The following is a 277,143-nucleotide window of genomic DNA, read 5'->3' as shown; positions in this document are numbered from 1 at the left end:
CTTCCTCCACTAGTGTCACCTATTCTAACAGCACATCAATGAATTGCTAGAATTGCTGTCACTCTCTATGTTACATGTAGGTGTTTGCATCCTATTGGATACTGGTATAATACGCAAAAGAACTGATGTTGGTGAGAGTTGAAGTTGGTGTCTCTCAGTCTGGGGCATCTGAGTTAAATATGAAAGTCTCTAAACGTAGACACTATAATGTTCTGTTGGTTGATCCTTTATCTATAACCTGACCATTGGTACTGCTTAGAGAGAGAAGGAATTAGCACATTAGGCACTCTTCTCTTAATGGTGTACAGATATTATGTAATATACACTATATATACAAAATACAGTATATAGTGGATTATACATTAATGTGTGAGGATGGTCAAAAATTCTTCAACAGTGTCTACCTCACAAACCTAGATTGGGAGCTTGTTCCACAGGAGAGGAGCCTGGTAGCTGAAAGTTCTACCTCCTGTTCTACTCTTACAGACTCTTGGAACCACAAGAGAGTCTGTGTTTTGGGAATACACTGATCTATGGTGACAATACAGTGTTATGAGCTCTTTAAAATATGATGGGGCTTGATAATTAAAGGCTTTTTATGTAAGGAGCAGGATTTTGAATGATATTGTCTAATTTTCAGGAAGCCAATGCAGAGAAGCGGAGACAGTATTAAATTATCTCTTCTTCTAGTTCCTGTCAGTACCTTTGAATCAGCTGGAGGGTTTTTCACAGATTTACTGGGACATCTTGATGATGAAGAATTACAATAAACCAGGCTAGACGAAGGAATTCCTTAAAAAGTATAGTCTGGATAGGGTCTAATAAACAAGTGATAGTTTGGATAAAGAGACCAGTAAAGCTCAGAAAGATGTATTGAAGAAAGATGGTCTAAATATAAATCTGGTTCAGATGGTTATAATTTAATTTGTTAAGAAGTTCATGAAATCATTGCTTCTCAGAGTTAGAGGGATAGATGGGTCAGTAGAGGTGTAACTTTTTGTCAGCCTGGCTACAGTGCTGAAGAGGAACCTGGGGTTGTTCTTATTTTTGTCTGTTAATGATGAATAATAGGAGTTTCTTTATGATATTATTGTATTGTATTATTAGACTGTTGTTCGATTGGTGGAAGGTCTATTTCAATGCATGTGTTTGAGAATTATACCATGGAGCTAATCTCTTATTTACTATCTTCTTTTTGCACAGGGTGATGGCGTCAAGGGTTGTTTTTAATGAGGCTGCTGTATTAAAGTTTTGATGACTTTCATGTATTGTACTGACACATGGCTGAGAGGTAAATATCAGAGGAATATAGATTAGAATATATTTGTTGTGAGGTCATGAGAGGTCACGAAGAGCAGGTTAGGGGGTGGTGCATGGGAGATTGAAAAACTGACCCAATCACAAAGGTTCTCATGAATAAACGGAAGCTTTATTCGTAGACTTGTCCTTCCTCTTAATCAAAAACAACAAATAAACAAAAGCGTCCAAGGGGAGATATTGGGTTAAACCAAATCGTTTCAAAACAAACTTAACGTGAGGTGTTCGTGGTTCTTCTTCCTTCCTTCGGGTTGCAGTACTCTGAAGCCTTCACTGGGGTTTGGAGCTGGTTTTCCTGCAGGTTTCCGTGCTCCTTCCTGCCGTGTGCTCGCCTCTTCTCTCCTCTGGCAGCTCTTAAATTCCCCCTCAATTATCTGGCCTAACCACCTACACCTGGGTGAGGAGTGAGGCCTTCTGGGACCTGGAGTTGTTGCCTCAGCGGCCATCTTGGGGTGTGGGCGCTGCTCCTTAAAGGGGAAGTAGCACCCATCCACTACCTGGCCCCGTGTGATGCCACATTGTTTACAATATTATCTGATAACAACTATAATAGATTTTTTTTTCCAAAACTGTAAATTTAAATGTAATTTCAAAAATAGTCAGACAGAATAGGGTTCTGGGGAAATTTCATCAAATGTTCTATGTCAAACAAGATCAAGAGTGTGATTCAGACAGTGGGTGGGTTTATTTACATGTTGAGTGAAACCAATTAAGTCTATTAATGAATTAAATGCTGAAGTAAATATGTTGTGAATGTTGAAATCACCTACTATAATCACTTCAACTCTGTCCTTAGAAGATGGACAGATGTGAATTTTCTGATAGAAATTCAGAGAATTGCGATAAAGATTCTGAGTAAGGGGCAGGTGGATGAAATGATAACTAGATAAATTGGTTTATGTGATTTCAGGCTTGGATGTATGAGGCTGATTATAAGATCTTCAAAGGAGTTATAATTTTCTTTTGGTCGAGCGTTGATAGATAAGTCAGATTTAGAGAATGCTGCATCCCCCCCCCACCTTTGCCCATGCTTTGAAATATGAGTATTTATATGGGTGAGGTTCACCGCTTCATTTAAACTTACATATTCATCTTGTTGCAGCTCAGTTTCAGTTAGACACAGTAAATCAATCTGATGGTCAGTAATCAAATCATGAATAAATAGGGATTTGGGATTGAGTGACCTGATATTTATCATTTTTATGATCATTTCCAGGAGTTGCAGGAAGCCCTAAAGAATCACCTGTTTGCATTTCAATCCAGGGCAGGGAGCCATGTACAGCTCCACTGCCTCTCCAAATGGGCCTGGTAGCATATCTACAGTATATTTGGATCATTATGATTGTTCAGTCAGGAACACTTTTTCATGATTTACCCTTTTATGGCACAATGGGGATACAGTTACGATTGGCACTGAAGGCTCCATTCTTTAGATGTCCCCTGGATTAGCCGAGCAGCGTGCTAAGATAAAACAGGGAACGTGTGCAGAACCCCCCAGTGGGCGTTGCAGTCAAGGTACGTTTGTTTAAGATGAATATCGTTTACCACAACCATGTTTGGACTCAGTGCTGAAAGGTGGAGGCTCGGGTGGTGGAGGCAAGTTGCCGGCAGCAGGTGTGGGGGGCAGTGTAGCTGAGCAGGGATCAGTGAGGATGAGGTCGTATTTAAAGGGACCGCTTTGGAGAAAGAATGGGCTGTGATTGGTGGGTGACTGACGAACACCCATAAACCTGTAGCTGAGAGCTTATGACAGCCGAGCACATGACTCTGTGTCCTGCATGCACTAACACAATGCTTCATATTATTATGATGATGATGATGATCATAATTGCGGTGCCATACGCACAGCACATGATGCGTGTGGTGGGAGTGGATGCCCTGCATCCCTGCTCACCGCAGCATGTAAGAGAAGGTGGCAGTAATGTTCCAAAAGCAGTCGATGTCTTCTCAAGGGCTCACTGATGATGCTACAGTGACTCTCGGGAAATGAGGTCCAAACCTGACTTACTACCTTCTGATGGAAATGGTGATCCCAGAGAAGCAGTGTAATTAAACTCAGCAAGGTTGGTCTGGAGAGGAATGTGATCAGTCTAATCAGCTAAACCAAGCATTGCTGCTGTTTGTTCAACTGGGGCTAATAGAGACTATAAGGATTTATAAGGATGGGGAAAATGGGGCTTTGACTGGTAGAGGTTGTGAAGAGATTTTACAGCAATAACACACAGTGATTACACAAACACATATTCATACAGTGCGTCTACGTATGTGCAGCACCAAAAGTCATCAAGAAGTACCTGAACATTGTAAAGGTTCACAGGTCACCCTTTCACACACACATTCATACATTGCCTCCATTGGCCTAGGACACTTCAGCATGCACAGTGTATAAGACTGGGATTGAAGATCCCTGGTTAGACCAGCTACCCCCTGAGCCACAGTCGCAGTGTTAATCCTGCCAACAGGGTAATTAGCTGTCACCAACTATGATAGAATGATTCTGCAATGTTAACAGTTAACAACAAATATACTGATATGCCAAATATACTGTAGATATGCTGCCAGGGCCCATTTGGACTGTGGAAGCTGTGTATATGTTTCAGCCCAGTGTTGCTTTTGTTGTTAATTTGATTTAAGAAAACTTTTTGATGCAAAACAGAGCACATATTATAGCATATACATATTATTAGCTATTCAATGAAGGACAAGGTGCCTCATTCCATGACAGAAATTGTGTTTCAGTTTTTATTTAATTGAACTGCTTGTATCCTTCCTATGCTGAGCTGTCCATCACACTAAAATTAGACATAATGCATTAAAGGTCCAGTGTGTAAGATTTAGGTGAAAGGGATCTATTGTCAGAAATTTAATGTAGAATAATCCTCATGATTTTTTCACTAGTTCATTTCATCTCAATTGTATGAATTGTAGTTTTCTTTACCCCAGAAAAGCCCTTTATATTTAAATACTTTGTATTTCCATCGAGGGGACCCTCTCTACCGAGGCTGCCATGTTTTTTACATTAGTCCAGACTGGACAAACTAAACACCTTTTAAGTTTTTATGACAACTGAAGACTACCACAGGTTCTTTTTCATGTTTGGAAGGAGAGGGTGAGGTGAGGGGTGTTCAGCTACAACATGTAATTTCAACACCAGATATCACAAAATTCTACACACTGTACCTTTAAAGTCAAAGTCTGAAAATAAACCAATATTGATGTAATCAACTTGAAACCTTGCATTTTTCATGCCTTTTCATTTATGGAAGCAAAACACCACATTAGTTTATTATCAGTATGTCCCAGTAAGTCTGTGAAATGCCTCAAGTTTGTCCAAAATGACAAGTGGTGACAGGAACCAGAAGAAGAGAACATATTACTCCTGTCTTAGTTAGCTCCTTGTAAAATTATGAATTTAATTCAAAATCCAAGCTCCTTTCATATAAAGCCCTCAAAGATCAAGCCCCATCATATATTAGTGAGCTCATTGCAACTTGTTATCTAAATAGATCTTTCACTCCCTAAATACTCAAAATACAATTGTGGCTCTGTAACAGGAGGTAGAGCATTCAGCTACCAGGCTCCTCTCCTGTGGAACCAGCTCCCACTCTGGGTTCAGGAGGCAGACACCATATCTGCATTTAAAGTTAAAATTAAAACATTCCTTTTTGATAAAGCCTATAGTTAGTTCTGGATCAGGTGAGTCCTGAACCATCCCTTAGTTATGCTGCTATAGGTCTAGACTGCTTGGGGAACTCCCATCATCCACTGAGCACTTCTGTCTCTCCCTCTCTGGTGCAGCTATCATTAATAACATCATTACATCTTTAAATATCATTGTTATTATTTTCACTGTAACAACCACTCTGACACAGTATAAATACAATGCTTACACATCTGTTTCTGCCCCGACCCCTCTCCTCTCTTTCCCATTTATCACGGCTCATCCCAACCGGTCAAGGCAGATGGTCGCCCACATCAAGTCTGGTTCTAGAGGTTTCTTCCAGTTAAGAGGGAGTTGTATTATCTCTAGAGTTGAAAATGGTAAAAAAAAAAAAAAAAAAGGTTCATCCACCCATTCATACAGTGCATGTATGTGCAGCACTTTCTCTATCATACATAACTCATACACTGCCAGCACATCAGTACTCTCAACTTTGATACCTTTCATCAGCATAAAAGCACATCTCACTGTGGACAAGGTTTCTGCAGTGTACTGCTGTCACCTGGAGGTCAAACTGACACACTGCAGCAAGAGATATGGACACAGTAAAGGTGCAAAGACCTTCCATCATTTATTCAGAGCATCAAGACTTTTTCATCAAGCTGGAATCTTTACATAAAGAACAAACATATTATTCATGCATGAAAATACAAAAAGGAGGACAATTCACTGAGGGAAATTAAAATTGAATATTTATTTACTGTAATAATATGTGAATATAAACCAAGTTTTTTATGATACATTTCGGACGCTCTGGTTGGATTGTAGTACCTCTTGTGCCAATGACTGTCACATTCAGTAGAAAATGGAACTAACTGCTGTGATATAAACTGCAGTCTGAGATATGTTGTACATGTGCTCAGTTGTAACTTGGTTCCCATGTGTAGACAGTGACCTATGATGTCTCATCTGTCCTTGAGGAAGTGGATGAGGACTTTCTCTGACCTCACCAAGTGACTGGGTTTACTGAGCTCCAGGGACTGCAGCCTCTGGGGGCCTACATACACACACACACAAATACACTCAGACATTTTATCTAAACAGTTCACACATCATTCTTTTTTAATATTATTAAATTACATTAGAGATCTCAGGTGTTCCTGGGATCTGCTGGACCCACTCTCTCAGAGTTTGCTCCTTTTTCAGCCATTGGTTTATTTAGTTATGTATCTCTCGCTTGGGATCACTGCATCTATCACCACTGCCTTCTTCCCCAGTTTGTCTGTAGTGTTTATATGAATATATATATATATATATATACTCCCTTGATTGCTCCATTTGGCAGCCAGCTATAGGAAAAGTCCTGATTGTTCCAGGCGTCTTCCTTTAAGAAATATGATTATGTCACTGCTGTTCTTATGAAGCTCTAGTACAAAAGATGTTTTTATTCTTCCCCTGATCTGTGTTTTGACACAGTCCTGTCTCAGAGCCTTGCAGGCAGCTCATTCCACCTCATGACTTGGTGTTAGCTCTAATATGCAGCTGTATGCCAGGAGTGTGTCTTCCCACACTATATCCAATGAATATGTGAATTTACCACAGGTGGATTTCAACCAAGGTGTAGAAACATCACAAACAAGATGAAGACATATAGGAGACATCTGATCTAAAATTCTTAAGTGTCTGAAAAGTTCAGACACAGTGATGTTTAAGTTTTTTCTAATATTACTAAACTTATGTTTCCACTTTGTCACTACTACATCTATAAAACAGACTGTGCACATACTTCTTTGTCTTGCGTTGTGGTAAATTCATTGTTGAGCAACTTGCAGACCATGTAATGCTAAGAACAAAAACGTTCAGTAAATTTGTTACAAGCATGAAGATGATTTGTTACTGTACCTTTGAGTACTGCATACCAGCCCTGCAGAGCCTGCTTCTTTACACTGTGGTCATCCTCAGATACAAACCTTCTGCCATCTGACTTAGAAAACAGAAATAATCTGAGAAGGTACTACTCCAATACTTTATAATAACCCTTTATTTTTGACCAAACATGAGTCTATTTCAGTGACACATTAAATTTGAGTTTGTACATTTACGAGACAAGAAACTGCATGAGTTTTCTAGGTTGATTGTGTGTTTCACCAAAGACATTTTAACTGCAGCTATGGCAGTTTCACAGTGTAATTTATTCTATGAATTTGTTCTTCAGTTCAGTGCACAGTTTAAACTGACTGGTGAAGAAGCAAACTAGTTTAATCCAGCTCAAAATTAAAATTAAAAACTCTGACTACAAGATGAATTACATATAGTTTTAGCAGCTTCTGTCTGTCACTATTGATTTTATAAAATTTTTGATAATGTGATGATATAATTTCTTCAAAATAAAACTTACACAAAATCTTTTTCATTTTCCATACTTTGAGTTTACAAAATGTATCAGATGTATTAAAGTGTTTAACATTCGTGAAACAAATGTGCAGCATTGCTTTAACTGTAGATACATATGTACCTGCTGTAACAGGATCTACAGTATATTTATTTTCCAATATAATGATACAGATAAATATGTTTTGATCAGACTTTGACTGTATTTGGACATGATCATCTTAATTATATGATTTTAGATCAGTTCACTTGTTTTCAATCAGAGGTACAGTAGAGAGTCTGCTTTGTGGTTTACTCACATTTGCCCTTCAAGTACATCATGGACTGTGGACCCCAGTGGATGTTCAGCTGAGGGGAGAGAGAGGATGACAGTTTGCTTTGGGAAGAAGATATTTTACAGGAAAGCAGTGGATAATGAGGGACTGCTAAGTTTTACCTTCTGTGCATGACAGGAGCCCACCAAAAGGGAGATGACTAAGGTACATGTCCAGACAGCTGTGGCTTTTATCTTCTGGATTAAGAACAATCAATCAATCAAATTTTATGTCAAATTTCATATTCACAAATCACAATTTCTCTTATAGGGCTTAAACAAGCAAACACTTAAGTCAGAATAGACTGCACATTTTCCACTGCAGGTTAAAAAGCCACTTTCTCACACTAAAGCTCGAAAACTCTCATTACTTATGTCTCATTTCTTTAACTGGAAGGAAGAAGAAACATTTGCAAGCACTTGTTCTATCGTGCTGAACATGCTTTTAGGTGTTTGTTAAAAAGAAAAATAGTCACATCTTTGGATAATGTCAAGCTTAATCAATCCAACCATTTGTGTGACATACAGTATGGACAACACACTTAACAAGACAATGAGGTGACAACTGCACAAATTAGTAAAAAAATGTTTTAACAAAAATGTATTAATTCATAATTTATACTTAATTGATATTTATACTGTAGTTTCCTGTAGAGCTTAAATGCACACACATAACTGATGCTAAAGATCTGCGTAGATTCCTCTGACTCTGAGAGCAGCAATTTTAAAAGAGGCTATTAAGTACCTGTTAACATTTGAATCTGTTAGTCGTCTTTTTCAAGCTTATGTAGACATCTGCACATTTGTTCATTTCTTATTCATTTCATCCTGTTCTTTGGGTTTTGAACGGTTCATTGCAAAAAATACTCAATAATTATAATTATAGTACACTCGAGATAGGATCGCTATTTTTTATGTGAAATAATAAGTTAGAATAAATAGATGTAACTGCACTGACACAATTTTGAAAGACAAAAACACACATTTGATTGAACAATAAAAGGTAAAAATATACAATTCTGTCTACTTACCATATCTGCTTCAGTGAGAGCAACAGGTCCAGTTACAACATGTGTTTCACAGCAATGTCCAAGGCTGCTTTTATCCCCCATCAGCAACAGCAGCAGTAACACGTTCGATCCTGCTCACCGTAATGCCTAGTAGGACTCCTGTTTACTAGAGGCTAAAAAAACTGCACAAAAACACAGGCTGACGTCATGAACATGATCTGCTGTGAAGAACATCAATAGTAACAACCTGCTGTGTCATTCCTACAAATTATGGGCTTTATGTTTGTGTGCGGTTTTGGCCCAGCGGGGGACAGGGATAAGTATTTCATGTTACAGCTGATTTTATTTCCATTACAGGTGTTACGTGTTGTGTTTTTCCTCTGCTCTCTCTCTGCTCTTTCTGCTCAGTGTCCATTCAGGTGCCTCCCATTTCCCTGTACCTGCACTGTGAGGGTGCAAGGCTGGGCACAATCACCGATCAAGGCCATGGTGGTTAGTAGCGTGACCATCTGGGTTTTTTCAGGTTGTGGTTTTCAGTTCAATTGTTACTGCTGCTGTCAGAGTCACTTCTAGAAAGATGTTTTCAGTCGTTTATTAATAAATGACTCCTTAGTTCATTTATACTTTGCCATGATTCTTTTTCCCTGGGTTATTTGGATAGTTACTCCCCTCATCCCCTGGACTATAACCTGGGGAATGTAACGACAGGTTTCCCAGTATCAAATAATCAAATGTGATAAAACTCTTAACATGGAAGTACTGGGCATCATTGATTATCAGCATTCATAATTAAGTGGGTCAAATTTATTATGGTGTATTGTACTGTACAGTATATTCCATTGAAATGAAGCATATAGCCTGTTTCTAGGCCCTGGGAAAATCATTAACTGCTGGGCATATAGTAACCTAACAACACTATGACCCAGTAAATGGTCCTTATTTATATAGCATTTTTCTAGTCTTGATAACCATTTGAAGTGCTTTACAAGTACAGTTTTTCCATTCAACTCGCATCCAACTTTCTCTGTCATACATCACACACTTACTGTTTGCACAGCTGTCAGGGGAAATTTGGGGTTCAGCATACAATATAGGGGACTGGGAACGACCTGCTGAACAGCCCACTCTAACTCCTGAGCCACAGCACCCAGGGATAATATGCAGGTTGTCCATTTGGGAGTCCAGCTTTAAGGGGGCAAAACACTTTTAGTGTAAAGAACAACTTTGCTCATTTTTTTAATCAATTAGTATTAAAGTAGTTTTTACAGTGTGTGTGTGTGTGTGTGAGAGTCGCATTTTGGGAAAATGCTTCCTCTTTTCCATCTTGTGGACCCCCCACTGTTTGTGTGCAGCTGTTTTTGGATCAAAAACTGATGTGTACACACTATATGTATATCAATTTACTGTACATTTGTATGCAAAGGTCTGACCACCCCTGACAATTCTGTTGATTTGTAGGGTAAGAAGCTAATCTAACTCTCACAGCAGACATTCTTCAAATGCTAATGCACTGTCACTGTCTCATATTTGAACATAGAAACAAAAAATAAATAAACTAACTAAATTAATTATAACAAGCTTGTGCCCCTTAGTGAGTACAGCTATCCCATAAGAGTCTTTCTATTCCTGACTGATATATTTTCTCTTCCTGCAGATCACTTCTGATTCTGATATATTTTTACATATGCTGAGATGCCACTGAGTTAATCATAAAACTCATGTTACTGATGAGAAAAAGTAAAGGGGCAAGCAGCACTGAACGGGCCCTCGCACACCCTGCGAATTATAGACCAGACAATAAAAATTGTATGAAAAGACACAGCCATGTACCAGAATGTCTGCTCAATGACAAGTTCTTCATCTAATTGTTAGAAATTAACAGATTGAACATGACAGAATTGACAGACATTCTTGACAGAGCAAGGGACTGTAATTGTAAATAAAACAAGCAGATGATCTGATATACATGTTTCACAGATTTCATTGACATGAACCTACAGTATATGCAATAAGATAACAGAAGGTCTAATGTGTGCCCCTTTTCATGTGTAGGGCCAGACATCGACTGGGTTTGATTAAAGGAATTTATATGATTTAAGAAATCTTTAGACATTTATTTTCACGGCATACATGCACATTAAAATCCCCACAAATTAAAAGGTCTTAATCCGTTGAAATACTTGTTATGAAGTCAGCAAACTCTTGCGGTCAGTACACTACCGCACATAGAACGGGAGAGGGGGCATTTAACTCAAAAAGCTGAAGCTCGAAGCAAAAGTAGGTGACAGTTACAGACTGTCGACACTGAAATATGGATTGAAACACAGTGGCTTCCCCTTCACATTTACCAGTGATCCTAGGAGAGCTGAAAAAAGTACAGTCCGGAGGGAGAAGCTCAGAAAAAGCTGTGGACTCACCAATATGAAGCCAGGTCTCAGTCAAGAGCATAAAATCCAGCTCACCAGATGTGAAGGAGTCATTCAGCACAAAAGTTGTGTTGGCTAGAGACCTAGCATTAATCAGAGCCATGTGAAGAATAAGATCAGTATGGACAGCGTGCAAAGATTGTCGAGGTTCACACCGCACCGATGGTCAGGCCAAAGCGCCATCATTGGGTCCACCAGGTCAGTGCCGGTCGCCAGTGGCCTAGCTTTCAGGCCGGGAGGAAGACGGGGCCACATCGAAGGAACAGCGATCACACCAGACTCTGTCACCAAGACCGCAGGAGCGAAGCCCATTGATGGATGAAGATCAAACGGTAAAGTCAAGATGGCAGGATCAAGGTCTAGATCAGTCGGGCCAGGGATCATAGATCTGATCCACCGCATATGCAGGACAGCTAGCAAACAGCAGCCGCGGATAGCTCGGAGATAGTAGCTGTCATCACAGCGAGGTAGACTGTGAATGAACTTGTGAAAAGCTGTAGAGCTGTAGAACACAAGTTTTACCTTCTCTCTTTCTGTTGCATTTGGCAAATCAATTAGTTGATCTAGTTCCCTAAAGTAATTGTCAATGTTATGATCACAGTTGTCTGGATCAAAGTGTTGAATATCTTGAGCTAGAAACTCAAGCAAATCAAAGCAGGGAAACTGAGAGGTATGGGCACGTGCACCACCTGCTTACAGGGCTCTCTGGTCGAGGGGGCCCCTCCCCCCGACCAGAGAGCCCCCCCGACTGACCTAAACAATCCTGCAATGTTTTAGTCCCCCTTTTGAGATGAGCATGGAGAACTGTGTCATGCATCAGTGGCTGAGAAGTATATTAGGCAGAATATCTTCTGGAGGATAGACTACATGTGTCATCAATGTCAGTCACTGGAGGTGCAGGAGGTGACTTTATTCCCAAAGATTTAGGGTTAGATGGGTGTGGAGGTGAAGGGGCGGAGAGAGCACCTTCACCTGCACCACTGAGGATCAATCAGCACAGGTGAAAGCTGTTAGCTGATTGATCCTCAGACTTTAAAAGGAGGCAGCAGAGCTGCCTCGAGGACACTTGGGAGAGAGGACACACATGGGGGGTGAAGCTGAAGGTCCAGCAGATAGTGCTGGACCTGTTAAGTTCCATGTTTTGGGTACGTTTCAGTTTGACCTTAAATAAAGAAAGATGCTAAACAAGCAATGGTTGGACTGGTTCGTCTCTGGCTGTCGTGGGGGGAACCCGGTGGCGTGGTCGAACGCCACAATGGGATTCTGTCCCATCCTCCGAGTGAAGAGGGAGTTAACCTTACACTACAAGAGGAGTGTGAATCAGAGTAACCAGAATCACATGATTGACTCACTTGAGGCAGGTCCTTCTGATCTAAGTCTTAACAATTCCTCCTTGTGTGAATAGAGATCTGACTCTGCTAAGTGCAGGCCTTTTAAATAGCGCAGGGGCCTGATCTACTAAAGGTCTGCGTGTGTAAAAACGTGTGCAAACTTCATTTCACCCACAAAAAACATGCAAGCTGATATACCAGTGGTGCGCACTGAGGACTGTGTACAGATTAACGCGCGTACGTTTGCCTTAATGAATATGCAGTATCAGGCAGTTCTACCTGAGTACACAAAATATTGGGAGGAGTAGATGCAAATACTTTAGTTTAGCACAAGCATTATGATTTACAAAGCCTGAAAATAATTGCGGTGATTGTTAATTCTCCCACATCGCTTTTCTTTGTAATATTATAATATTATAAATATTATCATTTCTTTGCTGTAGATCGACAAAATGTTTGTTTGCCTCCAATTCCATAGCATTTTGCTTTGCGCTTGAGGTCACTCTGCTCTCAATAATGCTCCATGGTGGAAACCAGTAATGCACGCAAAACTCTCACACTACTGCCTCTACCATGTTTGTACCTGTTATCATGTACGCAATTATTTTTAGTAGATTACCTTTTAAAACGTCCACCAACCAAACGTTGTGGTGGCAGTTTCTGTGAATTTTCTGTGTATTAAGCCCAAAGTCAAACACTTGTCTTTCTGTAAATTTAATTTAACATCTGCAGATGGACTCACAGTAAAATCACATGAAGGACATGTACAAATGAGCAAAGAACAGAGGAGAAATATGTGTACTTATAACTTATAGCCCCCATTGGGTATGTCAAGGTATTTATTACCCTTCTGATATCTTAATCAGTGGAGGAGACATGCTGCCTTTACGTGTTTGTGGATGACCCCTAGAGTGAAACCCCAGATGTGACATCCCAACCATATGTCAACGGATACCATAAAGTTGAAGCTTCAAGAGGCCATAAAGTTAAATCTCTGAGCAATAATTGGAAACATGAAGCTCAGTGTAAGTTCAGTCAGGAAGACTTTACCTGCTTATTGATCAGCTGATTGTGGGCGTTCCTAAATGGCCAATCAGATCCGCCATGGTCTCTTCCAGCCAATCACACAGCAGCTGTAAAACTTTAAATCCCTTCTCCTCTCTTCCATAGTCAGTCTTCATTCACGGACGCACATAATGCAATCTTTCGCTGACCTTGCATATTTTCATCTCGGTGTCGGACTCTGACAATGATTATCCCCAAGAGGTTTGGACCCGGCATCAAGTGATCGTTTCAATCCTCTGAGTGGTCAGTGCAGGAGTTTTCACAGAGCAACACGACGAGTCTCCCACAGACAATGCTGATTTCCTCATCGCTCAACTTCAACATCACGGCATTATGCAGCTTCAGGTTGCCTTATTCTTAGCTCTGTGAGCCAGTGGTTCAAGCAAGCTGTTCATCAATTCTGCCTGATCGCAGATTGAGCACAATCCAGTAGGGGTGGGGGAAATTTCCGATTCTTAGACGCAATATGGTTATACAGACAGTTCTCAAATGTGGAACTAAGAAGCACGGTACGCGTCATCTCCGGGACACTATGGGGAGCGCACCTGAAGCGGACACGCCGCACAGAGGAAAACAAACATAATGGCTGACCACAGCTACTCATCTCGCTGTGAGATACGAACAGCTCCTTTTAATTTAAAAGCAGACGTGTGGAAACACTTCAGCTTCTACAACGTCGACGGCGGAAGCGAACTGGACAAGAGCCACGTTATATGTAAGCTGTGTCACGCTAAAAAAGAATACTTTGGCAACACAACAAACATGAGAAGTCATGTAACTCGATTCCACCCGACGGAGGACACGAGGAGACGGCAGGCTGTTGTTGCTGCAACTAGTGGCGCTACCGACCAGAGAACAATCGAGGAAGGAATTAGAAAGCTGCCACCCTCATCGGAAAAGGCGAAGCGAATTACGAAGTCAATCGCGGCATTTATTGCAAAGGATTTGCGTCCGTATTCTGTCGTGGAAAATCAGGGATTTCGAGCACTTCTGCATACATTGGAGCCCAAATACACCATCCCGTCCTGACGCTATTTCACCGACACATCCATCCCGACACTCTACAACTGTATCGCACAAACTTTGTTTACATTTTTTCTTAAATGTGTATTAGGACACATTTTAATTTTTGTGATTCAAGATACCTGTTACCTTTGGTTCTGTACAAAGAAGTTGTAACTTTCCAGTTTGCACGCATTTCCATTAGTTATATTAAATATAATGGAAATTAATTAAACTCTTGTTTCTTATTACAAATGCACTGTTTTTAAAAATTGCAAGTGATGTATGTATGTATGATGTATTCAGTGAGACAAAAAGAAATGTGAAAAAGTGTATCAATATACATAAATTGAAGATGCATCAATAATTGCTTTATAATCGAATCGTTGACCTCTGAATCGTAAACGAATCGTGAGGTGCCAAAAGATTCCCACCCCTACAATCCAGTGACCCCAGCTCCCCCACTGCATCTGCTCGCGGCCGCAAAGGACCAACAAAGCTTCTTCCAAGCTTCCAACAAAGATAAGTAATACATTGTCCCACTCAGCACTCCTGCAATCACTTCAGCTTTAATATAAGATAATATCTGACGACCACTCTGCAGTCCCTGGTTCTGACCATTTAGAACATTGACATTGAATGCACAGGTTGATTTAGCTGGCCCAGGTCTGACTGTTTGTGGGCCGCACACACCTCAGTTTGCTGATATTCCGCACGGCTCACATCAGAGGTATTACATTAATCTAGTCAGCCTCATCTGCCATCCCTGAGTGCGATAAAGCACCACTATGGTGAATTAATCACCGGATTAAATGAAAGAATTTCCTGTCTATTGGACACGACATCTTGTGCAAAAAATGTACTTATATTATTGCTCGATAAAGGTGCCAATCCCATCTGCGCGTTCGCTGGAGTGACACCTTCTTCTACGAAGAGCTAGTGCATTCCTCTGATTCTCAGCAATTATTCACAGATGCCGGAAATGTGAACACTGTCTGTTCTTTGCAACCTCCAAGCTGTAGTCAATATCATTAATAAGGAGCGTTCCTCATGTGAGGACATCATGCCATTCATGAGAAGCATCATCTGGTCAAATTATTTATTATTGTATAATATATATATATACATATTATTCAGCACGTCAGGTGCCCAGGCATTACAAAACTCTTGCTGGTTATCTCTCTCATTTTGATTTCCACACATTTGGACGCATCTGTCCAGAAGCCTGCTCCTATCTGATTCAAGTTCCTTCCCTTCACGCTCTTGCTCTCTATTAGATAATGAACCCCTGTCTAATTACCTAGAATCAGCCAGGGTTTACATTAGGAAGGACTAACAACATCTATCCTAAAAGCATACAATTTTGCCTGGAGCACTTTTGCGTTCTGAGATCGTCAGAAAAATAATTTAGTAATTACAGCATTGGTTTGAGTACAATGCTGTAATTTTGTAGCATGATGGAAGGAAAATTAATTGAGTAATTATTGTCAGTAATGGTTGAGTATCTGAGTAAAGAATTTGTATAACAAGCAGTGTTGTAATAATAGTCTACGATCAGCTGCCACCACGATCAGGATACACCATCATGATTGGATGCCATCATAGTCTACAATCCATTGTCATAATCCACTGCTGCCATCAGGATCCACCATCAGTTGCCACCTTGATCATGGTCCACCACTACAATTAGATGCCAGCACAATACAGGATCTGCCATTATGGTCACAATCTCTGATTCACGATCTATAATCATAATCCGCGAGGAGACGCAGTCAAGGCCCTGGATCTGCAAGTGATAAGGCACAGGGACTCCAGGGAAGAAGTTAAGTCAGTAACATGTATTGATGAAATTTCTTGTGATTGGTGATTAGGAGGGAGAAGAGTATAAAGAGAAGCTCCATGTGTCATATGCAGGGCAATGACAGTTAGGGGTCTATAAATTCACAGGGCTGGCAGTACTCTGTGGCTCTCCCTCAGGCTCTCTTATCCAACTTATACACTTATTTCTTAGTTACAGCACCTTTTACATTTTACAGCTTGACCAGTTAAAATTGAATATGTGATATTCAAAAGTTAAAAGAAAATTCTTGGAAAGAATATTATTAGTAACAATAGTGAGCTCTTAGCATAACACTATTTGAATTTAAAGTAAACATTATTAATAACTAATGAGTTATTAATAAACAGTTAATTTACGAATTAATTAAATTTCACTATGATGCATTTGTTTGTAAGTACGGTTGAATGTCTACTCTGGTGGCAGACTAGTGGAATTTAATTTAAATGATTGGCTTAACTGAAAAGTTCGAGATTCCACCTATTTTTGGCATTGGCCAAAATTAAAAATCAATATTACACAATTATGAATTATTGCCAACTGTACTCTGCCTCACACACAGGCACCAACATTTTGGGATTATGTCTACCTTATACATGGCACCATTAAATCCAGCTATCACAAAAATATTTGATATTAATATTAATATTAAGGAAGGGAAAAGATTGAGCCAATTTACTGATTTTAGTCTCATGAAATTACTAACCACAAATTTTGACGATAAATAATCAAATTAATAACTATAACCAAAATAACCAAGTCAGTATGTGTGTTAAAGAAATACTTTTATTATGAAAATAATAAGGATAAAACACACAAACTAACTTATAGTACTTACGATATACAGATGATGTGTGTGTGTGTGTGTGTGTGTGTGTGTTCCCATAAGGCACACAGACACACACACACACACACACACACAGGCCCCGGAGCCCTGCCCCCACTTCTGACATCTCGATGTCAGAGAAAAAAGGTAAGTTGAGGAACAGACAGATATACAATGCCAGCCTAACAGCAGTGGCTACGTTTACAGCTGCCACGAAAAATTGCTGAACCAAAACATAACATCCTCACAACCTTCCATTATAATGGTCTGATCACAGTGGAGGAGACCTGGCAGTGTCCTGGGGGAAATAAAAAAACATTATCATGGCTGAGCAAGTAAATCTTACACAGTTATTTCTCAGATTTTGATATCATTTGATTTTATGCTGGGACCAGGGGGTAGTAGAATGTTTTTTTAGTGGGAGTTTATGAGTTTCACATAAGTCACCAAAGTATACAGTGAACATAAACTGTATGCATTGTCACACGTGTTGTTTACCCTGGTTGCTATGGACATTTGGTGACAAAAACCATAAGAGTGTCCAAAATATCAATTTCCCATTGTTAAAATCTCCAGCAACCACGTAGAAAGTTTCCTGGCACCCGTTCTCACCTGATACAAGCAGAGTCACCGCAAGCCCCCCTTGACAGCGAAGCTGCCAGTTAAAAGTAGCCAGACGGCGTCCTTGTGGTTCCCCTAACTAAAAACCTGACACACTTGTGATGGGGCTGTGCCAGATAAACTGGGACCTATGCTCGACCCTTAATTTAATTTCATCTGGGTTGTTCACAGTAACTAAATCTGTTCTTTTAAGTCATATTAAAATCCTATTAATGAATTCTATTGATATTCTGTCATTAATTATAGTTTTACTAAATCAAAATTATACTTGCAATTATAACATCAAGAATTAGGCCCACATGATAGTCCTACAGTCCTGATATGAAGTAAGCATACAGAAGCAGGTTCAGGTGGGTCTACTCATGTGTAAAAGAGCACAACAGCAGATGGGGGAAAGAGAATAAATAGTTCCAAATTGCTGCATACATTCTATATTTACATTATATTTACATATTAACAATTAATTTAATAAATAAATAAATAGATAGTTTTTAAAAACAGACACACAAGGAAAGAAAAACATTTAAAAGATTTAATTTGCATGATTGACTGACATCTGTTGAGTGGTTGTATGTGTATCACAAGAGAGACATTGATCTTGACACTTCATTAACTATACTATGTTTTCTCAACAGTTGAGACATCAACTTCTGGAAAGACTTTTGGGTAAAATACAATTGGCATTCACAGCAACCCCACTAAATTTGGATTACATAGAATCAGTTTTTCGCCAGGAGCTGTATCTTCTGCAGGTCCTATCCAAGCACACACAAGTACCAGCTGCTATCACCCAGGCTTCGCAGGAACACTTTGAACTTGTGAGAGCACAACTGGAACATCCAGCCCCATGTGTTTGAGTGGAAATCACAGGCACCCAAGGACGGCCCAAAATTTTGGTCGACAAACAGCGTTTGAAGGAAATGCTTGATGTCCAGCTTCCTGTGTCTTGCATAGCCACACTGATGGGTGTGTCAAGAAGCACAATCTATAGATGAATGAAAGAGAATGAGCTCTCTGTCAGGGAAATGTATAGTCCCATGCATCACTGATGCTGAACTTAACAATTTGGTCTCTTCCATCAAGAGTGACTTACAAAATGCAAGCTACAGGATGATGAAATGCAGACTGGAGTGTCTGGGACACAGAGTCCAGTGGAGATGAGTTGAAGCCTGGTTTTTCAAATCTGCAGAATTTTCATAATTTTAAACACAGCAAAAACACATTTGTCACTCTTACAGGGACTACCTTTTGAATAATCAAGTGCTATCACCAAAATGATACTGATTTAGCTCCCACTGGTAATATTGTGTTAATTCATCATGAAATGCATTTAAACATGTTAATAGACAATATTAAGGTGATTATAACAACAATCCTCACTGTTTCTAGATGCTGGCTCAGACAGGGCACTCTGCAGCAAAGACACCAGCCGCTGCGCAGCATCCTGCAACTCTCCCTATCATAACAGTCCACATGGATTAGCATTAATAGATGGAATGGGCCTACCATAAGCAGATCGTTTTGCTGAGCACAACATTAAGCAAAAGTTAACAAGACAATAACAACAACAACAACACACATTTATGGCTGACAGCAGGGAGGCTATTTAACCCTGACCTGTATATACTGGCTGCAACTATGGGAACTTTGCAAGTCCAGTCGCTGTTTTGCTATCCCATGTGCATTTGCTTTCAACAAAGCTGGTTGGGGTGGAGGCAGAAAGCCTCAATTCTACCTCGTAGCAAGTCAGTAAACCATCACAATTACTCCCAAGCTGTTCAATAATTTAAATATCTGTCTGTTCCTCAACTTACCTGTACCTCTTTCTTCTCTGACATATCGATCCGCCATGTCATTAAGTAGTTTATATTTATCTGTATAAGTGAACTTTGAACTAGTTTGAACTGGCACAACAATGAAGAGGAGCAACTCAATTGTGTCGCTAAAAGAAATACCGTTCAGTCATCGTAGTAATCAGGATAAATTGGCATTTGATGCATTAATGTGTGGGCAGCATTTTTACTATTATAGTTTGTCAAGGTAGAGCTCACTCATCTCTATAACGTTAGTAGTTTATTCCATAACAATGCATTATATTTAGATGGTTTCTTATCAGTTTCCTTATAAAATCTGAATCTAAAAAGTAAATAGTAACATAATTGAGTTATCAAATGAAATAAAAAGTACAAAATCTGAGATGTATTGCAGAAGAAGTACAAAGTAGCATGAAATGGAAAGTACCAAGTAAAGTACAAGTACCCTAAAAATTGTACTGAAGTACAGTTCTTGTCACTGTAAAATAGCCTAAGGAACAATCCATGTCTTATGTTGCCATCTAGTGGATATTTTGTGATCTGCACTGCTAACTGTAGCAAGTAGAAGACTATGCCAACATGAACTTATTTGTTCTTGATTTTCTGCACCTTAAATAAATTATTTAATCTGATTATTGTGAGACTCACTTAAATTGTTACTGGCAAAACAGATCTCTCTTCATATTCAAAGGTCCTGATGGATGACAATTTATTTTTGACCACAGTGGATGATTTTTCAGTCATTTTAGAGCCAAAGTAATTTTATTGAAAACCTGTCTACAAACTGACTGTACAGTATTTAGTCTAAGGAACAATACTTGTATTGTGGTTACTGGTGGTATTGTTATATGAGGTGGCCGGAAAAAAACAAATGTTATGCAAATGTAGGTAATGCAATGACACAATGTCTAGCTGACTTGAGTTTATTCACCCATTAAACAGGTAACCTTAGTCATCATCACAACAACTGCCCCCCTGAGAAATTTGGCCGGAGCTCCCGCTGCTGTTCAGGCCTTCCTGCCGTAGCTGTAGACAAGGATGAAGGTGCCAAGAGAAAGAGTGATGCACAGGAAAATCAGATCACAGAATTGTGGTTGACTATAAATATAACAAAATTTAAATAATATGGTGCTTTTCATTTCTATGTTTTCATTTGAAAACAGCAGGAAAATAGATTCTATTTTTTAAGTTTACCAAAACTGCTTTTTAATTGATATAGGTTGCACTGAATATGGAGACAAGGTTTCGAGATGCTGATTTGAGGTCACAGGAAATCCTTTGCATGTCTCTGCACCCTGGAATGGTCAAGACTGATATGGAGTGCCCCATGAAAGTATTGTGTAATTTCTCAAACTGCATAAAAAAAACCAAGCACACACATATGGGCGGCTATAGCTCTGGAGGTAGAGCAGGTGGTCCAGAAACCAGAAGGTCGCAGTTTGATCATAGTCTGCAGTGTGACTGCAGAAGTGCAGACAATTTGTATATATACTGTATATAAGCACCGTATTTCTTACATATATATATATAAGAAATACGGTGCTTACGGGTTCATAGTCAATACTACTTTAAATGTTTTCTGTACCCTCTCTCACTTGTTGTTGGTGCGTAAACAAGTTTCATTATAGTTTGTCTAATTAGACTACATTAGTTTTAACTGATGTTAATTCCAGTTGTTCCATGTAGTTGTGGCCTTAATTTTTGTATCGTGCAGGATTTACAACACAATGAAGACAGCTTGAATATGCTGCATGTGGTGACTATAGTAGTTATGTTCATTATCATGTTACAGTTGAAGTTCTGTTCCTCTCCCAGTGTACAGCCAAAATTTGTGTTATTGCGGCGCTGTGTCAACACAATAGGTTTAACATGAGCAACTGTTTGGGGTCAGTAAAGTGACAGTAGTATATAGCTCATATTTGCCATATTTACAAGAAAAGTCCATATGAATTTCTCCTTGTTGTGTTCATAACTTATAAGTTGTCACGTGTTTGCAGACATTTTCTGGTCAGAGGTCATGGAAGTTGACTGTTTTGATGAATGGAAAAGTAATTTGCTGTCATTTTAGTCATGTAGAGTTTTTTTATTTGTAATTTGTCTGAGGATACAGTCCCATCTTTACTCACTTACCGTAGTTAGTAATTTTTGCATACTACATGTGACCTCTTTGTTTTCTGGGGAGCTATATTTATTTGAGATTGTGACTCACCTACTTTATAATTGTATTATTGTAATTAACATTTTATCTTATCATTGATTGTTCATATTTTCTTTTTATTTTATTGGCAGACATGTCCTTTCATAGACAGCAGTGATTTTTGGAGGGAACATTTATTTTCCATAATGGAAGTGATCAGCTTTTTCTCATGCCACAGCAATTATTTACAATATCACAACATCTCATGTGTTAATTCTCCTTTTATCAACAATTTTCAGTAGTAAATGCTGTTCTCTGGAAACTGTGCTCTGTCTAAGCAACTTCAGTGTTTCAGGGTGTCTGGATACCACTGTGTTTCGGCAAAATATATAATCTTACCCTGCGAAAATGAGGTGAATAATACAAAGTAATACAGTACTTAAAGCTATTCAAAATGAATGTCATAATTGTAGCTGAGTTTGAGTAATTTCAGTTGGCACATCTTTCTTCTGACCAATGACCATGGACTATATAAAAATTACTTACCATGGTAAGTTGAAAGACTGTGTTTGTCTCTCTCTGAAATGAAACTGAATGTCTCATCATTTACTTGGGCTGAAAAAAAATAAAAAGGAATTTCTTCTACTTTGGTTAATGTAACATTATAAATTCTACCTCACAAGAGTTTACAGTTTTGATGTTGCTAACATTGTTAAGTTTTAGCTTCAAACATGGAATTCATTTTTGTTATACTCAGATATTTAACAACTTTAAGAGAGAACAAATCAAAAAGTTACTTTCACCTTCTGCAAGGTGTTGAACTATTCTTGGCTGGTTGGTTCCTAAATTGATGTAAGTGTATGTAAGTGTAAATGATGGAAAAAATGAAATTCAAGCTCTCTTGTAAGTCCAGTGCCATAAATGTGTTTATTTGACTCCATTCTCTTAAAATAGATGGTAGTATATTTAAATAATTATACAGTGCTGTTTTCTGATGAGAGTTCCCTATTACTTAGATGCACCTACAGTCAGCAAACACACACTGATCTAAAGTGGAGATCAACTTTTATTTACATGGGAGCAGAGGGATCTGATATTTGTATTAGGAGGAATAGAGTTAAAGAAGAGTTAAGGAATCAAATCTTTGGTACAAGGACAAATCTAGTGTCAGAATGTTGATGGAGCTACAGTACGGAGACCTTCTGGGTAGCAGGAGTGTAGAGAGATGAGCAGCAGGGATGCAGAACCATTAGGGATTGGCCAGTTCATCTGAAGTCACAGAGGAAGGCAGGGTGTCCAAAGCTCCCATCTCTGAAACACATGCATGCGCACCCACACACACACACACAAACACACACACACACACACACACACACACACAGTTGTCTGATTAGATTTCCTTTAGACATGTATTTTCTATCAGACATAAGGTTTCAAGTTCAAAAGTCAGTCAAGATGTCTGCCAAATACTACACTGTTAAAAAAAATGAAGGGAACACTTAATTGTCACATTTTAGCACCAAGTCAGTTACTCTTCAGGCATATCATCACAGGCATTTGTGAATCAATTTCACTTGCTTTGGTGCAAATGAATGTGACAACAGGTGCAATGGAGTAGCAAAAGCAAGATAACTCCCAAATGGGAATGGTTTCACATGGTAGAACAGCTCCTCCAGGATGGCACATCCATACGTGCAGTTGCAAAAAGATTTGCTGTGTCTCCCACCAAGAGCATGGAGGAGATACTAGGAGACTGGCTGTTCCACGAGGACAGCTGGACAGAGCCATAGATGGGCATCAACCCAGCAGCAAGACCGGTATCTGCACCTTTGTGTGAGGAGGAACTGGAGGAGCACTGCCAGAGTTCTACAAAATGACCTCCAGCAGGCTACTGGTGTGTATATTTCTGACAAAACTGTCAGTAACAGACTCCATGATGGTGGCATGAGGGCCCAACATCCTCTGGTGAGAACTGAGCTCACAGCCCAGCACCATGCAGCTCGATTGGCATTCACCAGAGAACACCAGAATTGGCAGGTTCGCAACTGGCAACCCTTCTCTTAATGGATGAGAGCAGGTTCACACTGAGCACATGTGACAGTTGAGTCTGGAGATGCCGTGGTGAATGTTGGGATGCCTGTAACACAGACATCTGTGTTAATTAATGCCCTGATCCAGGTCTGGGAGGAGATCACCTTGGACACCATCCGCCTAACTCATCAAGAGCATGCCCAGATGTTGCCAGGAGTGTATACAGGCCCTTGGAAGCCATACACACAACTGAATCAAATTTTGCGTTGCCTTGATGAAATTAAATTTTTTCTGCATAAACTGCTAATAAAGTAAAAGGAGCAATCTTCATCGATTTGAAGAAAGCATTTGTTCTGGTTGACCACTAAATTCTTTTAGACAAACTCTACTCTTTTGGTCTGTCTCATAATGCTATACTATGGTAAAAACTCTTATCTTCATAACAGGAGACAATTTGTTTTTATTTTAGGAAACAGATCTGATACAATAATACAAGAACGAGGTGTGACAAGGCTCAACTCTTGGTCCACTGCACTTGTCTTTATGTTTCGATGATATCCCCACTATTTGTTCAGAATGTTGTGTTCATCTTTATATTACTCACTGAAACATGAGAACAAAAACTACTTGTCTCAATCCTTTTGCATTGGTGCAATTACCACCGCTGCTGCCTTGGTCCCTAAATCCACTGTGAAAACCATGACAAAATTATCTCAGCTCAAAAGACTATGATTTCTAATGCCGGAAAAGGTAGATCTTTCAGTCATGTAATTAAATGCTGTGTTTGGGTGCAATATCTGCTTAGTTGATCATTTTAGAGGTCTGCAGCATGCTTGCTGCTACACATTGATATTTCACATATCAACAGAGATGCACCAACTTCAACTCTTTTGCGGGTTAAACCATTGGTAAGACATAATGACACAATGTGGTTTAGGAATGCATATTTATACTTAACTAACAATAGGATGTGAAGATCTACATCCAACATAGAGAGTGACAGCTATTCTAGCCATTCATTGATGTGCTGTCCGTCCTGGGAGAGGGACACTCAGGTTTCTTGTAGTTTTTCCTTACTCTTGTTGAGGGTTAAGGGCAAAGGATTTCCCACCTTGTTAAGCCCTATGAGACAAACTGTGATTTGTGAATTTGGGCTACGCAAATAAAAAATCGATTGACTGTTTGATTAATTGAATATACCTTATAATTAAATAGGCACTATGCAAAAGTCTGTCAAATAATTCACATCAAGGTTATTGGTCTGTTGTCCAATCCAAGACTTTTGTATTGGAATAATGAACATTTAGCCTCTGTAGCTTGGTAGCAAGCCTTTAGAAGTTTTCTATGTTTAGTATTTGGCTTTATACAGATTCATGTCAAATTTGGCCCATATTGTTGTATGGCTTCATAGATTATCATTTTAACCTCAGCTTGCTCGAAGTTAATGGTATCTTTGTATTTAAAATAGGCATTTCTTCATGTTGAGACATCACAAGCAAACAAAGTTTGAAACAAGCTTTGTATTAGTGCATGTGCTGAGCCTGTGCTGAAGAAAGTTTAGACATAAATGATTAGCATACCTTTAAGTTTGAGGTATGACAGGAAGTCAATGATGGTGTGGATGAGGTCTTCATCTGCTATTCTTAGGGTACCTGTGGAGACAGAGCAAGAAAGATCAGTCTTATGTCATCTAAAGTTAGCTATAGACTGTAAGGTTAGCTCTGGTAACAATACATGGGGAAATGGATGTCTCCAGATACCTTTATTATACCTTCATACAAGGACAAATCTTATAGAATCCCTCAACAGTTGTTCAACATAAAAATGATGGGAAATACAGAGAAATGTAACTAATCAATGTCTGATATGAATTAATCAGTATTTTTTTTTTAAATGTGAGCATAAAACAAAATGTAAAGGCTTCTTAAATGACCAGTGCCACTGTGAAGGTTGCTTGGGTGTAGTTAGGTTGATCTAAAAAATGTTTCATTGTTGCAGCCTAGTTTGTAGCTTTACACATTAGTCAAGTTTGTGTGGAGAGAGTACCTTGAACATGTAAAATAAAATCTATAAAATATAGGAAGATTGTCCTGATTCTGAGTGAAAGACAGACAGACCTGTTCTGAAGTCTTCCTCCTGGCCCATATCTCTCTTTCCAGCCAGACCGGGCTTGTCTCCTAATGTCCTGTGTCCATCTATTCCATCTGGACAATGAGGGGTGAGCACAATTGATACAGTCATATGAACAGCAGATTGGTCAGCTGAGTTTTTGATTGTTTCCTGCACTACATTAATTTCACTTGAAATTGCAGCAGTGGCATGATGAAAAGTTACAAGTTCAGTTCACCTTGATGAAAAGATAAGTATGAATTTCTACTGCTCCAGGATTTCCATCATTTAGCTGTAAATTAAATTATTTTATATTTGATTGAACTAAAAACACTGTCTGTTTAGGATCTACCAAGTCTGAATTGTTGAGATGATTTCAATAACAACAAAAGACACACATTTCCTAAATATTCCACCTTTACATTGAACACATACACACTGAACACATGGCACACTTCTATCTAGTTCTTATAAAAGAAGATAAAATCATTGTTGTACACTAGATTATTTTGTCAAAATTTTTGGTTTGTAATCATGTGGGTTTATTTCCAAACTTGTACGGACCAACTGCAGGGCTTGGCTCACAGAATTGCAGTAAAACAAAGATTAGACTCACTGAAGAAATAAAAAGCACATTTACGTTGGATGAAGTGTAGTTTTAACACAAAGGAAATGCATTAGAACAATAATGACAATAAATACTACAAATAATGGACGAGCAAAGTGCCATAGTGGTAGGTACACCATTAACTCTCAGTGTATTCTCAAAGAGTTTTCAGCAGCCTAAAGATAGTGAAATGCCCTAGTCCTCACTCAATAAGCTTGCCAAAAATTAAACATTCAGTAAACAACCTATTTCGATTTTATCAGCTATGCATTCTGGAGGCATGAGTGAATGACTGAAGTAATACTCATATCATTCACGGCTAAATGAATAACATACATCTTGGAAAAAAGGTTAAATATATTTTAAACATAGTGTAAAGATTCTGGAAATCGAATCGAAACAGAACTACGTGATGGTAAATTAAGTTACCTTCTATTTTTACAAACCGAGGTTCACATATAATCTTTTAGATGATATGCATGTTTTCAATTGATTTATTTAATGGACATGCATATTCACTCCACAACAGAAATCTATCTAAAAAAAACAGAACTAGAAGGGAACTCAGTAGAGGGCAAACACCCATCAAGGCCCAACAGTCTCCTTATGAAAACCATATTTAAATTCATTAGATCCAGATTTCTATTTTGATCTGGGCAAATTTACACACACTCATAAATTCAGTCCCCTGAACATGCCTTATTATTTTCAAGAGTCAGAATTATTCTCTGAATTGCATCTCGCATTGTTAGAGAAGGTTAAAAAAAAATCTGTTAGTTTGTACGTAATCCTGCAAATGTACTGAGAATCACACTGCAATGAAAACAGCATTCTTGGTGGAGGGACTTTGCAGCATTAGCTTCCAGCCTTTTTCAGATATGAGTTTTCATCTCAAGTTCATGTACTCATCGCATCATTTTATTTGAGTGTTCATGATGTGTGATTGAAGAGGAGAGGGGCTGAGTAACAAGAATTGTTGACTCATCTTAGGTGCTTCGTCACTAGCTAAAGTAGTTCTTGAGCTGCTACCCCCTGAACTTTATATGCATGCATTAACTGTAAGCATTTAAATCCAATTAAAATAGATTACATTCAATGGAGGGACATTTTTTATTTTATATATACAGTATATGTATATATACAGTATATATATATATATATATATATATATATATATATATATATATATAATTTGTCTGTAAAATACAAACTCTTGTCTCTGCTGGCATGTTTTGATCTGTATTTATAATAATATATAAATGCCTTGTGTTTGTAGTGTGCCTTGTAGCACTTATTAATGTATATTATGTTTCATTTTATATTTTCCTAGAAAGTTTATTTTACAAGATAATATTTTTGGTGTTTCACCTTAACCCGATGGTCCACAGTCTAGAGCCGGACAAGAAACAAGGGCAGTAAGAGGGGTATGACATGAAACAAAGGTTCCCTGACTGGGAATCAAAATGTCAAAGTTGCCTGTTATAAGGTATCAACCTTAATTGTCCTCCTGTAAAAAAAATTGACAGTATGTGGTCTGAGCATGCGGCTTATTGCGACCCATAGTTGGATTATATAATTAGGTGACCTCTAATAGAAATTACTAAAATATATAAGAAAGTTTTAAAAGTTTAAGTCAATAAAGGAAGTCAGGTGATACGCAGAGAGGGGTGGGTGGACTGGTGGCCGAAACAGGATTCCTGGGTAAAACTGATGCCTAAACCTAACCAAACCATGAGATTTCCATAACCTTAACCACGTGTTAATTATGGTTACCATGATAACAAAGTTCTGCTGCTGGTAGACTGCTTCGGTTCATATCTAAGGTAAGGGACAAAAGACCAATATGTAGGTTGTAATATATGTAATGTAAGTTGCGATATCGCCATTCAGCCACCAAGAATATAAAGCATCTACATACAGTACGTGAACATTAAATGATTTTTGTTTTACATCAAACGAGTAAAACAATCTCTGTCTGCATTATTGCTACATTACAGTTGGGTATATTACTGTTAAAGAAAACTGAATAGACAAATATTTGTGTTACCTCTAACAAAGAGATCATGTTCTAATTGTTGTTGATCTGTTTGTCTCTTTGCAGGATTACACAAAAACTGCTGAACCAATTATCTCCTGGTGTAAGGATTGGGCATTATCCAAGGAAGAACTAATTAAATCTTGGCACAGTTCAGGAAAAAGTGGTAGATATACATTTTTTTATCACTATGGCATTTTTGACAATTGCACAGATTTCTCAGCAATTTATGCAAGGCTCATGGAGACAAAAAGTCACACCTGTTTAGAGGACTGGTATGTATGTGTATGCAATTTGGTGAAGCTTGATTGAATTTAAGGAGACTTTTTGTGGAGGTATCTGCTCTAGGAGGTTCAATTTTAATTATTTAATGTGTTGCCACATGGTCTGTATTTAAATAGCACATTCTTTTAAGAATATTCTCTTAAGAGAAGAAGTGAAACGAATTGAAACAAAGAAATTAATGTTGTCTTGGCTTCATTGGAAATTGGATTCAGAATTAAACTCTGATCACGATTTCAAAGAACTGACTCTGATCATGTGCTTCCCTCTCTGAAAAACAAGGCAAAAGTCCCTGAAATAAGCAAAAAGAAAATATTGCTGCTTTGATTTATCACCAAATTTAAATTGGATGACCAACTGAAATTGATGTTACCTTGACCAATTACTTCAATATCGTTTCAGTCTGAAAAAATAGTTTTCTTGAGGCGTTACAGAGATATAACATTCACAAGGCAAAGCCCGTGTTTTGAGAGGTAACAGTGAAGTTGACCTTTGACCAACAAATTCTAATCAGTTAATCCATGAGTCCAATGCAATATGCCAGATGTTAAGAAATTCTCCACGGGCATTCTTCACATATCACGTTCACAGCAATGTGAGTGACCTCGACCTTTGGACCTTCGACAACAAAAATCTAGACAGTACCTTTTTGAGTCCATGTGAATATTAATTTATAATATCACATTCAAGAAAATCATAAACATGATTTGTGAGGCAACCATGACCTTGACCTTTGACTACCGAAATCAATGCAGTTCATCCTTGAGTCCAAGTGAATGTTTGTATCAAATTAGATGAAATTCCCGTTTTTATCCTTATATTATCTATATTGCACCCACGAGAATGGGATGGTCGGCTGGACGGAAAACCCAAAAACATAATTCCTCCGACCACTGGCTGTTGCCCTCGCGGAGATATAAAAACAATGTTGTCTCACGTTGAATTAAAAGCAAGTCATTTGATTAAAACGGTGATAGAAGAATGGATTACCATCTCTCTTTTTAAATAAACATGGCCTTATTTTGACTATGATTATGTACAGATAAAAACTGCCCTTCACAACGATTCTAACTTGTATCAACAGGTATCCAGGAAGACTCCCAATTTTTAACAAAAGTGTGCAAAATAGTTAAAAAAGGGACTAAGTTCATAGTGAAATTAAAATCAAACCTTGGTTCAAAACAATTGATGGGCGCAAAGGATGAAAAACAGTTCCCTATTCCAATTGAAAGAGGTTCTGTCTCTCAGATATGAGGCAAGAAATGCAAGCTAGGAATTGAGGTACAGCACAAGGAAATTTTCAGTATTATCAGTATCATTTATTATCAGTATTTTTCAGTGAGGAACACCACATTTATAGAACTGCTATCTCAATATCTTCTTGCCACACATTTATCTTCGACTTGAAACAAGATCATTTACACCGTGTTTGAAGCCTAAAAGTCCAACGATTTTGTTTCCAAGGGTCTGTGAATGCACCTCGTAGGAAAACTTCAGAGGATTTTGAGGCTTAGAACATGGTGTAAATGATCTTCTTCCCAGTTGAATATGAACGTTGGGGCTTGTGTACACCTGGATGACATCACACAAGTAGTATGGAGGCATGTCATGTTTTTTTGCTTTTTTTTATTATGTCTGAAGTCACCATTGACTTTAATTGTATTGGATTCTGCTACAACGCTGTTTATCCCTAAAACTCCAGAAGGGTTTTGTGGACTCTAACACTTCACCCACCCCTCCATCGGTAGATAGTGAGTGAACTATCCCTTTAAGTATAAATCTTATTCTACCAAATGATGTCTGCAAGGGTGGAAACACACAGCAACTGTCCCATTTTGTAACTTGCATGCTAATTTGTAACTGTAACAAGCGTCACTGTAAGATTCAGTCTGTTATGAAGACATAGCAGAGCTGAGAGGTAATTTTATAACCTCTTCTCTTGTAAAGACAACAATGCCATGTCTCGACATGTGACCATCACTACCACCTGCTCCTGACATGAGAATAATGTGCCTCAAAACAACTCCTGCACTGCCTTATCAACATGTTATTTGACAAAAGGAGAATAAAAACTGTAAATGTGAGACAAAAAGGTTTTAGTTACTGAATTACTAGCTAACATGATGCAGTATGAGACAGCTTTGATGTAGGTGCAAAGAATATTTTATTTTACTATAACTTGAGTTAAACTAGGCCAACCTGTTCCCACAGTATCTATCTATGAACACACAAGAAAACAGATCAGGGTGGCGGAGCCATTAAACTTTTTTTTTCCCTTTTTCCCTTACTCTTGTTGAGGGTTAAGGACAGAGGATGTTGCACCTTATTAAAGGTACAGTGTGTAGAATTTGTGATATGGTTGAATTTAGTTTCAGCTGAACACCCCTCACCTCACCCTCTCCTTCCAAACATGAAAAAGAAACTGTGGTAGCTTCAGTTGTCATAAAAACTCAAAAGGTGTTTAGTTTGTCATAGAGAGGACCCCTTCTATGTACATATAAAGTATTTAAATATAAAGGGCTTTTTCTTGGGTAAAGAAAACTACAATTCATACAATTTAGATGAAACAAACTAGGGAAAACATCATGAGGATTATTCTACATTAAATTTCTGCCAATAGTTCCCTTTCACCTAAATCTTACAAACTGGACCTTTAAGGCCCTTTGAGACAAATTGTGATTTGTGAATATGGGCTATACAAATAAAATTTGATTGACTGATTTATTTACTTTTTTTTCTTTCTAACATTGTGAGGTAGGTTTTTTTTTAATTTTCACTGACAATTCATGGAACTTGATAAAAAAACGTCTGGCATATTGAGGAGAGTGATATCTATGTGAGCAATTTGGTGGTCCTTGATTCAATTTAATGGGACTGCTTGTCATCTAGGTAAGTACGTATGAGCTCTTTACCATTCTAGTTTATACTGTGTTGATGTTTTATCTCAGAATCTTTTCATGATAGCCATGAATTTCTGACAGTTATGGAACTTCCTTCCGTGGGAAGACAACTGTGCATGTGCCAACAGCCTGTAACAAAATGGCTGCAGTACCCTTCATTGAGAATGTCATATAAATAAAATATACTATTAACATGAATAGAATCAATTCGGCTAATAAAATATAACAAGTCTGATCTCATTCTACTGACTAGCTAACCAAGATGGCTAATTAAATCTGGTGTAACTAGCAGTGGAGGTTTCCATTTTAGAATATGCTCGTAAGATGGAGTATAGTTTGTCCTATTCTTTAAAGTTTTTGACAATGGGTAAACAGTGTGTAATCTCACTGTACCAAAGTCTTTCTTTCCCAACAGACATATGAGATCAACATGAAAGCACAGAGAGAAATGCAAAACTTGGATGCAAAAGCACAAAGAGCAGCAGGATGACAGATGTTCTACTCTGATGACTGGCAAAAGTAGCTAAGAGAATGGATGTTTGAACAGAGCAATTCTAGGCCTGACACCAAGGCCCTGCAGCAGCCGTATGTTTCTATCTTACATTGAGTGACCAGCTCGTCTCTGCCTCTGGCACTGGGAGAATCCTTTATCTGAATTAGGTGATCAATACGACCTGAAACACAGGATGAGGCAGGAGCAACCTTTACCTAGGCTTCACACACACACATACATACGCGCACGGAAACCCAGGGTTCACTTTATGTCCCTCAAAAGGTAATGAGGCAATCTCTAAATTACACTCAATTACCTCACACATTGGAGACAGGGGACAGGGACAAAGAAAGAAAACAGAATTGATTCACAGAATATGAGTTAGACTATGTTGTATAAGCTATGTTACATAGGCAGCATTTTCAGGCAATACATGTACAAGTAAAATGTTAAAATTATGCTCAGTGGTTATTATGTAGCAATAGATGCACAGAGAGCTGAGGTCCTCAAATAAAAGCTTACATACATGCCCAACCTTTGGTTAAAGCTATACTTGAAGCAATAATTCAGCTTATGCACTTTCATGCCAAGAGTTAGATGAGAAGATCAACCCCACTCCATTACCTGTTATATATGAAGATACAGCCTGGAAACAGGTTAATACCTTATCTGATTCAGTCCAAAAGTCAGCGTCTACCAAGAGCTCTAAAGTACACTACTTCACATTATACCTAACTTTTTTAATCTGTGAAAATATTATTAGTTATTTTGCAATTTGGTTTTTGCATAGACGTGTGGACAGAAACACCACTCTGTGTATATAAGCTGCTGCTTGCAAGTACATTTACCATATAGACTTCATGTGCCATTTGTAATTTTCCTGTCTGGCACCCTTATAGTCAAAAATGTGCTGGCCTTAAAAAGAGTTGTGGTCAGACACATCGTTGGCACACTGCAGAGGACAGCAATCAAGTTTTTATCAATATAAACCTTGTCAACAGTATTTCAGTGTTATATTTTGGAAAAATATTAGTAATATGCACTTATAAGCTGTTACACAATGTGGGCATACTGTGCTTGTTAAACACACAGATCTGCTTGTGTGTGAAGTCAAAACCATTTCCTCTGCAGAGTGTGCTCTCTAAGCGCCCAGCAAATCCCCCATGACTATATCAATCTTCCAAAGTGACAGCCCACCTGGCTTTTAAAGGGAATGAAAGATGGCACTCAGATTGGTTTATTGGATGTTACAGCCAAAATCCACCCATGATAAATTAAGAGACTAAGTACAACTGGTACACATGTCTGCTGGGTGACTTTCTTTCTGCTGTTAAACTAACAAACATGAATTTGGAAATGTCCTAAATGCATTTGCAACACATGCTTTTGATCATGAGATGAGACATAGATCATTATAAGATTATATTGTGGCAATGTTATCAATGTTAACATTGTATCTAGAGTATGAATTAGGCTTCCACTTTCATTTCAGAACTACCAACTTACATGGAACCTTTAAACAACAGTGCAGCTGTAATGCTGCTTTAGTTTCTAAATAGTAGGGAAAAAAGTGAAGTCATGTAAATTCAGACATTAAGCAGAATAATGTCTTTCATTCAAGCTTTTTTTCAGGTTCAGGGATTGTATTTATGCAAATTCAGATAAGAACATGTATTCATACATATCTGCCCAACACAGGTTACGGAGCATTATAAATTCACTTCAGCAGCTGAGAATAGATGGAGAGGACCGAATTTATCTATAGACCCTTCACCCAGTAGATATTTAGACTTGCCATAGAAGAAAAACACATAATAATAACATTAACAAAGGCTTTACTCCATTGAGTACCCTAGTAAACCATGTCAATAAGTGAGCAAGCACAACACCACAGGCCTAGAACTGGATTGCCTCAATGGAATGCAATCATTCTGTATATAAATGTAATATTGATGTTCTGATAAAATGCTGGTGATCCAAAAGTGTCCAAATTTGCGATGGCTTCACATCACATTTTTTCCAGGCAGCTGATATCTGCTCTCACTCAAACCTTGCTTAAGGCAGCAGTGCCAAGCTGACTTGAAACAAATTGTTGTCTATCTAAAATCTCTTTGAATCATCAATCTGTGTGTGTGTGTGTCCGTGCACATGTATGCGGCCAGTACTTACGGGGACCCAACAAGTAGCCAGCACTGTTCAGAGTCCAGCCACGCTTCTCCTTCGCCTGCAGGATGCAGAGACACACAATGATCAATTGTACAGGTTTACTGTCGGATCTCTAAAACAGTGTCAAAATATTGTAAAAATGACTTTGCCAAGTAAGTAAATGAATACTACCTCTGTTACCACTGTCTCTATGTTGTAGTTGACTCACTATCCTGCTGAACATTTTAATAATTCTGAAGATATATTCGCTCCCCCCAACACACACACACACACCCACACTGTACTGATGTTTTCAAACCCAATATACCTGAATTATTTCAACTAAACTCTCATTTTAAATACTATACACTCTTTGCCCAATTTTATAGCATTAACCATTAAAAGAAACATTAATTGAAACACACAGAAGCTGATCATAAGGTGGCTTTGCTCTCAACTGCACACATCTGTGAACAACATTCTTTTTTTTACTGTGATTTGGGGAGTTCTTTTATATCATTGCTCATTTGTTACTTTTCTATTATCATTTTATATATATGATGGTACATGCAACTTGGTTCACCCATTAACAGTAAACCCGTGCAGGATGTTACACATCTTACCGCGATGACCAACCCGATGGTCTCTGAGAGAGTTGCACAGAAGATGAGCGACACGCAAAAAAACCCAAGGCACTTCTGCATCTGAAACAGAGAGGGAAGAAAGTGAAGTATTTGAAAGCTATTCTGCCTAAAACGAATCGAAAATATTTTGTAAAACATTCACTTTGTCTGTATAAAGTTGATAAAAACAGTAACTAACCTTTGATGTGACTCTCCGCCGTCAGTTCTGCTCTGAATTCACAGGTTGCTCTGTAACTCCGTGGTTGGGATGAGAAGAGGATTCCGTGCACCTTTTATTGTCCTTCCAGCCCGAGCCCGCTGCTGTCAGGTGGCGTCAGCAGCCCCCTCCTGCCGGCAGGATGGCAGGTCACGAACACAACGCATAATGAAATTCTATAATATCATATAATTGTCCGATTTTTCTTTGTCGCCCTCGGAGACATGAGATTAAATTTTAAAAGGGGAAAATAGACTACGCCTGCGTGATTCCTCTGTCCTAATTTAATATCTGACTTTAACATGCTTACATGCTCCACGGAGTTTCAAATGTCTCTGACGAGTAACAATCAAACGTCTTTTTGTCAATAATTAGCATTGATTACATTTTTTTAGTCTAATATGAACGTTTCTTGCTTGAATATGTATATATCACTTTTTATTAATAGTAATGATAAATAAAGATGAAATAATAAATCATAAATAAAGATGAAAATATGCCTCTAATATATATTATAAAAAATATATAATATATATTAATAAAAAATATATAATATATATATATATATGGCATGCCGTTCAGGAAATTAAACCTTTGAATATATGGAATGAAACCTTGAATATATGGAATGAAGTCTGAATATATTGAATGAAACCTTGAATATATGGAATGAAACCTTGAATATATGGAATGAAGTCTGAATATATTGAATGAAACCTTGAATATATGGAATGAAACCTTGAATATATGGAATGAAGTCTGAATATATTGAATGAAACCTTGAATATATGGAATGAAGTCTGAATATATTGAATGAAACCTTGAATATATGGATTGAAGTCTGAATATATTGAATGAAACCTTGAATATATGGAATGAAGTCTGAATATATTGAATGAAACCTTGAATATATGGAATGAAACTTGACTGACGTCAGACTTCACCGCAGTGTCTGCGGCCATCTTGTGTAACGTGTGGATGCTATAGCTGAAAGTGAGTGACAATGAGTTAGTCCGCTCACAGTCTCGTTACAGCAATGTTAAACTATGAGGACGTCATTAACACACTAGCGAATGCGTATGCCCAAAATCCCCCCGATAGCCCTGCCCAGTGCCGTTCTTCTGACAAGGAAGTTCGCTCCGTTTTGAATCGTGGCAGATCTACTACAACAGGCAGCTGTTTATCAGGCCAACCTCAGCATGTCTTCAACCTCACAGGAGTGCCCGACAACACCCAGTGTACAATCTCCACCCGTACACAAGGAAGGGTCCAAGACACTGTATGGTTAGCTTGATATAGTTTCCAGGTGATTTAATGAAGGTGAAACACAGTGAATGGCCGTGCGTAATGGCACTGCGCTCTGACGCGGCACCTCTCCGGCACTGGCGAAGCTGCTGCGGCTACAGGGACACGCAGACAAATGCATAATGAGATAATGCCGACACGTTGAATATATGGAATGAAACTTTGAATATATACATTTGTCTGTCTGTCCGCAGACCGCTGTGTGAATAACGTGCCCAAAGCTGTGTCGCGGATCATCAAATACGTTCAATCCTAAACGAAATATTCAGCCTGCATTGGTCTATGAATGCGGGTGATTCTTATTGTATCTAAACAAATTATGAAGAGCTTCTCTTTCAGTTCACGATATCCCTGTAGCCGCAGCAGCTTCGCCAGTGCCGGAGAGGTAACGCGTCAGAGCGCAGTGCCATTACGCACGGCCATTCACTGTGATTCACCTTCATTAAATCACCTGAAAACTATATCAAGCTAACCATACAGTGTCTTGGACCCTTCCTTGTGTACGGGTGGAGATTGTACACTGGGTGTTGTCGGGCACTCCTGTGAGGTTGAAGACATGCTGATGTTGGCCTGATAAACAGCTGCCTGTTGTAGTAGATCCGCCAGTAATAAAAAGGGAGCGAACTTCCTTGTCAGTTGAACGGTATTGGGCAGCTGTATCGGGGGGATTTTGGGCTGTACACGCATTCGCTAGTGTGTTAATGACGTCCTCATAGTTTAATATTGCTGCAACGAGATTGTGAGCGGACTAACTCATTGTCACTCACTTTTAGCTATGGCATCCACACGTTACACAAGATGGACGCAGACACTGCGGTGAAGTCTGACGTCTGTCAAGTTTCAATCCATATATTCAAGGTTTCATTCAATATATTCAGACTTCATTCCATATATTCAAGGTTTCATTCAATATATTCAGACTTCAATCCATATATTCAAGGTTTCATTCAATATATTCAGACTTCATTCCATATATTCAAGGTTTCATTCCATATATTCAGACTTCATTCAATATATTCAAGGTTTCATTCAATATATTCAGACTTCATTCCATATATTCAAGGTTTCATTCCATATATTCAAAGGTTTAATTTCCTGAATGGCATGCCATACTATATATATATATATATATATATGTTACATAAATATATTATGGCATGCCGTTCAGGAAATTAAACCTTTGAATATATCAAGCTAACCATACAGTGTCTTGGGCCCTTTCTTGTGTACGGGTGGAGATTGTACACTGGGTGTTGTGGGGTCCTGTGAGGTTGAAGACCTGCTGAGGTTGGCCCTACAGTCTATGGGTTGGCCTGATAAACAGCTGTGTCCCTGTTGTAGTAGATCTGCCACGATTATAAAGGGAGGGAACTTCCTTGTCAGTTGAACGGTATTGGGTAGGGGTATCGGGGGGGTTTTGGCCCGTACGCGCATTCGCCAGTTTGTTACTGATGTCCTCATAGTTTAATATTGCTGCAACGAGACTGTGAGCGGACTAACTCATTGTCACTCACTTTAAGCTATAGCATCCACACGTTACACAAGATGGCCGCAGGCACTGCGGTGAAGTCTGACGTCAGCCAAGTTTCAATCCATATATTCAAGGTTTCATTCAATATATTCAAGGTTTCATTCTATATATTCAATGTTTCATTCAATATATTCAAGGTTTCATTCCATATATTCAACGTTTCATTCCATATATTCAAATTTCATTCCATATATTCAAGGTTTCATTCCATGTATTCAAAGTTTCATTCCATATATTCAAGGTTTCATTCCATATATTCAAAGGTTCATTCCATATATTCAAAGGTTCATTCCATATATCCAGACTTCATTCAATATATTCAAAGTTTCAATCCATATATTCAAGGTTCACTCCATATATTCAAAGGTTCATTCAATATATTCAAAAGTTTAATTTCCTGAACGGCATGCTATAATAGATATATATTTATATATATATATATATATATATATATATATATATATATATATATATTTTTTTTTTTAATAAGCCTATTTAAACTTTATTCCAGATTGTCCATGGCAGACATACAAAAAAGACAGTGTGACAATAAAAGGACCTATTGTTACACACACAAGACAAACCAGTGGAATAAGAGGTGGGTGGGTTATAGTGTTAAATGACTGTATGCATGTTTCTATTTGACACATAGTGACTCCTGTTCAGGCAAAGGCATTATTTTATTACAAAGAGAGGAGAGCATGTTGTGAGTCTAGGGGTGACCTTATTGTGACCCATAGGCCATCAATACCCTTATTTGGATATACCACGGAGGATGCAGCTTCTTCCAAATGGTTCATGAAATTATCCAGCTAATTATTGAATCTATTGGCTATACTATATTATTATGAAGCTGGACATTAAACTATGTTCAAAATGTTTAAGACAGTATCTCTGACTCTGTCCTAGAAAGTGGTAAGTACTGGAGAGTACCATTCAGAGTGCACAAAGGTGCCCAATCCCCACCACCATGCAAGCATAAACCCAATAGGGTCTAGAGGGGGTGGTGTATGTTCAGTACAGTTATTTGTACTTTAAGCCTGGGACACTACATTCAAGTCTCAGCCAAGTTGCACACATAGAGCAAATGATTTGCACAGAGAATTCTGCACCATCATAGCTTTGAAATTAAGTTTCATGTGTGGGTCATGTAGGATAGATCACAAAAAAGTTGAAGCAACAGTTTAAGAAACACATTTTTGATACAGCTTAATATTTACTTAATTTTTAATTGAGGTAATTAAATATCCACTGTCTCTTTTTGACACACCAACATACAGTAGCAATCAATACAAGTCAATGGTTCAGTGGACTCATGGACAGAGTTGACTGAAGGATCCAATGTAAGCCTCAGTCTAATGGTCATAGAAGGAGCCCATACATGGTTCAGCACCATGGACAGAGATATTTTCCCACTTGAACATAAACACTTAGTTTTCTCTGTAATAGTCATAAACTTAGTTGTATCTATAACCATCACTTTGTGTCATCACTGGCAGGTGTCCATTCAGAAAAGGAAAACTAACCTTACTGTGTGGAGGAAAAAGTTTAATACAAATATAAGACTAGAACATGTTGCAAATCTGCATGCCCATGCAAAAGTGACTGCACAGACTAGAATCCTAAACAGGCATCAATTAATAAGTCCAGGACAATTTTAAAACAAAGTGATCAAGAAGGGCTCATTCTCCACTGTAAGAACGCCCATATTTTTGGCATTAATACTGATTATATTATTAACGAAAATTGCCACTTTAAATCGGGCCTTACGGACACTTGGATGACACCAGAGGAGCAGTATGGAGGCATTTTTTTTGGAAGAAGTGGTCACTAGCTACTTCAACTGTATTGGATTTGGCTGCAGCGCTGGTTACCCATGAAACTCCACAAGAGTTTTGTGGACTCAGCACTTCACCCACCCCTCTATTGCCATAGCGGTGAGTAGATAATGAGTGGATTTTCATTTTTGCGTGAATTATACCTTTAATCACTGCTCCCTTAAAAGCCTGAAAAATGTAGCCAGTTAAAAGACATATTAATCAGATTGAATATGGAACTATCAATTAGAGGAAGAACATCTGTAAAAAGTCTAGCTGGGATAGGCTCTAATAAACAAGTAGATGGTTCGGGTGAAGAGACCAGTGGAGTAAGCACAGAAAGATTGATTGAAGAAAAGTAGTCTAAATATAAATCTAGTGCTGCAGTTGGTTCTAAGGTTTCTGTAAAAGAATGTGTATGTGCTTTTCATGGGGAGGATGTGGTGAATTTTATCCCTGATTACAATTTTGTCTGTACAGAATCTCATGAAATCATCTGATCATTCAGGTTTGTATGTCCTTAAAACATGCTTGTTTAGTTTAGTTTAGTTGATTACTTTCTTCTGGTTTCATGGATGAGTATAACTGGGAATTGCCTGTGTAACAGTTAAAGTTTACAGAATGTTTCCTGATAACCTTTCCTTATGGAAGCATATATAAGATAAATAACATTTGGCCAGACACAGAATCCTGAGGAATCCTGAAATTAATTTTGGAGTGCACAAAATGACTCATCGTTAATATTTTACAAATTGTAATGTATCTGATAAATACAACCCCGAAAACTGTTCCAGTCTCTGTCGTAGGATGTGATAAACAATAGTAGCAAATGCTGCACTAAGATCTAACAAGACAAGGACAAACGCTTTATCTGAAGCTATAAGAAGGTCATTTCTGACTTTGGCAAAATTGTTCTGCTATAAACCCGGACTGAAAGTCATCATATACATTATTGTTTAGAGAAAGTCACACAGCTGATGGCTACACATTTCTCAAGGATTTTAAAAACAAAGGGTAGGTTAGCTAAAGTCTGTAGTTAAAAAACTGAGTGTTTTAGGTTTAACTACAGCTAGTTTAAAGGATTAAGATATATAGCCTGATAGAAGAGATAGATTGATTGTATTCAGTAAAGTACTACTGTATTTATTAAGGGCAGAATTTGTGTCAGTAGCTTTGTTGGAATGGGGTCTAAAATACAAGTTGCTGGTTTGAAGATGAGATATTGAAGTTAGCTGATCGAGGTTGATCTGACAGAAGCTGTCTAGATGTACAGCAGGATTCTCAGCTGCTTTGAGATTTCTACCTTAAACATATTTAGGGTATGTATGGTATGGAGTTTTCAGATAAAAGCCTGTTTGGTTTGAAAGACCCATTAAAGGTTCAGTTTGTAGAATTAAGTGACATCTAGTTGTGTTGCATGCTGCAGCTGAATACCCCTCATCTCACCACCCCTTCCAAACATCAAAGAGAACCTGTGGTAGCTTCAGTTAAAAGGTGTTTAGTTTATCCAGTTTGGGCTACTGTAAAAAACATGGTGGGCTCCGTAGACAGGACCCACTCCCGATGTAAATGTAAGTATAGTAAGGACCATTCTAGGGTAAAGAAACAACAATTTGTTCAATTTAGATGATTAGTGAAAACATCATTAGGATTATTTTATATTACATATCTGCCAATGGATCCCTTTCACCTAAATCTTACAAACTGAACCTTTCAGCCTCTGTGTTCTAGATAAACCATTAGTTACCTATAATTAATATTTGTGTAATTTCAAATCCATGTATGTCCCTATAATTTCAATTTTATTCATTTCTTCTCTAAATAGCTGTTAGCTTTTATTTGATATAATTTAATTACTGAAATAAGTGAAATGTACAACTCTCTCCTTTAGCAGGACTGACAAAAACAAGCAAAATAAACATGATTTCAATTTGGCACATGGCAGAGACAGTAAAATTAAACAATATTTCATCTCAGTGAGGACCCAGAGGAACCTGATGATGTTTTCATGGTTTTCTGCACACCACATTGGGAGCTAATCGGATCTTGATACCAATAATCAATTCTAATAGCAAACATTTATTATGGTCCTCAGGCACATCTCTGCAAAACAAACAAATAAAATGTATCCACACAAAATTAACAAACACTTGAAATGCGGTAAATATGTTTTACCTTAATTTGAACATCCGTCTTATTGGATTTGGGGGTGTAGTTCCCCCTTAAGTACGATTGTCATTGTATGTGCACTGGAGGCATCAATTGTCCACATCACATTTCTAAGCTCAAAGTGGACCATGGCATACTCCAAACTAATTGCAAAGCTGGAAAAGTGTCAGGCTGGAGGCACCACAGACCTGTCCCACATCTAAAAATGACTTGAGCAACACAGAAATCTCTAATTTAACCAAAGTTGTTCTAGCTTTAGTTTTTATGTGGGACCTCATTACTCATTGTAAGGAGTGGACTGTAGTAACATTGGTAAACACACAGCCAATTACATAACTGGCTATGTCCAGTTTGTGATCTATGAACTAATTCCACAAATGTCTTTCTGTCTGTCTGTATGTGGAATGCAAATCTCACAAACTGTTCATCTTAACAGCCTTACACGTGACATGTGTTGTGTCAAATTTGGTGTGATTCAGACACGTGATACACTCAGTATTAATACAACAGGCAATATTCGCTCTGTAATAGTCAGTGAGGGCAGGGCAGTTTCTTTAGTCAGTGGACTGAGTCCACGTCTTCTTCCAAACTCTAAACTACAGCAGCACTCAGTAACTGGGTAAAACTGCAGATCAAAATAACTGCCTGATCATTTTCTTGATTGTTTCACCATGTTGGACTGACACATACATCATTCACAAGTGCAGCAGATGCTAAACTCTGTCATGGCAGCATAGAATCACTTCCACTTGAGCAATTTGTCCTCAAAAAAAAGCACAATGGTTTTTTGTTTTGTTTCTGCAATGCTTTATATCAAGCTGAAATATAAAGCTTTTATTTTAAAAAGTTGTTAGCTTACTTTACTTTACAGACCTCTGAAATAGCTGACAATAACACATATATAAGCCACACACGTGAACAGTAATGATTCAGATTTGGTTCCACTTGATGAAAAAAAATTAGTACAAATGCATAATTGTAGATAAACCAGAAAGGGTGAACACAGTGTTTCAAACTTCACTCTGCACCATAGAATGATTTTAAAAAGCTCTGCACACAGCGTCCAGCACACAAACAATAAAACAGTGACAGTATTTTGTGGGTCTCTTTGAGGAGGACTCACTAATGACAAGGAGCATTGACACAGGTCAAGCAGACAGTTGAGTTAAGTTTTACATTGTACTGAAAAACTTGCACTAGTCTTGTTGTTATATTATGATGTTATATTTGAAAGTTAGTGACATAATCATAGCCCAGAGCAAGAAAACACTTTCATTTAATTCATCCCACATTTTTGTGACAGGAAACCTTCCTTGCAGAGGTAAAAGTAAATACTTAGAGATGGTGAAAAGTACACCATAGAGAGAGGAAGCTATTTCATGTTCTCTCTCGTCAACTCTCCACCCTTACTCTGTAATAACACACATTCCACCCTGGCCTGTGGAGGGGCCTTCCTGGCAATGAGCAGCATCTCCCCCTAGGGATTTACTATTTCTGCCAGTAATGATGGTCACTGGTGTCAGACATGATGGAGGGCATTACCACAGAGTCAGTGAACCTGATGGTGATGATGCAGACACACGGTGATACATCAAACAAGGGAAAATAGAATGGAATACAACATGTCAAAGGTTGGGTATGGGATACAGAACGGCTGGATTTTTACTTGAAGAACAAATTAATAAAGCAGCCTTTTACAGTAGACGTGCATATGACACAAAACAACTAACAACTTGGTTAGTTTTCTCACTGGCTGAGATGGTTTGTGACAAAAAAATCTGGCCCGGGCCATTTACTGTTCTTTACAATTGATGTCCACAGGACTGGATCCAATAGATTCACTGTCTCTTCTCTCATAGTAGTTGACTTTTATCCTGGTGATATATCATGTAGTATGTGACCCTCTCCATTGCTGGGGAGTGACAGGTTGGCAGTTGAACCTGCACTGTACCATTCATACAAAACAGTGTTTTCATCACTTCTCACTGTCAGCAGAGATTGCAGCACAGTTTGAAACACTACACTTATAAAACCTGAAAATTGTTGTAAATACTTTTCCAACTACATTTCAGTTTCACCTCTCTGTCTGCCTGTTTCTGTCTCATGGTTGTTGAAATAGCTGATTATGTGGTCACTGATGTAAGCAGCTACATCTGATACTAGAGGAATGGATCATGCCTCATCCAAACATACAAGACATGCTGATTGACTGATTGTCCACTTGGTTGAGCAGAATAAACCTGTTGAATCATGAAAAATGTGTGTGGACTCCCTCTGTTCGTTCCCAAGAGCTTTGTTTGAACCACCTGTGTCTGGTTTGTTTTGGTGTGTGATCCCTAGCCTTTGATTTGGGCTTGCTGGTGCTAAGTTTAAGGGATATTTATGGAAGGATCTACTGTCCATAGCTGGATTTTGGAGAAGTATCTGGAGTACATTTAATGAATGTTGGCAAGTCTTCAGGTATGGAGGTTACCTCTCCTGTTATGTATAAGCAAACTATAATTAAGAAGTGGTCTACACATCATTTGCTGTCTAGCTGGCTAACAGCACCGCATAGAGTCTTCACCAGGTCTTTGGGTGTTGCATTAAAACCATAGACTGTATATAAAATTCATTCTGACATTCTACAATTTCTTTTTGTTCTTATGTAAGAACAGAATCTACGCACACTGAAGAGCACTCTTACACACACTTGACAACTGAAAGGCTGGTCTAAAATAATCAGTAATTCTGTTTTTACTTTATTCTACAGTTGCATAATCAGATATAAATTACCATAATACTTTATTAATTTTTATCTTTAAAGAAGCCAGACGATTTTCAGTCATTTTTTTTGAAGGCGTGGAAATGTTTAAGATAAGAGCACACAGAGATTATACTGCAAAAGATAAACATATTGATTGAAACACATGAACATGTTGAAGAGGAGAATAATTATCTCTACGTCTTACACACTGATGTTTACATATTGTCACATGTTCCACAGTTTTACAACCACAGCTTTTAGTTAATATGCTCTGTCCAAGTGTAGCCTATTAATCCTGAAAACTGAGTGTATTTTTGTTCTGCAGGGATTAGTTTATGAAGTCTGGTGCGGTGTTGGATTTAGATTTTCGTTTAATCATTCCAGACTTCTTTTTCTTCAGTTTCTTTGATTTCTGTGTACACACGGCACTGCATTCTCATTGGCAGGGCGTTTACCTGTGCTAATTTGGAAAAACAGACACGTGCTTTCAACTTAGAAGACATAACATTCATCAATATAAGAACGCAGATGCAAAAATTCTTAAGAAGATATCGGTGAATGAGGCCTATTGTAAGTACAAGTAAAACACCCCATCTGAGCAGCCAAAGGCACTCTCTGTAGATCACTGGAGTAAACTGAATTCTCCTTCATGGTCCTGGAACTATCTTGTGACAGTAAGTGCTCTGTGACATTACACAACTTCGTGGGCAGTGTGGACAAAAGGATGCACCTGTTCTAAGTCAATGCCAAGGTACACTGTGGGTATTTGACTGATGCTTAGTGGAAGTGGTGAGTGTATGCCAAGAATTTCCTCTCCACAGCATTATAGTGCTGACAGTCAAATGAATCTGGATTTATACTATGTACATTAGATTCTGACCTCATCATTGACTTGCAGATAACATATCATTTTTTATTCTAGGTAAAAAAAAACAAGTTACTGCAACCTGCAGGTTGGAACCCTTTAAAGCAACCCAAGATACCTGAGGGGTCACAGGGGGATAATTAAAGGAGAGGAGAATTCAAACATTCTCATTCAGAAATTAGGGAAGTGTGATGGCAATTTGTTGAATAAAAAAATGTTTGCTTTACCATTTGCAGATCCAGGATCGCTGCTGGAGCCACATCATGGATTGTGGATCATGATGGTAGATTGTGACCTTGATGGTGGATCATGGTCTGGATGGTAACTCAATAGTGGCGCAGTAGATCATGATCGTGATGGTATATTGTGGATCATGACCATGATGGTGGTGATATTGCACAGGCATGTTTTCTTTTGGTGCTGGATCAGGGAATAAAAGACCAGCAATAACATACAATAGACAGGATGCCATAAAAAAGAATCTGACCATGCTTAAATATGAGGGAGTGGAGGTGGCTCCAGCTGTACCAGGGAGATTGATTGGCTAATCACTATCCCTAGAACCCCAGAGATAACTGACTGAATGACAAAGACTGTGGCAAGGGACTTTACCACAGTGGCACCAAAGTGTGGGGCTCAACACAACCAGTGCCCAGCGAGGATCGGAGCTGCTTTCTCCATTTTCCTTCATTGGCATCTCCCTCAACGAGATGACACCAGGTAATCCCAGGTGTTTCTGTAGGACACTGAGGTGATAGCAGAAGAATGGACTGGTGTCTAAGGTGTGATGGAATTTTTGACCAACCCTGCACATATCATTTGTACATCAGCATTCTTTTCTGTGTAACATCAGTAGCAAGATGTACGGACATGTGATTTATGATTTAGGCTTAACTATCTAATAGTACACCTACATGTAACATAGAGAGTGACAGCAGGTCTAGCCTTTCTTGGATAGGAAGTCTATGCCTGTGCCTCGTCAGAAGTCAGCTGTGATGCTTATTCCTGGTCCTCCTGCTTATTTTGAAATGATGCTCCTTGTGTTTCTCAGCTTCATTTTCTTTGTCCTGTTTCCTGACCTTGTGATCATCTGCACCTATTCCTAAGATGTAAATAATGGCAGTTCGAGTCGAATTTGAATGTCAGGGCTTACAGACAGTTGGATGACACCACAGGAGCAGTATGGAGGCATTTAGTTTGTTTCTGTTGTGTTTTTACAAAGTGGTAACCATTTAGTTAAATTGGATTGGATTTGACCCCCCCTCTTATTATAAACTTCCTTATTTATTATGAGGGCAGACACCCCTTGCCACCTAAATTAATGAAATCAAAAGTAAACAGGAGAGGAGTAATACATTCAAACCTAATAAAAGTTAATACAACCACTATATCTGTGCCAAAAACTTGTAGGATAAAATTAGGTTTATTAAATATCAGGTCACTCAATCCAAAATCCATTCTCATTAATGATTGGATTACTGACAATCTGTTCAATTTACTGTGTCTAACTGGCTGTGAAAAGATGAATATGTAGGTTTAAATGAAGTGATGCCCCCACTCATATTAATCATTGAGTAGATGTGACCAGAGAGAAATTATCTGTTTCCTGTTCTTCAACAAAGTCTGGGAGCACACACACACATTTTGTCTCACTCCTGATATTTCACATGATGGCCTGATATGATGATGATTTAAAAAAGGAATGTTCACAATCATCATATGTAAATGTAAAAAACGCTATTCTTGCACGATACTGCTCTTCTCAAGTGGCGAGATGATATGATGATGACATGATAGGTAATGCAAGTGCAACAGCTTACAAATGAAGTAAGCACATTAAGTCATAGAGGTTACGTTGCAGTGTTTGCAGTTTGAAAAAAATGGTTTTACATTGGAAGTCTATGAGAGCGAGTGTTTTCAGCCATATTGAAACCAAACAGGGCATGATGCTGCAGCTGATTGGACGATGATATTCAAGGGCAGCAGGCAGGATAAACTGTCTCGAAAATGTGTTTAATTTAATGAATTTTAAAAATAATAATGATGATTAAAGTGATAATTAAATAAACACACAGCCATGTGTCAGTACAATACAGGAAAGTTATCAGAACTTGACTCCCACACTAGTTGATATCTTTGTTAATAGTACAGCAGCCTCATTAAAAACAACCCTTGACATATGACAATGATTTCATGAACTTCTTTAAAAATAAAAATTCACCACCTCCTCCCTATGAATAGCACAGATACATTATCTAGGACAGAGACCAGAACCACCTGTACCACCATATTTATATTTGGACCATATCCCAACTAGACTTTTTAAGGATGTTTTTGTTCTTTATTGACAGTTCAATATTAAATCAGATTAATATTTCTAGATCCAGGATCCAGATCCATTGTTTTAGCTAATTATTGACCCATATCAAACCTGCCCTTCATTTCAAAAATCCTAGAAGAAGCTGTTGCTAACCAGCTGTGTAATAACATAGACAGTAATGGTTTGTTGGAAAACTTATAGTCAGGATTTAGAATCCATCACAGCACAGAAACAGCACTATTGAAAGTCACTAATGACCCTTCATGGCATCAGATGATGGGCTTGTCTCTGTACTCGTCCTGTTGGATCTTTGTGCAGCATTTGACACCATAGATCATAAGATCTTGTTACAGAGACTATAACAACATGTGGGGATTAAAGGAATGGCACAACACTGGTTTAAATCATATTTGTCAGATAGATTTCAATTTGTTAACGTTAACAATGACCCCTCTATGCACATGCAACTTAGTCATGGAGTTCCACAAGGTTCTATCCTTGGACCAATACTCTTTGGCCTATATATGCTCCCCTTAGGCAACATCATGAGAAAGCACCACATACACTTCCATTGTTACGCAGACGACACCCAGCTGTACATTCCTATGAAACATGATGAATCTAATAACTTCAGGAATGTCTCAAGAACATCACTGCCTGGATGACCCAAAACTTCTTACTTCTAAATTCAGACAAAACTGAGGTTGTTGTAATTGGCCCTAAACATCTCAGATAAACACTGTCTGAACAGATAGTTACCTGGGATGGTGTAAGTCTGGCCTCCAGCTCCACTTTCGAGGAACCTTGGAATTATGTTTAACCAGGACGTGTCATTTGACCAACATATAAAACAAGTCTCTCAGACAGCTTTCTTCCACCTGCGCAATATTAAGAAAATTAGAAACATCTTGACTCAGAAGGATGCTGAGAAACGAGTCCACGCATTTGTTACCTCTAGACTAGATTACTGTAACTCTTTATTATCAGGATGTCCCAGGAAGACTGTAAAAAGTCCAAAATGCCGCAGCACGAGTGCTGACAGGAACTAGAAGGAGAGATCATATTACTCCTGTCTTAGCTTCTCTACAGTGGCTCCCTGTAAAATTCAGAATAGAATTCAAGATCCTGCTCCTCATATTTAAAGCCCTTAACAATCAAGCCCCTTCATATATCAAAGACCTCATAACACCATATTATCCAAATAGATCACTTCGTTCCCAAAACACAGGCTCTCTTGTGGTTCTAAGAGTCTGTAAGAGTAGAAGAGGAGGTAGAGCATTCAGCTACCAGGCTCCTCTCCTGTGGAACCAGCTCCCACTCTGGGTTCTGGAGGCAGACACCATCTCTGCATTTAAAGTTAAAATTAAAACGTTCCTTTTTGATAAAGCCTATAGTTAGTTCTGGATCAGGTGAGTCCTGAACCATCCCTTAGTTATGCTGCTATAGGTCTTGACTGCTGGGGGAACTCCCATCATGCACTGAGCACTTTTCCACTTCTCTCTGTCTCTCTGCCCCCCCACATTCATTTATTTATTTTAATACATGTCAATAACTATGTTTCTTTTTTCTCTCATAGTCCCTCTCTCTCTTTCTCTCTCTCATTACAGATATCTCTATACAAATAAAATAAAATTGAATTTAATTGAAATTCTTTACTTTGTTTTTTGGTTTGGTTTTGACGATTTTGCTTTCCACAAAACATACAATGTATAATGTATCAGTCAAGATTTTCAGCTTGAAAAATGTGTTCATCAAGATCTGCTGTGTGATTTAAGTGTACATATTTAAGTACTGTGCATTAAAAAGCTGATTCCTATAGCAAATTTTATATTACTTTTAACAATTACTCTTGCAGATTCTAATGTTTAGTCAAGCACTTAGTAAGCCTCTTGATGCGATCCAGGCATGATGGACAATGTTAAGTCTTTAGCCACATGACCCACTGTGGAGGTAGGTCGTCAGAGCACCTCCAGCTAAACCAGGGAGAGCAAATTGGCACAGCTGAGTATAGTTGGCCAATAACTCTCCCTGGATTAAAAGGCTGCAGGAGAGCTGCCACAAGATGAGAAATACAAGAGAAGAACACAGAGACAGAGCTGAGGCGAGCTCAGGTTATGTGTTGGTCAATTTATGTTTTGTTTAAATGTTTGGTTAGTGTTATCAAATAAAACATGCTGAAAAGTGAATGGTTTCTGACTGGCTGTTGTTATGAGACCCCGATGGCACTCCACTATACCTCACATGATACACAATTTGAAAGAAAATGTAATAATACACAAGTCATCAAAAAGCTTTAATATTAAGTTTGGCCATATGTTTAGGTCACAGACCTGGTTCAGACCTTTCTCCTTTTTCTTACTTATAATGTGAAGCATCATCTTGGGGCATATGTGATATTGGCATATTTGATAAAGTAAAAGAGGATATGCTGGATGCCTGGAGGAATTAAGTTAGTCTTGCGCTTATGTCCGTAACCTAATATTCCTGCTCTGGTTTGCCAGTCTTGTCTTACTGCTGCCAATACAGACCACTGTCAGACAGGCTGTATGGCTATCTGGGGTCATGGTACCATGTGTTGAGCTGTTTACTGTTTAAAACTCAATAAAAAGTAATACAGACCACTGTGGAGGATTGAATTGGGTGATAGTGACCGATGAATAGGAGTTGTACACAGTAAACTATTGACCTGTCTCGATGCCTTTAAACACAAATGTGTCCATCCATGAGAAAGAGTATCCTCAAAAAGATCAGGGCATACTGGTCTTGGTGACATCAGTAAAGGTCTGCTAAAGCTTTCTTACAGCCAGTTGTCAGAGGGCCTGCAAGAGCTAACTACTAACTAACTATGAACTAACTAACCGTGATAACACTTGACACAGGGCTGTAGTGCTCTAATCCTTTCAAGGTCTTGAGTCCATCTTCTACCCAAGGCTTTAATGGACAAAATGAATAACTAGAGTAGTGTGTCACGTCTGTGTGTTACCTACAAATTTCAAGTTTTATACCCTGATGAAAATTTTATCCACATGAGAAATAATAAAATAAATGCCCCGTTATGATGAAGTGTAAAAGTCAGTAACAGTTCTTAAAACCTCTATAGGACCTTCTGAATCTTCCACTAGCTTCAAATAGTTTCACTGCATGTTGTTTCAGTTTTATCATTTTCATCACAAGCCAAGCAAACAGTCAATTACAAACAGGCAGGTTTTAAATGGGCACTGCACTTGTATAAATATAGCAAGATATGACAACGTGTACAATACAGTACATTTGTTTGCAAGTCCTGACACTCAAGTCAAGTTGAAACATATGCCTTAGGTGTCCACAACAGCAATTTGCCAGCTTTGATGTCAGGCACACAACTTTATAACCCTCCCATAAGAAAGGAGGAAATGCAAAGGAATGCATACATGTTGAGGAGATGGATGAGGGAACAAGAAGAGGGTGAGATGAAGAAAAAATCAATTGGAAGATTGAGAAAAGGAGTATGTAGTTCCTATAACATACACAGTACATTTTTGTTGTAATGAGAAAATCTTCAGGAATTGGATACTGGCACAATGTCTTGCTCTTGTATATCGTCATTTCCATATTACAGAGATGGAATAAAGATACTATATAAGATAAAGGAGAGGACAGAAGAACTCATACAATAAGCAGTCCTGATCTGACCTCCTTGTAACTCTGAACAAGGAAATACCTGTGTCAGATGATTATCATCCCACAGAAATAGAATTTTAATCTGAAATTTCTGCTGTTTTTCCTGTTTTGGCTTTTGTGTGTCACTGTAGGACTCTTAAGACCTCTAATGGATTTCAAGTGTTTTTGTTAGTGTGGATCCCAGGATGATCCCAACCTCTCTAAATGCTAATGTTGTGTGTAGGTGAGTGATAGAGTTTTCAGAGAGCCTTGCTTTAGACCAGCAGGAAAGCACAGGCATATAATTAAACTACAGCTGCTTGTGCTACCTCATTTCATGACAAAATGATCACTGGGACCCAGCATGGGTTAGAATTTTGGCCCCAGATTTAGAAGATACATGAGTAGACTTTTCACTGTGACTTATGTGTAAACCTTTTCGCTCAATATAGGCGCCCTCAGTTTGATTTGAAAAGTATGTTGACATAAATTGACTTATGATGTCATCCATCCTAATAGTGGACCGAATATACAGAAAAGACACTGGTCCCCACCTGTCCACTCTCCAGGACATGTACACCTCCTAAATCAGGAAATAGAGAAAATGTATGCTGTATGCCAAAACATTAAAAGACAAAAAACTTATTTTTTCATTCATTACTCTCATGAACACTTAATCAATGTAATTTTATTTGTATAGCCACATTCACATATCACAATTTGCCTCATCGGTGCGACATATCAGAGAGGAAAAAACGTCCAAAATATGGTTTTAAGCAGGGGAAAACATTTTAGTAGTGTATAGATGTCATCAACAAAATAACAATATTAACATTTATTAAATGGAGAGGTGTAACAATATTTAAAGTATACATACAAAAGAATCACAATTCATGATCAGCTGCTGTCAAGATTACAAAGCACATCACAAACCACGATCCAAAAGTAAATGTAATAAACCTATAATAAACAGGTACAGGTGTAAAACTGAAACAGCTTTATTACTTATGTGTGAATTAAATTTACCATGCAGGAGCCCTCAATTCAGTTAGCAGATGTGTTGAGCGATTGGACAATTTACTGGCAGTGTATTGTTAACTGTCCAGGAGTGTGTGTGTGTGTGTGTGAGTGTGTGTAAGTGCATGTGTGTCTTTTATCCTGCTGAGGTTGTCCTATTGTGGCTATCTTTCCATCTACCTTTTCCTGGACCTTTCACTGATGCGATAATAGCTCACTAGTCACATCCTGTTCTGCTTCTTCTCAGCAAGACCTCTGTGCCTTTTCAAAGCACAGGGTTCTTTTCTGCTCCACTGCTGCTGGGTCTTTTTGATGATGAGAACAGCAGAGACAAATATGAAAGCAGATAAAACTGGAGCCCCAATGCCCTCCACCCCAAACCTCTCAATGCCACATATAGTGAATTCAGGGAAGATAATGTTAGATTCCTTCTAACCACACCTATGCATGACAAGTTTTTAATGATTTCTACTATATGTCCTTGATTTGTTTAGCCCATATTCACAAATTGCCTCATAGGACTTGACAAGGTGTGACAACATCTGCCATTATCCCTCAATTAGAGTGAGGATAAACTACCCAAAAAAATCCTTTTGAACGAAAAAAAAATTTTACACCTCCACCAAGGAGGTAATGATTTAACCCCTGTCGATTTGTTTGTACGGTGAGTAGTATGTTTGTTTATTTGTAAGCAAACTTACACTTAATCAACTAAATGGATCCCCACAAAACATGGTGGAAGGATGCAGTATGGGTTAGGGAAGAATCCATTCAATTTAGTTTCTAACATGCGACAGAGTGAATGGAGCCACACACATAGAAGACACCAAAGACGATGTTAGATGTAGATTTTGTGGTGATAAGGGTGAACACTGGTGTCCATGTGATTTTAACTGAAACATGTGATCTCAGCAGCAGATATAAGACATTATGTCCTGCCTCTGCTTGCTGCAAACTAAGATCTTAAATTGCACTACCAATTTTCAGCAAAGTGAGCAATGCAGCTACTCATTCATTTCATTCTAGAGTTGAAATGTCCTTTTTTCTACAACTGCATGTCTTTTTTAACAACCAACTTTTAATTTAGCAGGATTAAGTAAAGGCAGGCTACATCAACAAATTTCTCAATAATCTACATGTTCTTGTTTAAAAGCAGAATAACATCAAAAATGTTTGGGGTTTACTCCAAATGTATTTATCCACAACAAGTTGTGCCTTTGCAGGTTTGGGCTCAAGAACTTGTGGCTCTGACCAAAGATCCAGATGTTTCAAAAATGAATCCGTACTCTTGTCAGATTGTTGACATGTCAATCTGGATCCAAATTTTCAATATAGATTTGTGCACAACAATAAACAAATCTGCACTGGGCCTGCACAATTATGTGGTTAAGGGGCTGAATTAGTAAATCTGAATTTTTAATGAAAATCAGAAAGTCTTTTATTGAAAATATTTGTAAACTGTGATGAAACAGTCTGATATGATGAAATAAAACCGAATCAAATTATCAAAATGATCTGGTGGCAATTTTTGATAGACAGACAATTGTTTGTTGAATCGGTACATTGATTCTAGACAAATCAAATCAAATCAAATCAAATTTTATTTGTATAGCCCAAATTCACAAAACACATTTTGCCTCAGAGGGCTTTACAATCTGTACAGGTAGTGACACCCTCTGTCCTTAGCCCCTCGGTTCGAGTGAGGAAAAACTTGCCCACACAAAAAAATCCCTTTTAACAGGGAAAAGAAGGTAGAAGAAACCTGAGGAAGAGCCACAGAGGAGGGATCCCTCTCCCAGGACGGACAGACGTGCAATGGATGTCACATGTACAGAACAAAGCAACAGAAACATAATGTACAATTACAATGAAAGACAATGATTACAGTAGCAATGGTTAGCAGTGGTGGTAATATGTAACAATGCTACAATAATAAACAAGTTAATATTTATGTCATGGAATCATGACTGTGGGTCGGCCCACTCCGGATACACACGTGAGGAGAGAATGGCGTTTTGGCAACAGTCTTTATTCTGGTCGCCTCGCCTGGCAACCACACACATATATATATACAAGGGTCTCTCAACCCACACACACATCCACACACGTCCGCCAGCTGCTCCGGTCTCAGGAACTCAGCCTACTGCAAGAGAACAGAACCAGGTTACCAGCGTGCTCTTATTGATTGCCTGATTACCTGATTCTGCACAGATGTCCGATCACTGGCTGAGCCACTCCTCCCTGTTGTCCAGCAGTTGGCACCCTAACCACATCCCGCCGCCACAATGACTAATAGTAATAACAAGAGTGGATGTTAGGCAGGGCCATGGCAGTAGTGGCAACCACAATCCATTACAGGGAGCAGCCATGATCCATGAGAACCTCCTGGACGAGAGAGCACAGAAACTCCAGGGAAGAAGTTTAGTTAGTAACATGCATTAATGAGACATGTATGTTTAGAGATGGGGATGATAATAGAGAGAGGGGGGGGTCAGCAGTCTAATCCTATAGCAGCATAACTAAGGGATTACCTGAGCCAGCCCTAACTATAAGCTCTATCAAAGAGGAAAGTCTAAAGTCTACTCTTAAAAGTGTTGACCATGTCTGCCTTCCGAACCCAAAATGGTAGTTTGTTCCACAGAAGAGGAGCTTGATAACTGAAAGCTCTGGCTCCCAATCTACTTTTGGAGACTATGGGAACCACAAGGAACCCAGCATTCTGAGAGCGTAGTGTTCTGGAGGGGTAGTAGGGTACTATGAGCTCTTTGAGATATGATGGTGCTTGCCCATGAAGAGCTTTGTATGTGAGGAGGATAATTTTAAATTCTATTCTGGATTTAACAGGTAGCTCTTGTGGAATACAAACCCTCTAAATCATACACATTAGCATTGCTTTCGTAAAACTAGAAATAAATGTCAAATATTATATTAAGTATTGTTTTCAACAGGACTGATCCAGATGGGAGGTCACTAGTCATCCTTGAAAAGCAAAGCTGAATCATTGGGTCTCTCAGGCACACCGACCTCTGTAAAAAAACATTTAATGTATATAATATATATTGAAAATAGATATTGCAAATCTATTTAATGTCCCTTTTATTATTGCACTTTTCCTTACAGTGTACACTCAATTGAACAAATATTTATAGTGGTACTGCCTGTGAATATGTAAAAAAAACAGGCAGTAAAATAGGCACTACTGGCAGAATTACGGTGGTAATCTCACAGTTTTCAGAATCATGACCACAGCATTTTTTCTGGCCGTCTGAAAGGTGTGTCCCTACAGTTCATAAGAACACCATGACACTCCAGCAGGAGGTGGGTCACCATGTCTGCAGCTGTCAGCTCCTGTGCTGCTCTACACTCATCTCTTCAAGTCTCTGAAAACATAAACAAAGGAGAAACTCTGATAAGGCTTTATTATTAGCTCTTCATTATGTTGGTTATATGATGATGTCAGTTATTAGGGGTTGTAGGCTGTAATGTTTTTATCCCACATATGCAAAAATAAAAATAAAACATTCCTGTAACATACAGTATTCATATAATAATTGTTCAGTAGTGTCTCTGAGGTTTTACAGTCAGTGACTGATGTGCACTGCACAGCTAATGTTACAGTAACATTACTCAGTAAGATGTGAACACAGAGCTGTGGTATAAAAACACTTTGTGTTGTGTTGTTCTTGTTGATATCAAGCAGACAATGTAGTAATATAATAAAAACACAAACCTGTATGTTCAATCTGCTCCCAGTGGTTCAGTCTCTCTTCCTCCTTACTGCTGCAGCTCCAGGATCTCCTCCTCTTCTCTTGCTCACCTCAGTACAGCTCTCAGCTGTTTCAGTGTGTAAACGGAGAAGAGTGCTGAGAGAAGTGCTGTCTCTCTGTTAACAGAATTGTGTGCTAATGTTAGCCTGCATTAGCATTCAACTACTTCAGCTACCTAACATCAGTAATAAAGCACTACCAAAGATTTTTTCTTTGCTGTTTTAGGAGGCAGCAATGTGAAAATGAGACTAAAGTTAGTTAAAAACTTCTTGTTGAACGTTATGGTATCTAATATTATATAGTATCTTTGTCTCTTTATAAACTTTTTCTTGTCACTGTTGTGACAAATTTTATTTACAATTGTATCTCTGATTTACTCGTATTCACCATGACATTATCATATGCTTACTTAAAGGGATAGTTCACCAAAAAATGAAAATTCACTCATTAGTCTACAATACACTGACAGTAAATTGGCCAATCCCTCAACACATCTGCCAACTCTGTCTGAATTGATGGGTTCTGCATGGTAAATTTAATTCACATGTAAGAAACAAAGCTGTTTCTCAGGTCATCTCAAACTCAGAGTTTTACACAGGTATCTCTTTATTAACGTAAAATATTTTGTCTCAACACAGAGCTGAAAGTGATAGTTCACTGAAAATGTTTAATTTACTCATTATGTACTCACCACTATGCCGATAGAGGGGTGGGTGAAGTGTTTGACACCGTTTCAAGTCGAATTTGAATGTCGGGTTTGCGGACACATGGATGACACCACACATGCAGTAAAGAGGCATGTTGGGTTTTTTCTGTTGTTGTATTACATCTGAAGGAGGAGTCACCAATTACTTAAATTGCATTGGATTTGGCTGCAACACTGTTTACCCTCGAGACTCATTTTTGGTGAACTATCCCTTTAATGCAGACATGAAGACATGAGGTTATCTCCTATGTCTGTTTCAATTTACTTTTTCCAGTTAAGAAAGCAGTAGTTGCTATGGTCAAGGGAAGTGATGGAACCTGTCCTTTTTTAGGGGAGACGGGTAGCATAACATACAACCAGTTGTATCTTGGCATAAACATGTGTCACCTTATTTGTATGAGATCTGCTCTTCACCTGAATAAAGTTTGTGTCTGCAACTCTTACTGTTACTTTAAATTAAACACACAAAGAGAAGTTTCACCAGTCTATATTATTTCACTTCTCACGAATTTCCACCACAGCCACTATACTTGAATTGTTACACAGCAGCTTGTGATCCATTCACCGGGTCCACTGGCAGTTTTCTTGGAGGATTTAAGCCTATTTTATGCTAGTTTACGCCGTAGCCTGACGCGCACCTCCAAAAAATCCTAACTATGCGTCGCGTTGACGCGGACCGCAAGTGCTGTGATTGGTCCGCTCATAACGTAAGTTCCGGCAGTTGCTTTTTCCGGTCTTTCTTCCTCGTCGTACAAGCCACCTCCGCAAACGTCTTCTCTGTCGCCTGCGCTTCAACAATTGCAATATAAGCATTTGTTCTCCAAATACAGCTGCTCCACCTCAGTCACCATTGTTTACTGTTGTTTACTTTACGGAAGAAAAAGCGAGGATTTGGCTATAACCACACAAACACACAGCCACACCCCCCTAGCGGCATGGCGGTGAATTGCAGAGCAACGTGCTCCCTTGACGCAGAACTTCGAATGCTCAAGGACTGCGTCACGTTGTACCTACACCGTCGACGTGACGCAGAAGCATAAACTAGGCTTTAGACATCCTCCTCTCAAACATTTCAGAAAATGACCCCCCACTTGTTCGTCTTGGTGACATCAACATCCAGACAGAGAAGACACCTGGCCTATTACTTTCACTCTGTTCTTTTGCTCTCTCATTGCCAACAGAGCCACCATGTGTGCTTCAGAAAGGAAATGGTGAAAATCTAAATACCCTGATGACCTGCTCACTTATCAATCTCTTCTGTTCTTCTTCTTTGCCTCTATTTCTGCAACTAAAGCATTTTTTACCAAATCAAAATTCATTCCTTATTGTCCAACCCCAAAATACTCTTCTCCATCTTTTCCAACCACCTTGACCCCCCAGTCCCCACCCTCCTTCCACCCTTCTACCAAGCCACTTTGTCGACTACTTCACAAAAGTAGACAGATGACATATACTCCTCATTTCCAAACTCACCTCCTGTAACTACATTTCCATCAACTTCATCTTCATCCCCTTCTCTTTCCTCTTTCACCCTCCTGTCTCCCAATCAGGTTCTTACCCTGGTAACCTCTGCCTGTCCAACCACCTGCCCCCTTGACCCCATCCCCTCTCACATTCTCCAAACTATTGGTCCTGACTTTCTTCCTTTTCACCCTTTCCTAAAGAAACTCACCTTCAACCCGTCTGAAGAAATCAACTACAGACCTGTCTCTCTTAATCTTTAATCAACTCTCTTCCTATCTTCACCATAACAACCTTCTTGATCCTCACCAGTCTGGCTTCAAGGCAGGCCACTCAACTAAGACTGCCCTCAATGCTGTCTCTGAACATCTTCACTGCTAGAGCAGCCTCTCTCTCCTCTGTCCTCATCCTTCTGGACCTTTCTGCAGCATTTGAAACAGTTAACCACCAGATCCTTATTTCTTCCCTTCAGGATTTGGGTGTCTCAGGCTCCACTCTCTCCCTGCCCTCATCCTACTTCAATGACTGCACTTACTGGTGAACTTGGAGAGGATCTGTATCAGAACCATGTCCTCTCACTACTGGGGTCCCTCAAGATTCTGTCCTGGGTCCTCTTCTGTCTGTACACCAACTCTCTCGGCTCGGTCATTCACTCACATGGTGTTTCTTAACACAGCTATGCAGATGTTACCCAAATAATCCTCTCTTTTCCCCAATCTTAAACACAGGTAGCAGCACAAATCTCTGCCTGTCTGACTGACATCTCTCAATGAATGTCCGCACACCACCTGAAAAATTACCTTGACAAGACTAGACTGCTTTTCATTCCAGGGAAAGTTGCTCCCACCCACAACCTGACTATTACCTTTGACAACTCCGTGGTAGCCCCCACCCAGATTGTTAGGAACCTGGGTGTGACACTCGACAGTCAACTCTCCCTTACTGCAGACATTCCTGAACAACCCGCTCATTAAGATACATGCTGCACAACATCAGGAAAACACTCGTATCTAGTACTAGTACTCTAGTATCCAAAGATCATAAACACCCAGTATTAACATCCTGGATGATCAGATCAAGAGTGGTCAGCTCCAGGTTTATCTGTTCTCACCTGGTATTATGATCACTTCTCTAAGGGGTCACAACAATTCAATTACATTTTCATTTATTTACTATATTAAACTAAAATATTCTGCTTGATTTGAAAAAAAGTCATGGTTATTCTGCAAGATTTTGTACCTACACATATAAGCATTTACCGGAACCAGTCAACATTTTTATTTGCTTTGTGCTGTCGTGCAGAACTTGGGAATTTCCATCTGCCCCTTCGTTTTTAGGGGGTCCTGAAGACACTACTATTTGAAGGTCTGTTTGAAGGGCTAGATGGCCACTACTCCTACATCACATAGAGAAATAGGACAACATTACCCCTTCATGACCATGTGCAAATGAAAGGGTAGGGCCAAGTGGCAGGGCTATGGGGTGAATTGGGAAATCTCACACCCTGACAGTGCACTCATACCCAGTTATAACACCAAAAATAAGAAAGGCAAAATAAGAAAGTGGCAAGACTCAAGACTGCCTGATGGCTAAATAATTAGGATGCTCTCAAACACCCAGCACCCGCTCAAAAGCATTTATACAAAGCAAGGACCACTACACTAAAACAACAGTCATTGGAGACAAATATACACAAATATTTACTTCACCTCACAGATGTTCTATTGCTGACAAGACTCGGAATGTTACGCCCCAAAATCGAGTGGCCCTTTGTGGCGTACAACACATAAAATCACTGACCACTGGCTGAAGCATAGCAAATCCCTCACATTGGAGGCCTCCCCTTCTGCTCATGGCATAGGAGCTTTTATAGGACCTTATTTCCATGGACAGGTGCACCTCACTGGTGCTTGAATTAGGGTAGAGCTACAGGATAGATGAGAAAACAAGGACAAAAAGTCCCTGGATGCATTCTTTTTGTTTAGTTGTTAAATCTCAGCATTACTATTAGTTACAGTGAGTTTAAAAAATGTTGGAGGGCAGGAAACACTCCAGAGTTTCAACAATGATGTCTCTTCATGTCAATGGTCATTGCAATCAAACAATATTACTAAACCTAAACTATTTTGACTAGTTTTGTATATTTGATCACAGATAAATGGCTGTCCTCACTGAACCCAACGAATGAGCACTACTCTGCCACCCCTTCTAATAATAGTATGTGCAAATTATACTTAATCACTTGTCATTTAGGTCATTCTCAAATGGAGCTTCACGACTGCCATTTAAACACATCACATTGTGACATGGCAATTATGTGTTATTTGAGAAGAGGATGTATAATGGCTTCCTCTTTGTGAGAACATCTTTGCTTCTTATGATCTTTACTGTCTACTATACTGTGTGTTCTTTCTTAAAACTGAAACATCTGTAATTTTCAAGACATTGGTTTGGGAGACAAATTGAGACTGGTTGAGGCTAGATTGTATATGGTGTCTATTCATGCTGCCAAAAAACAGACTCTAAATTATAATCTCATAACAGCAAAATTTAGGGAGAAACAAAAAGATTTTCATAGTTGTGGAAAAAGCAACTAGATGTAAGCACAATATATAACCCTGAATGTACTTTGTGTTTAGAGTGTTCCATCCATCCATCATGGTGTGCGACATTGGGTGAAAGGAGAGTTACACCCTGCACAAGTCACCAACTCATCCCAGAGTCAACATAGAGAGACCAACAAACATTCACATTCACACCTATAATGTCAATTTAAAGTCTCCACAACTAACCTAATACTCAGACTGCATGTCCCTGGGCTGGAGGAGGCAGGTGGAGTACGTGGAGAAAACCCACACAAACACAGGGAAATAATGCAAACTTTCAAAAGATGGTAAGGCCCAAGAACATCGTCAGTGGTAACCTTTGTACTACTGGGGCCCTCAATTATTTCGAGTGTTATGAATCCTTAAGTAGTACGTAGTATTTGACCCTTTGAACCTTCCTCCATTTTTCCCCTCCATTGCTGGCAATTATTTTCCTTCTGGACCTCTCATCATGCATCATGACCAGTAATTTAGACCTTTATAACAACCAATACTTCATGAGGTGACTCATATGCACGCACACACACACACACACACACACACACACACATTTCCCCCTGAAATGTTATGTTTACATATGCAGATGAGTTATTTTGGTGAATTTAGCAGAAATGGACGCATGTGTTGCCTAATGAAGGGTTTGAGGGTTGGCAAGTTGAAGCAGAACTATATACTAAATGTATCTAAATATAATTGTATAAGCTCTCATAGCTTTTTATTTTGCTACCAGTTAATCAGTTAAAATCATCTAACGATGTGCAACAAAGATTTATTGTAACAATAAAGACAATATACTGTTCAAACTGACCTGGCTGGTTATCCAATCAAATTGGCAGAGGGAAATCCAACTGGGCTGAGCTAACTGATGGCAATGGGGCTGGATGTGGCTGGAGATGAACAGAGAAGGTTGGTAAACCTGTAGCTCAGGTAAACTTAGGTATAACTTTGCAAATATACAAACAAACAGGCAAACTACGAACAATCAACCAATGGTAGGATTTGGCTCAGAATCAGAAAGGACAAACAACAAATGTGGTAGAGACATAAAAAATGGAAGAAGAGGAAACACCGCACACATCATAAAGAGGAATTTTCCACCAGCTCTAACAAAGTCATGTTCCAGTTTTTTCTATGTTCCATTGTGTGTACATAATTATGCCCATTCCCACTGTATCTGTCTGGTTGAAAGAGTGGTTGTAAAGAAGACTGCTGTGAGATGGATTACTAAGAAGATTCAAGGCTCAATTCATAATATCCATATCTTACGACATTTTATGTATTTACTGTGGGGTCCAAATATGTAATCAGTATATGGTGCAATATTTTACCCATTTTATGTGAATGAATTTTATGGGTGGTATAGTACCTCCAAAAATTCTTAAAATTACAAAGTAGTGTGGCATATCCTTTATATTTTTTAGATGCAGAATCAAATAATCAGTGGATTAATTATAAAAAAACTTATTTTCAGCACTGGTAACATGTGTGGAATGATATCTATAATAGCATATAAGTAATCTGTAGTGAGTGTGCTTGTTACTTATTCCACTGTCATGAGACTCCACCAAGGTCCAAGGCTCAGAGTTAATTCAACCAAACAGCATCCTCTGCTGGTTGGTTCTAAACTGTGTACCACACATTCAAGCTCAGTGATTCACTGTGACATCATCACTGTGGAGCAGTTGGTCGATTAATACAGTAGATTTGGTTATTGTAACTATTACCTCAGTATTTTTCAATGTAATTGTCAAACTATAGTAGTGGTTTTAAATAACTTTGTCCCATCATGCCTGATCACAAGACAAATAGCTTCTTTTAGATGCACTATTTCAGACATTGTCTTATGCCATTCAGCTCTCTCATTCACAGTGTTACAGGGCCATGACTGATGATCCAACAAGATAATTGCAAGTATAAATAGGTCTATCAATGTTTGAGCAAACAATCATCAAAGAACCAGTGTATATGTCACTTCTTGTAGTCAAGAGCCCCCTCTATTTTTCTGCTGACCTGGAAAGTTACTATTTTTCTCCCAGCAGCCATATTGTTGAATATCATAATTATTTTACAAACACGAACTGCATACTGCCACAGGCATGTGACACTTTTAAAAACTCAGTTGTATTTGACTTGTCTTTTAAATTAATTGACAACATTTGAGTGACTACAGGCAAAAAGCTTGCATTTCATTGTGTCTACAAAGCAGGTAAAACAATGAATTATTATTATATTGTTAAAGGTGGAAAATAATCTGTTTTATTTTGTGTTTTTCATTTTACTTAACGTTTTTGCTACATTTTACCATTTAATTGTATTTATTTAAAGTCTTACACTTGTTGATTGAATAAGGCTGAAAGCTTAAAGTTCAGCATGTTTGCAGTGTAATTTGAGTAATACATACCCAACCCCAGCTCCAATCCTGTAAATGGCAGTAATATGTTGTCACACTATAGTTTGTTGTCACCACAAAAGAGAAAAAGACCAGTGCAGTACTGACCCTTAGACCAAGCAAAGACAGAGTGTTATGTTTGGGCAGCAAGTAAAATAGCAAAAGAGATGAGGTTACAAGATAAAAGATATAGTGCAGAAGTCTTTTTTTTTCTCTGACATGGTTATTTTTCCCTGTATCCCTAGATTTTTATATTCAAGAGAAAATTGAAAGAGACATAGGAAAAGGAAATTGGCCAGACATATAGAGGGAAGGACAGCACATAATACACTGTCCACAATACGAACAGATAGATCAAAGGAGCCAAAGAATGGAAGGACTTGGTTTGCAGTTGTCTCAGAATTAAGTATGAAAGAAAAAACAACCTAACAGTATATACAATCAAAATGTTGACATCAGCAATGGCATTACAGTGGACAGAGAAAAATGAGATGAAAAAGGTTATGTATGTTCAGATTAAATTTCAGTATTATTAGCATTACAGTCCATGTCATCCCACAGCAGTCTAGATATATTGTATGAAATATATGAGACATTATTTAGAATACATCAGATACAAACAGAAATATAAGATTGAAATACAGTTGATGATAAATAAGAGTTTATTGCTGAAAAAGGAAACAACAAAGAGCAGGCAGTTGAGGCAGAGAGCAGGCCAGCTGTTGGAAACAAAAGGACAGCAGGAATGCTTAGCATTCACTGCACTGAAGACTCAATGTAGGCGAGCAGCAATGCACACAGGATATCTGGGTAAAAAAATGAAGAAGAAAAACACTGGTGTGGAACATCCGGGATTTAAGTTTTCTTTTTTGTTTTATTTAATGTATTAGTATTTCCACAGACCCAACACTCCATTGAACCAGCGGCTCACTGGCAGGGCAGGGAACGGAGAAGATCTGAAAAGTGGTGAGAGATGGCAGTCCACTGGTTAAATGTATGAACACAAAGCAGAGAAATTAGGTGCTTAAATTGCAAACAATATGCAAAAAAAAATCTAGAATAAAAAACAATAGAGGAGAGAAGTGGAGTTAGAGGGGTGATGTCAGGAATCCCTATTGGAGAAGATTTGGAGGCATTAAAGGAAATACTGACAGGAATTAGATGGTTGCAAGAACACAGAAATAGTGAAAGGCTGAACGGTCATTGCTCCTAGAGGTTTAAAGTGAAGTTCTTCTCTAAAAAGTCATGGTGGGATATTTGAGCTCTATAGTACATGCATATATCCCTCCACCTATGAGACGCTTTAAATGTCAGAGACACAGTCACATTTTGAGTGTGTGCAAGGGAAACAGAGGTGTGAAAGGTGTGGGGGAGAGCCTGCTTAAAAAGATGTGGATCGAAAAGTAAAATAAAATCCTGCAACTGGGGGAGCATAAAGCTACCTATGGAGGGTGCATAAGAATACATGCAGTGAAGGTCCAGCAAGTAAGAACTGAGCAGAGAATAACATATAACATAAGCAAAGGCAGTAAAGGTTGTGGACAGTGGGAAAAGAAATCAAAGAATGAGTCAGAATAAAGACAAAAATAATGGACAAAGAATACCACCAATCACCAGACAGGCTTAACAACAGATAAACTGGTTCTGTTTCTTGCATATGTCATCAATTAATCAGAACAAGCTAAGACACAAACTAATCTAGATAATTGTGAAATTCCTAGATATGAAAGAATGAATTCAGGCCATTTTAGAATATGTTCTTACAGGATACTCTAACATACGCAAGGATAGAGTTAATGGAAATAATGAATGATGGTGGGTGTGCAACATCTATAAGAAATGCAGGGGCAGCTGGCTAATAGACCATAGCCTACTGTAAAGAAAAAAAAAGATGATTGTGATACGTGAACATCCCCCCCCCCCCCCCCCCACGACCACCACCACCACCACCACCACTCACTCGCTCAGAGCGACACACACACGAAGAACAGTGGACACAGTGAAAACACAGAGTTCCTCTGGTCACATCTGCTCAGTGATCAGCTGCTTCATGATCAGAGCAGAAGCTGTAGTTGGTTTGTATCGAGCTGGAGATTCTGTTTCCTCCTCCACTCTGACCTGCTCTCACTATAACTAATAAACACTCATCACTAGTTATCAGGACCTGATCAGTACATGAAGTAACTCAGAGTTTGTTTGATTCGCTCCTGAGTTTGAGGCTGCATTTAAACATCATGGAAAATGACTACAAAAAATTATACTGTTCAGTACAATTCGAGATGCGAAGTGAACAACAGGACCAGAGCGACACGCAGACATGATCCGACACCCTCGATTAATACCTAAACACATGATCGTAAGTTTTTCACCTCAACCATCCCAATAAAAAATGGAATACATTAATGTGTGCTAGTTCATGTTTGGAACCGTGAGCTTAGTTCAAATTTTAAATAAATTAACTATGAACAATCCATGCCTCATGTTGCCATCTAGTGGATATTTTGTGATCTGCACTGTTAACTGTAGTAAGTAGGAGACTATGCCAACATGAATTTATTTGTTTAATAACAACACAGCTAGCTCCAAAATAAATGTTCTTGATTTTCTGCAAATTTAATAAAATGTTTAATCTGATTATTGTGAGACTCACTTAAATTGTTACTGGCAAAACAGGTCTCTCTTCATATTCAAAGGTCCTGATGAGCCGAAGTAATTTTATTGAAAACCTGTCTACAAAATGATTGTAAAGTATGTAGCCTAAGGAACAATCCTTGTCTTGTGTTTACTGGCGGTATTGCTATGAGGTGACCAGAAAAAAACAAATTTGATGGAAATATATGTAATGCAATGAGACAATGTCTAGCTGACTTGAGTTTATTTACCCATTAAACAGGTAACCTTAGTCATCATCACAACAATTGCCCCCCTGAGAAATTTGGCAGGAGCTTAAACTGAATAAATGGAATACAATACAGACAAGTAGGAGCAGTACAGGAGTTGGAGGCAGTAGTTGTTGTAGTATGGACCAAGAAATGAAGTATTACAATCAGGGCCAGCCCGAGGCATAAGCGATACAAGCGGCCGCTTGGGGCCTCCTGACCGCCAGGGGGCCCCCTATCTGAAAAAAATATATAATTAAAAATAATAATAATATTAAATAACTTAAACAAGTGACTTGATTGATTGAATGAAATAAAGAATACATCGATACAAGAAAATTCAGATTTTACAATCAATATAACTGCCAGCGTTCGAGTCATGCATATCAACTGCGTGCTCAATCTGCTGACAGATAATTCGCGGTCATAGACAGACACTGCATAATACTCAAGGTTAAGTTGGAAGGGACATAATAAAGCATGTCATCTAAAAGGACGTATCTCTCTGGTGCCCAAAAACGGAAAAAGAAAAGGACAGAAGATGAGAAAAAAGAGCAAGATAAAGGTATGTTTGCATGATTATTTAAAATATGTTTTGAACTCATTTGAGGGAGGAGCAGCTCAAGCTATCATAGGAGTTAGCTAGCTAGCTAGCGAGTTAATGTCATCTTATATTTGCCATCACATGAGCTATATACATCATCAACAGTGTATGTATCTCATTCATATACATTTATCTAGGTGTATATCAGATGTCAACGATATTGGCAGTGTTTAGGATGTTCAATCAAGCATGTACTGCTAGCTCTTACCAGGCTTAATCTAACGTTAGCTCGCTGACTGAGGTGAACATTAGCACTAGTAGCTAGCTACATGAAAATGAGACTGACGGCAAATTTACCACACTGTCTCTGATTTTGCACGTGAATTCGTTCATAGTTTAGTACTTTTTTATAAATGTGACATAGTGGTGAGTCTGACAGCGACTAAGTGCAGAGTCTTAGTCTGTGAGATATCGGTTTATATTGGAGGAAACAGCCAAAGGTGAACTTAACCTTGTAGGTGTAAGGGATGCAAGCTAGCATTGCTGTGCCTGTGCACGTTAGTAAAAGTGACATCTCAGCCAAAGATGGAGCACAATGTGCGCTCTGCTCTAAGATCTTTGTTGAGAGATGGCCTATTGCTCTTTATAAGAAAACACCATGTTGAGGTGAGGAGACGTCTGTGATGAAAATATACTTATATTGTATTAATATTATATTTAGGATGTTAAGTGTTCACCACACTGCAATTAGGCTGTGCCTCATTTTGCCAAACAAGAATAGGAATGGTTAGGTGTGGAATTGTTTGTTGATGAGTGTAAGTAATGATGGCAAAATAAACTCATTTTTCATAAACTCACTATCAACTATGCACTTTTGCAATGTTATTTTTTCAGGAACACTGTTGAAGTATTTTGGAGCACAGCCAACTGTACCTGCCCCCGATGTGTCATCAAGTGTCAGTGCCTCCACAGCTGATGATACAGCAGGTGAATTTTTTCTTGATGGCAAATGGCTACATAGTCTTTAATATGACATGACACATTTAAAAAAAAAAAAAAAACATTTTTTTTATTTGTTGATTTATTTATTTTATCTTTGCAGGTTCACCCCCAGCAGACTTACAGTCACCTGAAAGTGAGGAAGAACTCATACCCATTGAGGAACAGTTACCAGCATTGACAGTCACTGATACACCGACTTCAACCTCTGCCGGCATAACAGGTCAGTTAATCTAACAGTTTTTGTTTTGTGTTGCCTTACTTAACTGTGAAATATCTTGTGTTATGTTATGATTCTATTTTTGTATCTAATGTCCCTACAGGTCCTTCTACAGCATCCACTGCTATGGATGTCCCATCCACTCCCTCAACAAGCACCAGCTATCAAGGTGGATCAACAGCTCCTCCAATTGACCCAGCTGAATGGTCAGCCGGCATGACAGGTCAGTTAATCTAACAGTTTTTGTTTTATGTTGCCTTACTTAACTGTGAAATATCTTGTGTTATGTTATGATTCTATTTTTGTATCTAATGTCCCTACAGGTCCTTCTACAGCATCCACTGCTATGGATGTCCCATCCACTCCCTCAACAAGCACCAGCTATCAAGGTGGATCAACAGCTCCTCCAATTGACCCAGCTGAATGGTCAGCATTCCTGTCTGACTCAGAAAGGACTGATCTGGTAAGAAGAGGGCCAGTGCAAATTAGTGACACCTTCACCTTCCCCAAAAAATCTGATGGACGAAGCTTTCATTACCATTATACGTGTAGACAATTAGTTAATGGGGAAAAAATCCAGCGAAGCTGGCTAATTTATTCAAAGAAGAATGATGCGGTTTACTGCTTCTGTTGCAAATTATTCTCCAGAAAGTCCACAAAACTGTTAACAGAGGGACAGCGTGATTGGGTTAATGTAGGAGCTTTTCTGAAACAGCATGAGAATAGTGTAGATCACTGCAGCAATATGATGAAGTGGAAAGACTTTGCCCTCCGTCTTTCTAAGCAGAAGACTATTGATGCGACAGAAATGGCCCTTTTGGAGGCAGAAAGAAATTGTTGGAGAGATGTTCTCACAAGTTTGATTAGCATCATTCAGTCTTTGGCAGAGAGGAATCTGGCTTTCAGGGGTTCTGTCGATACTTTGCATCAGGCCAACAATGGGAACTTCCTGAAAGAGGTAGAACTGATGGCAAAATTTGACCCGGTGTTAAAAGACCACATCAGGAGAATTGATAGTGGAATGCAGCACAACACGTACCTGGGTAAGACTATCCAAAATGAGCTGATAGAGTGTATCAGTGACAAAATAATGGAGGCAATGGTGGCAGAAATCAAGGACTGCAAATATTATGCCATCATATTAGACTGTACACCTGATGTTAGTCACCAGGAACAAATGTCTGTTGTGGTGCGCACAGTCACTCTGGGCAAAACACCAGAAATAAAAGAGCACTTTTTGGGATTTATCATAGCTCCACAATCCACTGGCCTGGGTTTGTCCAATTTAATCCTTAACAGGCTTGAGGAATTGAACATCCCTTTTCAGGACTGTTGGGGGCAGTCTTACGACAATGGGGCCAATATGAAGGGGAAGAACAAAGGTGTGCAGGCTAGGCTCTTGGACAAAAATCCAAGAGCTTTTTATGTGCCTTGCAGTGCTCATACCTTGAATCTGACCGTCTCAGATGCAGCCAAAGCATCAACTGATGCTTCTCGTTTTTTTGGAAATGTGGAGAAGGTATACAATTTGTTCGCTGGGTCCACTCAAAGGTGGGCCATCTTACGGCAGTTTGTTGACCTCACCCTCAAGTCCTGGAGTGAGACGCGCTGGGAAAGCCGCATCAAAAGCATTGAAGCTTTGCGCTACCAGGCAGAGAAGGTGAGGGAAGCCCTGTTAGAAGTAAGGAATAAAGCCACTGACCCTGTAGTGGCTGTTGAAGCCAACTCCCTTGCTGAAGAAATAGGGTCATTTCGGTTTCAGATTTGTTGTGCTGTCTGGTTTGACATTTTGACGAAAATTAACATCACCAGCAAGCTCCTACAGTCAACCAACATGCAGCTTGATGTAGCTGTAAACCTTGTACACAAGAACAAAAGTGAACTGATCATTTACCGGCAAAAAGGCTTCTCTGATGCACAGACATCTGCAAAAGAGATTTGTGAGCGGATGAATACAGAAGCAGTTCTAAAAGAGAAGCGATTGCGCTCTACAAAAAGGCACTTTGCCTATGAGGCTGCAGATGAGCCGTTGGCAGATGCAATGAAGAGGCTAGAAGTGTCCTTTTTTAATGCTGTTGTCTACTGTAGCATTCAGTCATTGGAGGATAGATTTCATTCTCTAAGCGAGGTCAAAGAAAACTTTGGAGTGCTGCTCAATTTTAAGGAGCTCAATCAAAAGGTCCAGAGGGAACAATGTGAGCTTCTTGGGGAAAAACTCTCATGTGGAGAGGAGGCTGATGTTGATGGTAGCGCACTGGCTGTAGAGATCGAGAGTCTTCCTGATTTTCCCCAAACCATGACCGCCCTTGAGCTGCTCACATACCTCTCACAAAACGAGATGTGTGAGGTTTACCCAAATCTTTGGGTAGCTCTCAGGATAGCCTGCACTCTGCCTGTGACAGTTGCCTCAGCAGAGAGGAGCTTTTCCAAGCTAAAATTAATTAAAACATACCTGAGATCATCGATGGCTCAGGAAAGATTAAGTGGACTTGCTGTTATTAGTATTAATAGCAAAGTTGGCCAAGCAATATCATATAATGATGTCATCAATGACTTTGCCTCCCGAAAAGCTAGGAAGGAAAGATTTTGAGGACAGTTGCATTGTATTGAGACATTTGGGAATATTTTCACAATAATTGACTGTTGAACCCTTGCTGTCATGTTACTGACTTGTCAGTTTTGTTATTATCGTTTATTTGAATGTTTTGAAACAGTTTGATTTTTAGAAGTTCCAAATAGTTAGTTTAAAAGGTTAATTGAATACTGAGTCACTTTCATTATTTAATCTATGTATCTATGTAACGTTCTATTTTTTATTATATTCATGCTTGTCTATTTCGGTTTTATTTTGTAATTGGAAATTGCTAACTTAATGCGCATTTGCACAGTTGCAAATTATTTATTTAATATGTTTGTGATCGTTTGTTTGGAATACAGAGGCACTATCATTATTTATTTTTTATTTTTTAATGTTATTTTTGATAATATTAATGTGCGTGTATTTTGATTTCAGTTTAAGATTGCACATTTACAAATCTGTTGAAAGATCTGTTTATTAAACTGATACTTTAAAAAAAATTACAAAATGCTGTTGTATTTTATTATTTTACAATTTAACTTCAGTAAACCACACTTGATGCTTCACTTTGAATATGAAAGTTTAAAATAAATCTGTGATCTAAGTGCCCTCTAAGGTTAAAAGGTGACTGTTTTGGTGTAAATAACGACTATAATAATACAGGGGTCTATCAAGGGACAAAAGTCTAGAATATTTTTGGCATGAGAGCAACTGAATGAGCCTTCCAGGCCCAAGAGGTCAAGGGGCACTGAAGCCCAAGCCCAAGTCACCATCTCAATAAGTCAAAAAGCAAAATGCTATGAATATGCTTAAATTTAGGTATTTCCCTTCTACAGCTGGCCATATAAAAAATACAGGAAATCACATCTACGTAATTCAGTATTAATACAATTGATAATTTCAATTAATTCATTGTCAAATCATTGTAGTGTGACATTTTTGTCAATAATCGTCGAGCGCAAATGACTCCCAATATCAAATTCTGCTTAGGGCCCCCGAAAGGCTTGGGCCGGCCCTGATTACAATAATTAATTTCTATTATCCATGCAAACAATTAGAGAAAACAAAGTGAAGCACAAGTGGAACACTGGAAAGAGAATGTAATTATGGTGTGGAGACTTCAATAGACATAGTACACTGTGCGGCATTCAGGATGACTCAAATGGAGACATCATGGAGGAAATAATGGATGAGAAGGGGTTGTTGTGTTTAAATGATGGGTCAGGGACAAGGATGAATTTGGTAAAGGGTACAGAATCTGCATCAACCTCACACCGGTCTCACAAGCATAAGTAAATGGAAGATTTTCAAAGGAGGAACTATCGGGAACGACCACTACCCAATGCTCACCTAATATGATTGATTATAGTGAGAATTGTAATGAAGAAGATGAAAAGGGAGTATCAAAAATCATAAGCATTAATAAGAACAAAGCAGAATACAGTTCGGACATTTGTGAAAAAACATAGTACAGACACAAAGAAACTCTAGCAAATAATATTCAAGCACCACGGGATGAAAGAGAATATCAGAATACATTTATTATGATGTTCACAATGTCAGAAGTAAATAAAGTGCTGAGGAAAGCCAGAAAAACATCTCTGTGAAAAGATCAAGTAAACTACTGTATGTTAAATGACCTCAGCAAAGGAAGTGAAGAAGTATTATTTAAACTATATATTAAGGTGTGGGAAGAGGGATCCTTTCTGGTCCAGTGGAAAGAATCAATAATTGTTCCAGTGTGTAATGTGAAGTTAATGAACAGGCATGACTCAGGCAGATGTGACAATTGTAATCAGCGGGAATCAATGCAGCATATATTTTTAGTCTGTCCACAGACATCGACAGAGACAGACACTTAAAAACTCACTCAAAAGAATCAGTTTAACGTTAAGTCTCAGAAATCCTACAGAGGGACTCAGGTGATGCAGGATTTAGGGAGATGTTCGTGTTTCTAAAAAACACATGACTCTAGAAAAGAATTTAGGTAAATATCCATTCTGACTTACACTCCTTTACAGACGGTGGCGGTAATGCACCAATAATCTGTTTGTCAGCCGCCATTCAACATCAGAAGAAGAAGAAGAAAAAAAAAAAGAAGAAGAAGAAGAAGAAGAAGAAGAAGAAGAAGAAGAAATAGAAGAAGAATTGCTCTGTTTTAAAATTCAGAGAGAGAGATTTTATTTGTTAGGAGGCATTTGTGGACATTTAGTAGCTAGTAGGCCGTTTTCATTTCTTTGTTATCAGTGAATCCACAATGATGAACTATAGTGACTACGACTCTGACGGATATTCGTCTGATGAGGACGCAGACTACGTTCCTTCAGGTGAGGACTGGCGCTTTGTAAAACTCTGGTTAGTTGCCACAGGAAAATCACCCGAGGATTGTGCTGTCGGTCAGTGTTGAGCTGATAGACGATGACCTAAGATCGTCCCACGCACATATGAAACCAAAGTGACAAGTATCTCTTCATTAAATGCTCGTACGTTAAGAGGATGTGCTGAAATCTTGATGGAGATTGGATTTCAAAGTCTCTAATGTCGAGGGTTAAGACTTCAGACTCACTTAAATACAATAATCGAGTCTACCGGTAATTTCGGGTTTGAATTAAATTGCAATAATTCAATTTAAATGTGCCCTCATTGTTAGTGGCAGACCTTCTCTTAACTGAAGTGAACAAAGTAAAATATCAGGGTCTCATTTGGAACGATTTATTTGATGGTGTTGATAGAACTTCCTTAAACCTACTGTACTGTAGACTTCACACAGCGCACTTGGCAGTAATAGTCATCCAAAAGTGAAAAAGCTTCAGGTGGCTCATGATATGGACAAATACAAGTCGCATATGTCTGGCTATAAAAATACAACCCACCTTTCATAATCATTGTCATGCATAATGTTATTTTTACGTTAACTGACTCAAAAATGTGATTATATGGCCCTGAGTTTATGGGATGTTATCCACAGTTCACCTGCCACAAAACATGAGAAGTGCAAAGCCAGAAAATCCATATTAAAGTGACTGGAACGATCCAGATTAATAGTCTGAATAACAAAATAAATGTGATTGTCTGTTTGTATGTGAAGAGCAACCTAAATGAAAGAGTTTTGGACACCATTGCAGCTTAAGGAGTTAAAACATTGGATGATCTTAAAGCTTTAGTGCTAATATAAGAGTTTGAGAACTGTCCGTCTGAGAGAGTTCCTACTTACCTGGACTTGCAAAAAGCTGTATAGCGCTGCGAAACTTGCAGATGAATATGTTCTTACACATAATACTGTTTTTGACTTTGAGAGGTCTGTTGTATTGCCTCGATTCAATGATAATCATTCAGAGGAAAGCACAGGTTCTTCTGTTTTTGCTCCATTTCTGATGGATGGTTTTGTGTCTTTAACCAAGGTTAGTGACAAAGTGCCATTAAATGGGAGTCCACCCGAAAATGAAAATTCAGTCATTATCTTCTCACCCCTATGCTGATGGAGGGGTGAGTGAAGTGTTCTTAAAACACTTAAGAAGTTTCAGGGTTACACAGCAGTGTATAAAACAATACAACATGCCTCCATACTGCTCGTGTGGTGTCATCTAAAGCCTAGTTTATGCTTCTGCGTTGCGTCGACGCCGTACCTACGCCGTAGCTACGCCGTCGACGCGGACCCCTACGCCGTAGCCTGACGCGCGCCTCCAAAAAATCCTAACTACGCGTCGCGTCGACGCGGACCGCAAGCGCTGTGATTGGTCCGCTCAAAACGTAAGTTCCGGCAGTTCCGCAAACATCTTTTCTGTCGCCTGCACTTCAACATTTGCAATATAAGCATTTGTTCTTCAATATTGATGAGCTCCAACTCCAAATACAGCTGCTCCACCTCGGTCGCCATTGTTTACTGTTGTTTACTTTAGGGAAGAATTCGGTATAACCACACAAAGTGTGCGCAGGCCCTAACATTCATATTTGACTTGAAAGAGCGTCATTTGCACCATGTTTTACACCATGGCAGCGGATCTGAATCGTCCCTTCTGGACCTGCAGTCTTACCGCTTGGAAATTACAGTACAGTATAATTTGAATTTAGATCAAGTTTAGTGGAGTCACTTATTTTAGGTAATTCAACAGAATCCAGGAATTTCTCAATAGCTTCATCAGATGAATTCAAGCTAGAAGTGTATAACTTTGTATATATCTCTCTAAAGTAGTCATTTATATCACAAGGATTAGTTAAAGTTTCAGGAATGGAAGACATAAGTTTAAGAATGCCTGGCCAACAATTTACCTGGCTTATCATTCAGTTCAAATTGCTTAAATATTTGCTTATAAACCTGAGCACTAATTCATGGGCTGAGAGGAATAGTATGCCTTCTCTGCGTTTACGCCTTACCCTTTATGAAGAATAAAGGTGATAGGGATCTAGGTAACAATTATAGTCACTCCCTATAATTAAGGTAGTAGAATTCAGATCAGGTAATAACAACCAATGACTCTGTGATCCGCTGAGCACAAGGTGATGTAGATGGTAGGAAGTTACCCAGCGTAGTTTGCTTTGGCTCAACGTGTTTCGGCGGCTGCCTCTATCGCGGAGTGGTGTCTTGATAGATGAGTTCATAAATTGGTGGTGTTCCCACTGTATCTCACGGCAGCGAAACAAAGCTTGCCAACGGCATTTTCTTTCTCCAACTCCGTTTTTACTCCCTGTTTTAAATTGGAAGCTGAAGTGCTTCCAAACATCGGCTTTGAATTGCGGCGGCGTTATTATTTTGTCAGCAATGTTTGCCTCTATCTGCCACTGCTGAAAATGCCACGACAACACACAGCTCTTCTGCGCCATCTATCGAACTGGAGGCGTGGAAGTTGTATTTCATTTTAGCTGACGGGACGATATTTGTTTGAACAGACTTTTGAAGTAGGATGATCAACACTGCTGTTTTATTTTTGTTATATATAGACTGATGAGAGGAGTCTTCCAGGCCTTAATTTTATTTTTAATACGGTAATGTATGGATATGCAGTTGTTGTTGTTTTAATTTTTATGGTTATAAGACCCTGGCACAGTCTTGGACATAACTTGGGTTGCACAGTAATTACATGAATGTCATGGTTTCATTTATCTTCTATTTGGGCTAATGGGTGGGAATTCTCCAGGCCCTATTTCATATGCAGCAGGTTATTTTTGAAGTGATTTTTATTTAGAATCCTGATCCATATTATTGGTTCATGTGCTGCTGCTAGTTGTTTTGTGACAGGATGTGCTTTTTGAATTTCCTTTACATATCAGGGGTACGGCGGGAGCCTGAGTAGTAGGCTCTAGAGTTTATCCACACAACCACTAAATGTGCGGATTTGTTTCTGAAGGGTTCGGTGTGCACCTGTTCCTGTAGGTGCTAAGGGGGGTGGGATGGGTGTGGGGTTATGGGGAGGGTGTACCAGACTTTTCTTTATTGCATTTAACTTGCCAGACGTCTGTTTTATGGCCCATCTGCTGTCATGTTGGGCTTCCTGTAGGGCTCAGATATTCAGCTTTTTCCCCTTATTATGACTGATATCAATATTCTCAGAGGATCAGATGGTAGCATGGTTAACTTCGTGAGCTGGAATGTCAAGTCACTTAATCATCCTTTAAAGCGAAAAAAAAGTATTCACACATCTGAAGCAGCTTAATATAAATACTGCATTTCTTCAGGAGACACATCTACGGACAGTGGACCATTCTCGATTGAGAGGGGAGTGGTCAGGGCGGATATTTCACTTTAATTACCATTCGAAAGCTAGGGGGACAGCTATATTAATTGATAGAAATACACCGTTTACAAGCATAGAGGCTGATCCCGCTGGGTGCTATATTATTGTTGTAGGACAAATTTATACATTTCCAGTCATCTTGGCAAATGTTTAAGCACCAAATTGGGACGATTCAATGTTCTTCACCAATTTCTTCTCCCGCTTACCAAATATGACATCGCATTACCTTATCCTTGGCGGTGACATGAACTGTACGCTCTCCCCTATGTTAGATCGTAGTTCACCCAGATCATCGTCCCTGTCTAGGTCGGCACGCTCTATCCAGCTTTTCCTTGACTCATATGGAGTAGTGGATGTGTGGCGTTTTCGTAACCCTGCTTCCAGGAGTTACTCATTTTTCTCCTCGGTTCATAACACGTACTCCTGTATAGACTTTTTTTTTTGGACAAAAGATTACTTCCCCTCATAATCACATGTAAATATGGACCCATAGTTATCTCAGATCACTGCCCTTTGACTATGACTGTGAGCATCCCAGATACACAATCCATTTATCGCCCTTGGAGACTCAACCCTCTGCCTCTGTCATATGACGCTTTTAATAGTTTTATTGCATCTGAAATTTCATTGTTTTAAATATTAATCAAACACCTGGAATGTCTTATCTAACTATTTGGGAGTCATTGAAGGCATATTTACCAGGTCAGGTTATCTCGTTTTGTGCTAATCAGAGAAAAGTGAACACTGCTCGACTTAAAGAATTGGCGGAAGAGATTCTTGAGCTAGATAGGTTACATAGCCATCTTCCTTCTGCAGACTCTATGAAAAAGCGTATGTCACTGCAGACAGAGTTTGATCTTTTATCAACAAGACAGGCTGAGTAGCCTATCTCCAAATCACGACATGGGTCTTATGAGCACGGGGAAAGGGCTGGACGGATTCTCGCTCACCAGTTGAGACAGAGAACTGCTAATCAGACCATCCCTGAAATAAATGATGAGCAGGGCTCAAAATGTACAGCTAGTCTTAAAATTAACTCCTGTTTTCAAACTTTTTATATGTCATTATAAGGTTCCGACTCATCTGTAGACCGCTCTGTATTGGAAGACTTTTTTAAGACCCTGCACGTTCCGTCCTTAGATCCAGGGGAGGCCGCAGGGCTGGAGGAGGACCTCTCGGTCGGGGAGATAGCATCAGCGATTGGCTTAATGCAAAGTGGCAAATCCCCAGGACCGGATGGTTATGCAACAGATTTTTATAAAAAGTTTTTAAGACAGCTCTCCCCTTTGTTAGTGTTGGTTTTCAAGGAGTCACTCTCATTGAAAGCCCTACCATCTACTATGCGTGAAGCAGTTATCTCCTTACTCCTTAAGAAGGACAAGAACCCCCTTGAGTGCAGCTCGTACCGTCCAATTTCTTTACTAAATACAGATGTTAAAATCCTTGCTAAAATTTTGGCGCGTCGCTTGGAGGGGGTTCTCCCATCCATCATTTCATCAGACCAAACAGGTTTTATTAGAAATCGTTACTCCTTTTTTAATATCAAACGTCTTTTCAATATCCTCTATAGCCCTTCTCCACCTGGTACCCCAGAATTAGTGCTCTCACTCGACGCTGAAAAGGCATTTGACCGGGTGGAGTGGGGCTATCTTTTCAGCGCGCTGGAGAGATTTGGATTTGGTCCCAGATTCATATCATGGGTTAAACCTTTATATACATCTCTGAGGACGGCTGTACGTACTAATAATAATCTGTCCACCTATTTTGAGCTCCAGCGTGGTACAAGGCAGGGATGTCCTTTGTCACCACTGCTATTTGCTGTTGCGATGGAACCACTTACCTTGGCGCTAAGACAGAATGCTGATATCAGGGGGATCCAGCGTGCAGGGATAGAGCATAAAGTTTCACTTTATGCAGATGATATGCTATTGTTCATTTCACAGCCCCTTCTGAGTCTCCCTAAATTAATGGTCCTACTTGAAGATTTTGGCAAAATATCGGGCTACAAGGTCAATACTCAGAAGAGTGAATTGATGCCTGTTGGTGAGGGGATAGACCAGGTACTCCCAGACTCATTTCCTTTTAAAATTAGTCCAAAGAAATTCAAGTATCTTGGGGTGTGGGTTACGCACAGTCATAAAGATTTATATTTAGCTAACTATCAGCCTCTGTAATCTAATCTGAAGCATGACATTGAACGGTGGGACCCCCTGCCTCTCTTCCTGGGGGGCAGAATCAATACTATAAAGATGAGTGTGCTGCCTAAATTTTTATATGTTTTCCAGTGTCTCCTGGTGTTTCTTACAAAATCCTTTTTTTTTTAAAAACTAAATAATCAGATATCAGCCTTTATTTGGAACAATAAGCTTCCATGGATCAAAAGATGTATACTACAGAGACCTCGTGCGAAGGGAGGGATGGCACTCCCAAACTTCATGTACTACTACTGGGCGGCTAACATAAGATCGCTGCTGTACTGGATGAGGGATAGTGCTACAGCCCCCGGATGGACAATTATGGAGGGGGCATCCATTGGGTCCACCTCCCTGGCAGCCCTACTGTGCGCTAAATTACCATTCACACAACCTCTGTCTAGCTTTACCTCTAATCCTGTTGTACACTCAATCAAAATTTGGAATCAGTTTAGAAGATATTTCTCTCTTACGGACCTGTCACTTACTGGGCCAATTGCAAATAATCACCTGTTTATCCCATCATTGATGGATAAGACATTCGATATTTGGTCTAGAAAGGGGGCTGTCTTATTGTCTGATCTTTATATTGATGGTGTTTTTGTCTCTTTCAAGCAGCTAATACAGAAATATGATATCCCCAGGTCAAATTTTTATAAATATTTGCAGCTTATGAACTTTGTAGCCTCAAATTCAGATATTTTCCCATTGTGCCCCTCAAATTCTTTGTTGGACTCAATATTTAAATGTAAACTGGCCAGAAAGCAGACAATAAGTGTTATCTTTGATTTACTTAGCATGCATAATTTGACACCTTTAAATCTCCTTAAGAGTAAATGGGAAACAGACTTAGGCAAATCAATTTCAGATGATAATTGGCACAAAGTAATCCAAAGAATTTTCTCCTCCTCCATATGTCTCAGACATGCAGTTGTCCAATTTAAAATTGTTCACCGTCTGCATTGGTCTAAAGCGAAACTCTCTAAGATTAATTCCGATATAGATCCCACATGTGATCGATGCAGACAGGCTCCAGCTACTCTGTTGCACATGTTTTGGACATGCCCGAAGCTGTACACATTTTGGCAATCTATATTTGAGACTTTTTCTAAGATACTAGGAATTGTAGTGAGACCTCCTCTCCTCTTGTTGCACTGTTTGGGGTGACCCCGGAGGATTCCCCTTATATTTGGTGTGAAATCAGCATGATGACCTTCTGCACTCTCCTAGCCAGGAGATTAATATTGTTTAAATGGAAAGATCCTATTGCACAGATATATAGTCACTGGATCAGAGAAGTCATGTGCCATCTTAAATTAGAAAAGATTAGATATACTGTCAGGGGAGCGACTAAGAAATTTTACATAATTTGGCAACCTTTTTTGACCTTTGTTGAAGATATGGATGCTGACAGCATTGCTATGTAACTATTGCCTGTAATTGTATTTCTCTTGCTCTTTTTCTTTTATGGTGGTCTGGCTGTGTAATGTGTAATATGTATGTTCTTTGTCTGGTACTGGGTGGGGGTGTTGGAGGGGGATGTTGTATTTGTTCCTTTAGTGTTATTATGTCTGTTTGTATGTTATTTTTTGTCTGTTAAGCCCCTCTGGGGTACTATCTACTATTTGAAAATTCTAATAAAAAAACCTTGATCAAAAAAAAAAAAAATCTATATTAGGAGCTGACAAATCCATTATATCGGGAGACAAAGTATTGCAATATATTGCCGCATTGATTTTTTTCACACCCCTAGAAAATAGCGACCTCCCCTCCAGAAAGATGTGCACCCTAGCACTGTCACAATACAAGGGTGCTCTACCAACTCCCTGTCCTGGTTGCGGCGTATTGTTGCAATAATTGTCTGTGGTCGTTCTACCTCTGATGTTGGTTGAGGTTCCTCCTTTCCACAAAGAAGCAGATACCGGTCCAGCTGCTGGATCCATCTACAGCCCTGTCAAGCTCTCCTTGTATCTCCTCTGTCCTCTTGAGTCTGTGCTGGGAGACACTGCAAACCTTCTTGCAACTGTACATATAGATGTGCCATCCTGGAGGAGCTGGACTACCTTTGTGAATAGTAGAAAGGACACTAGCAGAACATAAACTAAAAAAGAATCAGTCAGGAAGGATAAGGAGAGAACAATTATTTGTGGCCACCACATGCAAAACCATTCCCTTTTGAGGGGCTGTCTTGCTTTTGCCTCTTTGCACCTTTTGTCACTTTTATTTGCAGCAAAGCAAGTGAAATTGATTCACAATTACTTTGATTGATATCCCTAAAGTTTAACAGACTTGGTCCTATACTGTAAAAATTATATACACAATATGATAATTTTATATATATATACAACAATTATACAGTATATGCGTGTTCCTTTACTTTTTTTGAGCAGTATGCATATACACACACACACACACACACACACACACACACACACACACCATCTTATTGATCTTCAATATCTCTGACTCGTCATTCGTCTTTCTCCTTAGATAATAATCTCAGCGAGGATGACATTAATGAGTGTTTAAAGGAAGACCCTCTGAACGCAGATGATGATGTACCACATCCTGATGATGTCAGCAAAACAAAAAGGAAGACGAAGGCCATCAGCATGAGGTGAATGTGATTTCATTAACTCTTCCTTAATGTGTTTAATAATTGATTAGCGTAAAGTAAGATAAATCTTTGGCTTTTCTTATTAAAAGGAGCTGGTACCAATTAAAACGACTTACATTCAGTGATATACTTGAAATAAACAATTTACAGAAAAAGGAAGAAAGGAGTACTAAAATTTGAGAATGAAGGAAGGGATGGCGGTGGAGCACAAGTGGCCAATCCAGCCCAGGAAGAGATGATCAAACCCAGAGGGGTAGAGGATGATGATGAAGAGAGACTGAAGAAAAAATCAGATGACCTCTGGGTGAGCTTCCTGTCTGATGTTGGATCCAGGCCCAAACAATCCACAGATAATGCTGAGTCAAGTACCACACAGAAGGTAAAGATACCTGATGTATATTCTAAACCCAAATGTATGACTAAAGCTGCTTCCAGACATGCACTGAACTCCAGAGATCCTCCACATTTTCTCAGGAGGAAGTGAATGCAAATGTCCAAGTGAGAGCCCTCCTACTATAAAGTAGGGCTGTCAAAATTGCTCCAAAATGACATTAGAATATTCGCTCTAAAAAAACACATATATTCGAACCATTCGAATATATGCGCATGCGCAATGCGCATTATGTCACAGTCGGACAAACTAATACAACGAGACATAACTACTTGTATACTTGTATATTTTTTTCTCAGTTTTAACATAAAACATACCTACACATTACAAAATAAGTAAAACTTAGACCGCAAAACTTAGACCGTAAAAAAAGACCGCCCCCCCCCCCCCCCCCCCTCTCTCTCTATGCGCGATGCGCATTCTGATTTAAATAAACAGTTTGTTAATAACGGTCAGTAATAACCATAGACTGTAAAGGTAATAACTGGTCTCTGTGGCTGATGTGAGCTTAAGGTAGTGGGAGTGTATGCTGCGAGTTTAGGGGGCACGTCAGCCAGAGCTGTGTGTGTGTATGTGAGTGTGTATATGAGTGATTGAGTGAGTGAGACTGCTGCCTGCTGAGCAGAGGGTCGCAGGAAGAAGGATCTGAAGTGCCCGTGTTTCGGCTACAAAACTCTGCCGAACCGATCCAAAACAAGCCCAAATTTCTATCCACCCGCCTGGAAACCCTGGTCGCGTCTCAATTTCAGCAGTGAGTCACGCTGTGCAAGTGCAACTCCTGCGGCCTGACCTGTCATGCAGTGTGCCCACTCGCAAAGCAGCCACTGATGTGTTTTTTTCCAAAGTCGAATATTAATTTTCACAATCGAATATTCGTTTTTAAAAATATTCGAATATGTATTCGAATTTAGAATATTCGTTGACAGCCCTACTATAAAGTATGCAGAAAATCTGCAGAGGGTCTATGTGAGATCATAGCAAGGGACCCCACTATGTTGATGACATTTCCAACACGGATGCAAAAATGAAAAAAAAGAATAATATAGTCGCAATCAGCAATGAACAAGTTCGAGTCTTTATTTGGTCTATGGGAGGAAGCAGCTCGATCAGCCATATTTCAAGTAAAAAGAGGCAATAACCAGGCTTCAGGCTTTGAGCAAAGTCACTTCAGTCCGTTTACTTAAGTGAGAACAGTCACTCATGTCATCGTTTCAGTGCAAGTAGCATTGTGATAAGTGAGCAATCAGAATTACACCATTCGTCCAGCCTGCATCAGATCTTTTTTTTTGATTTTGCCCCCAGACCACTGGTACAAAATTTGGTAAAATGCTGTCCAGCGGATACTGCATTGCACATTTTTGGTACTTGGCTGAGAGAAGGTGGAAAAAGGACAAACTCTGAGTGTCATATGAAAACTTACAGCACCCTCTACATCTGATATAAGAGAGCTGTAAACGCTGCAAAAACTGAGTTTATTTATAACTTCATTCTTCAAGGGTTTATTGTCATATGCACAACAATTACATTTAGCAGTCGCTGGCAATGGAATGCTTGAGTCCCAGGCTCCCCTCTAGCTATGCTCAGAAAATTACACAAGGAATAAAATAAAATCTAAATCAAATAGAATATATAAAATAACAATAAACCTAAAGTATTAAAATTAAATATAATAAACATACAAATATTATAAGCTGCAGAGAAGATGGCAGGTAGGAGGAGTTTAAAAGTCTTATGGCCTGAGGATGGAACTGTCTCTGAGCCTGGTGGTGTGGGTCCGGATGCTGCAGCACCATTGGCCAGATGGCAGCAGGCAGAACAGTTTATGGTTTGGGTGATTGGGGTCTTTAATGATCCGGTTGCTCTTCTTCCTACACCGCTGAGTGTAGAGGTCCTCCATGTATGGCAGCTCCGTCCTGGTAATGCACTGAGAAGACTTCACCGCCCTCTGTAGAGCCTTGCGGTTCAGGGTGGTGCAGCTACCATACCAGGCGTTGATGCAGCGAGTCAGGATACTCTCAATGTTGCACCTGTAAAAGTTACCGAGAATCCTGGGATCTATGTTGAGCCTCCGCATCCTGCGGAGGAAGAAGAGCTGTTGTCTGGCTGTCTTTGTGATGGAGTCTGTGTGGTGAGTCCAGATCAGGTCATCACTGAGAACCCTGAGGAACCTGAAGCTGTTGACTCGCTCCTTCATAGTCCCGTTGATTGAGAGGGGGGCGTGTTCTACTCCTTTTCTGTTCCTGTAGTCCATGATCAGCGCCTTTGTTTTGCTGACATTGAGATGGAGGTTGTTGTCCTGGCACCAAGATATCAGGGTTCTGACCTCCTCTCTGTAGGCCATCTTATCGTCACTGAATGCTCTACCTCCTGTTCTACTCTTACAGACTCTTGGAACCACAAGAGAGCCTGTGTTTTGGGAACGAAGTGATCTATTTGGATAATAAGTTTTTATGAGCTCTTTGATATACAGTACGAAGGGGCTTGATTGCTAAGCTTTATATGTGAGGAGCAGGATCTTGAATTCTATTCTGAATTGTACAGGGAGCCAATGTAAAGAAGCTAGGACAGAAGTAATACATAATCTCTTTTTCTAGTTCCTGTCAGCACTCGTGCTGCAGCATTTTGGACTAACTGGAGGCTTTTCACAGACTTCCTGGGGCATCCTGATAATAAAGAGTTACAGTAATCTAGTCTAGAGGTAACAAATGCATGGACTAGTTTCTCAGCATCCTTCTAAGACAGGATGTTTCTAATTTTCAGAATATTGCGCAGGTGGAAGAAAGCTGTCCTAGAGACTTGTTTTATGTGTTTGTTAAATGACATGTCCTGGTCAAACATAACTCCAAGGTTTCTCACAGTGGAGCTGGAGGCCAAACTGACACCATCCAAGGTAACTATCTGTTCAGACAGTGATTCTCTGAGATGTTTAGGGCCAATTACAACGACCTCAGTTTTGTCTGAATTTAGAAGTAAGACGTTTTGGGTCATCCAGGCCGATAATCAATAAATCAATTAATCGCACGATAAATTAAAATGAACTCGATCATTTTGCCGGCCTCGATATATCGCCATGTGCATGCGTGTTTGTTTTCCTCGTCTCTCGCCTCCAAGCAGGCTGGATGACTGCAGAGGGTTCACTCTGTGCTCGGTCTCAGCACTTGGGGGCGTTGGTTGCGGAATGAACGGAGTGAACCCTCTTGTCAGTCATCCAGCCTCTTTGTCTCTGTGGGGGGAGGCGGGGCCGCTAGCATTAGCCACACATGCTACACGCACAGAGTGCAGCGAGTGAGCGTCGTGCGGAGCAACGCGAGGAGAAAAGATGATTGCAGAGTCAAATGCCACAGCCCCGGTGTGGGAAGGTTTCGGCTCCAAGCCGAATGAGCAAGGTGAGCCCATCAACACGGACGAGCCAGTTCAAAAGTGGTGGCAGCGAAAAAAGGCAACACAACAAAGTTGCATGCCCACCTAAAGCATCACCACCCGACCCAGTTGAACCAGCTGGGGAAACAAAGTGCAGCTCGAGATGCAGAGCCTTCGTCCCGACAGTCAACACTCACTGAGGCGTTCGGTCGACAAAGTAAATATAAACGGACCAGCGCAAAATGGTGTGCGCTCATTGAAAGTGAAGTTCGCTACATCGCTAAAGGTAAAAAACACTGAGAAATAAAAGTTTATTGTCTTTGAAAGGGTGTGCATTGTTATTATATATTATTATGTTGACAATAATATCGTTTATCGGCAATAAGTGGTGTGACAATATATCGTCCAGCAAAATTTGTTATCGTCCCAGGCCTAATTAGTGACATTCAATAGTGCTGTTTCTGTGCTGAGATGGATTCTAAATCCTGATTGGAAGTTTTCCAACAACTTGGGAGGAGGTGGTGGATTTTATCCCTGATGATTATAATTTTATTCGTAAAGAAGTTCATGAAATCATTGCTTCTTAGGCTTAGAGGGATAGATGGGACAGTAGAGGTGTGACTTTCTGTCAGCCTGGCTACAGTGCTAAAGAGGAACCTGGGGTTGTAGAATAAGAGGTTCTGGCATTTCTAAGTGCTTTCTTGTAATTTATCAGGCTATCCTTCCAGGCTAGGTGAAAGTCATATTGACTGGTGGAACTTCCTTTCTAGCTTCTAGCTTTTAAAAAACGTGTTTGAGAATTATACCATGGAGCTGATCTCCTCTGATTTATCTTTTTCTTTTTTAGAGGGGCGACAGCATCAAGGGTTGTTTTTAATGAGGCTGCTGTACTATTAACAAAGTTGTCAACTAGTTTGGCAGTAAAGTTTTGCTTTCATGTATTGTACTGAAACATGCCTGAGAGGTTAATCCAGAAGGAAGCAGTTCTTTAAATTTTTTCACAGTTTTATCAGATAAACACCGACTATAATAGAACCTCTGTCCAGAATCTGTGTAATTAATAATTCTAAATTCAAATGTAATGAAAAAGTGGTCAGACAGAAGAGGGTTCTGTATTATTAAATGTTCAATGTCTATGCCATATGTCAGAACAAGATCAAGAGTGTGATTTAAACAGTGAGTTTATTCACATGTTGAATGAAACCAATCGAGTCTATTGTTGAGTTGAATACTGAACTAAGGCTGTCGTTGGCAACATATACATGAATGTTGAAATCACCTACTATAATGATTTTATCAGTCCTAAGAACTAGTTCTGATAGAAATTCAGAGTAAGGGGCAGGTGGGAGATATATGATAACTAGATGAATTGGTTTATGTGATTTCAGGCTTGGATGGATGAGGCTGATTATAAGATTTTCAAAGGAGTTATAAATTGGAGTGAACCCTGCGAGCTACTTCAGGCAGCCAACTCGAGCTGCGCTGCTCCACTCAATTGACATACCTCATTCTCTCAGAGAGAGAAATTTCCCATCAACCCCTTTGTTCGCACTGCTGCTGCTGCTGCTGCAGTAGTATCGCTACCAGTTACCTCAGCCCCTCTTCCACCCCAGCATCCACCTGTAAGCCTGTAAGGGGGGGGGGGTTACAAGTATTTGCTAATCACTCCCAATATATCTGTGTAATAATATCAGGGGGGTGATTGAATCGGAGCCTAGACGCCAGTCGCTTCATTTAAACCTACATATTCTCCACATCTTGCTGCCAGGTTTCTGTTAATCATAATAGATCGATTTGATGATCGGTAATCAGAACATTAATAAGTAAAGATTTTGGATTGAGTGACCTGCTATTTAATAAACTACATTTTATACTACTGTTTTTTGGTACTGATATATATACTTTTATTAGGTATTTCCCCTCTCCTGTTTACTTTTAATTTAATTAATTTAGGTGGTTGAGGGGCAGACACAGTTTCTATGGGATATTTGAGGTATATTGTGAGGGTGACTGTTCAAATAGAAGCGGAGAGAAGCGTGTAAGACTGTCTAATAACCACTGTAAACTCCCTCTGGGAATAATAAGGTTGGCATCTCATCATGAGGACCCCAAGGTCCTAAGAACAGCCCGAAGAAATAATCTCCACATCTGAGCACCACAGATTGTTCGCCATTAAACTTGGTCTCCAATAACTGTCATCGGCCTCAGTTTAAAAGATATACAAATTTTAACACTTACAAACCCCCGGAATTCTACTCGTAATCTACCTACATCAGTCCTCTGTGTCTCTTTTTTTTTTTATTCTTTGTTGAAAAATGTATCTTTTTAGATCTTCCCTCACTACACCCACTGACCCTATCCCTCCTATGTGCCCAGCTGTCCTTGATCAGTTTGAGCCCATATCAGTTAAGGACATCTTTGACGCTGTTGGACCATGTATTCTCTCATTGACAAATACCTGTCTTCTCTCCGGTTGTGTCCCAGCTGCCTTTAAACATGCTGATGTGCAGTTCTTCCAAAAAAGACCTGAAATACTGACTTCTATACTGAATTCTGACCACAATACACATTGCCACTGTTATGGTTCATCCCAGTTGCCTTCAAGTCCAAAGAAGTTGATGGTGCTTCGGGACAAGGTTAACATAAGGCTTCCTTTTGGTACACTACTTTTTTTTTTTACTGACATTTGTGGTATTGTAGTGCTCGCCAAAGTAATCCTGAGCCCATGAAGTTATATCGCTTGTGGAAAAATTATGGTTCTTGATGCAGTGTCATCTGAGGGATCTAAGAGTCATCTTAGGCTTGCACCCTTGCCCTTTACGCACTGAAATTCCCCCAGATTCCTTGAATCTTTTAATAATGTTATGCACTGTAGAGGATGAAATATCCAAATCCCGTCCTATATTTCTTTGATGAACACTGTTTTTAAACAATTAACTAATTTTCTCACACATTTGTTGGCAAACTGGCGAGCCTCGGCCCATCTTTGCTCCTAAAGGACTAGGTGCTTCATGGATGCTGCTTTTGTACCAAATCATTATTACAATCATCTGTTAACAGCACCTATTTCAAATCACTTAATTTTTCTTTCACCTAATTTTTCATTACTAGCCGTAAATTGCCCCCTTCCCAACTTTTTTTGGAATGTCTGGCAGGTCTGAATGGCAGGAATGGATGTATATTTACAAAAAAAATTAAGTTGACCAGACAAAACATAAAGTATCTTATGTTCATACTGTCTGCAATGAAATACAAGTCAAATTAAATTTAGAAATCTCTTTTTTATTCACATTTTTCATACTGTCCCAACTTTTCCTGAGTTGGGTTTGTAATTGTTGATTTAGAAGACCTGATGACTGCTTTTGACACTTGTTGATCACTCAATCCTGTTGTCACAGCATTTTCTAGGAATTAAAGGTGTAGCACCAAGGTGGTTTCAGTCCTACCTAACAGATATGACCTGGGTGATTATTCCTCCAGAACAGCCCCACTTACAAGGTTCCGTTCAAGCCTCATCCTATTCTCCATATATATGCGCCTCTGGCATCAATGTTTGAGAAATATGATGTCTCTCACCACTGCTTTTTGGATGATGTACAAATATACTTGCCCTTAAATATTAAAATTAAGAGTTCACTGCAGCCACTTTTTGACTGCTAAAATGACATTAAATCATGGCTGAACTACAACTTCCTCAAACTAAATGAAAACAAAACTGAGGTTATTGTGTTTGGACACCCTGAACTGCTGGATGGAGGCACCCTTGGCACTCGCCCCTAATATTCACTCCTCTGTGAAGAGTCTGTGTTTATTTTGACGGTGTTTTTTAATTTGACATGAAGTTCCTCTGTTTTTTGATTTTTTTTCTATCAATCGGTATTTTGATGCATTTTGTGTTGCTGTTTTTCTTGTTGTACCTTTTACTTTGTAGAGCACTTTAGTCAGCCAAGTTGTTTTATATGTGCTATTTAAATAAAATTGGCATTGACTTGTGGAAAATAAGATCCAAACATACAGCTCAACAATTGTAATTTGATGTACAGTGTTCCCAGTGTCAATTGGATTATTGTTCTGTTTTTATCCTCAGGCAGACTACTCAGCATTGAAGACGTCTCTTTTGACTACAGAAACAACAGCATCAGAACCTGCCAAAGTCACCATCACTAAAGTTTTTGACTTTGCTGGAGAAGAAGTTAGGTATGCCTCTGAATCATCTTCACATATTGAGACAGTTTGATTTCCTGTAAACAGAGAGTATTATGACCAGGGAGAGCTCCATGGCACAGAGCTTGAGCACCCAAGCCAGTATGCCATTTGGCCCTAGTGCCAGGTTTGCACCTGTTGTGTAAAGGGGGATGTGCAGGCTTATGGAAGGCTTGTTTGGTGTTTATGTTTTTGAACTCCTGCAAAAAGTTTGTCCTTGTTTTTGAGTTTGGCTTTAGTTCATTCTTTATTTTTCTACAAATTATTTTAGGGGAGGCCCAGTCCTGGAGTTGAAATGCCTCCTGTTTCTCTTTTAGGCTGCGCTTGATGTGGGAGGCAATCTAGGGTTTGGAGTTTGGTTATTTCCCTTAACTTCTGGTTTGTATGGTGGTGGTAATGCAGAACTTGATGTAGTCAGTGATGACAAAACTCTTTCCTCCATATCACCTTGAAAAATGTGCCAGTCTGTGCCTGCCAGTGAGCCCTAAAGATGTGTAATGTGTCCTCTGACCATTGGGTGGCACAGTAGATCTGTGGCATGGTGCGTTTGAGTTCTGGGTTGTAGTGTTAAAGCTGGGAAAATAACATTGTGGTCAGCAAACCTGAGTGGAGGATATGCTGAAGGCATCAGTAATGTTTCCGTAACACACACTCAGAATGTTAGCTTTCTTTGTGGGAAAGTCCACATATTGGTGGAAAGACAGCAGAACACCCCAAAGTCTGCAGCTATAAAAGTCACCAACCATGTACACCAGGGCTTCAACGTATTTGGCCAGCATAGAGGTAACTACCTTGGCTACTATTTCCTAACTTGGTGTTAGCGTCCGTCGGGATGTAAACGCAGCTCATGACCACAGCAGGGAATTCCTTCAGGAGGTAGAAGAGGCATGAGGAAAGTGTCAGCATCTCCACATCAGGTGTACAGACTATGCAGTGAACTTGGATGTGATTACAGCACATGCTGTTGAAGTAGATGCAGGTTTCTGAAGGCCATATCCACCTGACACTTGGAATAGGTAAGCAATAAGTACATTTTATTCCAGAGGGAACGTACATTTGCCAGTATAATGGAAGGCAGGTTGGTCTGAATGGACGCTTCATCAGTCTGGTTGGTACTCATTTGTCTCTGACGAAGACAGATCGGTGATGTGGGAATACTTGCTGCTTTTGTGTTGCAGAGGACAGAAGATCGTAGTTTGAGAAGATAGTCATGGCTGTAAGTGAGTGGTCTGTAGCTGTGACCCTATGGTTGCAGCAGCACTGAGTTGTTATTGATGATATGCAGGACCATAAATGTGATTCATATTATTTTGCATAGGTCTAGCATTGTGGATGCTAAAAGTCGATGAGGGGGACACCAGAAAAACTACATAAAACAAAATTTAAGCAAGACAAGGAAACTGCAGAACATGCACTGAACCTGGCTACTGATCCCTGGATCTTCTTAGGAGCCAAACCCAAGGCCTAAGCTAGCCCTTCCCCATACTGAGTACACCGAAGGTCGGTCTATAATGCACAGGGGTAAGCATAGTAGTAGGCAGATTTGCAGCTCCAAAGATTCTCTGAAAATTTACCTGGAAGTAAAGACAGGTCTCAATTCCCAGATATTTTGACTATATTTCCCTTAAAATTGATCTCGTGCCTAACAATTCAATAACAGTAATCAATGTTGTCAGCCCTCCTTATACACATTTAAAGCTTTTAATAAATTTGGTGAATTATTTGCACTACTAATTAATCATGAGGTTGTTATTCTTGGTCATCTTAATTTAGACTGTCTTACCTCGGCACCAACCAATCTTAAACTATTCAAAAATCTACATTTTACAAAGCTTATTTCACATCCCACTTACCCCAACCTCAATTTGAATTTACTTGATTTTGTCAAACAGGCCAGAGAAATATTCTGCCAGTGGTGTTTTTGACTGTGGTATTTTGGGCAAAACCCAAAACAGAGAACAAATTCACATATAGTGGTCAGGGGAAATGTGAAACTTTTAATGACCATGGGCCTTATTTATAAAACGTAGTATTCATACTAAATGTGTGCATGTGCACACAAAAGCCGAAAATGGCGTACACAAAAAAATATCAGATTTATAAAACTGTGCACATTCATCTGGACACAATGTTACCTTTATAAATCACAGTCCACCTGGAAACGTCCATACGTTGTACGTTCAACTGTGATATCACCAATCTATAAAATTTTATAGAATTATTATTTTTTAAATGATTAAAAGAGGCTCTACATAGAAAGGTATTATTGGTAATATTGAAGTGTTAATCATACCACCTGTCGGCTATTGTGGTGACTATTCGTGTTTGTACTGGGATGGTTCGGTTCTGTCGGGTTGGTCTGTGTTATAGTGGACTCAGTTCAGCACAAAGATATATAGAATCTATAAGTCATTATCATGAGACAAAACATGTGTTCGCTGAACAGTCGTTTCTTCCTCATCCTTCCATTCATGTGCATCCATCACGCAGCATTTCGCACGAGTGTCACAGCAGTATTTATATATTGAGAGCAATCGGACCGATTACTTCACACATCAGTGGGATCCTAACCTCCACTCTGGGATATTATTTGTTAATAGAAGTTTGAAAGTGAATAGTTTCTTTATTTTTTGTGAATGATCTCCTGTGCGCCTGATGGCATAGTCACATTCACTGTAGCAATTTTACACGCACTTGTACTTGATGATATATATGCACAGTGTTAGAAGATATTATCAAAAACTATTACTCGGCTCTGCAACTCTGCTGTCTTATGGTATCTGAATGTAATTTGCTGTAAGTTCTTTTATATGATTTTCGATTGAAGGTTCTTATGGAATAGATGTCACACGAGCACAAATAATGCTGTTGTTTGTTTTCCCATCTCCAAAATGTTGGTACGCATGGGTCTGAGTTAGCATGGAAGTGTGCACATTCTACGGTCTATATTTTCATAAATCACTCCAGTAATCATGAAATGCCTGGAAAAACAAATTCTCCGCACTGTCCTGCCAGATGTCAGGCCACAGCTGGACCCCCATTAGTCCAACTACAGGTCCAAAGGAGAGACAGAGGACACTGTGGCATGCCTCCTCCACTCCCTCCTCCAACATCTGGAGTCTCTAGGCAGTTTCGCCACCAACAACTGCACCAGCCCCTCACCAGGCACCACAATACTGTGACACTGCCATTCCTGAACGTTTGCATGAGAATTGGCGTATGCAACCTTTAGGCCCCGTTTTGTGTGAGGCCCCAGGCCTTTTTGCATGACCTTTACTACAGGTCATGCAAATTGCTGAAACCCCTGATCGTGTATTTAAGCTATTTTGATACTGTTTTTAACTCAGTCTTAGACAAGCAGACACCTTTTAAAAAGACAAGACAATGTTTTAGCTCAACTCCCTGGCTCACTGCTGAGCTGTCACTGTTGAGGAACAAGGGCACTGTTGCTGTCAGAAAAGCAGAATCATGACTATTACTAAGTCTTTTAATAATTATGGGTGCCTCCCAAAGTCTTGGGATTCTAACAGTGTTTTTATTGCACAGATAGGACTTACTTTGTCTCTCTCTGAGCTGGGAGATAAAAGTATCCATAGCAATGACATACATACGCAGAGGAGAGGGCTCCTCTTCATATTTACTGATTTAGTCCAGTGGTTAAATCACTTGCCCAGTGATGCAATGTCAAGGGTTCAAGACATTGGGAGGACAGGAGCTTTTGTTTCACTTTTTATAATCTGTAAAGAGCCTATATTTTCAAAATATCCCCCCCCCCCCCCCCACACACACACACACACACACACACACACACACACACATACACACACACACATTTTTCCACATACCGTTTTTCATTGTTTTCTGCTGAACTGCTATCACCACCATATAGTAGTTGTTTCAAACTGCTCCATATACATACTGTAAAGTGTCTGATAATCCAACTTTTGTGTGTGTCTCCCTCTGTCAGAGTGAATAAAGAGGTGTCAGCAAACTCCAGAGAAGCTAAGAGTTATCTAAAGAGCCAAAACGCTGAACAGGAGGAGAATGGAGATGAAGACACAAACTCATCACCCGGTCAACAACCTCTTCCTGGCACCAGGTATACACGCACAAACACACATATATATCTCATTGGCATAATGAGTAACCTTATCCTATCAAAATGTCCTCACTCGGTACGTCTATTGCTCAAAATGGTCCTCACAAGGATATAAGTGCAAGTACACACATAATTAACTCCCACCAACATTTACAAATGAGTTTTAGAGCGATGTTTTTGTCAGCTTGACACTATCGTTCTGGTGACAGATGTTACCACAGCATCCCAGAGATCACCTGTTGAGCCAGTGCGTCAGTCCAGCAGAGGGTGTGAATAATGTATGTGTGTTATGAAATTTGTGTGTGTGTTGTGTGTGTGTGTGACAGACCTGGGTCTTGGTTTTCTTGTTTTTTTTAATATATTATATAACTCTTTGTTGAACCAAATGTATTAAAGTTGATGGCATCATATCTGAATAGTGAGGACATCAGGTGCTACTCTTTCTCGCAGGAAGTAGGAAAAGAGGGGAAGAAAAACTTTCCACCATAGTCCCTCCCACCAAATCAATAGACACAAATGTCCAGCAAGCCAAGAGCTCAGCAGGTCTTTGGGCACCACACCAGACATCATCACCACAATCTAAGCTGTGACTGTCAGAAGGTCGGCGTAGCAATCCCAGTCTTCCCTCTGCATGCCATAGTGTCCTTGTTGAACCAAATGTATTAAAGTTGATGGCATCATGTCTGAATAGTGAGGACATCAAGTGCTACTCTTTCTCGCAGGGAGTAGGAAAAGAGGGGAAGGAAAAACTTTCCACCATAGTCCCTCCTACCAAATCAATAGACACAAATGTCCAGCAAGCCAACAGCTCAGCAGGTCTTTGGGCACCACACCAGACATCATCACCACAATCTAAGCTGTGACTGTCAGAAGGTCGGCGGTGCAATCCCAGTCTTCCCTCTGCATGCCATAGTGTCCTTGAGCAAGATACTGAACCCCAGCTTTGCCATTCTAATAGAAAACAGGTGCTTCAATAAATTTACTGTATGAATGTGTGTGTAAATGGGTGAATGGCAAACACACTCTACTAATGTAAGCGCTTTGAGTGGTCATCATACTAGAAAAGCACCTATATATATATATATATATATTAATTAATTAATACAGACCATTTATCATTCACTCATTCACTCACACCATGCCTCTATACACTTTGCTTTTTCTATCAGACAGCATCTACACACTGCAAGTACAGTCTATTGCTTTGAGTAGAAAAGCTCTAAATAAATGCAAACTGTTTACCATTTACTTGTTGTCGACTCTCTTCAAGCATGACAGCTCTGGTGCTAATGTGAAATTACACTTGTTTTGCACAGCATCATTTTCTATTTTTTATTTTCACTGTGATTAAAATTTGAACATTTGAACTTGGTACTGTACTGTGTAATATGTTCATATTTTTGATGGGAAGACTATCATTGATTAAAAAACAATATCCTTCATTATAGAGTTCAATGTGTAGTGTGTGTGTGTTGTGCTTGCAGTGCTAAGCGGCCAGCAGGCATGTCGAGCATTCTGGGTCGTATTGGGGGAAAGAAACAAAAGATGAGCACACTTGAAAAGTCAAAGATGGACTGGGACGCGTTTAAATCGGAGGAGGGCATCACAGAGGAGCTGGCTATCCACAACAGAGGCAAAGAAGGGTAAGACACTATGCGTACGTGTGTGTGTACATGTGAGAGGTCCCACACAGTCTACAACCTGCCAGTGGTGGGAATTGGCACAAGGGGCGCCAGTTTAACACTCTGGTCCAGCTTCCCCGTGAGCTGACAGGTGTGGCACGTTCTAATGTAAGCAGCCACATCACACTTCAGCTGGAAAAAATACAGCAAAAGGCGGTCATATGTCTTCCGCACCCGCCTAATGATGAGACAATATCAAAACCACCTGATGGAACTTAGTAGGGACCACCACTTGAACAATAGGGTCACCCAGAAAATTCTCACTGCAGGGCACCCACTGCCTAACCATGGGCTTTCCCTGAAGGAAACATCCCTGACCAGCACTCACTCACTGGGCAAACAGCATCATAGAAACCAGAAAGCGACTGATCAAGATGCTGCTGCTCCACCAACGCGGTGAATCAACATCAGGCCAAACTCTGCTGCCAGCTAAATCATTACCCAGGATGAATGCCACCACCTCAGCAGTCTTTCCCCACACCACCTTTGTGTCAACCACAGTTTATGTACAGGTACAGGCAACTCACACATCCCCATCCTTCTCATCAGTATAGTTCCCCCTGTATCAGTCTCTGATGGAAAGAGCAACACAGATTCCAATGCGAAACAGTGTTTCGACCCTGAATCACGCATCATTTTAATCGGCACCTTCTCCTTACTGCTGCACCATGACACAAACCCATCAGAGATGAAAGGTTTAAAATCCTCATTGTTAGTTTTCACATCATCACTATTAGCCTCCTCACATTGTGAGACGCTAGAGCAAAACAGGAGCAGGATACATTTTCCCATAAAACCTAAATGTTTAGGCCTAAGGACAGGATATTCATCCCTCCAATGCCCCTGACCACAGCAATAATGGCAGGTCCGCATAGAGTCAGATGTAAAACTTGTGTGCCTCTATCCAACTCTGATGCCGACTTTGGCCCCCTTTTATAGAGCAACAGACTGTCTCCTGTCATCCTGGGAGCATGCATTACCAAAAATAACCATTCTGTGTCAAAATATAATTGTCAGCTAAAGCTGCTGCCTCAACAACATCAACAACTATATGCTTGTTTAAATATCTACTGAACATTCTTGAATAGAGCTCTTAACAATTTAAATGAGACAACAAATCTCAAGAAAATTCAACATTAGTTTGTTTATCACTGCGTAACTCATAGGCTTTTATTACAGACTTAGACTCAAATTCTCATAAATCACACAATCTGCTGTGCACAGTGCAGAATAAGCAGCCGGTTAATGCGCTTTGAAGCAACAAAGTTTGCTCTGAATCTGACCAACCCCTCATGTCAGCCACACGTTCAAACAGAGAATAAAATGTGTCAGGATCTCTCTCAAAGGGACAAGACACAAACTACTGCCAAAATCAGACCTACTATGTTCAGATTGTCCTGGAGAAAACACCCCTTCACCAAAAGAAAAGTCTTTGGAAATCACACTGTCTCTCATTAAATTTCAAGTTCTTAGCCCCCTGCCTCAACTTTTCCCTCTCTGTTTGATATTCTTGCCTCATCTTTTCTAGAGTAAACTGCTTAACTTTCTCACCCTCCATTTGCAGCAGCAACAGCTCTTTACACTTCTATAAAGTAAGCCCACTCCCAACTGCAACGACTAGTCTCCTCAGCCAAAAGACTCCAAAATGTCCTACTTCTTTTAAACAGCTGATCTGTGGTACACAATATTTATGCACCCCGTTAAGGAGCAGCCACAAAATCTGAAATTGAGGCAATACTAACCACTGGAGTACACAAAAAACCCAGTGAGATAAAATAGACACAACAAAGCGTAGACAAATGAGGCTACAAGTGATCCAACAGAACACAGTGTAACCCCCCAAATGTGCACCAGAGGCTGAACATGCCCCCCAGGAGTTCCCCACTAACTGCATGACACAAACTAACTAAACTCAATCCTAGTCTTCATTCAGCTTGGGGCAGGTTGTTACGTAGGGTAAAACAACGGGGTTGGAGGGCTACACTTACCTTGTAGTCAGATCACAAAACACTCAAATTAATGAATTTGAGTGTTTCTGTCCCTGTTCCCCCTCACAGACAAATGTCCTTTAGACTGTGTTTGATGTTTTGGATAGAAAGTTATTGGCAGCAGTTCTCTTTGTTTCTGTTGTTGCTGCAAAGCATTTGAGTTGGTTGTGTCTCCACGTAAACCTACCTTTGGAGAGACTTATTTTGCAAACCCTGAGTTTTTATTTTAGGGTAGCCGGAGTTGAGCATAGTGGGCAGGATGTATATTCATTTAGCCACTGCTGTAGGTGAGGGAAGGACGTCATAGGTTGCTCTAAGTAGGAAGCTTATCCTACTTGCTTCCATTCCACTCTCTGAAAGAATTGCCTTGTTCTACAGGGGTCTATTCTGACCTAGGCCCATACCTCCTAGAGAATGTATTATGTCAATCAGTATCCTCAGTAAAGCCTAGTTTATGCTTCTGCGTCACGTCTACGCGTACCTACGCCGTCAGTCGTTGAGCATTCGAAGTTCTGCGTCAAGGGAACGCGTTGCTCTGCAATTCACCGCCATGCCGCTAGGGGGTGTAGCGGTGTGTTTGTGTGGTTATAGCCGAATCCTCGCTTTTTCTTCCGTAAAGTAAACAACAGTAAACAATGGCGACCGAGGTGGAGCAGCTGTATTAGTTGTTGGAGCTCATCAATATTGAAGAACAAATGCTTAAGTGTGTGTGTGTGTGTGTGTGTGTGTGTGTGAATTGTCAGTGTGTGTTTGTAGTTGTAATGATTGAAGTCGGTCTAATGTTCTCCTCCTTTATCTGTGTGTGTTTAGGTTTGTGGAGCGGAAGAACTTCTTGGAGCGAGTCGACCATCGCCAATTTGAATTAGAAAAAGCAGTGCGGCTGAGCAACATGAAACAATGACAGAGTTGCTGTTTCCTCAGTAAAGCGGCCTCAGACTGGTGCTGCGGCTTGGTTCTATTTCAGGACATAGATCTTAATAGGCTTATTTTGTGTAATGGTCGAGTGTTGAGTTTTCTGTCCTTCAATTCAATTTTCAAATCCTGAGAACATTTTTGAATAGTGAGGTCATTCTTGTCTGTTCATGGGGCTGATTTAAGACCAAGACTAGAATCATTTGCTATTATTACAACTTTTGTTTTAATTTTGTACATTGCTTTTGTTTGATATTGTAACACTGTACTCACCAGTTTAATTGCAGAGATTTTTTATTCTGAAAGTCAGGCACAAGAAACATAAGCAGTCAGACAATGTAATAGACAGACTCAACTTACAGATTTCAACAAAAAAGATCAACATAGTAATATAGAGGATATACACTTAAATTGGGATCTGGTAAAAGTAAGGTAGAGCAACTGGCTCTGGAAGTATTTTTTTTTCCTCTGTAGTTTCCTTAGAGAGTAAAATTGTACTGCCCATAAAAAGCATTTGGGTCAGAATCAAAATAAACCTGTAAATGCGAAGGCCTTTGGTCAAATCTGGTGTGGATGTGTTTACGTGTGTCCTCATACACCAGAAACCAAAAAACCGGGGACCCACACAACATAGCTACAGTACATTGTGCGAGTGAGACAATAGAGAGAGAAAGAGAACTTCAAGGTGTCTCTGTCAAATCTCGCTCCACCTCCTCCAGACTTGTACCATGGATTTTTTATGATCACCTGGTCAAACTCATCAAAATGAGCTTTTAATGACAGTCCAACAACCTGAGGGAAAAGTAACAGTGTGGACGTTTTTTCCTATCTTTATTCAAGAGTGTGGTATTTCAGTTTGAGCGCATGTTCATATTGTGTATTACCTTTCATCAAAACACTGCCCTTGCACTCAAATAGCCCGTCTGCAATTAAATTTGATCTGCTTCTGCTCAAACTGTGTGTCTGAGTCGGTGGGGGCACAACAGGAGAAGGCTAAGTTGAGGAAAAAAATAAATGGTGACATGTAGTCATTTAGACCTGTCATTTGTTTTATCCTCCTGTATAGCCTGTATAATAAAGGACAAATTTGGGGCACAGTAATACCTAAATATATGTAACTTCTTCTGCTAGGGCTCTTTTAATATAAAAAATTAAAACAATAGTTTGATGGCATTATGAAGTAGCGTGGTGTTATTGGTGGTAGTGTTTTTGTAATTGTTGTAAAACAACAACAAAATCTAGCTTAAAGGTCCAGTGTGTAAGATTAAGGTGAAAGGGTACTATTGGCAGATATTTAATGTAGAATAATTCTCATGATGTTTTCACTAGTTTGTTTCATCTAAATTGTGTGAATTGTAGTTTTCTTTACCCCAGAAAAGACCCTTTATATTTAAATACTTTATATTTACATGGAGAGGGTCCTTTCTACGGAGGCCGCCATGTTTTTTACAGTAGTCCAGACTGGACAAACTAAACACCTTTTGAGTTTTTATGACAATTAAAGGCTACCACAGTTTCTCTTTCATGTTTGGAAGGAGAGGGTGAGGAGAGAGGTGTTCAGCTGCAACATGCAATTTACACAAAATTCTACACATTGTACCTTAAGTGCCTCAAGCTGAAGTTTCTTCGAGCAAGTTAACGTTTTATTTATATTATGTTTAGCTACGTTCAACGACTTCCTTCCTTACACATCAAACTCGAAGGTTATAGCAACAGGTGACATTAGATGCCCTGTTACTTGAATACAATTCTAGGTTGGAGATTTGTTGGAATCATTTGAGATAATGTGGATATATTAATCAACAACATATATAACATACCTGTGGGTGTAGTCATTTTTACACTTTTTAATGTAGAAACATTACAATCATACGTTTAAGAAAAGAGTTGTGAAAATATCTTACTGTGTGGTATCTCAGGTATACAAGGAGCTGGTCTGAGTGTCGGTGGGGAGACAACTGAAGGACCTGCTTTTTATTCTTATAGACTGTATAATAAAGGACACATTTGGGGCACAATAATACTTAAGATAAGACTTATGAAAAGTCTTACTAGATGGTGTCTCAGGTGAACGAGGGGCAGAGGAGGTCTCAGGATGAAGCTTCCTGAAAAGATCAATTATGGATTGACTTGTCTCTGTACTCGTCCTGTTGGATCTTAGTGCAGCATTTGACACCACAGATCATACGATTCTGTTACAGAGACTAGAACAAAGGGACGGCACTAGACTGGTTTAAATCATATTTATCAGATAGATTTCAATTTGTTAACGTCAACAATGACCCCTCCATGCACATGCAAGTTAGTCATGGAGTTCCACAAGGTTCTGTCCTTGGACCGATTCTCTTCACCTTATATATGCTTCCCTTAGGCAACATCATCAGAAAGCACCACATGTGTATGTGGTACCATTGTTATGCAGACGACACCCAGCTGTACATTTTTATGAAGCATGATGAATCTAATCACTTAGTTCAACTTCAGGAACATCTCAAGAATCAAGGCCTGGATGACCCAAAACGTCTTACTTCTAAATTCAGACAAAACTGAGGTCGTTGTAATTGGCCCTAAATATCTCAGAGAATCACTGTCTGAACAGATAGTTACTTTGGATGGTGTCAGTTTGGCCTCCAGCTCCACTGTGAGAAACCTTGGAATTATGTTTAACCAGGACGTGTCATTTGACCAACATATAAAACAAGTCTCTCAGACAGCTTTCTTCCACCTGCACAATATTAAGAAAATTAGAAACATTCTGTCTCAGAAGGATGCTGAGAAACTAGTCCATGCATTTGTTACCTCTAGACTAGATTACTGTAACTCTTTATTATCAGGATGTCCCAGGAAGGCTGTAAAAAGCCTCCAGTTGGTCCAAAATGCTGCAGCACGAGTGCTGACAGGAACTAGAAGGAGAGATCATATTACTCCTGTCTTAGCTTCTCTACAGTGGCTCTCTGTAAAATTCAGAATAGAATTCATGATCCTGCTCTTCACATTTAAATCCCTTAACAATCAAGCCCCTTCATACATCAAATACCTCATAACACCGTATTATCCAAATAGATCACTTCGTTCCCAAAACACAGGCTCTCTTGTGGTTCCAAGAGTCTAAGAGTAGAACAGGAGGTAGAGCATTCAGCTACCAGGCTCCTCTCCTGTGGAACCAGCTCCCACTCTGGGTTCAGGAGGCAGACACCATCTCTGCAAGTTAAACTTAAAACGTTCCCTTTTGATAAAGCCTATAGTTAGTTCTGGATCAGGTGAGTCCTGAACCATCCCTTAGTTAAGCTGCTATAGGTCTAGACTGCTGGTTGGAACTCCCATCATGCACTGAGTACTTCTCCACTTCTCTCTGTCTCTCTGCCCCCCCCACACTCTTTTATTTATTTTAATACATGTCAATGACTGTTTCTTTTTTCTCTGCATGATAACAACTATTACGATTATTAACAACAATACTTCAGTAATTAATTATTATATGAATTGTAACTGTTATCAATAATAATCCACAACTTCTTTACTCTGTTATTGTTCACATTTTAACTCGTCAGATCTGATACCTGATGGTGCACAAGTGTTCCTGCTCTCTCTCGCCTCTCTCTCTCCCTCTCCTCCCCACTATCTCTCTCTCTTCTCTCCCCTCTTTTCCACCCATCTGTCCTCTCCTCCCCTTTTTTCTCTGCTCACCCCAACCGGTCGAGGCAGATGACTGCCCACATTGAGTCTGGTTCTAGAGGTTTCTTCCTGTTAATGAGGGAGTTTTTCCTCCGCTCTCCTTACGATTACAATTTATCTATAGATGTCTGCCGACACATGATTGCTCCATCTAATGTTGCTTTCAACAACATTGATCATTGGTCATTTACCTTCCTTCTGTTAAGGCTGAGTGTGTGAACTGAGGACCCAAAAGCACAACACTGAGACAATGTCCAGTTTCCAAAAACAGTGGTCTTTCATTCAGGGTTAGGTACGCAAAAGGCAAAAGGAAAGGCAGAGGTATTCAAAAGACATGAGGCTAAGGCTAGGTTGCTAAGGACACAGGACAGGGGGAAACGCAGACCATATAAACTAAACTGCAGTCAGGGAAACTACCAAAAGGTGAAACATATTAGGGAGGGGCAGGTAATCTGTGAGGCACACAAGGGCAGGAGTGAAGTAACCTAAAGAAAACAGAGGCAAATGTGAGTATCAAAGTAAGTCCTGTTCTTATTTTAACTAAAACAAAGCATAGATCTCATATCATGCCAATCCTTGCATCCCTTCACTGTTTGCCAGTTAAATTCAGAATTGATTAGATAGATTATTTAGATAAGTTTCAAAGTTCAATGTAGGATGGCCCCTAGTTACATTTCTGAGCTCTTGACTCCATACAATCCGAGTCGCAACCTGAGATCGCCCCCTTACCTTGTTAGCTGTCCCTAGGTCTACACTGGCTACTCAGGGTGACCGGGCATTCTCCGTCATGGCCCTGAGGTTCTAAAACTCCCTGCCTGACGAGATTAGGCTTGCCAACTCATGACCTATCTTTAAATCACTGCAAAACATATTAATTGGAAAACATTTTTAACATGGGATTTGTGACTCTGGTGCTAATGGTGATGTACTGGTACTTTTATTGCAACTATAGACATTTTCCTGACATGACCTCCGGGTAAACTCCATAGCCTATTCTCTGGATATAAACCGAGAACAAATCACATGTTAAAAAGAGTCTGCCTTTCAAACATTCGCAACACAGTGGGAGGTCCTCTGCACAGACACGTTAACAACAGCATCACATCCTCCAACATATGTTGTATGTACCCTGACCCCATTGTCAGCTCTTATCATCACATGTCACTCTCTAGACATTTGAGTCTGTGTCTTCTGTGTGTGTGATATTTGTTTTTCCATTTGCTATGGCACATGGAAAAGGCTTAAAAGCCCACAGTAAGGTGACTTGGACAGACGAAGCAGACACATTATTTACTTAACTGAAGCTAGCATTAAAAGGTAAATGGAAAAAAGTTAGTTCCATGTAGTAAAATAAATAAACAAATGTGGGGGGGTAGAGAGACAGAGAAGTGGAGAAGTGCTCATTGCATAATGGGAGTTCCCCAAGCAGTCTAGACCCAGGACTCAGGACTCACCTGACCTGGCCCTAACTATAGGCTTTATCAAAAAGGAAAGTCTTAAATCTAACCTTAAATGCAGAGATGGTGTCTGCCTCCTCAACCCTGGTTCCACAGGAGAAGAGCCCGGAAACTGAAGGCTCTACCTCCTGTTCTACTCTTACAGACTCTTGGAACCACAAGAGAGCCTATGTTTTGAAAGCGGAGGATTCTATACAGACAATACTCAGACCTCAGTCTCCCAGGGTGCTTCATCAATCAATTTGTCTCATAGGGCTTTAACAAGGTGTGACATCCAAGGAAAAACTACAAACAAAAAAAAAACTCAGAGAGAGCCACATGTGAGGGATCCCTCTCCCAGGATGGACAGAAGTGCAATAGGTGCCACGTGTAATAGAGAGTATTTTCAGCATTGGTGAGCATAAACAGTTTGTAGCATGATGGAAGATAAATGAATTGAGGAATTATTGTCAATAATGGTAGAGTATCTGAGTAGACGTATTGTATATCAAGCAGTCTTGTTGTAATCATAGTCTACGATCAACTGCTGCCATCAGTATCCACCATCAGCTGCCCCCTCAATCATCGTCCACCACCACTATCCACAATCAGATGCCACCATGATATAGGATTCATCATTACTATTACGATCAGCCAGCACGATACAGGATCCGCCATTACCATCACAAACTTGGATTCGCGATCCAGGATTTTAGACAAGAAGGGGAAGTTGAATATTGGTCTGTAGGTGGCTCAAACCTCCAGGTCCATGATGGGTTTTTTGAGAAAGGGTTTGATTACAGCTAGCTTGAAGGACTGTGCTACATATCCTGATGATACAAGGGTTTATTGTCATATGCACAACAATTACATTTAGCAGTCACTGGCAATGAAATGATTGAGTCCCAGGCTCCTCTTTAGGCATGCTCCGAAATTACACAAGGAATAAAATAAAAATGAAAATATTATATAAAATATAAAAAATGAAACAGAATATATAAATAATAATGTTTTTCTTCAGAACAGGGACAATGATGGTCTCCTTGAAACATGTGGGGACTACAGACTGGAACAGTGACAGGTTGGAAATGTCTGTGACCACATCTGCCGCACAACTCAGCCAGGGATGCAGTCAGGTCCAGGTGCCTTGCGTGTGTTAATCTGCACAAGTGATCTCCACACATCTGGGAGAGATGCAGACACAACCTCAACACTGTTGGTCTTCCTTTTGTAGTCTGTGATGGTTTTTAGTCCAGCCCACATGTTTCTCGAGTTGGAGACCTGGTAGTGAGACTCCACTTTGTCCCTGTACTGTCTCTTGGCACTGCTGATAGCACTCCAGAACACATACCTGGACTCCCTGGACTCCTCCAGATCACCAGAATTGTAGGCGTTAGTCTGTGCTTTAAGTTTGGCATGGATGTCACAATTAATCCAGGGCTTGTGATTTGTGAATGTTTGTACAGTAATTCTCGGTACGACGTCATCAATACATTTGCTGAAGTGGCAGATGACTGTGTATGTGTTGATGTTGTTGGCCTGAAACTCACAGAGCTGACTGGCTACAACCTTCTTGAGGACAATATTTACATTTAGCTTTAGCCAGCAGCTTCAGTTTTGATTCGATGTTGCCTGCTCTGACCCCTGGCATGCAATTGACTATGGTCTCTGGTGTCGCTAACCTCACGTTTCTCAAGACTGAGTCGCCAATGACCAGAGTATGCTTATCAACGGGTGCATCGGTGAGTGGAGAAAATCTGTTCAAGCTTGAACTTGTGTGTCATGTAATAGTTTAGCCTGGTAGCATACAAGGGTTAGCTCAAACAGAAAAGTTTGGTGAAACACAAATGGAAAAACACAGTGCTGCTAGAGCTCCAGAGAGTAGGGAGTGATATGTGTGGATGTTTAATTATAGATTGGCAATTAGCCACCAGTGGCAGGAAAACAGGAAATTATGCAATATGTTACCGTTGCACGCCAGCACCTAGGTGTTAAACCTGCCCCTTGACACAACTTTCAACCACTATTGGTCACTGTGTGCCCCATGACCCATGAGGTCACCAGGTCAATAAAAGCCCAGTTCCCCCTCTTTTCATTCTCTTTTTCTACTGACTTCTCCAGGAGGAGAGGTGTAGCTCTCCTGCTCACTGAGCCAGGGAGACTTCCTCCCCACCCAAGCTCATCCATCCTACAAGCAGGCCTGCCTGGAGCAGACTGCTAAAACCTTCCAAAAGGCAGCAATGCGTGAGCCTGCCTAAGGACTTCAGCACAAGCTACTTTGACACAACATCTTGCCAGCAGAACCACAACCACAGCCAGAAACCAGCAAGACCACTTCATTGGACTTCAAACAGCACATCAAAAAGGACCTTTTCTCCCCTTTTCTTGAACTGGTAACACAAATGGGCTTAATAGTTCAATTAAGCTAAGCAAAAAACTGTTAAATTCTATTTCATTTGAAGTTTGACTTGACTAATCAGCCTCTCCCATCTGGTTGAAGGCTTAAAGTCCTGAGGTGTCAAACAAAGTGCTACAGGATAAGCTTTATTCCAGCTGCAATTGTTTATCTCAATAAGTCCTAGTAACCTTTGGCTTATGGAAAGTCTATTAATTTGCCTCAGATCACTTGTTTTTGTTTTGCTGAGTCCTGACTATAGCCCTTGAGACACGTTTAATAGAAGGTTTTAAATTACTATTATAGTTTCTTTATTTATGCTAGGGTTATTTATGAAATAAATATTAATTTTACATGTTAATATGAATTAAGGACATTTGAATGAATAATATACAATTTGTTATTCATTTTCTTAGTAATTTTTTCACAATGCTTTTTAAAAATTGGTAATATTGACCTTAGCATGCATAAAGCAAGGTGATTAAGGATTTGTTAATGCCTAATACAAGTGTCCCAGATTACCAAATGACCAGTCCCAGATTATCAAATTCAGTATGATATCTCAACTCTTTCTTCTGGTTTGGTTAGAAAACATTGTAAGGATTACAGAAAGGTATATGTTGATCTAATGTGGAAAACAGATATTGGAATAGGTTTCAAAGTCAAAATTGCAAAAACAATCAAACTTATAAACACAAAAAGTAATACAACTGTCAATGTGTATACTAATCTCTTTAAAGAGGAATAAGAGGAAAGATATATTGCATTTTCATACTGTCTTATGAATCAAATTTAGCCACTTTTTCTTTATTTTCTCTTTATTATTATTATTATTATTTACTTATTTACTTATGTAACATATGTGTGATATTTTGTTCTCATTTGTTTTGAGCCCCCTGTCTGCATCCACGTTCATGTTTTTTCAATAAAGCACAAAAAAAAATAATGAGGAGGAAGTTGGAAAAAAAGGTCTGAAACGGTGGTTCTATACTCGGGCATGCGTACGTCTGAAACGGGGAGGGGCTCTCCGGCGCTGCAAGAGGATGTTGCTTGCGTCAGAAGACAGCGGAACAGGTGGAGCGATTCTCCCGTACGCGATGTGAACCTGTCAACGTTACGGTGGAAGTCAGTTGTCCTCTCGAGCGACCTATGCTTCGTTAGCTGGCTTTTTATTGAAGCGTTTCCAAAGGGAGAGAGGTTTTACCCGTAACAGAGGAGAGGGCGAGGGAGAGAGAGTTGGCCCTGCTGGACGTTCAGGCGCCAACGCTGCTTCCGCTGCCGTTTTTACCGCAGATACATTTTCTAACGCTCACACTCCAAACTGAACGGAACGGCGAGAGGACTCTCCACAGCCTTCTTTCCTGTAGAGCCCGGCATGTCGTGGACAGGGTGGATGGTGGAGCGCTGACTCTGAAGTCCATAAAATAAGCTCGTAGCATCTCTGAAGGAGACCACCGTTTATACCAGTATACATGGACAGCGACGGCATCAGAAGAATGTCTGTGCCGGTAGGTAAACCCCCCCTCTCTCCTCCAAGCAGCACCTCTATTACTAAAATTCCAACTTTCAGTAGCGCTCTCACAAAACTAGCTAGCCAGTGAGTGGTGTCAAACACTTATATAATATACATAATACTGCTAATACTCGCCGTGTGTCTCGGAAATACTGTAAGTCGACATTCTTAAAGAAACCCATGAACTAAAATGGTTAAAAGCAGCTATTACTGTGCAGGTATTCACGAAGCGACGGGGCCTTAAGGTGACAGTTTCCCACACACGGGGTCTGTAGTACCAGATATTCTCAGGACTGGCCTGTCAACACATTTCCAGCTGGTGTGTGTATGCGTGTGTGGACAAATGGACATGGGCTTTACAATGTTTTTATTACTTCTATTATTAGGAATACACAACATTGGCATTGTTAATCACATCTGGTCATTTTCACAGTCAATAGTGATAATGAAAATATTGTATTTGATTTAATTGTCAGAGGTCCACATATAGTATTGCAGGTTAATGTTGTGTTACACTGTCATGCTATTAGAGTCGTCATGATACAAGAATTTCAGAGTCGAAACCAATACCTGATAACATTTTCGATACTCAAGGGGAAAAATTACAAAGAATTAAGAGGCACAATTACATCACTGTTTCTGTCTAGTCAATGGTTGACTTTTCTCAGCTTCCATCTGGGACTTTAAGAGAAACAACACTTTTCAGACACAAACAATTGTGCTGTCCAATTGAACATCGTTTGCCTTTCCCGGGTCGTTTGCCTCGTATGCAAAAATACTTACAAACAACACATTAACTTTTTTCATTTTCGACTAAAACAGCAGCACTTGCTATTTTAGTTAACTTTATGGTGGCAATGCAAGGCAGCTCAGTGTTGTGAACGTCAACTAGCGTGTTCAGCTGCTAGTGAGGGGAGGGGCTGTGTGCATGTCTGTCTGCAGTGGTGCTGCGTAAAGTTTTGTGTCAAGGAGGAGGCAAATCAATACTGTTGCAAATGAGTATCTACTTTGATACAATTTGTTTGTATAATTGTCTGACTATAATTTTTTTGACAACCATACAAGCTGTATATATACACATGGTGATGTGCACCACAGTTTTTCCATTGGGATTTTACTATACATTCACAAGAATCTGCATATTTGAGCCTGCAGCTTTTGTTCTGCACGCTTTAAAAGCTTTTTTGAAACATGGTGTTGGTAATTGTCAGTACATGGCTGTGTTTGATGACCTATTCAGGACTGTAGTGGTGAAAAAAAAACCGGGGACAAATTGTAAATTTTGGGCAGCTCTCTTAGGCCATTATTAAAAGTTAAGTAGTAATAATAATTAAATAATTTTGTGATTTCAAAAGTTACCCTACCCAATGTATTGGGGTTGTTGATAGTTTGAGTTTCTCAGCTGTAGACTCTCTGTATTTGTCATGATTTATACATAGATGGCAAAAAAATAAAAAAAAATGTTTTGCAGTGTTTGAGCCTGTTGTGTGTAGATTGTTCTGAGGCATTATTTGCAAAGTAGTTTTCTGGTCCATGCCAGACTTTTAATACCCAGACCACTTCCATGGGATAGTATCCCCTCTTGAGCTCCTCATTTTGGCAGATCAGAGTCCTTCAAATATTTTGTGTCACACTCACCCTGCTCCATGGTAGTTTGTGTTGCTATCATGCAAATGTCCTGCCTACATCAGCACCATGTGAAACAACACAAAGCACCATGCAAATTATGTAATATTAGCATAAAGAATGTGATTTATGTTACAAGGAAATAAACAATTTTCCATGACATTAAACAATAGAGTTTTGATTGTCACACAATATATATCGTCATATTTCACACCCCTACAAAGTTATTTTATTAATTGCAGGTGTGTAAGAAAATGCAGAAAAAGTTATGCATCACCTTAAACTATTTACAGTTTACATTTTATAGATGGAAAAATAATTCAAGAATACAAAAACTATTTAAATTATATTTATCCAGCTTTACGTTTTTTTAGAGGAAAATAAACTTTATCTTGCAAGTATTTAAATCAAAAACAGGACACTTGACATTAGATTACATTCAGTACATAATAAGTGTTTGGTTGTTCTAGGAACTGTTGGGTTTCTCTATAATATTGCAAGGTCTTGACTGACCATGTAAAGTGCCTTGAGGTAGTATATGTTATGGTTTGGTGCTATACAAATACAATTTTAATGAATTGAATTAAACTGGAATAGGCTAGATAGGCCTGGGACGATAACAAATTTTGCTGGACGATATATTGTCACACAAATTATTGCCGATAAACGATATTATTGTCAACATGATAATATATAATAATAATGCACACCCTTTCAAAGACAATAAACTTTTATTTCTCAGTGTTTTTTACCTTTAGCGATCTAGCGAACTTCACTTTCAATGAGCGCTCACCATTTTGCGCTGGTCCGTTTATATTTACTTTGTCGACCGAACGCCTGTCGGGACGAAGGCTCTGCATCTGGAGCTGCACTTTGTTTCCCCAGCTGGTTAAACTGGGTCGGGTGGTGATGCTTTAGGTGGGCATGCAACTTTGTTGTGTTGCCTTTTTTCACTGCCACCACTTTTGAACTGGCTCGTCCGTGTTGATGGGCTCACTTTGCAATCATCTTTTCTCCTCGCGTTGCTCCGCACGACGCTCACTCGCTGCACTCTGTGCGTGTAGCATGTGTGGCTAATGCTAGCGGCCCCGCCTCCCCCCACAGAGACAAAGAGGCTGGATGACTGACAAGAGGGTTCACTCCGTTCATTCCGCAACCAACGCCCCCAAGTGCTGAGACCGAGCACAGAGTGAACCCTCTTGTCATCCAGCCTGCTTGGAGGCGAGAGACGAGGAAAACAAACACGCATGCACATGGCGATATATCGAGGCCGGCAAAATGATCGAGTTCATTTTAATTTATCGTGTGATTAATTGGTTTATTGATTATCGGCCCAGGCCTAAGGCTAGAGTGCATAAATGAATTAGATACACTCTAATATATTCTGTTTGAACAACCTGCATTAAGGTGCATTACTGCTCTTTTGTAATCACTCACACAGAGCTGATGTTTATAATAACCTGGTGAATTAATATTAATGTTCCTCTATAAGTGGGGGTCGCTTCTTCTGCAACAATGAAGTAAAGAGTGTGTGTGTGTGTGTGTGTGTGTGTGTGTGTGTACTTCCACTCTTCACACACAAATTGAATGTATTTAGCCATTTATCGATGGTGTCAGATCATGAATTGGAATTGTTGCGGTCACTTTAACTCTTAAGTCTTGTGGTGTGTGGCAGGTTAACTGTGCATGCAGACCTTTTTTCAATGTATTAAAATATGTGCTTCATAAACTGCACAGTGAATCAGACAAACACAAAGTTGACTACTTGTCTGTAAAACCTGACAAGTTAGGTCAACTCAATCTGTTTGCTGAAACCGATTGCCTTGAACCATTTAAGTTGATTAACTCAAACAATTTAAGGTTTACCAATGATTTGATTTAAGCAAAAGTAACTCAAATAGTTATTGATGAGGCAACTTGGGTAAATAAAGTTAATATTGCCAATCCCTATAACTTACCTGAACTTAATTCTATTCAGTATTTGATACTCATATGCAGTATTTACCCAAAATTATTTACAATGTGTTGACAGAATGTTAGTGAATTAAGTAAGACTAACTTAAATTAACCTCCTTTTTACAAATGTTACCACTTAAGTTAAATTTACTTAGTTGTCTTCCATTTAAGACAATTATTACATTGTAGTTGTGATAACTTAAAACTTTATTATGGCTACTCAGTTCATTTGATGAAACTGATTGCCTTAAACCGTTCAGCTCTATTAACTCAAAATAAAAACACCCACATGACTCAGCTTCAGCAATTTATTTTTTGTTCACATCTCAATGCAACCAGCTGCTGAAATTCGAAGATTTTTCACATATGCAACCTTAAAGGCTAAAGCAGACTTAGCACTTTCTTATGCACTAACGATCAACTGTATAACATAAAGCAGGGCATATTTCAAGTTAACAGTTTAAAGGTATAGTTCACCCAAAGTGTCAGTGGCTGACAAAAGAAAACATTTTCAACATTTGGATACCCTTGGTTTCTGTGCCAATATTGTTTTACAATAAAGCTGTTGAATTAAATGTCGTATACATTTACATTCATAAGCTGGACATAACAATGCAACCTTAAAGGCTAAAGCAGACTTAGCACTTTCTTATGCACTAACGATCAACTGTATAACATAAAGCAGGGCATATTTCAAGTTAACAGTTTAAAGGTATAGTTCACCCAAAGTGTCAGTGGCTGACAAAAGAAAACATTTTCAACATTTGGATACCCTTGGTTTCTGTGCCAATATTGTTTTACAATAAAGCTGTTGAATTAAATGTCGTATACATTTACATTCATATGCTGGACATAACAATGAAAATCAGGCTCATACAAAAAGCATATAAATAAAAATTAAACCTATTGCCATGTGGTAAAGAAGAGAAATGAGAACACCACAGATGCAAACCAAGAACAGCACCTATTTTAACACACAAATCAGAGGTGCCGTAGTTTACTGTATATACATGTCATTAGCTACCAGTATTTGGCATGCAAGCAAAAAACGATGCTGACATTCAACAGTAAAAGCTACTGACAACCTACTCCAGCTCATTTCTCAAGGACTGTAACTTAGGCTTGAGCTGCTTTCTCCCATCATCAAGATTTAACAGGACAACCTGGATGAACTCAAAGAAGCCACTCAGCTTCTGAGGGTAGCTCAAATGTAGAGCATAGATCAGTCCAGACAAAATGACGAGTGAATCAGTCCAAGATCTGTGAGACATTACAACCTGATCTTCAAGGACGATCGACACATGGTGAGTTTCAAAGGGAACTCCTGCAGGCACCTCCGCTTCATCCACCACTGCCACCAGAGCCACTGCTCCCTCCTGGGTTGCCTCCAACTCATCCTGAAAAAGGAATACATTAACATTGTGGTTGGGTGTACTTTTACAAACCATAACATGATTGCTGTGAAAAAGGTTAATTCATTAGTTCTTCTATGTGGTGCACCAATACCTTCCATGAGTGCAAGATTTTTTAGGTGGATCATTACCTTTGAGTTGTTCATATAGTGAGGGCAGAGTTCTGGATTGGGTATACATTTGTCACTTATATTTTGCTCAAAATAGCTGATTAAGTCATTAGTTACAGATACATTTTCAAGACGTAACCACTTTGACATTTGTGAATTAGAGAAGCACAAAAATACACCATCCACAGAGATGAGAAGGGATGAGTAAGGAGCCAAATCTTATTTTATAAATTTGTATCCCAAACTTGGGAGCAGATAATCTGTTAAATTAGTCTGTACTTGATGACATCAGATTTTTAAGCAAATTTTTAACGATTTCTGTTACCTGGACCCTTCCTCCTGCATACACTGGCTGGCATAATATATTTCATGACTTAACAAAGAAAAATAAAAATTGGGAAATAGATATTATAATATTGTTAAGTTAAAATTCACTCATTATCTACTCACCACTATGCTGATGGCAGGGTGGGTGAAGAGTTGAGTCCAACAAAAACCTTGAGTTTTAGGGGTAAACAGCGTTGCAGCCAAATCCAATACAATTGAAGTAACTCAAACAGAACAAAAACTGAAAATGCCTCCATAATGCTCCTGTGGGGTCATCCAAGTGTTCGGAAGCCCGGACATTTCAATTGAAGTGGAGACGGCGTCACTTATACCTTGTTTTGTAGCCTAAATGTTTGCTTCCGGAAGTAGCGATGCTAAAGCGCACCCTGCGTGTACCCTTTGGCTGTTAGCTTGTGTGCGTGCAAACATGAACACGGTTCCAGAAGACGATATTGTGGAGATTTAGAATAACAACATGGATTAAATGACGCCGTTTCAAATCAAATTTGAATGTACAGGCTTATGGACACTTGGATGACACCACACGCACAGTATGGAGGTATGTTAAGGTTTTTTGCAGTTTTTTTTTTTTTACATTTGAAGAATTGATCACCATTTACTTCAATTGTGTTGGATTTAGCTGCAACGCTGTTTGCCCCTGAAACTCCTAGTGTTTTCTGGACTCCAACACTTCACCCATCACTCCATCGGCATAGTGGTAAGTAGATAATGAGGTTTTGGTGAAAAAGCTGTGGAGATGGAAAAGAATGCAAACATACCTTGCAAGTTTTGAAGACCTCTGATGAATCCTCCTTTAAGTAGAGTGGTAGGCCGGCTAGGGCTGCCGTTCGAGCTGCAGTGATGTTGTTTTTGTCCTGTTGAACCAACATACACAGGTTATGCATAGATGGATGTTGGGGCATCCTGTTCACATTCAACATTATGTAATACACAAAAAATATTTTACCTGATCATTATATGCCATTATAACCTCTTCCATCTTCTTGGCAAAACTTCCAGCCTTCTTCTTTCTGTAGAGCTTTAGCAGCAGTGGTGTGTACTTGTCAAGGGCAGCATAGAAGGAATGTGGCAGATTTTGATTGGTGATCCTGTGGAATTCAGTGTAGAGCTGCATGGGAAACAACAGCATAGGACAGACAAATAGACATTATATTAAACAATTCAAGCAAATTTTTCCAGGTCAAGTAGTGTTTTGTCAATGAATTGTTTACTCACTTGGGGTTCAGAAAAGAGTGCAGGCCATCTGTCTTTTAGTTCAGCAATGGGAGGACCTGAATTCACAATTTCTTCGCGCCTTAGTGCAAAGGTACGCTGCATGAGTTGGTGGATAAGAACCGCGTCTCTTTCAATTGATGTCCTCTTGAACTGCTCCACCATCTCAAGCCTCATGGTCTCCAATGTGTCCTTAGTTTCTCCCAGTGGATAATTAGGAAGGAAGTTGACTTCCCCTCTTTTGGGTCTTTTGATGTTTGCCCTGGATGCTGCACCCTCTGGATTGGTCCTGCTGCGCTTTCCTGCATTCACGGCCACATCCTTTATGCCAGCCTTGCTCAGTTTTGTCCTGTAGTTGCCCATTTTGAAGCGCAAACTGTTCTTCCAACCCTTGTACCCCGTTTTGGAACCATTTTCTGTCAGACAGGGGTGTTTGCTCACCAGAGCCTCAGCAGCTTTGACTATCTCTTTGGTACTAGGATATGCTTTATCTTTATATATTTCAGCAGCCATTACATCTAATATGTTGTGTTTTTGATCCCTGATCAACCTGAGAGTTTTTTCCTCCTGAACATATGCAAAGTTGCCCTCTCTTAGAGCATACTCCACCTCATATGAGAATGTTGGAACAACAAATATCTCTGGCCATCGACAAAGACGCTCTGGTGAATCTGTGTTACCAGACAGGAACACTGTGTCATCTGTGCTGGTTGAACAAAGATCTAAATCAACAAATCTAACTATCTTAATGGTGGCCTTGGACGGAAGGTCCTCTACGTTAACTAAATTACAGAGAGCATTGTCAAACTCTGGGTCTTGGAACTGAAGGCGAAAGTCATAGGCCAAGTTCAACTTGTTTTTCACCTCCAATATAAGGGCATTTACAGTCTCAGGATGAGAGGGCAAAATAAGCCTTTCAGAGTTGACATCATCTAGGATGACCCTTAGTTTTAGGACAGCATTCGGATCCATTTACTCTGTATTAGGAAGACCTGCAACACAAAACACAAATAGTTAATTCAGGTGAAGGCTCCTTGTTTTTTACTAGCTGAATAGAGCAACCACAATGATCTGTAAATTGGCTGCACACTTTTCTGCTGCTCTTCCATTTAACTTTCCCATAATATTGAAAATGTCCTTTAAATAGGCACGGACTGGTTAAATATTTACAACAGAGCATGGTATAATTGGAACAATGCAATCTTAAATTTACGCTAAATATTCACAAATATAACTAACCATTATACAGAAATGATATACTCCAACACATAGTACCTTACCATACCTTTGAAAATGTCCAGTGTGTACAGGAAGGTGCTGCTCCTTTACTCAGACACTGGAATGAAATGTTTAGTTGTCAGAATTAGCTTGCCTGAAACTTTGTAGGCAACATGTGGCATTTGATCAGTTAGTTGACACACAGATTTCAATGTATGGCCCTCCATGCTTTTATGATCTGTTAGCTCATAGGACTGTAAATGTTCAATATACCAGGTCTCATAGTCTTTCAGAAGAAAGAAGATGTTATTTCTGATTAGTAATATGTTTCTGATCTCTTTAAACTCAGGCAATGCGGCATGTGTCCCAGTGCAAACAAACATGCCCGCCACAAAAGTTGTGCCTTCAATGGTTACATGTTTTGTACTGTATACACTGCTGCTGTCTGTGATGCTCGATATGAATGCATGTGTATCAGTAGGCAGTGACTCAACATAGAAAGACTCCACTTTTGAAGTTTGTACTTGTGGCTTGAAAAACCTTGGAGATGCCAAATAGAATCCCATCATGTTTTGGTGTCTCTCTGCCAGAGTTTTCAACACATTTTTGTAGTTATTGGTGTCATGAATAACTTTCTTGAAAACTTTGTGCTTCCCCTCAAATCTCATTGTCCAGAGATGCACCAGAGGACCAAAGCACTTAATGAGATGAGGATAATGCTCTATGAAATGATGCTTTGGGCGTAATCGTAAGCTAGGAAGGACTTCCTGCAGCAGCTGCCTGTGATCTGAAATCTTACACGCCAAGTACTGAATAGTATCATCACTGAAATTATGAGACATAGCAAGCTCAATATCTTTTAAGTCCATTAGCACTTCCCAGAATTTGTTCCCTTCTGGGACTCTGGAGCCAATGAGAATAGGAAGCAATCTAATCAGAGTGTGATTCTCATGCCCATTCCCCCCAACTGTTCCTCTCTTAGCAAAAGTTTGAGGAATCGGGTGAGGGCGGTCAACCTTGTCAGAATGTTGTAAGGGAAAGGATAGTATTGCCCTATTCAACTCTTCCAAAGTGAAGTATTTGTTTGTGATCAAACCTTTCAAACAATGTGCCAACTCCACAGGAACCACACCCTCAAACAGGTCATGTAGGATGTCAGGTGGAAATCCAGTGACAGGATGGAAATAAGAGAGATGGTCAGAGAGAACACAACTGCGTTTTACACCGCAATTGTCTCCATTGTCATTGTTCTGTATTTCTTGAACGTGGTTATCATGCAGATCTTTGGTTCTCATCTCAAAACTACCAGAGACTGCATCTGACATTTGCAATCCTGTCTGGGTGGCAAGACAAAACCTGCAGAAATATGTAGACCTGAAACTCTCACTGAAACCAGCTAGCCCATGGGCAGCAAGGTTATCAGCCACAACAGAATAAACTGTGCCTTTGAGGCAGTCACCAAATGTTTCAATGTAGACACCAGCCTCTTCAAGAGTTTTTAGGTCACTCAAGAGGGGTGCAAATGTTTTTGCATATCCAAACTTCCTTACATCATTTGAATTGCACAAAAGAGCCAGTTGAGTAGTGTGGAGGGCTGAGCGGTACTTTACTGGCAGGTTAGCTAATGTCCAATAAACTGCACAGACTTTGTGTATTTTTTTTGATGTTCCTAGAGGGTTTGCAATTTCAAAATCATCAACATAGAGAATTATTGATAAATTATGATCCTCATCAGAAAGAAGCAGATTTTCCTTGTAGTAGGAGCCATCACGGTATGATGAATAATGCCCAGGCAACTGTGTAGTAGTTTCTTTGACTTTCTCAAGTACATCTGTTTTTTTCAACAACTGCTGCAAAGATGTGAGAATGGGCACATACATAAAGGTATGCTGGGACGACTCAATAAGGTACTCTACAGGCTTAACAATTGGAGACTTCTCCTCATAATAGGATTTCCGTCTCTTAGCTGTGGACAGTGGTCCTTCAGATGTAATTGATTTGTGCAAAACATTACTATCTGAAACTGCCTGCAGAACTTCAGTGTGTCAGTAACAGGGCAGTTATGTTTTTCTAATATCTTTGTTACCGATTTTCTGATAACAGGTTCTGAAAGTGAAAACAACTGATCCATATGCTCAATGATTTCCTGTGTTGCCCTCTGTGATACATGGAGAATGGTTTGCATTTTCAAGAAAAAGGCAGCCAGGTTGTACTGTAACTGCTCTGCTAACCCTTCATTGCTTCTGTCTGACACAGTGGCAGTTTCATTTTCATCTGAAAACTGAACTGGATCCTGTTCAATGTCACTATACTGACAAACATTTGAAACAGTTTGCACCACAACTTCTACATCATAGTCTGACACATGTTGGTGTTCTCTGCATTTGTGGGCATTATATGTGGAGTAAACATTTGTTTTAAACTTGCAGGTCCTGAAAGGACATGGCACAATTTCTTCCCATCTTAAATGCCCCCTTAGGTGTATAAACATGTCCCTCTCAACAAATGGTTGCCTAAAATCACACACAGGGCAATGAAATGCCCTCTGAATACTCAAATCATGACCGTCTTCACTTACCACTTTTTTCTCTGAATGTGTTCTCGACAAATGTACCTTTAGTGAATTATATGTACTAAATGTACACAAACAGTTGTTAAACAGGCATGGTAAAGGGAAAATTGTGGAATACTGGCCATGATACAGTCTGTAATGTCTCAATAACTGTATTTGTAGGGCAGTAGAAAAATCACACAATTTACATTTCCACATGGTTTGCTCTCCTTAAAACAACTGACTTTAGAAAGTAGAACTCAAAGTCTCGGCAGAAACTCTGAGTTTGGTTTGAGTCTTCACACACCTGCCACTTTTCCACAATGACCGTTAACAGAGTGGGGCCTGAAAGCACCATGCCAAGCTAACATGTTTCCACCACCATTCTCTCTTTCATTCTGTGCTTTTAAAATAGTTGAACAGTTATTACCTTAACGTTACCGAACCCGAACTATAACTGGAGCTTGACCGAACACTTTCACAAACTAATGTTAATCCAACACCGGCCAATTTAAACTACACGACGTTGGGCCGTTAACTTTTGAATGTTTTTCAGAAGCGGGATTGGGTGCGCTTCAAGCTAGCGCCGTTTAACCGAACTCCTTAGCAAGTTTCAGCGGTCAGACATTTTTCTTGTATATTTCAAAAACCAAAGCATGAAAAGCAGCAATAAAAGAACAACGTTACCTTGCGTGGAAGACGTATCGTCGCGGGGTTCTCGGTCAGTAGGGAAGTTTGTCCAGCAAAAAACTCTTCGCGCCGATCTTTTTCATCACTCCGGTCCCGAGTGCAAACCTGGTGCTGACCGGTTTGAGCCGGTCCCGCCCTCCGCCCCCCTCGGTACCGTGTGCGACAGCAGGTGAACGGCAGGTTACCGGTTGTGAGCAGACTTACGTGACGTTGGCGTATAAAGTTGAATGAGTCTGTAAACGCTGAAATAGCTTTTCTAAATATATGACACAGTTTACTCCCGGGCCTCGCTGTCTATGTTACTGGTGTGGATTGGCCGGAGAGCCGCTTCACCTCAGCGCCGTGTCTTCCGGTTGAGAGCAATCAATTCTTCCTGTGCCCGTTTCAGAGTAAAAGCACCCTCGCGTTTCTGTTGACTGAATCGATTAATTTACATTAACAAGGTTTTATTGTTGCAGGAGCGGAAGATGCACGGAGTAATAACGTGGAGTCTTGACGTTTACTTGCGTATAGAGCCCTGCTTTTATTCGAGGAAATACTAGGAACCAGGCAGCTGTGACACGCAGGAAATATGGTCCGGAAAAAATAAATAGTCATAAAATATGACAATGATTTGGGCTGGAAAATCGTTTGGAAATCATGAACAGAAGTTCAGCCCACAGTGATGTAGTTGCCCCATCCTTCAACACTCAAAACTATTAAAAGATTTATAAGACAAGGAAAAATAAAACAATATATTCTCATAGAAGCTGAATATATGAAACAATTGTCATTTATACTTTCAAATGTACATATGCTACACAATGAATCATGTATCATATTAGTTGGCAATTCATTTTCTGTCAATCAAGTTGCAAAAATACCTGCTTGTACGTAATGTAACAAACAACCATACTAAGGTTCCACTTTGGAGGATTATTAAAGATGATCTGGATGCATACTTATGCACAATATGATGATTTATAAACAAGAACAAAAATACAATTTAAAATCCTAAGATATAGGAAAATAGCAGCACATGGGAATTGCATTTTTTTTAATAGTATAAAATCAACTTAAAGAAGACTAGTCAATGAAACAAATTGAATTATGTCACCGGTACTTAAAATGATCTAAAAATGTAATCGCACTCAAAGTAACTAAGTTATTACTTCAATAATTTACTTTTGAGTTATGTTAAATTATTGATAAACAGTGGCCTCAACTTTTTTTGTAAATTAAGTTACTGTAACTTACTTCATTTATTAAGATGTACTGTTAGGTTTTACAGTGTACTAACTTCAGATACTGTTAAAGTGTAAAGTGAGTGCAGGTCAGCAGGGGAGTGTGGAGGGAGGACACTCAGATAGGATACTCCGGTGTGGTACAAGGATACTGGACCTATAATGTGTGCCTGGCCCAATGCTGAGGTAGCGGCAGGCCCAAATTGATCGCAATGGTAACCCTGTGTATTTTAAGACTTGCTTCTCTTGCACCCACATCATTTTGAAATGTGCTACCTGTGTTGTGCTGATTTTTCTTTCCTTGATAGTGGCATCTAGATAAAAAAAAAAGGTTTTCAAATTTATAGGATCTTTTACTTAGTAGTAGTACTAGTAAACATTTTATGAATGTAATGGAGGATCTGAGAGCTTTGAATAACATTATTTATTTCATATAGTAACATTCGTTGCAGTTGCACGACCTGAATGACCCACCCTTTTTTGTCTTTTTTCTTTCATTTTTGTGTCTGTCACGTGATGATGAGTCCTCTGGAGGAGTTCTGGCTGTGTTCTCACAATGTCACCTTAAGGCTTAAACAGTAATGTTTGGTGAGTGTTGACTGACAGTTATCTCAGTGTATCACAGCCAGCTGTTGTGATTGCTGCTCTCTTGTCATTGGCAGTGAGCAAAGAAATCTTGGCTGCAAATTGCTTTTCAGAAACCTATGGGGGGATGTTAGTGTTACTAAGTTTTTCAACAGGCTTCAAGGTCTTCCCAAGAATTCACTCATAATTTATAAGGGCTGGAATTATTGCCAGAGTTGAATGGTCGTAATAGCACAACTCCAGCAGCTCATGAACAGCTGTTTGATTGATTACAAAGATAGCACTTTTGTAGAGGACATATATTTATATATATACATTTATGCTCCTATGTATGGCTGTCATCTTTAGAACTGCATGCTGGCTGCCTTGTGAGAAAGTGTTTCCACCTACTGAGATGCAGAGGCAAGGCTGCTGTTTGCTGCTTTTCTAAACTTGGCATTAAAGGGATCATATTGTGTAAAATACATTTTCTGGGCTTTTACTCTCCGTAATTACTTGAAGGGTTTCACTACGTACCCTTAAAGAAAACAGTCACTGCGCTGACTTTTTCACTCAGCCCATTCTAAGAAATATGTTATTGAAACATCTCGTTTCATACTTCCGCGTCCGTGTGATGTCACATGGAAACAGCACTTCTCTCAGTCTCACCCACCCGGTACCAGTCCAGCCTCTGAACACAACACCCCCGCTCCACACAACCATCACCACCCCTGCTCCCCTCCACACAAAACGTGATACAAAGCAGACATCACAGCTAGCAGCTTGTTAGCTACCGCAGGCTAACCACAACAAACATGTGTCTGTGCACATTCCATGTAAGAACATTATTCTGTCACTGTTTATTTTCTGTAATAAAGTAATTTCTACTTTAGGCACACAAGTGCCTCAAATGTTTCATGTTATAAATATAAGTCAATACATTTAATAATGAGTTGATACATTTATTGTAAATATGCATTTCAATTTACATCATGTAAGCTGTACACTAGCCACTATTTCACACAGTATTTCTTATCAGGTAGATGCCAGTTCAGTGAATGTCTTTTACAGAAAACTTCTCTTTTCTTCAGCCTTTAACTAGGTCTTGCACTCCTGCATGTTTATGATCTTTTTATCAATGTCTTTTTCAGTTTTTATTTATTTTGTAAATTTATGTAAATGTTGTTCTTTTCTGTGACATGTCATTTAACCTGTTATGCTTTATAAAATCTTCTCTTATATGAAATATGTTTTTATTGAACATGTTTTTATTTTCTATCTATTATGTATGTAAAGCACTTTTAGCTATATTTTTGTATGAAAGGTTCAATACAAATTAAGTTGTATCATTATCTATGAAATCATTACTCACATACCGTTATAGTCTGAGCCTCAAAGGCCCATAGTCAGTCCAATAAATGTGTGCATTTTGCAGAGTAGATGGTCAAGCACACAGTTTCCTGGCCAGGATGCTCTGTCATGAAGTTTGTGTCATGAAAAATAAGAAACTCTGCTACCACAATGTAAAGGCTTTGGCTACAGTAATGATTATTTGATAATTTACCTTGTGTGTTTCCCAGCATCACATTCTCAATTTTTATCATGGAACCATTACCACAGCTGCACCTGTAGAGGAAAAAGCAATAGAACTAGTGAAATAACAGCATGAAAACGTACTGTCATGTGTACGTGACGGCAACAATTGGAAAATGCTAATTGCGTAACCACCCGATAATACTCTAATGAAATCCACCTTATGTTTTCAACCTTAAAAAGCAACTGGCATCATGTCAAATACAGTGTTTTGTAACTCACCTTTTCATTATGTGAACTGAGCTTTTCAACCAAATATTATTAGGAACTAAACTATTTCTACATGCAGCAGTGCTGTAAGGTAGACATTACTCCCTACTGTAACTGTGAACTGTAACTCGGACTGTAAATTGGCCGACTGCCCTCCTGAAACTTGAACAAACATGAGACAGTGTGACTTACCATTCAGAAATTTCATGTTGTAACCGACCGTAACTCTCTGTTGTGGTCGTCACCATTAGTGTTTACCGGAGAGTTCTGCAATGCTCCAGGATTAGACCGGTGATAGGCCTGGTTGCACATCACTCAGAGTGCAGTCAGCCAGTCAGAGGAGGGGCTCATAAATAATTAATGAGGCAGGCAAAAACAGCCTCTTCTGTCTGGAGCGCCAGCAAGATGCAGAAGAGGGGACATGGAAATAAACATTGTAGCAGTTTTTTCGACTTTAAACCACAGATATATCATCTTGGGGTACTAATATCTCAAATTAAATACCAGAACAGTGTAAAATATGGGCCCTTCAATGTGTCGCTTCCTGCCTCTGCCTGCAGCTGCTCCACCTCCTGTCTGAAAAATGTGGAGGGTTATGTTGCTGTTGTGAACAGTACACTGTGCGCAGAATCTCCCCTTGTGTTGTGCAAGTGTAAAAGGCAAACTGCAGATAGATGCCGTAGCCAATTCTCTGGATTTTACATGCAGGTCATGTCTGAAAACAGCGTTACAGTGGGTTGCTGTGAACCACATGGTCTGCCCTTTTTTGCAAACAGGAATTAGGTTAAATCTAAAACTCTGCATTGGCAAAGCACTAGGACTGCAAATTATATCGAAAAACTGTTGTCATCCTGATATAAACAAGGACAATCTGTCAATTCTTGTGCCGCCAAATCTTGCTCTGCCTAGGCCTGGGCCGATAATCAATAAATCAATTAATCGCACGATAAATTAAAATGAACTCGATAATTTTGCCAGCCTCGATATATCGCCATGTGCATGCGTGTTTGTTTTCCTCGTCTCTTGCCTCCAAGCAGGCTGGATGACAAGAGGGTTCACTCTGTGCTCGGTCTCAGCACTTGGGGGCGTTGGTTGCGGAATGAACGGAGTGAACCCTCTTGTCAGTCATCCAGCCTCTTTGTCTCTGTGGGGGGAGGCGGGGCCGCTAGCATCAGCCACACATGCTACACGCACAGAGTGCAGTGAGTGAGCGCTGTGTGGAGCAACGCGAGGAGAAAAGATGATTGTAAAGTCAAATGCCACAGCCCCGGTGTGGGAAGGTTTCGGCTCCAAGCCGAATGAGCAAGGTGAGCCCATCAACACGGACGAACCAGTTCAAAAGTGGTGGCAGCGAAAAAAGGCAACACAACAAAGTTGCATGCCCACCTAAAGCATCACCACCCGACCCAGTTTAACCAGCTGGGGAAACAAAGTGCAGCTCGAGATGCAGAGCCTTCGTCCCGACAGTCAACACTCACTCAGGCGTTCGGTCGACAAAGTAAATATAAACGGACCAGCGCAAAATGGTGTGCGCTCATTGAAAGTTAAGTTCGCTACATCGCTAAAGGTAAAAAACACTGAGAAATAAAAGTTTATTGTCTTTGAAAGGGTGTGCATTATTATGATATATTATCATGTTGACAATAATACCGTTTATTGGCAATAATTCGTGTGACAATATATCGTCCAGCAAAATTTGTTATCGTCCCAGGCCTAGCTCTGCCTCCTTCGATTCAATTCTACTGTCAAATATGGGTGTGCCAAAATATCGATACTAAGATATATTGCGATATTTCGTCTTGCGGGACGTTATTGATACACTGGCGCCAAATATCGATATTTAAACAATAAACGTACAGCCACTCTAAACAGATTCTCTCACAAAACCCTGCCACAATTTTGATTTACAGCGTCACTACTTCAAGCCTCCACATGATGGCGCTTAGCTTAAATGAGAGTGGGTGAAGTGGTAAAGAAGAGGAAAATGGAAAAAGAAAAGAGGAAGAGAATGGCGCAATTGCTTGCTTTATTTGTAAAAATCTTCGACCATATAGTTCAGTCAAAAATGAAGGCTTCCGCCGAATGCTACATACACTGGAACCAAGATATGACATGCTCAAGCCTACCCACTCCTTGCCAAGCTGGCCCAAATATATCTGTGTGTCCCAGGGACCAGTGTCCCTGCGGAACGTGATTTTTCTACTGCAGGTGACATCATCAGCTCTCAGAGGAGCTGTCTCACCTCTGAGCATGCTGTCCAGTTGCTCTTCCTGAAGAAGAACATGCAGTTTTGAAATGTGTGTGCAGTACAGGTTTAGGTTAAACTTTACACAAGGTGTTAAGTACTAAGCACAAGTTAAATGTTCTCAGGTTTTCAAGTTTACAAAGAACAAATTGATATTATTATTAGCACTGAAATAAATGTGCAGTCTGCAGTGCAGGTTTAGGTTCAACTTTACACATGGTGGTTAGTACGAGTTAAATTGTGCCCGGGTTTTCATAGACCACCCAGTTGTTTGAGATTATAATGCACTGACTGAAATGTTTATTTTTCATATGCAGTTAATTTTGCCAGTTTTCATAAAACAATTTGATTCTGCTTGTTAAGCAGCACTGATATGTGTCCATGTTAACAGAGAAGAAGTTGATAATACTAGCAGTAAGATTGTATTGTGTATGTGTATGGTGAGTGTATTTTCTGCATTCAGTTAGAGCAGTTAATACATTTCTTTAGTGACACAGATATTGTGATGTATCGTGGAGGAAATTTCTTACAATATATCGATTATCGCAGAATCGCTGTATTTTGATATTATCGTTATCATGGGCAAAATATCGTAATAATATCGTATTGCGACGTACCTGGTGATACCCAGCCCCACTGTCAAAACTTCTAGTGATCACTTTTATCTCAAGAAAAAAAAAAAAGCTGATTAATGATCCCAGAACCTGAGGGAAGTAACAGTGCGCAGACTCCACTGTTCTGTGTATGTGTGTGTGCTTTCTCGCAGATTGCATTAATTTGAGTTATATTTATATTTTTTTGCTGTAGCTCAACAACCTGTTTGTTTGTCACTCTGCTCTCCATAATGTTCTGTGGCAGAAACCAGTAACACATGCAAAACACTCATTTAAATACTACTGCCCCTACCATGTTTTAGCCTGTTATCATTTACGCAATTATTTTAAGTAGATCACCCGCCAAACAACCACCAATCTGTTATAATGCACCTGCAATTTAGCACTCCCACTTTATTTGGAATCTTAGAAGATCAGGCCCTCAGTCTGAAAGATGGGGCACTTCCAACTTGGGCCAATCTGAACATTTCTAAAAACAAAAAAAATTATAAAGTAAAAAATAAAAATACTCTATGCTATAGAGAAAGGAATGAGAAAAACCTAAACTAACAGCAATCATACCATCAAACAGTCATCCACTCATACATTTATCAAAAATATTGCACATGATGTATTACTACTGCTAAATATTTGTAAATAATACATGTGCGAACATTAATATGTATGAACATTGTAAACACATTTTTAGTTAAGTAACAAAACACATGAATAAACTTAACTTTCAACCTGTAGGGCCACTTTACCCTAAAACTGTAAAATATGATATATCTCAAAATATTGGTTTACATCATAGACTGTATATAAAGATGAAGTCACCTACTGGTTTCTGAAGAGTGATACAGTGGGCATTTCACCTGGCACCATCTTGTCAGTACCTGAATTCTCCTAGTTCCTGGCTAACCTAAAAATCGGCAAAAAAGAGAGGAGAGTAAGTGGAGGTGATGTGGACTGAGTAAAGACTGACAACTGAGCCACGCCCACAGAGCTCAACGTTACCTGATTAGCTCAGGTTAAGGAGCTAGGCTACATGCTACCAACTGTTGCTAATCAGTTAGCGCTGTGGTGTTGTGGCTTCAGGGTGGTAGCGGCCGTCACAACGAACTTAACCAGAGGTAAGTTACACTGAAACTATACAGCAAAACTTATTCATTGATCTGTTATCATAATCATACTACATGCTTACATGCATCAAGTTGTTTTTAATATGTAATGGTAATCTACCATTTATTTATCACGTCTAATGAACAATTTGAAGCAAGTTAAAAACCTCAGTGTCAGTTTTCACATCACTTTAGTAAAGACTCTTGTGTTCAGTTGTCACTTGATTGTTATTTAAATAAGTTAATATTAATAAGCTACATGTGTAATGTAACGAGTCCCAGGGTTGGTGCCACAGCAACTAAGTATAACTGTATAACTGTGTTTTAAAGAGCTCAAAACATATATTCAATTGTTCGGATTGTCACGGAATGTGTTTTAAATGTTACTCACACTTCTGTTGTACATCTTATGTTTCTTTACTTCAAACAACATCTTAGTACACATTATCACTCATATATAAGTGAACAGGTCTACTATAATGACATAGTGCAGTACTTAACTGCACTGAAATCAGAAAGTAATTCTGGACATGCACACTTTATCACAACAAAGCTTTTACTCAGGAAGAAATACGAACATTTTCAATATAAACCTGTTACTAGGCTGTAACTCAGTATTACAATAATACCTTTTATCAGTACTCTTCACAATATTAATAAAGCGTAACTGATCAGTTTATAACTGTTCTTTATAAGGCACAATAACCATACATGACCTTATTATAAACGTGCATGTCGGAGCTGGACTACATACTGTGCAAAGTTACCAACTATAGTGACCTGCCTGTAAGACAACTTTTAGGTAAAATAAACACCTACAACCTGGAATGCAGTAGGCCCCCATGTGGTGTCTTCCGCCTCAGTGTCTAGTGTTTAAAGTTGAAAGTTTTTAACAGTCCAACAAAATTATGTCAAAATCTGTCTCAGTAACACTTGTGATAAAGTTAAGCTTCAATTAGGTAATGAAGATCACTCTCACCCACTACTAACAGTGTGAATGCAGCAGCAATGAAGACAAGAAGCATTCAGTTCATCATCCAGACTGCATCTGACACGGAAGTTACCACCAAAGAGACAGTCCAGAGTGCAACTGCTCCAGTGCCAAATGTTCCACCTGAGTGCTGCTGACATTTAGCAATCTCTCCATAATGCGTATGAAACTTAAAATAATGTGACAATCACGTTAATTATTAGGAATAATATTAGACGCTGAAAATCAAATAAATTATTATTGTTGATGGGGCATACCCCAGTAAGTTTTATGTGATAGCAGCTATATAAAGTTTCACAAATGTTCTGATACAGGCTTGTATAACCATCATTCCTATAACCACCTTGTTTTAGCCTATTAATGAATCACAGTGAATTAGACTCATAACAGATGTGTAATAATATGATGTTTAGATATGATTATAATCTCCCCACACTGCTGTTTTAAACAGTGCTCATATTTATTTTATATTTATCTGTTTTCACACTGAGAGAAGCCGAGGGACTTGATGTGGAATGTTACCTACAGCACTGTGAGATTATCACCTTGAATAATAAAGATGAGGTAAAAAGACATTTTATATATTGGTACAATATGTTTATTTCTTTCAGTGCATCAGTTCTTGCTGAGTTGATTTGGTACTTCCACCTGCTGAACACAGAATAAACTGTAAGTACCAGTCTTGGCTGCTTGATTTAACAGAATTGATAATTCCTGTGTCAAAAGGCCAAAAACGTATTTACAGACTGTCTTTAATCTGAGGTGTTGCTCTAACCCTTAGTCCATGTTATCCTGCAGATGTGATAGTGATTTCAGCAAAAAACATCCTTAATGGTGAGTTTTTTTCTTTAGAGTACGCAAAGCACTGTGACACCTAATGTCCTCAGCATCCACTGTGGCAGCAGCAACATGGTGGAGATTGGTAGCTTCAAGCTGGTCAACATGAAGATGACCTGCACCAGCTTTATCTGCACAATACTTCATGTCTTCCTCCCTCAACTAAAGATGACCTGCAAGTGCTTACAGGTGGCAGTTATTGCTTATTGTCATTCAATTCAATTTGATACAATTTTATTTGTATAGCACCAAATCATCAAATCTTATTTAATTCAATTCAATTCAATTTTATTTATATAGCGCCAATTCATAATTTACATTATCTCAAGGCACTTTACATTTAAAGGTCAAGACCTTAAAACAATATTAACGTAGAGAAACCCAACAGTTCCCACAATGAGCAAGCACAGGCGACTGTGGAGAGGAAAAACTCCCTCATTAACAGGGAGAAACCTCTGGCAGAACCAGGCTCAATGTGGGCGGTCATCTGCCTCGACCGGTTGGGTTGAGGAAAGAAAAGTAAGGGGGGAGGAAAGGAGAGATGGGTGGAAAGCGGGGGAGAGAAGAGAGAGATGAGGTGGAGAGAGAGAGACCGGGAACAATTGGGCACCATCAGTATCAGTAGTAACAATGGTGATGGTAGTCGTTGTTGTCCTGCAGTCCCGGTGCCAGAGTTATCTGAAACGAGAGAGAGAGAAGAGCCAGAGGGACTATGGGAGGACAAAGTGACACTTTGACATGATGACATGTTAAAATGAATAAATAAATAAATGAACAGGTGGGGGGGTGGGGCAGAGAGACAGAGGGAAGTGATGAAGTGCTCAGTGCATAATGGGAGTTCCCCCAGCAGTCTAAACCTATAGCAGCACAACTAAGGGATGGTTCAGGACTCACCTGATCCAGCCCTAGCTATAGGCTTTGTCAAAGAGGAAGGTTTTTAGTTTTACTTTAAATGCTGGGACAGTGTCTGCCTCCCGAACCCAGAGTGGGAGCTGGTTCCATAGGAGAGGAGCCTGATAGCTAAATGTTCTACCTCCTGCTCTACTCTTACAGACTCTTGGAACCACTAGAGAGCCTGTGTTTTGGGAACGAAGTGATCTACTTGGATAATAAGGTGTTATCAGCTCTTTGATATATGAGGGGGCGTGATTGTTGAGGGCTTTAAATGTGAGGAGCAGGATCTTGAATTCTATTCTAAATTTTACAGAGAGCCAATGTAAGGAAGCCAAGACAGGAGTGATATGATCTCTCCTTCCAGTTCCTGTCAGCACTCGTGCTGCAGCATTTTGGACCAACTGGAGACTTTTAATAGTCTTCATGGAGCATCCTGCTAATAGGGAGTTACAGTAATCTAATCTAGAAGTTACAAACGCGTGGAATAGTTTTTCAGCATCCTGCTTAGACAGGATGTTTCTAATTTTGTGAATATTGCGTAGATGGAAGAAAGCCGTCCTAGACACTAGTTTAATATGGGGGTCAAATGACATGTCTTGGACGAACAACACTCCAAGGTTCCTCACAGTGGAGCTGGAAGCCAGACTGACACCATCCAAGGTGACTATCTGGTCAGACAGTGTTTCTCTGAGATGTTTAGGGCCAATTACAACAACTTCAGTTTTGTCTGAGTTTAAAAGTAGAAAATTTTGGGTCATCCAGGCCTTGATATCTTTGAGACATTCCTGAAGTTGAACTAGGCGATTAGATTCATCATGCTTCATGGAAATATACAATTGGGTGTCGTCTGCATAGCAGTGGAATTGTATGTGGTGATAATAAGGGGAGCATATATAAGGTGAAGAGTATTGGTCCAAGGACAGAACCTTGTGGAACTCCATGATTAACTTGCATGTGCATGGAGGAGTCATTGTTAACGTTAACAAATTGGAATCTATCTGATAAATATGATTTAAACAAGTGTAGTGCTGTTCCTTTAATTCCTATATGTTGTTCTAATCTCTGTAGCAGAATCTTATGTTCTATTGTGTCAAAGGCTGCACTAAGGTCCAACAAGACGAGGACAGAGACAAGTCCATCATCTGATGCCATAATTGTTGGAACTGTTGGGTTTATCTATATTAATAAGATTTTAAGGTCTTGACCTTCTATCTAAAGTGCCTTGAGATAAAGTATATTATGATTATGATTATTATATATTATCATTTGAATTTCCCTCTGGGGAATAATAAAGTAGATATGATTCTGATTTGGCACTGTACAAATAAAATTGAATTGAATTGAATAACTTTCCTGTATTGTACTGACACATGGCTGTGAGGTGCACAACACTTCATGTGTTCCTCCCTCAACTAAGGATGACCTGCAACTGCTTACGAGTGGCAGTTATTGCTTAGTGTCATGGATAATAGTTAATTTCTATATTCATTAAAGTTGGTAAAAAAATATAACATCTGTAACCACAACACTGTTATCACAACAATGTTCATCTTTTACTTTCTGATTTGATACACTTGAGATAAAAACCCAGTGTTTAATGTTTCTTTGTTGCCATAAAAGATAGAACAAGGTCAGCCCAGCTGTGTCCTTCAGGCTTGTCTGTCCATAATAAAATGACAGGAAACAGAGAAGTATGTCATTGTTGCAGAGTAACTGGCTGTTAATTATTTTCTGTGGATTTTGAACTATGTATTTGAATATGGTTGTGGATTAAACCATGTATTACCAAGACAATGAATGTGCAGTATGGAGTTCTTTCACATTAAAATGATTACATACAGCTGTATATAATAAAATGCATATGTATTATATGTAATACTTTGCTTTGATTGTTGGTAAGTTATGAAAACATGTCAGTGCTGAAGTGATGATTCTCAGTGTCTTGTTGGAGTCCAGTTCTGTCTCTCTGAGTTGGACATCCACAGGTGCAGGCTGTCTGAGTCACTTTGAGGAAAACTCAACACAGACATATAAATGTGTAAAGTCAGGTTAACTCCTACAGGCTTTTACATGCTAAAAACAAAAATGTATTACTTCAACGTTAATCAGATCATAATCACTTCGCTTCAGTTCAGGAAATAGTTGGTGGACATCAGCCTCAGGTTCTCTCTGTGACTATCTATTCTAGTAAAGTTACACTTCCTATAATTTATTTTCATGTGACAAACAAAATGCAGACGTGACGTTCAATATTCATGTTTCAATCGATCCCAGTAAATCCGTTTCTGCATTATAATAATCTGTTTTTTTGTGGTAATATTATCAATTGAACAATTTAAATACAAGCTTTAGCTCAACCAGTTTCACATTGCAGCAGCTGCACTAACGTTCTGGAACAATAATCTAATATGACTGAAGTTACTCACATTAACGTACAGTAAAGCCAACTAGGTTGGCAAGCAGAACAACTTTACATAACATTGGATAGCTAACATTGCAGAGCTTATTCTCTAAACACACACAGTCACCTTCAGTTTAAAAGTATTATCACCAAACTCTAATGCTTCTCTCTGACCTATGGACTGGATCATGTCGGTTTGTTTTGGTTTAATAACTTCTGTACGGTTGCTAACATTCGTCATTACAGCTGGTATCTTGCCTGAAGGCTAGCAGAGCTAAGATAACATCCCAGGTACAGAGATACACAGATGTGTAGACTTGATGCATCAAGGACCAGAAGGTGCAACAATCTACAAATGCTAACAAACATGAGCAAATGTCACACCCAAGTCTGAAGATGTCTCCCACATCATCCCCATATATCTTCTTCTACTTGCATCACCCATTCTAACAGCACATCAATGAATGGCTAGAATTGCTGTCACTCTCTATGTAACATGTAGGTGTTTGCATGGATAGTTAAGTCTATGTAACATATAGGTGATTGCATGGATAGTTAAGTCTAAATATGCAGTCCTAAACCACATTGTGTCCTTTCGTCTTACCAATGGTGTAATAGGCCAAAGAGTTGACATTGGTGAGAGTTGAAGTTGGTGTCTCTCTGTCTGGGGCATCTGAGTTAGATATGAAAGTCTGTAAGTATAGACACTATAATGTTCTGTTGGTTGGTCCTTTATCTATAACCTGACCTTTTGTACTGCTTAGAGAGAGAAGGGAGTATCTGTGGAATTAGCCAGGCACTCTTCTCAATGATGTACAGATATTATGTAATATACACTATATATACATGAAATATCACGGTTTCACAGTTTCAACAATTATCGATACTGTAGAAGAAAAAATACACACGACAAGCAATATATAGCTAATGAACTAAAATATTTATTATTATCATCAACTATATTCAGTTAGTTTTTATAGTGCAACCTTTGGCTTTGATTTGAAAATAATTTATCTAAGCTATTTTATTGAGTTGCCTTATTGTGAAAGGTTGGTCGGTAAATTTGTGTTTCCTGTCATCATAAGCAGTGTATATGTTTGGGACTTTTATTATGAAGGGCCACCAATGTAAATTGTTCTTTTTTGGGAGCAAAGTGTTGACTAGTTGTGAAAAAAATTAACGGGCATACTATCCTGGTTGAAGCACACATTCTGTCCTCATCATACTATTACATCTCAGTATAGGTGAATTACACTCTTGACTACATTTATAATGGTTAATAGTAAGATAGATAGAGAGAGAGAGAGCAAGAGAGAGGGTGTGTGTCTCAGCTGCAGCTTCGGAGTGGTCAGAAACCGAAAGTAAACAAGGATTTCTTCTCTTGCTACATGATCTCCGAGTTTTTTGACCAGATTTGGTGGAAATTTGGGTTTGTGTTACACTTTGGAACACACAAACAAGCGCACTGCACACACAAAACGTGACTGACTAGTGGAGATCTTACTGCACAGCGCACATACAAATTACGTGACTCACGAGAGGCAGGACATCATAGTTAGATATCGTAGTTTTTACAATTCTTACAGTTATGAAACTTAATCGGTTATCGTAAAATCCCCCTGACATCCCTACCTGCTACTCACTGCTAACACATAATAAAATACTGTATTTTACTTACCACAGTTCAGTCAGACAACTCACGGCAAATTGTATGAATGTGTGTGTAACTGGGTGAATGTGTGTGGACTGAAATACTTCACCCACCCCCTATTAGCATAGTGGTGAGTAGATGAGTGAATTTTCATTTTTGTGTGAACTATTCGTTTAACAGCTTGTATTTTGGCTTTTGCCTAGTTTTGAATGTCAATTTATGTCACTTTATTAATTACAATCATGTGATAATGTGAACTTAACATTGTTATCATCTCTTAATATCCTGTTTAAATGAAGTTACTCACTGCTTGAGTATTTTTTTATGTTTAGTAATTATTTTAGTTAGTTTTTTTTGTACTGTTTCTGTTTACTATACCTACCATGGTGCAGTGAGTTCCTCCTGGTGCAGGACAATGTCCGGCCTCATGTGTTCAGAGTGTGTAGGCAGTTCCTGGATGACGAAGGCATTGATGCCATTGACTGGCCCTCAGATTCAACTGATGTAAATCCAATTGAGCACCTATGGGACGTTATGTATCGGTGCATCTGACACTCCAAAGTACCGCCACAGACTGTCCAGGAGCTCACTGATGCCCTAAACCAGGTCTGGAAGGAGATCCCCCCCACACACCATCCACCGGCTCATCAGGAGTACATACAGGCATGTGGGGGCCATACACGCTTATGAGTCACATTATGAGTTACCGTGATGAAGTTCTTTTTCATATCACAGTAGGCCATGAGCTTTGAATGGCAGCTCAGTACTGCCCTCTATACACTTTTAGTATTTTTTTTAATGGTTAGGGGTACTCAAAAACTCATGAAACTTTGCACATTCATCAAGATGGGTTGAACTTAATTTGTAATATGTTTCTGGAGCATAGGTGTGGCCAAATGACCTAGAATATTTCAATGAAGTAGCCCCACCTGTGCGTTTTATTTGGGATATTTAGTGAAAGCCTAAGACCTGCAAGAAAGTTACTGGAACCATCACCTACACCCAACAGGAATTTAGCCATTTTGATTTTGCAACAAAGTTTTTTTTCATTTGGAGGTGTTGTACTTCTTTAAAACTCCTCCTAGAGAATCAATCAGATTGACTTCATATTTATTCACTACATATTGCAATGATTTTGACATTATTGATTGACTTTGTTGAATGGCTTGTCTGTGGCAGCGTTGGGAATTTCAATGTTTCGTCATGAAAACGTTTTTTAAATTCTCATGTAAATTGTTGAATCTTCCCCAAATTTCACGTTTGGAAAGATACTTGTCAATATTCAGTTTTTTTGTCATAGGGTCAGACTGACAACAGGAAATTACATTTTTACGTATTGTTAAATGATTTTCCTAGCAGGTTGACCACATTCACCATAAACTCTATCAGAAAAGCCTCAATACCTGGATGACCACTCATTGCAAAACTTGTGACTTTACTGAACTGCATGTTTGTTGCGCATGGAGTACTCCAATATTTTGCAATTATAAAGGAATGGTTGTAACTCACCTCTAATTTGTCCATTCTTTCCAATGTTTGGCTTGAAGACATCTACATGCCAGTATTCCATTATAGCACCCTCTACTGGCAACAGAAATTACATGTTTTCCTTCTTATTGATTTCTCAAATTAGGTTGGTCATATCTACCTCGAATCTGGTCAGGTAATCCTTCAGACCTTGTTGATGACTCATTGTGAGTTGTGAGGGTTTTTTTGGGTGAATCAAATGGTGAATGTTTATGTGTCACCATGATAAAAGAACTTGCTCTAACTCTCATAAAAAAGATTCAATTCTCCCTAAATTTCACTTGTTTGATAAGAATTCTATTCTGAATACATCTAAATGCTGATATTCAGTAAAAGTTCTTTCTTTATTCTCTCAAACCAGATTGATTACATTGACCTCAAACATTGTCAGGAAATCCTAAAGACTTTAATTATCTCTCATTGAATTTCAGTGAATTTCTCTGGTGTGTGGATCAAGGACGTTTTATCTTATCTTATTGTGAAATTCATAATATTTAAATTTTTTCCCCAAGTTTGATAAGAGTCCTGGCATGAAGACATCTACGTGCCACTATTCACATAAAGTTATACTGGAACTGGCAAGATGTAGAAAAAGAAATTTAGGTTAAAAACATTGTTTTTCTAAAAACAAACCATTACTGACATTAACTCCTCCATTTCAATTGTCATTGCTGCTCCATTCATCTCTATCAGACATTTTTTAATGTATAAATACTTTAAACATTGACACACCTTTCCATTTGGTTAGTTTCTTCTAATCAATGTTGTCCGTCCTGGGAGAGGGATCCCTCACGTGTGGCTTTCTCTGAGGTTTTCTAAGAAATTACATTGTCATCCTTTTTATAATGGCCCACTTACTGTCAATAGGAAGAAGTTCTCATATCACTATCTGTCCTTCCTGTATCCATGACATGCAGCGGGGTTTGAAGGCCCGTTCAACATTGCTTTCAGCTTTAATTATTGTCAATATTTGAATTATATTAAATTTCATTTAACCTACTATTACTATGTGTCATGTATACACATGCTCTTATTCAACCTGTGCCATTTTCATCATATGGTTATATATTCTGTACATTACAGAACATACATCCGGCTACGAATAAACATTTGCAATTACCAACAGCTTTTAGCTTTCTTGACAGGTAGTAACTTAGCTTAGACAGTGAAAATTGTCTTGTGATTCTCATTTTGAGGTCTAGAACAGTGACACTAAATATTGGCATTGAAAATAAAAGTTTGAATTGAAAACAAAACCCATACTGACATACAAAACATTGGCATTGAAATACTGTCACCAAAAAAGTGTAATTGAAAAATAGATAAAGGTAATTTAATGTCTTTTGCTCCATTAGTCACTGTGGCTTATTTTATAATCAGTGACTCCAATGACTTGAAGAGATCACTGAGGACTTCCATATCTGTTTTTGAAATTTTTTTGAGATGTTTATTCAGTCATTTTTTTTATTCAATTTTATTTGTATAGCGCCAAATGAAATGAAATGAAATGAAATGAAATGAAATTTTATTTATATAGCGCCAATTCATAATTTACATTATCTCAAGGCACTTTACATTTAAAGGTCAAGACCTTAAAACAATATTAACATAGAGAAACCCAACAGTTCCCACAATGAGCAAGCACAGGCGACTGTGGAGAGGAAAAACTCCCTCATTAACAGGGAGAAACCTCTGGCAGAACCAGGCTCAATGTGGGCGGTCATCTGCCTCGACCAGTTGGGGTGAGGAAAGAAAAGTAAGCGGGGAGGAAAGGAGAGATGGGTGGAAAGCGGGGGAGAGAAGAGAGAGATGAGGTGGAGAGAGAGAGACCGGGAACAATTGGGCACCAATCACTATCAGGGCTATAACAATAACAATGTAGTGATCTACAACAGGATTGTATATATTAATGAATTACTGAGTTATTTTAATTAATGCTAACAATGGTGATGGTAGTCGTTGTTGTCCTGCAGTCCCTGTGCTGGAGTTATCTGAAACGAGATAGAGAGAAGAGCCAGAGGGACTATGGGAGGACAAAGTGACACTTTAACATGATGACATGTTAAAATGAATAAATAAATAAATAGACAGGTGTGGGGGGGCAGAGAGACAGAGAGACAGAGGGAAGTGAAGAAGTGCTCAGTGCATGATGGGAGTTCCTCCAGCAGTCTAAACCTATAGCAGCACAACTAAGGGATGGTTCAGGACTCACCTGATCCAGCCCTAGCTATAGGCTTTGTCAAAGAGGAAGGTTTTTAGTTTTACTTTAAATGCTGGGACAGTGTCTACCTCCCGAACCCAGAGTGGGAGCTGGTTCCACAGGAGAGGAGCCTGATAGCTAAATGTTCTACCTCCTGCTTTACTCTTACAGACTCTTGGAACCACAAGAGAGCCTGTGTTTTGGGAACGAAGTGATCTACTTGGATAATAAGGTGTTATCAGCTCTTTGATATATGAGGGGGCGTGATTGTTGAGGGCTTTAAATGTGAGGAGCAGGATCTTGAATTCTATTCTAAATTTTACAGGGAGCCAATGTAATGCAGCTAAGACAGGAGTGATATGATCTCTCCTTCTAGTTCCTGTCAGCACTCGTGCTGCAGCACTTTGGACCAACTGGAGACTTTTAACAGTCTTAATGGAGCATCCTGCTAATAGGGAGTTACAGTAATCTAATCTAGAGGTTACAAACGCGTGGAATAGTTTTTCAGCATCCTGCTTAGGCAGGATGTTTCTAATTTTGTTAATATTGCGCAGATGGAAGAAAGCCGTCCTAGACACTAGTTTAATATGGGGGTCAAATGACATGTCTTGGTCGAACAACACTCCAAGGTTCCTCACAGTGGAGCTGGAAGCCAGACTGACACCATCCAAGGTGACTATCTGGTCAGACAGTGTTTCTCTGAGATGTTTAGGGCCAATTACAACAACCTCAGTTTTGTCTGAGTTTAAAAGTAGAAAATTTTGGGTCATCCAGGCCTTGATATCTTTGAGACATTCCTGAAGTTGAACTAGGCGATTAGATTCATCATGCTTCATGGAAATATACAATTGGGTGTCGTCTGCATAGCAGTGGAATTGTATGTGGTGCTGTCTGATAATGTTGCCTAAGGGGAGCATATATAAGGTGAAGAGTATTGGTCCAAGGACAGAACATTGTGGAACTCCATGATTAACTTGCATGTGCATGGAGGAGTCATTGTTAACGTTAACAAATTGGAATCTATCTGATAAATATGATTTAAACAAGTGTAGTGCTGTTCCTTTAATTCCTATATGTTGTTCTAATCTCTGTAGCAGAATCTTATGTTCTATTGTGTCAAAGGCTGCACTAAGGTCCAACAAGACGAGGACAGAGACAAGTCCATCATCTGATGCCATAAGAAGGTCATTAGTGACTTTCAATAGTGCTGTTTCTGTGCTGTGATGGGTTCTAAATGCTGACTGAAATTTTTCCAATAAACATTTACTATCTAAGTAACCACACAGCTGGTTAGCAACGGCTTTTTCTAGGATTTTGGAAATGAAGTGCAGGTTGGATATGGGTCTATAGTTAGCTAAAACCTCTGGATCAAGCGTAGGCTTTTTAAGCAGAGGTTTAATAACGGCTACCTTAAAAGCCTGTGGTACGTAGCCGGTTAGCAAAGACATATTAATCTGATTTAAAATGGAACTGTCAATTAGGGGGAGGACTTCTTTAAAAAGTCTAGTTGGAACAGAGTCCAGCTGACAAGTAGTTGGTTTAGATGATGAAACTAACGAGGTCAGTTCAGGAAGATCAATAGAGTAAAATTTGTTTAGACATAAATCTGGTGCTATGGTTTCAGGACCAGACAATGTATCAGTGTTATTCACTGGGAGGAGGTGGTGGATTTTATCCCTGATGGTTGTAATTTTATTAGTGAAGAAGCTCATGAAGTCATTGCTTCTCAGATCTAGAGGAATAGATGGGTCAGTAGAGGTGTGACTTTCTGTCAGCCTGGCTACAGTGCTGAAGAGGAACCTGGGGTTGTTCCTATTTTCTTCTATTAGTAATGAATAATACGAGGTTTGGGCATTTCTAAATGCTTTTTTGTAATTTATAAGGCTATTCTTCCAGGCTAGGTGATTGGTGGAATGCCATAACAAAGTTATCAACTAGTGTGGGAGTAAGGTTTTGATAATCTTCTTGTATTGTACTGACACATGGCTGAGAGGGAAGTGAGGAGGGGAGCAGTTCTTTAAATTTGTGAACAGTTTTGTCGGATAAACATCGACTATAATAGAATTTCCCTCCAGAATTGACGTAATTAACAATTCTGAATTCAAATGTAAATCTCAATATACATTATCTCAAGGCACTTTACATAGAAGGTCAAGACCTTAAAATCTTATTAATATAGAGAAACCCAACAGTTCCCGCAATTATAGCGACTGTGGAGGAAAAACTCCCTCATTAACAGGGAGAAACCTCTAGAACCAGGCTCAATGTGGGCAGTCACCTGCCTCGACCGGTTGGAGTGAGCAAAGAAACAGGGGAAGAGAGGAGAGATGGATGGAAAAGAGGGGAGAGAAGAGAGAGTGATAGTGGGAAGGGGGAGGGGGGGGAGCGAGAGAGGTGAGAGAGACCGGGAACACCATCAGTTATCAGTGTGGGAGCTGGTTCCACAGAAGAGGAGCCTGGTAGCTGAATGCTCTAACTCCTGTTCTACTCTTACAGAATAGTTTTTCAGCATCCTGCTTAGGCAGGATGTTTCTAATTTTGTTAATATTGCGCAGATGGAAGAAAGCCGTCCTAGACACTAGTTTAATATGGGGGTCAAATGACATGTCTTGGTCGAACATAACTCCAAGGTTTCTCACAGTGGAGCTGGAGGCAAAACTGACACCATCCAAGGTGACTATCTGTTCAGACAGTGATTCTCTGAGATGTTAAGGGCCAATTACAACAACCTCAGTTTTGTCTGAATTTAGAAGTAAGACGTTTTGTGTCATCCAGGCCTTGATGTTCTTGAGACATTCCTGAAGTTGAACTAAGTGATTAGATTCATCATGCGTCATAGAAATGTACAGCTGGGTGTGGTGCTTTCTGATGATGTTGCCTAGGGGTAGCATATATAAGGTGATTATAAGTGTTTAAGTGTTGACATCAAAAAACAACATTCCTTTTTTGATATCTTGACTATTGCAACCTACAGCATTGAGAAAATCCACTGCACTCCCCACTAGCCAGCTGACCGTACATTGAATTTGACGCATTCATGGCATGGCATTTAATGATATTGCAATATGAAATAATACATACTGTGGAGGATGGTCTATATTGCAGACTGTGTGTGGAAGAGTGTGGTGAGAAATGTGTGGCCAAAAGCAGCTTATCGAGATGCTGTGAGCAGTGGATAAGTGGAGGCGATATTAGAGTTTCTACTGAGTGAAGCTTTAACAAGGACATTTTTGCTGACTGCATAGTAAGAGCACAGCACATTATTAAGATGTGTGTGTGTCCTGCACATGCATAACAATGAACCGTGCAAGTGGGAAAGACATAAAACAAGGGTGTAAGTGTCTGTTCTGACAGAATGTTGACTTACAGAAAATACACTGAGTCAGCATGTGTGTGCACAAACAAACACACATACTTTCACTCATTTCACCCCAGCACCCCCCATGGACCTAGGGAAACCAGATAGACAATACGACAGAAATGTACAATGTGAGGTAAGAGATGACCCGAAAAGAGTCATCGCAGAAGGCACAATAGTTAAGGCAATTCAAACCATAGTGCAAATGTACACATGTAGGAAGTCAATGCCTGACTAAGTAACTTAGTAAATAATGTCACAGAAATTAAATTAGCATAGCGGAATCTGTAACGGGTATGGTTTGAACCCAAATGCAGCAACACAAGTGTTGGACGGTTGGTAACAGTCTTTATTGTAGCGTAGCTCACAGCAGATCAGGCAGGCAGGCAATACAAAAAGCAAAAAGGCAAGAGACTTGGTCAGGGACAGAAGGCAGAGGTTGTTACCGGGTTTCAGACGAGGCAGGTTAGTCAGAGACAGGCAGGGTCGGTAACAAAGAATCAGTCCGGAGATGAGTGCTGGAAAGTCTTGCATGAAGGCGTTGAACAATCTGGCAACTGACTGAGAGTGGAGCTGGTGAATATATACTGGGCTGATTGCAGGTGATGAGGAGCAGCTGTGTTGGGTTGTTGAGAGGGTGTGGCTTGGCTGGCAGATGAAGCAGATGCGGAGTCCATGGAAAAGTACTGAGAAGTTTGAGGATGGGAGACTGTGACAGAATCGAAACAAAAGAAAACATAAAATTAGAAAATACATAAACAAACAAAACAGAACAGACAAAAACAAACAAAAAGAGAGAGAGACTGATTAATCAGTCAAAAGAAGGGTGTGGGATTACTCGGCCTTCTCCGGCAACCACACACATATATCTTGTCAGGGTCTCACAACCCACACACACACACGTCCACATGCGTCTGCCGCTCCTCTCGTCTCAGGACGCCAGCCTACTACAAGAGAGAGCAGAACCAGGTTACCGCATGCTCTTATTGACTGCCTGATCACCTGATTCTGCACAGCTGTCGGATCACCGGCTGAGCCACTCCTCCCTGTTGTCCAGCAGTTGGCGCCCTAACCATACCCCACCGCCACATACCCCCACCGCCCGACTCAGGCCGGGATCCCGCCAGCCGCAAGCCCCCCCCCCCCCGCCTCTGCAGAGCGGGAGAGGAAGTCGGCCACGACCATCCGGGTACCCGGCCTGTGGATCACCTGGAAGTTGAATGGCTGCAAAGCCAGATACCAGCGAGTGATCCACGCGTTGGCATCCTTCATGCGGTGGAGCAACTGGAGCGGGGCATGGTCCGACCAGAGGGTGAAAGGGCGCCCCAGGAGGTAATAGCAGAGCGCCCCGACCACCCACCGAATGGCGAGGCACTCCTTTTCCACCGTACTGTAATTCTTCTCCCGCTGAACCAGCTTCCTGCTAATATACAGTACGGGGCGGTCGGTCCCCTCCACCTCCTGGGACAAAACGGCCCCCAGCCCACTGGTCGAGGCGTCCGTCTGCAGGACAAAAGGGAGAGAAAAGTTAGGAGTGTATAGCAGTGACTTACCACAGAGGGCTAGCTTAACCCTCTCAAACGCCAGCTGACACCGCTCCGTCAACTGGACCGGATCTCTGGCACCCTTTCGGGTCAGGTCGGTCAGGGGGCTGGTCAGCTCTGAAAAGGCAGGAATAAAGCATCTGTAGTAACCGGCCAGCCCCAAAAACCTCCTGACCTCTTTTTTCGTCTTGGGCGCCGGGCAGGCTGCAACCACTGCGGTCTTCTCTACCTGCGGCCGCACCTGTCCGCCCCCCAAGTGGTACCCCAGATAACATACCTCCCTCCGTCCCACCGCACACTTCTTCAGGTTGGCCATGAGCCCCGTCCGCCTCAGGGACTCGAGCACCGCCCCCACCTGCCGCATATGCGGCTCCCAGGTCTCACTATAAAGGATCACATCATCCAAGTAGGCCGCAGCATATGCAAAGTGTGGCCGCAGAACCCGGTCCATGAGGTGTTGAAATGTGGCTGGGGCCCCGAACAACCCGAACGGAAGTGTGACAAACTGATACAAACCGTAGGGAGTGGAGAAGGCCGTTTTTCCTTGGACTCTGGAGACAAGGGGATCTGCCAGTAGCCCTTGGTCAAATCCAGTGACGTGAAAAAGCGAGCCGTGCCTAGCCGGTCCAGGAGTTCGTCGACCCGGGGCATTGGATAGGCATCAAATTTGGACACCGCATTCACCCTACGATAATCCACACAGAACCGTATTGACCCATCGGTCTTGCGCGCAAGCACCACGGGGCAACACCAGTCACTGTGGGATTACTTGGCCCACTCCGGGGAAGGACGGGAGGAGAGAATGGCGTTTGTAATGTTTTTATTTCCGTTGCCTTCTCCGGCAACCACACACATATATCTTGTCAGGGTCTCACAACCCACACACACACACACGTCCACACGCGTCTGCCGCTCCTCTCGTCTCGGGACGCCAGCCTACTACAAGAGAGAGCAGAACCAGGTTACCGCATGCTCTTATTGACTGCCTGATCACCTGATTCTGCACAGCTGTCGGATCACTGGCTGAGCCACTCCTCCCTGTTGTCCAGCAGTTGGCGCCCTAACCATACCCCACCGCCACAAAGGGTTAATAGTAGTTAGTAGCAGACATGTGCTAAAAAAAACACTACAGGGACATTTCTCTGCAGGAGAGCTGGTTTTCATAACTGATCAGCGGCTTCCAATGAGAATCAAATTTATCAGAGGGTAAACTTTATTTTCTCAAGTTTCTCAAGGGCGATCTATACAAAAGCAGAATCTTCCGACAGGCAATCAGAGAAGTAAAGGCAATGACATTAGCCTGAGTCGCTTTTGATTACGTCTGGGGGTCTGCCAAAAATAGCTATATGAGGGTACGGACAGATCCTCGACCCCAAAACCCTTGAGATTGTATCAGAAAAAGACTGCCAGAAGTTGGACAATTTGGGGCATGACCAGAATATATGGGTCAGGTCACAAGGGGTCTGAGAACATCTATTGCATCCCTCATCTAATCTGCCCGGGTACATCTTAGCAAACCTGGCCTTACTGTAGTGAATTCTATGTAATACCTTGAATTGTAGTAGGCTAAGTCTAGCGCGACTGGAAGAAGAATTGACCGCTCGCAAGGCTCGCGGAGGCCATTCCTATCAAAGGACTTATATCGAGGGTCAATTTTTGCAGGCATGAATAAATGATTATTACAAATAGGATCTGTCTGAGGGAGAGTAAGCCAGCCAGAGTGACACCTAATTTGTGCCCAGATTTTCAAGGTGCCACTCACTATAGGATTAGATGTGAAACTTAATGGGAAGAGAGAAGAGAGAAAGGAAGGCTACTACAAACCAGGGCCTGAAGTGAGGAAGAGGTACATGACTTAGCTTCGGAGTGACTGGTGCTTCTGGCACCAGTCACTCTGAGCTGAGGTGAACCATAGCATAACCTAATGGCAATTTGATGCCCAGTAGTAACGATAAGACTAGGTAACCTAAGCCCCCCAAGTGATTTACTCCTCTGCAAAACAGATCTACCGACTCTTGCATGCTTACCAGCCCAAATAAACGAAGAGATAATGCTGTCTAAGTTAATAAAAAAACACCTGGAGGAGAAGATAGGAAAGCACTGAAACATATATAGGTACCTAGGAAGTAAATTCCTCTTGACTGCCTGTACCCTCCCAGCCAAAGAGAGTGGTAGACGGCTCCACCTCTGTAAATCAGATTTGACTTTTGTTGTTAATGCCGTAAGATTCCGTTCCCGTAATGTGCAAAAAGATTTTGTAATTACAATGCCTAAGTATTTAAATCCTGTATCAGTGAATCTGAAGGGTATTAATGACAAAGGCAGTTCTGCAGCCAATTGGTTGATGGCAAAACACTCATGTGCCACCGCGGGTTCCTCGTCACAGATGTTAGGTCAGTGCTCAGTTAACTTCCTTTATTTCCAACTCCACACACATATACACATGCATATATATCTATATATATATATATATCTATTGTCCTGCTGGGCTTTTCCTGGTTGCCTGACTTAGGCCGTGGAGTCATCTGGCCTAACCTACTCCCCCCCCCCTCTGAGCGGGAGAGGAAGTCTGCCACGACCATCTGCGCCCCCGGCCTATGGATCACCTTGAAATGAAAGGGTTGCAAAGCCAGATACTGCATCTTTCATGCAGTGGAGCCACTGCAGCGGAGCATGATCCGAACAGAGGGTGAATGAGCATCCCAGGAGGTAATAGCGCAGAGTGTCGACCGCCCACTGGATAGCCAGGCACTCTTTCTCAACGGAGCTGTACCTGGCTTCTCTCTCTGACAGTTTCTGGATTATGTACACTACCAGGCAGTCGACACCCCCTACCATCTGGGCCAAAACAGCCCCCAGCCCTCTGTTCGACGCATCGGTCTGCAAGACAAAGGAGAGAGAAAATTTAGGGGTGTGGAGAAGTGGCTCCCCACAGAGGACTTGTTTCAACCTCTCGAACGCCTGCTGGCACTGCTCCGACCACTGGACCGGATCTGGTGCATCTTTTCGGGTCAGGTCGGTCAGCGGACTGGTCAGGTCCGCAAACGCAGGGATAAACCGCCTGTAGTAGCCCGCCAGCCCCACAAACCGCCTCACTTCCTTTTTGGACTTGGGCCGTGGACAGGCTGCGATAGCAGCAGTTTTGTCCACCTGAGGGCACACCTGCCCGCCACCCAAGTGGTACCCCAGATACCATACCTCCCTCCGTTCAACTGCACACTTTCTCTGGTTGGCCGTGAGCCCCGCCTGCCCCAGTTACTCCAGCACCGCGGCCACCTGCCGCACATGCTCCACCCAGGTGTCACTGTGGATGATCCAGGTAGGCGGCAGCATATGTGGCATGCGGCCGCATCACCTGGTCCATGAATCGTTGAAAAGTTGCAGGGGCCCCAAACAACCTAAATGGAAGCGTGACAAATTAGAACTAACCGTATGGCGTGGAGAAGGCCGTTTTTTCCTTAGACCCTGGAGAAAGGGGAATCTGCCAGTAGCCTTTGGTTAAATCCAGCGTGGTGAAAAAACGTGCAGTACCTAGCCGATCCAGGAGCTCGTCGACCCGGGGCATTGGGTATGCATCAAAACGTAAAACATCATCAAAAGCAGGATTGTGTGAATATGGCTTCATCGTGGAATGCAAATTTGAGTGGGAAACAGTGAAGTGGTTTCAGTGGCTGTTGAATCTGCTACCAGAGAGGACTATTTACTTATTAAGCTGCTTGGATCAGTTAAAAGGTCTGCTGGGAAGAAGTCAATGTGCACTGATCACAACACACAGGAAATAGAGCATTCCTTTGGCCAGACAGAGAGGAAAGCGGGATGCAAGCCAGACTTCTGTGTTACTATATCTTTGAGGACACTACAGAGTGAGGACATTTTTGGCCGATCACACTTTTTCAATGGACTATTTGAGGGTTTAGACTTGGTTTTAGGGTTAGTGTTAGAATGCGGTTTAGGTCAGGGTTAGGGTAATGGTTAGTGTTAGGCTTAGGTATTTAGTTTGGATGGTTAGGGTTACGTGTTTATGTGTATTTGCATTTTGTGGGGACCTAAATCGAAACAGATTTGGGTGTGTAATCTGTGTAAACAGATTTGTAGGGAACCAAATTGAAACTGATTTAGGTCCCACAAATCTCTTTACACAGTTACATAATGAGTATCATCCTTATTCTAAGGGATTCTTTCTTATGGGATCAAAAAGTAAGTTGATTTTAGATGGGAAAATATTGATATTCACAGACACAAGATTGTGTGTGTTTGTGTGTGTGTGTGTGTGTGTGCGGTGGAGGTTTAATTGTACATCTCTCAAAACACATTCTTAACCTCGCTGGAGGAGAGGTTAAATTACAGTAGGTCAGGGTTATTCCAGCTCATATTACTGTAGTCTCCCACCAGCTTTTATGCAAGTAGAGACAGACTTCCTTGAACTTCAAAATAGGTAATTTGCCCCATTTATACTGTTGTTCTAAATTTTACCTGCTCACAGTGGGTAGAGGGCTGAAAACAATGTGGAAGTTAATCATCAGCAGTGTTACTGATCTGTGTCCCACTAAATACTGGCCAGTGAAGTAAACATTTAGTAAATATATTTATGCTATTATGACAAATGAAATCAGGGCAAGATCTCAACTTTACACACAGGGAAGTGTCACTAAAAATGTAGTGGGTTTTCATGGACCATAGATGATGAAGATCAATTATTTTGATGATAAAAAAAAAAAATAAATTTGCTAGCTTTTTAACACACAACCATGATCCATGATTCTGAATTTTGATCTTCCTTCCCTATGTTCTATGAGCATATCCAGGCTCAAACCAGCCAATGAACCAGCTCTTACTGTTTTTAACATAAATGTCAATTTAACTTATAATGTGCAGTCAATGAATAATACAACCACTGAATCACAGATATTTATTGCTTTTGTCATATTTTTTCAATGCTTCTATACATTGGTCAATACATCACTTAGTTGACAGTTGATGTTTCAGAAACTGACGAGATGCAAATGTTTGTGCCAACCTCAGCTCCTTGTGTGCTATGCTGATATTTCATGTTGAATTTTCATATATGTCACACATGAAAGACCCTATGAAAGACGTGTAAATAGCTCATGAAATGTGTGTAAAATTGACCAATGATACAAGACAGTATTAAGACAACAATTTAGCCATACTTGAAATCAATGTTCCTTAAACAGAGACGCTATAAAAGTGGATGAAAATCTATGAAAATATTGGCATGGAAACTGAAAAAGAAGAAAGTAAAGGCTTAGTTAGTAGGCTGAAGTTAAGTAAATGACCAGGATCAGATGGATATAAGGCAGAATGGTGTAAAGATTGAAAATATGAGTTAACATCTATTATACTCCCTACATTGAATTGGATTCTAAAAAAGGCAAACACCTCCCAGCTGGAAGAAGGTGATAATCTCTGCAATAGTAAAATGCAAAGATAAAATGGAATGTAGGTCATTTAGACTAATATCTGTTCTCAATGTGGACTAGATTATTTACTTAAATCATGGCAAAAGGGTGAGAAGAGTTCCCATCCAAACTGAAATTAAAGCGATTGTGATAAGTGTGGATGCTGAAAAGGCATTTGATTCTTTAACCTGGGACTTTCTTTTCTGAGTTCTGGTTTACATTAAATAATTGTCAAAACTATACAGCCACTATATAATAAGCCCACGGCTAGAATAAAGTAAATGGACATCTATCAAATATCTTCACTCTAGAAAGGGTATCAAGACAGGGCTGTGCGTGGTCACCATTACTCTTTACATTATATGTAGAACCATTAACTCAACATATAAGACAAAATGACGAAATAAAGGGAATTACTGGACATAACACAAATTGGCTTGTTTTGCAGATGAAATTTTGATCTTTCTAGGGCAACCAACCAACTCTCTACCATTTAAAAAAAGGAAAATATTTGTATAGTCTTCTGAAGCTGAAATCCCAGTTTTCAACCATTCAGTATCTGATATACACGTAAACAACTTTGAACATTGACTGTGCATGTGAGTGATCAATTTCAGATGCAAGCTGTGAAAACAAATAAAATTATAATACTAAAGTATTTCAAACTTTGTTTTAATGGATGTGGTAAAAGCCAGAAAAGGAGAGGAAATAACAAAGAATTGAAGAAAGAAACTTTTTGTCAATAAAACAGGGAATAAACATTAAAATTGTTCAATGTATTGACTTGCCTGTGTTCCACTGCAAACTCCATTGCTAAATACAACCGGATCTGAACCTCCAGGTGCCACTTTTTCTTCTACATTTTTTTAAGGACGCGGTTCTTCAGGCAGCTCCTTCAGTAAACAGACCACATTCAGTCTATTTGTCAACACTCCAGACCAGCTGGTGGCAGCAATGCACCAAACTGTTCTTAGCCTCTCGCCAAAAAGCCAGAAGAAGGGGCAGTAAACATATGCGAGATGTCGCCTCAGACCGGTTTGTCCTTTTAGGCGATCTGTAGCAAAATGACGATCCAACATGGCGATGCCGGGTTCGACCGGAGTTTATGGACATATTACACATTTATAAGACTTATTCTATTGCAATACAAACGCTAAGGTTTTTATTGTAGGCTCACTACAGAGTTAATACAACTGAGATATGAGGATTATATCCTGTTTTTTGCAAAGAGAGCCTAAAAAACCTCAGACATTTTACAAACTGCTACTTTAAGTGTTAACAGTTCTGATATTTATGCAGTACATTTTCCATTTACTACAGATGACTTGCCTTGTATTTGTACCCTTTTCCTTATAATAAATCCAACAGAACACTTTTGTAGATTCATTCAAAGGATTAACTCATATCTTAACTATCAATGATTGATTTGATTAAAACCAAAATATAAAAGGCCTGTGTTTAATTTAAAATTCCAACAGCACATTCATCAAAGTGTTCATGTATAATCAAAATACTGTACATGTTGCTGCTGTGACTTTTTTCAGATGTGCCCTTTAAAATCATGAGTAGTAAAATGTAAAATATTAAACGTGTAGTTTGTAATGATGTTGATGGAGGAAAGATGTTACCACTCCAGGAGCCATTATTCATCAGGAGTCACACAGTTCCTGTAGCAGTTCACATCTGTTTGCACACATCTTCATCTTCTGCAGATTAAAACAATTATTTTACATACTACTTAAAGGTACAGTGTGTAGAATTTTGTGATATCTAGTGTTGAAATTGCATGTTGTAGCTGAACACCCCTCTTCTCACGCTCTCCTTCCAAACATGAAAGAGAAACTGTGGTAGCCTTTAATTCCCATAAAAACTTGAAACCCCTCGATGTAAATATAAAGTATTTAAATTTAAAGGGGCTTTTCTGGGGTAAAGAAAAATACAATGCATACAATTTATATGAAACGAACTAGTGAAAACATCATGAGAATTATTCCACATTAAATTTCTGCCATTAGTTCCCTTTCACCTAAATCTTATACACTGGACCGTTAATGTTAATTGCCACACTATCTTCAGCTACAACTCTGAAATATGTAGACACCACTGTCTTTTCAGATTTATAAACATGAACTTTACCTCAGATGATGAAGCTAACTGTGTTAACAGCTAGTTCTCAGCACAGTCGGGGGCTGTGGTCAGTAGCCAGTGTAGGTGGGCGTGTTTACAATCATTGAGTTGGAGTTCAGAGGTTAGATCCAGCTCCTCTCTTTTATCCAAATATGGTAACGTCCGCCTCAGCCTGGCTCCAATCCACCAAGATGGCACTGATCAAATTCAAAACTTTCAGCTTCAAATCATGAGTTCACAAAATAACGTGAGTTCACAAACTAACATCACGGTAGTTTGCCACTTGGTGCCATTGTGGAATACGACAATGCCACTGGGGTCTCCCCACAGCAGCCAGAGAGGAACCACTCTGTCCTCATCAGCACTTTCTGCATTCAGCTTTTCAGCTCAGCTTAATTTCTCTCAGGGTCTGCGAGTGTCTCTCATGTGTCTTTGTTCCTCTGCATGTCTCTCCGTGGCAGCTCCACTGCTACCTTTTGTACCTTTGGTACAGGTGGAGGTGCTCCCAGCTACCTCCATGCCCACATTTAATAAATATATTGTTGGTTGCTGGAAAAAAGGCTCTCACAAGGAAATGGTAATCACAGGAGAGCCCGACTTGAACGCATGGATGGACATTACAATGGACATTTCCAAAATAGAGACAATAACAGCATACATTAACCATAAAGTAGAATTATTTTTGTCGAGCTGGGGTAAATGGGTTAAGTATGTAATGCCCTGTAGACCAGATTTTGTCTTTGCAAATTTATATATTGTGAGGATAATAATAAACACTCCCTTAATGTTCGTAGCGTCACTGTTCAGCTCAGGCATGTTGTGTATGAACCCTGATGGTGAAAATCCATCTGTAACCCATGTAACGCTACTAATCTACATATGTTGACAATAAAAAGCAGCTAGTAAAAGCTGGTGATCAGGCTCACATGAGGGCTAAACCTCACCTCACAGGAACAGTTTTTTACCATCCGCGTCTTATCAACAAGGCCCGGGACCCACCCTGACACTCTTTCACACTCCACCTCTGCCTCCATATGTCACATTGACACTGCCTTCTCTACTCTATGCGTTACATTAACGCTCAGCTATATACTTATATTGGAAATACTCTGCATACTGTGAACACTATAATTACTCAGCTGTACTGCTCTTCTTATTTCTCATTTTTTACCTTCAAAAAACATACTGTGTATACATTTTTATATATATTGTTACATTTTAATACTTGATTTTTTTAAATCTTGTTATATTTAGAGATGTCTGACATGCACCAACAACATCAAAACAAATTCCATGTATTTGTAAACTTACCTGGCAATAAAAGCTTTTCTGATTCTGATTCTGATCTGATTCTGATTCTGAAAAGGTCACCCTCGCAACTCAATTCTTTTGCAATTTTTAACATCAGCTCTAAAGCTGACATGAACCAAGAATGAAGATCCCAAACTGAGGCAGAGCTGATCTTTTCTATTGTGTTGTCTGAAAATTCTGATATTCCATCAGCATGCAGAGTGTTTTGCTGGTCTATATTGAGGCTGAATGTTAATTAGCCTACTCTACTTCTGATGGCCTATAAAACACACTAAAGCATCTGGAGAACTTTGAGGGACTGATCTGTTCTCATGCTTTCCCTCTGCAATGTGATAATATACATGGATCTGTGTATTAACTGGACTTAGACTTCCAGCACAGGGCTGTAGCTAGGCTTTATAGGCTGGGATGAAAATGTGATTTTAGATAGACTGTGACAGTCAAACCAAAGTTTGAAAAAAAACATTCCTCACATTATCACACTACCAACGGCAGCCTGGACTGTTGACACAAGGCAGTTTGACTCCATTCACTCCTGGTGCGTCCATATAGGCGAGCTAGGCAATTGCCTAGAGCATTCAGATTTCTTGTAAACGCATTCAGTCCAGCAAGAGTGAATGTATTTTTTTGTCATCATCGTATAGGCCGTCATGTGAAATTCCAGGAGCAAGGGAAAATGTGTGTGTGTGTGTGTGTGCGTGTCTTCCACATACACACACAAGCCCCTGTATGTATGCATGTATGGTCTGTGTCATTGCAGCCTCAGATATGTTAAATGGCAATAAACAGTAAATGTTTGTATTTATATAGCGCTTTTCTAGTCTTGAAGACCACTCAAAGTGCTTTACACTACAGTTTTCAATTCACGCATTCACACACACTTTCATACATACAGTGCTTCTATAGCTAGCACTTTTTGTTGTTCTATTGGGCAGTTTGGGGTTCAGTATCTTGCCCAAGGACACTTTGGTATGCAGATGGGAAGACTGGGGATTGAACTTCCGACCTAATGGTTGGAGGACGACTGCTCTACCCCCTCAACCACAGCCACCCTCACTGTAAAGCACTTTGAGTAGTCATTAAGACTAGAAAAGAGCTGTACAAATATACACTGGATGTATCTGTTTTGGCATTTGAAAATGGGTAGTCAAAATCTCAGATCAACAGTTTCACAAATACACAAACATAATATCACAGTCAAAGTCACTGAGATCAACTGTTTTCATTATTCTGTCTGAACATTAACTGCCACATGCTTTTCTGATTAGATAATTGCGTAACTAAGCAGGTGTATTTGTGTTTCTAAGAACTGTAAGAACTTTTCTAAGGCTCTTATTGCAAAAAACGGGATATAATCCTCATATCTCTGTAATGAGCCTAAAATATTAACCGTAGCGTTTGTATTTCAATAGAATAAGTCTTATACATTCATAACATGTCCATGTTGGATCGTCATATTTCTACAGATCGCCTAAAAGGACAAACTGGTCTGAGGCGACGTCTCACGTTTGTTTACTGCCTCTTCTTCTGGCTTTTTGGCGGGAGGCAAAGAACGGTTTAGTGCAATACCGCCACCAGCTGGTCTGCAGTGTGGACACATAGACTGTGAGTGTGTGTTTGTTTACTGAAGAAGCTGCATGAAGAACTGCACCCATAAAAAAACAGTGGGAGAAGAAGTGGGACCTGGAGGTTGTTATGAAAGGAAGGCTATGAAAGGTAGAAAGTTTGCGAACAGAAAAGACATTGAATGGAGGAAAATACTTTTTCCTTTTTTAAATTGACCATCGACAAACCAAAGGAACGGCACAGACTTCATCTGAGAAGTGAAAGTTAACGTAAGGTGTCCTGAAATGGGACCTGAGACAGAACCAAGGATTAACACTGTGTTGTCTCCAGGATGGAAAACTATTGAGAGACAAAAACTTTCTGACGCTGAAGCCTCCGGTTTTCTGTTGAACAGGTTATTTACCACATCAATATAAATCATATCTGTTGTTCGATAGATTCGTTTTTTTTTTTTGTATATTCAAACTGATGCTGTTATAGTAACATTTACATTGCTACAGATAGACTCATATTGTGAAGACCATTGTAGTACTTGTTGAGTCATCCTAGATGTATTAATTTGGTTTAGTGAACTTCCCACCACCTCAGGATGTCAAATCATTTATAACAGGAGAAGACCACTGTGTCATGTATCACAGCGATTTTCTGCTCAGTTTTTGTGATGTCCTCAGATCCATCAAAAAGCAGCCCCCAAAATTCAGCAGACTGCAACTTGGCTCGCAACTCTCTGCTGATGGTGCAAGCAATGCTCTGCATGATCCGTGTGCCCCCTTCACGTGAATGATGTGCACCTCCAACATTTACTCCTCGCCGCTTCAGTAAAGAAACATCCTCAGAATAGGAAGACATGGGATGTGCGTGTTTAGCTTTATGGAAAGCAAGGAGAAAAATATTAAACAGAGCTTTCTGCTGTTCTTCATTCAGTTTGTCTTGCCATCTGCTAAGTGGGCGACTGGACATTTCTTCTCGGCTAGCTTGTTTATTAGCTATGGCTTGCGCCACATTTGTGTGCTCCTTGCTCTTTTTGTGTTTGTCAAATGAAGGATGGTTGAAATTATTTGAGCCTTTATAAAAAGCACCTGTTATGTCTGCTAGATGTGGATGTGAGCGGCAAATTTTGCACCACATTTCAGTGTACTCATCGTTAGCTTCAAGCCACTTAACATCTTGGAGCCACTTTTCAGAAAAAAGTCTTATTTTCCCTCAGCTCTGGCTCGAGTTGGCGTTTCTTTGTAGGTGGTGGAACGCCAAAGAAGCTGCTTAATTTCTGTTGTTTTTTGGACATCTCTGACAGTAGTTGACAAGCTCACAAGCAACATGTGTAGGGTAAGATGATCAGTAGAGTACGTAAAGGCGGGTAGTAACACAAGTGGCATTACGCATTCCTGATTTTTGTTGCGCATGCGTACCTGCGTACAAGTTATGTGTACCCCTGTCTGTTTGGCTGCGACGTAGGATAATCGACTACTAGGAAATAGTCTGGTAGGTGAATGACAAATGGAAGTTGCAATTATTATTGAGCAATATCCTACAAATATTGAACATGCAGGGCTGCATACGACAGACAAAAGCACCATTGTTGTGGTGGGGCTGACAATATATAATCTTTTTTTTAAATTAAATTAATTTATATATTTTACATTTACCTGAGTCTTTCTGCGTTGCTATGCCGATAGGATTTATGCAAATATGGGAAATGAAGGATCAGATGGGCCCCCTATAGCCCTTCTCCATCTCCTTAGACAGCAACTTGTCAACTATTTCTGTTAGGTTTTTTTTCTGAAAGCTGATAGGAGATTATTACAGTCATGTAATTCTTTTGGCAGAATGCTTGAACCAGCCAGAAGACCTTGGACCAAACCAGTCATTAATAATAATAATTAGCAAAACACAATTTGGGTGTGTGACGGCGGGGTGTGGTTAGGGCGCCAACTGCTGGACAACAGGGAGGAGTGGCTCAGTCGGTGATCAGACAGCTGGGCAGAATCAGGTAATCAGGCAATCAATAAGAGCATGCTGGTAACCTGGTTCTGCTCTCTTGCAGTAGGCTGGGTTCCTGGGACTGGAGCAGCCGGAGGACGTGTGAGGACGTGTGGGAACGGGTGTGAACGTGTGTGGGGTTTGAGAAACCCATGAATATATATGTGAGGTTGCCAGGCGGGGCAACAAGAAAATAAAGACAGTGTTCAAAGGCCATTCTCTCCTCCCTTGTTTACCCAGTGTGGGCCGAGTATTCCCACAGGGTGCTTCTTTAGAGCTTCGCCAAGCTCTATTACATTAGATACTTATCTTTTGAGGGTGTGCAGCAATAGCATGCAGGCGTGGACTAGTTGTCTCCGCAATACTGCGTGGGTTTGATTGCATAGCTGAAGAGATGCTGCAGCAGCGGATGGGAAGAATGAGACTCCCATGAAGTTGTAAGAACTTCCCAGATCTCTGTGCTTAAATTAGTCTTAGTCTTAGTGAACTTTATTGTCAACCAAACAATGCAACAGGTAGTACAGAGGATTGAAATTGTGTTTCCCCATACTCCAAATGTGCAAGTAATATATAACACACAACATATAACATACAACAAATAGTACAAACAAACAACAACAATGGACACAACATATACAGACAGACAATGGACCTATAAGTTGTGTAAGAAGAAAAAATTTAGAAGAAAAGATTAGCAGCACGCTACCTGTCGTGCTCATGGCGAAAACAGCGGACGGATACAAGAGGCACAGCCTCATAACCAAGTCAAATACAAGGTCATGCCAAAATTTCCCAACAAAGCCTTGCCACTATAGCAGCTGTTAAGACATCTGAAGATACTGTATAAGATCTACAGAGAAGCAGGCCCACAGTACTTCCACTACATTTATGAACAAGTCTGTTCTCTGTTGTGCATGTAAAGGTGGCCATACTACAGAGCAATGTGCACAGCTCAGTATGACGACCCAAGTGAAAGGATTCATCTCTTCAGAAAAACTGGAATTGGCTTTGGCTTTTTTAAAACCATGTCACATCACATGCAGTGTGTGCAACCTAAAGCATGCCACACTACTCCACATCACAGTTAAGCTTAAACCATCTGAAGAGCAACCAGTAAGCAGTGCCCTGGTATCTCAGCAGACCTGTGCTCATACTGGGGCCAGGAAATAAGACTATGTTCTCTCAATTGTACTGGTTCAAGTCAAGGCAAAGAGTGGAAACAACATCTTAGAAACATATGCTTTCTTGGACCCAGGTAGTTAAGCTACCTTCTGTACAGAGCATCTAATTAGGAAACTGAATTCAAGCAACACCACACCCAGCATATTTCTCTGTACCATGAGCCAAGAGAACATTGTGGAAACTCTTATACTGACTCAATTGGAGGTCGCTAATTACAACAGCGACCAGTTTTGTGATCTCACTGACATTTATACTCAAAATAGCATGCCTGTGACCAAAGATAACATTGTGACTCAAGAAGACCTCAGAAGATGGCCTCATCTTGAAAAGATAAAAGTGGATTTGCTGATTGGAACCAACGCCCCAAAGCTACTTGAACCATGGGAAGTTATCAACAGCTGTGACAATGGACCCTATGCCGTCCAAACCCTACTGGTGTGGATTGTGAACGGTCAACTAAGGGGAGATAAAAGTGACTCAGAGAAGAGTAGGTGCTCTACAGTCACTGCCAACAGAATTTCCATTGCCAGAGTGGAGGAGCTACTGATTACTCAGTTGGAATGTCAAGGGAGATTCTTAGGTTTCTACACATAATGGAGTAATCCATTCAACTCCTATAGAACCACTGCCGCACCAACCTGCCTTTCAAGATTGAAAATGTCATCCTTCCAAACAATCGTGCCATTGCTGAACAACGTACTATGAGTTTAAAAGGAAATTGAAACGAGCGGGTATCACCAAGCGTATAAATACTTCCTCACTGATGTTATTATAAATGGTTACACAACAGGTACCTCAACATCAGCAGAACTGTACTGATGGCAAAGTATGGTACATTCCACATCATGGGGTGTCTCATCCCAAAAAGAAAACCCTGAGGGTAGTATTTGACTGTGGAACAAGTTTCAAAGGAACATTCCTTAACAATAAACTTCTATAAGGACCGGACCTTACCAATTCCCTGTTTGGCGTTCTTACAAGGTTTAGACAGAACCAGTTGCTTTAATGTCAGACATTAAAGCGATATTCCATCAGGTGAAGGTGACCAGAAACATCCTCTGATTTCTCTGGAGGCCCAATGGTGACATGACACAAAACATAATGGAGTATGGATCGTGGTCCGAGTCCGGACCCAGAAGCTGTCCCATATAGACCTGGACCTACAGCCAAAACAGAAGGCTATGATTTAAAACCTGACGGGGCGCTTCTATTTGTAACTGGCGCAGCTTTTGTAGTATTTATGGTAGTGGTTTAGCAGATGAGGAAAGAAAGACAGCAATACAGGTAGAGAAAACAAAGGGAGAGATACAGAGGAGTGAGACGGAGAAAGTTGAGAAACAGAGGAGTGAGATGGGAGCACTAAACCTGTGTGTCTCATATGTTCAGAAACTGTGGCACTTTCTCCACAATGAACATTATCAAAAGTAAATATTGTTCAAGGCTCACCAATGAGCACCTCCACATGTGTATAAGAATGGCCCTGACTCCATTCAAACCCAGATTTAAAATCCTGGCAGGACAAGCTATAGCTCAATTCTCTCACTGAGCAAAAAAGTGGGGGAGTGGGATACAAGAGGGGAAGAAATTGGTTCTAAAACTTAAATTTTATGATGATATGTTGAGATTTATTATCTGTAAAATTGGTTGAGACTGTTGAGTCAAGATGTGAAACAGAAAAAGGAAAATTCAAGCTTTTGACCCCTTTATTTTATTTTTCTGAATGTAAGCACTTTATTTCAACATGCACAATTTTCACATTTTATTTATTTTCTCTTATTTTGAAATGCAGCCCTACATTTATTTAGTTGATGAGAGAACATTATACATACCTGCAATCATACATATATGTTCAGTTCTATGTTACTTGACAATAAATATTGTCAAAAGGTTTTAAGTGTACTGAATTTATTTGATTTGACAGTCAGGTATTGAGTACATGCAGATGTTGATATGACTACTAGGCTACTTAAATATATATCACACTAAATAGTTAGATATTATGATGTTCCGGACCTTTGCTTCAAGAAATTTTCTCTAACTGGACCTCTTTAAATTTTAGTTGAATACCCCTGGAATATAGGAAGAAGAAACATCTCTTTGGAGAAACATCCTCACACAGTTGTGTGAACTATGCTCTAAGGAGGGTTGCTGAAGATAACAAAACCCACTTCCAGCCTGAAGTGCTGAACACCATCCAGCACAACCTCTATATGGATGACTGTATGAAATATGTGCCCTCGGTAGCAGAAGCATTGCATCAAGTAAAAACCTCAATGCTGCATCTTCTAAGGGAGGGTTCCAGCTTTCAAAATGGATGAGCAGCAGTTGTGCAGTCCTGGCAGCATTCCTGAAGAGCATCATTTTAAGGCAACCAAGGAGCTCAACTTGGATAAACACGACCTACCTATGGAGAGAGCTCTTGATCTGCACTGGTGTGTAGAATCTGATGTTTTCACATTCAAGATTGCATGGAAGAACATCCTCACACAAGATGGAGCATTTTGTCATTAGTTCCATCTGTGACCCTCTTGGATTTCTGTCACCATTTACTCTTACTCCAAAACTAATGCTGCAAGGAATGTGCAAGACTGAAGTATGTTGGAAATGAAACCAAGATATTTCATACATTTATGGCAAACAGAGTGGCCGTGTGAGGCTGCAGATGTTATTCATTGGAAATGCATTGGAACTAAACTGAATCCTGCTGATGAGACCTCAATAGCATTATCAGCAGAAGACATCCTGGAAATAAGGGATGGTTAGAAAGATCAGAGTTTCTTCTGAACAAGACAGAAGATTAGCCCAAGTCCTGTATGGACCAACTGTGTATCTCATTGGATGTGTCACAGTTCATCTCTGCCTCACCACTCTGCACCAGCCTGCTTCAATCTGCCAATCAGACACACCCCTCTCATCAAGCCAATCCCACTCACCTGTGCTCTCTGCTCTGCTCTGGCTGCATTTAAGCCCCAGCTCCACTCTCACTCATTGCCAGATTGTTCTCGATGCTTGCACCAGACTCTCCAGCGTTTCTCTGCCTGATCTCCCAGTTTTGACCCTGCTTATATCCGACCATCCTGCCTGACCGATCTCCTGGTAATCAACTCAGCCTTCGGTCCCCGACCACGATCCTCGCCTGTTCCTTTCAGGATTCTGCCTGTCTGCTCCCGTGGCTATCCGGTGATTACCTGATTCTGCTCTGCATAGAGAGTGTCACTCTCGTCTCCTCCGTGGCATCCTGCAGTTCTGTGGCTCTAACAATAAAGTTTGTTACCAACGATAGCCGCCTGTCTTTGTGCTGCTATTGGGTCCAAACCACACCCTCTTACAGGATGACCCAGAGGTCAAAAGGGATATTATCATCAATGCTTCCAGGACTCAGAGTGTGCTACCAGCAAGTTGTTGCACTACTTTTTTGATTTGACCAAACTGAAAGTTTCAGTTGCTTGGTTTCTTCAGTTCAATGAACTAAGAAGATGGAGAAAGTCTATTCAAGCCTCTCTCTGCAAGAATAGGAATTCCAGCACACTGTCAGACAGAGTTGGAGAAGAGCTGCAGAAAAGCAGATCAACATCATCATTTCCTGTCTCCAAAATGTTTGTACGCATCGGTCAGAGTTAGTGTACAAGTGCACACATTCTCCTGTCAACTTTCATTTTATAAATTTCCAACGTTTATGTGAGAAGCAGCTTATGCATCTTTCAGGCCCCGTTTTATGTGTATGCAATAGCTATAAATGAGGCCCCAGGTCGCAGCTAGCATACCTCACAGTGGCACAGTTGGAGAGGATGCTCTCTATGCTCCTGTAGGAGTTAGCCATTAGTTTCTGTGATACTTGGCCTGCCTCAGCTTCCTTCGGGAAAACAGTCTTGTTGGGACTTTTTGACCAGCTGTGAGGTGTTGGAGGTCCATGTCAGTTGTCTTGACATATTGACTCACATAGAGGAATTAAAAGTCATCCAGTCTTTCCACTACTTCTCCATGTAGTGGAGCGGGAGGTGGTCTTTTCCATTAGATCCTGAAGTCAATACCCTGTGGGGTTCCTGTTCTTGTGATGATGGTGGAGGAGTTGTGGTTACCAGTTCTAAGTCGCTGTGGAAGATTTGTGAGAAAACCCATTATCCATGAGCACAGAGAGGAACCAAGGCCCAGAGTGTAATTTTTGCTGACCAGTCTGTGGGGGATGACAATGTTACACGCTGAGCTAAAGTCCATAAAAAAGCATTCTCACATAACTGTTTGGTTCTTCTAAGTGTGTCAGGGTGATGTGGAGAGCAGTTGTGATGGCATCCTCTGTGGAGCAGTTTATACAATAGACAAATTGTTGTTTATCCAGGTCTGCTTGGATGATGCTTACACTTAGTATCCCTGATGCCCCTCTTGAGTTGCTTCGCTGTTGGTCTGTTTGTCATTTGACCTGAAAGCTGCATCCCTCTCATTGAGTAGTGTCCTCACAGTGCTGTTAATCCATCGTTTTTGGTTGGGAAACACCTTTGTTATCTTTTGTGCTACCACATTTTCTTTGCAGAAGGTTATATATCCAAGGACTGACCTGGCATATCCCTCAAGGTCTGCCCCTTGTGTTAACAAATAGGTCAGTTTGTTGTCAGGTGACATCACACTTTACTCTAGCAAGAGCTGAGCCAGGTTTAACATTTTGGTGAGAGGACCACCGTCTGTTTGCTGGAGTGTTCCCACTGTATTTATATATATATATATATATACAGACACAAGTATGGTAACATGAAAAAATATAGAATGCTAAGAGAAAGAAAATTTAGTACTTTCTTTGATTAAATTACAGTTCTTAGAATTTAGTGATATCTAGTGTTGAGGTTACATGTTGCAGCTCAACACCCCTCAACTCACCCTCTCCTTCCAAACATGAAAAATAAACGGTGGTAGACTCTAATTGTCATAAAAACTCAAAAGGTGTTTAGTTAATGTAAAAAACAGGACGGCCTCCGTAGAGAGGAACCCCCTCCATGTAAATATAAAGTATTTAAATGTAAAGGGCCTTTTCTGGGGTAAAGAAAAATACAATTCATACAATTTATATGAAACAAACTAGTGAAAACATCATGAGAATTATTCCTCATTCCTCATTTCTGCCATTAGTTCCCTTTCACCTAAATCTTACACACTGGACCTTTAATTATAAGCATTCTTAATTTAAGTTTCTTATAACAGTACTATGCAGGTAGAGATTGTTGAGAATGCTGTTTTCAAAAATAAACATAGTAGTATGGATGTAGCCCAAGCCACTGGGTTTATAGCAATGATGCTGCTGTAATTAAACTTAGGCTGACTGATAGGTGAAGTACATTGTTTTTGGAAACATGATTCATGATATACATATTCTTAGATGTATATGATTCCATGATCTTGTATTTAAAAAGAGAAGAAAATTTTAAATAGATTTTAATATTGAATTGCAATACTTGAAGATTGCAATACAAATCGAGAGTACCCAGATATTATCACAGTATTTAATTGAAATATAAACTTATCATACCAGCCAATATTTGACAAGATACTTAATCATTGCTTAATCTGAACAAAGATGGCAGCCAGACATGATAACTTCTTGGCTGTCTGTTTTCCAGCAATGACTATAAAGGGACCAACAAGAGTCTTTGAGGATAATAGACACTTGTGGCAGTTGTGAGGCATGCAGAGCAACGGCATAGGCATTCTTAACCTAAACTGTGACTGAAGACACAGAGACAGTGTTCATGAAGCCATCCGCAGCAGAGTCTATTATCATATTCAGATCCACATTAACCTACATCTCTTAATCTTCAATGACTGCTTTCTGCTCTTGCTGTGTTTAGGTCACTGAGACAGAGGCAGTTGTTGTTGGTTGTAGTGGTCAGAGAGGATAAAGTGTATGTGCGTAGGTGTGTGGAATGCTCTATTTTGTTGTTGGACAAGTGTTGCTCAGCATCACACACAATGTACCGAATGTTCCTCAAACATTAGAGATGAGGGCCAAAGAGTATGTGGTCATAATGAGACATCCTAAATATGATATAAGCCAAGCTTTAACTAGAAAGATATCAGTCATTCGCCTTTACAAAAATATTTGAAAGGAGCTCTACACTGCTGTTTAAGAGTATCCTCATAACACCTAAAATGCTAGCTTTAAAGTAAGTAAACAGACTTTACAAGCTCATGCAGAAACTGACTGGCGGAAATAAAAGGCAAGCAGGCAGTAATGCTGCATACCCCACCCCAAAGATTCCTCTACTTTCATACTAGACCCTGAGTCTACAGGGATACCCTGGATAATGATTTCCCCAGAACAAAATGTATGTATATGGAGCCTGTGGTGAAAAAGTTCCTTGGGAACATTTCTGTGGTCAAAACAGGGCTTTAATCAAGTGTCTCTGTAAAGCTTGTAAAGTCAGTTTACTTACTTTAAATCTAGCAATTTAGGTGTTATGAAGAGACTTTTCAACAGCAGAGTAGAACAATTTTTTTGTTTTCAAACATTTTTGTAAAGCAATGGAGCTTTAATACACAGAGCTGATTTGATCAATCGTTAGTGTTGTCTGCTCTCTTCCCTCCTTTCATAATTTCATTACAACTTTATAACTTTTGTCAGAGTGAGGTGTGCAAGTGGACCTACAATGCAGAAGCAAAGTTCAGGTAACAAAACAAAAAGGTATTTTAATTAAAACAAGGGTCTTACAGAAAAGCAGGGTAAGAAAACAAAGTCCAAAAACAGAAAAATCTAAATAATCTTAACTAAGACAAAAACTAGGATAACCAAAAGAGTAATGTTATTACCGAACATGTTATTTGAGTGACTCTGTTTTAAGGGTTATAATGGTAATACATGGTTATATAATAAATCCCAACAATTCCAGAATGTTCTTGCCGTTCTCACTTAAAGTATATTCAAATCATTATGGCTGTTATGTTTTCATGACTAAGGCAAAACAGGACATGATATTGTGTGATAGTAGATGTTTTTCTCTTAAAACAATTGGTGTAAAGCCTCAAAAATACACTCTCCCTGCACTCTGAAACATTAATTAAGAATTAATAATCCATTAAGTAATGTCAATGTTTATACACTGCTCAAAACTATTAAGGGAACACATAATTGGCACAGTATAACACAAGCCAGTTAAAATTCGGGGATATCAATCTCTCCATATATGAAGCACAAGTGATAATGAATAAGTTTCATCTGCTTTGGTGCAAATTAAAGTGACAACAGCTGCAATGGAGAAGCAAAATCAAGACAACCCCCAAAAAGGGAATGGTTTTCAGTGTGCGGCCACAGACAGCTGCTCTCTCTTTATCCTTCCTGCCTAATTCTTCTTTAGTTTTTTGTTCTGCTAGTGTCCTTGTCAGGACTGGTAGCATGAGGTGGTATCTGCAGCCCCATCAGGTTGCACAGGTAGTCCAGCTCCTCCAGGAAGGCACATCCATATGTACGGTCGCAAGAAAGTTTGCTGTGTCTCCCACCACAGTCTCAAGAGCATTAAGGAGATACCAGGAGACCAGCAGTTACACAAGAAGAGCTGGACAGGGCCATAGGGTATCAACCCAGCAGCAGGACCAGTATCTGCTACTTTGTGCGAGGAGGAACAGGAAGAGCACTGCCAGAGCTCTACAAAATGACCTCCAGCAGGCTACTGGTGTGCATGTTTCCAACCAGAAACTGACCCCATGATTTTGAAACCAGCCCTTAATGGATTAATGATTTTGGTTTCCATTGACCGTTGTTACATCATCAGTTCTCAACAAATATAGAATGTACATCAGAAAAGATTTTCAACTTGAATCATTAGGTCATTAAATGTCCAGTGTGTAAGATTTAGGTGACAGGGATCTATTGGCAGAAATTTAATGTAGAATAATCCTCATGATGTTTTCACTAGTTCGTTTCATCTAAATTGTACAAATTGTATTTTTCTTTACCCCAGAAAAGGCCCCTTATATTTAAATACTTTATATTTACATTGAGGTGGTCCTCTGTACGGAGGCCGCCATGTTTTTTACATTAGTCCAGACTGGACAAACTAAACAATACACACGCCAGAAATGGCGGTTTTGTCCTTTCCTTAGTTTTTAGCTGGCATTGAATAAGTCTCTTCGTTTCTCGTCAATCTGCCAATGTCTTCTGTCTGTGACTCTCTAACAGCCTTGTTCCGCTCCTCGTCTCGTTCTGTCCCTCTTCCGTTCCTCTCCACTCCCCAACCTTCTCCCTTTTGTTTAATGGCCAGTGGCACTTAATACTTAAGGTGCATTACTGCCACCTACTATGCTGGAGTGTGGGTCAGAGTGTTAGGTCTGCAGAAATGCATTAACATAAAAACAACGTTAAAGCAAAAACTCAAACAAGGCTTTATATTTCCCTTCCTCAATACTGAACAAATTCTAGTGTCTCATATATTTCATACAGTATATCTGGACTGCTGTGGGATGACATGGACTATAATGATAACAATGCTGAAATTGAATCTGAACATAATTTTTTATCTCGTATTGCTCTGTCCAATGTAAAGCCATTGCTATTGCCAAGATCTCGACTATAGGAACTGTAAGGTGATCTGTTATTTTTCTTTTATATTACATTTTTGGACAAAAGCAGACCCAGTCTTTCCATTCGAGGGCTCTGTAACTTAGCATTAGGTTGTTGTTTGTACCTAAGATTTCTCCCATCTCCACTTGGACAGCCATAGTTGGAGAGGTCTTAAAAGCCACACAACATAGTGTTGGAGTCCACAAAAAACTTTAGGAGTTTCAGGGGTAAACAGTGTTTCAGCCAAGGTGTCCTCTTCTTCAGACGCAATAAAACAACAGAAAAAAACACAACCTGCCTCCATACTGCTTGTGTGGTGTCATCCAAGTGTCCACAAGAGCAGATGAGGTTGAACAAACAGGATGAGCAGATGAGCAACTGGTTTTGTGGGAAAAATGTGCAAGGGATAAGAAGGCAGCAAAGCAAGGCACAAAAAAACTTACTTGAAGATAACTGTGGGCATGGAGGGGGCTCAGAGAGCACTTCCACCTGTACCAGAGGATTAATCAACAGATTGAACCTGTTTGAGTTTTGACTTTATGTTTGCTCGGGTGTGTGGTGAAAAATAAACATGCTGAAAAGCAACTGGTTCATCTCTGGCTGTTGTTGTGAGACCCCCCTGTCATCGACGTATGCCACGGTGGCGCCCAACGTGGGGCTCCATGCAGCCAGAGACATGGCTGAGGAGTACGTGGCTATGTGCCAGGAGCAGGCAGGGGAGACCAGACGGCAGCTGGAGGCTCTCCAGAGGCAGGCGTAGAGGTGGACAATGCTGGAGGAGCGTCTGCTGGTCCAGTAAGGCTCACTCCGATTCCAAAAACATCTTAAAATAATGTTCCCACCCATCACCTTTTCTTCTGTTGGTTGTCTTCTTCTGTTTCAATATGAATTAAACATTGGTGGACTAATTGGTTATCTATCGCTAGTTCTGTTCTCAATCTTCCAGTCTGCTTGCAGATCATTTGTTCACATTTATTAATTCTGGAACACCAAGGGGACAGAAAATAGGCCATGTCTTTTCATTATGATCTTGATAAACACTGGAAAAACACTGTCTCATATGGAGGGCCAAAGTAGGAAGAAAAAAATTGTCAATGCTGCAGAGGAGTTTCAGTTGTCAACACATCTCATGCCTCTTCATATGTGAAAGGTAAACTGGACATAGTCAGAACCCCATCGTCTGATTTTCAAGCACACAGACATACGCACACATGACTTGTGTACGTCACTTGTCAGTTAGTGGGGCAGCTGTGGTTCAGGGTGTAGAGTAGGTCGTTCTCTAACCAATAGGTCGCGGTTTGATAACAGTCTTCCGCATTCCGCATGCTGAAGTGTCCTTGGGCAAGATACTGAACCCCAAATTCCCCTCATAGAAAAACTGGTGCCCATAGATGTACTGTAATGTACCTGATCTGACTTCCCTGCTCCATATGCAACTAATCATGTATTAATATGTTCGCGAAGGCAGTGTGATATTTTTTTTTAACCTAGTCTGAGTTTGAAGATGTGTCTGATGACATTGTGTGTGTGTGTGTGTGTGTGTGTGTGTGTGTGTGTGTGTGTGTGTGTGTGTGTGTGTGTGTACGGAGCAACCAACAGTGTTAGTAGGATTGTGTCAGTACGATATAAAGTGGTAGGATATATTTGATGGTCCTGTACGAAAATTGATCTTGGACTCAGTACTGCACATACAAATGCCCCCACAGTTGCAGTAAAAAAACAATCTAATCAGAACAACAAACAAACAGAAACAACATCAGATGTACCAAATCACAACATTGCACATATACCCAGTTGCACTTAACAAAATACTGCAAACGTATTGCACATAAGACTCCGTGATCCTCCTCCGGAGCCACGTCCGTGTGTGGATCACAGCGGACATAAAACCATGGTGTAAATGATGCCGTTCCTAAATTCCTATGGATTTTTAATTGGTATATTAAACACAGGTGACCATGTTAATAAACCTATAGAATGTATTATATGATGCTGGCAGTGAGCGAGAAAACCAGCTCAGCCTCATCAATAGCAAAGTAAAGTTAAGGCCAGAAGCAAAAGCAAGATCATTGTAAACTACAGAAAGTGCTTGTATTCTCTTAACACTGAACCACCAGACTGTACCTTCAAGATGAGTTTCAATGTCTTCAGACAGTGTAACAAAGAAACACCAATCTCAGTTTAAAGGCAGTGAGAAAGGTAATAATGCTTTATGATCATGTGTGGTACACTGTGTGTGTCCTTACAGCATCCTGACGCACTGACAGTCTCTCACAGCCAGGGGGACTCAGAGAGAGATGGAGGGGGTGGGGGCGGTCACACTGGAAGGGCAAAGCTAATTTGCATGAGCTCCTAAGGCCAATGGCTAGATTGAATAGAGGGACTACCAGGATCCAAAGGAAGTGATGTGTTAGGTTACACACTCCTCCCTCATTTCCGCTGGAGAGAGAGAGAGAGAGGGAGGGGGATAAAGAGACCCAGTGAGATAGAAGGGACGAGCGGGGCTGAAGTAAATGGGCCAAGTGGCAGTCTCATTCTTGCTGTGTGAGATCACGGGGCGGCAGAATGTGCTTTGATCTGCTTCGCTACCAAAAACAAGACTGAACGAGACAATAGAAGAGAAAAAGGAGGGAGGACAGGAGGATATAGGACGGAAGGCTGGAGTTTGGAAGAGGAGACTTTTCTGGGATCTACTCCGAGCACCAGTCGGAATCTAGTCGGAAAAGTGTGTCACAGGGGCTGAGATACAGCCCTTCCTTGGAGTTACCACAGCCGTGACACTGCAGCAGGGCCAAAATGAACTATCTGGTGAGTGCGCTGTGTGTGTGTGTGTGTGTGTGTGTGTGTGTGTGTGTGTGTGTGTGTGTGTGTGTGTGCGTGCGCGCGCGCGCGCGTGTGTTGGAGGGAGGGAGAGTTAAAGCAGGACCTGCTATATCCAGCTGTGCACGGATTGAGTAGGGGGTGAGAATGAAGAAAAGTAGAACGTGAAGGGGGGAGGAGAGGGAAACGAGTTAACATTTTCCTCTGTGGATTCCTACCTTTTGTATTATCTAAGTGGGGATCGTGTGCGTGCGTGCGTGTGTGTGTGTGTGCGTGCGTGTGCGTGCGTGCGTGTGCGTGCGTGTGTTCTGAGATAAAGGTTTACAGTCAGTTCACACTGATTGAGGAGACCTCACTGCCCTGTCATGGAACGTGCAATGACAAAGAAGTCTTTGAGGCCATTGAATATAAAAAGCTTGGAAGATAAAACATCCAAAATAACATTTGAAATGAGCTAAGTGAAGCAGAACCTTCCTTGTTTGGTATTCTGAAACACAGATACCAATTTAGTAAAAGTTTTTCACTTGGTGCCAGTAATCCTCTTGAGAGCTTTCCACTGCTACTTAAACTTTAGCATATGAATACATTGCTGCAGTACAGATGAGAACATATAGCAGATTGCCTTAGCCCTCATCACCGTTAACTGTTCAGGGTTTAGGTATGCTCTCTGCTTGTTGCTGTCCACCATACAAACACATGCCATAGTGGAGTATGGAGGGAGAATTAGAAAGGTTTATGGCTATGGCAGGAGGGAGGGAGGGAGGGAGGACGGAAGGAAAGAAAGAAAGAAAGAGGCAGGCAGTACTTGCTGTGTCTTTTTGCTGACTCAGAGGAAAGTGGAAAGAAATGTAGATTTTATGTCCAGGGGACATAGGGAGGTGATCGGTTGGTTTAGAGAGAAAAATGCTACATTAGAAGACAAGCAGAAAGAGAGGCAGTATGAGTATGAAAGTGATTTAGTAAGTCATAGAGGGGTAGAGGAGGACACTTGACCCGAGGAAGAGAACAAATTGTCTGTGAGAAGGGGGAGAAAAGAGTGGATGGAAGAAGAGGAGAAATAATAGAAAGACAAAGAAACAGCCAGAAAGAGTCCTTCCCTACTGTTGTGTGAGAGGCCTTTGCGCCAGGGTTGGCTCACTGCACATGTTAGGCCACACTGTGTGTGTGTGTGTGCATGTGTGTGTGTGTCTGCGGTAACTGGACAGTCAGGAATGTGGCAGACAGTGAAATACTGTGGAGCTGATTGCTGTGTGTACGAGTAATTACATGCCCGTAATTAGTGTGCAATTGATATAAAACAACATTCAACTCCTGTGGAACTCAGATGGCTCTGACTGAAAAACACCACCATGTTGTGTCAGCTTACTCTCATGTAAAGTGATTTTTCACTTTTAGTTGAAAATATGTATTTTTAGGATCAAGGCTCTGAGTTTGTGTTAATCTGTCCCTGACATACATGGTTATTGCTTGTTTTCCCTGATTAAAGATGTTTGCAATGTAAAAAACAGGTCAGGTATCCACAGTCATAATATGTTGCCCCTTTCCACTCCTTCTCCCAGAGTAACCCCACTGTAGAATTATCAACAATTTTACTTTGAACTGGGCATGAAGTAAGTAAGTAATTGTATACAGTATGGTCATCTGCAGGACGCCATCAGATCTATTCAAAACCAGTTACTCAGGATAATTGCATGGATTAAGATGACTTTACACTTGTTAAGTGAAATTACAATGTTGCATGAACAGGAAAGTAGTGCGAGATAAAGCTAAAATATTGTGAGGTAACACAAAAATATTTCTCAACAATGAAAGAGCACAAAACAAATTGTGAGGTAACACTAAATGCTATGTTATGGGGTAGAAGCTGAGCAAGCTGTGTTTGAATTCATTTACCGGAAGGCGGCTGCTATTTGCATGCTGTGTAGGGCTGCCGATGATGAATATAGGCAGTGGGATTCTAACCCTTCCCAGAATAAGCAAGCACTATGGCAACTGTGAAGGAAAAAATACTCCCTGGAGGAAAACTGGAAAAAAACCTCCAGCAGAAACAGACTCAATGGCCCATCTGCCTTGACCGGTTGGGGTGAGTGGAGACAAGGGGAAGAGAAGAGAGGAGAGTTTGGTGGAAAATACAGAAGAGAAGAGAGAGAGAGAGGGGGGGGGGGGGGGCAAGAAGAATAGTTGATGAATGACGATTTCAGTAACATCAGGATCAGGTTTTATTGCAGGATTACATACAAAGAATTAGTTGTAATGTATTTGTTCAAGTATATATATATAACAAATATTAAAATAGGAAATAAAATTAAATATAAAAAGCTCCAGGGGAGGGATTGTGTAATATGTTGTAAGTAAACACTAGAGACTGAATGGTTCAAAGTACAGTTAGTCCATTAATGGCCACGGAAAGTTAGTGTCAGTCACGTAATCATACCTAAAATATGAAAGTAAAAGTACTTATTATGTAGTAAAATGGTTACTGTTAGTGTTTTTTATATAGAAATAATAATTTATAATTATTATAGTTATAATGAAAACAATATGAGTGATAAGTATGGATGTAAAGATGTTATTAATGTTAGCAGCAACAATTAATATAATCATAATAATAATAATTATAATTGTATTTGTTGTCTGAATCCTTTAGCTCTGGAGTCAGGTATAGAGAGAGAGAGACAGATAGAGAGACTATGGGAGGGAAAAAATACAAACTTAGTGACATATTGTAAAATAAATAAATGTGGGGGCAGAGAGACAGAAAGAAGAGAAGTGCTCTGTGCATGATGGGAGTTCCCCTAGCAGTCTAGGCCAATAGCAGCATAACTAAGGGATGGTTCAGGACTCACCTGATCCAGAACTAACTATAGGCTTTATCAAAAAGAAACATTTGAGGTGTCTCCAACCATAATAAAATATTACAAATAACAACTTCTGGCTTTATCTTGTTAGTGTTTTTAGTTGACCAAAAAACTGTATTGTTACATCAAGTCTCTTGAATTTGTGAAATGTGCCAGATAAGTGAATACAATCACTTAGGACACAAATTGAGTCAGTCAGACAGTTTTCAGACATGAACTCTGGATTATGTCCAGACAAATGGGTCAGGACATCAACCCGATGATGTGTCATATATGAACAACATAGTAATTGTATTATTATTTTTTAGTTCATTTAGTTATGCATCTGTCATGTATTAGAAGCATCATCAACACACTCTCAACAAACCCACTTAATTCTCAGGACAATATTCCTGTATTCTCACATGTCTGAAAGCAGCTTTTGAGCCACATTGAGGGTTGGAGCAGCGCTGAGAGACAATCATTGGACCTGTTGTGGACTGACTCACACCACACTTATAATTGAATTCATGGAATTCACATAATGAGAATATTCCTATGCAAATCAACATTCTTCAGTATGTCATCTCACAGAACATCTTCTTCACTCATAAACACGTCAGATTGCTTCCCTAGAAAGATTGTGCTGTGTGCAGAATTATCTATCAAAATGATCATGGGTGCTGCACAATTGCAAAAGCAGTGTTGCCTGGTGAGGTCACAGCAACAAAGCTCACTGACTTATTTTTCTCTTATTCATGAGTATGTCTACAGTCCAAACACTATGAGGTAATACCAAGTTATAAACCTAAACTATTATGGCCACTTTTAAGCTTTCAGACACTTTTAATTTGGAAGTTAGAACTCTGGAGAATTGGGTCTGGACTTTTTCCAGAGGTTTTCTTTCACATGTGAAAACCGCAGCAGGAGATTCTCAACCGCAACAAATCATCTGGTGGATTCAGGTGAGAGGTGGTGCAGCAGGCAGAGGCAGGAAGTAACATGAGCTGCCTTTCAGACATGCACTGGACTCGCAGTTCCTCTGTTTTTCTCCAGAGAAGGTGCATGTGTGCAACTCAAAAGTCTGATGTTCAGCAGGAGAAGTTGATGTGTGAATACAGCAGGGGATGCCCTGTTGGATTCACCGTGAGTGAGTGGGGAGTTGATGAGGCTTCTAACACAAGACAGGCTCAACAATCAAAAAAAACTAACAGAAAACTAATATCTCCCTGTAAAAAGATGGTGACACACAGGTAGAAGACACAGAAGAAGATGTCAAGAGTTTGTGGTGACAAGATCTGATGACGGTGTGGACGTGCTGTAAACAAAATCAGCAGAGTTAATACATCACTTCCTGCCTCTGCCTGCTGCATCCGGCTCTCCTACCTCTTGCCTGAATAATGCGGAGGATTGTTGCTGTTGTGAACGTGTCAGTGCAGAGCAGGGTTAATATAGTTAACGAGAACTAAAACTCAAACTCAAACTAGCAATGAAACAATTATTTAGTTAACTGAAATAAAAATGACAATTCCAAAAAAAAAGAAAACTAAATAAAGGCTACAATGAATAATGCAAAACTAAACTAAATTGCAGATAAATTCAGCTTCGTTTTCATTGTCGTTTCGTTTTCTCCCTCGATTAATGCCTGTCCTGCAGGTGATGGTTAAAGAATGAAATTAAAGGACTTGATAAACCATATTTGGTGTCACACATTGTTTCATCCTTTATAGCTTCTAAGTCAAGGCTTTCTCTTAATACCTGGAAAAACTAAGACTCAAACTAAATAAAAACTAAACTGAAACTAGTCGATTCCTCAAAATAAAAGCTAAACTAAAACTACAAAATCAGTTGTTGAACTAACTAAAACTAAACTGAAATCAAAAAGCAAACTGAAAAACTAAATAAAAACTACTGAAAATTTCAAAACTATAATAACCTTGGTGCAGAGAACCTCTCTCTGTGTTGTGCATGTGTGAAAGGCACACTCTGGGTAAACTCCATTAGTCGCGTGTTAGAAATGTCATCAATACTCCTACTTGCTTGCAAAGGATCTCCTTTTTTCACATTGTTTCCTCTGGACTTTCTTTGGGCCAGTCAGAGAAAGTCCACATAAAACTTGGGGCCACCTTCATACAGTAAAGGCTATAATCAGTTTGTTTTTTAAAGCCTTAGGACTTAGTTTAGACTTATGTGCATTTGAATGAATCTCAAATCAATGTGGAGAGAATGACCACTGTCATAGACTTACTGTTTTAGTCTGATTTTTGAATTAAAACTTATTTTGTAAATTACGGCACAATTGTAATAACAGTAACAGTCTGTCTTTTTAAAGCACTTTCTAAATAAAAAATGTTCCTGTTTGTCTGAATGTTTTTATCAATTGATGAAAATGCAGTCATATGCATTAATATAGAAAATTGTGGATTTGACACATTGAAATGCATCGAGGCATGGCTATTACATTACATTTCATTTAGCTGACGCTTTTATCCAAAGCAACTTACAATTACAATCTATAAAGTGCCATTTTTGGGGGTTCAGCATCTTTCCCATGGGCTCTCTCTCTGATTTGTGTTCACACATAAATGGTTTGGTTATGGTTTGTATTTATATATTGCTTTTCTAGTATTGATGACCACTCAAAGTGCTTTACAGTACAGTTCTCCATTCACCCATTCACACACACATTCATACCGTGCATCTATTAGCAGCACCTTTTTGTTCTGTGAGGGGCAATTCGAGGTTCAGCATCTTGCCCAAGGACACTTCGGCATGCAGATGGGGAAGACTGGGATCAAACTGCCGACCTTCTGGTGGGAGGATGACCGCTCTACCCCTCAGCCACAGCCACTCGCCTTTGTAACACTTACGGGAGACAAAAAATGGCCGCTGGATATTTTTGAAGAACATATTAATTAACTAATGAATTTGTGCCAAAATATTTTGGGTATGGGCATTAAATGACATTAATACATATTCATAAAAACACCTGACTATATAATCTGGATCAGAACTCGGATCAACAAAGCCAGTCCCATACCCGATAATTTAAATTGGAACCCGATACCAATATTGGATTAGACCCATCCCTAGTGACCATCTGTCACAGAAATCCTGCTGTGTCTGTTTTCATAATGTTTTACCAAGGACACTTCGGCATGCAGATGGGGAAGATCGAACTGCCAACCCTCTGGTTGGAGGACAACCACTCTACCCCTCAGCCACAGCTGCCCACACATACAAGCCCTGCTGAGAAATTAGCAGTTAAATGCATGCCTGAAAGCATATAGAGTGAGACTGCTTTCATCTTCTATTTTCGATTCATAACTCAGTATAAATTTGAGTTTGCTTGAATTGCTTAACATCATTTCTCAGTCACTGATTATAGGTTGTGGATATAAGCCTACTATAGGATGTTTCTAGAGCAGTATTCCCCTCGGCTTCTGCTTCTGGCCTCTTACTGTTTGTAAAAAATATTCGTCCACAACCTATGAGCTTCAGCCTATATGCTGCTGTTTTGATGAGGATTTGGATCGTGCAATCACACATACAATCAGACATACATCTTTTACTGTTTGGATTTCATTTAAAAACAAGCCTGTGTGTTTTCCCCTAAGGCAGAATGGTAATGGGTGCAGCCAGATCATTCTCCAGTGCTGACACAGTGCTGTGTCAGCTATTGCTCTGGCTATATGAGAGGGCCTCAAATGTTCTTAATTTTTCAGACTTATCAGCAGGCTCCATATGCCTTGAATTATGAGGTTTAATCTATTAAATATTTAGCTGACTGAAACATTTGAGACTTCACTATTCCAGTATGTGACTGTGTTAAAGTGGTTCAATTACAGAGACTAAAGCTTTCTTTCCTTCTTTGCTATCTACCTGTGTTTTCATAAAGATCAGTTCTAAGTCGCTTGTTGACCAGTGGAGTATTATGCCTCAGTGCTGTGGCGCTGCTAAGGGGGGGCTAGGCGGGGCCACCTTCATACAGTAAAGGCTATAATCAGTTTGCTTTTTAAAGCCTTAGGACTTAGTTTAGACGTATGTGCATTTGAATGAATCTCAAATCAGTGTGGAGAGAATGACCACTGTCATAGACTTACTGTTTTAGTCTGATTTATGAATTAAAACTTATTTTGTAAATTACGGCACAATTGTAATAACAGTAAGAGTCTGTCTTTTTAAAGCACTTTCTAAATAAAAAACATTCATGTTTGTCTGAATGTTTTTATCAATTGATGAAAATTCAGCCATATGCATTAATATTGAAAATTGTGGATTTGATACATTGAAATGCATCGAGGCATGGCTATTACATTACATTTCATTTTGCTGACGCTTTTATCCAAAGCAACTTACAATGCCATTTTTGGGGGTTCAGCATCTTGCCCATGGGCTGCGATTCGTTCCGCTCTCCTCCTGGTTGGAGGACAACCATTCTACTCCCCAAGCCACGGCCACTGTTGTGAATCAAATCGTTGACTGCTGAATCATAATCATGAGGCTTGTAAAGATGACCACCTCTACTTCACAAGGTAGAGAGACACACACAGCTAAAGCAGAGATGATAATCAGAAATTAGTGAGCGAGTCATGGAAAGGTGGACAGTGCCCATAAAGTAGCTTTGCTGAGAGGGCCAATGGGACGGGGTGGGATGTATCAGTAGCATATTTTCAAAGTGTAGCCTTTTCTTGCTAGCTTTTCCAGGATTACTATCTCTAGCTTTACGGCGGAATGTTTTGTTGAGTATTTCTCAATGTATGAGATGATATTTTGAATCCATCAATAAACTTTACTAATGATTGAATCAGTTTGTCCATTCCATTTGTATCTTTTTGGCTCCCTGGTTGACTCATGCTTTAGTGATGATTGGATCTTGAAGCACTTAAAAATGAATATTCCAATACAATTATATGAACTGAGAGACAGAGAGGAACCAGCCGACTACCATGGTTGTCAATCAACACATTAAGCAACTCTCAAGCTAAGCCTGCTTGAGTCTATCCTGTGGTTGAGGCTGCACAATCTGTGCTGTTGTTCCTGCTGTTACTCATAGCCTGAGGGCAGGAATTCTTCAACTGGGATCATCACTTGCTAAAGCAGGAGCCTGAACCTGTATTTAGCAGGGCACATATTGGTTGGGCTGTTTTTAAAACCAAGAACTGTTGGGTTTCTTGGTAATTTTCTAAGATCTCGACCTCATTATGTAAAATATGTTATATGGGATATACAAGTACGTATGTTGTGATTTGGTGCTATGCAAATAAAATTGCAACTGCTGTTGTATAAAGCAGCTGTGCACTCACAACTATTTCTCAATAACAGTCTTACAAGCCAAAACAGGAAAAGAAGGAGGGGGAAGGGAAGGACAGACTAAAGGAGAATGGAGACAGGGAAGAAGTTGAGAGTGGGAGAGAGACAATAAGAAGGGCGGAGGGTAGAGGCAAAAGAAACGAAAAATTTGATTGCTCATTCTATGAGTTGGTTGCTCATCGTTGATAAAATGCAAGTGTGTGTGTGTGTTTGTGTGCGTGTGCGTGTGTGTGTGTGACACTTCTGGAATGTGAAGTAATAGGAGATTTGTGTGTTTACTGTGTGGAGGCTATGGAATGCCGTAGTAAGTCAGACTACAAGCCCATGCTTGCTTCAGTATTAACACTCCTGGGCTATAGAGCGATACAAACAAATGTTTATTAAGACCCAGAGAACCTGCAGCTCATTTATCATGTTAGCTCAACCAGAACTTTTCCTACTGTTTTCTATCATCTTCATGAATTGTAATTACAGTAACTTATCGATATAGTTTTTTATTCTCTTATTCTTTAAAATTGCCCCACATGTAATATCACACCCTGATATTTTGTAATATTAAGAATTGTGCAATTCAAGTCAAGAATTTTGAAAAATAGTATAGTGGAAGATTATCTGATTTCAGGAGTCAAACTAAGTCAATAAACAGAGAATTAACCATTTAAAACAAACTGATTGTGCGATACCTTCGGTTACAAACACACATTATTACTGCTACCTTTGTTAGGAGGACTCTCATTGAGATTGAGCAATCCATCGCCACACAGTGGCTATTGCTCAGGAGGGAGAGAGTCGTCCAGTTCCCAGAAGGTCAGTGGTTCGGTGTGGGTGCAGTTTTGCCTTGCTTTCAGCACAACCTGAGGATGGGGATCTTGGTTAGCCACCTACTTTTTGGCACAAAAAATGTTTTTCATGCTGTATTTTTCTCAAAATTCTTGTAATTCCATGGTTTCCCACAGCGCTTTATAGTTAAGGCGGCCGCCTTGACAACAACAGCCCCCTGCCTTGACTACGTCTCCCGAAAAGAAATAAATAAATATTCCGCATCCCCGCATGCATAGACAGTAGGTTAAAATAAGGCCGCATCGCAATGAGGCGGAATAGCGGCATCTGTAGGTTAAATATGTTAAGCCATCTATCAACAGCTGTAACTGCGTGGCAAGGCCAACATTTCTTTTTTATCGGGAAAGAAGCTAGATCCGACAACCGGGTAGCATGCCTGTCGTCGTCGTGGGAACTACAGTGCCACGCCCCCCCAATTTTCTGCGGGAAACACTGAATTCTTGGGGAGGCAGTAGCTCAGGGGAGGCAGTAGCTCAATCCATGGCAACTTGGCTTGGGAACTGGAGGGTGGCCGGTTCAAGTCCAGCATGGACGGAAGTTGGAGAGGTGCCACTTCACCTCCTGGGCACTGCCGAGGTGCTCCCCGGGCGCCTTCATGGCTCCCCACTGTTCCTTGTGTGGTCACTGTGTGGATTGTGTACTGGTTTTCCGTGTGTGCTCCGTTCACACAGATGGGTTAAATACAGAGGTCAAATTTCTCCATGTTTGCATGTTGCATGCTGTGTGTGGGACCATAAAGAGGAATCTTGTCAGATTAATTGAAACAAAACATATTTAAAAGGTCTGATTGATATGCTTATAGTTCATAAAGCGTAAGTTATGTACCTTGTGACAAGGAGTCATAATTATGAGGCCCTGTGAGAAATAATTTGTACTTGCTCTCACCCATAGCATCTTAATCTCACACACCTGTATATACACAAAGACCACCATATTCTCTCATGCACCATCATACTCTCCTAAGCCATTTTCGGACATGACCTGCGGGTAAATTCTGTTTTGGGTCTGGAGTTTACCCAGGCTTTGCCTTTCTCACATACACAATGCAATGGGAGGTTCTTTACACAGATGTGTTCACAACAGCAACAAACATTTGCATTCACACATACAAAAAATGAAGAATCTGCAGAGTTCAGTGCATGTCTATACATGTCTATATAAAAGCAGCTTTACATAACCTCATACTTTCTCACATACACTACTATACTCTCTTACATGCACCACCAAACTCTCAAACACATTACTATACCTTCTGTATGAGAGAGTATGCAAGTTAGTTTCACCCAGAGCACTGCTAGCTAAATAAGAGCTACAAGGAACATTTAAATCAAGCAGCAGCACCTTTAAAGACAACTTTATAGCTTTGTTAGAACGACAGTTTACTTTGTTTGTTATAATTTGTTCTAGAGTTAATGAGAGGTGACCAGAACAATCTGTAGTCATGATCCGTAAGTGTGATTATCATTATTATTATCATTTGTGTGTGAAGAAAGGCAGAGCGAGCGGACACAGGCACACGCCTGCAGACAGAAGTTTTTCCTGCAGATTATGACATAACGCTGTGTTTTAACTTCATTGTTGCAGAAGAAGTGATGCCCCGTTTATCCAGGAACATAAATATGAATTCAGCAGGTTTTTATAAAAATCAGTTCTAAGCTTCAGTGATTAAAAAAACTCAGATGAGCAGGGTCACTTGTTGATCAGCGGAGTATGCGCCTCAGTGCAGTGGCGCTGCCAGGGGGGGGCAGGTGGGGCCACCTTGATACAGCAAAGGCCATAATCAGAATTTGTCCTTCTAAGCCTTAGGTGCAGCACACAAGTCTAAACTGAGTGAATGTCAAATCAGTGTGGAGAGCACTGAACACTGTCATAGACTTATTGTTGTAGTCAGATTTTTTTAATTGAAAACCTTATTTTGTAAATTACAGCATTGTATTGTAATAACAGTAACAGTCTATAATACTTTTTAAAGCACTTTCTAAATGAAAACAGGTATCATGTTTGTCTGAATGGTTGTATTAACTGATGAAAAATCAGCCATGTGCAGTAATACAGCAAATTGTGGATGTGATACATTGAAATGCATCAAGAATCGTAATCGAATTCTGAGGCTAGTGAAGATGCACACTTCTAGTTGCTACAGGAAGTAACATGTTTTATACTGTGACAAGCCTTGCTTTTTCATTTGATCCACCTCACAATTTGTAAGGGAAGCCTGGAGATGCTGGTGACGGCATGTTGTGACACATAAGCCTTTATATTGAACGACCTTTGATGGAACACCAACTAACAGGAAGTGGTTGTAAACGTCACTGCACATGCTCTGCCTCAAACTTTATATGGTGAGTAAGGGTCCCTGCCCAAAGAGATCCAAAGAACCATATTAATTCAGGGACACAGGACCACCTACTGCAAACAGGAAGTTGGCCTTCTGGTTCAAACATCATAGGACTTATCTTAAATTTTCATAGCCAGCTCCAGACCTAAATAGTAGCTGAATTATGAGACATGTTATGGATGTTGACAATTTGGTGTGTCTACTAAGACAATGAGGTGTGTTCAGAACATTGTGTGAAAGTGAAACTGACAGCGTGCCCTAACCACACAGGAGATAGTTCTGGCAAACATTCATAGACAATGAAATATAACCCTATTATACAAGCCAACATATGCTCAGTGACCAGCATTTCTTTCAGTGCTAATGTTAGCTCTGTCTTGTGTAGCCCTGCTGCTATCTGTCTGTCTGTCCCATTCATTTGAACGCAAAATCTCAAGAATGCCTTGAGGGAATTGCTTCAAAGCACATTTGCTGTCACATGAAGGTGTTCACATTTGGCACAAACATTTACTTGATCTTGGATTTCATTTTGGTAGTCAAAGGTCAAGGTCATGATGGCCTCACAGTATGCTTATGATTTTCTTGAACATGACATCTTAAAGGTCCAGTGTGTAAGATTTAGGTGAAAGGGATTTATTGGCAGAAATTTAATGTAGAATAATCCTCATGATGTTTTCACTAGTGTGTTTCATCTAAATTGTATGAATTGTAGTTTTCTTTACCCCAGAAAAGGTCCTTTATATTTAAATACTTTATAATTACATAAGGAGCAGGTCCTCTCTACGGAGGCCGCCATGTTTTTTACAGTCGCCCAAACTGGACAAACTAAACACCTTTCAGCACTTCCAACTTGACAAAACACTTGAAGGAGGCGCACCCAGACCTGCACAAGGAGTTCAGAGAATGACAGGTAATAACTTATATACCCATGAAAAAAAGCCACATTCAGTTCTAAAAGCAAGCAATGCCAGCGCTGGAAAAAATTTAAGCCTGTCTTTGTGGTATTTTATTTTAATTACTGATGCATAATGTTATAGTTCTAAGATTTTCTATTAAAATAAAGTCAATAATGACATTTTTTGTGTTCTCTTTTTATTTGGAAAAGTACCGAAAAGTATCGAAATACATGTTGGTACCGATACCAAAATGTTGGTACCGTGACAACACTACTTCTTACCGTGACAAATGTAACGTTAATGCAAACATCTAACTTAAGCTGTTATCAAAACGGCCTGCAGAGGATCTCTGGAGAACTGGGTCCAGACTTTCGCTGTAGTTTTCCTTTTAAACATACATAACACAGTAGGAGATCCTTTGCTTAGACATGTTCTCAATAGATACAAATACTCCACAGGATTCAGGTGAGGGGTGGTGCCACCAGGCGCAGCTGCAGCAGGCAGATTTGGGAGGTTATTATCAATTCTACTCCAGCGATAACATGTTTTTTGTTTATGCCACATTGACACCAATTTCAGCTCTTATAACTCTTACAGCTCTTCTCGGTTTTTTTCACCTGGAGATATTGTGTGTTACCTTCTGGCCACATTGGCTGCAGAGCATCTGACGAAAGGCTTCCTTTTCACTTCGGCTACCATGTTAACAATTTGGAGCAGCCACACTACCTGTGATTCAGCCGTGTTGCTCTTCTAGAGATTCAAGGTCTCTAGCAGCCACATTGACTGCAGTTCAATTCAATTCAATTCAATTTTATTTATATAGCGCCAATTCATAATTTACATTATCTCAAGGCACTTTACATTTAAAGGTCAAGACCTTAAAACAATATTAACATAGAGAAACCCAACAGTTCCCACAATGAGCAAGCACAGGCGACTGTGGAGAGGAAAAACTCCCTCATTAACAGGGAGAAACCTCTGGCAGAACCAGGCTCAATGTGGGCGGTCATCTGCCTCGACCGGTTGGGGTGAGGAAAGAAAAGTAAGGGGGGAGGAAAGGAGAGATGGGTGGAGAGCGGGGGAGAGAAGAGAGAGATGAGGTGGAGAGAGAGAGACCGGTAACAATTTGGCACCATCAAAATCAAGGCTAACCATAACAATAACAATGTATAGATCTACAACATGACTAGATATATTAATAAATTGCTAAGTTCTTGTAATAAATGAAGACAATGGTGATGGTGGTCGTTGTGGTCCTGTAGACCCGGTGCCGGAGTTATCTGAAACGAGATAGAGAGAAGAGCCAGAGGGACTATGGGAGGACAAAGTGACACTTTGACATGATGACATGTTAAAACTAATTAATAAATAAATAAATAAATAAAGAGGTGTGGGGGGGCAGAGAGACAGAGAGACAGAGGGAAGTGAAGAAGTGCTCAGGGCATGATGGGAGTTCCCCCAGCAGTCTAAACCTATAGCAGCACAACTAAGGGATGGTTCAGGACTCACCTGATCCAGCCCTAACTATAGGCTTTGTCAAAGAGGAAGGTTTTTAGTTTTACTTTAAATGCTGAGACAGTGTCTGCCTCCCGAACCCAGAGTGGGAGCTGGTTCCACAGGAGAGGAGCCTGATAGCTAAATGTTCTACCTCCTGCCCTACTCTTACAGACTCTTGGAACCACTAGAGAGCCTGTGTTTTGGGAACGAAGTGATCTACTTGGATAATAAGGTGTTATCAGCTCTTTGATATATGAGGGGGCGTGATTGTTGAGGGCTTTAAAAGTGAGGAGCAGGATCTTGAATTCTATTCTAAATTTTACCAGGAGCCAATGTAAGGAAGCTAAGACAGGAGTGATATGATCTCTCCTTCTAGTTCCTGTCAGCACTCGTGCTGCAGCATTTTGGACGAACTGGAGACTTTTAACAGTCTTCATGGAGCATCCTGCTAATAGAGAGTTGCAGTAATCTAATCTAGAGGTTACAAACGCGTGGACTAGTTTTTCAGCATCCTGCTTAGACAGGATGTTTCTAATTTTGTTAATATTGCGCAGATGGAAGAAAGCCGTCCTAGACACTAGTTTAATATGGGGGTCAAATGACATGTCTTGGTCGAACAACACCCCAAGGTTCCTCACAGTGGAGCTGGAAGCCAGACTGACACCATCCAAAGTGACTATCTGGTCAGACAGTGTTTCTATGAGATGTTTAGGGCCAATTACAACAACCTCAGTTTTGTCTGAGTTTAAAAGTAGAAAATTTTGGGTCATCCAGGCCTTGATATCTTTGAGACATTCCTGAAGTTGAACTAGGCGATTAGATTCATCATGCTTCATGGAAATATACAATTGGGTGTCGTCTGCATAGCAGTGGAATTGTATGTGGTGCTGTCTGATAATGTTGCCTAAGGGGAGCATATATAGGGTGAAGAGTATTGGTCCAAGGACAGAACCTTGTGGAACTCCATGATTAACTTGCATGTGCATGGAGGAGTCTGATAAATATGATTTAAACCAGTGTAGTGCTGTTCCTTTAATTCCTATATGTTGTTCTAATCTCTGTAGCAGAATCTATTGTGTCGAAGGCTGCACTAAGGTCCAACAAGACGAGGACAGAGACAAGTCCATCATCTGATGCCATTCGAAGGTCATTAGTGACTTTCAATAGTGCTGTTTCTGTGCTGTGATAGGTTCTAAATCCTGACTGAAATTTTTCCAATAAACCGTTACTATCTAAGTAACCACACAGCTGGTTAGCAACGGCTTTTTCTAGGATTTTGGAAATGAAGGGCAGGTTGGATATGGGTCTATAGTTAGCTAAAACCTCTGGATCAAGCGTAGGCTTTTTAAGCAGAGGTTTAATAACGGCTACCTTAAAAGCCTGTGGTACGTAGCCGGTTAGCAAAGACATATTAATCTGATCTAAAATGGAACTGTCAATTAGGGGGAGGACTTCTTTAAAAAGTCTAGTTGGAACAGAGTCCAGCTGACAAGTAGTTGGTTTAGATGATGAAACTAACGAGGTCAGTTCAGGAAGATCAATAGAGTAAAATTTGTTTAGACATAAATCTGGTGCTATGGTTTCAGGACCAGACAATGAATCCGTGTTATTCACTGGGAGGAGGTGGTGGATTTTATCCCTGATGGTTGTAATTTTATTAGTGAAGAAGCTCATGAAGTCATTGCTTCTCAGATCTAGAGGAATAGATGGGTCAGTAGAGGTGTGACTTTCTGTCAGCCTGGCTACAGTGCTGAAGAGGAACCTGGGGTTGTTCCTGTTTTCTTCTATTAGTAATGAATAATACGAGGTTTGGGCATTTCTAAGTGCTTTTTTGTAATTTATAAGGCTATTCTTCCAGGCTAGGTGGAAGTCTTGGCGATTGGTGGAGCGCCACTTCCTTTCTAGCTTCCGCGATGTCTGTTTTAGAACGCGCGTTTGGGAATTATACCACGGAGCTAATCTCCTCTGACTTACTCTCTTCTTTTTTAATGGGGCGACAGCTTCAAGTGCTGTTTTTAGTGAGGCTGCAGTACTATTAACAAAGTTATCAACTAGTGTGGGAGTAAGGTTTTGATAATCTTCTTGTATTGTACTGACACATGGCTGAGAGGGAAGTGAGGAGGGGAGCAGTTCTTTAAATTTGTGAACAGTTTTGTCGGATAAACATCGACTGTAATAGACTTTCCGTCCAGAATTGACGTAATTAACAATTCTGAATTCAAATGTAAGTAAAAAATGGTCAGACAGAAGCGGGTTCTGTTGGAATATTGTTATATTTTCTATGTCAATGCCATATGTCAGTACAAGATCAAGAGTGTGATTCAGGCAGTGGGTCGGTTGATTCACATGTTGAGTGAAACCAATCGAGTCTATTATTGATTTAAATGCTGAACTAAAGCTGTCATTGGCAACATCTACATGAATATTGAAATCACCGGCTATAATGATTTGATCTGTTTTAAGGACTAGTTCTGATAAAAATTCAGAGAATTCAGATAGGAATTCAGAGTAAGGGTTCTACAGTTCATCTGTGGTTTATCTATGGAAGCCATGCTGCTCTCCTAGAGATTTGAGATCTTGTTGTTTTTCTCCGCATACTGAACGCGGTTCTCTGCAGAATACTCTGTGAAAATGATCTTTTACCACAGTTTCAATGTTTATCTGTTAAATATGTCACAAACATAAATGTTTGCGATACTTCTTGTCCCCGTTTAAAAAAGCACTTTAGCATTTCTGTTGACTGCTTCATACTATAGTACTGGCATTTAATTGGGTACATAGGACTAATTTTATACAGGGAAATTTAAAAATTAGCCAGGATGGCTAAACTGGCAGTAGCACCTCCGCTACAGAAACAGAGCCAGTATGAAAGACAAAACTCCCTGACACACTGCAGTTTCATAAATAATTTAATTTTTACTGTTCCTGCACAGTAACCTGGTCATGTCATAGCAGGAACTAAAGGCACCATATTATTATGTATTACGGTGACTATCTTGAAAAGCATGTGTCAGTCTGTTTTTTATTATAGTGTGTTTAAGTCCTGGTAAAATGTATGAACCACACAGATCTAATAGTATCCTACTGGCACAAGTACAGTGTGTCACAGTCAGTCACCCATCCTCCCACTTCTCAGTCAGTCTCCCATCCTTCCACCTCTCAGTACTTTTCCATGGACTCCGCCTCTGCCTCATCTGCCAGCCAAGCCACACCCTCTCACAATCCAACACAGCTGCTCCTCATCACCTGCAATCAAGCCCAGTATATATTCACCAGCTCCACTCTCAGTCAGTGCCAGATTGTTCTACACCTTCATGCAAGACTTTCCAGCAGTAATCTCCGGACTGATTCTTCGTTGCCGACCCTGCCTGTTCCTGACTATCCTGCCTCGTCCGAAACCTGGTAATCACCTCTGCCTTCCGTCCCTGACCAAGTCTTCTGCCTGTTGCTATCTGACCAAGTCGTCGGCCTGTTGCTGTCTGTATTGCCTGCCACCTGATCTGCTAAGAGCCGACAATAAAGACTGTTACCAACTGTCCATGCTTGTTGTGCTGCATTTGGGTTCCAAAACCATACCCGTTACAGTACAATCTGGCCACAAAATGGACCCAGCGCACACAGCGTCACCACAGTCACGCCTGGAGAGTGTGGAAAACATTCTTCAGCAGCATGAGGCTCTGCTCAACTCCACTGCAGCAGGAATACATCAAGCTGTCGCCACCCAGAAGCAAGCAGCTGCTAGCCAGGAGCAGGCGCTAGCTTTGTTAGCCTCACAAGTACAGCAACTCACCGCTATCCTCTCACAGATGACAACTCCAGCCCCCACGGCAGCGTCCTCCTCTGCTACACCTCCGCCAGCGTCCCCTGGGCCATTCTCTGAGCCACGGGTGGGGGCCCCGGAACGCTATGCGGGGGATCCTGAGAACTGTAATCCTTTCCTCACAAACTGTTCGATCCTGTTTGCCCTGCAGCCGCACACCTTTGCTTCTGAGGAGGCCAGGGTGGCTTTCACCATCAACCACCTCACTGGGAGGGCTCGTCTGTGGGGAACCGCCGAGTGGGAGCGTCGGACTCCAGCCTGCATCTCCTTCCAAGCCTTCGCCGCCGAGCTACGCAAGGTATTTGGGAAGGTCTCCCGGGGTCCGGATTCCACTGGGGGTCTGCTGAGTCTACACCAGGGGGGTAAGACCGTGGCCGATTACTCCATAGACTTTCGCACTCAGGCCCGTCTGAGCAGTTGGAATAATGAAGCCCAGTGTGATGCTTACCTTCTGGGTCTGGAGAGTTACATCAAGGATGAGCTGGTCTCCTATGATCTCCCCACTTCTCTGGATGGGCTCATCGAACTGACGACACGGCTGGATCGACGTATCCAGGTCCGACGTGGGGAGAGACAACGAGGACGAGTCAACCAATGCTTTCCAGACCAGCCATGTTCTTTTCGAAAGAGGCCAACTCCCATGACTGTGCCACAGAGCGGGGAGCCTGAAGCCATGCAGGTCAGCAGAACCAGCCTCTCATCGGAGGAACGCCAGCGCCGCCGCCAGGGGAACCTCTGCCTGTACTGTGGCCAAGGCGGTCACTTCATCTCCTGTTGTCCAGTAAAAGCCCGGACAGGGTTCCACTGCCCCAGCCAGCCCCTGCCAGTGCCCTGGACGGTCATGTTCTGGGGACCGTCACCCACCTGACTAGACCCGTGCGGATGCTCCTGTCCGGGAACCATTATGAGACTATCAGTTTCCACATCCTGAAGTCGCCTCACATCCCTCTCATTCTGGGGTACCCCTGGCTCCGCCGCCATAACCCCCACATCAACTGGACGACGGGGTCCATCCTAGGGTGGAGTCCCGGGTGCCATCAAGTCTGCCTGAAACAAGCCTCTGCCCCGCAGCCCCGGTCCAGTACCTTCCCATCTCCTGACCTCTCCAGGGTTCCACCAGAGTACCATGACTTCCGAGAGGTTTTCAGTAAGGCCAAGGCCACCTCTCTGCCCCCTCATCGTCCCTATGACTGCGCCTTTGACCTACAGCCTGGTACCAGTCCACCTCGAGGTCGTCTGTACTCCCTGTCTGCACCTGAAAGAAAGGCCATGGAGGCTTACATTAATGACTCCCTGGCAGCAGGCATCATTCGCCCGTCCTCGTCCCCTGCTGGTGCAGGGTTTTTCTTCATTGAGAAAAAGGACAAGACCTTGAGGCCCTGCATCGACTATCGGGGCCTGAACGACATCACGGTGAAGAACCGATACCCTCTCCCTCTCATGGCATCAGCCTTCGAGCTCCTGGAGGGGGCCTCCATCTTCACAAACTAGACCTCCGCAATGCCTACTACCTGGTCCGCATCCGTGAGGGGGACGAGTGGAAGACGGCCTTCAACACTCCAACCGGGCATTATGAATATCTGGTCATGCCCTTTGGCCTAACCAACGCCCCTGCCGTCTTCCAGGCCCTAGTAAACGATGTGCTCCGTGACATGCTCAACAAACATGTCTTTGTCTACCTGGATGACATTCTCATCTTCTCCAGAACCAAGGAGGATCACGTCCACCATGTCCAGGCAGTCCTCCAACGACTTCTGCAGAACCTCCTCGGTCACCTTCTTGGGGTCCGTCATCAGCCAGGGGAGCATCCAGATGGATCCCAGCAAGGTCTCTGCTGTCGCCGCCTGGCCCATCCCTGAGTCCAGGAAGCAGTTACAGAGGTTCCTGGGCTTTGCTAATTTCTACCGCCGCTTCATCCGTGGGTACAGCACGATGGCCGCCCCGCTCACTGCCCTTACCTCCTCCAAGATCCCCTTCAGTTGGTCTCCTCCTGCCGCTGCAGCCTTCAAAGCCCTCAAAGCCCGCTTCACCTCTGCCCCCATCCTTTGCATGCCAGACCCTGACAGACAATTTGTGGTGGAGGTGGATGCCTCTGACATTGGGGTAGGGGGGGTCCTCTCACAGCGGACAGCCTACGACCAGAAGCTCCATCCCTGCGCCTTCTTCTCTCGGCGACTCTCTCCAGCCGAAATGAATTATGATATTGGCAACCGCGAGCTACTAGCGGTTAAGCTGGCGCTGGAGGAATGGCGCCATTGGTTGGAGGGGGCCAAACAGCCATTCCTGGTCTGGACCGACCACAAGAACCTGGAGTACATTCGGTCGGCCAGGAGGCTAAATTCCAGACAGGCTAGGTGGTCCTTGTTCTTCACACGGTTCAACTTTACTCTCTCATACCGCCCAGGATCCCGCAATGTGAAGCCTGATGCCCTGTCTCGCCAGTTTCTCAAGGAAGAAGAGGAATCTGCTTCTAGTGGTAACACCATCCTTCCGTCCAATCGCCTGGTTGCTGCCCTCACCTGGGGGGTTGAGGAGAGAGTCAAGACAGCCTTGGAGAACCAACCGGGGCCCAGCACCTGCCCTCCCGACCGGCTCTTCGTCCCGACTGCTCTGCGTTCTGAGGTTCTGCAGTGGGCCCACAGCACTCACCTAACCTGCCACCCGGGGATCCGTCGGACCAAGGAGGTACTGCAGCGGAGGTTCTGGTGGGCCTCTCTGGACCAGGACAAACAGGAATTTGTCAAGGCTTGCCCAGTCTGCAGCCAATACAAACCCTCCCATCAGGCCCCTGCTGGACTCCTGCAACCTCTTCCTGTGCCCCATCGCCCCTGGTCGCACATCTCTCTAGACTTTGTCACAGGTCTACCACCTTCTCAGGGCCATACCACCATCCTGACTGTTGTGGACCGGTTCAGCAAGATGGCTCACTTCATTCCCCTGCCCAATCTCCCCTCGGCCAAGGAAACGGCTGAACTGGTTCTCCAGCATGTCTTTCGCCTCCACGGCCTTCCTGTCGACGTGGTGTCTGATCGAGGACCCCAGTTCTCATCTGTGTTCTGGAGAGAATTCTGCACCCTCATTGGAGCCTCGGCTAGCCTGTCCTCCGGATTCCACCCTCAGTCAAATGGGCAAACTGAGAGGAAGAACCAGGAGATGGAGGTGGCACTCCGCTGCATGGTCTCCGGTCGCCCCTCGTCCTGGTCACAGCAGCTGCTATGGGTGGAGTATGCCCACAACACCCTGACCAGTTCCTCTACCGGCCTTTCACCCTTCCAGTGTGCTTATGGGTACCAGCCTCCACTGTTTCCTGCCCTGGAGAAGGACACGTCCTGCCCCTCCGTCCAGAGCTTTATTCGCCAGTGTCGCCGCACCTGGGCCAGAGCCAGAACCACCCTCCTGCGATCTGTGGGTCGCTACACGAGGACCGCCAATCGTCGACGCACCAAGGCTCGCACCTACCAGGTCGGCCAAAGGGTTTGGTTGTCAACCCGGGATCTTCCACGACGGGTCGACTCTAAAAAACTGGCGCCCAAGTTTATTGGTCCCTTCAAGATCCAAAAGATTATCAACCCAGCTGCGGTTCGGCTCCAGCTCCCGCGCTCCATGAGGGTCCATCCAACATTCCACATCTCCAGGGTCAAGCCTGTTCAAGAGAGTCCACTGGTTCCCGCTACTCCTCCTCCTCCGCCTCCTCGCCTGGTTGATGGAGGTCCTGTCTACACTGTGCGACGTCTGATCCGTTCCCGACGACGTGGGAGGGGCATCCAGTATCTGGTCGACTGGGAGGGGTATGGGCCAGAAGAGAGGTTATGGGTTCCTGCTCGTCACATCCTGGGACCCAATCTGATTGCTGACTTTCATCGGCAACACCCAGACCAGCCCGCTAAGGCGGCTGTCTCGTCCAGGGTGCCTCGTCACAGTGCTCCCACTGAATCCACGCCCTCTGCTCCAGACATGGAAGACTCCCTCTCCTCTTCAGGGGATTCCTCATCCGACGATGAGGGGTTCCCCCCGCAGGCCTCCCCCACCCGCCCTGCTGAGGGTATGGACTGGTCCGGCTCTGAGGAATTCTAAGAGCACCTTCAGGCCCTCCCTCCCTCCCTTCCTCCCTGCATACCGGCTTTTTGGGACGTCAGGAGCCGTCCCTTGATGGGGGGGCTCTGTCACAGTCAGTCACCCATCCTCCCACTTCTCAGTCAGTCTCCCATCCTTCCACCTCTCAGTACTTTTCCATGGACTCCGCCTCTGCCTCATCTGCCAGCCAAGCCACACCCTCTCACAATCCAACACAGCTGCTCCTCATCACCTGCAATCAAGCCCAGTATATATTCACCAGCTCCACTCTCAGTCAGTGCCAGATTGTTCTACGCCTTCATGCAAGACTTTCCAGCAGTAATCTCCGGACTGATTCTTCGTTGCCGACCCTGCCTGTTCCTGACTATCCTGCCTCGTCCGAAACCTGGTAATCACCTCTGCCTTCCGTCCCTGACCAAGTCTTCTGCCTGTTGCTATCTGACCAAGTCGTCGGCCTGTTGCTGTCTGTATTGCCTGCCACCTGATCTGCTAAGAGCCGACAATAAAGACTGTTACCAACTGTCCATGCTTGTTGTGCTGCATTTGGGTTCCAAAACCATACCCGTTACACAGTGCCCTCTTATTACATTTGTTCGAGGTAGTTTCTCCCCATGTGGCCTTGATTTTCATTGATTGGCAGGGAACAACCCTAAATGTTCACCTAAGTTCTTCCTGACTCACGTTACTTCACCTCTGCTAGTCTAGCAAAGAGACTTAAGGCCTGGAAGAGCTGTTTGACTTTCTGCAGGGGAGCTCAGGGGTGGACAGAGACAAACCACAAGAGGGAATAAAGAGGAAAACCAGAGATGAATTGTGACTGCTGCTATAATGGCAAATTTGATAGAAAAAATGGAGAAAGAGACACAGGGAGTAACATTAGTTAGCCTTTTTGTGGATACACACTCTCACATACACACACACAAACTTTAACATGACCAAAATGTTTGTGGCAGACATTTGTAGTTGGCGAACAAATAGGAGGCAAGAGACAAAGAACATTAAGACACACACACACACACACACACTCAGATGAGTAACCCATCTGTAGTGAGATCGCTATACCAGCTGTTCACATTACTTTCTCCTCAGTGGACATTTGGTTTCTGTGTCTCCCTCTCTCAATTCTTTTCTACTGAGCAGCTAAAGCTGCTGAAAACAGTGACCAAAGAAAATTCATCACCACATTAATTGAATCTACCACATTGTAAAAGCTGTAATTTCTGTTAGTAAACAGGGCAGTCACTTTACTCAGGGGTCTCACAAGCAGCATGGACTGTGAATGCTATATGCCAATGATCTTTGGCAGATTAACTTGTTATTTAACACAATTCAATAGCTCCAAATCATAACATAAATTGTTCAAGGCACTTAGCTCATATTAAGGTTATTATAGAGAAAAATTATTCATGAGCAAGCACTTTGACGACTGTAGGTGGGTGGGCATCTGAAGAAAATGGGGAAGACAGGAGATAGAGGGGGGGTGTATCATATTTATTTATTTTAATAGCTCTGTCCGACTGGTGTAATGAAATGTATCGATGTAATTATGTTATTAATGATAGCAGTACCAGCAGCCAATGACGTAACACACAGCCGGCAAGAGAAACCAGGTTTGTGACAAAGGACAAAGATAGTGCAGGGAACAGTTTTTCAACCGGACGCTCCGAGTTTGTTGATTATCTTTAAATTTGTTATTTTGTTACTCTGTACTTGTACAAAATTTACTTACTACCTTTGGTTTGAACTAGACGTAAGGCCATCTCATATAAACACATCTAGACTACATGCAAACATTCATCCACCTCATCTGTGTGAGCAGTTCAACTCAACTCATATGTTGTCTGATTGGCTTTAAAATGCAAAGGAAGAATAAAAGCCAGAACAAAAGTGGAAAAACTCTCAGCAAGAAGACTTTACATCATGATTGAATTGTCGTTGAATCATGAATTAGTATTGAAATGCATTATTTGAGTTGTGATACTGTGAAGAGGAAACTGATATTTACATGCCTTGCCATTCGCTCTCATAAATGCTTTCTCCTGTTAAACATGTATGTATAGATCATGGATGCCTTAACGCTGCAGCCAGTATTAAACTGACACGTGTGTACGGATTTTGAATACTCCTCAATGTGAATGATGTGAACACAGCAGATCATGCATACCGTGGCCTAACAGCAGATCCAACGGTCCTCAGTTACTCTTAGTATCAGAAGAGCAGTGGCCAGAACCTCCTGAACAACTTGAAACTTCAAGAGTTTGCCACCTTGAAGAAAGAACACTGAAATGTTAAGGAAGACCTAAAGATGGACCAAGGAGTGTTAAGGGTCGACAGAAGACTTAGTAGAATGGCCATGCCCGAAGAGATAAAACACCCAGCCATTTTGCCCAAAAGGCATCATGTATCCAGATTGAATCTAGAGCACATTCACATACAAACTGTAGACAGTGGTCGGAATCACTTGTTATCAGTCCTGCAACAGAAGTTCTGGATACGATGCACTAATTTGTTGTCAGGAAAGGTAATTTCTGAGCAAAACATACTGTCCACCTCGAAGTGGCTCATTCGTTAGACACAGATTCTTCCATCAATGCACTCAGATGTTTCATATGTCGCCAGGGTCAAGTTATAGGAGACAAAAAGTAGGGGCATATAGATGTGCCCAGAACAGGACTTTCATCAAACACTTTAAGTGTGGCACAGATTGCAAGTTGCAACAACTTAACTGAAGAGCATTTGACATGGAAATGTTTTGTTTGTTCATCAGAATTTTACGAAAAGTTTCAGCAAAACTTAGGCATTAATTCGGAAAAAATTTAATAATTCAAGGGTCCTCCGATGGTCACTACTCAAACCCTAATAATAGTTGTTGAGAACACAGATAAACAGAGAGAGAGACACAGAGACTTTGATTTGTTTTTATTACTAACCCCCTAAGTATTGGGCCAAGTACAAAACCTTGTGGAACTCCATGACTATAGCTGCTTTCAGACATGCAAACTTGATGACGCTTCTAACATGCAACAGATGCAAAAAAGGAAAAAAGAAAGAAAACAAGTATCTCCTATTGAAAAAAGGTGCCTCACTCGTCGAAGACACCATCTAAAATTTCTAGAGTTTTTGGTGTTAAGAGCTGTGGAGGAAATTTGACTTGGTGAGACTTTTGAAATAAAGAGAATTTTATATTGCACATTTATTCTTTATCGAAGGAGGTCAAAAATATGGAGTTTTTTTCTATCTTTATTCAAGAGCGTGGTCTTTCAGTTTGAGAGCGTGACTTGTTACTCTTTAACCAGGTTCATCCACTCACAACCCTCTACGGCTTTATTAGGTGATGTATGTGCGTAGGCAGCTGGTGTGTGTGCGTAAACAATAAGAGTGTGTGTGCGAATGGAGTACGAAGTAAACCCCCAGAAAATAAGATTGGAGAGAGCACAGTGATTACCAGTGGCTCTGATGTCCGGATCTCTCAGAGACCGGTACCTAGTAAATTTAGTCAATAAACTTCATGATAAATCTGCCATGAGACAGGTCACCAACAGACATCTTGTCAGGTCACACATTATATGGTCATCTTGTCAAACATGATATGCATAAGCAGATATAATAGTGTGGTTACATAAGCATGCATGAGCAGACATAATACATCGTAGTATGATAATATAATTTTCCATTTCAGAGCTGACGACATGTCACTTCCTTTTGATGCTGCTGTTGTGAATGCTTCTGTGCAGAAAACCTCCTGTTGTGTTTTGCATGTGTGAAAGGCAAACTCTGGGTGAATTCCATAGCCAATTCTCTGGATTTTACCAGCAGGTGATGTGTGAAAATGGCTTAACTGCTGTGTAGTAACAAGAGATATAGACAAACAATACAAGGAGGACAGGAATAGTGAATAGAGGCCAGTTAATAGAAGCAGAGAGAGAGGGAGAGAGACAGTATGTTTGTGTGTGTATTGTTATGTTTGTGAAATAATGATAATATTGATAATAGTAACAACAATAATAATAATTTGTCAGAGAGTTCAATAAGGGGTGTTCAAGAAAATATCATGAAATAAGTACATATACATCAATATTAACAATATTAATAATAATCTTGGCAGAAAAAGTTAATAAATGGAAGAATGTGGTAGAATGATCAGAATCACAAATGCTGTGGTTGAGCAGTTTTGGATAGTATTATAGATATGAGAGAAACTCTGTAATTCTCCAGTTTAATCAACAACTGATATCATTTTGTTGTTAAGCCAAAAACGACAGTGAAGTCTTCAATGGAATTTCTTAAAGTGATACTTCACCGAAAAATGAAAGTCTTAAAACATGATGGAAATGATCTTGTTTCAAGTTGAATATGAATTACAGGACTTGTGGTCACTGTGATGACACCACATGATCAGTCTGGAAGCATGTTATGTTTTTCCTGTTTTATTACATCTGAATAAGGGGACACCTTGACTTCAATTGTATTTTGATACAAAGTTTACCCCTGACACTCCAGAATTGGGTCAGTGTGACAGAAACACCTTCAAAATAAAAAGTTCACTTTTTGGGAGGTTTTTTGAGAGACAGAGAGAGAGGGAGAAGTGCTCAGATGCGGACAGCACACTTACAACAAAAAAACCGTGATCATTGAAGGACAAAGCTGATAAAGTGTGGACACATCCCAAACATACCTTACCTATAGAGATAGGACAACCGCAATCAACCTTCATTTCAATGAGGGTGTTATTAACAAGTGGTAGTTGTCTATTAGCTAATGTGAAAAGAGTCCAAACACCCTTGACCTATTAAGATAACTACACAACCATTGAATAACAAAAGAGCATGTACTTCTTTGTATTTGTGCTTCATAATTGACGTAACAACCCTGTGGCTCCCAACGCAAACACGACAACACTCGTACACGACAGAGCAGTCGTCCTCCAACCAGAAGGTCGGAAGTTCGATTCCCAGTCTTCCCATCTGCATTCCAAAGTGTCCTTGGGCAAGATGCTGAACCCCAAATTGCCCCATAGAACAACAATAAAAGTGCTACTCTAGATGCACTGTATGTATGAACGTGTGTGTGAATGGGTGAATGGCAAACTGTAGTGTAAATCGCATTGAGTGGTCTTCAAGACTAGAAAAAGGCTATATAAATACAACCATTTACACCCCTAATCACCCCTAATCAGTCTTTGTCATACATTCAACATATCATGCTGATAATAAATTCTTATCTGTGTTTTTCCTTTGTTCATGTCTTTAGAGACTTATTCAAGAGATGAGTCTGGGGGAGTACAGGGATGAGCGCCCAACTCCTGGAGAGGCAGCCAGGGTTAGTTTTTTTTTTTAAATTTGATGATGCATCAGTGCAGGCATGGTAAAGGTAATTTGAAACTGTAGGGACATACCTACAGAGAAAGGAAAGGCTGTGGCCTGCACTTCTCCAAGCACTGCATTAAATTTTTTTTAAATATTCACAGGCAGTACTAGGAGGACATTACCGTATTTGACCATTTTAGAGAGCCTGGTGATGACAACAGTGAGTACTGATATGCAGCATATCAGCATTTCATTTATTTGCAAATGGCTTTTTTGGTCAGCGAAACCATGTTTTAAGATCAGGGAATTTGTCCAAGGACAGTACACAGGTTACATACAGGTTTACACATTTGCTTTGCTTTGCTTTTTTAATGTAATGTATTTAAAGTGCCATTAATTATATTTGTTCGATTGAGTTTACGCTAGAATGAAAAGTTTAATAACAAAAATAAAGAAATTCAACAAATTGGCTTTATTTATGATCCCTCGACATCGGCAACAGCCAGTGGCTGGAGGCATAATGTTTTCAGGTTGCAAATGCAATATGTTTGTTGTATCTCGGACATACATGGCCCAGTTGTCTCCAAAAGTGTATATATGACAAGAGTCCCGGCCTGACGACACCTACTCAGAAATCATGACTTAAAATCATAGCAAGCCCTGTTGACAACAGGAAATGTCTTTTTTTTTTGCATTTCTTACACTTTTTGTTTCACTTTTTCAGAAGGGCCTCAAGACATTGATGATGTAGGCATGTGGAAACTTCAAACACCATGTTTGTGGCGTGGCGTCTCCATGACACATGAAATTGCTGTGTCTTCACTGTACTTTAGTGTACATCACACGGTGTGACTGTGGCGTAGCTTCAAATGTTGATGATTCACCAAAAAAGAGGGATTTATTATAACTCCTCTGTGCATTGTCTGATCAGCCCCAAACCTCTTTCACGCGGTCACAGTCCCGCCCTGAACATATGTACAATTTTTGCAACTTTGTGAAAAATTCAAAGATTTGAGGCAAAAAATGAAATAAAGTTAGTTAATAAGATTCAACATAACAATAGCAAAGTTATAGAATTCAGAGCCACCATCTCGCTCTCTGTCATCTTTTGATGAGTCTGTCAATTCTGTTTAGATAGACGTATTCAGAAAACCTTTTAGGGCTGTCAACGAATATTCTAAATTCGAATATATATTCGAATATTAAAAAAAATGAATATTCGATTGTGAAAATTAATATTCGACTTTGGAAAAAAACACATCAGCGGCTGCTTTGCGAGTGGGCGCACTGCATGACAGGTCACGCCGCAGGAGTTGCTCTTGCACAGCGTCACCCACTGCTGAAAGTGAGATGCGACCAGGGTTTCCAGGCGGGAGGACACAAATTTGGGCTTGTTTTGGATCGGTTCGGCGGGGTTTTGTAGCCGAAACACGGGCACTTCAGATCCTTCTCCCTGCGACCCGGTGTTCAGCAGGCAGCAGTCTCACTCAATCACTCACATACACACTCACATACACACACACAGCTCTGGCTGACGTGCCCCCTAAACTCGCAGCATACACTCCCACTACCTTAAGCTCACGTCAGCCACAGAGACTCGTTATTACCTTTATAGTCTATGGTTATTACCGACCGTTTATTTAAATCAGTATGCGCATCGCGCATAGAGAGAGAGACAGGGGCGAGTGACGGAGCGTTCTTTTTTTACGGTCTAAGTTTTACGGTTAGTTCATTTACTTATTTTGTAATGTGTAGGTATGTTTTATGTTAAAACTGAAATAAAAATACCTATACAAGTAGTTATGTCTCGTTGTATTAGTTTGTCCTGTTATTGACATGATGCGCATGCGCATATATACGAATGGTTCGAATATATGTGTTTTTTTAGAGCGAATATTCGAACGTCATTTTGGAGCAATTTTGACAGCCCTAAAACCTTTAAATAATATTAATCTACTTACTGACTGTTCAAGAGGTCATTGAAAATATCTCCTTGAATCTGATATATCTGGACTACCAATGGGGAATTTCAGTTTATCTCGCACATAAGCGAGCTAACTGGGCATTGCGCATCGGTGGGCCAGTTAAGATAGACATGATATTTTACCACGGGCCGGTAGTGGTCTGCCGGCCTTGAGTTTGACATCTCTGGATTAGATTTCAGTGGTCAAAGGTCAAGGTCACAGTGGCCTCAAAAATATTATATATATATTAAATATATATTTTGACCTCTTGAATGTGATATCTCAAGACTGCGCAGCGTAATTTCTTTAACTCATTGTCCCTTGGACTCAAAGATGAACTAATTACATATCAGTGTACAAAGGTCACAGTCACCTTGTATAAATCTGGAAAAATAAATTATGTAGAAATATATACATTGAAACTGCACTGGGTGGCAGAGGCATACAACCGCAGAGCATTAACTCTAGTTGATAATAAAACATATATTTTAATCATAGCTGGAAAAGAACAGTGCTACATGACACCTTGGTTTCTCAGGGAACAAATTAGTTCACATCCTAAGTTAGATAGATAGATAGATAGATAGATAGATAGATAGATAGATAGATAGATTACTTTATTCATCCCCGGAGGGAAATTAAGTCGTCATAGCAGCTCATGTATCAGAACACAACAAAACACAATACAATAGAACAAAACAAAACATTGAGGTAGAAAGAACAAAAACAGAAACACAAGATGAATAGGCAGACAAGTAGTGCAGTGGCAATATGATGGTAATAGTACTGATGATATGATGGTAATGTTATTGTTAGACAGTATATAAGAATAGTAGTACAGTATATATATATATATATATATATATATATATAGTATACAATATAACATAATATATATTTATATAGATAGTAATTATACCAATATAATAGCAGTATATAGTAATAATGGCAGCAACAGTATATATAATAATAATAATAGTAATAGTAGTAGTAATAATATAATAATAATAACATGTACACATGTATAAATATGTGTATATAGACTTATATATACGAAGAATATACAGAGAATATAAAGAGTATGACATAATATGATATGATATATAGTATATAGTAGGGTATAAATATAATATATATATATAATATATATATATAAGGTGATGGGAAGTTGACTTGCACAGACAAACAAAATCAATCAATCTAGGATGGCTCAATTACAATACTAGTAGCTTGGTAGCTATTTGTTTAACATCAAACCTTTAGGTAGTAATGTAAAGAAAGAAGAAAAGGGAGAGAAAGGGATGGGTAGGGTGGGAGTGTTGAGGATTTTGAATTCAATTCTGAATTTTACAGGTGGCCAATGCAGAGAAGCCAAGACAGCAGTAATATGATATCCTTGTTCCTTGTTAATAGTAAAACATTTGAATAAATATGATAACAGTACATTGAATTATAAACCATGTATGTAAAATGTATTTATATCTCCATCTTTACTCTATCTACAGAATGTGTTGGCTAAGGCGTTGTATGACAATGTGGCAGAATCACCGGATGAGCTGTCGTTCCGCAAGGGAGACATTATGACTGTGTTGGAGCGTGACACACAGGGACTGGATGGCTGGTGGCTCTGCTCCCTCCACGGTCGCCAAGGCATTGTCCCCGGCAACCGCCTGAAGATTCTGGTCGGCATGTATGACAGCAAGCACCAGCATCAGTCCATGCCATTCACGCCAGATCCAGCCGTTGCCTGTTCCACCACCCTGGCGCAGCGACCTCTCGCCCCTCAGAGTGCTTACACCCAACCAACTCTTGCTCCATCTTCTGCCATTGCTACATCTTCTGGGTTTGCCAACAAGCCCCTTCCCTCAGCTCAGTATACGTCCATGCACCCAAACTACTCCATCCCCAGTCCTTCACAGCCCAACCTTGACTCTGTCTATATGATGCCCCCCTCACACAGCCCAAAATCATCCCCAAGTTCCCATGGTCTTTACCAGGTCCCCTCTGGCCCAGGTGGACCCACTCCACTGGCTGTGCCAGGACCCCCCAGCAAGGCACCAGCTTTAGCGCAGAGACACTACCAGCTGCCTGCAAAGGACATCTACCAGGTGCCCCCTTCTGTTGGCCCAGGGCCAGGCCAGGGAGCAGCCCTGACTGGTGGTACAGGAGCTGGGCAGGATGTGTACCAGGTGCCATCATCCTGGGAGAGCAGCAACAAGCCACTTGGGAAGGTAAGGCAGAGGTAGAGTCAGGAATAAGTGAAGAAACTAAATGAAGAAGAAGTGGAGAAAAGTGCTGCCTGTAGATGTACTGTATGAATGTGTGTGTGAATAGGATAATGGCAAAACTGTACTGTAAGGTGCTTTGAGGGGTAATCAAGAAAAACACTATACTGACCATTTACCATATGGCACTCACCAGCCACTCACGACTTTATATTATCATTGGTAGTGAGAAATAACTGAACATAAGGGGTAATTCCCTACAAAACTCTCCAACAACACCATGGGACATTAAAGGTAGATGTTGGTAAGGCAAATTAATAATAAAAAATAATAAAACAAATACAATCAAACATAATTTCCTCAATGTTCATACTGTAAGATAAAAATAATTATACTGGATTATACAACCTGGATACTATAGTGTCAACCTAATATTCACAAATCACATTAGGCATTAATCATATGGCTTAACAATGTGCAACATCCCCTGTCTTAAACCCTCAACAAACATAAGGAAAAACGTATTTACCTCAAAGAGAGCCACATGTGAGGGATCCCTCTCCCAGGATGGACAGAAATGCAATAGATGTAGCTGAACATATCAATAGAATTAAAATATTCATGACATTGATTAGAAGAAACCGTTTTTAGCATTATGGAAAGTTGTGTCAATCTTTAATGTATTTATGCATAAGGAAATAGAGATCAAGGGAGCAGCAATGACAATTGAAATTGATATTGCCAGTAATCGTAGAATATGTGAGTAGGCATATTGTATATGAAGCAGTCTTGGTGTCATCATAGTCCATGATCATCTGCCACCATGATCATGAGCCACCACAATCATGATTCATCACCACGATCCACCATCATGATTCACAATCTACAATCACGATCCACGTATTAGATCACGATCCATCCCTACAATGCACCACCACCAACCACAATACATCATTATGATCCATGATCAGCTGCCAACATGATTGCAATTCACCACCACTATCAACGATAAGCCACGGTCATAAATGCAAAATGTTCATACATTTTCAGTATTTTAACACTTTAAATGCCAGTTATTCCACAGTTTTTCACGTGAAAAAACACAAGAAATTAAATATTTTCCATATACTACATGATAATTTTGGAGGGTTAACAGAGCCTGGCATATGTCGCTGATAAGCAACAAGTTTATGTTTTTGCATTATTAGTTTTTATGTAGTATCACATTAAAAGGAAAATTCCTCCCATTACGGTAAGGATGTGTATGCAAATATGCCCCTCGACCAAAACTACTATAAAAATAATATATACTATGTTTTTTTTAACATATGATTTTTTTTTACCACCTTCAGTTCTGTTAAAAAAATACTAAATAATTACCTGCATTTAATCCTTTAAAATACCAGTTTGTTCATATAATACTAACAATTTTAATATGAAGAACAAAGCATTAATATCCATATGTCAAAAAGCAAGGGGGAATGCATGTACATTATGTTTTTGAGGTTATCACAGCCTTGGATATGTCAATGATTACCAACACACACCCACCGACACATGCACAGATACACTGAAAGCTTAGCATTCTGTAACTCATATACAGAAATTACATTACATTACATTTCATCTAGCTGACACTTTTATCCAAAGTAACTCACAATAAGTGCATCAACCATGAGGGAACAAACCCAGAACAACAAGAATCAAGTAAGTATGGTTTGCTTCAAAAAATTACACAGTGCCACATGTAACCGCATATGAGTGAAGTAATACATTTTTGGGGAATTGGTTATTATGCATTATCTTCTTCACCAAGATGTAGTCGGAAGAGATGTGTCTTTAGTCTGCGGCAGATGTGTAGACTTTCTGCTGTCCTGGTGTCAATGGGGAGCTCATTCCACCATTTAGGAGCCAGGACAGCAAACAGTTGTGATTTTGTTGAGTGGTTAGTTCGCAGTGAGGGAGCAGCAAGCCGATTGGCAGATGCAGAGTTGAGTAGACGGGCTAGTTTGACCATGTCCTTGATGTAAACTGGACCCAATCCGTTCATAGCATGGTATGCAAGTACTAGTGTTTTGAAATGGATGTGGGCAGCCACTGGTAACCAGTGAAGGGAGCGGAGTAGTGTGAGTGAATTTAGGTAAGTTAAAGACCAGTCAAGCTGCAATCTAGATTGGCTGCAGCGGTTGGATTGCACTAGCAGGTAGACCAGCCGAGAGTGAGTTAAAGTAGTCTAGGCGTGAGATGACCAGAGCCTAGACCAGAACCTGTGCCGCCTTCTGAGTAAGAAGGGGACATATTCTCCTTATGTTGTGCAGCATGTATCTACGCAAGCAGGTTGTTGCAGTAATGTTGGCAGTAAGGGAGAGTTGACTGTCGAGTGTCACACCCAGGTTTCTAGCAGTCTGGGTGGGGGCTACCACGGAGTTGTCAATGGTAATAGTCAGGTCATGGGTGGGAGAGCCTTTCCCTGGAATGAAAAGCAGTTCGGTCTTGTCATGGTTAATTTTCAGGTTGTGTGTGGACATCCACTGAGAGATGTCAGTCAGACAGGCAGAAATTTGCGCTGCTACCTGTGTTTCAAAGTGGGGAAAAGAGAGGATTAGTTGGGTATCATCTGCGTAGCTGCGGTAAGAAAACCCATGTGAGTGAATGAAAGAGCCAAGAGACTTGGTGTACAGAGAGAAGCGGAGGGGACCCCAGTAGTGAGAGGACATGGTTCTGATACAGATCCTCTCCAAGTTAACCAGTAAGTGCAGTCATTGAGGTAGGATGAGAGCAGGGAGAGAGTAGAGCCTGAGACACTTAAATCCTGAAGGGAAGAAATAAGGATCTAGTGGTTAACTGTGTCAAATGCTGTAGAAAGATCTAGAAGGATGAGGACAGAGGAGAGAGAGGCTGCTCTAGCAGTGTGAAGTTGCTCAGACACAACAAGGAGGGCAGTCTCAGTTCAGTGGCCTGCCTTGAAGCCAGACTGGTGAGGATCAAGAAGGTTGCTAAGGTGAAGATATGAGGAGAGTTGATTAAAGATAGCTCGCTCAAATGCTTTGGAAAAAAAGGTAGAAGAGAGACAGGTCTGTAGTTGATTACTTCAATCGGGTTGAGGGTGGGTTTCTTCCTCCTTTACCCTTGCCTCCTTAAGAGAGTTAGGGAAATAGCTAGTTAGCAGGGAAGTGTTATTAAATTAATAAATAAGCAAATTTGAGGTTTCAGATGTTGTATTGTATTGAGTGTACACTGTGTTGCATGTGTGAAAACACCAAAAATCACACCAAATTTGCATGTTCTGATTTGCAATCCAAAATGGCAGCCTTTCTGTTGGGTGCAGCTAGAGAGTTTTCTGTGCATCTGGGCATGATACATGTGTACCAGTTTTCATTATTCTTGGCAAAAGTAAACCTTCACATGTCTCAAGGCTTCCCTGACCTATTTTTAGGCTGATCAAATGAAAAAGCTAGGCGTAGCATGTCAAAGTATAAAACATGGTATTGTCACAGCTAGGGGGCACTGTGGCTATTAAAGTATATTGGCATATAGAACTCTTTGGGGCAGGTTCTTTATCACACAAATACAGTTTGACAGTAATTGGAGCAAAAACATGCAGATTACAGTTACTTGAAGGTTCTTGGTGAGACATCATGTAAAACATGACATTTCCTGTTACAGCTAGGGGGCACTAGGACTAATATGATAATAGTATTATCATATGGAGCTGTCCAGGGCAAGATTTTTAATGTACATATATATAAGTCTGAGCAGGATACACATTTGTCGATTTTCATAACTCTTGGCGAAAGTAAATAAATAGGAAGACCACATGGTGAAATCGAATTAAAGTTGTCAAATGAGGCTTACTTCCTGTTGCCAGTAGGTGGCACTAACACTACACACAGACTAATAATTCTGTTCGGGTCAGGGCTCTGATGAAGCCTGAGCAATTTGAGGCCGATTTGACAATGTGCAGTCAAGTTCACTATCACTACTATCAGGCCAGGACTCTGATCATGTGAGAGGATTTTGGTGCTGATTGGACAATGACTAGTTGTGAAAAGGGTAAACTGTCCTTGTTACAGCCACATTCTTCATGTCCTTATTATACTATTACCTCTCAGTATAGATGAATTAAACTCTTGGCTACATTTAAAATGTTTAATAGGAAGAGAGAGAGGTGTGTGTGAGTCAGCTGGGATTTCTCCTCACGCTGAGAACTTGTGTAATGGAGTTCAATGGAGTTCCCTCTTCTGAATGTTTCAGTAGCTCACACACACAAAATGTGACTCGCGAGAGATTTCAGCGTGCAGTGCACACACCAAAATCGTAAAATCTGTTCATCGTCAACCTACACAGTGGTGTTAAAAACAACTTCATTTTCACTGTTCAGTAGGTGGTGCTATGACTCTAACTGAAATTTGACACATGGAGCTGTTCAGGCAGGCTCTCCGATCGTAGGTTTAATTTTGGTGCTGATTGGATAATGCACAGTGGAGTTATGACAACTTTGACGAAGGATCAACCTTCATCGCATTCAATGTCTACATATTTTGAGGAAATTGTGACCATGGTCCTATGACTTGTCTGAGCTCATTTGATCTGTACATTGTAAACTAGCCAGGAGCAGTGCATCAAAGTATAATACATATCTTTTCCTGTGATGATGTGTCAATATTTGACACATGAATCTGTTCAAGGCGGGACTGTGACTGTGTGAAAGAGGTTTGGGACTGTTCAGACAATGCACAGAGGAGTTATAATTAATCCTTCTTTTTTGGCTGATCATCAACATTTGACGCTACGCCACGGTCACACCGTGTGACGCACACTAAAACTTTGAATTAATTTGAATCTCCATAGAGTTGAGATGAAACTCAACAAACTAATTTAAAGTTTATCTGATGAAACCTCTAGGAGGAGTTCATTCAAATACATGTGTAAATGGTAAAATTACCTCTACCGATTTTGTATATGCCGGTCAAACAGAGTGCCAGGGCTGCTCTTTAGGGGGTGCTATTCAGCTATTGGGCCATTCTTATTCTGAAAAACCATATGAATGTCTTCAGGGGCGGACTGTTGTTACACAAATTAAGTTTGAGGGAGATGGAACAAAGTACAGTAAAGTTACAGCAATTTCATGTGTCATGGAGACGCCATGCTACAAACATGGTGTTTGATGAAAACTTAGTTTCCACATGCCTACATCATCAATGTCTTGAGGCCCTTCTGAAAAAGTGAATCATCAAAGTATAAGAAATGAAAAACTGACAAGGGTTAGTTGTGATTTTAAGTCATGATTTCTGAGTAGGTGTTGTCAGGCTGGGTCTCTTGTCATACATGTAACTTGAGACAAAAGGACCATGTATGTCTGAGATCAACAAACCGTTTTTTCATGGCAAATCATCAAAATTTGATGCCACACCATGGTCGAAAACTCACAACTCGCAGGGAATCAAGTAGGGGATCCCTTGCTGTGTTCTCACATTGACTTCTCCTGGATTTCTGTGGACATTATACAAGAGGTCAGGCGATAAAGTACAGAGGAACTGCCTTGTGTCTCATTCGGAAACATGCACCTCAAAATAGGGAGGATCTTCGGACTCTGAAATGCAGTTATCATCTAAATAAGTCTGATTACAGGTTTCAAAGGTCTACCTGCTCTGGACCTGATGAGGCTCCTAACAACCTTGTCCATAGCAGCTGTCCTAATGTCGGGGCAGGGAAGTGTCAGCCATACTTTGAGTCTCTGTGCATGTAGTGGAGTCACAAGGGTTGTAACAACCACCACTTGACATCATTCCTATTGCCATAGGAGGCTCAGCTTGTGAAGGGCTGTGAGATGGCAGGTCAACGAAGGTTCCAGGCAAACTGCTGCTGGCAGAGACTGTCAGTGCTACCAACTGCTGACCAACCTCACCATCCTCAGGCTGACTGGTATCCATCAGATCTGCCTCACTGGAAATCTCAGATTGCAGGCACTCTTGTCCTGTACTCCACTTAATAAGAAGCAGCAGCAACAGTCTTCCTTTTATCACTGAGATCTTATAAACTGGACAAAGAAAACCGAGCAACTTAATCAATTGTGGTGTTGTCACTCAAGGACACAAAGTTCACTGGCATTATCAGGTTACGATGCACAACCCTTTTTCCGATTACAACATAAACACGACCCTTCGTTGGCCAGCAACACACAGTCACCCACTGGTGCTCCAAGTACTTTCCGATTATATAGCTCTATGTGCCTCTGCAACTGCTTGAAGGCATATATGTCTATTTCAAATTCTTCGGCAGGGACTGGATTTTTAGATCATAGTCTGAGACCTCTGGGTTGTCAAGGACAGAGCAAAATAGGATGTATATGGGCAGCCCTGGCACTCTGCCAAACATGAGCAGGAACAGAGTTTTTCATTAATTGTGCAATTGTAAGCAAAAGTGTGAGCTTTCAAATCTTCAGGCCATCTCTGCTTTGCTCAAGGAGGCAGTGCATGGATCATGTTCCCCAGTGTCCTGTTTATTCTCTCGCAGGATCCGTTTCCCATTGGGTGATTTGTTGTGTGGGACTTTTGGACACCTGCCACACTTAACAAGTCAGTAATCAAAGCGCTTTCAAAAGTGACCCCTCGGTCACAATGCATGAGTTTTGGAAAACCATGGATGCAAAAGAAGTTGTGCCACTGCTGATGTGCAACCACTTTTGCAGTTTTGTAAAATGGTCTGTGACAACCAGCACATCCAAATACTTATTGGCAGAATCTTCAGCCATCCAGAAATCAATGCACATTAGCTCAAGAGGTTCTGATGTCCTACGAAGGTGCTGTGGCTTCTGGCTCAGGTGATTCAAGCTCACAACACAGCGTCTACAACACCTCATATACTCTGCCACAGCCTTACTCAAACTTAACCGGTGGAACCTCTGTCTTGCAAGATACAACGTGGACACCTCTCAACACTTTGGAGTGCAGTGAAGATGGTATGATGTACAGGTAGGATGTTTTCTTTGGCACAGTGTTCTTTGCCACACAATACAGCTCACAATTCCTCACTGTCAACTTGTCCCAACCTTTCAATAGGTTGATGGTTGATGTCTACCTTGCGGTTTTTCTGCCAACACATCATGTTAGAGGACCTCTGAAACAATATGCTCACAGTGCGGCACTTCTGGGGGAGGCCTTGAGCCAACAATTTCTCAGCAATAACCTTATTTCATTTTATATGAATTGTAGTGGAATCACATACTATTCAGACTCTGTTACACTGGCATTGTTTTCACTGTCATATTTACATTTCTCACTACTTCGAGCGGCTCCCTCTTGGATTTTAGTCTTAATCCTGCTTTTTCGACCCGATGACCAGGAGTACTTTATGTCACCTCCTTACACAAGTAAAAGTTCAAATACAGTATTTATTGAGCTAACCTTTCCTACCCTATTGTGTTATTAGTGTTTTTACTGAACAACACATAACATTAAACGTATTGTCTCTTACCTGCCTAAAGTGGTATCTAGCTAGACACACGTGTGAATAAAAAGTTTCACTGTTTACATACAGGACCTAATGACGTGGCTGTTAGGGCCACTGAGGTCTCATCCCTCTCATTGCTTTCTGGATTGCACCACTGACGCAGGAAGACATATATTATCCACTCTAAATCCTGACTGAAAATCCTCAAATAAACTGTTCTTATGGAGAAAGTCACACAGCTGATTGGCTACAGCTTTCTCAAGTATCTTAGAGAGAAAGGGAAGATTTGATATCAGTCTGTAATTGGCTAAAACCTCTGGATCTAGAGTGGGCTTTTTAAGAAGAGGTTGAATTACAGCTACTTTAAAGGACTGTGGTACAAATCCTGATAATAAAGACAGATTAATCATATCCAATAAAGAAGGGCTAACTAGAGGTAGAACATCCTTGAGCAGCCTGGTTGGGACGGGGTCTAAGAGACAGGTTGACGGCTTTGATGAAGAAATTATTGAAGTTATTTGATGAAGGTCGATAGGAGAAAAACAGTCTAAATATATATCGGGTTTTACAGCTGTTTTCAAACTTGCTGTATAAGAATACAGATCAGTGCCTGTTGAGTGCGAGAGGTGATTAATTTTGTCTCTAATAGTTATAATTTTATCATTAAAGAAGCTCATGAAGTCATTACTACTTAGACCTAAAGGAATAGATGGCTCAATAGAGCTGTGGCTCTCTGTTAGCCTGGCTACAGTGCTGAAGAGAAAACTGAGGTTGTTCTTATTATCCTCTATTAATGATGAGTAATAGGCTGCTCTGGCGTTATGGAGAGCCTTCCTGTATGTTTTAAGATTATCTTGCCAGACTAAACGAGATTCTTCCAGTTTAGTGGCACGCCATTTGCGTTCAGATTTACGTGCCTCTTTCTTTAAGCTGCGAGTCTGCTGGCTATACCATGGTGCTAACCTCCTTTGTTTAATTATCTTCTTTTTCAGAGGTGCAATAGAGTCGAGAGTTGTTCGTAATGAGCCTGTAGTACTATCAACAAGATTATCTATTTGTGAGGGGCTAAAGGAGACACAATTCCTCTGCTACATTGAGACATGGCATTGAATTCAATACTGAAGGAATCACTTCCTTTAATTTGGCTACAGCACTATCAGATAAACATCTGCTGTAGGAGTTTCTGCCAAAAGGCTTAGAGTCCACTAATATGAAATCAAAGGTTATTAAAAAATGGTCAGACAGAAGAGGATTCCGTGGAAAGATTGTTAGATGTTTATGATCAATTTCAATGCCATATGAGATAACAAGATAAAGAGTGTGGTTCAGACAATGAGTCGGTTTATTTACACTCTGACAGAAGCCAATTTAATCTAATAAAGAGATAAACGCAGCATTAAGACTATCATTGTGGTTGTCCACATGAATATTAAAATCACCTATAACAATTACTTTATCTGTTATAAGGATCAAGCCTGATGTAAACTCTGCAAATTCAGATAAAAATTGTAAGTATGGACCAGGAGCTCGATATACTGTAACAAATAGAATTGGTTGTAATGTTTTCCAGGTTGGATGAGTAAGGCTAAGAACAAGACTTTCAAATGAGCTATAATTCAGTTTAGGCTTAGGATTTATTAATAGACTTGAGTCAAATATGGCTCCACCTCAACGGTTGCTTAGAGGAATATGAGTATTAAAATTACTTGGAGGAGTGGATTCATTTAAGCTAACATATTCATCCTCCTGTAGCCAGGTTTCAGTAAGACAAATCAATATCATAATCAGATATTAATTAATTGACTAAAACAGCTTTGGAGGACAAGGACCTGATATTCAAGAGTCCAGAATACGCTTACCGTAAATCAGCGAGAATGTAAGCTGGTTTAAAGTGCCGGATGTCCATACAATAACAGATGAATGACTGTGTTTATGTGACAAGGTTTGGGTGGTACATGAATGGAGGCACAAACAAAGCAAAAGGGCTCCAGGCAAAATTGTATGCTTTTAGGGCAAGAGCGTGGAGGGAAGGAACTTGGATCGGATAGGAGCAGGCTTCTGGACAGATGCGTCCAAATGTGTGACGCAAATTTTTGCAATGCCCGGACTTCTGATATGTTGAATATGAAGTTGTGAGTGATGCTGACCATGTGATGCTTCTCATAAATGACATGATGTCCTCACATGAGGAAGCTTTTTATTACAGTTTTTTTCGATTGCTAAACGACAGTGGGCACAACTGGAGTCACATGTGCAAAACTCTAACTACAGTCTGCACTACCAACAGTCACCTGAGCTAAACAGTTCACATCACCTGCAAAACTCATTCCAAGCAACACAACTCTTAACACATGGCTCAAAACACACTCAGTGCAGCCAAACACTATGCACAACCCTCACTGAGATAACATACACTGTCACACAGAACAAACTGAGAGTAAAAACACCAATACAGAAAATACAAACTTTTCATCTTTACAGTTTGAACAATTTCAGTGACTTCACACAAAGTAATATTTTCTTCAAAGTAAAGAGTGACATTCTTTCACATGATTTATTAACATTTTTAGAACATAACAATTCTTTAAGGTAAATGAAAATTAGCAGTTTGCTTCAATAGTCTGTAGTAATTTACGGAATTACAGTAATGAGAAAAAAAAGGTAGAAACTAAAAGTACATACTGTAATTCGAACAAATAATTGAGGGGCTAATCCTGCCTTTCTCTAGCATCAGGCCACAGGTTTTCATCAACATCACATCTAATGTTCTCTCTTGCCATGCACCTGGGGAAGAACCTTCTGGAGTGCCTTATCCATCCCTGGCAGTCCTCTGGACTCGTGTCCTCACATCCGGCACGCATGGCTTCCAAAAGAGACATTTGGTCATTTGGGTGGTGACCAAACACTTTCCACCTCCAGGCAGAGAAAAACTCCTCTATTAGGTTGAGGAAGGGTGAATATGCAGGCAGGTCTTCTTTTTTCTTTATCTTTCGGCTGCTGCCTTTTCGGGGTCACCACAGCGGATCATCTGCCTCCATCTCACCCTATTCCCTGCCTCCTCTACTGTTACACCAACCATCTCCATATCCTCCTTCACTACATCCATGAATCTTCTCTGAGGTCTTCCTCTTCTCCTTCTACCTGGCAGCTCCATTCCCAACATCCTCTGTCCAATATATCCACTACCCCTCCTCAACACATGTCCAAACCATCTCAACCTGGCCTCTCTAGCTTTATATCTAAACTGCTCCACCTTCACTGTCCCTCTGATCTGCTCGTTTCTAATCTTGTCCATCCTTGTCATTCCCAACGAAAACCTCAGCATCTTCATCTCTGCCACCTCCAGCTCAGCCTCCTGTCTTTTAGACAGTGCCACTGTCTCTAAAGCGTACATCATAGCAGGTCTCACCACTGTCTTGTAAACCTTCCCTTTCACTCTTGCTGCTATCCTTCTGTCACACATCAGTCCTGACACTCGTGTCCACCCACTCCATCCTGCCTGCACCCTTTTCTTCACCTCTTTTCCATACTGTCCATTGCTCTGGATGGTTGACCCCAGATATTTGAAGTCATCCGCCTTAACAACCTCTACTCCTTGCATCTTCACCCGTCCACCTGCCTCCCTCTCATTCACACACATGTATTCTGTCTTGTCTCTACTGACCTTCATTCCTCTTCTCTCCAGTGCAAACCTCCACTTCTCCAGGTTCTCTTTTACCTGCTCTCTACTCTCACCACAGATTACAATGTCATCTGCAAACATCATGGTCCATGGAGCCTCCTGCCTGACCTCATCTGTCAACCTGTCCATCAACATTGCAAACAAGAAGCTGATCCCTGATGTAACCCTGCTCTCACCTTGAACCCATTTGTCACTCCGACTGCACACCTCACCACTGTCTCACTGTCCTCATACATGTCCTGCACCACCCTGACATACTTCTCAGCCACCCCAGACATCCTCATACAGTACCACAGTTCCTCTCTTGGCACCCTATCATATGCTTTCTCCAGATCCACAAAGACACAGTGCAGCTCCTTCTGACCTTCTCTGTACTTCTCTACCAACACTCTCAAAGCAAATATTGCATCTGTGTTACTCTTTCTGGGCATGAAACGAAACTGCTGCCTGCTGATCTGAACCTATTGCCTTAGCCACGCTTCAACAACTCTTTCCCATACCTTCATGGTGTGACTGATCAACTTTATACCTCTGTAGTTACTGCAGCTCTGCACATCACCCTTGTTCTTAAAAATGGGGACCAGTACACTCCTTCTCCACTCATTAGGCATCCTCTCACTCTCCAGGATTGTGTTAAGCAACCTGGTCAAGAAGTCCACTGCCTTCTCTCCTAAACATCTCCATACCTCCACAGGTATGTCATGTGGACCAACCGCCTTTCTATTCTTAATCCTCTTTAAAGCTGACCTCACTCCACCTTACTAATTCTCTGCACTTCCTGATCCACTATCTGTCTCCCCTCTGTCCTCCTCTCTCTCTCATTTTCCTCATTCATCAGTTCTTCAAAGTAATCCTTCCATCTACTCAGTACACTCTAGTCACTCACTAATACGTTTCCCTCTCTATCCTTTATCACCTTAACCTGCTGTACATCCTTTCCAGCTCTGTCTCTCTGTTTAGCCAAACGATACAAGTCCTTTTCTATCCTTCTTTACTGTCTAGCCTCTCATACAACTCATCATAGGCTTGAGCCTTTGCCTTTGCTACTGCTTTCTTCGCTGTGTGACTAGCCTCACAGTACTCCTGCCTACTTCCTTCATCTCTCTGGTTATCCCACTTTTTCTTTGTTGCCTTCTTCTTCTGGATGGTCTCCTGAACTTCCTCATTCCACCAACTTTCCTTGTCTTCTTTCCTCTGACCAGAAGAAACACCAAACACCTTCTTGCCAGTTTCTCTCACTACCTTAGCTGTACTTTCCTAGTCCTCGGGTAACTCCTTACTGCCCCCAAGGGCCTGTTGCAATTCTTCCCTGAACTGCCTGCAACAATCCTCCTTCTTCAGCTTCCACCATTTAATCCTTGGTTCTGTCTTCAATCTTTTCCTCATCCTTATTTCTAATCTCATTTTATAGACTACCATCCTACGCTGCCTTGCTACACTCTCCCCAGGCACAACTTTACAATCTCCAATCTCTTTCAGGTGGTGTCTCCTGCTAAGGATATAATCCACCTGTGTGCACCTTCCTCCACTCTTGTATGTCACCCGATGCTCCTCCCTCCTCTGAAAATATGTATTCACCACAGCCATTTCCATTCTCTTGCTAAAATCTACAACCATCTGTCCTTCTGCATTCCTGTCTTTGACACCATACCTACCCAGTACCTCTTCATCTCCTCTGTTCCCTTCACCAACATGACCATTGAAGTCTGCTCCAATGACTAATCTCTCTTCTCTGGGGACACCTTCTGCCACTTCATCCAGCGTACTCCAAAATTCCTCTTTCTCCTCTGACTGACAACCAACCTGTGGTGCATATGCACTGACAACATTTAAAATGACACCATCAACTTCCAACTTCAAGCTCATGATCCTGTCTGACACTCTCTTTACATCCAGAACACTTTTCACAAACTGTTCATTTAAAATTACCCCTACCCGGGCCTCGACCGATCCGGTATGACAATCCTATTTGTGATCCGCATGATTGTTTTGGCATAAGTTTTACGCCGGGTGCCCTTCCTGACGCAACCCTCACCATTTATCCGGGCTTGGGACCGGCACTAGACCTACCCAAAAGTGTATCCCTAGTGGCTGGTTTGGTGAATATGCAGGCAGGTACAAAACCATAAATCTGCGATGTGCTGCAAACCAATCTGTGACAGCTGCAGAGTGGTTATCGCAAACTGAAAAGCAACGTTATCGCAAACTATGAAAAAAACTTGGGGGTTTCTTACTGGCTCCCACTGTTCTGCTGGCACTAGCTGAGCATAGAGCTGTTCTAGGAAAGCTATAAGCCTTTCTGTGTTGTATGGGCCAATGAGTGGTGTGTTGAGAAGCAAACCATCATTGGCCATTGCAGCACACATGGTGATATTTTCCCCCCTTTGGCCTGGAACCTCCACAGTGGCCCTTTGACCTATAACATTCCTTGCTCTGCGCCGTGTTTTGGCAAGGTTAAATCCAGCTTCATCGATAAATACAAATGAATGTGGTCTTTCCAGTGCTTCCACCTCCATTACTCTCTGAAAAACAGTAAGTGCACAGTTTTACTGTAGAAATGCTAGTGTTTTTTTTTACTGTAAATATTTTTTATAGCTGTGTCTGTAACCTCAGACGTTTTACCTGGACATATTGGTATCTTTGCTCTTTTACCCGTTCACTGTTTCTCTCGAACGGTACAGTGTATAACTGTTTCATTGTAACTTGTGTGTGTTTCTTTAGGACTAGAGCAATAGTTGTTGTGCTGACAGAATTAACGTTTTCAAATATATTATTATCAGCCAGCACTCTATCTTGAATCTCCCACAGTTTAATTGCATTGTTGACAAAAACCATGTCAACAATAGCATTTTCCTGCACATCTGAAAATATTTTTCCTCTTCCCCCTGTTGGGGGCAGCCTTTGGGTCCTGTTGTAAAAATATATTTTACAGTCAAACTTACTGTAATATATATCTGTGTAAATATTCTATAATTGCAGTACAAAATAGATTCCTGTAATGTTTTCATTTACTGTTAGGATGTAACTATCACCTGTTTGTATGATGGAAAATTCGCATTACAGATGCCAGTGTGGATCTTTGCAGATTGGGTTGCACCCTCAACCCTGCCTCTCTCAATGAGAGACCATGGTTCATGACATGGTCTATAAGTGTAGCCCTTATTTCATCTGAAATAACAGCTCTTTGTCTTCTTTGTCTTCCTCCACGCATCCGCCCTCTCCCTGCCACCCTTCTCCCTCCACGAACCCGTCTTCCTTGTTCCATTTCCAAAATGAGTCTTTCTGAGCTCTACCTATATATACTGTAATATATATATGTGTGTGTGTTCACTAATAAGTCTAAAACAAGACACCTGCTTAGCCTTTCAGCTGAAATTGCAATCAGCAGTGTTTGAAAGGCACAAGGCTGAAATCTATTCCGTTCTGAATGTGTGGTTCACAGTTTTGACAGCAGTGTGTTAGCATTTGAACAAAGTGCTGTAAATCCACAGTGTTGTGCAGGTTGTGGTTAAAGTCATGGGATAAGTGTGTAGAGTTTTGAAAACTGTGTTCAAGCAATGAAAAACGAACTAGAGTTTGGTCCACATGAACTGCTGCTGTGCAGACTGTAGTTAGAGTTTTGCACATGTGACTCCAGTTGTGCCCACTGTCATTTAGCAATTGAAAAAAACTGTAATGAAATTGACTACAGCTTGGAGGTTGAGCCAGTTGATCAATAGACGGGAAATGAAGGAGCGTCACAAGGCGCTGAGAAAGAGAGCAGCTGCTTTGTGATGGCTTAGTTGCATGGGAGGATTTTGTGATGTCTTAAATGTGCTGTAGGATTTTATTTATTTATTTTCCATATGATGGAGGGACACAGAGGGATTGAAAGAGTTTAGTTGAGGTGGACGTACCTGAACTAAGGGGAAACTATCAGGAAGAATCATCCAGAAGATAAGAAACAGCTGGAACTCTCAGGAACATGCATCTCTGATGGTTGATCAAAATAATCGGGCTGCTCTATACCCGAATTAGGTGCACTGCAAAAGAAACTTTGATTCCCACCGGATGCCAAATGATATCACCGAAGGATGTATGATGAAAGCGTTGGTTATGTCTGCTTTAGGAAGCCAAGCTCCTTGACCTGTGAGCTTATTCATTTGCATTGTCAAACAAGGAGTAATTAGAGAGAAAGACTCTGGTGGAATGAGACTGTTCACGCTGCGAAGGGACCAAAGCAGGGAGCAGAAAGGTAGGAAATTCATCACTTTTGGGATGTGGGATCCGGGAAGAGATCAAGCCACCAGACAGACTGACTGGGATGAGCGTCTTGTGGCTGTTAGAAACTGGCAGTTGAATTGTACATGCTTTCAGATTTAAATGATTTCAAATTGAAAACGTGTTGAATGGTGCCTGGGGGACATGTGGGTGCACTGATGACATGGAGAGGGGATCTGGTTTGAGAATTGAAATGTCACTGAAAGACAGAGATGTGTGATCTGCCGCAGGAATTACAGGTGATCATTTGAGAGCCTCTGTGATCATCATGAGTAATGTGGGCCAAATTCAGGTGTGTATTGAATTGAGCTTTGCTGGAAAAGGCTTTGTGATACTGAAAGAATTATGTTCCTTCCGTGTCTTCTTCCGGGGTAGACGAAGCAAAGTGTGTCGTGGTTAATGCTGAAGCAACGAGGAACTGCCGATCTACGGTCTCTGTTTGGACTTGGATTGCGGATCTGAGCACAGCAGTGATGAATTCACCATAGTGACGCGATGAGGCTGACAATATTAATGCCATGATGCTGAAGCTGTGCAATGAGGAAATCAGCCTTGTCTGGGAGACTCATCATTTTGTGAGTGACTATAAAATCTAAGGTTTGAGCTAATAGATTGAAGGTTTTAATTGAATTTATTATTGGTGATGATCTGCCGTACTGCATCCCTGACAGATCCATGCCAGACAATTTGTTTTTGATGAGAGATGTTTTGGTCCTGTATAAGCCTCCTGTTGAGAAACGGATGGCTGACATCCAATAGAGGATTGTAAATGGAGCAATGGCTACAAACAGATACACGGTCACCTGGTGTCTCATTTATAACCATTGCGTACGCACAAAACGGGGCCTGAAACGTGAAATCGCTACTTCTCATGCAAACAATTTATAAAAACAAACTTGACAGGAAAATGTGCCCATTTCCATCCAAACTCTGATCGTACAAACATTTTGGAGATGGGAAAGTGGCGATGCAGACGTCAGGTGGTGAACTGAAGCAGGTTTTTGATCCACTTCACATCATTAACATTAAGACCAAGAGCTTTAGTTTGCTTGTGCGACAAAATTGTTCCATAAGAACCTTCCACTGAAAAATATATAAAACAACTTACAACTGTCTAAATTAAGTCATTAATCTAAAATGCATCATCAAAAGCTCATCTGCTTCTTCCTCCTCTTTTTTCATCTTCCTCCTATACGTCGTCAAAATGCCCAGCCACAACCCATTGCTGCTTATAGAAGCTATCATTTTTTGTTTTCTGTTTGTAAGCATATGCCTTCCTCCCTCCTCAGGTGGTGAGGGCAGGTGCTAACCTTTAAGTTCAGGGAGCATGTTGTGGTGAAACATTGTGAAATAGGGAGTCACAGAATAAACCCATCCTGACAACACAAATGTTGTCAATGCTGTCAGATTTGGTGATTATACATGTGGAGTGTACACTATTTTTAATTCTGGCTAGATTAAATGACTACCTATGCTGTTATAGAGTGGGAGCTTCACAGCTGGTGCTGTTAACATGTTTGGTTCTACAATGCGACCAAAACTAAAGCAGGTCTTCAACTGGTCATATATAAATAGTATTTATTCTCCAGAGTGAACACGGAGAGGTGATCAATAACAGAAGTTATCAAATAGAAAGAGGGCTGGGCATTGTGTGTGTGGTCTGTGAGACCCATCTAGCACTTAGCTGAGGGTCGTCAACATCGTTGAAAGCTTTCTGACAATGAGGAAAACTGAGTTACGTGATTTTATCATGATAGAGATAAAAAATACATCCTCAGCTTTAAACGATTTTGTTAAACTGGTGAGAAATGAACCCTCTTGAACCCACAGCAGTATTATTCTCGTAGAAAATATAAGCCATGGGATGTGTTTGGAGACTTGAAAGCAGAACGAGAGTGAGCAGCAGACACAGATTAATACAGACAGGTTGTCAGATGGATGGTTTTATAATCTGTCTTTGTCACACAGCATACCTCTGACAGCTGGGAGCTGAGCAAATATTAACAGAGAGCTTCCATTCATCAGGCCTGGAGATGAGTGAAATGAAACTTGACTCATAAATATAGACAAAAAGATCTGTGGTAATTGGTCTGATTCACATGACAACTATTTGGATTTAAAAATTTAGAGAAAAATTATATTTATATATACACTGTAAGTACAGTTTTTGTTCCTTGCCTGGTTTTATTTTCAGAACAAAGCATTGCTTTTAGTGTGGAGACTTTTCTTTTTTTCTGGTCACTCTGATTGACAAATTTTACGAGAGTGAGAATACACTATTTGATAATGAAGTAGTTTTGTTAGTTAAGTTTGTTCAAGATGTTCGTTCTTGGTCTGGACTCAAACTAAACTAAAATGTTTCTGTAATCAATCAAATTTTATTTGTATAGATCATAGTCATTGATCAGAATTTGTCTCACAGGGCTTAGAAAGGTGCAACATCCCCCGTCCTGAACCCTAAACAAGAGTAAGGAAAAAATACAAAAACCTCAGAGAGAGCCACATGTGAAGGATCCCTCTCCCAGGACGGACAGAAGTGCAATATATTCACTTGAACTCATCAACAAAATTACACCATTTAGAACGGTAATTAGAAGAAACCCTTTTTAGGCGTTATTACCATTAATGGTAGAGTATGTGAGGAAGCATATTATATGTCAAGCAGTCTTGTAATCATTGTCCATGATCAGCTGCCACCACAATCCACCACCACTATAAACGATCAGCTGCCACCATGATTATGATCCACAGTCCACCATCACAATCTCTGGTTCGCCGTCCATCGTCATGAACTATGAACTATGGTCCAGGATCACAATCTATGATCTGCCAATAATCCAATAATAATCATATTAATAATCAAATCAAAGTAAATATGTTTATTTAAATAGCAATTTTATTATGTTATTATTTGCTTTACAAGGATGAAACAATGACGATAAAACAATTTATGACTATGAAACATGAGCAGACAATACATTTCATTCAATTTAATTCAATTCAAGAACTTTATTTGTCCCTGGAGGGCATTTCTAAGGCACATAGACAAGTTCAGGAAGTGTTGTAAATACGTTTGTGACATAGACAGATGCACATTGTGGTTCACAGCAGACTTAAACTTATCTTTCACCTGAATTTGAATGTTTACCTGATGCATTTATGTCACACACATAAATGGTTACAAGACTTTCTGTATGCATTTAAAAACAAAAGCATTCCAGTGTTTCTGACTGAATCCATTCTTTTGTCTAAAAAAAGAAAGAGGTTTTATTGTAAAATATATGGAAAAATGCATGGCTTCATACTGTATAGTACTGCTTTTTATTTGAGTACACAGGACAACTTTTATACAAGGAAATAGTCATATTTATGGCTATATTAAGGCAAAGCCTATGCAAAAAATGTTTGCTGCCGTAGCAGCTCCTCTGCAGAACATATTGTTGAACTGAGAAGCTAAATATTGTGCATTGAACAGATGCTGTAAATATGAATTGATATTAATGTGAATATTGTACATTGAATAGATAAAGATGCATAACTGCCTTATTTTATATATTTATGCTCATACATTGAGCCTTTAACAGAAATTACAAAAATAATAAATATGACCATCCTAACTGGGTTTTTTGGAAGATATCAGGCTGGTAGATCTCAGCTTACATTCAGAATTAAAAAGTGATGTTGCTCTCAAAAAGGTTGATGAGCAATGATATAGGGGCTCTGATCGCAAAAGCTTGGTCACCCTTAGTTACAAGCGGAGACATGGAGTAACCAGACCAATATAATTATATAACCTTGCACTGTATATGGTTGTAAATATGAATAAAAATAACATAGACATATCTCAGGATTTAATAAAAAAATATTGACAAAATTAACACAAATCTGCAACTAGATACAATATTCCAGTGGCAAGTGGAGGCTTTTGTGCAGCTTTTGTCTGCAATTGCTGGTAATATTTGATTTAACTGGGACATGGAAATGTTGTACCAGTCACAGATAAGGGAGAGACATTTTAGAATGATTGGAGAATACTAAGAGATCTACTTATGTTATGTATATGCACAGCTGTTGTGGTTTTTATAGGCTTGCTAGTTGACTCTACACTCCAACCACATAATACAGTGTTTTAACAGGCACACAATGGGGCACCCTTGTTCCCACGACAACTATGAAAAGACCTCTGCTTTGTTTTTATTGCCTCTATGTGTGTCTGTGTTTTCATGGGCCTGGACAACCTTTGGTCTCTGCTCATGTGGGCAATCAAATAATTCTCATTCAAAGATAAAGATGCCTATTTTTAAATGTATCTATTTATTTATTTATTCATTTTACTTTATTCTGATAAAGGAACAGTTTGTTGTGTATTACAACCTTCACAGGCCCATTGACTGTTTGAGACGAAGGCACTGTATGGAATAAGCAAGGCACTGTATTCAATGTTATGATATCTAGAATCTTTTCATTAGACTGATATTGTAGTGTGACTGAACGCTAATCACCCACAATGTTAAAGACTTTACTGGTAGTCTTTAATGTTGTGACTTATGGTTGTATATCCTGTATTACATTCTGAAATGTCAGTAATATCACTAAACAGTTTATTTAGTTATTAAAGTAATTTTCCTTCTTCTCGACTTGACTAAGTAAAAAATACATGATTAAACCACAACATAAAAACAAACTGAATGTATGTACTGTATGTTGTGTCTGATCAGTGTATATCTTGTTTTGACTCTCGCTTGTGTTCCTGTATCCAGGTGGTAGTTCCTACTCGGGTTGGACAGGTGTATGTATATGACACTGTGAAATCAGACCAGGACGAGTATGATGTCCCACCCAGACATTCGCCTTCCATACAGCAGGACATATATGATGTTCCACCCACCCGCCAGCATTCCAACACACAGGTCAGTGTGTGTGTATGTGTGACAAGGAGAGTGTGTCCATCCACCACACAATAGATGCGGCTGTATCAGTCACATATCTATTCTATAACATTACACAAGGTTGATTGGCTTGCACAGTAATAATGGATTCATGATGACTTTGTTGTGAAAAACAGCGTCTTTCTTAATTCTTATCTTTTAAACCCCAAATTCTGTTTTATCGATACTGAGTGTAAAACATTAAAAACAACACTCCCCACAATAGCCAACTTGTTTTTAACATTTATTAACATAGTTGAAATCTCTGTTTCAGGTCTGCATCACGTTTATATACATTTACTTGGTTTGTGGCATTACAACATTAGTAATTGGAAGGCCACTCAGAGTGTATTCCTCTGCCAAGGCTTATGCCCTATCCTTTCATGTTAAAAAAAAAGTGAAAAGACATTCCTCAATCTGCACATCTGGATCATCTCCAAAATGCAATGGGCTTTCTCATGTGTCATGTCTATGGGCTGTGGCTGAGGGGTAGAGTGGTCGTCCTTCAACCATACAAATACAAACCATTTACCATTTAACCAATCTCACGCCTCCAAAAAAAGCAAAAAATAGTGATGCAGTGAGTCATACTGCAACATATATGATAGGTCTCAAGAATTCCCACTATAAATAATTTCTAATATATGTGTTTAAGTTATACATTGTGCCTATATTTGTAATTTGTATTTTCCTTATGTACCATGTTTGGATGAAACTATGTTATGTGTTGTGTATGTGTACATTTTGACAATGACAATTTAACTTTTAAGGCTGGAATGATTAAGGAAAATATCTCTTTGTGTTTTGAGTGTTATGAGAACTGAGTCAGAGCAATCGTAAAAACATGTAATCATGATATTGGTTATAATTAGTAGCAATAAAGGAGCTGCAGCAATGTTGGTGATCTTGATTTGATGTGAAGGTCTGATGTTGGTTAAAATGTTTGATTGCTTGTGTTCTGTATACAGATTTATCAGCAGTGGGTCATATCAGAACATTGAATTATCATCCATTAAAGTGCACAACTCAATACAAAATCAATATCTGATATAATATTCAACCTCACCCTCTCTGAATATTATTTTAATTTTCCAATACTAACAGGTGGGAAAGAAACACCACATGCACTCACACATACATACATACATACACACAAACATACGCATGCAGAGAAATTGCATGGAATCTTTGATGCTGACAAGCCACAGAAATGTCACTCACATACTATTGCAATTTGAGAGCGAGAACTGCAGCAGGAGGAAGGGTAAAGGAAGTGGCACACCATTTTGATATTTAACAGCAGTAAAGAAATACCCTAAAAGTCTTTCTTTTAGCCTGAAATTTGATGACTTTTCCTAATGTCTCAAAATACACAAAGATGAAATGAAATTAACTTTTTGTACATTGAGGTTGTTCAAGGTCAAATTGACCTTTATCTATTGAAATGGATTTTAGACCAATAAGTATGGGTCAAATCAAGGAAATGGTGGTTTTAGGGATTCTTTAAACTGTGAAATTGCACATGCCACATCACTATCATGAGAACTGTTTGTGTTCCCACCACATTTGCCCAGGTTCCCACAGAGACAGACATCTACTGGTCTTTGAAGGGTCATGGGGGAATCTCTAAACAGAGAAAGAGTAAAACAGCATAGGAGTGATTTTATATATGGTGCACACAAAGAAGAGGTGTCATACAGAGGTCAGAGGAGACACAGACATGAGACCTGCACCTGCTTGCATATGCAATCTGACAAAATAATCTAAAGATAAACAAATTAGAATGAATTTATTCTGAGCTAACTGAAATCAATACAGGGATCAAAAGAGGGGTTGTGGGGTCATATGATTATAAAGGTAATTGAGCTGCCATTTCAGTGACTGAGTTTATGGCAGCTAGGCATACTGTGTAAAAGAGGCCCTTGATCTGATCTTCCATAGATAGTAGATGTTTTTCTCAAAAAATGATTGGTGTAAAACCTAAAAAATGCACTCTCCCTGCATTCTGAAACATTGATACATACTAAATTGATTCTGTAGTTCAATACTCGGTATAGTGACTAATTATGAGGGAATTCTTGGCCCAGGTCAAATTGACACAGACCATACTGTGAAGGCATGTAAGGGTTAATGGGGTGGAATTGTTCCAAACCATACACTCATTCCATTAACACCTATTCAAATACCTTTGTGTGTTTTTAATTTCTCATTACTCTTGTGTAACCCTAACTCATATCACTTCAGTTCAGAACAGCCACATAGGAGGTCCTCAGCTGGGTGGTCGTTTATGTCAGCATCTGCTTGGCCTCGCCATTTTTTATGTGATTTGAATCTCAGAGTGTCCAGAGTGTCTTCTGCAATTGAGGCAACTGAGTGTGTCATCTGTTTATGTGATGGTGCCTTTATCATGCTCATTAACATGACATAACATAATACCATTTACAAATAGTTCATATATTGTGTGTCTGGATGTGGTATGTGTCCCACAGTTTGAGAATTCACATATGTGGTGATTGGCACAGTGTGTGATGATGTGACTGTAGAGACTCATACAGTTTAAAGAGGAAGATTGTAACACACTTATTTACCGTAACTACAATTTGCAGGTGTCTCTGGACAATTTGCACTGTTGGACTTCTCAATTGTTTAGAGCCTGCCTCAGCCTGTCAGACTGATATTTTCTCCATTAGTAGTTTTGTCATTGTCAAGTGTCCAGGCTACAGTTATTACAGTGTGTCAGTGTTCCCACGGAGAGTGTATCTTAAAAAGATCTCAGGAGTGCAGCTGCTCTGAGATGCTTGAAATAATCACCACATCTGGCACTGCAAGCTACACTGAGTCATTTATCTCTCCCATCTTGTCTGTTATCTACACTGTAGTAGGTGTAATACTGAACACTTAATGCTCGGGCTTTATGGAATAGCTGGCTGTTGCAATGATTTGTGTATATAACAACATGTTATTAATGTCTGTCTTGTCCTTTGTTTTAGGTGTATGACACTCCTCCCATGGTGGTTATGGGGACCTCTGGTGGTCATGGAATATATGACACCCCAGCAAGTACAGAAAAGAACACACAGCAGACAGTAAGGCTTTGCAATGGAGAGTTGTTATGAATGTATGTATGTCACAGATATATGGTATGGCAATCTTGTTACGGCAGCATGTCAGAGTTTCAGTTATAAAATGAAAAAGTCTGCATTTATCTCTTACAAACTCAGTATTGTCAGACTTAGAGCCCATGTTTCACTGCTTGGTTAACACAGCCTACATTCAATACGAACTGACTTAATTTCTCATAAAGGACTTGAAGGATGCTGCTCTTGCCAAAGGAAAAAAGTGGTCTAAAAACCCCATCACATAAATCAAATTAGATCAGTTCACAGTAGTGTTAGCAGCTCTGTGGTGAGATTGAACGGTGTATTGTCTACACCTAATTAGCATGCCAGCATTTGCTAACCATCTCTCAACACAAAATTCATGTTTGTAGAGTGGCTGTGGCTGAGGGTTCGATCCTCAGTCTTCCCCCATCTGCATGCCAAAGTGTCCTTCAGCAAAATACTAAACCCCTAAATAGCCCCTCATAAAATTGATTTTATGCACTAAGTTGTTTTAAGTTGTTTTGGATAAAAGCATCCATCAAATAATCTGTTATGTAGGCATTAGTTTGTAAGTATGTACATTTAAATTTTAGCCTGATAATGGAGCTTGAGGTCAATGGTATCAGTACAAACCTTTCAAATATCACAATCCAAAGTCATTCCACATCAATGTAAGCATCAGACATAGGAGACCTTAAAGAACATTTTTCACACATTTTCTCTGTTAAATCTGTAAAGCAGCCGTGTGGACCTTGAAAGGCATTATTAGCAGTTATGGTATTAGTAGTAGTAGTTGTATTAATTTGTGTATAATAGTAATATGATAATGGCTTGCTTTATATAGCTCCTTTCACAGGACCCAAACGTTGTTTACATATGTCTGACAAAACAGAAGAGAAAAGGAAATAGTACAAATGAAGATAGACGTAAACAGCAACGTGGAGCATTTACTGAGGCCAAAAGCCTTAGTTAAGAGGTGTTTTTTGAGGAGTGTTTTGAAGATGTTGAGTGATTCTGAGTTGCGTATTTCTGCGACACAGAAGGCTCTGTATCCAAAAGTTCACAGTTTGGTGTTGAACCAGGCTCAGTGTGGGAGGTCGTCTGCCTCAACCGTTTGGGGTGAGCAAAGGAAAAGAGGGGAGAGACGAGAGAAAGATAGTGGGGCGGGGTAGGAGGGGGAAAGGCGAGAGAGACTGGGAACACTTGAGCACCATCAGGTATCAGATCTGACAAGTTAAAATGTTAACAATAACAGAGTAAAGACTTATTGATTATTATTGATAACAGTTACAATTCATATAATTAATTACTGAAGTATTGTTGTTAATAATAGTAATAAGAGTAATAGTTGTCCTGGAGTTCGGGGGTCAGAGATATCTGAAATGAGAGAGAGAAAGAGAGAGAGGGACTATAGAAGGAAAAAGTAGTAATTATTGACATGTATTAAAATAAATAAATTAATGTGGGGGGGCAGAGAGAAGTGGAGAAGTGCTCAATGCATGATGGGAGTTCCCCCAGCAGTCTAGACCTATAGCAGCATAACTAAGGGATTGTTCAGAACTCACCTGACCCAGAACTAACTATAGGCTTTATCAAAAAGGAAAGTTTTAAGCTTAACGTTAAATGCAGAGATGGTGTCTGCCTCCTGAACCCAGAGTGGGAGCTGGTTCCACAGGAGAGGAGCCTGGTAGCTGAATGCTCTACCTCCTGTTCTACTCTTACAGACTCCGTAAGAGAGCCTGTGTTTTGTGAATGAAGTGATCTATTTGGATAATACAGTGTTATGAGCTCTTTGATAAGGGGCTTGATTGTTAAGGGCTTTATATGTGAGGAGCAGGATCTTGAATTCTATTCTGAATTTTACAGGGAGCCAATGTAGAGAAGCTAAGACAGGAGTAATATGATCTGTCCTTCTAGTTCCTGTCAGCACTCGTGCTGCAGCATTTTGGACCAACTGGAGGCTTTTCACAGACTTCCTGGGGCATCCTAATAATAATGATTTACAGTAATCTACTCTAGAGGTAACAAATGCATGGACTAGTTTCTCAGCATCCTTCTGAGACAGCATGTTTCTTATTTTCTTAATATTGTTCAGTCGGAAGAAAGCTGTCCTAGAGACTTGTTTTATGTGTTGGTCAAACGACATGTCCTGGTCGAACATAACTCCAAGGTTTATGTGGAGCTGGAGGCCAAACTGACACCATCCAAGGTTACTATCTGGTCAGACAGTGTTTCTCTGAGATGTTTAGGGCCAATTACAAAACTCAGTTTTGTTTGAATTTAGAAGTAAGAAGTTTTGGGTCAGCCAGGCCTTGATGAGCCATTCTTTTTTTTTTTTTAACTCTTTATTTATAAGTCATTTTCATCTTTTAGTACAGAACAAAAGACAAATACAAAACATTGAACAATTACCCATGTTCAAGGTCCGGGGGTGATCAATAAATCCACAAGGCAAAATATCATATCCAGTACGTGTATACAGTCTCATTCATTTGCTAAGTAGTCTTTCCATTTCTGCCACCGTTTTTCACCTAGATCTTTTTGGAGTCTGATTGAATATGTCATTTGCTCTAGTACATGTAGTTGTTTTACAATACCAACAAAAGATTCAGTAGTGGGAGCATTTTTCTGGAGCCAACATTTTGTGATGGCCTTCTTACTTGAAGCCAGCAAGACCCTAAGTAGGTACTGATCAGCTTCACTCAACCCATCTGGCATATTCCCAAGATAGAGAGTTGTGAACAATACATTCATATTAAAACATAGAACCTTTGAAATAATTTTTGTCACTTCACTCCAAAAAAACTGAATGGAGGGGCAAGACCAAAAAATATGGGCATGATCAGCAAGAACCTCTCCACATTCTCTCCAGCAGGTAATTTGTGTACCAGTCTGTTTGGACTTCTGTTTGGGAGTTATAAAAAAACGAATTAAACTTTTCCAGCAAAAATCTCTCCAGGTCCAGGAGTTGGTGGAGGATGATTGTGTTTTCCAGGTCTTTGACCACATGTCCTCTGTTATTACAGTATTTAACTCCTTCTCCCACCGTTGTCTTATATAGTCCGTTGAATCCTTCTTCAGAGAGGTGATGCTGTGGTATAACTTGCTTATAAGTCCTTTAATATTCCCAGAGTTGTATGCATCCATAAATATATGAATAAACACTGGTGGCTCTGCTGGGTTACAACCTTTTAGCTTTTTACAAAAATAATCACGAACCTGTAAGTACCTGTAGAAGTCTTGCCCACCTAGTCCATACACTTGACACAAATCGTTAAAGCTGATAAGTTCCCATTTTTTAACAATTTTGCATACAGCAGTAACACCATAATAGGTCCATTGTTTATATCCATGATCTAATAATGCTGGTGTGAATTCGGGGTCATACGCTGGCCATCTAAGCAGTTTTATCTGTTTCTGGAGTTCAAATTTTTTAACCACCTCACCCCATACCTTCAATGAACAGTTCACCCATTGGCTCTCTGTATGTAGTATTTTTTCCTTCATCCCTGCACAACCAAGCAGTGAATGAATTGGTGTATCTGTTAAAGATAACTCCATGGTTTTCCATTTCGCTTCATAAGAGGGATTACACCAATATACAAGAGGCCTCAGTTGGGCTGCTAAATAATAGTCCCTTAAAGATGGGAGGGCCCTGCCACCCCTCTCCTCCGGAAGCTGAAGGGTGGAAAATTTTACCCTTGGTCTCTGTTTATTCCAAATGAATCGTGAAATATGTTTGTTCCACTCTCTAAATTGTTTCAGAGGAATTTCCACTGGCAATGATAAAAAAAGATATAATAACCTAGGGAGAATATTCATTTTTATTGATCTAATTCTGCCACCAAAGTCAAGAGGCAACAGGCTCCACCCATCGAGGTCATCATATATTTTTTTGTTAATACTGTTATAGTTAATATTGAATAACTGTGACATGTCTTTAGGCAAATTTACTCCCAGATATTTAATAAAGGGTGTGTTCCAATTAAAACTATACATTACGTTGATTTCTTCAGTAGGTGTGTAATTAAATGTCATAACCTGTGTTTTATGTATATTAAGGGCATATCCTGAATATCCCCCATATGTTTCTAGCATTTTCATTAACAGGGGCAGGCCTGAATTAGGATTTTTTATTGTGATCAACACATCGTCCGCGTACAGACTTATTTTATATTCCTCTCCTCCCATGGATATACCCTCCAATTCTGTCTCCTGACGTATTGCTTGGGCTAAGGGTTCGATGAATAAATTAAATAGGCTGGGACTGAGGGGGCAGCCCTGCCTGCAACCACGCTGTAAAGTTATAGAATCAGACAGACTGCCATTAACTTTGATTCTTGCCGCAGGGGAGGTGTAAAGTGCCTGGATACAGTGTATAAAATCCTTACAAAAATTGAATCTTTTCATAACTAAATACAGATATTCCCACCCGACTGAATCAAAAGCTTTTTCAGCGTCTAAGCTGAGAATGATGGCACTAATTTGGTCTTTGTTAATCTGTTCGATGGTATGTAAGGCTCTTCTTATGTTGTCCTGTGTCTGTCTATTCTTTATGAATCCTGTTTGGTCCTCGTCTATTAGTAAGGGCATTACAGGTTCCATTCTTTTTGCAAGGATGGTGGCATACAATTTATAGTCTGAATTTAAAACACTAATGGGTCTGTACCCTTTACAGTCCGCTCTATCCTTACCTTCTTTGGGGATCACAGATATGAAGGCCTCTCTCCAGGAGGGGGGGAGGGAGCCTCCTTTTAGAATATAATTAAAGCTGGACTCCAAATAGGGGAGCAGGTGATCTTTCATTGACTTATACCATTCTGGAGGAAAGCCATCCGTGCCAGGTGATTTGTTAGTGTTCAAACTTGAGATAGCTTTACTTATTTCCTCCTTTGTTATTGGCGAGATGAGTTTATCATTAGCTTCTTTACCTAGTGTGGGAAGGTCTAAGGAGTTCAAAAATTCAGCAGCTGAGTGGTTATTAACCTGTTCTGACTGAGAGTATAAAAATTTATAATATCTTTCAAATGCTTTTTGTATGCCATCCAAATTGTTAGTCATTTTATTTGTAGTAGGATCCCTGATCCTGTGGATAGTGTTTTCTGCCTGTTTTTTGAGCCTCCAAGCCAATAATTTTGCAGCCCTAGGGCCAGCCTCATAATATCCTTGTTTCATGAATCTTATATTTTTCTCCACCTCCTCACTTAATATTTTATCTATTTCCTGTTTAGTATGTCTAATTTGTTGTATAATCGAGGGTTCTTTATTTGTTATGTGTATATGTTCCAAATCTCTCAGTTTTTCCTGTAGACCAGCTAATTTTTGGGTCTTCATTTTTTTTAGTGCAGCTGTCCTGGCTATAATCTTCCCCCTGAGAACAGCTTTAGCGGCGTCCCATAATATGCTGGGGTTTACCTCTCCATTATTATTGTCCTGCATATATAGTGCTAAGTCCTTCTCCATTGAATCTCTAAAGGTATGGTCATTTAGCAAACCAGTGTTAAGTCGCCACAAAGTTTTTCGCTGTCTTCCATCTAAATGTAAAGTTAGAAAAATCCCTGAGTGGTCTGAAAGATCCCTCTGACCTATTCTGCAATATTTCAACCTATGTAGATCTTTGTTATACATGAAAAAATAGTCAATCCTTGAATGGACTGTGTGTCTTGCAGAATAGAAAGTATAACCTGGGGTAGATCCATTCAGAGCCCGCCACACATCAATAAGTCCCAAATCTTTAAGTACTTTGTTTAAGCGTTTTTCAGTTAAATTCCTTTTTCTTGTTCTATTGGTTGTATCTAAAGAAGGGTTCAGAAGCATATTGAAATCTCCTGCACAAATAAGAGTCCCATACGTTTGTGATGTAATTAGTTCAAATATCTTTCTGAAAAAGGTTATATTGCTTCCCGGGGGAGCATAGACATTAAATAATGTTACTTCTTTTTGGTCTATTTTTCCTTTCACCAAAACAAATCTACCTTCTCTATCATTAATTTGGGATATAAATTCGAATTTGACCGCATTTGAGATCAATATAGCTACTCCCCTTCTTTTTCCTTTCTTATATGATGAAAAGAAAGTATTTCTATACCCCATCTTTTTAAGTTGTTCATGTTCAGCACCTGAAAGGTGCGTTTCCTGCAAAAATGCCACATTTACTTTTTCCCTTTTCATTTTAACAATCATTTTGCTTCTTTTGACGGGGTTATTCAGTCCATTTACATTCAGGGACAGTATATTATAGTGTTGATAATGCGTCAGTCTTGCAATTGAAACATTCTTGTATCACCCCGGACCAATGGTAATAAACAACAGTATAAAACAGATGAACATCGAGAACGTAGTAGAACACTGAACTGAACCTCCATCAGAAAAGCTGTCATGTCGCTTTTGACAGTGAGGGAGCTGGCCACAAGGTGGGGCCCTCAGTAGAAAGAAAGAGAAAAGAAAAGAGAGTTTGGTGGCTCTGTCTATTGCCCATAGGCACCAGCCTGTATTTTAACTAAACATTTTAATAATAAAATAGTGGGGAGATTATCATTAAATGTCTCACTCATCCCTTGCTGTGGCTCCCGGTTCCGTTCTGCGATACTCCTTCAGTTTCTCTCGAATCTGCTGCTGGAATCGTTGCTTTTCTCCACCGGGTCGGGCCTCTGTTGTCTCCCATGGGAGAAGCCGAGCCAACGTCTCCTCCGAGATGTCTTTGCTCCTGGTCCTGCCGGGGATCTCGCCCACCGTGTATCCTCTCCTCCGCAGGTCTTCTGCTGCTTGTGCGGCGCTGTTATACGTTACAGGGCCCCTGTCAAAAAAGGCTTGCAGTCTTGTTAGCGGGGTCTGGAAGCGTACGCCGTTCTCTCGTAGTATTTTCTTGATGGGTATATATTCCTTCCTTTTGTTCTGTACCTCAGTTGCATAATCATGATCAAAATACACCCGTTTGTTTTGGACACGGAGCTCTTTTTTCCAGGCGGCGTGAAGGATCTTTTCTTTGACTGAGAACTGGAGGAAACGAACCACCATGGAGCGTGGAGGGGCACTCGGCGGCGGTTTTGGTGCCAGGGCGCGATGCGCGCGCTCAATCCCCGGTCCACGGTCGAGTTCGCTCCCCAGCTCCGTCTTGATGAAGTTTTCAATAAAAGTCACAGCAGACGTGCCCTCGGCGTCCTCCGGGATGCCATAAATCCTGATATTATTGCGCCGAGAGCGCCCTTCCAAATCAGTCACTTTTTCCTGTAGCGCCCGCTGTTTAGTGAGCAGCTGGGTGAGAGTATCTTTGACTCCGATGTCCCATCTTTCCATGTCGAGCATGTTTTCCTCCATCTGGCCCACGCGTTCCACTGCTCCCTCAATTTGACCTGTCACGTCCTGTATTTTCCGGTACTTCTGATACAAATTCGTCCATTTGTTTTTTAATATCTTCCCTGAAGCACGTGCGGAAGTCAGAGAGGTCTTTTTTCAATTCGGCTTGTAGCGCTGCCATTCCCGTAGTGAAGGCTTCACTCACCGCCGTGCGTATTGAATCCAAAGTTTCGGTCTCTCTGCCACCTCCATCTTGATTTGGAGTTTCGCTAGCTTCAGCCTCCGTCTCAGATTCTCTTTCTGAGTTACTGCGCAGGTCGTACCTTTCTTTCTTGGTTTTGTCCACGTTCATCGTCGAAGCGGAGTGTAATTTGTTTGTTTATGTGTGGTTGTACTGAGTAAAGATTATTGAATTTGAGGCTGATGCCCGGAGCTCAGTCACTATGCTGCCATGCCGTGTAGCGCGCCACCGGAAGTTTTTTCGATGAGCCATTCTTGATGTTTAACTAAATGACTCGATTCATCATGCTTCATAGAAATGTACAGCTGGGTGTCGTCTGTGTAACAATGGAAGTGTACGTGGTGCTTTCTGATGATGTTGCCTAGGGGGAGGATATATAAGGTGAAGAGTATCGGTCCAAGGACAGAACGTTGTGGAACTCCATGACTAACTTGCATGTGCATGGAGGGGTCATTGTTGACGTAAACAAATTGAAATCTATGTGACAAATATGATTTAAACCAGCCTAGTGCTGTTACTTTAATCTCTACATGTTCTAGTCTCTGTAACAGAATCTTATGATCTATGGTGTCAAATGCTGAACTAAGATCCAACAGGACGAGGACAGAGACAAGTCCATCATCTGATACCATGAAAAGGTCATTAATGACTGTAATAGTGCTGTTTCTATGCTGTGATGGATTCTAAATCCTGACTGAAATTTTCCAGCAATCCGTTTCTATCTAAGTATTCACACAGCTGGTTAGCAACAGCTTTTTCTAGGATTTTGGAAATGAAGGGCAGCTTGGATATGGGTCTGTAATAAGCTAAAACCTCTGGATCAAGCATAGGCTTTTAAAGCAGAGGTTTAATGACAGCTACCTTAAAAGCCTGTGGTACGTAGCCGGTTAGCAAAGACATATTAATCTGATTTAAAATGGAACTGTCAATTAGGGGGAGGACTTCTTTAAAAAGTCTAGTTGGAACAGAGTCCAGCTGACAAGTAGTTGGTTTAGATGATGAAACTAACAAGGTCAGTTCAGGAAGATCAATAGAGTAAAATTTGTTTAGACATAAATCTGGTGCTATGGTTTCAGGACCAGACAATGTATCAGTGTTATTCACTGGGAGGAGGTGGTGGATTTTATCCCTGATGGTTGTAATTTTATTAGTGAAAAAGCTCATGAAGTCATTGCTTCTCAGATCTAGAGGAATAGATGGGTCAGTAGAGGTGTGACTTTCTGTCAGCCTGGCTACAGTGCTGAAGAGGAACCTGGGGTTGTTCCTATTTTCTTCTATTAGTAATGAATAATAAGAGGTTTGGGCATTTCTAAGTGCTTTTTTGTAATTTATAAGGCTATTCTTCCAGGCTAGGTGGAAGTCTTGGCGATTGGTGGAACGCCACTTCCTTTCTAGCTTCCGCGATGTCTGTTTTAGAACGCGCGTTTGGGAATTATACCACGGAGCTAATCTCCTCTGACTTACTTTCTTCTTTTTTAATGGGGCGACAGCTTCAAGTGCTGTTTTTAGTGAGGCTGCAGTACTATTTACAAAGTTATCAACTAGTGTGGGAGTAAGGTTTGGATAATCTTCTTGTATTGTACTGACACATGGCTGAGAGGGAAGTGAGGAGGGGAGCAGTTCTTTAAATTTGTGAACAGTTTTGTCGGATAAACATCGACTATAATAGAATTTCCGTCCAGAATTGACGTAATTAACAATTCTGAATTCAAATTTAAGTAAAAAATGGTCAGACAGAAGCGGGTTCTGTTGGAATATTGTTATATTTTCTATGTCAATGCCATATGTCAGGACAAGATCAAGAGTGTGATTCAGGCAGTGGGTCGGTTGATTCACATCTTGAGTGAAACCAATTGAGTCTATTATTGATTTAAATGCTGAACTAAGGCTGTCATTGGCAACATCTACATGAATATTCAAATCACCGGCTATAATGATCTGATCTGTTTTAAGAACTAATTCTGATAAAAATTCAGAGAATTCAGATAGGAATTCACAGTAAGGGGCGGGTGGACGATATATGATGACTATATTAATTGGTTTATGTGACGTCAGGCTTGGGTGGATGAGGCTGGTTCTAAGATTTTCAAAAGAGTTATAACTCTCTTTTGGTCGGGGGTTGATAGATAGATCAGATTTAAAGATTGCTGCAACCCCTCCACCTCTGCCTGTGTTCCGAGGAATGTGAGTATTAGAGTGGGTTGGGGGCGTCGCTTCATTTAAACCTACATATTCTCCGTCTTGTAGCCAAGTTTCGGTTAGGAAGATCAATAGAAGTAAAATGGTTCAAACATGCTCTGGCCCCAGGAAAACAAATTAATTGTGGTCATAGTGTGGGTGAGAACCCTGGCAGTGGAGTTCTGTACAGAGTCATTTCAGAATGTTGTCAGGTACACTGGACAGGAATCCATTACAGTAGTCCAGGCGGGAGGTGATGAAGGCATGAGTGAGGGTTTCTGCCACGGAGTCAGGGAGTGAAGGCCGGAGTCTGGAGATGTTTTTGAGATGAAAGAAAGTGGATTTGGTAACAGATTTGATGTGGGATAGGAAGGAGAGGGTTCGAGTCAAGAATGACACCCAGGTTGAGGACCTTGGGGGATGGGAAGATGGAGTAGCCGCTGATGTTGAGGAGATCTCCAACCTTCCGGAGCAGAGCCTTGGGACCACAATGTAGCCAGTAGCACAGTCTTATTACTGTTCAGTTTGAGAAGGTTATATGTCATCCAGATTTTAATGTCATGCAGGCAATAGTGACTGGGGTGGAGCTGAGCGAATGGATGAGTGCTTAAATAGAGCTGGGTGACAGATGATATGACCAAGAGGGATCATGTAGATGGTAAAAGGAGGGAACCCAGCACTGAGCCTTGCTGCACACCTTGTTTGGAGCTAGAGCTACTTTGATGGTGATGAACTGTTTCCTGTTGGAGAGGTATGATTGAAATCAGGTGAGAGCTTATCCAGTAAGGCCGAGGTGTTTGGATAGGTAGTTGAGGAAGAGGGTGTGGGAGACTGTGTCGAAGGCAGCAGAGAGGCCAAGGAGGATGAGGATAATGATGTGTTCGGAGTCGGCAGCGATCAGGATGCCATTGGTAATTTTGATGAGGGCTGTCTCTGTGCTGGGGTCTGAAACCGGATTGAAGGGGTTCATAGAGCTCATAATGTGTCTTCTGATGCAATATAATTTCATATATATGTATAAATATAGATAGTGAAAATAACGTTGTCATTTTTTTGAATCAACCAGTGTGTACTGTTGAGGAATTTATATCCTCACACATTACTGTATATGCCACTATGTACCGTATTATGTTAGCTTCTTTTATATCTAACTCAGATGCCCCAGACAGAGAGGCACCAACTTCAACTCTTTTGCGTATTATACCAGTATCCAACAGGATGCAAACACCTACATGTAACATAGAGAGTGACAGCAAATTTAGCCATTCATTGATGTGCTGTTAGAATGGGTGACACAAGTAGAGCAAGATATATGGGGATGCTATGGAAGACATCTTGAGACTTGGGGGTGACAATTGCTCATGTTGCTTTGTTAGCATTTGTATTGTTGCACCTTCTGGTCTCCTCTGCATAAGGCATCAGCTGCTGTCTGAGTTCTCCTTTCACCAGCTTCCAGAAAACTTCCATTACATGTACCATATATCATTATATGAATGCAGACTGTGTAACAGAATTATTCAAATATAGTGATTACAACTGATTGGATGTAAATACAAGCAAAGACACAGTTGTCAGTGATCAATAACCTGAAATTATTCCAGACATGATGAGATGCGAGATTGATCTGTCTGCGAAGTCCTAGCAACTAAAACCATTCATATTAAAGAATAAGTGAGTGACTGTGCTTTAAAGAAATGTATTGTTCAATAAATAAAAACATCAAAAATGTAACGTATGCACAATATTTCTGCCCCACTTTCTCTTTAGGTCTATGACTTCCCCCCATCTGTCAGTAAAGATGTCCCTGATACTCAGCCTATCAGAGAGGAGACCTACGATGTTCCTCCACACTTTGCCAAACTCAAACCCCAAGTCCCTGTCCCTCCTAGCCAGTACCTGCACAAAAGCCTGAATGACAATGACAAAGAGCCACCCATTCCAGAGGATGTGTATGATGTCCCGCCCCCCGTTCTGACTGCAAAGCATTATCACAGTGATAAAAGCAGGGTGAGCCATGTCCCCCAGGAGATCTATGACATCCCAGCCAGCCTGCGGACCGAAGTTCAGCCCACACAGGATGTCTATGACTTCCCCAGGGAAAGAGAGGAAAGAGGAGGAGAGAAGGTTGATCACTATGTCTATGACTTCCCACCACAGGTAGGTAGAGATAAAGGGGCAGGCCCACATTTTGAGAAAAATGTTAGCAGAAATGTACTGTTAGCCTGTTTTTGATTTTACAACAGTGTCCTCTGAACCTTAGTCTCTGTCGCTGTACTCCCTTAGATTTACTGAAATTACTCGGGTGTATTTATGGTTTTTAAGAATTTAATTTGCTTTGAAATAGGTTTTCAGTCATTTCAGCTCCAATTAGCCATAACTTAACAAGACTTTGAAATGTTATGTTAATGTATCCGTTCTTCCATATTATCATTTGGTTTCTATTTGTTTATGAAATTTGTTATCATTTTTATTCACGTTTTGTCTTCATATTTTACATCCTAGTTTTTGTTGATTAAATAAACACTTCTACCTCAGCTCTAAGGCAGGAAATGGCTGATATCTGTTTTCCAGGTTGTGCGTGATGCCCAGTCCACCAGTGAGGAACTAAACATGTCCTTCAAGCGGCTTTCTGCCTCGAGTACTGGAAGTACACGGAGCAATCACTCTGCTTCATCCTTAGACATGGTCTCTGTCCATGACACCTTGTCTTCCTCTTCAGTTCCTGCTCCTGGCTGCATTTCAGGGAAACCCCTCATCTTGGACCTAGAGCAGGCCATGGAGCGTCTGTCTCGTCTACAGCAAGCCGTTGAGTCCAGTGTTTCCCTCATGATGTCCTTCATCACAGGTAACTGGAGAAGCCCTGCTCACCTGGAAGGGAACCTTTCAGCTATTCATCAGGCCGCAGACCGGGTGCGTGCCAGTGTCCGAGATTTCTTAGAATTTGCCAGGGGGGCTGTGGCAAATGCATCCCAGGCCACAGACCGCTCTCTGCAGACTAAACTGGGCCGACAGGTGGGGAAGATGGAGGAGGTCTTCCAGAGTTTGGTTCAACACAGTCAGAGCTTAGATGCTATTTCCTGGTCACACAAGGCACTCACAGCACCGCCACCGGGAGGGGATGATTTAGATCAAATAATCATGACAGCACGGGGGATCCCAGACGATGCCAAGCAGCTTGCCTCCTTTCTCCACGGTAATGCTTCTCTTCTCTTCAAACGGACCAACCGGCAGCAGCAGCTGCCACTTCCTCCAATTCCAGGGAAGATCAGCAGTCACCTGACAGGATCAGGTAGTGGGAGCTATCAGGGAGGGGAGAAGATGAACATTCAGTCACGACCCCTCCCCTCACCACCAAAGTTTACAGCTGGAGTGGAAGAGGAAGGTGTGAACAGGCCATATGAGACCACAGAGGAAGGGTGGATGGAGGATTACGACTATGTGCATCTACAGGTACACACACACACACACACACACACACACACACACACACACACAGCAACATATGAGGACGTTGGCTGACACAGTGAAGTTGAAACTTTGTTGTTGTGGTTACCATTATGATTAAAGTTTATTGTCTCTGTTGAATGATACTCTGCACATGTGAGGAAGTCTGACACAAACTGTGAACCCAAATCTACACATGGTGGTTATATGAGACAGAATGCTGAACTTTGTATTGAATACAGACAGTATTTATGAGAATTCTGGTAGCTGACATTGATTTAGTTGCAATCACATCCTAGTAATAAACAGAAATGTTTTCCTGAATTCTCAATAATTACATTTTAGTCTTCCATTGGTTATATGAATTTTTAAGCACTCACATTTACCCATGCATTTATCCAGTTATTATAAATTATATATTATTAAATATATATTATATATATTTGATTCTTGCTTTTCTAGGTTTGAATTCTCATGTTTGAATGCACTTATTGTAAGTAACTTTAGATAAAAGCGTCAGCTAAATGATATGTAATCTAATGTAATGTAACATTATGTTTTTGGGTTGTCCGTCCATTCCATTCTCATGAACTTGATATCTCAGGAACGCCTTTAGGAAAAGTTTGGTACAAACTTTCACTCTGACTCAAGGATTAACTGATTTGATTTTGGTAGCCAAAGGACAAAGGTAGGGAATTTCATTACATCCAGCAGAATTCGCTTTGTCCATGAATGACCTGATTAGAATCTGATAGTCTTATATACTATCTACACAAAACCTGCACTGGTTAGCGGAGGCAAACAACCCCAGTGTTGTAATTCTAGTTTTTGAACTAAAAATAGTTTTTGTTTTAAAGCTGCAGGTTCAATGTATTTGGTCAACAGCAATGCAAGAGTGCTTTGAAACAGGTGCAGAAAGTGTTGCAAGTTATTTATGTTTGTGACATATTTGACAGATAGACACTGAAACTGTGGTGAAAGATAATTTTTGCCTTGAACTGTGTGCAGTACACTGAGAAAATCCACAAGACCTCATTTCTATAGAAGAGCAGTGCAGCTCACATGCCTGACCCACACTACTCACGCAGGCAGTATGAAAGTCATAGTTTTTGTTGACAAATTTAACATTATAGCATGATGTTGTAAAGTCTTCATGTCTGCCATAATAACAGTGATATACTCATATAGTCATACTTTTTACATAGCATGTCTGTGAGGGACAAACTCACTCTCCCTGACACACCTATCATGATGAATGAGTATATATGCCTGTGAAGTTGTTTTGTTTTATACCAAGTCTATACATGTGCCTTCTTTTGAAAATAGTACTGGGGACTGATTTTGCAGTCCCACTTAATGCCACTTGAGGGAGACAGAGGCAATATATTCATGACGCATCTATTGATCCATGAAGATGTGTTTAAAATTAACCAGCGCAAGTGGTGTAACTGCTGTGTTTCGGTGTGTTGATGTGTCAGGGAAAGGAAGAGTTCGAGAAGAACCAAAGACAGCTGCTGGAGAAAGGCAACATCATCCGCCACAACAAGACACAACTGGAACAGCAACAGGTGTGTGTGTGTGTGTGTGTGTGTGTGTGTGTGTGTGTGTGTGTGTGTGTGTGTGTGTGTGTGTGAGTGAGAGAGAGAGTGTGTGTGAGTGTGTGTGTGTGAGTGTGTGTTTGTGTGTGTGTGTGTGTGCGTGCGTGTGCGTGCGTGCGTGCGTGCAAGATTGAACATAGAACCTGCTTTAATTAGTACTTGGCCACTCAGAGACAAACAAGTCTACAACAAAATAAGTAGGAAAGAAATAGGAAATAAGTTGTGCAGTTGAGTTTACTATTTAAAGTGAATAGGTTGGTTGGTTGGTTTAACATTTAAAGGACATAATGAAGCCAGGGGCTATTCAACCATAAGTACAGGGGGAAAACAAAATTTAAGAATTTACATTTCTTAAATGTGAAAAATTGAATTATAACATTGACATTAGTATTCAGACCAATTTTTTGGTCAGGTGTCCCTATTTCTCTTAATCATCTTTAAGATGTTTCTACACTTTGGTTGGAGATCACCTGTGATAAATTCACATACTGAATGCATATGATGTAGAAAGACACATCTGTCTCACAGCTGCATATCAGAGCAAAGACCAAGTCTTGAGATGGAATGTGCTACCGGCTGGGCTCAGAGACAGGACTGTGTGAAAACAAAGATCAGATCAGGGGAAGGTTAGAAACAAAGGGAAGAAGTCTTTAACAATCAGGACTCTTCCTATAGCTGGCTGCCAAACTGGCTGAGCAATAAAGAGAGAAGAACCTCAGTAACAGAGAAGACCAAGAACCTGATCATCACTCTGTGTTAAGATGAGAGAAACTTCCAAAATCTCAACAATAACTTTAACAGTTCAGTGAATAGGGGTTAATAACAATAATAATCATCATAATCAACTGATAAAAGCAACTAAAGCTGTTTAAATGTCAAGCAAGAAAGAAGAAATTTCACTCGCAGACTGTAAAAAAACACAAGATTCTCTTGTCTGCTGAAACCAGGCATTGCTCATCGCCTGCCCAATACCATCCCAGCAGCAGCATCATACTATGAGATAATTTTGTTCTAGACAAATACAGTCTATGTATGATGTGCTGTGTGAGGCTTCACAGAGAAAGATTGAAAGTTTGATATGTAACCAAAGGTAAACTACCTTAATATCAGTAGTATTATTTTTTCTTAAGTTTCTTCTTTGTTCTTAAAACAGTTCCTAAGAAAACTCTAGATTGGATTAAGTATGGCTTCTTAAACTGCAGAACTGTTTGCACCTGTGTTCATATATATTTTCTTTATATGTTCTTATGAATGCCATTGCCTTCATAAGTTGAAAGTGTGTGCCAGTCATTCCTAATTAGCATAGGATAACCCCCACCCATACCCATAAAAGGGCATGAGACCACAGGGCCATGTGTGCAAATAGAAATCACAGAAACTGAAAAGAAAATTTAAGAAGTCAAGAATGCCTAAACAAAATTCTAAAGACAGGAAGTGCACCAAACTCAAACTGTAAAACAAGATGTTATATATAGCAGTGTAAGCAGAGGATATAAAATAACACAAAAAAACAATATATGGGATGCAGTTACGTGTTCAGTTAAAGGTGTATTGGGAAAAAATCGCACAGTTGATAAAGTAAAAAATAGATTGATCTCAAATCTAAAGTCAAGATAAATATTTTCAAACACTAAAGGGAGGGGGACAGGCTTGGCAAAGTTATCTGAGCTGGACCAGTGCATCTTTGGAAACACAGCGCTGGAAGTTAACCCTCAGTTGAGCACCATTCGGTTTGGGTTTGGGTCAGCCGTTGGCTGGGCTTAATTTTTAACACTGCTCATGTCTGTAATCTGGGAATACAAGCTTTAACCATCTGTGTAAGGGACAGGGAAACACAAACGCAGAGCATCAGGATTAGGGCCGGTTCGGACACAAAAGACAGAATAACCAGCGGGCTCATGTCCAGGTCAGTTAGTTTTCTCTTAGGCTCTGACAGACATAAAAATGGGACCTGAGCCGCTTTCTGATCTGGACACTGACCTGGGCGCTGTGTGGTGCGGTTGCATCTCATAGGTCACTTCTTGTCTTCATAGTTTTCAAAAGGCTAAATTTGAAAGGCACATTTGAAGTAAAAGCTGTGGCTGTAAAACCATGGAATATGAGACACATTTAATATGTAAACACCAGTGTGTCAGGACTAAAAATGATGAAAAAAAAAAAGACTCTTATTGTACATAAGTGCTCAACATGTCCATGCAGTTAAAATCTTTAGACAAAAAAGAAATCAATAAAGATTATTCATTTTGGTCTTGAAAATTAATTCTAAACTTCAAACCACATACAAGCAATATATTATAAATAATACAATTATTTGGTAATTTAAATCCCACTATACACTGTTATAATTGAAGATTATTTTGCACAAGCAAGTCAAGTGTTCATAAGTTTGCTCTTGAGTGTGCAGAGATTCTGTTGTTACATAGGAACAAATCGCAGATAAGAAAACATTGTTGAATGTCAGAAACTTCGTAAAACTTTGTAAGTAGGTTTCAAGAAGAAATGTCTTCTTAATAGCGGTTGGTGAATGAGGAGGCCCATTGTTTTTGATGAATCAATTTTGATGAATCAATTAATCCAATTGAGTTGAGGAGGCACAAGTTTCCCAGACTCAGTGATTCAACTCAGAATCCTACAGAACAGAGAAAGGAATCTAATCCTGGCATTTAAGAAGCTGAAACAGAAAATCTAAAATTTGCTTAAATATTTATACATTGGATATTATCAAAATTGTTGATTATTTTCTAGCTATTGAGCAACTGGCTAATCATTATAGCTCTAGAAATATTACTCTTAAGTATTCCCTGTCCCCTCCTCTTCCTCCAGATTAAGCAGTTTGAACGGTTAGAGCAGGAAGTCAGCCGACCAATCAACAATGACATGACGGGTTGGGTCCCGCCCCCCCACCACCCTCTGGCCGACCAGCTAGCCCAGAATGGCTCTGAAGGCCCCTCTTCCTCCAAGCTCTGCTACGGCGACCAGCAGCTCCTCCTGTTTTACCAGGAGCAGTGTGAGCAGAATGTAACCACCGTGACCAATGCCATTGATGCCTTCTTCACTGCTGTCAACTCCAATCAGCCGCCCAAGATTTTTGTAGCACACAGCAAATTTGTCATCCTCAGCGCACATAAGCTGGTGTTCATCGGCGACACACTTTCACGTCAGGCCAAGTCTCCTGAGGTGAGGGCACAAGTGGCCCAGAATAGCAACATCCTCTGCGAAAAACTCAAAGACATTGTGATCAGTACAAAGACAGCAGCACTTCAGTATCCTTCCCCTGGAGCAGCAAAAGACATGAATGAGAGGGTGAGGGAGCTGGCTGGGTATACACAGCAGTTCAGGATGGTGCTGGGACAATTATTGCTGATGTAGGGGTTGAGAGGGGAGAAGGAAAAAAACAATGACACAATGAGAGGAGTAAATGCTCCCTGTAACACATCATTGATGACACTGTGTACACCCTTTCAGTGTAAGGTTGGAGACCTTCGACCGGAAGAGGATTTCCATTCATTTTGTTTGTTACATGAAGTAAGGGAAACCCTGAGACCCTGTCTGGGACTGGGAGGCTGACCTCATATCCATCCTCTGCTCCCTCCCTCCCTCGCTTTACACTTGGACCATTCCTCTTTAATCACTCCTTCCACAGCACGTTTTTTTCTAGACAAGCTAAAAGAAACATTTTATCATCAGTGGGCTGGGCCAATGGTTGTAAAATAATCATTGTAATTATTTAGGGTAAATATTTAGTCATAAACCAGAACAATAAAAGACCACAGAACTTCCATTGTATAAATATAAATATATGGCTCTTTTTTTCAATAAGATGAAAACATAAATGTAGTTTTTGACAGTATCAATAATAATATAATTAATATTGCTATACCATTGATTATGGCTGATTCTTTATCCTTGTATCTTTATTGTTATTGACATGTAAATGGAGATGTTGTACTATGTTTATGCTCTTCCATCCTTGACAAAGGCACACTTCATGAAAACACTGGAGCACACAGCCATCTTTAAAGTTCCCCTGATGACAAACTGACAGCTCTACATGTTGCCTCTGAGTTTGAGCAAGGTGTCCACATTGAGTTCACCAGTGCAGGCAAAACTCCTGCCAAAAGATGTCAACATAACTGTACAGTTCCAGTACTGTAGTTATTAATGATTATCTCAGTGCCATCTCAACAGCTTTTTTTGTAAATCTACGTCGGTTGTTTTGTTCGAGGCATGTATCGAGCGAAAGCGTGTAAAGGGTTAAAGATAAACAAATGCAATTAAACCTGTTTTTTTCTTTTCTGGACACTGATTATTTGGATGCATATTCAGTTTGCAATGAAAACCAGTGAAAAAGGTTTGGTCCATGTACAGAGGAAGATTTGCATTAAACATAGATTCATGATCATAGAAAACCTCCAGCTAAATTTGGTTTCATTTTTTATTGTAAAATTTGGGAAGTACTAACACAATCAGACAGGTTCCAAACAAACCAACTGGTCAGTCAGTTACTTTATTTTGAAAAGATAAGATAATGACCCAAACTCTCCATCACAGTTTAAAGGGACTAGTTCGCTGCCAAATTGTTAAAAGTTTCAGCCAACATTGTTTAAAGTTTATAAAGACCACCTGAGCAGAGTTACTTCTCCGGGACCTGATTAGGCATGGTTTTAACTTAGCTCCATGAACTGCACCATTAAAAATACTTTTTAAGTTAAACAATCAATTAACACAGTGTGATATATAAGCAGTGCATCTGAAAAGTAGTTAGAACCCCAGAAGAATCAGTGTGATCCACATCATGGCATTTCCATTCATTGACGATCCTGTGAAGGAAGGTTCTCAGATCCTGCAAGGGCTATTTGAACCACCCTGAGGGTCTTCAGAGACTGGACCAATCCGCTGAGCTTTCCTGAGGAGTACCTGTGGGAGAGGTAAAGAGTGTCAGAGATGGTGAACATCTCTTAAAGGCAATGGTATGCAGGGAAATAAGGAGAGCTTGTCTTGCTCTGAGGAGGTTTTAAATATCTTCATAGTTTTCCCAGGCCACTTGCATACACAAATGATCAAGGAGGCATTTTATTCCATTGCAGGTGGGTGCACATAAATGTACAGTATTTTAAAACATGTCTGTACATTAACTTAATTCTCTCGTGTAGACTTCCCCAATGTCTTTGGTGCCATAGACTGCACGCATGTGCATATTCCGACCCCAGCTGGACTTGACCCATAATCATTATGCGTATATCTACAATACATTCTGCTGGAGAGTTCAATAGAATACCACTTGGCGATAGAGGCTATCCCTGCATGTCTTATTTGCTGATGCTCTATACAGATACAGTACTAGAACAGATGCAGAGAGGGCCTTCAATCATGTCCACACCAAAACTAGGGCATGTATGGAAAAGCCTTTGGACAACTCAAGTTGATATTTCAGTGCCTAAAAGGCCGCAGGGTAAATCTGGCTCCTGACAGGGCCTGTGGCATAATTGTTGCATGTGCAGTCTTGCACAACAATGCCACACTAAGATGTAAGAGACTGCCCAGGATGCCAGCATGGGAGCAATGGCAGGACATTGATCCAGCCTTGCAGGAACTGGAGGATGGGAGACCATTGAGGGACCTCTACATACCTACCTATCTCAGTTAATTAACATGTCATTTGCATCACCTCTTTTGGATTAAATCCCTTTCATCTCTCTCCATCTTCTGTATCTCCAACTTAATGAGTAGCCGATGATATTTTTGATGATGGCAATATAAGCCTACTTATTATATTCCTTGCTGAAGTAGGCCTGCTCAGTGATAAAGTTTTCTCCTGCAGCCAAATGTAAAGTAAACCTAATTCAAAGATGCAGACACATATAAAACATTTGCAATTGGGTCTTAACAAGCCTTGTGTTGGGCATGTGCATGCAGGCCAGAATAATCGTTTTTAGAAAGAGGATAGAATGTCCCCCAAAGAGGCAAAAACCTGTGAGTTGTGACATAATCAACACAGCAAAATCATGGCAGAAAATATCTGAATCTGAATTGAATGCATTTGTTATAAGGGGGGACTGGAACTACATATAGGGAAGAGAGTAGAAACATTCTTAGCGCTGATCTTCAGTATTGGTATAAGAAGCCACAGAATTTTATCACAAACTAAACTTTTTCAAATCTGGTGTTAAAGTTACTCCACAACCTACATTGTTTTAATTGTATGTTTAATGAATGAATTGTCAGATCACTAGATACATTAAGACTGTGGTTATTAAAGGTATAGTTCACACAGAAATTAAAATCCACTCATTATCTACACACACTACTATGGCTATGGAGAGGTGGGTTAAGTGTTTGAGTCTACAAAACACTAGGAGTGTCAGGGGTAAACAGGTCAGAGCAGAATCCAAGACAATTGAAGTAACTAGTGACCAAAGCTTCAAACGTATTAAAACAGATTAAAAAAACATGCCTCCAAACTGCCCCATCCAAGTGTCAGCAAGCCCCGACATTAATGTTCGACTCGAAACTAGGTCATTACACCATGTTTTTAGGTCTAAAAGTCCACCAGAAGTGGCTAAGCTAGCGGACATTAGCATTTCCGACAGTCCCTGAATGCACCTCGTTGGAAGCTATCAGCGGATATTTAGGTTTAAAACTCGGTTTAAGGTAGCATCGAATTAAATGTTGTTACGTCCGGCCTAGAGGAAATCCGTGCTGGGAGCCAGGTAAAAGGCGAAGGCAAAGCGGCATCACCACCTGAGCCCTTACAGCTGCAGAGGGGGTGGGAATAGAGGTGTCTGAGTCTTCGCATTAGGTTTAATTTTACATTTTACTGCAGGAGATGACAGAGTCACTTCAGTAATAAAGTTGAAAAGTTCATTATAAAAACTTCATCAGCTAGTCTTCGTACTCGTTTGTATTTCACATTCCGTGAAATGTATAAAAGGCATCTTCTCCTCGGTACCAAAAAACTAACAATCAAATTAAAGTGGGAGAAAAAGACATTTAAGAGAGATGTCAGTATTAATTCAAACACAGCAGAAGGTCATCCTTGTCATTGATTAATTTCTTTTTTTGACAGCTTGAAAATAATTAATAAACAGTTCGCCAAAACTTTGACACGCTAACAGATTGTGACAGAAACCGAATTTTGTGTGTATGTGTTAAAACTTTTTAAAATATGTTTTTATTATTATGATCACAGACATTAAGAGTGTGAGCGTGACAAAAACTTGTCTCCGCCCGTCTGACATTCTTTGAGACACAGCTAATTTTAGCCAGAGTCATTGAATGGATCTCTCACTTAAATAAGCCAGTATTTCCGTTGAGCCAATTTGATGGAATATCCCCTTGATTTTATTCGGATTTTAACTTGATGTTACAATTTGCAGCATATTAGTACTTCTAGCATTTCCTCTGTTTTCTCCTGTGTTTCCGCTTCCCTATATTGTTGAGTGTTTGTCCCCAGTTTGTGCCCCCTGGCTGTTTGTGTGTTTCAGGCTACCTGTGGCTGACCTACTTTCTACTCTCCCACCAAACAACTCAACCACCTGCTGCCCATCATCTCTGATTGTCATCTGTGCCTCTTCAGTATTTGCCAGTTCATTGTTAAACCCATAATCGTAAATGACTCAGCCAAACTTATACATTGCCTTTATGCATACCTTTTGTTTTTGTGACTCTTTAGTTTTTACCTGAACCTGTTTTTCTTGAGCCTCAGACCTGCCATACTCATCTGTGCCCCCCAGCCACATTCAGCATTGCCCTTTGTCAACCTGCCGATAATTTACTCCTCCAGAACCCCTAGTGCTCCACTCTGCCCTAGCCAGACAATTCCGTGAATCAAAGAGCTGATACTCAGCCTTAAACTATTCCACTGTTCATGGCACTATTAGTCTGCCACCGCCTGCCTGTACATAACTTTCCCACTTAGAGCCACTCCAGAGATCTACCTTGGCCTGCTCAACAGTAGACATAGCGCCATTCATTCTATTGGCATCCTGCTCTCTCTCTCTCTCGGCATGGCTAAACTGGCCACCTGGAAGAGCAGGAAGAACCAGATGTTGGGTGAAGGCTGGACAGATGTGGTGAAATGTTTTAAAGGTTTGGTAGCAGCTCACCTGAGAATAGAACACGCCGTCTAGACCCTGACCAGTAACCTGGAAGTTTTCAGGTCTCATTGGGGGATCAGACAGGTTTTATGTTCACTGGAAAAGGGCGGTTCACTGGTCCTTCTTTTTTAACTGGGTACAGTGTGTGTGTGTGACATGTAGTGTTCTTTTGTAAAATATCATGTGATTGAAGTGTTATTTATTTTTTTGCTGATGCGATTATTGGAAAGATCATGAAATGAACTAAATAAAAGTTAATTTAAAAGTCAAAAATGTCTCTCTCTCTGCACTGCATGCTGGGCGTTTGGTGGTAGAGAGTTTGGTGGGCGTGTGTGAGTTTGTTTTTCTCAAACTTCTCTACTTTACTTAACTGTGTTTTTGTATGATTGTGTAGTAGTTGTTAGTTGTTGTTTTGCTGTGGTTGTCACTGAGACACGGAGTGAGGCTGGTACTGCAGCAGGACAGCCCAGTGGAGCAGGTGTTGTTGGCAGTAGGAGAACAGGTGGGACACAGGAACATCTCTTATGCCTCATGCATGAACAAAACGGTGGTCGTTTTTTCTGAAGGAGCAGAAGTTTGTGTCTCAGCTCATAGAGAGCGGCCTGTTCATCAAGGATCAGCTTGTCCAGGTGTCCCCACTGGTGGTGCCTTCCACCCGGGTCATTGTGTCCGGGGTACCCCGTTTATCTCCAACCAGGTACTCGAACAGGAGCTGAAGCACTTTTGGAAGATGGTGAGTGGATTCCGGCCAGTGACTGTAGGGATTTTAAACTGAAACATGTTCAATCTCTGTGGAGACAGGTCTTCATGTTTCTGAACTCTCTGACCCAGACTCTGGATGTTTCATTCTGGGTCAAACATGAAGACGGGTTCTACATTGTGGTGTATGCCAGTTCCGGTGGTGCTATTTATGAGAAGGAGGTGGTGGATTTTAGCGATACTAACACACACCCCGAACGTGTCTTTCGGCGAGAACTTGTGTGAGCAGTTTCTGGTGTGTGCATGCAAACGTGAATGTGGCTCTGAGGAGGCTATCAGAGGACATTTGGCTGCAAAGCTGTTTACCCCAGAAACAACCTCTGATTTATCATTTTACTGAATGGAGAGTAATGGACAGTGTGCTGTGCAGGGGGTGGTCTGTATTATCTATGATGTCCAGCAGTTTGTTTAGGGTCCTTCTTTCTTTCTGATATAAGAGATACTAGCTCTGTGCCCACCACTGAGCCAGCTCTCCTCACCAGTCTGTCCAGCCATGTAGCATTCTCTCTTCTTCATGCTGCCTCCCCAGCACACCACAGCATAAAAGAAGGCGCTTGCAGCTACTGACTGATAAAACATCAGCAGCAGTTTCCTGCAGATGTGAAAGGATCCCAGCCTCCTCCGCAATAAAGGCTTCAGGATGTTGTGTTTGTTGCTAAACAATAGTGAAGTAGAGGACATCTCTGCATTTGCATGTGGATGGATGCATACACAAACAACAATGGCGAGCATGAACTCTCTCGGTATGTAATATGGTTGGAGACTAGGGCAGGGCAATAAAATTAAAGAGATCATTTATCCAATTTAAATTTAAGACATGATCGATAGAACTTATTCCATCCATGTTTTGACAGACAACACGAACAGCCAATGATAACGAGAACAGAGCCGAACAAATCATGTGGCTGGAATAGACCCATCCACGTCAGGTTAGGTTGACACACACAGCACATAGTGTAGGAGCAGGAGCACATGTGCTACTGTTGGGCTCCTGCATAGAGTGAAATGACTCTGCATTGACGCAGTGACAGAACATAATCAATTCTTATTTTCCACTGTGTTCATTGTTTTAGCAGATTTCCAACACTGAATAATTATAACCCCCACTGCCTCAGGACAGGACAGACGCACATTAAAGGTATGGTCGTCCTGTATGTGTCAGAGTCTCCTGTCGGAGTCTGCTTCCTCCTCACTCCCCCTCTGACCTGCGCTAACTTTACACTTTAACAATTAACACCATCACAGATGACGTTTACTTTGTGTTTGTTTGATTCACTTTTATGAGACACATGGTTATACCTGCTATACAACACAAGCCATAATGTGATCAGTTTGTGTGTGAAGAATGACAGAGACGAGCACACACACACTCTTGCAGACATAAATTCTTCCCGCAGATTGACTCAACACAGTGTTTTAACATCCTTGCCGCTCGACTTCGTGTCCCTGTCTGCTCTCACAGTGGGGAATCCAGGTAAATCCACATAAATCCAGCTCGTTTGTCTCGCTTGCCAGCGAGTTTACATTGACCATCACCACAGGTGGAATAGAGGGCTTATATTTCCAGTTTGTTTTAGTGTCCGCTCTTTAGCCCTGTTACCTTAGCTGCAGTTCCTCCAGTGTAGAATGGACTTTTCTGTTCACCCAGTGAGATCAGTTTTTCCCTTCAATAAATAAGGCTTCCTCGACTGTCTTGCAAATCAATCAATCAATCAATCAAATTTTATTCCTATAGCCAATTTGTCTCATAGGTCTTAACAAGGTGCAACATCCTCTGCCCCTAACCCTATACAAGAGTCCCTCTTAACAGGGGAAAAAAACATGTGAGGGATCCCTCTCCCAGGACAAAGACATAAAAATCCTAATCCATAGGTTATAATGTGATCTTCCCAATGCGTGCAGTACAAAAAAGATAAAAGTAAGTAGAAAAACAAAGACTACACAGACAGAATGACACTGGAGAGGTTGCCACTCACATTTTCACCATCTTACGAGCAGGAAATGCATACAACTTCTATTCTGACAGTAAGATAGCTTTGTTTGTTTATGGGTTGGATATATATGGTGAATGGTCTGTATTTATAAAGTGCTTTTCCAGTCTGGATGACCAGTTTTCATTTTCAATCTGCAATTGAGTTTTGTAAAATGTCTTGGTTTCGTTGATATGCTTTCAAAACCCTACTTAGCTTGTCCTTATATAAATCTGCCTAATATTGCAGACTCCGTTGATACACACCAATAATTTCACTGACAAAGTTTCAGCAGAATGTGATAAAAATAATTATATTAAGTAACAGCACAAGTACCTGGTTACACACAACAATTTTTGGTAGATGAACATCAGAATCAGAATTCCTTTATTGTCCCAGGATTGGGAAATTAGCATTGCAACAGCAAGATAATCAACAAGCATGAAAAATGAAGAATAAAGAGTAATATATATATAAGTTAAACAAGATTTCTGATTTGGTGTTCAACCACACATTTTTAAAACTTTATATTCCAGTTGATACAACTGTCCTTCCTTGTTGGAGGCTTTTAGAGTTAAATTGTCACAGACTCGCTTTTTACAATCAACTGACTCCATAAGTATTAAAACAGACAAAAATTGAATGTCCAAAACAATTATTTATGATATTCTCTGTAATATGCATTCATGCTTATAAGCTTTTGATGAACCTTCCTTTCCTCAGCAAAATCCTAGAAAGAGCAGTCGCCACCAATTGTAGTTATTATTTAATTTTGTATATTTCATTTGTAGTTGGTTTTGCCTCAGGTATCTTGGTTCTCAAGATTTCCTATTTTTTAAAAAGATTTTCAACATAGTCTTATAACGAAAAGAGAGCTGTAGTTGCTAGTGGGAAACCAACAGAGGACCTGCAGGACCCAGTGGAAGGGGCAAAAAATTACAGAACTTTTCAAATTTCCAGCAGTGAGAGTGTGTGGATGAAAGGTGGATACTGTGACCTGAACAATATACTGAGAGCTCTGCTAAAGCAGGAAAAATCCATGGCCCATGTCCATTCTCAAATCGCCTTAAAAACATTTGGCAAGGTTTGCATTGATATGGCCCTAGATGAGCAATGCAGGCTCCATATCAACATGCACGATGCTAAGGTAAAAGAAAACAGAGACATTTTAAAAAGCCTCATTGATGTGACCTGTTTTCTAGCCAAACAAGAGTTGGCCTTTCGGGGAAACGATGAGAGCAGTGGCTCTGCCAATCAATGGAATGTTGAACTGTTACATATGTTGGCAGAAAATGATGACAAGATATACAGATCAAGTTAGTCGAAACCAGGACTGCGTGTCAAGTAAGTTACGCATTTAAACACAAATGTGTTTACTGGCACATCAAATCAGACCAGAATGATCTAATTAAAGCCTTCTCTGATTTTATCAGTTGTCATATAAAAATGATATATGTGCAAGATCTTTTGTAGCATTGGAAGTTCACTGTTGAAGGGCTCACATAAGTTTTCAGCAAGCCTACAAATCGCACACATTTGCTGGAATACACTTTGAAATGCTGCACCCCAAAAGCATCCTCTGTCCAGTGGAACTCCAACTCCAGGTTGGTACAAACTATCCTCCACCACCTACTGGATTCCTGCCACATGTTCCAGAAGATGATGGAGATCTCGGAAGACTGGGATGGCTGGATGGAGGAACTGGATTTCCTTGGCTTAGTTGACTGCAATAGATTTGCAGAGATGTCAGCTAAATTTGATGATGGCCAATTGAGAAACGTGTCCAGATATTGAAAATTCTTTCATCTCATTAGATCTGATTGGACTATACTGTGCTTACTTTTTTGACACGATGATTTGATGATCTGCTGTCCTGGAGAGGACATTTTCTGCATTACATGGTCTATTTAAATAGCGCTTTTCTATTCTTGATGACCACTCAAAGTGTTTACAGTACAGTTTCTTTGCATATATGGGCAGCACTTTTTTTCTATGAGCGGCAATGGAGAATGTGGGTAAATGCAGTCCTGGTCTCATTACTAAACTACAGAAAATATCCTGGGTTCATGGATTGATTGAAGCACATTGGTCGTACACTTAACACAAAAGCCTGACTCCTCCTCACTGCTCCTCATCTGCTTTCTGCCAAAATTATTCAAATGCCTCCACCAGTTCACTACTTCCACTGAACACAGTTATGAACCAAAGTAATATATTCAAGCATAGCTATTGGATCTCATTAAAAGGGTTTAATTGTAATTTTCATTTCTTTTACAGTACCTGTTTTTATGTTTTTTTATGACTGTGGGTAGAGCAAGATTTTTATTGATAATCTTTTATTACTTAACTTACCTTACCAATCAAGAAATAAAAGGCTGGTTTGGTCCTGTGTGTCTGTGTGCATACTTATGATTAAAAACAATAGAAGTATAAAGGCTTCTTATAAGGAACACAGCTCCAACTAATACAATTGACAATGAGTAATTTTTACAGTGTGTGATCATGCATTGACAATGGTCAATAATATTGGGACACAGAGGGGGTGGGAGTCCCCTCAAATTCTAGGGGCACCATAAATGCTAGGGCCATCTCTGCCTACACATTGATATTTGCAAAAACTGCAAACATACTGTACATGCTCTCCGCCGCTCATGGGGCTGAGGGGGTAAAATAAATCGTTCTCTAACCAGAAGGCCAGCATTTTGTTCCAACTCTTTTGCGAGAAATCCCCCACTCTCCTTTTTCCCGTCGCACAGTCCAGGGAGAGCCGTCCTGTGAACCAGAGGGTCGCCGGTTCGAGTCCCCCGCCAGACCAAGCAAGCAAGGCACCGAACCCCCAACTGCTTTATGGACGCTGTATAATGACTCCCCTGCACTCCCTCTGTAATGTGTGTGTGTGTGATCTGAGGGAGAGCAAGGTAAATTTCAATTGTGTGTAACTTACTGTTCATGCAACATAACTTCAAGCAAGCCTGCCTGGAGCAGACTCCAGATAACGCAAAAGGCTGCCTAAGAACTTCAGCACAATTGGCCACGACATAAGGTCTGACCCGCAGATGCACAACAGGAGCCATAAACCAACAAGACCACTTCACCCCCTTTTCATGGACTGGTAACACAACTGGGCTTTATTATTATGCTAGGCTAAGCAAAGGACTGTTGAATTCTATTTCATGTGATGTTTTTTTACTTTTGTTATTGTGATATTTGGTAATATGTTATTTGAAAGCTAATGTTAGTTATGTTATGCTGTTCACTTTCTCTGCCTGCATCTAACTGCTTTCTTTAACCTGGTACCAACACCTCACACACTCATCTCCACAAACTTAACACATACGTATGATTTCAGCCACATGGTCCCACCACTCCAGGGGGCCTTTTGTCGTCAAAGTAGCCAGCTGCCACGTTGAATCTCATTCACACACACACACACACATCTGCACATCTTTCTATAATAAGTACACTTTTTGTTAGTTTGTGTGTTTATACTTTTATTATTTTCATAATAAATGTTTTTCTTTAAAACACGTCTTCATTAATGTTGCATATTTGTGAATTTTGCCAACCTCTGCACTGTCAAGAACTCCATATCCTTGAACTTTGCTAGCTATTGATGTGGTAATTTTGGTTATAGTTATTTATTTAATTATTAAATTCCAAATTTGTAGCCAGTAATTTCATGAGACTTATTCAATAAATTGGCTATCTTTCCCCTTCCTTGGAAGGGTTGTGCCCATATTTATCTTTTATCAATTAAAGTTATTGATTAATATTAATATTTTTAATATTAATATTTTTCTGACAGCCAAATTTATTGTATGCCCAAAAGCACACCATTTAAGATACAATAATCACAACAGTAGGTAAAAAGATTTTGTTGCCTATTTATGGGAATGTTAATAGAAGAGCTGATACAAGACAAACCCACATCTTAACTCTTTTAATAGAACTTTTATTTGCAATGTCCCTGTGATAGTGTCAAGTCATGTAATAATAAATACCATAAAGTAAATAACACCTGAGGTCTTTATTTTACAAAACTTCTACTGCTTTGCCTCTTTTTCAAGGAGAGCAGAAAGACTTGCTGAATGCGTGGCTGGAATAAAATAGAGTTCAAGTTCTTTTCGTCCAAAGAGACTGACAAACAATTCACTATACACGCAGATGCTTCTAATATTATTCAGAGGACCGATGTGACAAGTGAGCGGAGAGGGCAACACCCACATTGAAATAGAAGAGAGTAATAAAGTTTTTTACAGTACAACCATGGCAAATCAATACAATCTTCCTTAACTAATAAAAGGTCAACTGTCTGCTAATAAACACCTATAGATACAAATTACAGATAGCTATACAGTTCCTTCTCCTTTACTTAGAAATATATATGTTTTACTTTCTCCTAAGTTGGCTAAGAGTGGTCTGTTGGGTTTTAGATGGCTGCAGTGTAGAGACAAAATTAAAAATGAATGTATAAGTCATGATAAATGATGTGAAGCAACGTGATTCAGAATAGGCTAATGCAGCTTTCAGTAAACACTCATTTTCAAATACACGTTTATTTACAGGATTTTAGAGCACATTTTATTTTAATGTGATGTGGAGCTACTCCTAGTTTGCTGCAACACTCCAGTCAACATCCTTCTGGTCCCAGCACACAAGCACTCACACCCCTTGTGTCCACAATGACCATTTACCTCAACAGTTCAACGTGCTTCTCATCTCAGTCAGATGTTTATGTCACAGACATCTGTGGGGGTAGTTGAGAGGTCCTGCCTCTCGCCAATGTTCTTAGTTTCCACAGCAACAGAGTTTTGCTGTTGTGCCTGTCTGAGACTGTTTTCCAGCAACAGCTCAATTTGTTCCTGACATGCTCGAAGGCAGTCCTGAAGAGAGACAGTGAAAGTTATTATGGAAATTGTTCAGTGGGAGTGAATGTAATGTGTACTTGTCATGTCAGAGACAGATGTACCTACTGAGTCACTCCTGATGGTTTGTGCAAGTTGCTCTGTCAGTTTCTGTGCCATCAAGGCATTTCCCACCATTTTTATCTGTAAGCCCTCCACTGCTGCCACCATGCTGCCTGCTGCTACCATGGATGGAGGGCTGGCTATGAATTTATTATCTGCAGAGCATCATAATACAGCTTACGGTTAATGTGGCACCTTTTATATAGCTGATGATGAAAACAAATAAGAAGCAAACACATTAATTATTCAAACCTCCGTAGTAAAAGATGTAAGACTGAAATTAGCTCAGTGTTGAAAGAGTGTTTTTTCAAATCATAAATCCAAATTTAAAATCCTAGAAAAATCATCACAGTTGCAACCATTTTCTCTTACTCTCACAATCAAGAGGTAGACATTAGACAAAAAATGTTGAGAAGGTGAGCAATCCGAGCCTTTATGTCTACACTCTAACAGGTGGGACATTTTTTGCAGGGCAGTGGCATAAGGGAAAAAAATCACTGCAAAGGTTTCCTTCAATTACTTTTAAGATTTAAGTTGATTCTGTGTTAATTTGCAGCCGTGCAAGATTAGCTGCCCCATCAGCAGCCTTTTCCCCATTAAAGGGATAGTTCACAGAAAAATTTAAATTCACTCACTATCCACTCACCACCTAGCACGTGCACACAATGTACATTTTCAGCATTACAGGTCACAGTGGAAAATAAAGCTAACAGCCTTTGGCTCAGGAGGTCAACTGTCTGCTAATAAACACCTATAGATAAAAATTACAGATAGCTATACAGTTCCTTCTCCTTTACTTAGAAATATATATTTTTTACTTTCTCCTAAGTTGGCTAAGAGTGGTCTGTTGGGTTTTAGATGGCTGCAGTGTAGAGACTAAATTAAAAATGAATGTATAAGTCATGATAAATGGTGTGAAGCAAATCTATGGGGGCTTGAGCCCCTGCCCTTTTCCTTCCTCAAGAGAAAGCGCTCTGGGGTGCTCTTTTTTAAAAAAAAGTTTTAATTAACATTATATTCCCTATCAAACAAATATTTGAAATGTAATAAAAACCAAAATATAACGTCCGGAGATGAGACTTTGCAGAGTTCCAATGCCCTCTCCACCCTCCATTACTCCAGCATAGTGGTGAGCACTGGAGCTGTGGACATTTAGATTTACTTAGATGCAGTATGGCGAGGATGGCCCTGCTTCGATGCAGTGACAGAACATAATCAATTCATGTTGTTTTGAGCAATGTCCCGCCAATGAATAACTATAATGCATATTAAAGGTCCGGTTTATCCAGGAACATAAATATGAATTCAGCAGGTTTTAATAAAGATCAGTTCTAAGTGTGAGTGATTACAAAACATCAGAGGAGCAGGCAGAGTAACTTGTTGACCTGCGGTGCAGTGGTGCTGCCAGTGGATGATTTTGCAATTTGCGGGCCCAAGGCAAACACAGGCATGGGACCCTCCGCATACGTTGTTCTCCATCTGTTTTCAAATCTTATTTATCTAAGAAAGTCCTACTTGTTACTTCTTCCCAACCCGACCAAACATATTAACAGTTTAACAAATGCACTCACGGTGCGTACACAAACAAAGGCTCCGGGGGCCCCACCCCCGATCACTCACTCAGAGAGACACACACAGTGAGATCAGTGGAAATGGTGAAAACTGAGCTGCTCCTCCACTCTGAGCTGCTCTCACTTTAACTAATAACTAACAATCCTCACTAGGTAACAGGACCTGATCACTACATGAAGTAACTCACTGTTTGTTTGATTCCAGAGTAGGGTCGCAAAATTTTGGGAATTTTCAAAGTTGGAAACTTTCTATGGGAATTAACAGGAATTAATGGGAATAAATCTGAAATTTACAAAATTGGAGGTTGGCCCTCAACAGGGAACTTAAATATAGTTGGGGAAAATATATTGTAGCATAATCAACCAGATTTACTTCACGTACACTCTTCAATCACATGCACACAGCACACTGCTTACTGCAGGGCTATTGAGGCCACACCCCCTACATGCACTGTGCATTCCTCCATCACATGCACATCTGATTTCAAGACTACTGAAGCCACACATTTGAGCCTGAACTATCTGAAGTCAAGTAAGTTTTGATAATAATATGGAGTAAATATATTTGATCTATAATAGTATTGATGTTTAACTTGGAAATATTAAATTAAAAATAGGTGATAAATGTAAGCTATTTTTCATTTCGTTGACCATTTAAGAGGCTAGCTTATTATGGTGGCGGTAGCTACCTCAAATGTGATTCTGTTTCTTCAGACTCCTGCAAGATGGTTTTCTGTAAACATACAAGAATTCATACATCACCAACACCAACTATAGTTCTGTTGAAATGTCATGTTTTTTAATTGTATTATTTTGCATGGATGTCTGCTGATGACAAAACAAAAATATTTATATTTGGATATGATCCAGTTTGTTTAAGTTACCCCCAATTTACAGTTAATTCCCATAAATTCCCAATAATTCCAATAAATTCCCATAAATTCCCAATAATTCCAATAAATTCCCATAATTCTCATGGAAAGTTTCCAATTTGGAATATTTCCAAAATTCCCCACCTTAACTTCCCATGGAAAGTTTCTGGAAATTTACCGAAAATTTTCCGCTCCTTTGCAACCCTGTTCCAGAGTTTATGAGACTGCATTTAAACATCATGAAAAATGAGTCATTCACATAATGTGTGCGCTCGGTACAACATCAGACGAGACGCTCACAGTCAGGTTAAAATGACCGGAACGACACAGATTCATGATCCGACACCATTGATGACACATGATCATCATCTATATAATCCCAATAAAAACGGAACAAATGAACGTGAACTAGTTAATTTTCATCTTTATGACCTGAACTAGTTCTTATAAGTGTGAACTGGTGCAACACTTCTCTTCAGTCTCTGTTTACACCCTGAATCACCTTCGTGGATGCACTCATGGAATAGTCCATTGTGGGGGGGGTTGCAGAGACACTAGTAACTTGTGAATTATAGGCGTTCTAATGCCGTTTTAGCGTATGGACTTTTAGAAGGAAATGATTAATAAACAAAAAAGTACTTTAGGGGGCCCCTGGTAGTTCGGGGGTCCAAGGCAATTGCCGACTTTTGCCTAATGGTTCAGTCTGCCTCTGGGCGCTGCCAAGGGGGGGCAGTAAAGGATATAATCAGAGTTAGTCCTTTTAAGCCTTGGGTGCAGCACACAAGTCTAACACTCTTACGAGTGTCTCAGTGGCACCGACTTTGGGGAAAAAAGAGCTAATGAGAATGCCACCAGAGAGCGATATATACCTGTGGCACACAGCTTTGCAAAGGTCTGAGCGTGCTTCCTGAGTATGGTCCTGCTCTCTCTACTGACAGGCAGCTGGGACAGGAAGTGGTCGATGAAGTCAAGGGGGGTTACTGAAGCCAGGTCCCATTTGAGTTTGTTCAAAACCAGTAACTCCATTTGCTTTGAGTGGATGAGAAGAGATGGACAGAGGCACAAGTTAAAGTATTATCAGAGATTAAAGGTTAACACAAACAGGAAGTGACATTACAGTATAATAGCTAGGATAATGAAATGTGATGATTAACCCTGAATGACCTACCATCAGCTGAGTAGGTGTAATAGAGTTGTCTGTGTAGATGCAGAGTTTCTCAGCAGTGAGTGGGATTGTCTTCCTCAGTTTGGATGCCAGGAACATACAGGCAGCTCCCAATAACTGAAGATCGTTCTTCTTGGTGGGTTCCACTGACAGGAAGCGGTCTATGTAGTTCATAGCCAGTGGGAAAACTTCCTCCTCACATCTTTGCTCCTCACACACCTGAACAGACGAACAGGACACCAATTCTGCCTAAGTTACACCTTTTAATTTGTGACATGGAGCATTATCCTGTTGGAGGGAGCCATTAGAAAAAAACTATTTAGATTTTTAATGATTTAAGTCAATGACTGATTGCCAACCAAACATTGCTCTTCACAGCTTCTCTAATGTGAAAAGCTGCTGTCTTACTCAGTTTCATATAATGTACTGAGAAGTTTAAACAAAAACCAAAAGGTGACAGACTCCAGTTCCATACATTTACTGTAAAATACAGGCATAACCTAAAGTTGACATGAAATTAGTTTTTAGTAGGATTAATTTGTTATAGATGAAGAAGACCACCTCTTTTAGTTCCTTCTTATATTTAAAAGTACAACTTCTACTAGGCATCGACACTTAGTTGGAAAACGTTCATGCTGGACCAATATCGTTTTGATTGTTATTGTTGGTAGTGATCGTATTATAGCGCTGAAAATCATAAAGTGCTGTGTAAGACGCTGGACTACCTGACCCCAGTATATAGCGGTGCTCCTGAGCTGCCTGAACCTAAAGTTGTAACTTAATAGTGAAGTGGGGGACTATGCGGGACTTACACACAAACCCTGGTACCAGCTCTTATTTGATTTTTATCTTTGTACAACACGTAAAGCCGTATATTGGATTTAACTCACCTCCAACACCCAGATAGCCACTATCCTCCTCATGTACGGAACTATTTCTCTCTGGACGCATTTGAAATAGTTGGAAGCTGGGAGGTACTTGTCTTGAGCTCGCAGGAGCGCACGCAGGACCCGGTCAGTCAACAGGTTGGAGTCCCGGTAAGCCCTGGCAGGCCTGTCCGCCTCACGGCACAGAAGCAGAGACTCCATGTCTTTCACCCTGTCTGTGGCGCTTTGTGTCATCTCTTTCCGTCGAGTCGCTGTGGTGACCAACTTTAAAACAAGCAACGACTTACCTATGGACAATAAACTAATACCCGCTCCACATTTTGTAGGAAATCATGCTCTTCCTATACTACTATTTGTTGGAGAATCAGCTTTCTTAGACGCCGGTTGGGATAGTTATGGAGAAATATGGTAAATTAAACAATTCCTGGTTACTTTTCCCTGTATCACCACGTTGCGTTATTTAGTTTCCGTCGAGTTATAGGTGACTTTCTATTGTCGCACAAGGACAACTGAGTGAACATGCGAGACATTCGCTTCTGGATGCTCTCGTACTGAGACGCAGCAACCTACATCCTGAGGGAGCGGCACTGCTCCGCGATTTATTATTTCACCACGTCAGGTCCCACAGCATACATAGTTAACATATCCGGCTACGACATTTCAAAGTAAAATACTACTTCAAATTAAAAGATTAAAAAAATTATTGTCCTGCATCATCTGATAAAGCTCACATCAACACGTTTTATCTAAAGGTCGATTCATCAATAATAATATTATTGAAAGACTTTGGGGAACAATCTGTATTACATTTTTATAATTGAGATGATGATTGTTTTATTGTTGGGTAAGGTTATTTTTGAAGAAGTGTAAAAAGACATCAGCACATTGACAGTTCATGCTGAGTCCTTAAAAATGCTACAATTACTTTATATGTATCACACAGTGGTTCATTTTGTTACTCACAGCCGCAATGAGTGCAATTATTATCTTAAAATAATTATTACTGTTTTTTAATCTTCATTTACATAGTTTTTTTCTATAACATCAGTCAAATAGGATCATGTGGCAGACTAGAACCATGCAGTCTGCATATGATCTGCATCACACTGTGTTGGCAGTTTTTCTTGGCAATAATAATTGAAAATGACGAAACTGTATGTATGGTACATCTACAATGAAAGCAGCCCCCCACTTGGCTCAGTGTGAAATGCTGACAATGCTTGCTTTTAGCACCTGAGCCAGAACCTATTACTACATTTCTCAAAAAATAAAGTAACCCAGAAGTTGGATGAATCTTGCTGACTGTGGGAGTCATTCATTTCAATTCAATTCAATTTTATTTAATTTTATTTGTTATAACATAATATAAATTATCTCAAGGGACTTTACATAAAAGGTCAAGACCTTAAAATCTTATTATTATGATCAACCCAACAGTTTCCACAATGAGCAGCACTTTGGCTACATTGGAGAGGAAAAGCCCCCTCATTAACAGGGAGAAAGGAGAAAGGGAGGGGGAGAGAGAGAGGCGAGAGAGACGGGGATCACTTGTGCACCATCAGGTATCAGCTCTAACTAGTTAAAATGTAAACAATAACAGTGTAAAGGGTTATTGATTTTAATTGATAACAGTCAAAATTAAAATTGTCACAGGGGGGCAAGACAGACTTCATCTCTGGCTTTGCTACCCAGCAATCACTTGACTTCCTAGCTGAAACTGAAACCTGGGTCACACTGGCCAATACACCCAACCCTTCTGCTCTCTCTCTGCCTACTCTTTCACCCACACACCCAGACACACTGGTAGGGGTGGTGGTACAGGTTTACTTATCACCCTCAAATGGAGTTTTTCCCTCTACCTGCTGTCACATTTTCCACCGTTGTCTTTTGAATTATATGCTGTGAGAGTAACTCATCCAGTACAATTAACCATTGTTGTTCTCTACCATCCACCAGGTCCTTTAGGAGATTTCTTGGAGGAATTAGACGTCCTCTCAAACCTCCACTCTTACTCACAAAGCCAGTAACCACATCAACCTTATTTTCACAGGTCCGTAAGTCCTCCCCAGCTCTGTGGTTGTCTGACTTGCCAACGGAACCACTATGCAAGCTTCAGAAAGAAAATGATGAAAATCTAAAAATCCAGATCACCTATCAATCTCTTCGGCCCTCCTTCTCTACTTCTGTTTTGCTCTTCTTCCTTTTTTTCCAAAGCACTTGAGCGAGCTATCTTTAATCAACTCTCTTCCTATCTTCACCATAACAATCTTCTTGACCTTCACCTGTCTGGTTTCAAGGCAGGCCACTCAACTCCACTGCTTGGTTTAGGGTTTTATGCCTGGTAAACTGCCATCTGATTTAGGGGAGGTAGATTGCAGACTGATCTAGTCTATATTATGGTATCATTTATATTTCCTGCATGTTAATGGCTGCAGGGCTAGACAACATGACTAAAGGAAAGGAACAAGATAGATAAATTAGTATCATTATAATTAATATGATATCATCATTAACATTCTTGTTTGACAATATTGATAATTATCAGGATAAATGTTGCATTGTCAATATTTCTTTTAATATTAAAGACTGGTTATTCATTTATTTATCTTCGTCTTGGGTGAAGGCTGTGGTCTTAGTGGCAAGTTGCATGTTGCCGCCGAACACTACCCACTTCACCCTCCCCCTCCAGACATGAAAGAGAACCTGTGGTGAACCCCAGTCGTCACAAAAAGTTTAGTTTGTCCAGCCCGGACGACAGCAAAACATGGCAGCCTCCATAATGTTTTAAGTATTAAGGGCCCATTCTATGATAAAGAAAACAACAATTCATGCAATCTAGATTGCACACCAGTGAAAACATCACCGGGATTATTTCATATTTAATTTCTTTTAAAAATCCTTTTCACCTAAATCTTACACACTGGACCTTCAGGTTGCTCTCTATGGGCAAAGATAGTTTTTTATTTTTTTTTATTTATGTCAATTGTGATTAATTTAATTAATTTATTCTATAATTTAGTTATTTATCTGTATTAACTTTTATAAATATTAATATTATTTTATTTTATTTTTTTAAACATATATTTATTACAAATTTTGTTACAAACGGTGAACAACATAGAACAAGAAGGCACATACAAGAAACAACAATAATAATAATGATGAAAATTAAGTTAATAATAACAAGGGGATGTATACAGATATATAACTACATGTCCATACACAAACACATATGCAACCACTTATACCCACAAAACAATTATCACTGCGTGTGTAAGAATCATGGTGGTAGAAAAAATAAATACATTTAAAAAGTATATATATATACTACCAGGCTCCTCTCCTGTAGAACCAACTCCCACTCTGGGTTCGGGAGGCAGACACCATCTCAGCATTTAAAGTTAAACTTAAAACGTTCCTTTTTGATAAAGCCTATAGTTAGTTCTGGATCAGGTGAGTCCTGAACCATCCCTTAGTTATGCTGCTATAGGTCTAGACTGCTGGGGGAACTCCCATCATCCACTGAGCACCTCTCCACTTCTCTCTGTCTCTCAGCCCCCCCGCATTTATTCATTTATTTATTTAAATACATGTCAATGACTATTTCACTTTGTAATCCCATAGTCTCTCTCTCTCTTTTTCTCTCTCATTTCAGATATCTCTGTCCCCGGAACCTCAGGACAACAACTTCTCCTATTACTGTCATAGTCAGTCACCTATCCTCCCACTTCTCAGTCAGTCTCCCATCCTTCCACCTCTCAGTACTTTTCCATGGACTCTGCCTCTGCTTCATCTGCCAGTCAAGCCACACCCTCTCACCAATCCAACCCAGCTGCTCCTCATCACCTGCAATCAGCTCAGTATATATTCACCAGCTCCACTCTCAGTCAGTGCCAGATTGTTCTACGCCTTCATGCAAGACTTTCCAGCAGTTATCTCCGGACTGATTCTTCGTTGCCAACCCTGCCTGTTCCTGACTAACCTGCCTCGTCCGAAACCTGGTAATCACCTCTGCCTTCTGTCCCTGACCAAGTCTTCTGCCTGTTGCTGTCTGACCAAGTCTTCTGCCTGTTGCTGTCTGTATTGCCTGCCACCTGATCTGCTAAGAGCTGAGAATAAAGACTGTTACCAACTGTCCATGCTTGTTGTGCTGCATTTGGGTTCAAAACCATACCCGTTACAATTACTAATTACAATATCACAGTAATTCATTATGATATCAAATGTGTCTGTTATCCATAATAATTAATAGTCTTTACACTGTTGTTCACTTTTTAACTAATCAGATCTTATACCTGATGGCGCTCAAGTGTCCCCGGTCTTCTCTCCCCTACTTCCCCCTCCCCACTATCCCTCTCTCTTCTCTCCCCTCTTTTCCATCCATCTCTCATCTCCTTCCCCCGTTTTCTTTGCTAACCGGTTGAGGCAGATGACCGCCCACATTGAGCCTGGTTCTGCTAGAGGTTTCTCCCTGTTAATGAGGGAGTTTTTCCTCTCCACAGTCGCCAAAGTGCTTGCTCATTGTGGGAACTGTTGGGTTTCTCTATATTTTGATTTTAAGGTCCTGACCTATGTAAAGTGCCTTGACATAATGTATATTATGATTTGGCTCTATACAAATAAAATTGAATTGAATTGAATATATATATGCATACTAAATCAAGATAAAATGAAAATATTAATTAATCTTCAGTTCAGCTGATCATTCCAGCCATCCACTTCAATATTGTTTTTCTCAAGAAAATTACAGAAAACCTTCCAGATTCCTATTTTTCGAGGTGTAGCTTATCTTTTCTAAAGCCAGGTAGGAAGACATCCCTGTTAACCACTGCGAAGTAGAACAGGGTTTATCCCTTTTCCATGAACAGGTTATACATCTTTTAGCTTCCAGAAAACAAATATTGAGTAAGGATTTTTCGTTTTTGGAGGTCACAAAGTCGTCCGGGTAGATATTCAATAAACAAAGCTTTGGTTTGAGAGGTACTTCTTTATCAATGATTTGACTGGCCAGGTTCAACACTTTTTTTTCTTTTTTCAAAAAGAGAGTATCAGAGGGCATTCCCACATGCAATGGAATAAAGAACCTCTTTGTTGCTTACATTTTATGCAATTATCTGGGATATTTGGGTTAAAGAGGTGCAGCTTACTTGGGGTTATATACTGTCTGCTTATCCATTTGTATTGTAGTAATTTACAGTTTGAGTTTGAGCTGTAAAACAAGCTCTGGACCATTCTTCCTCTGTTAAATTTTCTTGCAAATCGGATCTCCATGATTGTAATATGTTTTGTGATGACTCTTTGGACTAACAAACTAATTATAAAGAAAGGATACCTGCCCCTTGGAGTCAGAAAATCTCATTGTAAAGTCCTCAAGAGCAGACAGTGGGGGGAGTTCCAAACTATTACACTGCCTGGCCAGTATGAAACTTCTTAATTGAAGATATTTAAAGAAGTGTTTTGAGGGTATTCCGTGTGTAGCCTTGAGTTCTTCGAAAGCCATAAAAATATTATTGTCTTTAAAGAGGTTAGATATTTTAGCTACACTTTGAGATGCCCAAGTTTTAAACCCGCTGTCTGCTCTTCCAGGCAGAAAGTCATCACTACCAAAGATAGGAAAAAACTGTGATAACTTGGAAGTCTCTCCTAAGCTCCAAAGCCTTGTTCATTACTATATTTTTAAGGAAGGTGTTTTTGGTCTATTTGATTAATTTGTTCTTGTTGGCTGAGTATATATAAATATTCAAAGGAATATTAATTGAATAAGATTCTATTGAAACCCAAGCTGGGGGATGGTCCTTCACAAAATAAAATATTCCTGCTCTGATTTGAGCTGCCCAATAATACCATGTAAGATTTGATAGCTGTAATCCACCTTGATCGTATAATAGATATAACAGTGAGAGCCTGAGCGTGGGACGCCTGTTGTTCCAAATGAAGGAGGAGAAGAGCTTTTCTAGAGAATGGTATAATGAAAGTGGGGGAGCAAGTGGAATAGATTGGAAAAGATACAAATACTTGGGTAAAATTGACATTTTCAGAACATTGATGCACCGATCATAGACATAGGTAATTTTGTCCACCTGTTTATAAGCTCTATAACTCTATCTTTTAAGGGATTGTAGTTCGTTGGGACAATTTTGTCAATGGTAGGAGTGATCTTCACACCCAAATACACAAAGCCTTCTAATGATACCAGAAAATGATTATGAATTGCAAGGTTGAGTCTCTCATTTTCATTCATAAATAATATTACTGATTTGGTGCTATTTATTTGTAACCTGCAAAGATCTCGAAGTGTTCATGAGATCAAGTAAAGTTGTCACAGTCTGCTCTGCTCCTCCCCTGCTCTGCTGCTCAGCCACACCCCTCATCAGTCTAAGAGCTTTCACCTGCCGATCTCACCTGCTCACCATCTCCAATCAAGCCAGTATTTATGCAGCCTCACTCCACTCACTCTTTGCCAGATTGTCTTCGTTCCCATGCCAGCACTTGTTCCCGGATTGCTTACCTGGTATCGACCCGACTTGCCTCCGACATCACCTCTTGTCTCCGCCCCGGTAAATCCACCAGCCTTCTGTCCCCGACCACAAGTTTGCCTGCCGGTTTTCTGTTCCTCGTCTGCCTGTGGCTGATTGGCACTTGGCCTGTTCCTGCTCAACCAAAAGACCCACCTGATCAGCTTCACCTCTCCAACTCACATCCTCTGGTCTGCTGTTTACCTGCTTAACCTGCTGATTAAATAGACTGTGTTTCCGCCGGCCGCCACAGGTGGCCCTTAGTCGTTCGAATAATTAAAGAACTCTTTTGTACTGCATTTGGGTCCCATCCTGGTTTGTGACAGTACAATCTGGCCAAGAATGGACCCAGCACTCAATCCCTCTCCACTGAGCCGCCTCGAAAATATTGAGGGCGTCCTCCAGCAGTATGAGGCCATGATGTCTACTGCCACCATGGAAGCCAGGCAGGCAGCAGAGACTAATGCACAGGCGCTAGCGACTTTAACTGCACAGGTGCAACAGATAACGGCGCTACTCATGAATCCTTCTCCACCCGTACCAGAAGCTCCACCACTGGCGCCGGCTCCTCCACCACCTCCCGATGGTTCTCCTTAGCCCCTGGTGGGCACCCCTGAGCGCTATGATGGTGACCCAGAGACCTGCAACCCCTTCTTGACAAACTGTTCCTTGTTGTTCTCCCTCCAGCCTCGCACTTTTGCCTCTGAACAGGCAAAAGTTGCGTTCACCATCAACCACCTCACAGGTAGAGCTCGCCTGTGGGGAACTGCTGAGTGGGAGAGTCAGTCTCTAGCCTGCTCCTCTTTCCTGTCGTTTGCAGAGGAGCAAACTCTGGGGACTCATGGGCATGCGGCAGGGAGACCGCACTGTGGCGGATTATTCTATCGATTTCCGCACCAAGGCCCGCCAAAGTAGGTGGAACTCTGAGGCCCTGGTAGATGCTTTCCTTCACGGACTGGCAGACTATGTCAAGGACGGACTGGTCTCCCACACAGTTCCTCCGACTTTGGACGGGGTCATCAGGTTGGCAATGCAGATTGACCTGCGTTTTCAGGCACGTCGTCGGGAGAGACGCCAGGGTCCCTCTCAGCACCAGCCGATTTTCCAGACCAGAGGGGGAGCCAGCCACTCCTTTGAGAGCCCACCGGCAGAACCTGAGCCAATGCAGCTGGGCCGTGCTTCTCTCATGCCAGAGGAACGCGAATCAACGCAGGAAGAGAAACCTCTGTTTGTACTGCGGCAAGCCTGGACATTACAGACTGACCTGCCCAGCAAAAGACCAGGCTCGCCCGTGATCGAGGAGGTACTGGTGAGCCCTACTACGATGCAGTCTCCTCCTAGGCCACGACTTCCTGCCCGCCTGCTTCTCTCCAATGGTCCTCGGACCCTGGCCGTTTTAATAGACTCTGGGGCAGACACCTGCATCATCGACAAGGGGCTGGTACAGCAGTTGGGGCTCGAGCGGGTTCCTTTGTCAGCCCCGGTTTCTGCACGAGCTCTCGACGGCCACGTCCTGGGGACTGTCACGCACAAGACCGCCCAGGTACCCATGCTGTTGTCAGGGAACCATCACGAGTTGGCCCAGTTTCACATCCTGAACTCCCCTAACCAGCCTCTCATTCTGGGGTTTCCATGGCTTCATCGACACAACCCCAACATCGACTGGGAACGGGGGTCATCCGTGAGTGGGGAACATCTTGTCACCGCACCTGCCTGAAACAAGCCTCGTCTCCACCTCAGTCATCCCCGCCCAGTCCACCACCCGACATCTCCAGGGTGCCACCTGAGTACCACAACCTCTGCCTGGTGTTCAGTAACTCTAAAGCATTGTCCCTGCCACCCCCACCGGCTTAACGACTGCTCCATTGACCTCCAGCCTGCCACATCTCCACCCAAGGGTCGCCTGTACCTGGATTCCCTGGCAGCAGGAATAATCCGTCCATCTTCCTCTCCGGCGGGAGCTGGTTTTTTCTTTGTGGAGAGGAAGGATAAGACTTTAAGACCCTGCATTGACTACCGAGGACTTAATGATATCACCATCAAGAACCGTTACCCGTTGCCACTCATCTCGTCTGCCTTCGAGTTGCTTCAGTGGGCCACCGTCTTCACCAAACTCGACCTTCGCAAAGCCTATCACCTGGTCCGCATCAGGGAGGGGGACAAGTAGAAGACGGCATTCAACACCCCCTTGGCATTACGAGGTATTCGTAATGCCCTTCGGCCTCACCAACGCCCCTGCCATCTTCCAAGCTCTGGTCAACGATGTCCTCCGAGACATGCTCAACCGGTTTGTGTTCGTCTACCTAGACGACATTTTGATTTTTTCCAAGTCTCAAGAAGAACACATTGTCCATGTTCAGTCTTTGCTCCAACGTCTTCTCGAGAACTCCCTGTTTGTCAAGGCGGAGAAGTGCGAGTTCCACGTATCTACAGTTTCATTCCTGGGGTACGTTGTGGCCAAAGGCAGTCTCCAGATGGACCCGGCGAAGGTCTCGGCAGTCACCTCCTGGCCCATTCCTGACTCCCATAAACAGCTCCAACGCTTCCTGGGTTTTGCTAACTTCGCCGCTTCATCCGAAACTACAGCACCATGGCCGCTCCCCTCACGGCTCTCACCAGCTCCAAGGTGCCGTTCTGCTGGAACCCAGTGGCCAAGGCCGCCTTCGAGACCCTCAAGCGCCCATTCTCCAGCTGCCAGATCCCGCCCGTCAGTTCGTGGTGGAGGTGGACGCTTCTGATGTGGGGGTGGGGGCGGTGCTCTCCCAACGGTCTGAGTCCGACCAGAAGGTGCATCCCTGTGCCTTCTTCTCTCGCCGTTTGTCCCCAGCCGAGAAGAACTATGACATCGGCAACAGAGAATTGTTGGCGGTAAAGTTGGCTTTGGAGGAATGGAGACATTGGCTGGAGGGCTGATCACAAGAATTTAGAATATATACGCACAGCCAAAAGACTGAATTCTCGCCAAGCCAGCTGGTCCCTGTTCTTCACCCGGTTCTGCTTCATCCTCTCGTATCGCCTGGGGTCCCGCAACACTAAGCCGGACGCCCTGTCTCGCCAGTTCCAGAAGGAAGGGGATTTGGTGAGGGAGCCGGTCAACATTCTTCCACCCCCCTGTGTGGTGGCTACTCTTACCTGGGACATTGAAGAGAGGATAAGAGCAGCTACAGAGGGGCAGGCCAGTCCTAGTGCCTGCCCTCCCAACTGCCTCTACATTCCAGAGGCCTTAAGGTCAGAAGTCCTGCAGTGGGCCCACTCCAGCAAGCTCACCTGCCATTCCGGGTCCCAGCGCATACAAGACTTCCTCCTCCAGCGGTTCTGGTGGCCCACGCTGACTAAGGACATAGGTGACTTTATTAAGGCCTGTCTCATCTGCAATCAGCACAAGGCCTCCCATCGGCCCCTCCCGGTCCCACATTGTCCTTGGTCCCACATCTCGTTGGATTTTGTCACTGGCCTGCCTCCTTCCCAGGGCCACACGGTCATCCTTACTGTAGTGGACCGGTTCAGTAAGATGGCACATTTCGTGCCCTTGCCCAAGTTGCCGTCAGCCATGTGTTCCGCCTGCATGGCCTCCCAGCCGACATGGTGTCCGACCGGGGTCCCCAGTTTATCTCGGTCTTCTGGAGGGAGTTCTGCAGCCTGATGGGGGCCACAGTCAGTCTCTCTGGGTTCCATCCTCAGACCAATGGACAGAGTGAATGAATGAATCAAGAGATGGAGACGGCTCTGCGCTGCCTGGTTTCACGTAATCCTTCGGCTTGGTCCCAGCAACTCCTGTCGGTGGAGTACGCCCACAACTCGCTAACCAGCTCTGCTACCGGCCTTTCCCCTCAGTCCAAGCCTTCATCCGTCGCTGTCGCAGGACCTGGGTCCAGGCGCGGTCCTCTCTTCTGCGTTCGCGGAGGCGTCACTCTGCTGCAGCCAACAGACAGCATTCCACGCCCCCGGACTACAAGATTGGCCAGAAAGTTTGGCTCTCCACCCGGGATCTTCCTCTGGGCGTGGAGTCCAGGAAGCTGGCTCCCCGATTTGTTGGACCATTCCCGATACAGCGTATAATTAATCCTGCTGCAGTGAGACTCCAACTCCCATGCTCCATGCGGATTCACCTGACCTTCCATGTCTCTAGGATTAAGCCATGCCATGAGAGCCCGTTGGCTCCGGCAGTCCCTCCCCGTCTCATCGATGGAGGTCCAGCGTTTACTGTCCGACGCCTGATTCGGTCCCGCCACCGTGGTAGAGGTCTCCAGTACCTGGTGGACTGGGAGGGCTATGGTCCGGAGGAGAGGTTGTGGGTTCCGGCGCGGCACAATCTTGACCCGGACCTCATCGCTGACTTCCATCATCATCACCCTGATCAGCCCTCACGGTCCGTTGCAACACCTGCTGAGGAGATGGAGTTATCCGACTCTGGGGAGTCTTAGTCCCGCCGTTCCTGTTTCCCCCTCCTCCCACCCGGTTGGGCGGTTCCGTATAGGACGTCAGGAGCCGTCCCTTAAGGGGGGGTTTCTGTCACAGTTTGCTCTGCTCCTCCCCTGCTCTGCTGCTCAGCCACACCCCTCATCAGTCTAACAGCTTTCACCTGCCGATCTCACCTGCTCACCATCTCCAATCCCGCTTAATCCAGATAGTCACCTTGGATGGTGTTAGTCTGGCTTCCAGTTCCACTGTGAGGAACCTTGGAGTGTTGTTCGACCAAGACATGTCATTTGACCCCCATATTAAACTAGTGTCTAGGACGGCTTTCTTCCATCTGTGCAATATTAACAAAATTAGAAACATCCTGTCTAAGCAGGATGCTGAAAAACTAGTCCACGCGTTTGTAACCTCTAGATTAGATTACTGTAACTCCCTATTAGCAGGATGCTCCATGAAGACTGTTAAAAGTCTCCAGTTGGTCCAAAATGCTGCAGCACGAGTGCTGACAGGAACTAGAAGGAGAGATCATATCACTCCTGTCTTAACGTCCTTACATTGACTCCCTGTAAAATTTTGAATAGAATTCAAGATCCTGCTCCTCACATTTAAAGCCCTCAACAATCACGCCCCCTCATATATCAAAGAGCTGATAACACCTTATTATCCAAGTAGATCACTTCGTTCCCAAAACACAGGCTCTCTAGTGGTTCCAAGAGTCTGTAAGAGTAGAGCAGGAGGTAGAACATTTAGCTATCAGGCTCCTCTCCTATGGAACCAGCTCCCACTCTGGGTTCGGGAGGCAGACACTGTCCCAGCATTTGAAGTAAAACTAAAAACCTTCCTCTTTGACAAAGCCTATAGTTAAGGGCTGGATCAGGTGAGTCCTGAACCATCCCTTAGTTGTGCTGCTATAGGTTTAGACTGCTGGGGGAACTCCCATCATGCCCTGAGCACTTCTTCACTTCCCTCTGTCTCTCTGTCTCTCTGGCCCCCACACCTGTTTATTTATTTATTTATTCATTTTAACATGTCATCATGTCAAAGTGTCACTTTGTCCTCCCATAGTCCCTCTGGCTCTCCTCTCTATCTCGTTTCAGATAACTCCGGCACCGGGACTGCAGGACAACAACGAGTACCATCACCATTGTTAGCATTAATTAAAATAACTCAGTAATTCATTAATATATATAATCCTGTTGTAGATCACTACATTGTTATTGTTATAGTCAGCCCTGATAGTGATTGGTGCCCAATTGTTCCCGGTCTCTCTCTCTCCACCTCATCTCTCTCTTCTCTCCCCCGCTTTCAACCCATCTCTCCTTTCCTCCCCCCTTACTTTTCTTTCCTCACCCCAACCGGTCAAGGCAGATGACCGCCCACATTGAGCCTGGTTCTGCCAGAGGTTACTCCCTTTTAATGAGGGAGTTTTTCCTCTCCACAGTCGCCTGTGCTTGCTCATTATGGGACCTGTTGGGTTTCTCTGTGTTAATATTGTTTTAAGGTCTTGACCTTTAAATGTAAAGTGCCTTGAGATAATGTAAATTATGAATTGGCGCTATATAAATAAAATTTAATTGAATTAACCTGCTGATTAAATAGACTGTGTTTCTGCCAGCTGCCACAGGTGGCCCTTAGTCGTTGGAATAATTAAAGAACTCTTTTGTACTGCATTTGGGTCCCATCCTGGTTTGTGACAAAAGTAGGTAGAGTCTGTTTCAAGTTAGAACAAAACAGAATTACATCGTCTGCATATAAACCTATGCAATGTTCAATATCTCCTATCTTAATTCCATTTGGTTTGGTGTTTTTACAAATTGTCATAGCAAGTGGCTTGATAGCTAGGGTAAATAATAGCGGTGACAGGGGGCAGCCCTGTCTTGTCCCCCGGTGCAGTTCAAAAGGTGTTGAAAATAAACCATTTGTTAAAACTACAGCCTGTGGAGCAGCATAAAGAAGTTGAATCCAGCAGAGAAATTTCCCCCCTATACCAGACCTTTGAAGAGCTTCAAATAAAAACAGCCACTCAACCCTGTCAAAGGCCTTCTCAGCATCCAATGACAGAATGGCAGTATCCGTACAGACAGATTTATTGAACACTATATTAAGTACTCTACGGATATCCGTACAGACAGATTTATTGAACACTATATTAAGTACTCTACGGATATTGTGAAAGCCCTGCCTCCCCTGCACAAAGCCATTCTGGTCAGAGTGAACTATTTCCGGCAAACACAATTCAAGCTGTCTGGCTAATACTTTACAAAGAATTTTGACATCATTATTAAGCAGTGAAATTGGTCTGTAAGACCCACAGAGAGTGGGTGTCTTCCCTGGTTTCAACAACAAAGTAATTACTGCTGTATTGAGAGAAGGAGGAAGGGACCCGCTGTCTAAAGACTCACGATACATCTCCAGCAGAGGTGGTATTAGTTTAGTTCTAAAGATTTTATATATCTCGATGGGGATTGCGTCTGGTCCAGGGGTTTTTCTTCATACTATCCACAGCCACAGACAATTCTTCAGCCTCTAGGTCAAGCACTAGAGTGGCCTGAGAGTCTTCCTTTAGGGGGACAAAGTCCAATAAATCAAGAAATCCCTTTTGTTTTTGAAAAGCTAAGATTGAATAATCCGAACGGTATACATTTTCATAGAAGCTTAAAAAAGTCTTATTAATTTCTTTAGGGTCACTAGTCATCAAGCCTTCATCTGTTTGTATTGTATTTATTGCCCTTTCAGTTTCCATCTGTTTAATACACCAAGCTAGGAGCGTACCAGCTTTCTCACCCTGTTCATAATAGGACTGCTTCAGTTTCATCAAGTTTTTAGTTGCCTTGTTTGTAGATAGAACATTATATTTAGCTTTTAGCTCATTAAGTTCCACTAATAAGTGTTGAGAAGGATTTGCAAAGTAGTTTGTTTCAGTATCCTTTATCTTTTTTTCCAGCTCTTCCAAATCCAGTCTACACTGTTTGTGTTTAAAGCTTGCGAAGCTTATCATCTGGCCCCTCAAAAAGGCTTTAAAAGCCTCCCATCCTACAGCAGCTGATGTCTGATTTGTATTATTTTCAAAATAATAATCAATTTGTGCTTCAATAAACTCTATTAAATTTGGATCCCTAAGCCAAAATGCCTGGAAAAGCCATCTTGAGGAGTAATTCAGAGATTGGGATATGTTCAGGATAAACAAAACCGGAGCATGATCTGAAATTAAAATGCTATCACAGTGTTTTTCAACCACTGTGCCGCCGCACACCAATAGATCGTCAGGTGTGCCGTAGGAAATTGTCCGGGTCTGAAATCACCAACGCGGTGGTGTTTAACACAAACCCGAACCTGCTGCTGGAGCAGTATAAATAAATTCAGCGCATTCGCCCACCCCTTCTCCTCATTTTTGAATTGCAACACTTACATGTACAGCCGTTGCTAGATAGCTCCATATAGCGCCATATTAATGGGGACCTGAAAATAATACAGTAATTACAGTAACTTAGGTGACGTGGTGCACAGGTGGTTTTACATCGTACAATAACATAATCATGTCAGAGTTTCTCATCATCTTCATGTGTGTGTCAGTGAATGTAACGTCAGAATGCTCTCTCTCCTGAGCAGAGAAAATACTCCGGTAACGGGACACGGGACGTCTCTTATATACAACAGCAGCAGCTTGTAGCTATGACAGGGAATATATGTGGTCAGATCTGAGTTTATGTGTGTTGGTAACGGCGCACACGGAAGAGAGACACCTGCCTGAGTGTGACCACCTGCAGGGTGCGCCGTGCTGCCGGTGACCCCCCCGCTTCATCAAAACACCGCAACAGAGCAATAACCGCAAAGTAACGACAGACAGCGTTTCACTGAGATACGTGACTTATGTACGTTTGGACAGAGAGAGAAAGACACAGAGAGACAGAGCGGACACGCCCCCACAGTCCTGGCGCTGAGAGGACTGCTCATTTTTACCTGATTTTGACACCTAATTTCATAGACTTATCGTTTTTTTTATCAATCAAATTTGGCTGGGTGGTTAATATCACTTTCTTCTTTAGTCTGACAAACTCAAAACACATTTATTTTGACTTTACACGGTCTTTAATTGGTCAAAACAATATTTAGTCACTACAAATGATTTGGCATTGTTGAGCGTCTGTGCCTGTGCCAAAGTGATGGCTGACTAAGTAATTTAAACACCCATCTTTGCCAGCAGGTGGCAGTAGGTAGCACAATAATAATTACCTTGTTAATTTAAGACAATAGAATAAGTGATGTGCCAGCTCCAGTGAAAACAAAAGAATAAGAAGTGATGCGCGGGAGAGTTTGCGGTGACAAGACATACGATAGTGATGGATAAATATTTGAAGAGAAAAATTCCAGACTGGGCCCTGGACAAAATTCTAACCCAGAGGAAGAGCCTAGTATGAGTTGTGGTCAAGAGAAAGAAAAACGGTGAGCTTAAGGCAATACAACGAAAGTTATATTTCGTTTGGATTTACTTTCACCAGGAATCCAACAGCACCGATTTCGTTATGCTTGGTGTGTGGGGAAAAGCTATCCAACAGTGCCATGGTCCCAAGCAAGCTTAAACGTCATCTCCAAACGAAACAAGGTGTGTTCCCCTGCATGAACACACCGAGAAACAGGTGACTTTTATGAGAAAAACCACAAAGATGTCTGAGAGGGCACTCAAAGCTTTGTTGTTTTGAATGCGCATCAGCAGGAAATTTGCATTGCAACTTGATGAGTCTACAGACATTAGTGGACATGCTCAACTCTTGGCCAATGTGCGTTTTGTGGATGGAGACACCATCAGAGAAAACTTTCTATTTTGCAAAGCACTGCCAGAAAAAACAACGGGAGAGGAAATTTTTCGGGTCACATCAGAACATTTTGAACAAAGAGGACTTCAGTGGGAAAACTGCACGAGTGTCTGCACTCATGGTCGGGCACACCAAAGGCTTCATTAGCAGAGTTAAAGAGAAAAACCCAGATGTTAATGTTACACACTGTTTTTTGCACCATGAGGCGCTCGTTGCAAAGACTTTACCAGCAGACCTGGCTCCTGTGTTGGATGATGTTGTGCGGATGGTAAACTTTGTAAAGTCAAGACCACTGAAAAGCCGCATATTTGCATCTTTGTGTGAGGAAATGGGAACAGAGCATACAACCTTATTGCTCCATACACAAGTCCGATAGCTGTCGCGTGGCAAAGTGCTGGCCCGTGTGTATGAGCTGCGGGAGGAACTCAAAATGTTTCTGACTGATGAGAGGTGGGATGATGCAAAACTGCTTGCAAGTGATGAGTGGTGTGCAAGGCTCGCATACCTGGCAGGTATTTTTCAGCATTTGAATGAACTGAACATACGCATGCAAGGCCGAAATGAAAACCTGCTCACAAGCACAGACAAAATCAACAGATTCCGTTCAAAGGTGCAGCTCTGGCAACAATATCTTCAATGCGGCAACCTTGGCATGTTTCCCCTCACCCAAAAATGGCAAGATGATGTCAACACTGCTGCACTGTGTGAGTTATTAGGTAAGCATTTGAAAACTCTTGAGGAGACGTTGTCATTTTATTTCCCCTCAACCGTCACTGAATCCCTTGACTGGGTTAGGGACCCATACAGCTCAGCAGCAGTCTTTGGAAAGGACATGACCTTGCAGGAGCAACTAACTGAACTGAGACAAGACCGTGGTTTAAAGCTAAGCTTTGCTGATCTACCTTTGGACAGTTTTTGGTTGGCTGCTGCCAAAGAGTTTCCCATTCTGGCAAACAGAGCTATTTCAACATTGCTCCCATTTTCCACAACATATCTATGTGAGCTGAGCTTTTCAAGCATGACTGCTATAAAAACTAAAAACAGAGAGAGACTGAGAGCTGTTGAGGAAGAGCTTTGTGTGTGCCTCTCTTCAATTCCTGCCAGGATATCAGCTTTGTGTTCATCTAAACAGGCCCAGGTTTCACACTTAGTGAGTAAATTCAGAAATTATATTATCATGTGCTGCATTAAGCTACAATGTGTAATTTAGTAACTTTTTTGAATGGTGGTGTGCCGCGGGATTTTCTGAATGTAAAAAATGTGCTGTGGCTCAAAAAAGGTTGAAAAACACTGTGCTATCATACCAGGATCGTGAGACTGTAGATAGCAAGGAGGCAGATACCAAATAATAATCAATTCTGGAGATTTCTGACATGTACGAAAGTAGCAAAAAAAGTAAGTTGGTTCGGATGTCTCTCTCTACAGATGTCAATTAAATTAAATTCTTTAATATACTGTAGCAACTGTCAGGGTTGTAGGTGTGGGGAGGGAAACGAACGTGGTAGGAAAAAGGGAAGGGAAGGATCAAAACGCAGAAACTAAATATGGTTTAACAAAAAGTGTCTTTTATTTAAAAAGGTAAAAGTAACAAAAGAAATCTTCACTAAACAAAAGTCGCACTCAAAAACAGGAGTGGAACAAGGAAGGACAGGAAACAACTTACGGGGAAACGTGGCAAGAGGTGACGGGACACATGAACACGACTAAGGTATCCGATGATAACCAGGACATGAAAATAATTGACGACGTACCAACAATCACATGGGGGGAACACAAAGACTTAAATACACACTTGTACTAATGAGTAACTGGGGACAGGTGGCACAAGACAAACAGGTGAACATGATGAGGGCAGGAAGTCAAAGGAGGAAAACACACCGGGAGCAGGGACTACAACATAAAACAGGAAACAGAGGAACACTGAACTACGGAAGCCCTAAAGGGTCATACATACATACATTTTATTCCACCCGTTTTCCCGTGATAACGAGATAATTAATTCGAGATCTCGAGAAAACAAAACGTATTAAATCATTGCAGGAAACATCATTTAGTGTAGCAATGTCAGAGGAGCAGGAGAATACCGATCACCGCATCACATATCTCTTCAATCAAGGCCTGACACAGGCTGAAATAGCTTTATGCCTTGCTAAAGATAATGTACACATTAGTGTGCGTCATCTGAGAAGACTACGAAAGCCGAGAACGGCCATCGATTTTTTTATTTTATTATCTCGTTATCTCGATATAACAAAGATCGTTTTCTCGTGATAACGAGATAATCCTTCCGTTTTCTCGTGATAACGAGATATTTTTCTCATTATCACGGAAAAATGGAGGAAAATTATCTCGTTATCACAGGAAAACGGGTGGAATAAAATGTATGTATGTATGACCCTTTAGGGCTTCCGTACTGAACAAACTTAAAACATGAATTCAAAACGTAACAAAAACACTGTTGAAACATAAACTGAAAACTCTCTTCGTAAACGAGAACAAAATAAAATAACAAGACAGGGATGAACACAGGAGAAGCACAGGGTGAAATATACGGGAACGCAGAAGGGAACATGAGAGAACACAGGATGAACATAGCGAGGGACAAGGAGGGGAACACATGAGAGGGACACGGAGAACAACACAGGATGGAGCACAGAGGAGAGCAGAAGGGAACTTGAGCGAGGGACACAGAGGGGACATAGAACAAACTTAAAACATGAATTCCAAACTTAACAAAAATGCAATTTAAACTACAACTGAAAACACTCTTTATAAAAGAGAACAAAATGCAATACCCGTGACAGAAAATACCATAGCGTGACAGAATACAATACCAGTGACAGAAATACCATAACGTGACAGAATACAACAACCGTGACAGAAAATACCATAACGTGAGTAAATACTACCATAACCGTGACAGAACCTCCCCCTCAAGGACCGGATTCCAGACGGTCCATACTTGAATTGAAGGGAGGACTAAACATGAAACTGAGACGTGTGGAAGGAGGGTGGTCCGGAGGAGGGAAGCTGGGATAGAGCACAGGGGTTCGGCCCGGAGGACAGTCAGAGACAGAGCCCGGGGGCTCGGGTGGGCGGCCCGGAGGCTGGTGTGAAGCAGTGCACGGGGGCTCGGGCAGGCGGCCCGGGGGCCGGTGAGGAACACTGCACAGGGGTTCAGGGCAAGTCAGTTGCTTCTGCAGTCCAGTCAAAGGAGTTTCAGGGGAAGATAGCAACTGACATTGCTGCTGAGACACAGGAGGCTTTGGAGGAGATAGCAGCTGATGCTCCTGCTGAGACACAGGAGACTCCAGAGGGGATAGCAGCTGACGCTGCAGTCGATTATCAGAAGGAGGTGACTGATGACGCTGCCGTCGCTGTACCGGAGGAGATGACCGCTGCCGTCGCAGCACCGGAGAAGACAACAGCGACCGCCCGCCCCAGCTGTCCAGGCGCCGGCCGAACCCTAGACCGTGGGACAGGAACAGGAACTGAAGCGGAGCCAGACTAGACCCGCCTCCATGGAGCAGGAACAGGAACTGAAGCGGAGCCAGGCGAGATCCGCAACCGTGGAGCAGGAACAGGAGCCGAAGCAGAGCCAGGCGAGACCCGCAACCGTGGAGCAGGAACAGGAACCGAAGCGGAGCCAGGCAAGACCCGCAACCGTGGATCAGGAACAGGATCTGAAGCGGAGCCATGCAAGACCCGCATCCGTGAAGCAGGAACAGGAACTGGAGTGGGGCCAGGCGAGATCCGCAACCGTGGAGCAGGAACAGGGACTGAAGCGGAGCCAGGCGAGACCTGCAACCGTGGAGCAGGAACAGGAACTGAAGCGGAGCCAGGCAAGGCCCGCAACCGTGGATCAGGAACAGGAACTGGAGAGCCGCCCGCCGAAACCCCCAGCCGAGGGGCAGGACCTGGCGAGACGACTGCTTGAACCCCTGACCGTGGGGCAGGAACAGGAACTGGAGAGCCGCTCGCCGTAACCCCCAACCGAGGGGCAGCAACTGGCGAGCCGCCCGCAGTAACCCCCAGCCGAGGGGCAGGAATTGGCGAGACGACTGCTTGAACCCCCGACCGTGGGGTAGGAACAGGAACCGGAGAGCCGCCCGCCATAACCCTCAGCCGAGGGGCAGGAACTGGCGAGATGACTGCTTGAACCCCCGACCGAGGGGCAGGAACTGGAGAGCCGCCCGCCGAAACCCCCAGCCGAGGGGCAGGAACAGGAACTGGAGAGCCGCCCGCCAAAACCCCCAGCCGAGGGGCAGGAACTGGCGAGATGACTGCTTGAACCCCCGGCCGAGGGGCAGGGACAGGAACTGGTAATGAAGCCACTAACAGTAGCCTTAGACTTTCTTCAGGGAGAAGACAACTGTTTCCATGGCACACTCCTACCCACGCTGGAGACATTGATGTTCAAGACCCTGAACTTGAAGAGTGGTCTGCAAATCCTTGTTGACCTTCCAGAGGCAATTGTTACAGTAAGAACTAGTATTTATCTTTAAATATATTAAATACATCCATACCTAATGAAAACAAAAAAAGTCAAATGAAATATATTTATAAATATACTCATAATGTGTAATGCTCTGTGTGTGCATGTGGATAGTCAGTCAGTCTTGGTGTGAGAGTGATGGCGCCGAGGATGGCTGCCATGTCTCGAGCTCCTCACCAACTCCTCATTTCTAGTGTCGTTATGTTGTACTTTTTCAGTCTATTTTTAACTTTATTTGCAGCATGCAAACCGCCCAAGCGAGCCCTATCATTGAATATGATAGAGAACAACTTCTACTCATCAGGTCGCTGGCAAACAGCAAAAAACCACCGCGACCAGCAAACAACAACAATGGCGAGTATCCGTGGTTACCTGTTGGCGCTTTACCTGTGGGGCGCAGGAGACAAAGACGGCGAGGATCCCAGGCCGGGGTCCTAGTCAGGCTGAGGAAACCGGCCTCCTCTACCGAGCTTACTTCTGGCAAATGTCCAATCCCTGGATAATTAGCTGGATGAACTCCGAAGCAGGATGGCATTTCAACAGGACATTAAGAACTGTAACGTTATGGTTTTCATAGAGACTTGGCTTGACCCCTCGATCCAGGACGCCGCCATCGTCCCGCACTGATTCTGCATTCATCGCCAGGACCGGACAATAAACTCAGGGAAGAGTAAGGGAGGGGGTGTCTGCTTTATGATCAACAACAACTGGTGCTCAGATGTGGAGATAATTTCTTCGGACTGTTCTCCGAGCTTAGAGCACATCATGATCAGATGCCGGCCTTTTTACCTGCCGAGGGAGTTTACATCTGTGGTTCTAACAGCAGTGTATGTACGGCCGCACGCTGACAACAGCGCTGGAGGAGCTGTACGGAGTTATCGACAGGACAGAGACTTCAAAGCCGGAGGCTGCCTTTATTGTGGCCGGGGATTTTAACAGCGCCAACATGAAGAAAGTCCTGCCGTATACTATCAGCACGTCAGCTGCCCCACGTGCGGTGGAAATACACTGGACCATGTTTACTCTCCTTTCGCAATGCATACAAAGCCCTCCCCCGCCCCCCCTTTGGCAAGTCGGACCACGTATCTCTTCTCCTGCTCCCCGTTTACCGGCAGAGACTGAAGAGAGACCGACCTGTGACACGGACAGTCCAGCGCTGGACCGAGCAGTCAGACTCTGCTCTCCAACACTGCTCCAGCACCACGGAGTGGTGTGTGTTTGAGGAGGAGGACATAAACACACACACAGACGCGGTCATTTGCTACATCAGCAAATGCATCGATGACGTCGTGCCGTGGTTTACTATATGAACATTCCCAAATCAGAAGCCCTGGATAAATGGCGAGGTCCGAGCCAA

General features: G+C 40.8%; 6 protein-coding genes and 1 long non-coding RNA gene across 13 annotated transcripts; 3 read left to right on the top strand and 4 right to left on the bottom strand.

Annotated features, from left to right (window-relative positions):
- Positions 1–22,659: 22,659 nt before the first annotated feature.
- Positions 22,660–35,383, bottom strand: gal (galanin/GMAP prepropeptide). 2 transcript variants are annotated; one of them, XM_020106920.2, is made up of 7 exons: positions 35,176–35,383; positions 34,977–35,057; positions 34,378–34,432; positions 32,318–32,389; positions 25,900–25,986; positions 25,363–25,434; positions 22,672–23,062 (listed from the first exon to the last, which is right to left on the bottom strand). In XM_020106920.2, exons 2-7 carry the CDS (start codon positions 35,055–35,057, stop codon positions 23,001–23,003), a joined length of 429 nt encoding a protein of 142 aa, XP_019962479.1. In that variant the 5' UTR covers positions 35,176–35,383; the 3' UTR covers positions 22,672–23,000. The 2 variants fall into 2 exon arrangements, with proteins under 2 accessions (XP_019962480.1, XP_019962479.1); XM_020106921.2 differs by lacking the exon at positions 32,318–32,389 and having other exon boundaries at positions 22,660–23,062; positions 35,176–35,369.
- Positions 35,384–55,615: 20,232 nt separating this feature from the next.
- Positions 55,616–62,114, bottom strand: LOC138411886 (uncharacterized). The gene is made up of 3 exons (XR_011244375.1): positions 61,951–62,114; positions 56,333–56,436; positions 55,616–55,982 (listed from the first exon to the last, which is right to left on the bottom strand). It is a non-coding gene; the product is annotated as an uncharacterized lncRNA (long non-coding RNA).
- Positions 62,115–67,547: 5,433 nt separating this feature from the next.
- On the top strand, positions 67,548–70,994 carry LOC138411853 (zinc finger MYM-type protein 1-like). The gene is made up of 4 exons (XM_069533094.1): positions 67,548–67,941; positions 68,057–68,176; positions 68,277–68,396; positions 68,497–70,994. Exons 1-4 carry the CDS (start codon positions 67,764–67,766, stop codon positions 70,761–70,763), a joined length of 2,685 nt encoding a protein of 894 aa, XP_069389195.1. The 5' UTR covers positions 67,548–67,763; the 3' UTR covers positions 70,764–70,994.
- A 1,814-nt stretch (positions 70,995–72,808) lies between these two features.
- cfdp1 (craniofacial development protein 1) lies at positions 72,809–98,490 on the top strand. Its single transcript, XM_020104675.2, has 7 exons — positions 72,809–73,078; positions 81,166–81,292; positions 81,443–81,671; positions 89,131–89,240; positions 93,214–93,345; positions 94,830–94,988; positions 97,826–98,490. The coding sequence occupies exons 1-7, from the start codon at positions 73,009–73,011 to the stop codon at positions 97,914–97,916; spliced, it is 918 nt and encodes a 305-aa protein (XP_019960234.1). The 5' UTR covers positions 72,809–73,008; the 3' UTR covers positions 97,917–98,490.
- A 7,952-nt stretch (positions 98,491–106,442) lies between these two features.
- On the top strand, positions 106,443–239,556 carry bcar1 (BCAR1 scaffold protein, Cas family member). Of its 5 annotated transcripts, none has more exons than XM_069533710.1 (9): positions 106,444–106,941; positions 192,832–192,900; positions 196,357–197,082; positions 217,231–217,380; positions 220,389–220,484; positions 231,982–232,371; positions 232,786–233,664; positions 235,137–235,226; positions 238,080–239,556. In XM_069533710.1, the coding sequence occupies exons 1-9, from the start codon at positions 106,906–106,908 to the stop codon at positions 238,623–238,625; spliced, it is 2,982 nt and encodes a 993-aa protein (XP_069389811.1). In that variant the 5' UTR covers positions 106,444–106,905; the 3' UTR covers positions 238,626–239,556. The 5 variants fall into 5 exon arrangements, with proteins under 5 accessions (XP_069389815.1, XP_069389811.1, XP_069389813.1 ...); XM_069533711.1 differs by lacking the exon at positions 106,444–106,941 and adding an exon at positions 165,441–165,954; XM_069533714.1 differs by lacking the exon at positions 217,231–217,380 and having other exon boundaries at positions 106,443–106,941.
- On the bottom strand, positions 111,614–118,034 carry LOC109644267 (sterile alpha motif domain-containing protein 3-like). Its single transcript, XM_069532739.1, has 5 exons — positions 114,896–118,034; positions 113,614–114,602; positions 113,345–113,506; positions 113,157–113,252; positions 111,614–111,925 (listed from the first exon to the last, which is right to left on the bottom strand). The coding sequence occupies exons 2-5, from the start codon at positions 114,580–114,582 to the stop codon at positions 111,614–111,616; spliced, it is 1,539 nt and encodes a 512-aa protein (XP_069388840.1). The 5' UTR covers positions 114,583–114,602; positions 114,896–118,034.
- A 10,461-nt stretch (positions 239,557–250,017) lies between the features above and the next one.
- On the bottom strand, positions 250,018–256,154 carry LOC109642994 (G1/S-specific cyclin-D1-like). 2 transcript variants are annotated; one of them, XM_020107977.2, is made up of 5 exons: positions 255,547–256,154; positions 254,660–254,875; positions 254,361–254,520; positions 251,051–251,203; positions 250,018–250,964 (listed from the first exon to the last, which is right to left on the bottom strand). In XM_020107977.2, exons 1-5 carry the CDS (start codon positions 255,775–255,777, stop codon positions 250,933–250,935), a joined length of 792 nt encoding a protein of 263 aa, XP_019963536.1. In that variant the 5' UTR covers positions 255,778–256,154; the 3' UTR covers positions 250,018–250,932. The 2 variants fall into 2 exon arrangements, with proteins under 2 accessions (XP_019963536.1, XP_019963534.1); XM_020107975.2 differs by having other exon boundaries at positions 251,055–251,203; positions 255,547–256,153.
- Positions 256,155–277,143: the final 20,989 nt, after the last annotated feature.

The sequence above is a fragment of the Paralichthys olivaceus genome, chromosome 10 (assembly GCF_024713975.1).
Source record: "Paralichthys olivaceus isolate ysfri-2021 chromosome 10, ASM2471397v2, whole genome shotgun sequence".
Taxonomy (NCBI): Eukaryota; Metazoa; Chordata; class Actinopteri; order Pleuronectiformes; family Paralichthyidae; genus Paralichthys; species Paralichthys olivaceus.
Note: the sequence above shows the minus strand (reverse complement) of the source record. Positions and strands in the feature narration are given on the sequence as shown.

Bases quoted from the DNA above. Each gene is read 5' to 3' on its own strand.
- cfdp1 (XM_020104675.2), top strand. From the start codon at position 73,009: ATGATGAACTATAGTGACTACGACTCTGACGGATATTCGTCTGATGAG. The intron at 81,293-81,442 runs GTGAATGTGATT...AACAATTTACAG, and splicing joins ACGAAGGCCATCAGCATGAG to AAAAAGGAAGAAAGGAGTAC. The intron at 93,346-94,829 runs GTATACACGCAC...TTGTGCTTGCAG, and splicing joins CAACCTCTTCCTGGCACCAG to TGCTAAGCGGCCAGCAGGCA.
- LOC138411853 (XM_069533094.1), top strand. From the start codon at position 67,764: ATGAGTGTAAGTAATGATGGCAAAATAAACTCATTTTTCATAAACTCA. The intron at 67,942-68,056 runs GTGAATTTTTTC...TTATCTTTGCAG, and splicing joins CACAGCTGATGATACAGCAG to GTTCACCCCCAGCAGACTTA. The intron at 68,177-68,276 runs GTCAGTTAATCT...ATGTCCCTACAG, and splicing joins AACCTCTGCCGGCATAACAG to GTCCTTCTACAGCATCCACT.
- gal (XM_020106920.2), bottom strand. From the start codon at position 35,057: ATGCAGAAGTGCCTTGGGTTTTTTTGCGTGTCGCTCATCTTCTGTGCA. The intron at 32,390-34,377 runs GTAAGTACTGGC...CCTGTGTTTCAG, and splicing joins TGGCTACTTGTTGGGTCCCC to GTCGTATTGATCACCTAATT. The intron at 23,063-25,362 runs GTATGCTAATCA...CATGTGTTTCAG, and splicing joins GTCATACCTCAAACTTAAAG to AGATGGGAGCTTTGGACACC.
- LOC109642994 (XM_020107975.2), bottom strand. From the start codon at position 255,777: ATGACACAAAGCGCCACAGACAGGGTGAAAGACATGGAGTCTCTGCTT. The intron at 254,521-254,659 runs GTAGGTCATTCA...ATCCACTCAAAG, and splicing joins TTACACCTACTCAGCTGATG to CAAATGGAGTTACTGGTTTT. The intron at 251,204-254,360 runs GTATATATCGCT...GATGCTCTGCAG, and splicing joins TGCAAAGCTGTGTGCCACAG to ATAATAAATTCATAGCCAGC.
- LOC109644267 (XM_069532739.1), bottom strand. From the start codon at position 114,582: ATGGATCCGAATGCTGTCCTAAAACTAAGGGTCATCCTAGATGATGTC. The intron at 113,507-113,613 runs GTGAGTAAACAA...TTTCCCATGCAG, and splicing joins CACTCTTTTCTGAACCCCAA to CTCTACACTGAATTCCACAG. The intron at 111,926-113,156 runs GTATGTTTGCAT...TTCCTTTTTCAG, and splicing joins AGGTCTTCAAAACTTGCAAG to GATGAGTTGGAGGCAACCCA.
- bcar1 (XM_069533710.1), top strand. From the start codon at position 106,906: ATGGACAGCGACGGCATCAGAAGAATGTCTGTGCCG. The intron at 232,372-232,785 runs GTAGGTAGAGAT...TCTGTTTTCCAG, and splicing joins TCTATGACTTCCCACCACAG to GTTGTGCGTGATGCCCAGTC. The intron at 235,227-238,079 runs GTGTGTGTGTGT...CTCTTCCTCCAG, and splicing joins CACAACTGGAACAGCAACAG to ATTAAGCAGTTTGAACGGTT.